Source organism: Saimiri boliviensis, chromosome 3, assembly GCF_048565385.1.
Source record: "Saimiri boliviensis isolate mSaiBol1 chromosome 3, mSaiBol1.pri, whole genome shotgun sequence".
NCBI lineage: Eukaryota > Metazoa > Chordata > Mammalia > Primates > Cebidae > Saimiri > Saimiri boliviensis.
This window is the reverse complement of record NC_133451.1, coordinates 36,170,930-36,459,287: the sequence shown is the minus strand read 5'-3', so window position 1 is coordinate 36,459,287 and position 288,358 is coordinate 36,170,930. Positions and strand designations below refer to the sequence as shown.

The 288,358-nt window shown below is 41.9% G+C and overlaps 2 protein-coding genes across 4 annotated transcripts; one reads left to right on the top strand and one right to left on the bottom strand.

Annotated features, from left to right (window-relative positions):
• The first annotated feature begins 79,531 nt into the window (after positions 1-79,531).
• RELL1 (RELT like 1) lies at positions 79,532-151,743 on the top strand. Its single transcript, XM_003927507.4, has 7 exons — positions 79,532-79,726; positions 115,454-115,678; positions 117,885-117,956; positions 126,282-126,339; positions 129,656-129,892; positions 133,263-133,401; positions 151,218-151,743. The coding sequence occupies exons 1-6, from the start codon at positions 79,639-79,641 to the stop codon at positions 133,396-133,398; spliced, it is 816 nt and encodes a 271-aa protein (XP_003927556.1). The 5' UTR covers positions 79,532-79,638; the 3' UTR covers positions 133,399-133,401; positions 151,218-151,743.
• Positions 151,744-161,203: 9,460 nt separating this feature from the next.
• PGCKA1 (PDCD10 and GCKIII kinases associated 1) lies at positions 161,204-286,063 on the bottom strand. Of its 3 annotated transcripts, none has more exons than XM_010338179.3 (4): positions 285,591-286,063; positions 194,166-194,215; positions 173,563-173,616; positions 161,204-172,341 (listed from the first exon to the last, which is right to left on the bottom strand). In XM_010338179.3, exons 3-4 carry the CDS (start codon positions 173,592-173,594, stop codon positions 171,426-171,428), a joined length of 948 nt encoding a protein of 315 aa, XP_010336481.1. In that variant the 5' UTR covers positions 173,595-173,616; positions 194,166-194,215; positions 285,591-286,063; the 3' UTR covers positions 161,204-171,425. The 3 variants fall into 3 exon arrangements, with proteins under 3 accessions (XP_010336481.1, XP_074252092.1, XP_074252093.1); XM_074395991.1 differs by lacking the exon at positions 285,591-286,063 and adding an exon at positions 285,384-285,521; XM_074395992.1 differs by lacking the exons at positions 194,166-194,215; positions 285,591-286,063 and adding an exon at positions 180,449-194,068.
• Between the last annotated feature and the right edge of the window lie 2,295 nt (positions 286,064-288,358).

Below are 288,358 nucleotides of genomic sequence, written 5' to 3'. Positions count from 1 at the left end.
CAGCAGCAAATTCACCTGGGAACTAAGCTTGCACTGACGCATGCTTCCACACATATTTGCTTAAGAGCTTAATTTGTATTGCTAAGCGTATTTGTTCAGAGAAAAGTTAAGCTGGGGAAACAAAGAAATCTAAAACTATAGTGGTTTTAAAAAGGTAGACATTTTCAATGTATGCCCACCGGTAACTGTTTCGGGACAGATGAGATAGAATTTCCACCCTCAGACTGTCTTTCCAATAAGGTAACCTGTGCATTGCCTAAAGTAGTCACACGCCAGTTATTAGCCATGTACAGAAAATGGGGCTCATTTACATGATCTCTAAACTTCATTTTATTTTATTTTGAAATGGTGTCTCACTCACTCTGTCACTCAGGTGGGAATGCAGTGGTACAATCTTGGCTCACTGCAACCTCAGCCTCCTGGATTCAAGTGTTAGTCCTGCCTCAGCCTCCCTAATAGCTGAGATTACAGGCACAGCACCATGCCCAGCTAATTTTTGTATTTTTAGTAGAGATGGGTCTCACCATGTTGGCCAAGCTGGTCTTTAACTCTCGACTTAAAACGATCCACCCGCCCTGGCCTCACGAAGTGCTGGAATTATAGGCATGAGCCACCACACCTGGCCTTAAACTTAAGATAATATTTAGACACAATCTGGGCTGTAATAAATCTAGAATCTGTGAACAGTTCCATTATATCATACATCCCACATATCCCACTGGCTCCCAGCTCACTTTCCCCCTTCATCGTAATAATCAGTGTATTCTTCTGAGAAATCCACCACTCCAATGCTTTTCTTACAGTGGTTGGATCAAAATGTCTACAGTCAAAAAAGACCCTTTTTATTCTGAGACTTAGTTCAGTAGCTCTCTGCTACAGTTTTCTCTTCTGTATCAGTTAGAGTTGACAATAAATGTTCATTGTGGTAGACGGTGCCAACTAAGAGAATGTCAATAATTGTAATTGTTGATTGTTATTAGCTGTAAATAGAGCTGGCAAAATGAGTTCATTATCCATAGAAATGGCATACATGTTGATTGCACACAAAAAGTGTAATGTGCATAGAAGACAAAGCATAGACATCACATTTAATCAAGTCTTTATTTTACCATCTGCTTAATTTTTCTCTTAAAAATCTCTGCTACATAAACATCTGTGATAGGGGTAGTAGGTGATGCTGCTGTCTGCGTTTCTTAGAACACCTGGAGGCCAGAGTGCCTGCCCTAGTTTCTCAGTGTCGCACTAGCAGCTGCATGATGAAGATGTGAACCCATCACCCCCCTCTGCAGCTGGCACCCCTACCCAGGCACAATGTGACTCCATGTGACCCTGTTCAGGTTGGAGCTATCTTTGGAGACACTGTCCCAGAAATGAATAAAATAATACAGGATGCTACATTGTCCTAGATGTATGAGGAAATTCATATTCACTAACACATCACTCATACATTTATTCATTTATTCAGCAAATGTTGATTGTCTACTTACTCTGTTTTACTCCGTGTATTTTTCAGGATAAAGATTAGGCAACTAGAAGAAAGAAATTTGAAAGAAATTTACAAATACAGTGACTACAATCATAGTCCAGGAAGTCCACGTAGGCAGAGTGCCTTGGCTACATGTGTTCATTCAGGGATCATGTTGCTACTCCATCTCACAGACTATGCCCTCATAATACTTGTGGTTTATATAAGTATTTAAAGGCTGCCTCACTACTCCTTTCCACCTGAGAGGACCTATATTCTCCAGCACATTTTGACAGGATTTACAGTTTGACAAATCAGAAACATGTTAACTTAATAAATGTCATTAAAATGTTCCTATGAAATTTTTTATTGAATATGTTGTCTTTTAGACAGTTTTTTTTTCAGGCTGGGTGCAGTGGCTCATGCCTGTAATCCCAGCACTTTGGGAGACCAAGGTGGGTAGATCATCTGAGCTCAGGAATTTGAAACCAGCCTGGGCAACATGGCCCCTGTCTCTACAAAAAATACAAAAATTAGCCGGTCATGGTGGCATGCACCTGTAGTCCCACCTACTTGGGAGGCTGAGGTAGCAGGATCACTTGATCCTGGGAGGCAGAGATTGTAGTGAGCTGAGATCACATCACTGCAATCCAACCTGGGTGACAGAGTAAGATCCTGCGATCCTGTTTCACAAAAAAAAAAAAAAAAAAAAAAAAAAAAAAAGAAAAGAGAAAAGTTTTTAAATGTTTATACTCAAAAAGCAAGCAATGTAAACAAGTTGTTTGCATTGGAAAGAAAACCTATGGAGACACCAATGGGTATCTAAGCTAATATCCCTCACTGCTGAAACCCCCAGTTTCCTAGAGAAAGGTTTTGAATAGAAGTCCAGACTGCACTGCTCTGCTATCACTGAGCACGGAACATTGATCTCATATATCTTTTTGAAGAATGCTAACCTGGGCTTTACAGTTTGTGACACGCAGTTTGGGGGAGATTCCAACCTCCTTCTACAGACGAGAGAAAATAATCTTGCTAGCTGAGGTCCTAGACTCACTGCCTGAGGTCAGCCGCAAAGGAGTCAGAGAAAGACTGACCAGCCAGAAACCCTGCACTTTTGTCTCTCTCCCTACTTGCCTTGTTACAGGAAGTCAATGTTGCATTAATGGTGTGTGTGTGTGTGTGTGTGTGTGTTCAGAAGCTTTTTTGATAAGCCTATGCTTTGACATCCTAAACCACAGAGTTTGACCTTAGGAAGGGGTTCCGAATAAGAATAAACCAGCCCTCTTCTGTATGGTCAAAGCTATGTCAAGAGCCATGTCAAGAGCCTCTAGAAAGTGGAAAAGCAATTTCTTTCGAACAAAAGAGGTGAATGTGGCACACCCACCCTGTATTAATGAGAATGTGGTCACATGGCCATACTAAGCTGCAAGGGATGCTGGGAAATGTAGTTTCTGGCTGGCAGTCCTGTGCTTAAGTGAAACGAGGGGAAGTAAGAAAAAATAGTGGTGGAGTCATTCCTCGCTATGATGCTCCACAGGAGTTCATTCTCATTTTCCCCCACTCTTTGCCAGAGATGCGTTATATTTTAAAGGTTCCATTAAGCACAACGAGACAATTCAACACAGAAAAGAATCTCATGCCTTTTCTCCCGATCCCTGAAAGAGAAGATTGCGCCATCACTCACAGGGCAAGTGCAATCTTGCCATTAACTTCTTTCTTCCTTAGAGCACTGATTCATTGTTGTCATGAATCAAATATTGTTGCCATGCATTTCAAACACTCTGGCTGGCCTCAGGGGCTGCATATCCTAGCAAATGTTAAAAATGAGCTCACCATCGCATGGTTAGATGTCCAGATACCATAAATTCTGCCACACGTGTAACAAATCCTACACAGCCCCAGATGCCTCTATGCTAAACCAGGAGAGAAGTATTTCAAGGTAATAATTAGGCATATATCCTTGCCTGCTGTGATCAGGGCTTTGTGATTGATGTTTTATGGACATTTTCATCTCTGAAGCTGTGTTTTTAGGCAGTTTCCTGGGATCAACTCCCAAATAAACTATTTGAAGCAACTCTTTGTATTTGACTTTACTCAAGGAGGAACCCAAATTATGATAGTCAGCTTAGATTAATCAAGACTTACTCCCTGCTCTGCTTCCTGGAGCCAGGAAGAAATCTGTGTAACATGTGGCTGCTCAATATTACAGAACATGAGGGCTCTGATAGCAAGAAATAAGCGGAATGATTATGGGATAGGCAACTAGCAGTGGCTACTCTCAAGTGGCTTTAGCCAGCTCTATCTTCATATATCCAAATGAATGGCCAGGTGCAGTGGCTCATGCCTGTAATCCCAACGCTTTGGGAGGCCAAGGAAGGCAGATCACCTGAGGTCAGGAGTTCCAGCCCAGCAGCATGGCAAAACCCTGTCTCTACTAGAAATGCAAAAATTAGCCAGGTGTGTGCCTAAAATACCAGCTACTCAGGAGGCTGAGGCAGGAGAATCGCTTGAACCCAGGAGGCAGAGGTTGCAGTGAGCTGAGATAGTGCCACTGTACTCCAGCCTGGGTGACAGAGTGAGACTCCGTCTCAAAAACAAAACAAAACAAAACAAAAAAATTAATGAATAGTTAGCTATCCCCACACTCTTGAACATGTTTCTTACATTTTACAATTGTCTTAGGATTGCGGCTGTCCTGTCTAGAGGGCTAATGCTGCTGGAATGTTCACTTAGGCTTGCTCTTCTCAGAGTGAATTCAGAGAGCAGGCTCTGAATGGATCCAGTACTCCCATTCACGTGGGGAGCCTTTTGCTTGGCAGCTCTGAGTGTCCTGTGACCAGACTAGCTGGTCCATTGGACCCGTTGAAGTCTGAATGTAGCAGGGTGAGCTGCCAAATGCCCCTGTCCTAGGTCACTATGCTCTCTGGGGAAGTCTCTTGCTCAGTACTTACCATGTTCCATTGTCATCATCTGCTTTTCAGGCGGCTTTTGAGGTCCTGGGGCCACAGGTGCCGTTAATCCTTCTAGGAGCTTTGCTTAATTTGTAATGCTCTTCCCCCTCTGGTTGGCTTCGGCTTCATAGACACATCCTGGCCTGTAGAATGTGTCCAGTGTAGCCAGGATCAGGGTCAAGGTTTGTGAGCAGAACTCGAGCTAAATTTTAAGCCTCACCCTCCTTTGCCCCCTGCAAGGGACCAGGCAATTTTGTGTAGTGCTCAAGCTGTGCAACCACACACAACACCCTTGTCAGGGGCTGTGTTTTCATCTGTGGCTCCCAACTGTATAGCAGAGTGCCTGAACATGACCTTGAGAAATTGGCTTAACCTCTTTGAGTCTTATCTCATTGCCTGTAATATACTGGTTTTAATAAGATATTACCTTATGGGATTTTTATGACAGTAAAATGGTCAGAACATGAAGAACAAGGGCTCTGTGGTCAGACTGCCTTAGGTCCAAATTCTGACTCTATTACATACTAAGGAGTATGGCTTTGGGAAGTTTCCTAAATCCTCTGTACCTCAGTGTTCTCAAATGGGGACATCAGTGTTTACCTCATGGTGTAATTAGGAAGGTTAAATAAGGTAATACATTTAGAATACATATTTTAGAATCTGGCACATATCAACTATTAATTCAGGTTCAGCTGTTTTTCATATACAGCTCCTAGAGTAGTTCCTGATATGCAGTAAGTGATCAAAAGATGGTAATTATCAGGTGATATATTTCATCGAACACAAATGATACATAAATGGATGTGGAATGAACTGAAGTGGATGTCATTCCCGAGAGTAGACGTATCTTTGTCCACATGACTCTTTTTGGTACCTGTCCTGCTCCCTGATCCCATGGGCTCCTGGAGTAACTGTTACACCCCTGCTTCAGGAGTAACCTTGGGACCCACACTAGCTAAACTTAATGTTCCATCTCTGAGCACAACAATTTGCTCAGGAGTCGGCAAGGACCCAAGAGGACCACTTGGAGTCACCTTTGAATAATGACAAGTGTCTGCTGGAGAAGACAGAGCCTCTTTCTCTAGAACTGTGGACAATAGTGCTTAAGGCTCAGGGTGTCACCTAATTGCCAGTGGACAATTTGCCCACCTCGTAGAGAGAGGCTGCGTTACCCACCACTGGAGGAAAAGCAGAGCTGAGCAATGGAGAAGGGTGAGAACACATTAATGTCATTGTTTTAATCTTAGATCTAGCCATACCTGAAGCTATCTCTCCACTTGGACTTTCTAGCCAGATGATCCTTTTATTTCTACTTTTGAGTAAAGTTATTTCAAATTAGCCTTCTTTCATTGGCAATGGAAAGGACCATCTTACTCAAGGGGATGTCTGATAAATAGTAGTAATAATACTTGTAAGAGTAGTTAACATTTGTTGAGGCTTACTAGATGCTAGGGACCCTTTTAAGCGCTTTGCATGTATTAACTCATTTAGACTTTACTGTAACTGTTTCAGGTAGGCATGTTACTCCTGTTTTACAGATAAGAAAACTGAGTTTCACAAAGGTTTCTTGGCTAGTGACTATAGTCAGGATTCAAACATATGTATGTATATGTTTGAAACAAGGTCTCACTCTGTTACCCGTGCTTGTGTGTAGTAGTCTGATTTTGGTTCATTGCAACCTCGACCTCTCAGGTTCAGGTAATCCTCCCTCCTCAGTCTCCTAAGCAGCTGGAACTACAGGCACATACACTACTATGCCCAGCTAATTTTTGTGTCTTTTGTAGAGACGAGGTTTTGCTGTGTTGCCCAGGCTGGTCTTGAACTCCTTGGTTCAAGTGATCCACCTGCCTTGACCTCCCAAAATGCTAGGCTTACAAACATGAGCCACTGCACCTGGTCTAGAATTCAAACTTGTGCATCCAAGGGGGCAATAGACCATCCAAAGTGCTGGCCTTATCATGTTTTTCAAATGTCACTAAAATTGTCTAAAATTGGTTTTGAATTGTATTTTAAACGTATTATTATCAGAACCAGTTTATTTTAGAAAATAAATATTGCCATGCACAATCATACTTTGTGTTTGGCCAAAAGGGCATTCCTGTGTTTGCTTAATTACTTTATTTAGCACGTGTGACCCTCAGTGATATTTAGCTGTTCACACAAATCCGATATGCCCTTAAAACACAAAGGCATATGACCACTGAGAAACAATGTGAAATAGGTTCTCCAGGTGAATCTAAAAGGCAGACTTCCAAGCCTATGTTGTGCAAGGCTTTTGAAGACAGCATTTGGATATATAAATTACAGTATGCAATTTAAAAAATCAATCAGATCACATTATGTTCACACATATTATTTTGTGTTTTACCTACGTATCTGACAAAGGTATCAGGCACTTGCATTAGGGGATCAGATAACTCTAGCTGGTGTCCAGAGGGTCACTCATTTCCTCAGATGACCCTGAGGAAAGCCACTGAAATAACTTGAGAAACATAATGTTGAGATTGAGACTGAAACCATCCATTGATGTGGTTAGTAATTACCAGAACTTTCCATTGAAATGTAATTTTTTTTCATCTTTGCACAAATGGTGGTGTTTTCCCTTTGCAGTTAGAAACCTGTGAGGGAGATAATGCTGCACCATGCTTGTATCCTTGTCTGCAGCAATCTTTCGATGAATGGCTTAGTCCTTAAAGATGGCAACTTTATCCATCTGCATGCTCAATGGCAACTCAAAACAGCTTCATAGCGCTATCTCTAAAATACCTTCAACACGGTTTTTTTTTTTTAACTTCTTATGAATCCTAGGTTACAAGTGTTCGTTTGGCTGTTTGGCTGTTCTTCAAAAACAGCACAAACTTGCCTAATGCTGACAGAGAAGTTCTGCAAATATGTGTCAACACTTCCTGTCAGGGGCAGCTGGAGACACTCAGCTTTGCTATGCAAACCTCCTTTCCTTTCCACTCATACCTGGAGTTTTCAAAATAATTTGCAAAACAGGTAGGATTCCATTGTGTCCTTCTTATATAGAGGGCGTCAACTCTGATTAAACTTCAGAATTATCTGGAAAGTTTTAAAACCATATCCAGGTCCAAATTTAGATCATTGGATCAGAATCTAAAGGGTGAAGTCAAGCTTGAGTATGTTCTAGAAGCCTCCAGGTGATTCTGTTGGGTAGCCTAGGTGGGAACCACAGAAAAATAAACTCCTTCAAGTGGGAAAAGTAACTGTAATATCTCTATTTAACATCAAGGCCCTTTTTACCTTCCTCCAGACTGTTGGTTGCCCAACTTTGCTGCACATGAGAATCACTTGGGGAGTTTTTGAAATTCCTGATGGCCCGGTTGCATCTCCTACCAATTAAATGGCAATGCCTGGGCATGCAAACCCAGCATCAGAATATTTTAAAGATGCCAAATGATTTAAATGTACAGCTACAATTTGGAACCACTGCTCCAAAGACTGTCTTCTGAAGTGACGCTTACAATTTGCTTGAAAGAATTCGAGAACCAAACAGTTCTGCTGCTTATTACCTGTATGATCTCTTAGTCTTCATTTCCTTATTAGAAAGAGAGATAATAATGCTAACTCGTTGTTGTGTTGTCTGGGCTGAAGGAGAATATATTACAGTACATAATAGTACCCATCTTATCCCTTGTATTCGTTTCCTATTGCTGCCGTAAGAAATTACTGCGAGGTTAGTGGCTTACACAACACAAGGTTATTATCTTGTGGTTCTGGAGGCAAAAATTCAAAATGGGTCTCACTGGGCTAAGTGAGGTGTGGCAGGACTGCCTCCCTTTCTGGAGGCTCTAGGGAAGGGTCTGCATTTCTGCCTTTTCCAGCTTCTGGAGGCCACCGCATTCTGCAGTTTAGGGCCCCCTCCCATCTCCAAAGTCAGCATGGCCAGTAGCCTACCTCACATTCCATCACTCTGCCTCCCAGCCTCCCTCTTCTACATTGAAGGACCCTTGGGATTACACCGAGCCCCACCAGGCAATCCAAGAGAACCGTGCTGTTGTAAAATAGCTGACTTGTAGCCTTCATTCTGCTTACTACCTTCATTCCCCTTTGCCATGTGTATTAGTTCATTCTCACATTGCTGTAAAGACATACCTGAGACTGGGTAATTTATAAAGCAAAGAGATTTAATCAACTCACAATTCCATGTGGCTAGGGAGGCCTCAGGAAACTTATAATCACAGTGGAAGGGGAAGGAGATACATCTTACATGGTGGCAGGTGAGAGAGAAAGCGAGCAACAGCAGGGAAAATTGCCTCATAAAACCATCAGATGTCATGAGAACTCACTCACTATCACAAGAGCAGCATGGCGAAAACCACTGCCACCCTCCAGCACTTCCCACCAAGTCTCCCCTAGACACGTGGAAATTAAGGGGATTACAATTAGAGATGAGATTTGGGTGGGAACACATAACCAAATGATAGCACCATGTGAGGTGACATATTCACAGGTCTGGACATTGAGAAGTGGACATCTTTGGGAGGCCATTATTTTGCCTCTCACACCCCCAATGCCTTCTCCCTCTGATGAGGACACAAAATATAATTACAGGTTTATGTCCATTTATGTCTTGTAAATACATGAGAATCTTACTAATGTTTTATTAGCATGAAAACAGCTAAATAATACCTATTGCAGGCATTTCTTTTATTATTTGTCCAACTAATAGTTCCTTCCCTGCCGTCTGGTGAAGTGACAGGCTTAGTTAGGTACCCTTGTATGTGACACGTGATCTTCTGAATAGTCACAGTCAACTGGATCACAGGACCACAGGTAGCCCCTGACCGCTGGGGAGACCATGAATTGCCTTGTGAGCACTTCATTAGAATTTTTCTTAAGAACTTGAGGTAAGGATTGGCTCTAGAGTGCAGCAATAACTAACTACAGTTATCTGTACCTCTTACCTAACTGGTTTTGCTCCAAAAGATTTAATGGCAAAAACCGCAATTACTTTTCCACCAATCTAATAGAATTAGAAGGGGAGGCCGGGCACAGTGGTTCACACCTGTAATCCAAGCACTTTGAAAGGCCAAAGCCAGTGGATCATTTAAGGTCAGGAGTTTGAGACCAGCCTGGCCAACGTGGCAAAACCCCGTCTCTACTAAAAATACAAAACTTAGCTGGGCGTGGTGGCACATGCTTGTAGTCCCAGCTATTCTGGGGACTGAGGCAGGAAAATTGCTTGACCCTGGGAGGTGGAAGTTGCAGTGAGCTGAGATCACACCACTGCCCTCCAGCACTCCAGTCTGGGCAACAAAGCCAGACATTGATTCAAAAAAAAAAAAAAAAAGAAAGAAAGAAAGAATTAGAGCTGGAATTGGCAACATAATAATTCAATGCCATACACAAGTCAGAATTTGAAAGGAGCAGGAACCACCAGAGCACAGAGGAAGCTGGTTTTCAGAGAACTGAAAGAAGCTGAGATGTGAGAAGTTTTAGCCTCCAAAAGAAAGGTGTTCCGGTTTCTTTTCTTTTCTTACCCCCACCCACCCCAGAAAATTCCTGTTCCCATAGCCTTGGCTATCTCTTGGAAAAATGTTTAGAGTAAGACTGAAAACTAGAACTTGTGATGGCAAAGAGAGAGAGCTAAATTATGAGTTCTAAAGGTTTATAAAGTCATCACAGCCTTTTCTTTTCTTTTCTCTTCGTTTTTTGAGAAGGAGTCTTGGTCTGTCTCCCAGGCTGGAGTGCAATGGTGCAGTCTCAGCTCACTGCAGCCTCTGCCTCCTGGGCTCAAGTCATTCTCCTGCCTCAAGTAGCTGGGATTACAGGCCCGCACCATTATCGCCCAGCTAATTTTTGTATTTGTAGTAGAGATGGGGTTTCACAGTGTTGGCCAAGCTGTTTTTGAACTTCTGACCTCAAATGATCTAGCCGCCTTGGCCTCTCAAAGAGTTGGGATTACAGGTATGAGCCATCATGCCCAGCGCATCACAACTTTTTCTTATCCAGGTAACAAGGCAAATGAAAAAGGAAAAATAATCTTAAAAATCTCACCATCCTAATGTTCCCGACCTTCCTTTTTTTTTTTTTTTTGAGATGGAGTCTTGCTCTGTCGCCCAGGCTGGAGTGCAATGGCACAGTCTCAGCTCACTGCAACTTCCACCTCCCAGGTTCAAGCAATTTTCCTGCTTCAGACTCCTGAGTAGTTGGGATTACAGACGCCTGTCACCATGCCAAGCTACGTTTTGTAGTTTTTAGTAGCGATGGGGTTTCACCATGTTGGTTAGGCTGATCTCGACCTCCTGACCTCAGGTGATCTGCCCGCCTCAGCCTCCCAAAGTGCTGGGATTACAGGCATGAGCCACTGCACCCGGCCCCCTACCTTCCATTTTTTGCAAACGACATGGAAAGTTCTATAGGGAAGAAAATGCATTGGTTAGAAAGGTTTTTGACTAAATTAGCAGCAAAACCAGTTAATGACAGCTAAACTCAAAGAGCGTTTAATTTTGCTGAACAAGAAGCCAGGAGGTGGCGCTGGGACTTGTTCTGAGGCTCCACGGTGTCATCAAGGATCCCTGCCTTGTCCGAAGGAGGACATTCTCAGCTATTGGCTCCTATTTTTGTTTTCATTGCCTCATGGTCACAAGGTGGCTGCTATAGCCTTAGGTATTTTGCCCTGACATCAGCTTTCCAAGGTGAAATGAAGAAGCAGGAGTACTACATAAGGATTTATTGCTCTGAGATTCTGTCATTTATCTGAGATGGGGATTTCTCCAGCCAGCTTCTTCCTATATATCTTTGGCCAGAAGAGGCTGACGTGCCAACCTCTAACCCAACACTGTCAAAAGAGAATGGAACAACATGAAGATTTAGACCAAACACGATTAATCGCCTGCTACAGGAGCAGATGCCTCCCTCCCTGAGGCGAATGGATTTCTACTGACTGACGTTCTGTGAGCAGGGAAGAAGTGGGCTGGCTGGTTGCTGGGAGCCAATGAGCTGTCTGCAGCATCAAGCAATGAAATGGCTGCAAGGAGGAAGAAGGGGAGAAACAGGATTTAGGAAACCACAAGCTTCTTGGTTTTGCAAGAAAGGAGCTCTCGCTATGCCTGTCACAACAGCTCTGGGTGAGGCCGCCAGGACCACATCAGAAATACATTTTTCCTACATCCTTAAGGAATCTTCTGGGATCTGGTGGAAGGCCTTGCCTGAGACTCACTCTCAGCTCTTCATCTTCAAATTCTGTTCAGTAAATTCCTGTAGATGGTGACAGCCAGGGCCATTTGGCACCACTAGAGCTTCTGACATCTAAGCACTGAACAGATTTTGGTGTTGCTTTCTCTCTCTCACCTGCCAGTCTCCCCCATGACTACCACCCACTTCAACAATGATTTTTTTAAGTAGTATCAATTTAAATTTTTTGTGTGTGTGACTGTGGCTTTTCTGATGCAGTAAAGCATATATTTGGTCTCTATTTTGCGTGAAACAGCACTGCTTATCTGCTCATCTTCTCATGGGGAGTCTCTAGCTTCTTATGTCGTCACTGAAACTGAAGGTAATATTTTAAAAAATCGTTTATTATTTCAATGCTTGGAGAGTTAATCCAGACCAGCAGAGGGTGATACTCCCAACACACAGCTCTAATCAATGTTGGTAACTAAGCCAGTGTAAGTAAAATAAATAAAATACTGCTGGACACATAGTGAGCCCTATATATTAATCAAATGTTTGATTGGGTTGTTGTTATAGATCTCAAAACTTTTTAAATATAAAGGACGGCACAATTGACACAAAAATATAACCCTGAAGAGAAAGCAGTGGAGAGAAATGCTGACAATTTCTGAGCATCCTCCTTATTCCAGGTGCAGGAAAAGACAATATGCATGCATGTGTTACTGCATTTAATCCTCAGCCAACTCCGCAAGGTTAAGCATTGTTACAGCCACTTGACCAGTGAGGAAACTGAAGCTTGTGAAATGGGAGTGACTTACACAAGATAATAAGTTAGTTAAGTTAGTTAGCAGCCACTAATTCACCTAACTGGGCCATACCTTCCTCAAGAACACATGCGCTCTCTGGTTTTGGACAGATTTATGGGGCAAAATATTTATTATATGGGATAGAAGTGTTACCAGAAAGGAGTCCCTGTCCGGACCCAAAGAGAGGGTTCTTGGACCTCATGCAGGAAAGAATTCAGGCTGAATCCACAAAGTATAGTGAAAGCAAGTTTATTAACAAGTAGAGAAACGAAAGAATGGCTACTCCATAGGCAGAGCAGTGGTGAGGGCTATTTAACTGAGTATACGTATAGTTATTTCTTCATTGTATGCTAAACAAGGGGTGGCTTATTCATGACTTTTCTGAAAAGGGGTGGGGATTTCCCCAGAACTGAGGGTTCCTCCCCATTTTTGACTATATAAGGATGTTGCCATGGCAATTGTAAACTGCCATGGCACTGGTGGGAGTGTCTGTTAGCATGCTCAGGCATTGTAATTAGCACAAAATGAGCCATGGGGATAACCAGAGGGCACCTTCGTTACCATCTTGGTTTTGGTGGGTTTTGGCCCACTTATTTTACCTCATTCTGTTTTATCAGCAGGGTCTTTGTGACCTGTATCTTGCCCTGATCTTCTATCTCATCCTCTAAGAATCCCTAACCAGGCCGGGTACGGTGACTCACGCTTGTAATCCCAGTGCTTTGGGAGGCTGAGGCGAGCAAATCAACTGAGCTCAGGAGTTCCAGACCAGCCTGGCCGACATAGAGGAACCCTATCTCTACTAACAATACAAAAATTAGCCAGGCATGATGGCATGTGCCTCTAGTCCTAGCTACTCAGGAGGCTGAGGCAGGAGTATTGCCTGAACCCAGGAGGCTGAGGTTGCAGTGAGCTGAAATCTTGTCACTACACTCCAACCTGGGTGACAGTGAGACTTGCTTTAAAAAAAAAGAAAAAGATAAAGAAAAAGAAAAAGAAATAAAGAAAAGAATGCCTAACCTCTGGAAATGCAGCCCAGTAGCTCTCAGCCTTGTTTTACCCAGCCCATCTTTATTCGAGATGAAGTCGGTCTGGTTTGAATGCCTCTGACAGAAGCTTTCGATGTTCATGAAAAAGAGCACCAAATCCACTTAAGCTGGATCGTAGTTAATGTCCCTAGAGGCAAGTATGGTGTAGCTTTTGTGGATAACTATTGTTGATTATTTACAGTTTTAGAATTACAAAATAAAAATATTCCTGTCCACAGAGAACTTACGGAGCAGTGAAGAAACAAAAATGCAAACCAATGATGAATATCTAACGTCACCACTACAGTGGTCACAGGTTCTGAGTAGAGTGAAATCATGAAAAAGAAGTCCCTACTCAGAAGGATACTGGAGAATGAGTCATGGAAAGATCCACATAGACAGTGGCTTACAGAGTAACAGAAATTTACCCCGGCAGATAGACTGCTGGGGGAACATTCCAGGCAGAGAGAACAGTCTGTGCAAAGTCAGGGAGGCTCAAGAGAGATCTGGAAATTACAGGTAGTTCAGAATTGCCAGCTTGCGAGATTTAAAAATAAGAGGCAGAAAATGAATCCCTGTAGAAAGGCAAGTGCCAGATCTCTGTTAAAGTGTTTAGCTTTTATTTTTTTAGGATAAAAACAATGATTCTGTAGCAAAGTGAGGCCATCAAATAAGAGATGATATAAAAGGATAGAGGCCCCAAATCAATTAATATTTTAAATATTTATGCCTGCAAAAAAATTGATGATCACCTAAATGTCCACCACTAGAGAACCGGTTATATACATTTTGTACATCCATAAATAAAAACCCATGAGGCTATTTTAAAAGAATGAGGCAGATCTACAGTGGCCAAGATCAGGTTCTCTAGTAAGCAAAACTAGCAGTATTTGGAAGGTACAAGCCCAGGGTAATAAGGGTGAGGCAAAAGGGAAATGAGCCAAGAGAAGGTACAGTGCAGTGTGTTACCATGCAGACCAGGCCAGCAGACACAGAGAGACAATAGCACTGCACTCAGCCAAAGCACAAGTGTCTCTGATGCATCTCAGAGTTGTCCATGTGAGAGAGAAAGGAGGCACTCCTGCTGTGTCCTGTTCCCAATTGGTCAAGTTTCACACTTCCCAGTTATGCTCCTTAGAAGCACAAGGGAGGAGACGATCCAAGACAGCTGGATAGGAACAGCTCTGGAGTGCGGTTCCCAGTGAGAACACAGAGGGTGAGTGATCACCGCATTTCCAAACAAATTTTTACTGCCCACAGACCAGGAGATTCCTGGGCAGAAAAGTGCCACAAGTCTCCAGCATGGCTTTTTCAGCCAGTGCAGTGGGTCTCTGCACAAAAACTCACACAAATCTGGGCTCTGTTTCAATTGGCACCTAGAACACCTGGGAGACAGTCACCTGTTCAACTGAAAAAAAGGGGGCTGGAACAGGGAGCCGGGTGATCTGGCTTGGCTGGTCCTACCCCCACAAAGATAAGCAATCTGAAATGCTCTGGATTGAGAGTTTCACAGCAAGCACAGCTGGACCCAGGATAGTCCAGCTCTGTGGGGGGAAGGGCGTCCACCACGACTGAGGCAGTCCACCACTACTGAGGCAGTCCACTATTACCGAGGCAGTCCACCATTACCAAGGAGTCTGCCATTGAGGCAGTCCGCCGTAACTAAGGCAATACACCATTACAGAGGCAGTCCACCATTAAAGAGACAGTCCACCATTACTGAGGCATTTCTACCTTTACCTCTATAAACAAAACCACAAGGAAAGTCACACAGCAGCTGGGCAGAGCCCATGGCAGCTCAGCAACGCCTCTGCGGGCAGACTGTGATTAGGCTACCTCCTTGCTGAGCAGGGCATCTCTGAAAAAAGGCAGCAGCACATCAGGAACTTATAAATAAAGTCCCACCTTCCCAGGACAGAGCACCTGGAGAAAAAAGGTGGTTATGAGTTCTGCTGCAGCAGACTTAAGTGTACCTGCCCAGCAGCTCTGAACGGAATGAGGAGCTCACAGCTCAGCACTTGAGCTCCTATAAGGGACAGACTGTCTCCTCAAGCAGCTCTCTGACAGCCATATATTCAAAGAGACAACTCATAAAGGAGAACTTAGGCTGACATCTGGTGGTTATCCTTCTGGGACAAAGATAACAGAAGAAGAAACTGGCAGCAATCTTTACTGTTCTTCAGCTGCTGCAGGTGATCCCTAGGCAAGCAGGGTCTGGAGTGGACCTCCAGCAGTCCTACAGAGTCCTGACTGTTAGAAGGAAAACTAAAAAAGAAATAACTTCATCATCAACAAAAAGGATGTCCACTCAGAGACCCCATTTGAAAGTCACCAACTACAAAGACCACAGTTAGATAAATCCACAAAGATGGGAAGAAACCAGTGTAAAAAAGATGAAAACACCCAAACTAGAACACCTTTCCTCCTACAAGGGATCACAACTCCTCACCAGCAAGGGAACAAGGCTGTATGGAGAATGAGTCTGATTAATTAACAGAAATAGGCTTCAGAAAGTGGGTAATAACAAACTTCTCTGAGCTAAAAGAACATGTTCTAACCCAATGCAAAGAAACTAAGAACCTTGAAAAATGTTTGATGAAATGCTAACAAGAATAAATAGCTTAGCAAAGAATATAAGTGAATTGATGGAGCTGAAAAGCACAAAATGAAAACTTTGTGAGGCATACACAAGTTTCAATAGCCGTATAGACCAAGCAGAAGAAAGGATATCAGAGATTGAAGATCAACTCAATGAAATAAAATGAGGTGAGAGTAGAGAAAAAAGAGTAAAAAGAACAAAGCCTCCAAGAAATATGGGTTATGTGAAAAGACCTAATCTGCGTTTGATAGGTTTACCTGAATGTGACAGGGAGAATGAATCCAAGCTGGAAAACATTCTTCAGGATATTATCTGGGATAACTTTCCCAACCTAGCAAGGTAGGCCAATATTCAAGTCCAGGAAATACAGAGAACACCACAAAGATATTCCTCAAGAAGAGCAACCCCAAGGCACATAATTATCAGATTCACCAGGGTTGAAATGAAGGAAAAAATGCTAAGGACAGCCAGAGAGAAAGGTCTGGTTACCAACAAAGCGAAGCCCAGCAGACTCACAGCAGATCTCTCGGCAGAAACCCTACAAGCCAGAAGAGAGTGGGGGCCAATATTCAACATCCTTAAAGAAAAGAACTTTCAACCTAGAATTTCATATCCAGCCAAATTAAGCTTCTTAAGCAAAGGAAAAATAAAATCCTTTATGAACAAGCAATTGCTCAGAGATTTTGTCACCACCAGGCCTGCCTTACAAGAGCTCCTGAAAGAAGCAAATTTTTAATGTTGGTAATAATTTACTGGCAGTAGTAAAGAGGAATTTGACAGAAGCTGGAACTCAACATATGTGTGTGTGTGTGTGTACACATATATGTGTATACATGTGTGTATATATGCACATGTGTATATATACACTTGTATGTGTGTATATGCATACATATGTATACATATATAGTCATATAGACACACACACACACACATATATATATATGTATATATATATATATATATATATATATATATATATATATATATATTTGCATAAGGATATTAGGGTGGATACTGAAGGAAACATGGCAGACCCAGCTCCTGCCCTGCCCTGACAGTGTTTACAATTCAATCATCAAGACAGATCTAGATGAGTGTTAAGGTAAACACACGTGCTACAGAATTCTAATCCAGTCAAGACAACAAGCCTTTGCTATGAGTCCATAGTCCTTAGTGTGGAAGAAGTTATTTTTGTAGGAAAATACCAACAGAGCAGGCTTCAGTTTCTCATTTTTAAATTGTTGAAGTTGAGCTAGAACAGAGACCAGCAAATTTTTTCTGTAAATATTTTAGCTTAGCTTTGCATATTGACTCTGTCATAATGAATCAGCTCTGTTTATTGCAGCACAAAAGCAGCTGTAGATAACACATAAACAAATAAGCATGGTTGTTTTTCAATCAAACTTTACTGGAAGTTTTGGGAGTCTATTGGGAGTCCCAATAGAAACTTGAATTTCATATAATTTTTTTAAAGACATGATCTCACTCTGTTCCCAAAGCTGGAGTGCAGTGGCACAATGTCAGCTTACTGCAGCCTCTACCTCCTGGGCACAAGGGATCCTCCTTTCTCAGCCGCTTAAATAGTTGGGACTACGTGTGTGTCTCCATGCCTGGCTACTTAATTTTTTTTTTTTTTTTGTAGAGACAGAGTCTCACTGTGTCACCCAGTTTGGGCTCAAGCAATCCTCCTTCCTCAGCCTCTCAATGCCCTGGGATTACAGGTGAGAGCTACTATGCCCAGCTTCATATAATTTTTATGTGTCATGAAATATTATTATTCTTTCACCAACCCTTTAGAAATGTAAAATCCATTCTTCGCTTGCAGACTGTACAAAAACAGGCAGAAGACCCTACTTGGGCTATGGGTTATGGTGTGCTCACCCCTAAGAATAATGCTCTCATGTTAAAATTCTATTTGTGTAAAATCTTGACATCCCTCCAACCAATAGTTAGGACCATGATCTAGCTCTACTAGCCTACTAAAGCTTTATAATTGCATATAAACTGTTGCTGACTTTAATTTGCATTTCATTTTAGTTTAAATTTGTGTTTGTTCTTCCTACCTCTGTCATATTTATTCTTGCTGCAACATGTGCTGATTTGCAATGGACTCCTGGACTGAAATGAAGGTCACAAAAGAAGATTTATTTCCTATGTGATTTCTAGTTAATTCATTTCTGGATGTTAGAGCCACTTTTACGAGCCACACACAATGTGCCATATGGAATATCATTGTGTGCTCCCTAGAGCTTCTGTAACTGCCATCTGTCTGTGACTTCCTGTGTGGTTTCTTTGGCAGTAGGGGATTCATCTATCATAAATGCTTCTATACAGCAAGTTTTGAAAATTCAGTCCTAAATAACATCTGCCTCAGAAGTTAGATGTGTATTTTCAAGGCATATGCATTTGAAGCACATTAATAACGATCCCTATGGGTCCACAGTTGAAATTACAAGAGTATAACGTAATCCATCACCAGGGTAACACCTAGATCTCAGCACTGCCAATAGTGCAAATCCCTCCACAAGCAAATCTTTAAAATCTCTCACTTTGAGGACTCTGGTACATTGGTCAAAACCTTGGCATTGTGCCTAAAGTAGTCCTCTGTTCTCAACACCCAGAATTTTCCATCCTTAACAGTAGAAGCTATATTTGTTCATTTTGTTTTTGTGTCTTACTACCTAATACAGCATCTAGTGCTTTGTAGAAGTTCAGTGAATTTGTGTTGACTTGAACTGAAATGTTGAATCATATCTTGCAAGTTTAGAAACTTGCAATGGTCGTATCTCCATGCAATATCAATAACAAGATTTTCACTCAATGTGAAACTGGTTGCAGAAATGACGAATTGCTTGTTATACGCTTTGATGTTGATACACTTTGGCTCTGTGTCTCCACCCAAATCTCATGTCGAATTGTAAGTCCCAGTACTGAAGGAGGGGCCTGATGGGAGATGATTGGATCATGGGGGCGGACTTCTCCCTTGCTGTTCTCATGATAATGAGTGAGCTCTCATGAGATCTGATTGTTTAAATGTGTGTAGCACTTCTACCTTTTCTCTCTCCTGCCAGCCATGTGAAAACGTGCCTATTTCTCCTTTACCATCCACCATGATTGTAAATTTCCTAAGGCCTCCCAGAAGGGATCCTGAGGTTTGAAACTTGTTTCCCTGGGCCTTGGCCTCTGGCTGCAATGGGTCCAGCCACTGCCTGATGTTGAAGCATCATAAGAACTGGTACAGCAGATGATACAGTTTGGATCTGGGTTTCCACCCAAATCTCATGCTGAATTATAATCCCCAATGTTGGAGGTGAGTCCTGGTGGGAGGTGATTGGATTATGAGGGCAGTTTCTCATGGTTTAACACCATTCCCCTTGGTGTTGCTGTGGTAATAGTGAGTGAGTGAGTAATCGTGAAATCTGGTTGTTTGAAAGTGTGTAGCACCTCCCTCCTCTCTCTCTCCCACTGTGCACATATAAGGTGAACCTGCTTCCCCTTCACCTTCTGCCAAGATTGTAAGTTTCCTGAGACCTCCCTAGAAGCCAAGCAGATGCCAGCATTATACTTCCTGTACAATGTAGAATCATGAGCCAGTTAACCCGCTTTTCTTTATAAATTACCCAGCAATGTGAGAATAGACTAATACAACATAGAAAATCCAGTGAGGTTGGTTGGCAACTGGTAGGAGACTGTAGTTCAGGGATTGCCAGATGCAAATTTTCTAAGTTTGTGGTGTCTAAGTGTTCTATGACCTCTGTATTCTAATGTTTATTTCCCTCACAAGGGCTGCATCTATAGGAGATTGAAAAATGACTCTTTTGAATCAGTTTCAACTTACAGATCTGAGAATAAATAGCTCTGTGTCCCTCGTTTGGTAACTTGGCTGCTAAAGGATTTTGTATTTATTTCTCTAAACATAAGATAATTTCTGATTTAGCTACCTCTCATGTGGGGTTATTTTATATATCAAATGATGTAGGAAAAGTACTTCTCAATTCTGGGTGAGGTTCACATGTACATTATTTTGAAAAAAGAAATATATCAAATGCATGTTAATGATTAATGAAAGTATTTAAAATTATTTAAATGGAGTTCATACAGCTATAACTTTAATTAAAAATTGCCTATTAGCAGGTGATATGAATAATGAACATTTCTTCCTCATCAGAGGAAAATTTCTCCCACTGAATTTTTAATAAAACATCCAAACTATGACTATCTCATCTTTCACCTCCAGTTCTTGCTGATTATGATAGCACATTAATATTAGAAAGCATCTCTCTCAAAACCAATTGTTTTTCTTCAGAATCTTGTCATTTCTTTTTTACATCAAATTCAAATATCTACTCTTTCTTCAATGACACCTCTTTCTTCTAAGTATCCTTTAGTGCAGCTGAACAGGGCAGGGAAACACACGTCACCATGTTGATTGGTCTCACTGTGAATGATGCCAACTGACCCCAAGGGAACCCGTTAGTGTGCCTCTGCCCCTCCAGATGACTGTTTGAACCTGCTTCAACAGCTTCTCACTCTAGGCTCAAACTCTGGAACTGGCTTTCTAAATCACTAAGAAATTAGAAACCACCTGAAGAGAACTTGCTTTGTGTCAGCACATCTGTCTGTGCTCATGCATTCTACCTGCTCTCCTATTGCGGCAAAGGATGCCTGTATTCCTTGCCAAAGCCAACCTGCCACTTATCTGCTATTCCCCATCCCTTCTCTCCCACTCAAGAACTTTGTTCTAGAATTCATTTTTCTCTCCTGTGTTGGCAAAAATTCTCCCCAAATCCACTGAGTCCATGTATATGCAAACATACTATTATTTCTCATCTTAAATATGAAAAAGAACCCAGTTATTTGTTGACCCCAGTTCTTCTCCAGGTTCTATCTTATTTTTCTCTTTCTCTCTCTTTTTTTTTTGTAAATTAAATTAAATTAAAATTTATCTTTAGAGATAAAGATGGGGTCTCACTCTATTGCCCAGGATGGAGTCAGTGACATGATCACAGCTCACTGCAGCCTCAAATTCCTGGGTTTAAGCAATCCTCCCTCCTCAGCCTCCCAAGTAGCTGGGACCACAGGTATGTGATACCATTCCTAGCTAATTTTTAATTATTTTAGAGACAGGGTCTTGCCGTGTGGCCCAGGTTAGTCTTGAGCTCTTGTGCTCAAGTCATCCTTCTACTTCAGCCTACTCGGTAGCTGGGATTCCAGACACAAGCCACCATGCTTGGCAACTCTCCTTTCCTGTAAAGCAAAGCTCCGTTAAAGAGGTTTTAGTGTACAGTTGCTGACTCTGAAATCCACTGAAATCAGGCCTCATCCCACCATGCCATCACATCTGCTACTGTCTAGGGCACCAGTGACTTCCGCTTGTGGCCAAATCTGATGGCCAATTCCCAGGCCCATCCTAACATAACCTGTCAGCAGCATTTGATGGTTGTTACTCTCTGCTTCTTAAATCCTAACTCCGCCTGGCTTCTGGGGCACCACCCTCATCCTTCAGCCTTCACCACGCATCCCATATCCTGGTTCATTCCAAGTCACCCACACTGGGCTTCTTGCAGCTCCGGGGGCAAAGCCAGGAATGATCTCATCTCAGGGCTTTTTTCCCAATGCATTTTCCTGGGATGCTTTTCCCTGGGTATCCGTGCAGCTTTTGCCCTCCCTTTCTTCACCTCCTCACCGCTCTACTCCTTCATTTTTCTCCTTAACACATATTATTATCTCATCTACTATATGTTTTACAGATTTATATTTTTATTATCTCCTTCCCCCACTATATCCACAAAGGCAGGAATTTTTGTGTTTTTCATTCACAGTTCTATCCCTATTTCCTAGAATAGTGCCTGGCACATAATAGATGCCTAATAAATATTTGTTAAATAAACCCTTTATTATTTAAAACACTTGGAGAAATATTTTTGTACAGCTGACATTTTATCTAGTATTAATAAATTCATATCTATTTGGATGTTATCAGAATTTAAAGAATAATTAGAGACCAGGTACTATGGCTTATGCCTGTAACCCCCACAGTTTCAGAGGCTGAGGTGGGAGAATTGCTTGAGCCCAGGACTTTGAGATCAACCTGTGCAACATAGCGAGATCCCATCTCTACAAAAAATAATTAAAAAAAAATAGCTTGGTGTGGTGGAGTGCACCTGTAATCTCAGCTACTTGGGAGGCTGAGGCAGGAGAATCACTGGAGCCGAGGTTGAGGCTGCAGGGAGTCATGATCATACCACTGTACTTGAGCACTCTAGCATGGGAGACAGACTGAGACCCTGTCATGTGTATATATATATATATTTATATAAAGAACAATCAGAAGTGCTACAAATGCCCATAGAGTGTATCTATGTGTTTGTTTTAGCTGAGAGCTTAGTTTATGCCAGATATTTTATTTAACTCTTTTAATCCTCATTTTAAAGTATTTAACATACTTTAAAGAAGATATTATTCCCATTTTATAGCAACGGAAATAAGCTTTAGAAAGATGATGTAAATTGCCCAAGGACACCTGCTGGTAGGTAGTAAGGCTGGCATTTGGGCATAGGCCGTCTGAGTGACTGAAACTCCACATTCCACACACTGTTTACATTAGTCATGGCCAGGAATGACCGCTCAGAAATTAGCTGAGCAACTATATTTTTATTATTTATCTTCACATAGTTCAGATGCACATATGCATTGTTCTAAAACAGTCTCAGGCAAATTGAAACTGAGAGTTCAGATTGCTGCTTTATTCTACAGACATCTAAGTTCCTACATATGTGAGACCCTGAGCTGGGCTCCCCATAGGATTTGTAGACAGATGTTAGGGACGTGATGGCATTCTTGCCTTGCCTTTAAAATCCAAACTGTCCTCATCAACCACAGCCCAGTGTAAATATCACATCACCCTCTCTATTAAGCCTAAAGTTATTTCGTTCTCCTCTGAACCGTGAGACCAATTTCTAGCTCTCTTGTTGCTCCTTACAATGATTTGATTTGGTTTATAGGTATGTGTATGCGTCATTTCTGCAATATAGGCTGTAAACCAGTGAGTAGGGACCATGTCACACATCTGTTTCCCCCACAGCAGAGTAGAGGAGCCCAACTTGTGCATAAGGAATGAACCCTGGATTCATGTTGTGACCTCCAGCCTTTCATTCACTCAATAACTATCAAATACCAACCCTGAGACAGGACCTCTCCTAGGTATGGGAAATGTAGCAGTGGACAGGAAAACCAAGTCACTCTCCAATGTAGCCCCACTCTAGTGGGTGAAGATGAACACCAAAAACATACATAATGAGAAATGCTTTGCAGAACTTAAAGAAAGACTTATGAGGGACTGAGTGACTGACTCCTTTGAACTGGATATGGAATAAAGTCCCACCTTGAAGGACATTTAAACATTTTGAGGATAAGAAGGAAGCAACTTCTGCAAGAACTGGAGGCAGAGAGTTCCAGATGGAGAGAACGGCAAGTGATAGACCTAGGATGGCAGTGAGTCTGAAGAGCTCAAGAAATAGAAAGGGGAGGCAGGGCATGGTGGTGTGGGCCTATAGTCCCAGCTACTTGGGAGGCTGAGGTGGGACGATGGCTTGAGCTCAGAGGTTTGAGGTCAGCCTGGGCAACATAGCAAGACCCCATCTCTTAATATAAAAAAACATACAAACAAAAGAAATAAAAAGGGAGCCAATGTGGCTAAAACTAAGTGAGCAAGAGAAAGCAGGAAAGGAGATACATAACAGCTGACAGTTGAGAAGCTACTTCACTTTTCAAAAATACATTAATTCTGGAGAATACCGCATACACCATTACTTGGTAAGAGAGTCATGTCATTTTGAAGACAGGTTCTTCCCTGCTGCATCATAGTTTAGAATCTAATATTATGGTACTTATACAATAGCTAGATGATCTAACAAGCCAAGACCTTGTCAGTAACTACAGCACAAAGGAACATTTTCAGAGACCAGCGTATTTCTGGTATATTTCCGTGTGGCACACTGTGCCAAATGCTGTTCCATGTTGTCACCTCGGATTTCAGTAACCGTAGGGAGTGGTGGCGATCACTGAAATTGACTTATTAATGCATACTTTCCCTTGCAGATTATCTCAGTATGGTTAACTGCTTAGAGGGGGTGCTGTGTTGTCTGCACAGTGCTGATCTGTGAACTATCTGTCACCTATCTGCTGGGATGGAAATTGAGAGGAAACAAGCAGAAACTTTTAAAGCAGTTTTATGGAAATTGCTCCATGGAATCCAAGCGCGTAATCGATGTTAACGGGTGTGGCTTCGGGTTTAAACTTTGTATAGAAGAATGTCCTGGTGACAATAACAGGACACCGTTTTGCGGTACTTGCTCTAATTAAGAGTTCACTGTATTTCCTTCATCAAGAAAGTCTTGCATGCTGAACACTTGTCAGCCGGACCAAACAATGTGCTTAGTGACGTAAGAAATATTGTGAATGATGTGGAGGCTAATGTGTGAAATTCAAAGTTATTTTCTTGATTGTTTTATAATATGAAAGCTGATCACAAACAACTCAATGCATACTGAGATGTGATCGTTAATGAGGGGGAAATTCTGCCAAGAATGTTTAAACTGTGAAATGAACTTTTGGTATTTCTAAAAGATAAAAAACCAGTTTTCCAACTTTTAAAAGACGTTAAAAAAGGACATCCAGATTTTGTTATTGTCTGCTATCTTTACATTTTTAATCAAATTACTACTTCATGCAAGGAAGGGAAGCAACATTGTCTTTTAAAGACAGAAACATAGGAAAGGGCAAAATAGAAGTTAGAAACTTGGAATGACACTGTTTCTATAAGTCATTATGATAATAAAGTAACACTACCAATGAAGTAGGTGATAAACAGGTATTTCACACCCGTGGAAAATTATTACCGGACGATTTATGAATTTATTCGTTCATTTCAAATTTTGTTTTCCACATACACTATAAGAAATTTTTGGATTTATTTCTTTTCTTATCTTTCTTTTTTTTGAGACAAGGTCTTGCTCTGTCACCCAGACTGGGTGTGGTGGTTCACTCACGGATCACTGCAGCCTCCAACTTCTGGGTTCAAGTGATCTTTTCAACTCAGCCTCCTGAATAGCTGGGACCACAGGCGCACGTCACCGTGCCCAGCTAATTTTTTGTATGTTTTGTAGAGACGGGGTTTTGCCACCTTGCCAATGCTGGTCTCAAACTCCTGGGCTCGAGCAATCCACCAGCCTCAGCCTCCCAAAGTGCTGGGATTATAGGCATGATCCACCTCACCCAGTCTAGAATCTATTTCTTTCATGGAAGTTTAGCCAAAAAATTATTAAATACAAAACAATTGTTAAAAGTGATCACTAACGAAAAATTGAAGATAAATTATCTTGCATAATAGTTAATCAATAGCCTGAGCTTGCTAAGATTACTATTTAACATCTCTTTCTATTTATTTCAATGTACCTCTGTGACACTCTTCTCTGCTATGAATGTTAGTAAAACAGTTTTACTAACAAATTTTATATAGAAGCAGTTTAGAATTTTCCTCTGTAAGTAATGCTGTCACCAATCCAAATTATATTAGCTCAATTAACAAGCAAGAAGTAAGCTCATTATTCACGTTAAATATTTTAATATTTAGGCATAGTGCAGTGGCTCATGCCTGTAATCTCAGCACTTTGGGAGGCCAAGGTGGGAGGATCACTTGAGGTTAGAAATTCGAGACCAACACGGCCAACATGATGAAACCCTGTCTCTACTAAAAAAACAAAAATTAGCTGGGTGTGGTGGTGAGTGCCTCTAGTCCCAGCTACTTGGGAGGCTGAGGTAGGAGAATCATTTGACCCTGGAAGGTCGAGGTTGCAGTGAGCTGAGATTGAGCCACTGCACCCCAGCCTGGGTGACAGAATGTCTCAAAAACCAACCAACCAAACAAAAATCTACACAAATATATACACATATATATGTATGTATATGTGTACTTCCCACATATATATACACATGTATGTGTTTTATCTATGTATATGTGTATAATATGTGTATACATATGTTTTAATATTGATATGCATATAGGTGTTTGCTCAAAATGTTCATTTGCATATAGATGTGTAACACGAAAAATGATTATTTTCTTTGTAACTGTTTTGGTTATGATTGCAGAACAAAAATTATGATTGAATAGCAATTTTCCGTATTAAATGGCTGCATGCACACTGCCAATGAACAATGTGCACAATTTTGGTAATTTTTTTTCCTATGCTACGTTTCCTCCAGCGATGTTATTGAACTATGATTTTTCTGCTTCCTCTAATAATAAAAAATAGGTTTTTTATTTTGTAGGCCACTTTACATTTTATTTTTTCTCAGATTTTATTTTTATTGAATTTCTAAAAGTATCTGTGACAAATTGAAACCAAACTAAGCAAACAAACAAAATGCTTATTCCACACCGCATGTTGTTTGAGAAGCACCGACTTGGTGGGCACTCTATGTGTTGTTTTAAATTTAATGAAACACCCTATTTATTAGTTGATTGACCAAAAGCTTTGTTTTTTATTTTTGAACCAAGTCCAGAGGCTTCCAGAGTAAATAAATACTATTTATTTGAAAAGTGTCAATTTAAAAATCAATAAATTTATTTATTTATTTATTTAGACCAGTAGCTAAGCTGGAGTGCAATGGTACAATCACAGCTCACTGCAGGCTTGACCTCCCAGGCTCAGGTGATCCTCCCACCTCAGCCTCCAGAGTAGCTGGGACTATAGGCGTCAGCCACCAAACCTGGCTAATTTTTTATATTTTTAGTAGAGGCAGGGTTTTGCTATGTTGCCCAGGCTGGTTTGGAACTCCTGGACTCAAGCGATCTGCCTGCATTGGCCTTCCAAAGTGCTGGGATTGTCAGCGTCAGCCACTGTGCTTGGCCCCAAAAATATTTTTGTAGTTAATGAGTCAGTACTTAGAAACTACAGAAGAGTGATTTCTCAAACTTGAGATTTAGAAATATTTCCTCTGTGAGTATAGGTTACTTCTGCTTGTTTCTGATCTTCACTTGAATGGAACTGCCGTTTCTTTTTGGAGGATCCAGCTTCTTTCACTGAGCACTGTGGTTGTGAGGGTCTCCAGCTGTGTACACAGCCATTTTTTTTTTTTTTTTCATTACTGCTTGGTATTCCTTCATGTGAATATACTACCATTTATCCACTCTACTGTCAATAAACATCTGGGTTATTTCTTTGGGGGAGTTATTAAAAATAGTGCTACCATAAGCATTCTTGTGTATATTTTTTGGTTGACATAGCATTCATTTCCTATGGGTGTATTCCCAAAAGTGGAGTTTCTGGCTCATTGGATACTTCTGTTTAGCTTTAGTAGATTCTGGCAACGAGTTTTCCAAAACAATGTACCAATTTCCAGTTTTATCAGTAATATATGTGAGAGTCTAGGTGCTCCACTGCCTCTCAAATACTTGGTTTGACAGCTTTTCTAACATTAGCCACACTAGTAGGGATGTGATGGTATCTTACTGTGGTTTTAGCTGCAAATTCCTGGTGATAATGTACACCCACAATGTTCATTACTAGTCTGTAGTGTGCAAAGCACTGAAATTAAAAGTAAGCATTGTTAAGTTCTTATAGCAATTTGGCTAATAAGATTTAGGTCTGTTGACCCATAAGAATCGGGGCTTGCATTATGTATTTTAATTTTTATATGCATATATTTAATATTATATTTTAATTTATATATACATTATTTTAATTTGTCAACAAATTCTTTTTTTTTTTTTTGTACTTTATGAAAGTGTCAGTTTGAGATTGACGGGAAACCAAAAAAGAAAAAGAAATAGTCCCTCATCACAGATAGTTTCAGAAGCACTAAGATAGACCAAGCCACCAGGCAGCAATGCAGATCTAAGGAGAAGGAATGGGCCTAGGCCAGGAAGCAAGAGGGAAAAGATAAAGACTTTAAAAAGGACCTTGTTCACCCTTCAGGTTCGGTAGTTGTTTTGGGGAAGCGGAGAGAAGGGAAGAGCACCATTTGTTGGCCGTGAAGTCCCCCGTCCCTCGTGTGTAAGTACTGGTCAGGGAAAAGAGGGCTTACAATGATAGACCCCAGAAAATCTCAGCTTATATCAGAGAGTCTTGCTCGAAGCTTTGAAGATTCCATGTTCTGATTTCATGCTCAGCACCACTATCTGGTGCTGACTTAGCTTCCCTTGGGGCTCGGCTAACCGCACAGCTGCAACAGAATACCATAGACTGCGTAGCTTATGAACAAGAGGAAGTTATTCCTCATAGTTCTGGAAGCTGGAAGTCCAAGATCAAAGCATCAGCAGATTTGGTGTCTAGTGAGGGCTCATTTCCTGGTTTACAGATGGTTCCTTCTGGCTCTGTCTTCATGAGTGGAAGAGATAATCAAGCCCCCTTGGGCTTCTTTTCCAAAGGCACTAATCATATTCATGAGGGCTCTGCCTTCATGACTTAATAATGACCTAAACATCTCCCCAGAGATCCACCTCTTAATATCATCGCATTGGGGATTATGTTTCAACATAGGAATTTTGGAGGGAAACAGACACACGGTAGTAAATACTGAACACTCGGATGCCTAGGATAGTCATTGCTCCTTGTAAACTGATGTACTGGCACTTTTATTTCAGGCATTCTGAGCCTGCCGGAATCATGAATCTGCTTCTCCGGTTGTTATTGATCAGGGTTGAGGCTGCACGATTGAGATCCACTCTCCAGGCTGTGGTGAAGGACGAAGCATGGCAGCTGTCGTCCTCTTGGGAGGCCACTTCCCTTTTTCCCTGGTGGCAATACTCTGATTTGCTGCAGGTTACGGGAACATTATGTATTTAAAATTCTTACAGTTTCAATGAGCTAATGGCTGTGTCAATGAAAAAAACCTTTAAAAAATGTACCTGCATGTTTAAATAAGTTCAGTTATTGCAATTGGGTGCAAGGAGAGGACCCAAGATGCAAGACCTTCAGATAGAATTTGTCCAATATCTTGGTACCTTCGTTATTCACCAGAGGTAGATGTTGCCCTGCTCCCAATTATTGGAGAGTTATTGCCTAAAAATCATCCCTTTTCCCCTCGAATATAGAGGATTTTCAAAGCTCAAAGGAAGCCAAAATGTTGGTTTTAGTTAATGCTTGGGTGACTCAATATCCTCAAATGCAGGTGAAGTTGTATTGGAGAAAAACTCCTCCTAAGACCCAAATCGAAGGCTCCTAGTGCCTAGATTTAGGGACTCAGCTAAACATGGAGATTACAGGCATGAACCATATGTCCAACCAGAAGCCTATACATTTCTAGTGGGAATTCAAAAGAGGTGTCATAGTAAGCTTGGAGTGCTGTAACAAAGTACCATAAACTAGGTGGCTTGGCAACAACAGAGATTTATTTCTCACAGTTCTGACAGCCAGAAGTACAAGATTGGGAGCCAGCATGGTTGGGTTTCCGTGAAGGCCCTCTTCCAGATTGCAAATGGCTGTCTTACACTTGTGTTCTCACAGGGCAGAAAGAGCTCCAGTTAGCTCCCCGGCCTCTATCTCATTCCTGAGGGCTCTCCCCTCATGATCTAATTACCGCTTAAATCTCCCACCTCCAAATACCATCACATCAGGATTAGAATTTCAACATATGAATACTGGGGAGACATACACATTTAGTTCATTGCAAGAATATAAGCATATATTGAGATGGTGCTTAAAATTAGAAATATTTTCAAGTTTAAGAGCACCTCAGAAAAATGGAGACCGAGAGAAAACAATAAGTTATCAAAGTCACACAAGTAGTTATTGACAGATTTAGAAGTCAAATTTTATATTTTGTTTGAAATTTCTAAATTAGGAATAGACATGCTTGTTATTACTAATAGATACATTATTAAATTGAAGCAACCGGATTTTAAACTGCAAGTGAGAGGAGTAACCTTCAGCATCCTGTCGAGTTATGTATGGAATATCCTAGGAAAACATTGTGGTAATAAGATTTCAGTGGAGGCTAGGTTTCTCATAACTATACAGTACCAACTAAATCCCACTGAATAATTTGGATTTTTCTTCAAATACCCTAGTTTAAAATGCACTGTTTTAAGGATTAATAATTTATGATTTGTGTTTCACAGAGTTATCATAGTGTAGGAAGTAGAAAGAAAAACTCAGTGTAGAAGACATGGGTTCAGGCCAGGTGCAATGGCTCATGTCTGTAATCCCAGCATTTTGGGAGGCTGAGGTGGGTGGTTCACTTGAGTTCAGGAGCTCGAGACCAACTGGCCAACATGGTGAAATGCCATCTTTACAAAAAATACAAAAATTAGCCAGGCATGGTGGTGCACTCCCATGGGCCCAGCTACTCAGGAGGCTGAGGTGGGAGGATCACTTGAGCCAGGAGGTGAAGGCTGCAGTGAGCAGAGATTGCACCACTGCACTCCAGTCTGGGAGATGGAGCCAGACCTTGCCTCAAAAAACAAACAAAAACCACAATTAGATCTCTAAATTTTTTACAAAAAAAGGAAATAAAATACAAAAGAGCTCAGGTGCAGTGGCTCACACCTATAATCCCACCGCTTTGGGAGGCTGAGGTGGGAGGATCACTTGAGGCCAGAAGTTTGAGAAGACCAGCCTGGCCAACATGGCAAGACCATGTCTCTACAAAAAATACAAAAATTAGCCAAGTATGTAGTCCCAGGTACTCTGGAGGCTGAGGCATGAGAATCACCTGAACTCAGAAGGTGAAGGTTCAGTGAACCGAGACCGTGCCACTGCACTCCAGTCTGGATGACAGAGCAAGACTCTGTCTCAAAAAATAAAAGTAAAATAAAATAAATAAAAAAGATGACATGGGTTCAATTTTTGTTGCTGGTACTTACATGCTATGTCACCTGAGGCAAGTGACTCAACATCTCTGAGTCTTGGTCTCCTCATTCCTAAAATGGGAATCTTTCTACAGCTCAGTGTCCTTAGAATGATCCTGAAAGATGTCACCAAGTAGGTGGACAAAGCCATGAGAGATTACCAGAATTCAGTTGGATGTTATTTTAATATCTATGAGTCATATGAACTTAGCATATAAATAAGTAAATGATACCCAGGGCTTTACAACTCAGCAGGGAGGCATTAGAATATTTAAAGACAAAGAAATGAAAGACTTAAAAAGCAATCAGCATGTGTTGCAAACTCTGGGAAGTAGATAGAAGGATTACGTGATATATACACTGAGTTTACCCCAGGGGACCATGTGACTCATCTCCCTCTTGAAGTTGTGAAGTCACTGGTCCAGAAACCTCAAAGAGTTCAGAATGTTAAGAGAGAGAGAGAGAAAGAGAGAGAGAGAGAGAGGAAGAGAGTGTGTGTCCCATATGGATCACCAACAAAAATCCAGTCAGCAGCCCAGTTGGGTCATTTGATAACCTCAAGCAAGCAAAGAAAGCAACTTCAAAAATTACCTGGAGTGGCCGGGCGCGGTGGCTCAAGCCTGTAAACCCAGCACTTTGGGAGGCCAAGGCGGGTGGATCACGAGGTCAAGAGATCGAGACCATCCTGGTCAACATGGCGAAACCCCGGCTCTACTAAAAATACGAAAAATTAGCTGGGCATGGTGGCACGTGCCTGTAATCCCAGCTACTCAGGAGGCTGAGGCAGGAGAATTGCCTGAACCCAGGAGGCGGAGGTTGCGGTGAGCCGAGATCGTGCCATTGCACTCCAGCCTGGGTAGCAAGAGTGAAACTCCGCCTCAAAAAAAAAAAAAAAAAAAAAAAGTTACCTGGAAATTCAACCCTTCTCCCCCTCCAAATTAGGAAGAACAAAAGAGACGCTTCTTAGTGGATAAGCATCACTCAGCTCTGGGCATATTTAGAATTAAGAGGAGAAATGGCCAAGTGAATGAAGTGCTTCATGTTAATATAGTAATGTGGAGAAATCAATACCCATTTGGGAGGAAGGCAAGGACCATTGTTCTTCATCTCTCTCTTGGTTAGAGAGATTTCTCGTGACCCCTGAAAGGGTTAAGAACCTCAGGTCACATTTGAATGAGCATGGATTTAACCTTACCACCATCACTTCCTGTAATACAGCTGTGATCGCTGATAAGCCCATCTCTAAGACCCAGTTTCCTCATCTACATAATACCACACACCTGGTATCATTGTTGTACAGGGCAGAGAGCATGTGTTAAGTGCTGGTATAAAATAAGTGCTTAATAAACAGCAGCTGCCGTTGGTATTGATTGCTGAGCAACGAACCACTCCAAAACTTCGAGGTGTAAAACAAGCTTTTCATTATGCGCATGGATTCTGTGGATCAAGAATTCCAAAATGGCACGGAAGGAGCAACACTTCTCTGTGATGTCTGGGGTCTCAGTTGGTGCAACTTGAATGGCTGAGGGACGGAATATCTGAGGCTAGAGGATCCACTTCCAAATCTGCTTCTTCAGTCACTCATCTGATGCCTGTGTTGGGATGGCTGAAGAACGGGCTCAGCTAGGCCTGTTGACTGGAAAGCTTACTTGCAGGCTCTCCACGTAGCTTGGACTTCTTACAATCTGGCAACCTTAAGGTGTCAAACTACTTACTGACAGCTCACAGCTGCCAGTTAATGTCAAAAGCTACCACGGCAGTTTTAAAACAGGGCCCAGGCTGGGCATGGAGGCTCTTTGGGAACCAGCACTTCGGGAGGCTGAGCGCTTTGGGAGGCTGAAGCAGGAGGACTGTTGAATGCAGGAGTTTTAAACCGGCCCGGGCAACATAGCAAGACCCCATCTCTACAAAAAATTTAAAAATTAGCTGGATATAGTGGCACACACTTATAGTCTCAGCTACTTGGGAGGCTGAGGTGAGAGGATCAGATGAGCCTAGGAGGCTGAGGCTGGAGTGAGCAATGATTGTGTCACTGCACTCCAGCCTGGGCAACAAAATGAGACCCTGTCTCAAAAAAAAAAAAAAGAAAAGAAAAGAAAAAAAAAGAATGACCAAAAACTCTTGACACTCCTTTCATCAAGGAGTCTTTGAAGGAGGGAATGCAAGAAGACTATAAAACCTCTAAAAGTCTGCCATTACTATAGGAATAATGCAGTAGTAAGAAAGGTAATAGAATGAAATGTCAGACTTCTTGAGATGGGCAGTGTGTGAGGTGAGCATTTGAAGATTTTAGGTCTGGGTCCCTAATTATTCTTCATTCATAACGATTCTTGGGTTGGTCTATTTCAACCTCCTTGCTTCCTTCAGCATATCATGCAGCTCCTGTTTCTACCCTTGCTCCATCCAAGACGACCTTTGGCAAGCTCCACTCCTGCCCCGTTTGCTCTCTGAGTTCTGATCTACAAACTTCCTTGGCTGCTGCTTTGACTCCTTCTCTGTCTTCAGTTCAGGCCATGTGTTTTCTTCTGAGGCTTTAATATTGGGAGGTCAGGAAGCGTAGGTAAACTCTAGAGATCTGTGTGTGCATACAGAGCAGGATGATGAAGTACAGATTGCTCAGCATTTGCTATAGTGTTAGCATCAAGTGAAATTGTATATTTGTTGGCTGGGTGTGGTGGTTCACGCCTGTAATCTCAGCACTTTGGGAGGCCGAGGAGGGTGGATCACTTGAGGTCAGGAGTTTGAGACCTGCTTGGCCAACATGGTGAAACTCTGTCTCTACTAAAACTATAAAAATTAGCCAGGTGTGGTGGTGGGTACCTGTAATCCCACCTACTTGGGACGCTGAGGAAGAATTGCTTGAACCTGGTTGCAGTGAGCTGAGATGGTAACACTGCACTCCAGCCTGGGCGACAGAGCAAGACTCTATCTCAAAAAAAAAAAAAAAAGAAAAGAAAAGAAAAGAAAGAAAGAAAGAAAGAGAAAGAAAGAAAGAAAGAAAGAAAGAAAGAAAGAAAGAAAGAAAGAAAGAAAGAAATTGTATATTTGTTTCTTTCTCTTTTTTTTTGAGACGGAGTTTCGCTTTTGTTACCCAGGCTGGAGTGCAATGATGCGATCTCAGCTCACCGAAACCTCCGCCTCCTGGGTTCAGGCAATTCTTCTGCCTCAGCCTCCTGAGTAGCTGGGATTACAGGCACGCGCCACCACGCCCAGCTAATTTTTCGTATTTTTAGTAGAGACGGAGTTTCACCATGTTGACCAGGATGGCCTCAATCTCTTGACCTCGTGATCCACCCGCCTCGGCCTCCCAAAGTGCTGGGATTACAGGCGTGAGCCACCGCGCCTGGCCCGTATATTTGTTTCTTAAAAATATCTTGAAGACACTGATGACTCTGAAAGCAGTGTGCTTTCCTTTATCATGTACACACTCATGTACATTTATATATAATAGTTCTCTTAAGAAGAAATGTCGGGCTGGGCACCATGCTCATACCTATAATCCCAGCACTTTGGGAGGCTGAGGCCAAGGTGGGAGCATTGCTAGAACCCAGGAGTTCAAGACCAGCCTGGACAACATAGGGAGACCCCATCTCTAAAAACATAATAAAAATAAAAAGAAAAAAAGAAAGAGAATGTCATTCACCCCATTGTTTTTCTTCTTTTTGGCAGAAATCGCTTTCTTACCACTAGCTAGTGAGCTAGCTAGGGCATCCCTGCTGTGGTTTATTAAAAGATCCCATAGCTTCAAAGGGTTAAGATTTTCCCCATTGGAGGGGAACATCACACACTGGGGCCTGTTGAGACGTGGGGGGCTAGGGGAGGGATAGCAGGGGTGGGGGTTTGGGGAGCGATAACATTGGAGAAATACCTAATGTAGATGACGGGGGTCGGGGATGGATGCAGTGAATCACGATGGCATGTGTATACCTATGTAATAATCCTGCATGAGCAACACATGTACCCCAGAACTTGAAGTATAATAATAATTTTAAAAAAGATTTCCCCTGTCTGCCTGCTGGATTCAGTGAGGTAGAGGATAATGGGAATGTAGCCAAGGTCACAGACGTTTGACACTGCTGCCTCTGATCATCCTTGCCACTCCTGGCTCTTTTTCAGGTGACTATTTGTTGTTTACCCAAAGAAATCAGGAGACAGCGTGGGTGAGTCTGTGCAAACTCTCAGGACACTTGAGGGCGAACTCAGCCCCCGTGTAACTTAGCACCATGCCAGAGAGACTAATTTGGCTGTCAGGAGCCTCAGATTCAAAAGGAACCTTTTCCCTTAGCTTTGGTTTTTTATGTTCTTTTGCCTTTCAGCTTGTTAAGCACCTGCACTTTGTGCCTTGTTTTTTTTTTTTTTTTTTTTTTTTTTTCACTTTGTAATTTTTATTAGAATTCAAATTGAGCTTCATACAGCTTGTGGACTCCTGGACATGATCTCTCTGTTTAAGGTTGGATTGCTAGGAGTTTCTTCCACATAAATTTTTTACTTTAGGAGTTGTTTGAAATTTCTCTGGAAACCATGCACTGAGTCAGAATGAAAGCATTTGAGAACATTTTCCTAGATTGGCTGTGGCAAGAGAGCTAATACATCCAAGGCGCATGCTTGAAGAACAAAGTTGATTGCTGCTCAGCTAAGTATAGGACTTTGTTCTGAGTGGACAATGCAGGCTGAGGACAAATACGGAATTGCTCGATTTTTAGAAACTGTATGTAGTAGAAATGGAGGCTTGAGAGTCAGTCAAAATAGAGAACAGAGGCCTGCATGGGAGGACACGGAAGGAATAGGCCAGAGAGAGCACAGAGTTGGTGGGGGAGTATGAGTAAGCCTCGCTGGAGGAGCTGTGAGGTTGCCTTTTGTTTAACCTCCCCATAAACCCATAAAATCTATAGTTAGATTTTTAAACAAAATAAACTTTTCTTTCTTTTTATTTTTTATTGTACTTTAGGTCCTGGGGTACATGTGCAGATCTTGCAGGATTCTTGCATAGGTACACACATGTCATGGTGGTTTGCTGTCTCCATCCCCCTGTCACCAACATCAGGCATTTCTCCCAGTGTTATCCCTCCCCAACCTCCCCAACTCCCACTGTCCCTTCCCTGGCCTCCGGCCTCCCAGCATACCCCTGTGTGTGATGTTCCCCTCCCTGTGTCCGTGTGTTCTCATTGTTCAACACCTGCCTATGAGTGAGAACATGTGCTGTTTGGTTTTCTGTTCTTGTGTCAGTTTGCTGAGAATGATGGTTTCCAGATTCATCCATGTCCCTACAAAGAACATGAAGTCATCGTTTTTTACGGCTACATAGTAGTCCATGGTGTATATGTGCCACATTTTCTTTGTCTAGTCTATCACTGATGGGCATTTGGGTTGGTTCCAGGTCTTTGCTATTGTAAACAGTGCTGCAATGAACATAACATGTGCATGTGTTTTTATAATAGAACAATTTACAGTCCTTTGGGTATTTACCCAGTAATGGGATTTTTGGGTCAAGTGGAATCTCTATTTCTAGGTCATTGAGGAATCACCACACTGTCTTCCACAATGGTTGGACTAATTTACACTCCCACCAACTGTGTAAAAGTTAGAGCAGTTTTAGGCTTAAAGAAAAATTGTGAACACAGCACAGGGAGTTCCCATATACATCCGATTTTCCCTATTAGTAACATCTTACAATTAGCCACAGTTAATGAACCAATATTAACACATCATCATCAACCAAAGTCCATACTTCATTTAGATTTCTTAGGGGTGTGTGTGTGTGTGTGTGTGTGTGTGTGTGTGTCCTTTCTTTATTTCAGGATCCAATAATCCAGGACACCACTTTACATTATTTATTTTGAGATGGAGTCTCATTCTGTTGCTCAGGCTGGAGTGCAACGGCACAACTTCAGCTCACTGCAACCTCCACCTTCCAGGTTCATGTGATTCTCGTGCCTCAGCCTCCCAAGTAGCTGGGATTACAGGTGCACGCCACCATGCCTGGCTAATTTTTTGTATTTTTTTTTTTTTTTTTGAGACGGAGTTTCGCTCTTGTTACCCAGGCTGGAGTGCAATGGTGCAATCTTGGCTTACTACAACCTCCGCCTCCTGAGTTCAGGCAATTCTCCTGCCTCAGTCTCCTGAGTAGCTGTGATTACAGGCACGTGCCACCATGCCCAGCTAATTTTTTGTATTTTTAGTAGAGACGGGGTTTCACCATGTTGACCAGGATGGTCTCAATCTCTTGACCTCATAATCCACCTGCCTCGGCCTCCCAAAGTGCTGAGGTTACAGGTGTGAGCCACTGCCTGGCCAATTTTTTGTATTTTAAAGTAGAGACAGTTTCACCATGTTGGCCAGGCTGGTCTTGAGCTCCTGGCCTCAAGTTATCTGCCTGCCTTGGCCTCCCAAAGTGTGAGGATTACAGCCATGAGCCACTGCACCCAGCCCAGAATACCACTTTACATTTAGTTGTCATGTATTCTGGGGATCCTTTTGGCTACAACTTCCCTTCTTTTTGGTGACCTTGACAGTTTTAAGAGTACCAATCAAGTATTTTGTAGAATGTCCCTCAGTTGGGATTTGTCTGATGTTTTTGCATGATTAGACAGGAATTATGGGTTTGGATGAGTATATTACAAAGGTAAAGTGACATTCTCATCACATTTTATGAATGGTATCTACTGTCAACATGACTCATTACTGTTGAAGCTGACTGATTGCTTGTTTGATAGGCTTCTCATTATATGAAAGGTATCTACTGTCAATACGGCTCATTACTATTGAAGTTGACTCTGATCGCTTGTTTGACAGGTTTCTCCACTGTAAAGCAATTTTTTAAACTCCCTTTCCATACTACCCTATTTGAGAGAAAGTCACGATATGCAGTCCACACTTAAGGAATGAGGAGCTAGGTGCCACCTCCTTGAGGGTGGAGTATCGGTATAAATTATCCTGAATCTGCACAGGAGATTTATCTCTTCTCCCCCACTTGTCTATTTATTCAATCATGTATTTATGTCAGTGTGAGCCCAGATATTTATTTTATATTTTTGATAATCCAACATGACTTTATTGTTCAAATTTCTCCAGCTTTGGCTCTTGGGCATTCTTTCATTTGGTTCCTGTGTCCATTTGACTGTGAGCACCCCATAATTGTGTGTGTGTGTTTAGCACTTTCTTAACCTCTGGCACTACAAGGTGCTCCAGGATCATTTTGTATATTTCCTGCCCCTGTTCTGGAATCAGCCATTTTTCCAAGTAGCCCTGAGTTCTTTACTGGAGAGTGCTATTAGAAACCACAATCTGGTTGGTAAATGTTCTCATTGTTACTAGGGTGCCATTGCTTCTAGACCCTTTCAGCTGACAGATAAAGGATATATGTATAGTAACCTGTGTATACACACACATATATAAATATTTCTATATTATATTATATCTGCTATAATTTGAATGTTTGTCCCCTCCAAAACTCATGTTGAAATTTAATTGCTATTGTAACAGAATTAAAAGGTAAAACCATCAAGAGGTGATTAGGCCATGAAGGCTCCACCATCATGGGTGAGACTGGTACCATTATAAAAGAGTGAATTCCATCCCATCTTGCCCTTATTCTTTGCCTTCTCACCTTCCTCCATGTGATGATGCAGCAAGAAGGCCCTTGCAAGATGCCAGCACCTTGATTTTGGACTTCCCAGCCTCCAGAACTGTGAGTCAATAAATGTCTATGCATTATAAATTTCCCAGCCTCAGGTATTCTGTTATAGCAGCATGAAACAAACTAAGACACCGTTTATACCTATATTAAGCTAAACATAATTTATACTTGATCTCTTGAACTTGAACAATTACCACATGGATGGCTGTAGCCTCCTCCCCTGAATTACCTGTAAATTTTCACCATAACCATGAGAAATGATTCATTTCCTAAATTGTGTAATTTCAGTTAAGATGTATAGTGGTATCTGTATTGTTAACCTGTATCTCTGGGAAAATAACTTTTTCAACTAGAGTACACTGCCTATGTACAGTTTCCTTTGCCCTTAGTGTTACAGACTCTTCTCACATCCAAAGTTACTTGTGTCAGCACTTTTCTCCCCCACCCCCTACAGTGAAATTGTTTCACACACTTTTAATATAGTTGGGTGGTTTTGTTGCAATCTGCCTTCCATCTGAGGATCCCCCATCCTCTTAAATGATTCTTTAAAAATTTTCATGCATAAGGTTTACTCTGTGCGGTAAAGTTCTGAGTTTTGACAAATGCGTAGTGTCTTATATCGACCATAACAGTATTATACAGAATAATTTCACTGTCCCAGAAAACCCTTTGCTTCATCTATTCAACCCTCCACTCCCAACTCTTAGAAACCACTGTTCTTTTTATCATAGCTATGGCTTTGCCTTCCAAGTTACATGTCTGGCCAGAAGGTACAAGGGGAGATGTGTCAAAACGCTTAGTGTGGCCTAAAGATGCATAGAGAGAGACACAGTAAGTGCCACTGGAAGTTCAGGGACAGATGGAGCACTGCTGTCGTAATCGTGTTGTGTGTAAAACAGAGTTGAACCCACTTATTCTTGGGTAGTCATTTTATTCCACATTGATTAAAAAAATTGTATTAAATACCTACTATGTGCTAGGTGCTAAGAAGACAAGGAAGAAGAAGCCAGGGTTCCTGCTCTTTTAGAATCAACACTTTAATTTGTAAATGATGAGAAGAAGGTCAAGAAAAGTATTTTGTTTTTTCACCTAATTAAAAATATACCCAACATTTCCTTGAAGCTTTATGACTTATTTTATGCTTAGGACCATGAGAGAGGTTAAGAAACATCTTCTAAAGATAACTATATATGAACAAGAACTCAAGATCGGCTTCTGCATTTTAAAAGTACTGACCTAGAGACATCGGCCGCTGTAAGGCCCAGCCTCCTGACAGTTAGGTCTGGCCTGCCTCTCCTGCCAGGCTGTCCTGAATACCTTCCCGTCTCCTGCCCTCATGACAACTCATCTGCCCTGAAGTCAAGCCACTACTGGGGAGAGCACTTGTGCAGTTCCAGAGCAATCCACGTCAGCTCTAGATTCCACCCAGCAAGGGAAAAAACTCCCCTGAGACCAGTATCTCAACCTCAGAGCACTCCTGACATCTTACAGTCATCCTTGTGCTGTTTTTCCAGTGCAGCTTGAAGCGATACCTGGGAAGAAGAACAGAAAGAAGCAGCTTACTTCAGGGGAAACAAAGGCTTTTGCCAGCAGTCAGCTGAGGACCATGAACCCAAGCTGGCTTTCTAATTCTTTTTTTTTTTTAATTGCATTTTAGGTTTTGGGGTACATGTGAAGAACATGCAAGATTGTTGCATAGGTACACACATGGCAGTGTGATTTTCTGCCTTCCTTCTTCTCACCTGTATCTGTCATTTCTCCCCATGCTATCTCTCCCCACCTCCCCACCCCCCGTCCCTCCCCCATTTCCCCCCAACGGACCCCAGTGTGTAGTGCTTCTCTCCCCGTGTCCATGTGTTCTCACCCGCCTATGAGTGAGAACATGCGGTGTTTGATTTTCTGTTCTTGTGTTAGTTTGCTGAGAATGGAACCAAAAGAGAGCCCGCATAGCCAAGTCAATTCTAAGCAAAAAGAACAAAGCAGGAGGCATCACACTACCGGACTTCAAACTATACCACAAGGCTACAGTAATCAAAACAGCATGGTACTGGTACCAAAACAGAGATATAGACCAATGGAACAGAACAGAGGCCTCAGAGGCAACACAACATATCTACAACCATCCGATCTTTGATAAACCTGAAAAAAACAGCAATGGGGAAAGGACTCCGTGTTTAATAAATGGTGTTGGGAAAACGGGTTAGCCATGTGCAGAAAGCAGAAACTGGACCCCTTCCTGACACCTTACACTAAAATTAACTCCAGAGGGATTAAAGACTTAAACATCAGACCTAACACCATAAAAACCCTAGAAGAAAATCTAGGCAAAACCATTCAGGACATAGGCGTAGGCAAGGACTTCATGACCAAAATGCCAAGAGCATTGGCAACAAAAGCCAAAATAGACAAATGGGACCTAATCAAACTCTAATTCTTTATCTGCAGATTCCCATACCCAGGCCTGCCTGTTGACCTGACAGCAAAGCATAGGTTGTGGCTCTGGCTGGGTAGCTAGTGTTTCACCACAAAGAGAAACTGTTTCACATTTCACTGTGAGCATTCCATTGCCTGGAGCAAGAGAGCTCTCTCTTCAGCATTGTTTGTTCATGGATAAAGACCCCAGTGTGCAGCCCCGTCCACAGGGTCCAGTTTTTAAAAACTGCAATTGCCGGTCCTTGCAGAGATTTGGCTGAACTCCACAAAGGACAGCCCAGGTGGGACTCAAAAATGGATATTTTGTTGAATCATTTGCTGAACATTTCCTTAGAGGAAGAGGTAAGCCATGGTGGATGTTACAATGAAGCAGACAGACACCTTCCCAGCCTCTACACCTTCCTAACATCCCCCAGCACAATCTCTCTTCAGGGCTCATAAGACATGCATCTGGGCCAGGCATGGTGGGTCATGCCTGTAATCCCAGCACTTTGGGAGGCCAAGGCAGGTGGATCACCTGAGGGCAGGAGTTCGAGACCAGCCTGGCCAACATGGTGAAACCCTGTCTCTACTAAAAATACTAAAATTAGCTGGTTGTGGTGGCAGGTGCCTGTAATACCAGATACTTGGGAGGCTGAGGCAGGAGAATCACTTGAACTCAGGAGGCAGAGGTTGCGGTGAGCTGAGATTGTGCAACTGTGCTCCAGCCTGGGCGACAAGACCAAAACTATGGCTCAAAAACACAAAAAAGACATGCATACAAGTGTTGTTTTTCAAGTTGTTCCTTTCACATTGTTTTCTCCAGGGGAGCAGCAGCATAGCCTAGAGGAGAAGAGCATGTGGATTCTGAAGTTTGGCTCAGCTTTTTAACAGCAGTGTGACCTTGACAAATTATGTCACCCTTCTGTGTCTCAGTTTCCTCACCTATAAAATACGGACAATTCTGGCCTCCTGTTGTAAGGTTTGAGGAAGTGTTAAATAAATTTAGTCATGTGAAGTCTTTAGAACACAATTGCAACACAATTACTGCATGTAGTTACTGGTACCTAGTAAGTGCCAAAAAATGTTTATGTTTATTATTATTTAGAATTTACTATGTAACAGGCTAAGTGCTTTCCGTTCATCATGTAATTCAATGGTGACACTTTTGTGAGGTTGAGACTATTATTACTACAAATTTACAGATGGACAAAGAGAGACTGAGGAGGTTAAGCAACTTGCCCGAGGGCACAGGAAGTGGCAGAGCCAAGCAGGTGATTTTAGAATCCTTGCCCTCAACTATATTACCCAAGTAGACATCATCCTTCTTTCAGGGAAACTAAAACTCTTTTATGCGGGCATTCTGTCAGAAAATGTCATTGTGAGGCTTTCACACAGCCCCAACACAACCATCATCTACGTTGGGAACAATTTTAAGACACGACTGATGTTTTGAAGCATTCTGATCTCAGAGAGGTTCAAAGGTGAAAAATAAATATGTATGCATAGTTGGTAAAATTGATAACACAGGATAGTGCTATATAACTTTTCCAGAGTACATTTTGTGAGTCTGGTGTGGAAGTTCTTTACACATTTTAACGTATGTAATCATCATAACACACTTAGGAGAGAAGAACTGTTGTTATCTTTATCTTCTCTATGAGGAAACAGAGGCAAGTGGAACAGAGTCAAAAGTTAAATGATGTGCTTAGGTCACTGAGCCATCAGTAGGTTCAGAATGTGATCCTAACCCGTCTGATTCCAAAGCCCACGCTCTTTGCCGCCACAGCCTTATGGCTTGGCATCGTGGACTTCAAACAAACCGAGATGCAGAGATCCCTGCAGGCAGAGAGAACAACATCAACAAAGTACTAGAGGCCAGAAAAGGATTCATCCCAAAACAAGCATTTCAGTTGACAAAGTGGTAATAGGAGAAAAGTGAAAGGAAGGTTGAGATCCAAATGTCAAGTCAAGGACTCTAGATGGATCTACGGCTTGCAAAGCCTCTGGAATTTTGTTTACGTGTGTGTTTATGCGTGTATGACTGTGCAATACATGTACACATAGCAACACCAGTAACTAAAGCAATATTCTCACAGGGTATGTGGTACATTTCTCAGAGATACAGCTAAGACAATGCTATGAATATTTATATTGATACATTTAATTCAACAAAGATGCCTGTTTGACAGCCAGTGTATTATTTTGAGTATTATTCTCACAGGGAGAAAGGGGGAAAAAATCTTAAATGTTTATTACATTTTCAGCTATCTTTGTATGGAGATATTGTAGGCATGACATTCTATTTAACTTTTTTGTCTTTCCCAAACTCAACATGTATTACTGTCACAATCATTAAACGTGAGGCTGTCCTGACCATTTACCCTTTATCTCGGCAATTACATATTACATCTCATTTGCAATATTTTATAAGGATCTTCAATTACATCATCATTAAGTGACTTACATCTATTGATACAGCATCTTTCCTATGAGAAACTTAGATATCATCTATTTAAACCACATAAGAATCCTTGGAGACAATATTTTTGCCTAACACTAAGAGCTACATAGAACAGAAGATGGAAAGGCTGGTAGTTTTTCATTCTATCTGATAGACTGGAAAACGTGGCTCTGGGGATCAGCAGTGAATCATCCAGGGCTAAGCAGAAAGTACAAAAACTGGGATGAGTCCCAAGAAGGGCCAACTTCTGGTTGAATAAGCAGATGTCTAGATATGGTGTGCAGAATGTCCACATCAGTGTAAAGTGATTACTCGAGACAGCCAATCAACACATACTGACCCCACGTGCAGTATAATGTGTGAACTTTCACAGGGAAATGGTTGAAACAAATGCAAATGGAAGGAGTGGTTCAAAAATATTTTCCTGGCTTCTAATACATGACTACATTTGTTTGTTGAAAAGTTTGTCAGTTTGGCTGGTGCACGGTGGCTCATACCCGTTAACCCAGCACTGTGGGAGGTCTAGGTGGAAGGATCAGGAGGTCAGGAGTTCAAGACCATCCTCACCAACATGGTGAAACCCTGTCTGTACCAAAAATACAAAAATTATCTGGGCGTGGTGGCACATGCCTGTAAACCCAGTTACTCAGGAGGCTGGGACAGGAGAATCAGTTAAACCTGGGAGGCAGAGATTGCAATGAGCCAGATCACACCACCGCACTCCAGCCTGGGCAACAGAGCAAGACTCCGTCTCAAAAACAAACAAACAAAAAATATATCAATGTATTTGAGGTTAGGAGAGTGTAATAAAAGATTCTCATTGTATCTAGGTTGAAATGTATTAATAAATAAGTATCTCCAACAAAGACATTTGTACTGATATTTTAAAATTCCTTATAATCTTGTCATTTCAAAAACAGATGAAACTAGATTTCCATTTATTATATAGAAAGAAAACTAAGAATTATTCACTGAATTCTTGACAATAGTATTTTTTGCTTGATGATAATTATGTTTGTTGTTACTCTCCAAATCCCTGGGAGATTTGTGTTAAACCAGGTTAAATAATTTATATTAGAATGTACTATGGAAAATTAGAGTATAAATGGGTAAAAATAATTTCCACATATTGTTTAAGTTGAGATAATAATATTCAAACAGATTCATCTGGTTCTGAACAGGTCTGCAGTAAACATTAACCTTGTTATTTTTCTTATTTTGTAAAACCTGGAAGTGAGTCACTGCATTTCTACAGTATGAAATGTATAGTGTGATGATAGTGTTTACAGATTTTTGTGGAAGCCTAGTTTTGTGCCTAACCTGAAATAATGCACATTTTAGAGCACACGAGCATATTTTTATTAGTAACCCTGAAAAGTGCCCACAACCAGGCATCGAAGAGAATTGCCATGTGCAAATTTAAATCACATGTCCTTTTTTGACTCAAGTAAAGTACATGCAGTAGGTCAGCGTTTCGCCTCATAATTGACCATCAGTGTGACCTTGCTCCCAAGGGCCTTTCATATCAAATATTACCAATTTTATGGTATAGTTGCAGACACTGGAACCAGGAACTACTACAGCACCAGAGGCACCAAAGGCCTTCTTGGTAATATTTGAATCCTACATTTTTAAGGACTGTGTATTCTTTTTTTTTTTTTTTTTTTGAGACAGAGTCTTCTTTGTCGCTCAGGCTAGAGTGCAGTGGTGGGATCTTGGCTCACTGCAACCTCCGCCTCCTGGGTTCAAGTGATTCTCACTTAGAAACAGTTGAATTCTTAGGCTCGGCTGCCTAAGTAGCTGGGATTATAGGTGCGCGGTATCACACCCGGCTACTTTTTCTATTTTTAGTAGAGATGGGGTTTTACCGTGTTCCTCAGGCTGCTTTCGAATTCCTGACCTTAGGTGATCTGTCTGCCTTGGCCTCCCAAAGTGCTGGGATTACAGGCATGAGCCACCACTCCCAGCCTAAGGCGCATGCATTCTAAGAATCGAATACGAGTGAAACAAGTATCGGCACCTGTTGGGCATTATGCCATACTTAGCATACCTACCCTGTAATAACTTTCACGGATCCATAAGCAGAGTGACATCACTGCTAATCAGGTCTGATATAAGCATGGTAGGGCTGAGCAATGATCCTAATTATGCTCCGACACTAAGGTGAGGAAGCACAATATCTGGCATAGCCCCTTTGTATTCTTATCACTTACCTAAAGATGCCATGTTTTAAATATTAGTATTAGATTGATGAGGGAATGCACTCCTTATTGCATTAGAACCATTCATTCATAATATGAGTCCACATTCCACACACTGAGGCTCTCTTATGACTAGAGTTTCAAATTGTTACTGAAAGTTGGTGACTTACGAGTTTCGAGTCTCAGTTGGGCACAGTGGCTCACTCTTGTAATCCCAGCCGTTTTGAAGGCCGAGGTGGGTGGATCACCTGAAGTCAGGAGTTTGTGACCAACATGGAGAAACCCCGTCTCTACTAAAGATACAACACTTAGGGCTGGGCGTGGTGGCTCAAGCCTGTAATCCCAGCACTTTGGGAGGCCGAGGTGGGTGGATCACGAGGTCGAGAGATGGAGACCATCCTGGTCAACATGGTGAAACCACGTCTCTACTAAAAATACAAAAAATTAGCTGGGCATGGTGGTGCGTGCCTGTAATCCCAGCTACTCAGGAGGCTGAGGCAGGAGAATTGCTTGAACCCAGGAGGCGGAGGTTGCGGTGAGCCGAGATCGCGCCATTGCACTCCAACCTGGGTAACAAGAGCCAAACTCTGTCTCAAAAAAAAAAAAAAAAAAAAAAACAAAAAAAACAGCACTTAGCCAGGTGAGGTGGCGCATGGCACACGCCTGTAATCCCAGCCACTTTGGAGGCTGAGGCAGGAGAATCCTTTGAACCCAGGAGGTGGAGGTTGCCATTGCACTCCAGCCTGGGCAACAAGAGCAAAACTCTGTTTCAAAAGACGAAGAAAACAAAAACAAAAACAAAAACAAAAACAAAAAAACAGTTTTGAGTCTGAAGAATGTGTGCGACCTATACTAAAAATCTCTGACCTTTAATATGAGTCTTTCTCTGAGACATAAAGCTTATTTCCCAGTGAAATTAAATGGCTTCTAACTTTTCAGAGTTGACAAGCAGAAATAACAAGAACAACTTTTTTTGTGGGAGCTACAGAGACCTTCACTCTAAAGGTCTTGCAAGTAATCCTATTATCAGTACATAACCACAATTTCAGATGCACCTGAAACACAAGATGCCTGCTACCTCAGACACTGGCAGCAAAGGCTAATTTTTGCTAGCAGAGTACCCAATGTACTATAATCTTAATCTATGCAAGTAATCTTCAATTTTTTTTTCTAATTTGTTGAAATGGAATCTTGTTGCCCAGGCCGGAGTACAATGGCACGATCTCAGCTCACTGCAATCTCTGCCTTCAGGGTTCAAGTGATTCTCCTGCCTCAGCCTCCCAAGTAGCTGGGATTATAGGTGCCCACCACCGTATTCAAGTAATTTTAACCATTATAACCAACCCCTCCCTACTTTCCTTAAACTATGCTATGCCAGAGCTGTGGAAAAATATTCTTCCTTTATATAATTAGCTTAGTCTTCTCTGACTTTATATCAAGACTATACCTTCTTCTATTCCCAGATATCACCTCTGAAATAGATTTTTAGCTTTTATTTTCCCGTAGACCACTCTCCTATTTTAGACACTAAAGGCTGCTTAGACCCTAAAGGTATGCTCACTGAGCATCCTGATTCTGTGACCATTATAGCAAACAAAGTCAACTGCCAGATTAGGAAGATGGCAGCAGTCCTAAGTCCATCCAGGAGAAGACATGCTTGCCTAGATGAAGAACAGCACAGGGCGTCGTTAGTGGGTATTTTAACTGCCTGGCACTATTTGCATTCTAGCAGAGTCTTGTTTCTCATGGGACACTGCTTTGCTGGATGAACGGCTCCAACGTGAGTTTCGGTGAGGGCGTTTCAGAATACGAACACGTTCACTGCACTGTGGGTTATGAGTCATGAGGTGTGTATCCTCCTCAATTCACCCTCATCTCCAACATAGCATTGGAGAAGGCTAAGATCTGGCTCACAGTGTGATAAAAGGAAAATCATGATTGACTGTGATTGACTGTGTGACCTTGAAATGTCATTCGGTGGTTAATGCATTTATTAATTCAACAAGTATTTGTTGAGCACCTTCATGTGCCAGTCACTAAGCCAGGCATCAGTGATACAATGGTAAGCAGAAACCTACAAAGTCTCTGTCCTCAAAGAGCTTGCTGGCTGTGAGGTTGGTCATTAATCAAGTAACTATACAAGTGAGTGTAAACATTTACCTGTGGTAAGTACTAAGAGCCTTCTCTGGTAGGTGATGATTAAGATGAATCCTGAAGAGAGGATGGAATTTGGCCGGGTGAAGAGAAGGGTAACAGACAATGGCGACTGCATGTTCAAAGGCCCGGTGGTAGGAGAAGGCCAGGTATGACCTGCATGTGGTTGGTGGGGACCATGGTTCAGAATGACACTGGAGAGGTGGGTAGGGGCCAAGTCATGCAGGGCCTTATAGCCATGCTAAGAATTCGTATTTATCTGCAAAGCAATGGGAAATCATCAAAGTGTACTGGGGGATGGGGAGGGTGGTCAAGTGGTCAGATTTGTGTTTTTAATCAGATCATACTGGTGGTAGTGTAGGATAGAGGTAGGTGAGGGGTAAGATGTAAGTATCAGACCAGTCAGACCAGATCATTGCAGTGAGACAGTGAGAAATGAAGGTAGCTTGGACTATGGAGAGGGGTTCAGAGAGGAGAGGGTAGATGCCAGGCATATTTAGGACTCAGGGATGGTTTGAATGTAGGAAATGAGCAAACAGAGTTTTCAAGGATGAATGAAGAAAGACTCTTTGGAGAGATCAAACTTGCCTCCACGTATATTTTGTGTTCTTCTTTTCCGGGCTCTTTGACGTTAGAATTTTTGATAGACTGTTTTTGTCTTGAAAACGTACAGGATGAATTTCCTGGGGAGAATTTGACTAGAGTCAGGGGCAGTTGCTGGTCATGGTGTTGAGGTTACCAGAGCTTTGGTGAGAGTGGTTGACAGGGAAGGATAAATATGTAGATTAAATCTGAACATTCTCTTCAGAAATTGGTGGTTGGCAATCTGTCAATGACCCTCATCCAATTCTCTCTCTAGGAACTGATAAGCTTCCTCTGGTCCATGTGGCCGTGAGTTCCTTTTTGTTGTGAATGGGTGCTTTGCGTCTGAGCTGTGATCAAGAAACTCTTGATCAAACCCAATCCATCTGTGTTTGCGGTTTTCGCTAATCAATGCTGTTTGGAGATTATCTGTCTAGGCATTCCCTGTAAAAAGCACCATCTCAGGTAGTTTGGTTTATTTTCTGAGGAAGGGTAACCCTGGGAAGGCACCAGATTAACAGTTACCACATTGACTGTGATCTATTATTATTTTTTTTAAATCACCTCAGTCCTAGCCCTGGGGTGGTTAAAACAGAACGCTCCATGTTTACTCTTCCTGGGGCCTCTACAGCTAATAGTTCACTTGGGAATAAGCCAGACTTGCTTGAGAGCCTTATCGAACCTGGACCTGAGAAGACAAAGTAAACAGGTTGCTTTCTCCACGTTTCTTCTCCTCCAGTCCTGTGTAACAGCTCACAGAGGTTTTCACTCTCAAAGACTGCAATGGGCCCCACTGAGAAGTGCAAGGGCGACGGGCCCTTTGCTGCGCTTTGGCACTAATTGACTCCCCTTAGTTGTAATGAACAGATGAGTTCATGAAATCAAACATTTACTGCACATTTACTATATGCCAGGCACTGTGCTAAGTGATATACATGCACTGAAACATTTTATTGAGGTATAACAAGCAGTAAGGTATACACATCTTTATAGTCCATTGTAAATCTCAGCGAATTTTTGTATATGTACGTCCTTGATAAACCCCACCCAGATCATGACATAGCACATCTCCAACACCCGATAAGCCTCCCTTATTCCCATTTCCCAGACAATACCCTTATCTCCCCTAAAGAAAACTTTTTTTTCCTCTTTTTTGAGACAGGGTCTTGATCTGTCACCCCGGCTGGAGTGCGGTGGCACAATCATGGCTCACTGCAATCTCGACCTCCTGGGCTCAAGAGATCCCCTGGCCTCAGCCTCCCGAATTGCTGAGGCTACAGGCATATGCCACCATGCCTGTCTAATTTTTGCAAACCACAATTACTTTTGTACCAATCTAACAGCTAGGAATGGAGTTATTATATCACAGGATAGGTGTGGGTTTAGTGTACATTAGTAGACACTCCTAAGCAGGTCTCCAAAGTGGTTTTACCAGTTTACATATTTACCAGCGGTTCCAAGGTAATTCCAGTGGTTCCCCATTATTACCAACGCTTGATATTATCAGTGTTTGATTCTAGTCATTGTGGGGTATGTGTGGTTGTGTCTTGTAGTTTCAATTTTCATTTCCACAATGACTAATAATGTTAAGCACTTTTTAATATACTTATTGGCCATTTGGAAATTCTTTTTGTAGAGAGTCTTTTTGCTCATTTTTTTTTTCTTTTTTAAACTTTCATTTTAGGCTCGGGAGTCCATGTGCAGGTTTGTTATACAGGTAAACCGCATCTCACAGGGGTTCATCATACAGATCATTTCATCCTCCAGGTAATAAACATAGTACTCGATACACAGTTTCTTGATCCTCACCCTCTTCCTGTTCTCCACCCTCAAGTAGACCCTGATCTCTGCTGTTTCCTTCTTTGTGTCCATGTGCACTTCATGTTTAGCTCCCACTTACACATAAGAACATGCCATATTCAGTTCTTTGTTCCTGTGTGAGTTTGCTCAGGCCTCTAGTTCCATTCATGTTGCTGCAAAGGACATTATCTCATTTTTTTAAACGGTTGCATAGCATTCCATGGTGTAATGTAGCACATTGTCTTTAGCCTATCATTGACAAGCCTTCAGATTGATTCCATGTATTTGCTGCTGTGAATAGTGCTGTGATGAATATATTCATGCATGTGTCTTTAAGGTAGAATGATTTATATCCTTTTGGGCATATACCCAATAATTGGATTGCTGGGTCAAATGGTAATTCTGTTTTAAGTTTTTTTTTTTTTTTTTTTTTTGAGACGGAGTTTCGCTCTTGTTTCCCAGGCTGGAGTGCAATGGTGCGATCTTGGCTCACCGCCACCTCCGCCTCCTGGGTTCACGCAATTCTCCTGCCTCAGCCTCCTGTGTAGCTGGGATTACAGGCACACGCCACCATGCCCAGCTAATTTTTAGTATTTTTAGTAGAGACGGGGTTTCACCATGTTGACCAGGATGGTCTCGATCTCTTGACCTTGTGATCCACCCGCCTCGGCCTCCCAAAGTGCTGGGATTACAGGCTTGAGCCACTGCACCTGGCCCTGTTTTAAGTTTTTAAAAATGTTGTCATTTTCTTATTTGTAGGAATGCTAGCTTGCAATGTCAATAATTTATTGATGTATAATGAATTATCCCAAGATTTAGTGGTTGAAAACAACTACAATCACATTTTTTTCTCTCTCATGTTTCTGAGGGTTTATTGAGCTTAGCTGGGCAGCTCTCACTTTGGGTCTCTTATTAGATTGCAGTCAGATAGTGACTGGGATTTACATTTTTTGAAATCTCAGTTATTCCCATGTCTGATACGTGGGATCAAACACCTGGAGGGTAGAAGAGCTGGTGCACCTAAGGAGTCTCTCTGTAATTCAACACAGGCTTGCCCTTGTGGTCTCTCTAGCATTGGGCATCAGGGAAGCTGGGCTTCTTTCATGGTGCCTTAGAGTTCCAAAAGGCACGTATCCCAAGATGTTGATCCAGGTTGAATAAACTTTTATAGTTTAGCCTCAGAAGTCACATAGCATCACTTATACCATTCAATATTAGTCAAGGCAGTCACAAAGAACCTCTTAGTTTTAAGAGAGAAAATATAGACTTTACCTCTTGATGTAGGAATGGAAGCTATTTGGAAGACCACGTGGGACTAGATATATTGTTGTGGCTGCTTTTCAAAAATATGATATACTACAGTATGCCCTCTGGCCACAACCATTCACATGCCTCTCATATGCAAAATATGCTTACCTCTTTCTCAAAGACCCCCCTCAATGTCTCATCTTGTTGTGACAGTATCTCAAGAGCTCATTATCTAAATCTGGTCCAGATGTGGATAAGGCTCCTCAGTACCTCTCCTTGAATACCACTCTCCTCCATCTGAAAACCTGTGAATTAAAATTGTCTGCCCCACACATGTGCAATGAAGGAACAGTCATAGACTGGATGCAATAAGAACTCCTGTTTAAAATGTAGGGAAGTTGGGGATCTACAGTAGTCACTCGTCTGAAATCTAGCTGGGCACATGTAGGGCTCAGTTCTAATTTCCAGGAATGATTCTCCATGGCTTTGGGTTCTGTCCTCTGGGCTCTTTTTCCCTTCTTCTGGATTATCCTTCTAATGAATACAGCAAGTGTTTGCGGCTGAGTAGTTTTCTCAACCTTCTTTTTGTCCAGAAATGTTTGAAAATCCTCAAACTTCTTTTCACTGTGTATTGGTCCATTTTAGTCCAAGCTGTTGCAATTCCTTTAAAAAACAATTAATTTCTTACAGGTTAATTTAGAATCCACTCCATTATGCAAAAACAAAACCAAACAAAACCTCAAAATCTCCAAATTATGTTGAGACAAGCTCTTCTCTATTGTGGGCTTCCTGTAAGTTTGATATAATGCCTAGGTTCCCTATAAAACTGAACTCTTTGTAGGCAAACTAAGATTCAAGAATCCTTATTTCTTAATAGAGAGAATCTAAGAGACATGGTCCTAAGATCTTTCGAGGGCTATTTCTTAGTTTGAAAGGCAAACACTACTATGAAAAACTAGAATGAGGTCCTAAAAAAAGATTTTACTGGCCACCCTCAGTTTCATCTTAAGTCTGTTTTTATGATCATGCCCTGGATTTGATCTCTGCCTGAAGCCATTTCTTAATTTTAGCACTGTTTGCCATCTGGAGAGGGTGGAAATGAGGAGCGATTTTATTTTTGAGCCCAACAAGTCCCAGCTCCTTTATACTTAAGAGTTTATCTTTTCCTTATTTAGTTTCTCCTCTCCTCACCCATTTTACTATATACAGTGAGAAGAAGCCAGGTAGTACCTACAACACTCTGCCTGGAAATGTCCTCAGCTATATTACCTAGCTCATTATTTTCTATTTTCAGTGGAACCACAGGTGACAGTGTTACTTAACTTTCCATCATTCTGTAATAACAGACTCCTTTCCTCCAGCTTTCCAAAATATTTTCCTTGCTTCTTGCAAGTTTTTGCCAACAGCATACTCAAGACCCTTTAGATTTCTCTAACAGGCCCATTCAGCCTCTGCCCAACGCCACATCCCTAAGCCACTGTCACATATATTAGGTCTTGTTATGGCACACCCCACTTCTATGTGCCAGACTCTTCCTGGCTCCTCTTTTTTTTTTTTTTTTTTGAGACAGAGTCTCGCTCTGTTGCCAGGCTGCTTAAAGCTATTCTCTTTCCTCAGCCTCCCAGGTAGCTGGGATTACAGGCAAATGCCACCATGCCCAGCTAATTATTGTATTTTTAGTAGAGATGGGGTTTCACCATGTTAGCCAGGATGGTCTTGATTTCCTGACCTTCTGATCAGCCCGCCTCAGCCTCCCAAAGTGCTGGGTTTACAGGTATGAGCAATTGCACCCAGCTCTTCCTGGTTCTTTATTGCTGAATAACACACTATCCCTCTCCCCATGTTGTAATTTAAAATAATAACATTTATTTTGCTTATACATATGCATTTTGAGTAAGGCTTAATAGAGAAGGCTTTTTTTTTTCTCTCCCATATGGCATCAGCAGGGGTGACTCAACTATGAGCAGAAACAGTTGCTTCCAAGATAACTTCCTCACATGGCTGGAAAGTTGGAGCTCACTGTCAGCTGGGTAGAATAATGGAGGTTGCCGTTCCTATACATATGGACTTCTCCCTATGACTTGTATTTCCTCGTAGTATCATGTTTGGGTTCCAGGGTGAATGTCCCAAGTTGGGTTAAACTGTGGTCTTTTATTATCTAGCCCAAAAAGTCACACAGAATCATGTCTGCCACACTTTGCTAGTCAAAATAGTCACAGAGATCCATCTAGGTTCAAGGGAGGGACATAAACTGTACCTTTTTCAAATGGGGCAGTGGCAAGGTTTGAAATGAGTATATAGGAGAGAAAGTACTATCACAACCATCTTTAGAAAATATGATATGTCAGGCTTTCTTTTCACATGGCTAATTATATTTTACAGTTAATAGAAGTTCTTAATTTTAATGAAGTTCAAATTATTAGTCTTTTCTTTTGCAGTTAGTTCTTTGTGTATGCTGTTTAAGAGAGCTCTGCTGGCCAAGAGCAGTGGCTCATGCCTGTAATCCCAGCACTTTGGGAGGCCAAGGTGGGCAGATCACCTGAGGTCAGGAGTTTGAGACCAATCTAACCAACATGGTGAAACCCCATCTCTACTAAAAATAAAAAAATTAAAAATTAGCCTGTGTGGTGGCATGTGCCTGTAGTCCCAGCTACTCTGGAGGCTGAAGTAGGAGAATCACTTGAACACAGGAGGCAGAGGTTGCAGTGAGCCAAGATCACACCACTGCACTCCAGCCTGGGCAACAGAGTGAGACTTCGTCTCTAAAAAAAAAAAAAAGAAAAGAAAGCTCTGCCTACCTTAAAGTAATATTGTCATATCTAGTCCTCATCATCCTATAAGGTAGGTACTTTTGGTATTATAGGTCACAGTTTTTCTAGAAGAGGAATTTGAAGCACAGAGAAATTAAACATTTGATCAAGGCCTGACTCCAAAGTCTGTGTTTTTGTTTCTCAGTGCACCCTGACTCTCTTGGCTTCTCAATACTTAGAGTGAACCCCAATTCCTATTGGACCTATTCCTAAGAGACCTGGCATCCCTGGGACCATCTCAGAGCCAATTTTCCCTCTGGAAGCCTGGTTGTCCATCTATATTTTCCTTCTACTCCTCTGGAACAAATACCTGAAGAAAAACAAACTCAAGTTCCTAGACGATATTGTAAGAAGCCATAAAAGAGAAGTCATCTTCTTAGATGCAGATGACTTAAATTAGGTACAGACTCAAAGGTTTTTGTTTTGTGATTTTGCTGTTGTTGCTACTGATTTTTGGTCTCCACACAGAAACATAGGGTAAGAAAAAGGGAATGCATGGTTATAGTCTAAATGGCCCTAAAAGTGGGTTCTATTTTTAGTATGGAGTATAAACAGCTACACATTTTAAGCATAACAATTAGCGGGACTGTAAGAGTTTAAAACTACCTGTTCCAGTACTTCACCAGGTTGTTGTGAGGCTAAAATGAGCCAATGGGAAGAAGTCAACTCCAAGGACGAAACTGTAATCATGCTTTTTCACCTTGCCAGGCGGCAGGTCAACAGACAGCATGGCTAACAGAGCCATTCGCTAGCCAGAGCATAGATTAGGAAAACTTTGTGGTCCAAGCAATGTCATCATCCATAAACACCTATATTTTTATCTAAATTGCATTACCAGGGATTTGGAAGTCTGCCAACTTTTTGCAGTTGTTCCCTTCCTCATGTGAACTGCTAGGCAGTTTAAGTTAAATGACTCATTAAAGAAGGGAAGAGGCAACTAACTCAGGACTGTGCTAGTTCATTTTACAGGGTTTTTTTTTTTTTTTTTCTTCTTCTGTTAATAGAGCTAAGCAGTGAGAAATAGAATGGGGTTTTGCAATTCGATTGCCTTATGCCAGTTCAGAAAAATTTCAGTCCTGAATTAGTTATGACATGAGACAAGGCAAATAAGTTATTTCGGCTCCCTGATTAATGAAAAGTGATAACATAATAAAATTATCGTGTTTACTCTCTAGTTGCTAAATGGTGAACTTGAAAAGTTCCTGACATCAAAAGAAAGTGTCGGCTCTAATTAAGTCCAAATTGAAAAGTGGCTTATATTTACTGAGTGCTAACTATGTGCCAGGCACTTTTCTAAGTGCTATACGATATTAGCCCATTTAATTCCCATGACAGTTCCACATGCTAGATATGATTGTTTTCCACATTCTATGAATGTGCTAGATATTATCATTTTCCATATTCTATGATTATGGAAAATGCAGGCCAGAGAGATGTGAGGATCCAGAATTTCAACCAGTGGAGTTGGATGACAGAGCCTGCCCTTGGAATATTATGTTATACCATCTCTCCAAAAAAGATAGGCCCAGATGAGCAGAACCATCCATCCCACCCCAGGCCAGCAAGAAATAATAAATGGTTGTTTAAGCCACTACATTGTGGGGTAGTATGTAACAGTGACTAACTAATACAGATACTATTTTACACTCACTTGATTGGCAAAATTAAGAAGTTTGACAATGCCAAGAGTCAGTGAAGATATAAAACAATGGAAACTCCTAATATGCCAGTAGTGCAAACCGACACAACCACTTAGGAAAATACTTTACCATTCATTACCTTATAAGATCAAAATGCCTCATGGCCTAGCAGTTTTAGTCGTGTGTGTGTGTGTGTGTGTGTGTGTGTGTGTGTGTGTGCGCGTGCATGAGCACATGTATATCTTTAAAAATGCACATTCCAGAATGCAGTTCTGCTGGACTCCTATTGACTTCAGTAGGGATGGTACTAGTTTTAAGAGGCTGAAGAAGAGATACGGAGCCAGTGAACAAGACATAGAGTTTTATGAAACTGACACACTGCCTACTGTGCTAATGAAGCACCTAGACATAGGGTCTTATTAGGAGGAACTTACATATAGGGATGGTCCAGTGGCAGTGTGCTAAACAGAACTGCAACCACTTATAAAAATCATGCAGTTTATGGCTGGGCGCAGTGGCTCACTCCTGTAATCACAGCACCTTGGGAGGCTGAGGTGTGTGGATCACGAGATCAAGAGAACGAGACCATCCTGGCCAAACATGGTGAAACCCCGTCTCTACTAAAAATACAAAAATTAGCTGGACATGGTGGCACGCACCTGTAGTACCAGCTACTTGGGAGGCTGAGGCAGGAGATTGCTTGAACCCGAGAGGTGGAGGTTGCAGTGAGCTGAGTTCACACCACTGCACTCCAGCCTGGTGACAAAGCGAGACTCCATATAAAAAAAAAAAAGAGAAAACATTCAGTTCATATAGCACCTTTACATCCTTCCCCCCGGCAACCTCCACGTGGCAACCCCCACTTCTTCAGCTAAATTATTACTGTCAGGTGCATCTGCCACACAGGGTATGCTTAAGTTATTGCCGTCAGGTGGGCCTACCATACAACTGTTCATAACAACATTGTTTATAAAAGCAAAAAATGCACACAATGCATGTGTATCGTATCATGAAGGACAAAGAATTTGTAGTATTTACGTAAAACGGAATAGCAAAGGTAAATAAACAAAAGAAAAATGTATCGACGTGGATTTGTCTTACGACCATAATGTTGAGTGGAAAAGCAAGTGGCAGAAGAATACAAGCAGTAGGATGCTATCTTCAGAGAGTTCAAAAGGTACAAACCCAGATATATCATTTAGAAAGATGTGTAATGTAGTAAAATTATAACAAAAATATTATCACAAAATTCGGTGTGATGGATACATTGGGAGAGAATGGAGAGACTTCAAAATGTTTGATAGGCTGGATGCAGTGGCTCACGCCTGTAATCCCAGCCCTTTGAGATGCTGAGACAGGAGGAGTGCTTGAGGCCAGGAATTTGAGACCAGCCTGGCCAACACTGACCCTGTCTCTGTTTTCTTTTTTTAAAGTTTGGAAATATTCTGCTCTTTCGGCTGGGTTGGTAGGTACATGTATATTCATTTTGTTATTCTTTGTCTTTTATATGCTACATATCCATTCCAAAGAATCTGTTTATCTGTCTGAAGATCTACTCTTTTGAAATATTTTAAAAAAGTAAATAGAGTTGGAAGCATGTCTCTATTATTATGTCCTCATCACTTCTGTCAAGTATACAGGGCAGACTCCTGTGGATCTTGCTAACTCTCTATTTCTTTGATGTTCTCACCAGAGAAAGATCATTCACAGGCACGTGCTTCGTGTCCTGCTGTGGATTTTTTTCCCCCTCAAAATCAAGTTTCCAAAATCATTTTAAAGCACATGACCTTTTATTGTGACTCGGTATGATGCTTTCTGAGCACATGAGTAGTGAGCTGCTTCCTGTACTGACACTGATGTGGAAAAAATGGGTAATCATTTACTAGCTGGGAGAATGAATGTAAAGAAACAATTGTATCAAACACAGGAGAGCTACAACTCTCCCAAGCATTCAGGTTACTTCCTGAGGTAGGAGAGTCCAACTTTTTCAGAGGTTAGGGTAACTGGCAATCTGTCAACTGGTATCTATCCTAATGCTTGGACTCTACTGGATGATTAGGGTACAAGAGCATATAAGTACATACTCAAGATAATTGAAAACATATGTCCACAGAGAAACTTATACACAAATGTTATTTTGTAACATTTTATAACATTTATAGCAACATTATTCATAAGAGCTAAAATATGGGAAGAGCATAAATGCACATCAACTGATGAGCAGACACACAAAATGTGGTATGTCCATTCAGTCATAAAAATAAATGAAGTACTGATACATGCTACAGCATGGAAGAACCTTGAAAACATTGTGCAGAGTGAAAGAAGTCAGACACAAAAGGCCATACATTGTTTGATTCCATGTATATGAAGTGAATGTCCAGAACAGGCAAACTGGTAGCAACAGAAAGTTGATTAGAGATTTCCAGGTGCTGAAGGGTGGGGGATAATGGGAATAAATGCTAATGAATGCAGACTTTCTTTTAGGGGTGATGGAAATATTCTGGAATCAGATATTAGTGATGGTTGCACAGTTTTGCGAATACACTAAAAACCACTGAACTGTATACTTTAAAGATTTATGGTTTGTGAATTATACTTAAAAGAAAAAGCGAACCTATTCAGTTAAAAGATAAGAGAGTGGTTATGGATGATGGTGTGGCTGAGTGACTGAAAAGAGCAGGAGAGGATTTTGGGGTGTAAAGACATGTTCTATTTCTTGATCTGGGTGCTGGTTACATGGCTGTGTTCATTTTTGAGTTCAAGCTGTGTACATAAGCATGCATTTTTGGATACACATACTGCCATGGGTTCAATTGTGTTGCTCAAAAAGATGTGCTCAAGTCCTAATCCCTAGTGTCTTAGAATGTGATCTTCTTTAGAAACTGGATTATTGCAGATATAATTAATTAAGATTAGATCACACCGGAGTAGGGTGGACCCTTAATTCAATTTGATCTGTTATCTTTAGAAAAAGAGAAGAAGAGACACTGACACACAAAGAATACAGTCAAGTGAAGATGGAGGCAGAGAGAAGTTATGCCACCCAAGCCAAGGAACACCTGGGGCTGCCGGAACCTGGAAGAGGCAAGGAAGTTTCTCCTAGCAGATTCAGAGGGAGCATGACCCTGCCAAGACCGTAACTTTAGACTTTTATCCTCCAGAACGGACATTTCTTTTGTTTTAAGCTGCCCAGTTTGTTTCTTTTGTTTTAAGCTACCCAGTTTTGTTATAGCAACTATAAGAAACTAAAACCGATTTGGGGCTGGGCACGGTGCCTCACACCTGTAATCCCAGCACTTTGGGAGGCCGAGGCAGACAGATCACCTGAGGTTGGGAGTTTGAGATCAGCCTGGCCACCAAGGCAAAACTCTATCTCTACTAAAAAGTACAAAAATTAGCGGGTGGGGTGGCGGTGGGTGCCTGTAATGCCAGCTACTCGGGAGGATGAGGCACGAGAATCACTTGAACCTGGTAGGCTGCAGTTGCAAAGATGCCTGACTGTGCCATTGCACTCCAGCCTGGGCAACAGGAGCAAAACTCTGTCTCCAAAAATAAAATAAAATAAAATAAAATAAAATAAAACAGAACAGATTTTGGTACTGGGAAGTGGAATGCTTTTATAACAAATACATAAAAATGTGGAAGTGGCTTTAAAATTGGGTAATTGGCAGAGGTCTCAAGAATTTTGAATCTTTGATGTGAAGGAAACCTAGATCCACTTAAAGAAATGGTGCGTGGAAATATGAATGTTAAATATGCTTGTGGTAAGACCTTAGAAGGAAATGAACATGTTTTTAGATACCAGAGGAAAGGTGATCCTTCTTATAAAGTAGCAGAAAATGCATCTGAATTGGTTCTGCTGTTGGGTGGAAAGCAGATTTTGTAGGGATGAATTTAGCTGAGGAGAGTTTAGGCTAAGGATATAGAGATGAATGTTCAATGCCTACCTAGAGAAAAAAAATAAGAGGTCAACTCTCATGTAATGAAAAGAGTACCAGACTTGCAGTCAAAAGCCGGGTGCGGTGGCTCATGCCTGCAATCCCAGCACTTTGAGAAGCGGAGGTGGGTGGATCACTTGAGGTCAGGAGTTCGAGACCAGCCTGGCCAATATGGTGAAATCCTGTCTCTACTAAAAATACAAAAATCCTCTGGGCATGGTAGCGGGATGCCTGTAATCCCAGCTACTCAGGAATGAGAATCACCTGAATCCGGGAGGTGAGGGTTGCAGTGAGCCGAGACTGCATGACTGCACTCCAGCCTGAGCGACAGAGCGAGACTCCATTTCAAGAAAAAAAAAAAAAAAAAAAAAAAAAAAGAACTGGGTTCATATCTCACATCCAACAGACCTTGAACAAAAGTACTTTTTCTGATCCTTACTTTTCTCTCCCACAATGAAGATGAAAACTCCTTGCTCCTATGGTGGTTGTGAAGCTGAAATTCATGTATGCATCTGCTAAATATTCATAGAACACCTGTTATGTATAGACCAGGCACTGCAGGTGTAGCAAAGAAGACAACACAGCCCATAGACCTCAACCTCAAGGAATTTCTGGAAGACAGATATTGAATAACAGGTGAGGAGTGTGATTAATGTTATTAAATGGGACATATGGAATGCTGCAGGTCTGTGTGACAGAGGAGAGCATTAGTTAGAAGAAGTGACCCTTCTTTAGGGAGTTGGAAGATGGGTAAATATCATCCTGTTGAAGACAGGGAGGCAGGAGGCAGGGAGAGAATGCAAGATGCTTCTGCGGCCTTGGCTGATGTTGGACAACTCAGCAGTGAAGGAGTTAATGATGGGATCGGAACTAAATGTGAGTTAGGTAGGATCATAGCTCAGAGTTTTTTCCTGCTCAACTTGTGAGTTTCTTCCCAAAAGTGAACCAAAATCCCATTTAACTTCTTTACAGCTGTGAACTAAGAACCACAAAGTAGGCTGCTTTTGCGTTTTTTTCCCCCAGAATGTGGAACACTTAAGAGTACTCTGGGATAATGTGTCTTTCAAATCTCTCTGGTATTCTGAATGTCATATTTTCATTATGTTTGAAACTACTTCACAAAATTTGAATAACATAATTAGTCTTTGTCAAACATAATTTCTTTTTTTTTTTTTTTGAGACGGAGTTTCGCTTTTGTTACCCAGGCTGGAGTGCAATGGCGCGATCTCGGCTCACCGCAACCTCCGCCTCCTGGGTTCAGGCAATTCTCCTGCCTCAGCCTCCTAAGTAGCTGGGATTACAGGCACGCGCCACCACGCCCAGCTAATTTTTTGTATTTTTAGTAGAGACGGGGTTTCACCAGGTTGACCAGGATGGTCTCGATCTCCCGACCTCGTGATCCACCCGCCTCGGCCTCCCAAAGTGCTGGGATTACAGACTTGAGCCACCGCGCCCGGCGTCAAACATAATTTCTTAAGAGTCTTTAGATCCTTTGTGGTAATTAAAATCACTGCAACTTCTATAAAGGCATAAGATGTCTAGGTTGTTGGATATCATTTTTATACTGACATTCATCAAAACCTATCATTAAGCTAAACAATGAGTGGGGAAAAGGTGCTATAGCTAAAAAACTAAAGTTGCAATTGCCATTATTGGAGAGAGTGTAGATTTTGCACTTAAAGCAAAAATACTTTTAAAAATATTAATTGCTGGGCACGGTGGCTCATGCCTGTAATCCCAGCACTTTGGGAGGTCAGGGTGAGTGGATCACCTGAGGTCGGGAGTTTGAGACCATCCTGACAAAATTAGCCATGCGTGGTGATGCATGGCTGTAATCCCAGCTACTCGGGAGGCTGAGGCAGGAGAATCGCTTGAACCCTGGAGGCGGAGGTTGTGGTGAGTCAAGATCAAGCCATTGTACTCTAGCCTGGGCAACAAGTGCGAAACTCCATCTCAAAAAAAAAAAAAAAAAAAAAAAAAAAAAAAAAATATATATATATATATATATATATATATATATATATATATATATTACTTGGTAAACCTCAGGTACAACCAAATTATTTTTTCTTTTTTTATTTTGGAAACAGAGTCTCACTCTGTCACCCAGGCTGGAGTACAGAGGTGCAATCTCAGCTTACTGCAGCCTCAGTTTACTAGGCTCAAGCGATCCTCCCACCTCAGCCTCCTGAGTAGCTGGGACTACAGGTGCTCAACACCACACCTGGCCAACGTTTTGTATTTTTAATAGAAACAGTGTTTCACTGTGTTGTCCCTGCTGGTCTTGAACTCCTGGGCTCAAGTGATCTGCCTGCCCCGGCCTCCTAGAGTGCAGAGATTACAGGCATGAGCCACTGTGCCCAGTCTCAGATATATTCTGCTATTTTCCCTTGTGCTGTCCCATATAGCAGCCACCAGCCGCATGTTCTTTACATTTAGATTTAGATTAATTAAAACTAAATAAAATTTAGCATTCAATTCCTCATTCTCATGAGTCACATTTTAAATGTTCAATAGCCATATGTGGCTGGTGGCTACATATTAGTGCATATAAGGAACATTTTGTCATCACCAAAAGTTCTTTGACACAGAACTGCTTTAGAGGTCCAGCTAGTAGAAAGAGCTAGGATGCACCCTTGCTTAAGTATGGATTGAAATGAGTTTTCCTTTATTCCCATTTCTGTCTAGAGGAGCACTAAGAGTATTTAAAATTGCTTCTAGAAATACATCTTTGAAAATGTAGGTATGCAGTTAATGAAAAAGGCTGTTTCTCTTGGCATTAGTATAAGAATTAATCATTGATATCTGCTCTAAGAGAATGGTTCATGTTTCACAGACATTAAAGTCATGATTTTGGAAACCATTTAATGACATCAGAAAGGGCTAATGCTATAATATTAATTCAAAAAAACTATAGACACAATAAAGTACCAAAATATACTCAAGATGGTAATTTTTTAGCAATTAATTTGTGATTTTTCTATTTTTTCATAATTTTTAAAGGAGTTTGTGTTATTTAGTTAACAGAGGAAAAATTTTTTAAAATGTAGACATTTGAGGTTTGGAGTAGATAGATAAGTAAAATCCAAAACACAAAACGGATCAGTGAGGGCAAGGGCTCCTTTTCTGTTTTAATGGGTAACTGAAAGGTTGGTGGCATTAAAAGCACTTGGGGGGCGGGGCGCCGTGGCCCACGCCTGTAATCCCAGCACTTTGGGAGGCTGAGGCCGGTGGATCACGAGGTCAAGAGATCGAGACCATCCTGGTCAACATGGTGAAACCCCGGCTCTACTAAAAATACAAAAAAATAGCTGGGTATGGTGGCGCGTGCCTGTAATCCTAGCTACTCAGGAGGCTGAGGCAGGAGAATTGCCTGAACCCAGGAGGCGGAGGTTGCGGTGAGCCGAGACCGCACCATTGCACTCCAGCCTGGGTAACAAGAGCGAAACTCCGTCTCAAATCAAACAAACAAACAAACAAACAACAACAACAACAACAAAAAGCACTTGGGGCCAGGCGTGTTGGCTCATGCCTATAATCCCAGAGCTTTAGAGGCCAAGGCAGATGGATCACCTGAGGTCAGGAGTTCCAGACCAGCCTGACTAACATGGTGAAACCCCATCTCTACTAAATAGAAAAAATTAGCCAGGCGTGGTGGTGCATGCCTATAATCCCAGCTACTTGGGAAGCTGAGGCAGAAGAATCCCTTGAACCCAGGATGTGGAGGTGTGTGCTGAGATCATGCCATTGCACTCTAGCCTGGGCAACAAGAGCGAAATTCCGTCTCAAAAAAAAATTTTAAAAAATTTTTTGAAAAAGCGCTTGGCTAGCAGTTTCCGTGAAGGACCTAACTAGTAAGTGTGATTCAGAAAATAAGTCTGTGGACTGGAGCAGTTGAAGAAGGTGATACTAAAGCCAATATCAATATATGAGGCCACCTGCAGACTGCAGTAAGGAGCTAGGTTCAAACATAGAGAAATCAAAATGTCAGGGCATAAAAAGCAAGCTACTTCAAAACCTCACAGCTTTATTGAATTAAAAACCATCAATTTATTTAAAAAGGCATTTTCTGCACTTAATTTTGATTATTTTAAAATTAACTGTCTTAACTTTTTTACAGGTGATTTTGGACAATCTGCTTTTCCACTTTTTCAAGACCTTTCTTAACATTCAGGCAGTGCTTACCTATCATTGTGCCGATGAATCAGCCTGATTGAAATCACAGCAATTTTATAAACGAACTCTAATCTCACACACTCTGCATTTTAGATATATTTTAATGTACATACACATATACAACTGGATTTATATAAAGACAAATGAAACATATTCATATATAAGTACTTAAATGTTAGCTATTGTAATACATCAAACTATGTAATTTTGCTTGATTCTTTTCCTTGACTATATCACATATATGGATGCTTTGTAGCTATCTACTGGGTCTGATAGTCAGTTGAGAATGTTTTTAATTAAAGATGGATTTAAAGGTTAAATTCCTAGTGAAATTAGAATAGGTATGAGGAAGACAGTCGATCGGAGAAGCACATTTCATCTGGTTGAGACCAGCAGCAGTGACTTTCCGGCAGCAGAGCTGGAGAAAGCATAATGTTATGCAGTGGAGAAGTGTGGAGGGGTGAGGGATAGGGGACACTGCTTGAGGGTAGGCAGGGAAAGGACTGGAAGAAAGTGAATTAAACAATACGGGCTAGGCTCGGTGGCTCATGCCTGTAATCCCAGCACTTTGGGAGGCCGAGGTGGATGGATCACGAGGTCAGGAGTTCGAGACCAGCCTGACCAACATGGTAAAACTCTGTCTCTACTAAAAATACAAAAATTATCAGGGGTTTTTGGTGGGCGCCTGTAATCCCAGCTACTTGGGAGGCTGAGGCAAGAGAATTGCTTGAACCTGGAAGGTGGAGGTCGCAGTGAGCCGAGATCATGGCACTGTACTCCAGCCTGGGTGACAGAGTGAGACTCCATCTCAAGAAAACAAAAACACAACAAAAAAATGAAAAAGCACTAAAAGCAAATTGTATCCCTTTTGTAATGTTGCCCAACACCCTGATGATGCAAACGTCTGTCACAATCCTAAAGATCGTCTTGCCTTGGAGCATCTGTTAGGCTGCTTGGAAAGTGCTATAGACCAGACAAAGGGCCCTCACCCTCCATTGTGAGCCTGCCAAGTCATCTTCGGGCATTAAAAGATCAAATAACTTTTAAACGTTTTAGTTTGAATCCCCCAGTGGAGACAGTGTTTGATGCATTTCACAGTATTCTGCATTTTCCCACAATTTAGCTACCAACTGCTTAAGAACGGTCCAGGAACAGATTTCTCCAAGTGGCATTTTCATCTACTATTTTGCTCCTTCGTGGCCAGGACCAAACTACCTATCACCTCAGACAGTCCTCAGCTACAGGAGCAAGAATGAAAATAAACTGCACTAAGTTTGCAGATGTCAATTTTGAATACACAGCTGTGCTGGGAAAATTGGAGTTTATCTTTTCATTATGCTTCCAAGTCAGAAATGAAGTTAAGACTGATTAGAGAAGGAGGCACCATGTGTTCTTTACCAATCTTGGCTTAGATTGCCATTTGAATTCACATGGCTCATGGCAGGACTGTTGAACTTACTCATATCCCAAAGGAAGTCTAAGGCACTATGTCAACACATTGACTGAGGCTGGTCTGAAGGTAGCAGGTTATCTCAATTGGTCACAGTTGGTTATGACTGCACTCCTTGTTTGGCTCGTTCCTCCCTTCTCACTACTGTACTTAACTAGTCTTATAAAAAAAAAAAAGAAAAGAAAGAAAAATGAAAAAGTCCACACATTTACTAAGCGTGCAGTGAGTGCATAGTGTTCAACACCAGGAATGTAATGACAGATATAATCAGCTACAACCTTTGTAGGCTTATGATGTTTCTCCAACCACTAGGCTGACACATTACAGGGATCATCTTACTTTTTATCCCGTGGAAGAAAGAGAAGAGAGGAGAGAGGGTCTAGTCAGTGCACCTGTTCTATATCTTGGTCCCTGCAGTAGGGATGATGACTGGACCTTTTTATTTTTATTTTTATTTACTTTTTGAGATGGAGTTTTGCTCTTCTTGCCCAGGCTGGAGTACAATGGCGCGATCTAGGCTCATCACAACCTCCACCTTCTGGGTTCAAGCGATTCCCCTGCCTCAGCCTCCAAAGTAGCTGGGATTACAGGCATGTGCCACCATGCCTGGCTAATTTTTGTGTTTTTAGTAGAGACAGGGTTTCTCCATGTTGGTCAAGCTGGTCTTGAAATCCTGACCTCAGGTGATCTACCTGCCTCAGCCTCCCAAAGTGCTGGGATTATAAGCATGAGCCATCGTGCCTGGCCGACCGGACCTTTTGAAGGTTGGGGATGCTTTTCCGAGATTCCTACGATCTCTGGCTGGTCTAGACTCTAAGCATCACATTGATGTTGCTCAAAGGTTATATTAACATACAGCTCTGAATTCATACATACATGCCCAGTTCTAATGTAGGGCCCATGGGGCTGGGTTCATGAGCTTTGCAGTCTTAGGCTCTCTCCAATAACCGTCTGAGAACTAGCTTTCTCTTACTAGCCCTCCAAGAACCATTGTGTGGAGGCTGAGTCACCCTGCTACACTGGTTCTGCATTGCTGCTGTAACACATTACCACAACATAGCATCTTAACACAAATGTATGATCTTACAGTTCTGTAGGATAGAAGTCTAAAACGAGTCTCCCTCCACTAAAACCAAAGTATGGCCAGGGTAGTCTCCTGCCTGGAGGTTCTATGAGAAAATCCAATTTATTGCTCTTCCAGTTTGCAGAGATCTTCTACCTTCCTGGGCTCATGGTCCCTTCCCTCTACCTTTGAAGTCAACAGCATTGCAGCTCTGTGTCTTTCTTTCATATTCACACACTCCTTTGACTGACTTTACTGTCCTGCTTCTCACTTTTTTTTTTTTTTTTTTTGAGATGGAGTCTTGCTTTGTCACCAGGCTGGAGGCGTGACTTTGGCTCACCATAACCTCCACCTCCTGGGTTCAAGTGATTCTCATGCCACAGCCTCCTGAGTAGCTGGGATTACAGGCGCTAGCCACCATACCTGGCTAATTTTTGTATTTTTAGTAGAGACGGGGTTTCGCCATTTGGCCAGGATGGTCTCGATCTCCTATGGTCTCTGCCTCCTGACCTTGTGATCTGCCTACCTCAGCCTACCAAAATGCTGGCATGAGCCACTGCTCCTGGCTTTTTTTTTTTTTTTTTTTTTTTTTTTGAGACAGAGTCTTGATTTTTCACCCAGGCTAACATATTCACAGGTTCCAGAGATTAGGACCTGGGCATCTTTGGGTCCATGGTGCTGCCTGCCATGCCAACCCACATGCTTTCCTCCCTCAGCGTCATCTCCTCTCTGAAGCCCATTCCAGAGATTTTTGGAGCAAAGAACATTTCCTGTGGTGCAAGCATGGAAGGGCTTATCTAAGAGGAGGCCTGAAAGGGCAAGCGGTCCTTAGGAGAAAGAAGCTGGAGGAAGCACTGGTTGTCCACAGCCTGCAGAAGATAAGAAGAGCCAGCCAGAGCAGATGTTCCTTCTCTTTAGAGAGAACAGAGGAAGGTAGGTTTCCAGGGAGAGAGGGGCAGTGGGGGTGGGGGAAGGTCTAGAGGTGTCTTCAAAAAACCATGAGAATTCTCAGGAGAAAAAAGTCTCCTTTTGGCCTGGCATGATGGCTCATGCCTGTAATTCGGGAGGCCAAGGCAGGAGGATCACTTGAGGTCAGGTATTCGAGACCAGCCTGGCCAACATGGTGAAAATCCATCTCTACTAAAAATACAAAAATTAGCCAGTTGTGGTGGCAGGCGCCTGTAATCCCAGCTGCTTGGGAGGCTGAGGCACGAGAATTCCTTGAACACGGAAGGTGGAGGCTGCAGTGAGCCAAAATTGTGCCACTGCACTCCAGCCTGGGTGACAAAGAGAGGCTCTGTCAAAAAAAAAAAAAAAAAAAAAAAAAAAAAAGCCAGTACCATTTAACACTGATGAGGGTACCAAAGTAGAACTTTCTTGCTCTTTTTCTTCCTCTTTCCCCTACAACCCAAACCTGTGAAGGTAAAACAAAGTCAAAACCAAAACTGGTTATCGAGATGGTGAATGAAGAGCGGAAAAACCTGGCAGAAAAGGAGAGAAAAAGGCCAATTTCTTCAGGATATAGATGGTGATTTATAGATTTGTTAGGGTGTGCCTGGTGGACTGACACCTGTGTGTTGGGGCCGAGGGAGTAGGATTGGGCAAAGGAGACAGTGAACTGGAATGCAGTTGCAGCAGAGGCCTCGGCCTGTCCGATGAGGGAGTTCTGCAGCTGGGTGGCCCTTCTTAAATTGTCTGACCTTGGAAGAGGGTGCTTAATACTTCCTCACCCCCATTAACTAGTCATTGGACGAGGGCTGCCCCTGGGGAGGAGGCACGACCTGGGCTGAGGCACTTTCTTTTGCTAAGGGCAATTTCCAAAGTTAGGGCCAATCTCTGGAGTCAGGGCCAATCCCAGTAGCTGGGGGATGATTGGGACATCCCTGTGGGTAGTGTACAGTGGCATCCACTACAGTGTCTGCAGGGACACAAGTGGGAGGGAGTAGTGGGGCAGAGAGAGAGAGAGAGAGAGAGAGAGAGAGAGAGAGAGAGAGAGAGAAAGGTTTAAAGTATTACAGGAGACTTGACTTTCAATTAGTGTCCAGAGTAGTTTTATTACCTTACGGATACCAGGAAAATTAAAGGACTTGCTCTAAACTTTATCCAAGAGCAAGGAAAGAAATCTCCCCGTTGAATAAATGTATGGGTCAGTGTCACTAAATAGCTAGCTAGATTAAGTTACTTACATTCTTCAAACCTTAGTTATAATTGCAGCAGTTTCCAGAGAAGCAGCGTCTGGGAAGGTTACCTTTGCATAGGAAAATTCCACAAGGGGTGTGATTATGCAAAGGCAGGCCTAGACCAGGGGTTCTACACTTGTGTATGTGTGTCTGTGTGTGTGTGTGTGTGTGTGTGTGTGTATACACATGCGCCTTGGATCCCTTTGGCAGTCAGTATAGCCTATGGAATCTCATCTCAGAATCATGTTTTCCTATGCATAAAATAAAATATGTGGTATTACAAAGAAAGCCAATCATATTCAAATAATGTCAGCTGGGTGTAGTGGCTCATGCCTCTAATCTCAGCACTTTGGGAGCTTAATGGGGTCAGATTGCTTGAACCCAAGAGTTCAAGACCAGCCTAGGTAATATAATGAGACTCTGTCTCCCAAAAAAAAAAAAAAAAAAAATTAGCTGGGTGTGGTGGTACGAACCTGTAGTCTGACTACTTGCGGGGCTGAAGTGAGAGGATTGCTTGAGCCCAGGAGGTCAAGGCCGATGAGTGATCATAGCATTGCACTCCAGTCTGGGCAACAGGGTGAGACCCTGTTTCAAAAAAATAAAAATAAATATTGTCATTCAACTATTCAAAAAATTGTGAGAGTGATATATGTGCCTTTTACACACATTAAATAACAAGATTTAAGTTTAAAATCCTGTTATGCAATGTGAACTTTTAAATATCAAAGTAATTTTAAAATAATGATAGATATAAGCAGAATTTTGAGATATCTATGTGACTCTAATGTAATATGAAAACATCTGGGATGCCTCTTGGTGCCAGCACAGATACTGGTAATTTTACTCAGGTTGTTGTCTACATTCATAATGGAAATGCCAAACTTCACATTGAAGTTATTGAAAATAACGAGGTGATTTTTTTTTTTCTACTCAATTCTGCAACCCCCCTGAATTCTATTTGCAGACTCCTTGGGAGTCCATGGACTCCAGGTTAAAACTTTTGCAATCTGAAATAGGCTCAGCTGATCCTCTATATCATAATAAATAAGTATGTTCAGCATCCTTTTGGGGAAGGTGAGCCAATGGTGAGGCATTTTTAAGGTCTTAGAATTCTAAGAGAGAGAGGGAGGGAGGAAGAGAGAAAGAGAGAAAGAGAGAGAGAGAAAGAGAGAGAGAGAGAGAAAGAGAGAGAGAGAGAAGAGCAGGGCTGTAGTAAAGAGGTAAGTTAGGACCAGGGATCTATAAATGATATTGGCCAAATTATCAGGAAAAGTCTGTTACACACATCTCCTTTTGGTCAGTATGTTGTAGGGGGAAAGAAGAAGACATTTGTACATATTTGGGGAGGGGCAACAAAGAGAAGTGCAGCCATCCATGTGACGCTAGAGTGGCTACCCCAGAACTACCTCCAGAGAGCAGTTAGGAGCCAGTTGACTATGAATAAACAGCTGGCAGTGTGAGCTGAGTCATGATGACCAAGAGTGCAACCTTCTTCAACCCAAATATGTTAGAGGCAAGTGTCTACTGCCTGAAAGGGAGAAGCTGAATCCTGTATGGACAGGAGCTAGCCAGAGGCTAGACACTGAGGATACTTCTAGCTAAACAGGTGAACGTGAATCTGTTCGCCCAGGGCTGGGGTCGGGGGGCTGTTGAGCAGAGGAGTGTCTACTGTAAGTAAGATGTAGAAGGAGCATTCTACCACGGTTATGGGATAAGATGGGACAGTCACAGGTAGAGATATATTATGGTAGAAAGAATGATAAATATCTCATTAGCAATTTTAAAATTTGGACGACATGTTGATATGGTTTGGCTGTGCCCCCACCCAAATCTCAACTTGAATTGTATCACCCAGAATTCTTACGTGTTGTGGGAGGGACCCAGGGGGAGGTAACTGAATCATGGGAGGGTCTTTCCCGTGATATTCGCATGATAGTGAATCAGTCTCATGAGATCTGATGGGTTTATCAGGGATTTCTGCTTTTGCTTCGTCCTCCTTCTCTCTTGCTGCCGCCATGTAAGAAGTGCTTCTCGCCTACAGCCATGATTGTGAGACCTTCCCTGGCCACAGGGAACTGTAAGTGCAATTAAACCTTTTCCTTTTCTCAATTGCCCAGTCTTGCCTATGTCTTTATCAGCAGGGTGAAAATGGCCTAATACACATATTGAAATGATATTTTGGATATATGGGATTAAATGAAATACATTATTATAACAAATTTCACCCTTTTTTTTTAATGTGGCCACCAGAAAATTTAGAACTACTTATATGGTTGGCATTATATTCCTATTTGTAGAAATAACAGGAAGTTATTTTACCTAGACATAACTCATGCCATTAACTCATGTTATAGTTATAATCTAGCTCAGACTACACGAACACTTTGTAAGCTTTTGTAATCTTCTTCATGTTCTCTCTTTTCTTATTTTCGCTCTGGTTTTGGAGAAATCCTTTAACATAAGAAAGGGCCCATATGCTTTCCTTCTGGTGTCACAGAGGTGGGAACAGTGGGGATGTGATGGTCCATGCTAAACCCAGGGTGGGATGAGAAAATTGTCCCCTATAAAGGGACAGATTTTGTAGCAGCAGGAACTAAGAAGTTATCCAAGTAGACTAACTTGTTGGCAATGCTGAAAGGAAGAAAAGAAGAATTTGTGTTATTAACCTGCGCCTTGGCAACAGAATAGCTCATATGCGATTCTCGAGAGTTCCGAAGACACTGGCAGCAAAGACTAGGTTAAGAAAGGTTCAGCTGTCTCATACCCTCCTTCCCACTATCTGGATCTCACACCTCATAGACTACCAGACCCACCAAATTATCTCAGTAGATCAGTCCTTTCGTGGCCTTACCAGCGTATGCTGAAACTCATCATCTGAACCCCTTATCCTTCAAAACTGCGAAATTTCTTGAAAAGCCTCTAGAATATCAGGCTCCTTCCTGGAAAAGCCCTAACCATGAATCTATCCCCTAAGCTGCCTTCTCCATTTCTACCTCTGAGTTTCCAGGTATGTGCCCAGAGCATCATTCAGTCCTGCAGATTGGCCCTTGGAAAATTCATGGGCTTCAGTCCCAGCTTTACCCTCTGCGATGCACAGCAGTGCACATTGGGCGGCTCTCCCATTCCCTTCAGTAATTGTTCAAATCCTTACTCTCAGGGGCCCTGAGGACTGGTAAAAAGCACCCCTTCCATCAGTTAGTTTATTATGAGATTATGGCTCAACCTGGATAGCTCTGACCTTGGGGTAGGGGGAAGTGGGGGATTTCCAGGGTCCCTGTGGGAAGCTTCCTTGGTTGCACACACATTCTTATACACGTTCTGTGCCCACTTTGTAACAACCTGTCCCCCTCCCCAGTGTTTGGTTTCCATAGTGTCAGTAGCTTGTATATTTCTATGCTATCTGTACCCTCCTGCCACAGGGAAAAAGAAGCAAGGTTGGAGTCTGGTAGACATAAGTCAGACCTCTGAGGGTGGGAGAAATAACCTTGGGGGATGCTCAGCATGTGATTCACACAGAACACAGCCATGCATGGGTATGAGTGTGCCAGTGACAGTGTACAATGTGAACTCTTTTTTCCAAATATATACATGGCCTTATGTATAGTGTGGGCTTACATTCAGAAGTATATTTTCTGCTTTCCATGATTGGATCAGGAGGCCAGAATCTTTGGCCTTCACATTCTGGGATAAGTTAATATATGGGGCCCTTGTGCAGTACAGAACACAGACACCTTTACTGAGGGCCTTGCCATGGTCTCCTCAAAACGCTTGCACCATTCCCATCTATTCCATTGTCAGAGGATGGCTGCCTTAGTTCATTTTTTTTTTTTTTTGAGATGGAGTTTCGCTCTTGTTACCCAGGCTGGAGTGCAATGGCACGATCTCAGCTCACCGCAACCTGCACCTCCTGGGTTCAGGCAATTCTCCTGCCTCAGCCTCCTGAGTAGCTGGGACTACAGGCACACGCCACCATGCCCAGCTAATTTTTTCTATTTTTAGTAGAGATGGGGTTTCACCATGTTGACCAGGATGGTCTCCATCTCTTGACCTCGTGATCCACCTGCCTCGGCCTCCCAAAGTGCTGGGATTACAGGCGTAAGCCACCGCGCCCGGCCGCCTTAGTTCATTTTAGCTTCTATAACAGAATACTGTAGACTGGGTGATATATTGTTTAGAAACAATTTATTTGCCTATTCACCTCACAGTTCTGTAGACTGGGAAATCCGAGAGCATAGCACCAGCATCTGGTGAGGGCCTTCGTGTTGCATTGTCCCAAGGCAGAAGGCAGAAGGTAAGTGAGCACAGGAGACAGAGAGGAAATTGGACAGAATTCCTTGTTTTTATGTGGAACCCACTCCCTCAATAACTAACCCACTCCTGAGATAACAGCCTCAATCTATTATTAAGGTCAGAGCCCTTACAACCTAATCACCTCTTAAAGGTCCCACTTCTTAATATCATCACAATGGCAACTAAATTATACCATAAATTTTGGCTGGTCATAGCAATGGCTTTGCCTCTATTGATGAGAACTTTCTGAACTTTCTGTTTCCCATGGGCAAATCTATACATTGGTGCATTCTCTTGTCTCTCCCTTCCATTTCAGAGCATCAGGTGTTTGTCGTTGAGGTAAACTACTCCTATGCTCTTGATCTTATCAAGTTCCTCTGCATCTTACTACATTAGGTATTCTCCCTGCTCTGATTTCTTCACATATTTCTCTCCCTGTGCTTTCCAGTTGTCCCATCAAATTGATTTCAATCCATAAAAACCTTCTCTTGCCGGGCGCGGTGGCTCAAGCCTGTAATCCCAGCACTTTGGGAGGTCAAGGCAGGTGGATCACGAGGTCAAAAGATCGAGACCATCCTGGTCAACATGGTGAAAGCCCGTCTCTACTAAAAATACAAAACACTAGCTGGGCATGGTGGCGCGTGCCTGTAATCCCAGCTACTCAGGAGGCTGAGGCAGGAGAATTGCCTGAACCCAGGAGGCGGAGGTTGCGGTGAGCTGAGATCGTGCCATTGCACTCCAGCCTGGGTAACGAGTGAAACTCCGTCTCAAAAAAAAAAAAAAAAAAAAAAAAACCTTCTTTTGACTACCAAGGTTCTCCTTACAACATTTTCTCTCTTCTATTTCAGCCAAATTTCTGGAAAGAGAATTCTTTTATTCTTCTTTCTTTTTTTCTTTTCTTTCTTTCTTTTTTTTTTTTTTTTTTTTTGAGACAAAGTCACATTCTGTCACCCAGGCTGGAGTGCAGTGGCATGAGTATGACTCACTGCAGCCTAGACGTCCCTGGGCTCAAGCAATCCTTCCACCTCAGCCTCCTGAGTAGCTGGGAATACAGGTGTACACCACGATGCCCAGCCAATTTTTGTACTTCTTGTAGAGACAGGGTTTTACCATGTTGCCCAGGCTGGTCTCAGACTCCTGGGCTCAAGTGATCCTCCCACCCTGGGCTTCCAGAGTGCTGGGATTACAGGTGTGAGCCACTGTGGTTGGCCCAAGAAAACTATCTACTACTATTTTTACTCTTTACCCACTGCACTCCGGGCTCCATCTCTATCACTCAGCTTAATGTTCTTCCACAGGGGTCTTCAGGTACCTCCACATTGCCTGATTTGCTGGGTAACTTTTTGGTCCTTATTTTACCAAACTCCTTGGTAAATCTGACATTGATGATCACTTCTTTCCCTAGAAAACTCTTGATAGATTCTGCTGGCTTCCATGATACTTTCCTATATAGAACCTAGCAATCAGTGGGAGGACCATGTCCAACATCCTTGTCTAGGATGAACAGTTACACTCAGAGTCCCTGGCTGGGCAGCCTCAGGTTCTTCTGAGTTGAGGGAAGCCAATCTATAGCCAATTTGTGGAGGTCATGCTGTGTGGGGTGTGGGTCGAGGCAGCCATGGGAAGTCTTGGCTTGAGGGCTTCAGGCCTGGCCTTCTTTCTATCTGTGAGAGTGCTTTATCCTTATACTATATTTACTGTTAAAGTTTCTGTTGGTTGTGATCAAAAGGAGGCTTGTCTAAGACAAAACACCATGTACTTCACAGTTTATCCTCTGAAATGTACATTTGTGGGTTTCTCTGGTCCCGAACCACACAGTTTCTTACTGTAATTCTCTCTTGCTTTTTACTGAGAACAACTGTATCAATGTTATATCCACCTGACTTGGAGGCTCTGGTCACAAATGATCTGAATCACTTATTTGCAATTTTTGGGAGACCATGTGCCAATGAAACATAACTCAATGTAGTGATCCAGGTAATTGGACAGAGATTAGGGACACTATTGCTATCGATTCGATTCCTCTGAATTTTACTTCTCTGAAGCTTCCTTTTTTAAAATTTTAGATAGGGTCTTGCTATGTTGTCCAGGCTGGTTTCAGACTCCTGGCCTTAAGCTATCCTCCTGCCTTGGAATTTCAAAGTGCTGGGATTACAGGTTTGAGCCACTGCAACCGACTGAGGCTTCCTAATTTGTGATGGAATATATCTAATTGAACAATGGAAATTATTCTCCTATCCCTTAAAACAATCTATTTTGGTGATAAAATTATTTATGATAATGTATGATAAATTCCTGGGCATTTGAAGCTCCCCATTCTCCTTCTGTCCACTATTGTGCTCAGCTGCCCCCCACGGTTATCGCTGCGCCATCCTCTTTTCCTTATGCATACGTATGATGGTGCAGTGTGTGCCATGCAAATACTTTTACTGTACACACATTTTTATACACTCCTCATCTCTCCATCAAGCCAGTCCTTCAAGACCCAGATCAAGGTGCACCTCTTCCATGAAACCTTGCTCAAGCGCCTCCAGTCACAATCCTTTTGATCTTCTTGGAATTCCTCTAGCGCAGTGGTTATCAACTGGGAGTGATTTTGTCCCCTAGGGTCATTTGGTAATATCTGGAGACATGGTTGGTTGTCACAGCTGGGGTGGGAGCTGCTGGCATTTAGTCAGTCAAGGATTGTAGCTAGACATCCTACAGTGCACACAGCAGTCCCCTGCAGCAAAGAATTATTGGACCAACAGTGTCCATAGTGTTGAGAAACCCTGAAGTAGCCTTACGTAGCATTCCCTATCATTTGATTACTCATGGTATAGAATCTTAGGGCTGGGTGGGAATCTTTAGAAATCATCCTATCATCCCAGATTTTATAGGTTAGAAGACCAACCCAAAAGAACCTGCGGATTGTCACAGAGTGAGTGAATCTTTAGCAGGGCTGTGTCCCCTGGCCCCTGGGCCGTTGGCCATTTCTGTTCACTTATGCAGCTGTTTCCTTTCTCTCAGGTAGGTTTACAACTTTAAAAGCAAAGTTAGAATCTTTCTCTTAAATTTGTAGCGACTCTCCCCTCCATCCCCTCACCCTCAGCCCAGTACTAGGAACACCGCACATATTTGTTGTCACATCTAAGTAGCCCCAGATTGTGTAAAATATTTTATTCCCCTGCAGACTTATTTTTTAAAAAAGAAATGTAAGCTTATGTCCTGGATATAACCTCTCAAAAGGAGAGATGAGTACCTTGAAATCACAGACGAAATCCTACAGAAACCTTCTGCGGAAGCATGTCAGCATTAATTAGAGTAACTACCAGCCAACTGAATCTTATGCATTTAAATGATGGTGATGAAAATACCAGCTTAGCAGTTCAGAGGAAAACAGGAAAGGTTTCTACTAAGGGGAATGATTAACTGAATCCTTACAGAGAGACTGAAAAACAACAACAAAACTCAGAAAGGACATCACATTTTATACATTTGTAAATTTAATCCTATGTATTCTGACTTATAATCCATTCCCATCAATCAATAAATTATTCTCATTGAGGAAAAAATATGTAAGCAATTGTCGAAACAGAGTTCAAAAAAGCTAGATTAAACATGCAATGAAGGAATATGGGAACAAGACTTTAGATTGCAACAGAGGAGCTGGTTGACTAGCGTTCTGCATTTCAGAGGCAGAACAGTGTAAGAGGAGTTGCAAGTGTGGGCCTGAGGGAGCTGATCCTGGATTTGCATCCTGGTGGTGCCAGGGAGTGGCCATGTGACTCAGATAAATGCCCTAATCCCTCAGCTTTGAAGTGAAGATTGTTAACAATGATTCCCTAAATATGAAATCGTTTTGAGGAATTGATGAAAGAATACAAAAAACAGTACTCATCGTAGGATTGGGCTAAATCTAAGGGCTAGATGAGAGTTATCATTATTAATTAATGACAGTTATTAAGAGTTATTAAAGCTCTACTTTTATTTGTAAAAAAAATGAAATATCACTTAGTTTTAAAAATTCCATTTTATTTCCTCGGAGGAAATGTGACATCCCCTTCATAATACGGAATAGAACTTCCATTACACTGGAGTTCTTTTAAAATAAAACGGTGATTTTTTAGATATACATATGTAGAAGCTATTTAAATTGTATGAATACATATTAAGTTGTACAAATTATAAATACAATATTAAGTTGTATGAATACATCCGTAGGGTTAAGGATGTGGAAAGTAATTTAAGCTTCATTTTCTTTCTTCTCTCCTTCTCTTCTTCACTTTTTTCCCTCCCTTCCTCCTACCCTTCCTTCATTCCTTCAACAAGACATACAAATGCATGTATATGGAGTTTGTAAAAGTTAGACATCTATAGAGAGTGTCAAGCAGGTGTTACGGAAAGTTTAGGAAGAGAAATTTCAGAGCCCTCGGTGTCAGGCAGACCACTTAGCCATCTCTCTTCTGTAAAACAAGAGGCCTGGTAGATAATGGGCAAGGTTTAAGTGCTAGATGGTATTTTTTATATTCGAAGAGCCATAATAAGCATACAATTCAAATGTGTTGTTAAAAACAATCCCGTCTTTTTCATAGTAAGTTCAGTCTGTGGGAAAAGAGTGAAATACGATTCAATTTTGAATAGATTTCTTGATTCAAGCATTTTGTTACATTCTAACTTACAAAAGCAGAGCTGGCTTTGTAAGTGTGTGACCTGTGCAGGTCTGTGTGTTTACGAGGGCTCCACAATTGATTCAATGTGTGTTGTTGCCATCTTGAAATTCTCAATGATTTTTGAAAAAAAGGCCCTGCCTTTTCATTTTGCAGTGTGCCCTGCAAATGATGTAGCTGGTTCTGGCTACAACTTTTAATTTATAGTTTAATTTCTAGGTCCAGGATTCTCTCCTTTTTTTTTTTTTTTAATTTAGAAACCCACATGGATCGGTTTCCTCTGCACCCATTCTCAGTGTTTACGTTGATAAAAAACTAGCAAAGGCTGCCTGCTAAGCCTGCCAGACTGCAGGATGCTCTGCCAACTGAACGCAGGGCACACAGTGCCCTCCTTGGGCTTCAAAGGGCAGAGGCTTCATCCTTCAGCCCTGGCCATCTGTACTGTAGTGGTCTGAGCTTCCGTCACTGGCAATTCCCACATCAACGCAATGTTTATAATAGTAGTCTAGCAGACTGCGTGGAAGACTCGGCGAGAGAATAAATAGTCTTCTGAAAACTAGAGGCTATTAGTCACCTCAAGGATGAGACCCATTCTGTAAAAACCTACAGCCCCCACGCGCCCCTCTCCTTGCTTGTGTTGAGTATTTGCTCAAGGCCTGCCCACATTTCCTTCAAGCAAATGCTTGATGGCCCAGTAACAGTAGTCTCTACAGGGCGGTAAAAAGGAACTATTCAGAGTCTCTGAGGCCTATCAATGCTTGTGAAGATGATTCAACTTCAAAAAACACTTCTCACCTCTTAGCATGTACTGTCTGTCCTCCATCCACGTGCTGAGGGCACTGTAGCCAGCAAACACCATGACAATGAAATAATTACAATTGATCATGGTGGCCCAGACATCGTGGGTTTACTCCCTGGCCTCTAATAGTCACCTCATCCACGTGCTGAGGGCACTGTAGCCAGCAAACACAATGACAATGACAATGAAATAATTACAATTGATCATGGCCCAGACATCGTGGGTTTACTCCCTGGCCTCTAACAGTCACCTCGCAGAGCTGATGTGAGGATGTGGAGATAAGAAGTGCCTGGGTAAAGGAAGACCTACTTTGCAGGAGTATGTGCAAGATGCAACAGAGGCACACGATTTTAAAAAAGGCAAGTTGGTCCTGAAAATGCATAGAGGTATTTTCCCCAATAGGAGCAGCTTAAATGCAAACAAAGGAAGAAATTTAAGTGATTTATCTTTTGTACTAAATTTCCAAACAACAACGTGACGTCCGGCACTGAGCATCACTCCCTAGACCTGTAACCGAGGGGAATGCTAGCTGGATAGAGAGGTCAACAGCGAAAAAACAGCATCCTCACTCCAGTGCTGGCCGCTTCTGGCCGTCCAGTGCTTCTCTGGGCGCGCTCCCTCCTTTTCTTCCCACGCCCGCCCAGTCCCAGCGCCAGAGGGAGGCTGCTCTCCGGCGACCCTTCCCTCGCCCCAGGCTCCCGCGTAAGACTGGACGGACTTGGGAAGGAAGCGGGCGTGGCTAGGAGAGGCGGGGCCGTGCCCCGGTGGGCGGGACGCTAGGGCGGGGCTATAGCCTAACTGCGCCGTCGAGGCGGCTGCCGGGTTTGGAGAGGAAGCGGGAGCGGCAGGGAGAGGCGGGGTCAGGCTGAGGAGTGGGCGGGGTCACGGGCGGGGCCATGCATGGGCCTCGTGCCTTCTTAGGCGGAGCCCGGGGCGAGGTAGGGAGAGGCGGGGCCGAGCCGAGTTGGGTGTCCATGGCCTAGTTGCGCCATTGAGGCTGCCGCCGGGTTTGGAAAGGAAGCGGGATTGGCAGGGAGAGGCGCAATCAGATTGAGGTGGGCGGGGCGCCATGAGTGGGCCTCATGCCGGCTTGGGTGGAGCCCGGGGGCTCGCTGGGAGAGGCGGGACCGAGCTGAAGTGGGTGTGGCGTGGGCGGGGAAGGGGGCGGAGCCGCGGCGGGGCGGGGTTCGCCGCTTCCTGGGGCCGAGCCCTGCTACTCGATCCGCCCGCCAGCTCTGGAGCGGCTCACCGGCCCGGGCGCGCGACGCTACGCCCTGGGAGAGGAGGACGAAACAACGCGGCGATGTTTCCGCGGGCACTCCTGGGGTCCGCCGCCCTCGCCGCTGCTGTCTTCGTGGGAGGCGCCGTGAGTTCGCCGCTGGTGGCTCCGGGTGAGTGCCCGGTCGGGCCCGGGGCGCCGGTGCTGAGCCGGGTCCCGGCAGCGCGAAAGGAAGCGAGGGGTCGGGACGGCAGCCCCGCGGCGCCCCGAGGTGCCCGCGTCTTGATACAGCCGCGGGATCCTGGCGCTGAGCAACTGGTTGTCCCGGGGCGGTCCCGGCAGGGCGCGGTGCGTGGCAATGGCTCCTGTCCCTCCCCTCCCGCCTTCCCTCCCCGGGCCTCCTCTGGGGACCTGTGTCCCCCCAGCCCTGAGCTGTGCGGGGCGTAGGCACCAGGCCTTCCTCGGGGGCGCTTTCTCCACGGCCGTGCGCCTCGGAACCCCGCGGACCCCTTTCCTGCCGCCCTTGTCCTCAAAGGCGCCTCGAGCCGAAGATCGTGACACAGAGCACCGGGTGCGCTGTCTGTGCCTCCCTCTCCCTTTAAAATACCTTAAAATATCCTAAAGCCTAGAGGACTATCTCTTTCCCAGTTTCTATTTATTGTAGTCGTTGATGGATTCTTGTAACCGGTCAAGGAGTCCACATTTCTTCCCATATATCCTGGATAAATCCGGCTCGACAAAACGGAAGGCGTGTTGATAAACTTAACATTTTTTCTTCTTTGTGTTGATTCCTGTCATCACGAAAGGAACCTTGTGTGGTCAGGGCAGGAAGCCACCAACAGAGATGCTAAGGTGTCATCAACAGTGAAGCAGCTTTTAATTGAAATCAATCTTAAGAGGAGGTGTAACTTTTATGGAAGTCCTATGTCCACTTTTGCTTTTGTAATTACAGACACTAGGGATTCCTCACCACCGCTTCCCTTCTTAATGGCCACCTAATCACAGCAGTTTTTTTCTTTTTTAAAAAATTTTTTTTTAAAAAAAAACTTACTTGGCCATTTGGGGTTACTACAGCCTGGAGTCTGACGTCAGCAAGCTCTTCCAAGCTTGACCTCAGGGGTGGGTATCTCCTCTTCAGGTCCAAATAATAAGCAACTGGAAGCCTTTTAGTAGTGACTGTCTCCTCCGTAAACATTCATAAACTCTTCCTCCTGAGAACATTTCAGTTGCTTACAACTTTTACACTGACTTAACACTTTGGCCTTTGCTTTTCCATAGAAACCAGAGCAGGTTAGGAAGGGAACGAGATGGATGGTAGGTATCCTGAGTCTTTTTAGCAGGCCCTTATTTCTGTTAGCCATCCACCCTGGATAGATGGCAGCTAGTGACATGTTTTATTGGATGGGACAATTTGTGTGGTTATTTTTCGTTTTTGATCCAGGGTCTCACTCTGTCACCCAGACTGGAGTGCAGTGGCACGATTTCGGCTCACTGCAACCTCCAGCTCTCTGGTTCAAGCGATTCTTCTGCCTCAGCCTCCCGAGCAGCTGGGATTACAGACATGTGCCACCACACCAGGCTAATTTTTGTATTTTTAGTAGAGACAGGATTTTGCCATGTTGGCCAGGCTGGTCTCGAACACCCAACCTCAGGTGATCCTCACACCTTGGCCTCCCAAAGTGGTGGGATTACAGGCATGAGCCACCGTGCCTGGCTGGTTCATTTTGATTTTCATCCTGTGTTTCATTGCTCGGACACACAGGTGCATAGTCAGGTTCCAGCTGATGTGAGGTTGGAGACATTCCTTAGGGTTAGAGTCAGTTGCTCCAGCATTTGGGGAAGAGCTCAATCTGGGAGTAAAATTGTTAAAAATTCAGCACATGATGCATGTAATAAGCCATCAGCAGGAGAAATCCATCCCTATAGTGGGTGTGTGTTTTGTTTGACTTCTGAGCAACACCCAGGTCTCAGGACTGGAATGTGAAAGATGAAAGCTCTCATCTAATTGGATGACAGCCTTTTTTTTTCTTTTTGATGAAAGTTAATGCGGAAGAAGAAACACGTGTCTAAAAAGGAACGGATGCAGAGCACAAATTTGCCAGTGTCTTGAGGCCTGTGTAAAGAGAAGATGTTCTGACCAGCTAACATCTGATCCTGTTGGAACTAAAGATGATGCTAATATTTGTACATGAGCATAGGGAAGTAGAGAGAAAGAAATGGGAAATAATGTTGAGTGCCTGCTGTGCGCTGGGCTTTGGGTTGAGTACTTACATGCATTTTAATTTTTTTGATTTTAAAATTAAAAATTTTTTTTTTTTTTTTTGAGACTGAGTCTCACTCTGTCTCCCAGGCTGGAGTGCAGTGGCATGATCTTGGCTCACTGCAACCTCCACCTCCAAGGTTCAAGTGATTCTCCTGCTTCAGCCTCCCAAGTAGCTGGGATTACAGGCGCCTGCCACCATGCCTGGCTAGTTTTTGTGTTTTTAGTAGAATCAGGGTTTTACCATGTTGGCTATGCTGGTCTCGAACTCCTGACCTCAAGTGATCTGTTCTCCTTGGTTTTTCAAAGTGCTAGGTTTACAGGCGTGGGCCACCGTGCCCAGCCTTCATATGCATTTTTCAACTCATTGCTCATAACCTTACGCACTATTTATTTCCAGTAACACAACGGAGGCAAGAGAGGTTAAACAGTTGGCTGAACATCACATAGGTACTGTGCCAGTCAGCATTCAATCAGAGAAGAAGAACCAGTAGGTGTCTTTGTATGTGTGTACCTTTATATATATCTTTATCTGGGATAATCCAGACTGCTTGATTCCAAAGTTCATTCTCTTTCCACTGTATCCCACTGCTCTGCAGAGAAAAAATAGAATATGAGTCAACCTCAGCAATCTCGCTGAGATTCCAAGATAGAGAGTTTAGAACATCATAAAATTGTAAGCATGTGGTTATTAGAAGTTGTTAAGTAGAGAAAAGAAGGACACAGAGCTTCATGCTGGGCAGTGGAAATGCCTTTTTCACTTCCTTCTTAGTAGAAGAATCTCGTTAAACTTGGCTCTTAGCAGCAGCGTTTGAAACTATATACCACGAGCGCTCAAAGGGATGATTTTCCACATCTTGGCTTATTTATGTCCTTAAGTTCTCTGATTACTCAACCTTTGGGCTTATTAGTTTCTCTCTCAGACAGTGGGCATGATCCTTCAGTAAGGAGTGGGTGGAAGAGGTCCTGGGGCTGATGAGATGAGAAATACATTGTCCTTGGGCTCTGGGCTTCCATCCAGCATTCTGACTCCTTTTTAGATGCTAAAGATAAGCTTTATTAAATTCTGGGTTATCCTGTAGCCAGGTAGCTGCGAAGCTGCACATCCACATAATACATAGTGTTTGGAAAGTTTAGAAAAAGCACACCTTGGAGCTTGGGATTCCATGTCTAAATTTAATTTCAAAAGGAAATGAAAAATTTGAGAAGTCTCTGTCAATTCCCTGCCCTGACCTCCTCCAAAAAAGGAAATGAAATGATTCTCTTTGGAAGTTTGAATAGTTGAATTTGAATGTGAGAGACCAAAGCCCCAAGTAAAGAAACAACAAATTTTATTGTTTCTTTAAAAATAATTCTTTGACCCTAATGTTTAAGTTTAATGACTTATTGGAACAATAGAGAAATGATTTAAAGCTGACAAAAAGAAAAAATTAAATTGTCATTGTATAAACTGTTAGGTTGAGTGGTTCCTAATAATTTAGGACACTTTAGTGGTTGCAAAGATTTGGTGTGCTGGTGAAAGCAGATATATCATTAATTCTGGTGTGCTTTATAAAAATAAATTAGAATTTGGTATTAGTACACTGTAGACACTTTACGCTTTTAGGAAAAATGAATTCAGTGTTTATTATTACCTGTTTTGTGGCAGGCGGTAGTCTAAGGACCCAAATCATTTCATTCTTACAATGAATTTCCTGTCAGTTATATACGCAATTTTATTTCTGTGTTTGTAGATGAGGAAATTGGGCCTTGAAGAAATTGAAAAATCACTCATGTGTAAGTTGGATTTTGGCATTGAGTCCGTTGAGTCAGATCTATTTGATTGTGAAGTCTGTGCTTACTATCACTAAACTATTTTTTTTGAGGAAGAAAATTCTTTTTATTCTAAGATGTTCATAAAGAATCACTAAGTTAACAAGGTCATGGCATGATACGGTAGAAGGAACACCAAGCCTTAAGTCAGGGCCTTAGACTTGAAGTCAAAAATCAGAGGGAGACCCTGACGCTGGGAGTGTGTGGTTCTGTCCACCTCCATTTCCTCACCTGTAAAATGGGCATTGTGCCAGTGCCTGTCTATTTGTCTTACCGACTGCTCTGTTTTACTGAGCTGTTGTCTGTGAAAGGTCTGGGTAAATGGCAGAGTGGCTTATATCTTTTATCCTGTGTATCTTTAAAAAATGATAGCTTTTTTTTCTCTAAAATGTGCATTAGGCTTGATTTATATTATGTCATTTAAACTGTGTAATAAATGTGTACCACATATATTAAACAGTTTTCATTCTGGAGATGGTGATAGCCTTGCAAGGATAGGGACAGTATAATTTAAAAAAAGCCCAGAGTGACACCTCAGATTAAGAGTTTACTACTGTTGCATGGGAGTTAAGTAGTCAAGCTGTCTTTACCCATTTTCCTTTAGTAAAATACAGTGCCTTAGGTATTTTTGGAAAATTTCCCCAAAGATTTAAAGTTTGTGGGAGGAAGGGGCAAGGATCACCCTTGATCCTATTACTCTAAGGCACTGGCCGTTGTTAGCATATTTCATTCTGGTGTTCTCTAAATGCATTTTTAACTTGGATAGGTTGATAATGCAATATAACTTTGTATCGTGACTTTTCACCTTATGTTGCACATAAATGTTTCTCCATTTCCCTACACACTCAAAAAATTGCTGCCTAATGTTCCGTTATATGGATTTGCTATATTTTACTTTACTGTGGACTTATTTGGGAGATTTCGTTTGCTAATTATTATTATTATTATTTTTTGAGACGGAGTTTCGCTCTTGTTACCCAGGATGGAGTGCAATGGCGTGATCTTGGCTCACCGCAACCTCTGCCTCCTGGGTTCAGGCAATTCTCCTGCCTCAGCCTCCTGAGTAGCTGGGATTACAGGCACACGCCACCATGCCCAGCTAATTTTTTGTATTTTTAGTAGATCTCTTGACCTCGTGATCCACCCGCCTCGGCCTCCCAAAGTGCTGGGATTACAGGCTTGAGCCACTGCTCCCGGCCCTGCTAATTATTTTTAGGTGAGTTTTAAAACTCATTGTCTCAGTGAACACATCTGTGCATGAAATTTTGCCTAAATATAAAAGGATTTCCACAGAAAATGGGTTCCTGAAAAGGCAGTTTGAGGGTCAAAGATGTTCACACTTTTGAGGCCATTTGATAACACCAGCGTTGATCTGAAGGTCAGCTCAGGTTACGTTCCACAGCAATAGTATAAAAGACTCCGGGAGGCTGAAGTTGGTGGATCACCTGAGGTCAGGAGTCCGAGACCAGCCTGGACAATCTGGTAAAACCCCTTCTCTACTAAAAAGAATAAAAAATTAGCCAGGTGTGGTGGCATGCGCCTGTGGTCCCAGCTACCCAGGAGGCTGAGGCAGGAGAATTGCTTGAACCCGAGAGGCAGAGGTTGCAGTGAGCCAGGATCACACCTCTGCACTGTAGTCTGGGCCACAGAGTGAGACTCTGTCTCAAAAAACAAAAAGGCTCAATTTCATATTCTTGTTATTTTCCCAGAAAAACATATTGCTAATTTGTTAGGCAAAAATTGGTACTTTGATTGTTTTAATTTGTACATTGTTGATAGCTATCAGATTGATTTTGTTTTCTTCTAGTTTTTGAGCCATTTGCATGTGTGTAATCCTTTATGGACAATTCTGAAACAGGAAAAGCTCTGAAAACATTCTTCTTGTAAGCTTTTGGTATACTCTGTAGGTCGTAAAACTTAGCTTGAACTAATGTGAGGTTTCTTTTTTCTTTTTTTTTTTTTTTTTTTTTGAGATAGATGGAGTCTCTCTTTGTCATCCAGGCTGGAGTACAGTGGCGCGATCTTGACTCACTACAACCTCCGCCTCCCGGGTTCAAGAGATTCTCCTGCCTCAGCCTCCTGACTAGCTGGGATTACAGGCATGCACCACCATGCCTGCCTGATTTTTGTATTTTTAGTAGAGATGGGCTTTCTCCATGTTGGCCAGGCTGATCTTAAACTCTTGACTTCATGTGATCCACCTGCCTAGGCCTCCCAAAGTGCTGGGATTTTAGGTGTGCGCTACTGCGCCTGGCCTAATGTGAGGTTCTATAGTATATATTATTCTTTCTTGACTATTTGTATGTTTTGCTGCAATAATATTAATGAATTTAATTTGAGTGTTACAGGATGTGTGCTAAATGCATTGCACTACCTTCTTAAAATCACAGGGTCTGAACTTAGAAGCACATCTGACCTCCAGGTTTTCAGATAAGGGATTAGGGTCCTCCATTTTCTCTTCTGTAATTCATCTGTTTGTGTCTGTTGGGAGGCAAATATAAATCTGCTCAAAGTAGCAAAATTTCCAATGGAGAAAATAAGTCCTTAAATGAGCGGCACTTCGGAAAAGCAGCACAACTTTGGTATTCTCGTGTAAAATCTAATAAAATAAGGATACCCGAAAAAACTAAGGTTTTGTTTATTTCAAGTGACTTTATTGATGGGTGCCAATTAGAACAGAAACTTGATGGCTAGATGGAGCGTTTGGGCCAAATTTCTCCTCTGCTTTCTTCTGCCAGTTACGAACACAGTTCTCTTTGTAAGAGAAACTGAATCTACCCAAGGGACTTTCTGGAGGATGGATGGGTAGAGGGGTTGGTCATCTTACCCTGAGGATCCTTTTGCCAAAGTTGTTGAACTCAGAGGACCTGGTTTTCCATTCCCACCTGCAATACCCCAAGGCGCCCGGCTTCTTGTCTTTACTCAGTGGCACTGTCCCAGGATCCCAAACAGAGAGAACTCTCCAGCCAGGTACCTCCCATTTACCCTACCAGTCGCCAACCCTACCGTATCCCCCTCTCCCATTGTGTTTGTACACTCTTGTGGATAACTGCATTCCAGCCACTAACAAAAATGCCTGTTGAATAGAGAGAGAAAAAATCTTTAAGTTACTTTCCTTATTGGTATTATAGAGAGAATATGGCTGAACTGCCTCACGGCATTGTTGTGTCAGTTACGTGAGATAAAACTAGCGAGTGCTTGGCACATAGTAAGTGCTGAAAAAGTGTATTATTGTCGCTTACTTGAAACCAAATACTAACCTGTCATAGCTGAAGGCTGAGAAAGTTCCTGTCCAGAAGTTTCCTTTTTGGGCCTCTGCCATTACTTGAGGGGTTTCCTGTCACCTGTTGCTCCTGAGCCCTGGGTGCTGGTGCTGGTTGTGTAAAGGGCAGAGGGGGCTTTGAGGAGGGGGTGGTGGGCAGCGCCGGAAGCTCCAGCGGGGAGGAGTAGGGTCCACTGGGCTTGGCAGAATTCTCTTGGCAAGCAGGGGATTTGTAGGGCAGAGCCATTAGCCACCAAAACTAGACAAAGAAGGAAGGAAAACATTCCCTTTATAAGGTCATATAGTCTGTGTTTTGTCCCTACCCAAATTTCATGTTGAGTGGTAATCCCCAGTATTGGAGGTGGGGCCTGGTGGGAGGGGATTGGATCGGGAGCGGGGGAGGGGAGGGTAGATTTCTCATGAATGGTTTAGCACCATCATAAGAAGTACTGTCCTCACAATAGTGAGTTCCCATGAGATCTGTTTGTTTAGAAGTGTGTGGTACCTCCCCCCGACTCTCTTGCTCCTGCTTTCGCCATGTCATGTGCCTGCCCCTCCTTTGCCTTCTGGCATGATTGGAAGCTTCCTGAGGCCTCCCCAGAAGCAGATGCCACTATACTTCCTGTACAGCCTGCAGAACCCTGAGCTCTTTTTACAAAATTACTCAGTCTCAGCTATTTCTTTTTTGGGAGCACAGGTTCTTGCTGTGTCACTCAGGCTACTGGAGTGCAATGGCTCAATCTCAGCCTCCCAGGTTCAAGTGATTCTCCTGCCTCAGCCTCCTGAGTAGCTGGAATTACAGGCGCCTGCCACCACTCCGAGCAAGCTTTTGTATTTTTTAGTAGAGACGGAGTTTCACCATGTTAGCCAGGCTAGTCTGGAATTCCTGACCTCAGGTGATCCACTCACCTCCGCCTCCCAAAGAGCTGGGATTACAGGTGTGAGCCACCATTCCCGGCCCCAGATATTTCTTTATAACAGTGCAAGAAGGGCCTGATACATAAGAGTAGAACATGACATTTTCTTTTGGAGGAACTCTGGAAGATTCACCAATTGGTTTATTCTTAGCTAGCTGATCCATAGGTGTAGTCACAAAATTGTGACTGTTTTTCTTCGGTATTTGATGTAATTGTCATACTGACATGCTTTGTGAGTATCCAGGGTCTGACTGCTCATTGTTCATCTTCTCATGGCTCTTTGGTGAATGTTTTGATGAAGGAGACTTTTAGGACGAGGAAGCAGAGTCCTGTAGTATTAGGGCTGGAAGGGGCCTTGACTGTGTCCTCTAAGCTTTCATTCAGCAGATGAGGAAACCGAGTTGGCAGAGCCAGGACTTACGTGAGTGTCTTTCCTCGTTCTGGGACACTTCCCATTCTGTTAGGCTGTCTGTGGAAGTGGATCCAGCCTTGCTGCCTATGGCAGGTTTCCTTGGTCTACATTTGCCCTCGATCCTCACGCTCAAAGGTCTGGTTTCCCAGCTCCTAGGATGTGGGATGAGGAAGACTGGGAAGAAGAACTTTGGCTAACTGATTCATGGGAGTGATTGTGTTGTTCTTAGTCATATTTTAGATTCAGAAGGGACTTTGATGGTCACCTTGTAATTAACACCCTCTCTCTGCAGATGGAGAAACTAGCCCAGAAAAGTTCAGTGGCCTGTGGCAGTCAGGAATGGCTGTCTCCCATAGCAGAGGAGTAGACCTTCAGGTTTGGTGAGGGAGGGACCATGTATATGTCTTGTTCACTATTGTAGGCTTGGATCCAAGCACAGGGACTGGAATAGAGTAAATATTTAAATATTTAAATGAAGGAAGGAAGCCAGAGCTAGAACTCAGGTGTTATGACTCTTGGCCCAAGGCTTTTTCTTTATAATAAAATGAAGAGTTACTGTTTTTCAATATTCACTCACAAATTTTAGATGTAAGCCTCCTCACAGCCCTTCTCCTGCACTGGGGAGAGGCCGTGTTGTCTCCCTGCCTCTATGGGCCAAACTGCTCCAAAGGCAGAAAAATCTGGTCATTAAGGAAAAGTGAATGATAACAAACAAGCAATACTACCAAGAATGATAATAACATACAAGCAATATTACTTTATCAGGTGAATATGGTGTGACATTGGTAGCATTTTCAATTCAAAGATTTTCAAAACCCAGATCTTCATGAAACTCTTCCCAAAGACAAAGTAAATTCAGTTGTTTCTACAATCAGTACTTGAAATGCACCTATTAATTGTATATTCAGTTGTTCAGTTGTTTCTACAACCAGTACTTCAGATGCATCTATTAATTTTATATGTATTGTATTCCTGATTTTATAATACTTCATACTATTCAAAGCCAATATTTCATGGCTTCCTTGATTTACTTATTTATCCAACAGATATTAACAAAGTGCCGTACAGTGTGCAAGGCATGGAGAATAAAGTGATGTGAACAAAATAGACTCAGCGCCTGCCTTTATGGAGCTAGTAGGTTATCAGGGAAGACAGTTAATTAAACAAGTGAAATGATGTGTCCTGAGTACCTTGTCAAGGAAAGTATGACACAGGGCCAGAGTACCTAACCTGGGGCTGGGGATGGGACATGCATGGAGAAACTAGACTCCAGTGCAGGTTGGTCATGCTTTCTGGAGGAAACGAAAGTGAAATTTACACTTGCAAAACCGAGGAGTTGGTCAGGTAGAAAGAACTAGTGGTCTCTGAAGAGAGGAGGTAGGATCAAGCAAAGCAACAGCAGTGGTTCCCAAACTTGGGTGTTCGGGATTCTAGCTGGAGGGCTCGTTGAAACAGATCCCTAAGCTCCACCCGAGAGTGGTGAGTCCATAGGACTGGGAAGAGTCTGGAGACTTGCTTTTCCTGTCACATTTCTAGATGCTGGCAGTATCAACTGTGAGCAGCAGAGTGAAGGAGATAAGACTCAGTGGAATCCCCTCCCCTCTTCTTGGGGCTGTACGTATCCTGTCCTCTGCCCATCCTTCTGACTGAGATCAAGGACATCACTGCCAGGAAACATTTCCTAGGTATTCTCACTTCCTTTATTGCCTCATGTGAATATACTGTCCACAAGTCTACGTCTACATGTTGTGTCCTTTCCACGTTATTCAGCTCTCAGTTATACTCAGTTGTTTCCACCATGTTTGTTTTGTCTATCTAGAGCTTCTGGAGCCAGCTGAGCATGTGAGATGTGTACACAATATTTGATTGCCTGATCAAATTTAATTCTTGCAACTACCATGAGGAGCAGGTTGCATATTATTCTCTGTTCTGTGGAGATCAGGAAACTGAGACTTACAGGGAATAACCAAGATGAAGAGAAGGGGAATTTCTTGCTCAAGTTAGAGGAGGGGAAGTCAGCCTGAGGTGTATGTTCATTGTTCTCAGATGCTCTTTGCATTATGTGAAATTTCAGGTATTCTGTGCCAGCATCACTAGAGGGAAAGTTTTATTTAATTTGTTTTTGAACTTTTTCACTATAGGTCCATCTTCTTCAAGAAGATACAAAGGCATCTTATAAATTGAATGTAGATTCTGTTTTTGGCAGGAAATGATTATCTTAGGAATTCTATAGAAATTGTCCACTTGCTTTTAGAGTAAATATTTGGAGGGGGTAATTCAATTTACATGTCATTAGGTTTAGAAATGTTTTTATAAAATTTTGGCGTGAGGGAGACAGTAAGGAAATATCAGTTTTAATTTCCTGAAAAGACACACATTGGACAATTAGCATTCCATTTGCAATCTTTGAGTGGCTAGATGGGTTTAGCTGAGTGGCTGAAGACTTATAAAGAGCCGGTACATAACACAATGACAAGACAGGTAGGGTTAAAAAGGGAAAAGAATTCCATTCTATACCAGTAATCTGCCAAGCCTTCTTTCCCCCTGCATAGGTGTAAACAGAATCTGGTTTTCTCAGCTTCCCGTAAGAGGTGGAAGTTTGAAGAATTCACCAGGCTTTTGTATCACAATATAACTTGGGAATACGAATTTTCAAATGTTCTAACAGTTCTTCATAGCTGGAAGTCCGCAACACAATCATGTGAATTATCCACTTTATAAAAAACAGCAGCCCGGAATTTCCTGGCATGGGTGAAGTGGCAGATGGCTAATGAGCAGGCATTCCTTCATTTTTCTTTGCAAGTTTGTGCTGTATGCTTGTGTGGCCTGAATGCTTTTACTGCTTCCTCTGTTCTTTCCTTCCGCCTTCCCCCTCTATGAAAGACAAAACAGAACAACCACCAAAAGAAAAAGGGAAGCATTGGACATTGTTTAAAGCTATGTGATGGAGCCAAGAAACTGGGTTTTGGAGGTGAAACTCATTTCACGTGTGTGATTGTCAGCCCTGCCCTTGTTAATAGTCATTGCAGATACAACTGTAGATATTCTTTACAGTATGCAGTTAATTTAAAAATGAGGTTTTTCTTATTTGCGATATCCTTAGATGCTGTGTAGGTATGTAAAATGAATAACAAACTTTGTTTTTGTTCTCCACAGACTTGTGATTGAGAAGGGGGAGATAAGCTATGAATACAAATCATTATAGTAAAGTAGAGAATGTGTTTGCTGCAATTAGAGAACTACAGACAAATGCTGTGTGGGATCAAAGGAGGGAGACTTTCCTTCTGATAAGGGGGATGGAAAAGACTTCATTCATAGTCTGAAACTTGGTATTTTCGGTGGAAAAAGGGAGCATATGGAATGCTGTGCCGAGCAAAGGAAACAGCCTGTGTGCAAAGGCATGGAGGTAGGAATAGAGAAGTTAGTGCAGACTGGGTGTGGCAGAGGCTTCTCAGTGGAAGTCACATGAGATGAGGCTGCAGAGGGGAGATCAAGGCTAGGCAACAGAGCTCCTGAAACTAGTGATGGAGGACAGAGGACAAGAAGAGACCCCCAGGCATTGCCATGTGATAGAAGAGCCCCAGAGGCTGAGCTGAAGGGAACAGGGCCCTGCGCTGTCAGCAGGGCAGTTGCGATTGCTGTTCCCATTTCCTCATCTGCAGATATGTAGGTGGAAGGGAGGCAGAGCATGAGCCATCAAACACATAATATAGTCCTTTGTAAGTAACACAAATAGGATCTATGCAGCAGAATAGATTTAATGCAATCCATATGATTTGCAGATAGAAACAATTTTTCAAAGTTAAAGGAGTGCTGAGAAATGAGAATCATGAAGTAAGTGCTAAGTATATAGTTTTGTCCTAGTGTGGTGGCTCACGCCTGTGACCCTAGCACTTTGGGATGTTGAGACAGGAGGATCGCATGAGGCCAGGAGTTCAGGATCAGCCTGAAAACCATAGCAAGACCCTGTCTCCACAAAAATAGACCAAAAAATTAGCTGGGCGTGGTGGCATGTGCCTGTTGTCCCAGCTACTCAGGAGGTTGTGCGGCAGGAGGATCGCTTAAGCCCAAAAATTCAAGGCTGCAGTGAGCTGTGATAGTGCCACTGCACTACAGCCTGGGCTAAAGAGTGAGACCCTGTCTCAAAAAAAAAAAAAAAAAAAAGTATAATGTCTTGATTGCGTGGTGGTGTGAAAGTCAAGAAGTATTCATTAATGGTTAAAACTCGCTAATTATGTATTTTTCTTAAGTCAAATACCCTAAAATTATACAAATAAGCTTCACTATTGAATTCTTGAACTTCTGAGCTCAAGTGATCCTCCCAAAGTGCTAAGATTACAGGCGTGAGCCACCACACCTGGCCCAGACTATTGAACCATTAAACATTTATTTTTTTCGAAGAATGTCGGCATATTTTTATTTTTTGGCCCTATGATGGGTCCTGTCCTTGTTTACTTCTTTTTCCCAGTCTGGAGGGCTATCAGTGTTAAGACAGTCTCTAAACAAATCGTGCATATCAGCACTGGAATGATATGTAAATCCTGCTTGGCTGAGGACTCCATCTCTGTCACTTCTGGTGAGTTTTCTCAGTCCCTTAATTTCTTATGTGATGAAATAGATTTTGGGGGAGGAAAACTAACCAGCTTCAAAGTAATTCAGTATACATCTAATGCCTACATGTTCTGGAAACAGTAGCTGCACAAACTAAGTAGATCTGGTGGATCTTAGTTCCTGGGTAGGTAGGAGGGATAGGAATGGGGAAAACTTGAAGGAGGGAAGGAGAATTCTTTTGCTTGAACCATATGTTGATTGATGTGTTGCCTCCACAAACTTGCGATTGAGAAGGTTGGTCTTTTCTACACTGGTTCAGTGCTGCATCTTCCTATATTAGTGAGTAAAGACTCTTGTTTTTAGTCAGTGTGGTATAATAAAAATGATATATTTGATCTTGTCCCTGATTCCTAGGACTCCTAAAAATAACACTTGGGATTTCTTGAGTGATAGGAACATTTTTTATTATTCACAGTGAGCTCCTTTAGATCATACCTGAGTTTGTGTTAATGAGGTGATCCTTGGACTCTTGGTGGGCCCCCAGATAGCTTTGGGATGGGGGCTAGTTGCTGGAGGAACCAACCATGTGATTACAGGGTTAGAACTTTCGGCTGCACTCCCTGATCTCTGGGACAGGAAAGGGGCTGGAGATTGGGTTCACTCAGCAACAGCCAATAATTTTACCAGTCAAACCTGTGTAATAAAAACTTGGTTACAACTCAGCAGCAAGGAGGCTAGGGGCTTCCGGGTTGGTGACATATGGATGTGTTGGGAGGATGGCATGCCTGGAGAGGACTTGGAAGTTTTGTTTTTCCTCTTGTACCCCAACCATACCTTGCCCTATGCATCTCTACCATTTGGCTGTATCTGAGTTGTTTGCTTCATAATAAAACTGTAATCATAAGTATAGGGATTTTCTGAATTCTGTGAGTCATTGTTACCAGAAAGAGTCCCAGTCTAGACCCCACAAGAGGGTTCTTGGACCTTGTGCAAGGAAGACTTCCGGGAAAGTCCATAGAGGAAAGTGAAACCAAGTTTATTGGAAAGTCAAGGATTGAAAGTCAATAGAGGAAAGTGAAACCAAGTTTATTGGAAAGTCAAGGATAGGTAGAGCAGCCCCCAGGGCTGCTGGTTGGCTATTTTTATGGTTATTTCTTGATTATTTGCTGAACAAAGGGTGGCTTATTCATGAGTTTTCCAGGAAAGGGGTGGGCAATTCTCAAAACTGAGGCTTCCTACTTTTTTTTTTAGGGTAACTTCCCAGTGTTGCCATGGCATATGTAAACTGTCATGGTGCTGATGGGAGTGTTTCTTAGTATGCCAATATATTATAATGAGCATATAATGAACAGTGAGGATGACCAGAGGTCACTTGCATCACCATCTTGATTTTGGTAGGTTTTCACCAGCTTCCTTACCACATCCTTTTATCAGCAAGGTCTTTGTGACTTGTATCTTGTGCTGACCTCCTGTCTCATCCTGTGACTTAGAATGCCTAACCTCCTGGGAATGCAGCTCAGTAGATCTCAGCCTCATTTTACCTAGCCCCTATTCAAGATGGAGTCGCACTGGTTCGAATGCCTTTGCCAAACTTCTTGAGGAAGGGGGTCACGGAAAGCCCCCAATTTGTAGTCCCTAGGCTGAAGTGCAGTTAGCCTGGGGACTCCATTTGTGGCTGGCATCTGAAGTGAGGTCAGTCTTGTGGGACTGAGCATTTGACCTGTGGAGTCTGTACTGATGCCAGGTGGTGTCAGAATTTAATGAATTGTGGAACATCCAGTGGTGTTGGAGAACTGGGTTTTGGAAAAATGGAACAGTCATGTCTTTCCTATTAAGAAAAAACAACTCGTAATATTCAGACATTGTGACTGGAATAATCTCTTTGAAATTGTATAGTTTACTATTTAGATATAGGCTCAAAGATGTTTTTAAAAGATTTATTGGGAAAAAATTATCAGGCTGTTCCTTACTATTTACGTGTTTACATTATGTTTTATAGTGTAATAAAGTAGAAGTTATACTACTATGTGGTTTTCTTTGACTCTTGTTTTCTGTGTTCAGACCAAAGATTTCATTGCACTGTCTCTGCCTACAGTCAGTGGAAATATCTAAAATACCAATATTATGGATTGTAGTTTTAGTAGTCTATTTACTAAGGGATTTCCAGTATCCTGGTTTACCACTATCTATAATATTAATGTTACTCTGACATTACAGTGACAATTTCATACGGTTCAACCTTATAGTAATGATGGCTCCTTATTGACTATTACAGTTAAAAAAAAAAACCTGTTGATTATGATCAGGACATTTTAGAAACTGCAAAAGTAGAAAAAGAGGAAAAAAAAAAAAAAAAACCCCAGAGTTCCAGCAAGAAAACATAAATGTTAATTATACTTTGGAGGTATTTTTTAACAGTTTTCTTTTTTTCTATGCACACTCCTGTCTCTCTCTCTTTTTTTTTTTTTTGATGGAGTCTTGCCCTATCACCAGGCTACAGTACAGTGGCGTGATCTCAGCTCACTGTAACTAGAGTATAGTGGCGTGATCTCAGCTCACTCCACCTCCTGGGTTCAAGTGATTCTCATGTCTCAGCCTCCCAAGTAGCTGGGATTATGGGCATGCTCCGCCACACCCAGCTAATTTTTGTATTTTTCGTAGAGATGGATTTCACCATGTTGGCCAGGATGGTCTTTTTCTCCTGACCTCGTGATCTGCCCGCCACCCAAAGTGCTGGGATTACAGGTGTGAGCCACTTCGCCTGGCCTACCTCTTCACTTTTTAAAAAAACATTTTGTGATTGCACTATGTTTAATTAAAATAAAAGAAAATGTGGGAAATACTAAGACACAAAACACTAAAAAGAAAAGAAAAATGATTTATAATCTTACCACTTTGATAACATTTTAATATCTTTTTGTCCTTATAAAAACTGGGATCATTTTAGCTCTAAACACTGCTTTGTATTTATTTTTTCACTTAACATTTTTCATTCACAATTGAGATAATTTTGGACAAAGTGGGTGATGACAAATCTGATCCCTTCATACAAAGTGTTTCTATTGTTTTAAGAGTCAATAGTAAGTCTAGGATTTCTGAGAAGTAACCAAAAGTTTCATCAAAGTGTTACATGTAGATCAGGGAGCATTTTAATTTTGTTTCTTATAAATGGCAGCAGAATTGCTTTGTAGCAATTAACACTTGATAGCAAAAAAAAAAAAAAAAAAAAAAAAAGAGAAAAATTGGTTTGGAAAGAATGTAACTTTTTTTTTTTTTTTTTTTTTTTGAGGCGGAGTTTCGCTCTTGTTACCCAGGCTGGAGTGCAATGGCGCGATCTCGGCTCACCGCAACCTCCGCCTCCTGGGCTCAGGCAATTCTCCTGCCTCAGCCTCCTGAGTAGCTGGGATTACAGGCATGCGCCACCATGCCCAGATAATTTTTTGTACTTTTAGTAGAGACGGGGTTTCACCATGTTGACCAGGATGGTCTCGATCTCTTGACCTCGTGATCCACCCGCCTCGGCCTCCCAAAGTGCTGGGATTACAGGCTTGAGCCACCGCACCCGGCCAGAATGTAACTTTTAAATGTACCTCTTCCTAATAACTAACTCACTAGGAAAAGCCATTTTGTCATTCTATATTTATTGTTGGGTTAATGATAATAACTAACTAGGAAAAGCCATTTTGTCATTCTAGATTTATTGTTGGGTTTGGTGGATAATGAGTATCTGTAGATTTTCTACCTTAGACTCTAACTTTACTATGTAAACACCGTAGTATCTGTAACAGAGATGAGCTATGGAGAATCCCATCCCATGGAATTTTACTGAATGTTGAAACTGTGAACTCTCGCATTTCAGCAGCAGTGCAGCAGAGTGTGGCGTTCTGGAGCCAGGCTGCCTGGATTAAGGTCACCTTTGATACTTGCTATCTGTGTGACGTGGTGTAGGTTACTTAACCTCTCTGTTCTGTAGTGTTACATCTCTAAATGAGGTTGGAAATAATAGAACCTGCCCCATAGAGTTATTATAAGGATTAAATGAGTTAATATCTAAAAAGTGCTGAAATAGTAACTGTACATGTTATGTATCAATATGTGACTATTATTATTGTTATTTTTTGAGATGGAGTTTTGCTCTTGTTGCCCAGGCTGGAGTGCAGTGGCATGATGTCAGCTCACTGCAACCTCCACCTCCTGGGTTCAAGAGATTCTCCTGCCTCACCTTCTGAGTAGCTGGGATTACAGGCATGTACCACCACGCTCGGCTAGTTTTTTATTTTTTTTTATTTTTTTTATTTTTTTTTATTTTTTGAGACGGAGTTTCGCCCTTGTTACCCAGGCTGGAGTGCAATGGCGCGATCTCGGCTCACCGCAACCTCCGCCTCCTGGGCTCAGGCAATTCTCCTGCCTCAGCCTCCTGAGTAGCTGGGATTACAGACACGTGCCACCATGCCCAGCTAATTTTTTTGCACTTTTAGTAGAGACGGGGTTTCACCATGTTGACCAGGATGGTCTCGATCTCTCGACCTCGTGATCCACCCGCCTCGGCCTCCCAAAGTGCTGGGATTACAGGCTTGAGCCACCGCGCCCGGCTAGTTTTTTATTTTTAGTAGAGATGGGGTTTCTCCATGTTGGTCAAGCTGATCTCGAACTCCTGACCTTGTGATCCGCCCACCTCGGCCTCCCAAAGAGCTGGGATTACAGGTATGAGCCACCACGCCCAGCCAATATGTGACTCTGATTAATAGTATTTTTTTCTTATTAATAGTAGTTTCTTCTTTGTGTCTCATGAATTGTTACTGGTTTTCAGAGTTCTTATTTGGGTTTCATGCTAATGACTTTTACATTCCTTTCTCCTCCTTAACATCGACTTCCCTATGTCTAGGGTTTTCCTGATTATTTCTGTTGAATCTTTCCTTCATTTGCCTTTTCTGAAGTGACCTTTATTTTCTCTCCTACTCCCTCCTTTACTCTGCTCTTTCTCGAACAGCAGTAGCGGGAACGTCACGTTAGGGGACTTCAGCCGGGACAGATCCTTGGAGCTCCACATTTACTCACCTTCCTTTTCCAGTTCCTATGTTCTCAGAAGCCAGCCCATGTGCCTGTCTTGCAGGAACATTGCCCGACTTAACCTGTGACTAATTGGAAAACCCTCTGTTTAGGACTTTCGTAGTTCTTTATTTAGTCATTATCAGCTTCCTTTTCCTGGAAGGAAGAGAAACGCTGGCTCTATGTGGAGATGTGGGTGCCTGACCGGCCTCGTGGTGCCACCTGAGCAGTGTGGTACTGGTCGCTGCTCTATCACCCCCAGGGCTTATCTTTTCTGCACCCCACGTTTAACATTACCCTTCCAGTCCGGCTCATGTGATTCCTTGTCCTTTTCTGGATGCTAGATTTTGTATCCCCAGCTGAGCTGTGAGCTTGGTGAGAATACCAACTGCTATTCTCTTATTACCATGGATAACAATAATCACAGCAATAACGGCTAGCATGTATCAAGTACTTCACTCTGTATTAGGCACTCAGATAAACCCTAATTAATCTCACATAAGGCTCGGGAACTATTATTATTTTATGGATGAGGAAACTAAGGCACAGAGGTACTAACTGACCTTGCGTAGGGCCTCACAGTTCAAACAAATTGAACACAGTGCAGCTAAGAAAAAGTCAGTTTCTGCTGTTGCTTCCATGCTTCCGAGGGAGTAGCCTTACTTCAGAGCTGGGGCCCTGCCTGCCACAGACCTTGGTTCAAATCTTGGCCCAGCCACTCTCCAGATGAGTGACTTCTCTGTTTCTAAGATGGTTTTAATAATAACACCTATCTCAGAGTTGAGGTAAGAAAAGATCACATAAGTAAGAATTCCAGTAAAGGTTAGTTGCTGTTGGCAGCTGGTGGTAAAGCAGTTGAGCATCCTAGAGGCCCTGGATATGGAAATCATAAACCCCCAACACTCCATGGGGCATCAACCATCTCCCTTTCTCCCTCTGCCTGGTTGGGTGCTGGGCCAGTATTCCTTTCTGACACCCTTGCTTTGGGGCAGCTGGCTCAGCTCCGCTCATTTTTTTTTTCTTTCTTTTCCATGTGATTAGTTTGTGTCCTGTTCTGCAGGGTAGGAATGACTTGGCTGGACTCCCAACCCTGGCAGGTGCTAGTTGTGCCCAGAAACTAGGGATCTAGCTCCCCAGGGTTTGGTCTCCTTCACCAGCTCCCTGTCTGTGAGCTCCAGGGAATTCACTGATTCCTAAAGGAGCACCCGCTTGACCCCAACTCTTCCTGTTATTGCTGGAGACAGGCTGAGATGGCGTGTTTCCTCCTACTTGATGGTTTTGTTCTGGCCCTTGCTACTTAGCCTTCCTCCCATAGTTTAAATAGTTTCTAACCTAGTTCTTGCTTGGCCTCTTGCAAGGAATGTACATGAACAGATCTGTTAGGAATCGCAGCCATGTGGAAATTGGGCAGTAGCCTTTGGTGAGGTTGTGTAAGTCGGGATTTAGCGTCCCCCTTATAGATCTGGCAGTTGGGGATGAATTGCAGTCCTGTGAAAATCCAGTCGAGAGCAAGTTCTCCCAGCACATTAGGAATGTGCTGCTCTTTGTAGCCTTCTTCTGAGTCTTTGCAAACTGGAACCTTCTGTGGATTTCAATGAACCCAGGATCATGTTGGTATATTTACATCTTTCAGAAACGACTTACCCAACAAGGCTGTGAAGCTGTGGGGTATATCAGTTGTCTAGCTCTGAAAAAAAATCTACTTGTTTGTAAAAACTGTGGGTATTTGGCAAATGGGGTATAAGTACACTGGACATTCTGTTCTATCAAGTAGGATCTTAACAAAACTGCTTATAAAATTACAGTGAATATGGAGACTTGATTGATTACCCAGGAGACTTTCTGCAATGAGAGAATTTGCTTTCATGTGTCTGCTGGAGCAGATGTTTCAGGCACTCCCACTGTGTTTTAGGAATTGTGTTAGGGATTAGTGGTACAACGGTCTGGGTGTGGAGACTCACGCCTGTAATCACAGTACTTTGGGAGGCCAAGGCAGGCGGATGACGAGGTCAAGAGATTGAGATCATCCTGGCCACATGGTGAAACCCCGTCTCTACTACTCTACAAAATGAGCCAAGCTTAAAATACAAAAATTAGCTGGGTATGGTGGTGCATGCCTGTAGTACCAGCTGTTTGGGAGGCTGAGGCAGGAGAACCACTTGAACCCAGGAGACGGAGATTGCAGTGAGCTGATACTGCACCACAGCACTCCAGCCTGGCAACAGAGCAAGACTGCATCTCAAAAAAAAAAAAAAAAAAAAAAAAAAGAAATACAAAGACAGGACACCTTCACTTCCTCACCTCCACTTGGGAAAAGCGAAAAGAGGTGTATGACTTCAGTCAGGGTTTTGTGGCGAGTTCTGTGTCCTGTTGGCGTTCCTACCTTTGACCATGGTACGTCTGAGTGCTGTGCTGTTGTCGTCATATGGGTGAGGAAAATGTCCTCAGCTTTGGTTCTTCTGCTTGGCTCCTGTCTCTGCCTCCACCCAGTGATGTCATGTAGGCCACTGATTTATTTACAGAATGGTGATACTATCAAGCATCTTACCTAACTTCTTGGGATTAGGGATTTCAAGTAAAAGAATGAATGTGAAAGTGCATTGAAAAGCACGTTATTTGGGTGGGAACTTTTATATCTTATACTATGTGTCCATATCTCATGTGTGTGATTGAAAATTTTCTTTATTCTTCTCCTTTTTAAATATTTCTTTCTATAAGAGGTTTAGATGCTGTGTAATTAACATTGCTGGTACAAATTATGTTTGTGGCAACCATTGAATGATAGTTTGTGAGCAATAATTTGAACACCTACATCTGTCAGTGAGGTGCTTTTCAATAGCTAGAAAAATGTCTTTTACTTTCACCTTTATCATAGTTATAGAGGGAGATGAAGTAGTTATACGTGAGTGATCTTTTGTTTTTGCAGTTAAAATTAATATTGGGCAGTTTTGTGCTATCAAGTTTTTTAGAAAAATGAAGTCAGTACAAGTTTCATTTGCCTGCAGCTGCCTTCAATCTTTTTTTTTTTTTTTTTAATGAAGGTGATTTTTCTTTTTCTTTTTTTTTGAGACAAAGTCTCATTCTATCACCCAGGCTGGAGTGCAGTGGCACAATCTTAGCTCACTGCATCCTCTGCCTCTGGGGTTCAAGGGATTCTCCTGCCTCAGCCTCCCGAATAGCTGAGATTACAGGCTTGTACCACCATGCCCAGCTGATTTTTTTGTATTTTTAGTAGAGACAGGGTTTCACCATGTTAGCCAGGATGGTTTTGATCTGACCTCGTGATCTGCCTGCCTTGGCCTCCCAGAGTGCTGGGATTACAGGTGTGAGCCACTTCACCTGGCCATGAAGATGATTTTTACACCAGAAGAAGACACATGTGGATTCCAGTGTTAATCGTAATAGGGTCATTGGAGAGAGGCCGCTTTTTAGTGTTCAAGGGTTTTGAGTGGTGTGAATGTTGATGTGCAGCCCAGCTGTGTGGTTCATTGGTGATAATTTAACAAAGCCACCTAAAGGCATGTGTCAGTAGATGAAACCACTTACAGACACTGTTAAGCAACACGACTAAGAGTGTGGGCCCTGGGATTGTATTGTCTGGGTTGGATCCTGCCCCCTTGCACACCGACGCTTTTTATTGAACCCGTGCACCTCATTTTCCTCATCTGCAAATGGGAGTAATAAGAGACGCTTCCTTACAGATGCTGGGAGGGTAGAATGGGATTGCCCAGGAAGCCTCCAGAACAGTGCCTGACACCACAAACACCTCGTGAATGCTGCGGTTGACAATTATTTTTATTTTTAAAATTATTTATTTATTTATTTGAGATGGAGTCTCACTCTGCCGTCTAGGCTGGAATGGAGTGGCATGATTTTGGCTCACTGCAACCTCCGCCTCCTGGGTTCAAGCGATTCTCCTGCTTCAGCCACCAGAGTAGCTAGGACTACAGGTGTGTGTCACCACGCCTGGCTAATTTTTTATGTTTTTAGTAGAGATGGGATTTCGCCATGTTAGCCAGGATGGTCTTGATCTCCTGACTTTGTGATCTGCCTGCCTCAGCCTCCCAGAGTGCTGGGATTACAGGTGTGAGCCACCACACCTGGCCTGACAATTATTTTAAAGTAGCAACTCATTTGTTATAACATACCACTTTTCAGAAATAATCAGAAGCAAATGTTAGGTTTCTGAAGCCCTGTTGCTTTAAGGTCACTTCAAACAAATGAGTTCTAAAGAATTTCATTTCCTTCTTGAGTGTACATAGTGTATAATTTTAAAGGTTCAAAAGGGCCATTAGTCAGCGTCTCTCTTCATTTCTGTTGTGCAGCGACCGAGCCTCTTCCCAGGAGATAGACAGTGCTATCAGTAGATAAAGACGTTAGAAAAGTCCCCAAATGGACAGCACCAAAAATAGCAAGAGGAGGAGGGCCAGTGAAAGAGGGAGGGAAGGGTTGGAGCACAGGAAAAGAAGATGGGGAGAGAGTCAGCAGGGAACCCTCCCAGTTTTTGAGCCCTGCGAGAATTGCTTGTCCTCACACTTCTCTCTGAGGACCCCACTGATGTGTGCCACCATCAGCGAGAGTCTGTGGGAATCTCTTCAGTCTTCTTAGAGGCACAGTTGGTGGCTTCCTGGCCTGTGTCCCAAAGTAAAATAACTGGTGAGCTGACCTTGCTCCAGTCCGGGGTGAGGCCTGGAAGAGCCTTCTGTTGTCTCTTGAATGCAAACCATTGTTTGAGATGCTCTGGAAGAGTCCAGAAGTTGAGGTCCTTGGCCTCTCTGGACACCGGGATCCTCGAGTTAATTTCCTCCCAAGACAGAGCTTTGGGTGGGAGGTGGGGAAGATGGGGGGATGGGGGTGGCTGGAGCTGCCCTCTGTGTCGGAGTTCTGTGGCTTTAAGAAATAACTTCAAGTGGTAAACCTGAGACTGTGGAGAAGGCTAGGGACTTTCTCTGACTCTGCAAAGTTATTTTTCTCCCTTCGGTTTAAATTGAAGCCAGGGATGGTAAATATTTAGATTTCATCTTTTTTTTTTTTTTTTTTTTTTTTTAAGATGTTCCTTTATATTGACATCACTCAAGTTTCAGTCCTTTCTTCTGGTAGCGCCTGGGGTTCAGGAATGCTCTGAGTGCCCCGCCTCCTGCCTGTCAAGAGTGTCTGTCCCTTTTTGTCCAGCCAAATTCAGTTATTCTTTTGAGGCTCAGCATAAAGTCCTTTTTCTTTCTGGATCGTCTTTGTTACTTCCCATCTCAACCTCTGTGGTACTTAAGAAGGAAGCCCCAGCTTAAGGATAGGTTATGCCCCAAATATTACTTTTGATTAATGAGATTGTAAGTTGAAATGCATTTTCCCATTAAAAATGATGATTTTCATTACTAATGATAATTTTTCAAGGCACCTTTTAGCCAAATGCATCTGGAAATAAGGCTTCATAGCAGGGCACTGCTGACCTCTGCACTTTTTGGGCTGGTGTTTGGGCTTTCTTCTGTTCCCAGAGTGGTCTTTGCAACCCAGAATCAGACTTCAGCGTTCATGCCTCCTGGTAGCATTTCAGGAATTTTAACAAAATAAAGAGAATTGAGGGACTGTATGCAGCTGAGGTTGGGTGGGGTTTTGTTTCCGTGGGTGGGTGAACTTTGGCCAATGGGTGCCACCTGGGTGTCCCCTTCCTGCCCAGTTGCAGCTGCCTTGTCAAGGAAAGGTGGGGCTGTAGCAGCTGTTTGTCTAGGAATTGATGAGAAGCTGGTAGCTGCCTCAAGTTTCACTACAGAGTTCAGCACTTATTTTTGTACTGATTTTTACAGTGTTCTCCAATTCCGTTTAAGCTCGTTTGTTCTCTTTATAACATATTCTTGAGCTTGGGCAAATGCTGTGTCTTTATGATTGCCACTGTGGGTAGACGGTCTTAGAGACTCTGACTTTAGTCATCTCAGTAACTAAATAGAAATAATATGGGGATGATTTTATTTTGTAGAATTTGCTTTGGTTTCTCTCTTTTTTATTACTGTGGGCAATTGATTTAAACTGTATTTAAAGAATTAACTTGGCTGGGTGTGGTGGCTCATGCCTGTAATCCTAGTACTTTGGGAGGCCCAGGCAGGTAGATTGCCTGAGCTCAGGAGTTCGAGACCAGCCTGGGCAACACGGTGAAACCTCATCTCTACTAAAATACAAAAAGTCAGCCAGGCGTGGCATGTGGTACACGCCTGTAGTCCCAGCTACTCGGGGGGCTAAGGCAGGAGAATTGCTTGAACCTGGAAGGTGGAGGTTGCAGTGAGCTGAGATCATGCCACGGTGCTTCAGCCTGGGTGACAGAGTGATCCTGTCACCAAAGAAAAAAAAAAAAGAATTAAAAAGAGGTTGTTTTAATTCCAGCACTTTGGAAGGCTGAGGTGGACGGATCTCGAGGTCAGGAGATTGAGAGCATCCTGGCTAACGTGGTGAAACCTGTCTCTGCTAAAAATACAAAAAATTAGCTGGGCATGGTGGCATGCGCCTGTAGTCCCAGCTACTTGGGAGGCTGAGACAGGAGAATCACTTGAACTCAGGAGGCGGAGGTTGCAGTGAGCCGAGATCATACCACTTTATTCCAGCCTGGGCCAGGGAGCAAGACACAGTCTCCAAAAAAAAAAAAAAAAAAAAAAAAAAAAAAATAGCAAGAGGAGTCCTCTACTGAAGGAGGACTGAGAGGCAGTGTGTGGACTAGTTACAGATCCTGTCCTCAAATAGGATTTTTGTCCCAGGCTTTTACCAGTGTTTAACCATGTGACCTTGAGCAAGTGCAGTGCTCTCACTGATCTCCTTACTCTTAACATGTGACAGTCAGAAACCCTTGGGGCTGGCGGCCTAAACTCTAAATTATGTGACTCCCCCCAGGGGTCTAATCAAATACATTAATGTTTCTGCAGCCAACTAAGTGGAATGGAGATTGTAAATAGCCTCACATCAGGTCGGTGCAGGATTTGCTATGAGATGAGTTTGTCAGATTTGATGCTGCTGTGAAAGGAGTTATGAAATGATTGGATTTGAGAGCTGTTTGGATTTGGCCTTGTGGGTACCGAGGATGGGCTTGTGTCTTCATCTCCAGCAGGGTCAGCCGAGTGAATTATGTATGAGGCGGCAGAAGGTTGGGGAAGAGTGGAATTTTGAGAACCATGGAGGACATCAGGTCCTGCTTGTAATTTTTCAGGTGAGGAAACTGAGGCCCAGGGAGGTGAAGTGACTACTTGTTTAGTGTCAAAGTGGTAGCTGGTGGCAAAGGTGGATGAAGAAAAACCCCTTTAGAGAAATGAACATTAAGACATTTAGCTATCTTAGTAATCTAGACCGAAAAGTAGACCCTTCTCAGATACTATGAGTTGAATGGTAACCAAAAAAAACAAACAAAAAAAAAACCAAAAAAAACCAACAGTGTGTGTGTGTGTGTGTGTGTGTGTGTGTGTGTGTGTGCTTAAAAGCTATTTTCCAGTTAACCTTGATGTGGGTTATCTACTTATCAGCCAAGTCTTTTTCCCATCAAGAGTTTGTTGGTTCACTTTGCTAGGAAACCCTAGCTTCTGAGAATGCACACCTTTTCCTGGTAAGGAGAGGAAGAATTGCTCTCAGAGCCATTCTGGATCTTGATCTTGGCAGGCACAAAGCTGCTCAGGAGAGGTTACAACAGCAGCCCTGTCTGGAGTCTCTGGTTGTTACCATTGCATTCCCATTATGGTAGCAACCCTCAAGCCATGCCCACTGAGTGTGAAGGATGCCAGTTTCCCCGCCATTCTGTCTCACCTCCTCTGACCATTGGGGTCCGTTGGAAATACAAGCCAAGCATTACTTGGAAACAAGCTAGAAAATTGCTTTTGACTTTTGAGGTTGACTTCCAGCCATCCGTCATGCCTCCTCCTCAGTTCCCTGCTGGCTTTGATCTTTTTCATCTCACGTTTTCTTCTGTAATCTCAACAGGATCTTGGCAAAACACGCATAGCTAGTGGGTCCTCAGAATACAGCGAATTTACCAAAGCTTGCTGGGCCCAGGAAAAAGCCACAGAATTTTGACAAACACTGGCTTTTGTGTTGGACATTTTTTATTTGTGGTGCAGTGCAAGGGAATCACACTTACCAGCTGGAGCCAAGCCCTGCCTGTTTCAGAGACTCTTGCTGTGTACAAAGGATTCTCAAGGTGAAGTGATGGGCTTGATTTTGGAGAGGCAGCAAGGCTCTAGGGACCCCAGGTTACTGCCTGCATAAGATGAGCTGTGATTTGCAAGTCCAGAGGCAGATTAATTGATGATCAAGGGCAAATAGTAGAGTTTTTCGATTGCTCGTCTGGTAAAGCTGCTTTGGAGTCTGGTGGGAGCATTTTCAAAACATATCCTACTTCCTTCTGTGCTAATTGGAATCCATGGTTTTGAAGTTTGAGGAGCCTATATTCTAAACCAAGTTGTGAAATATGAGAGTACAGACCAGCATTTAGCATTTTAACAGAAAAGTGGCCAAATGATGAAATATTGTTGAAAGGAAAAGAATTAAAATGTACTTTAGGCATTGGTAGATGGACAGCACTCTCTCTCACACAAGTCGTGTTTTACATATACCGACACTGAGAGTCAGAGAAAGCGTGTTTGAGCATGCAGGATCCACACTGCCTGGTTTGAAGCCAGGCACTGCTGCTTGGTAGCCGTGCGACTTTGACCTTGTAAGTATGCCTGACCTTTCTGTGCTTCTGTTTCCCCATCTGAAACGTGAGGGTAATACTGGTAACCCTTTCATAGGTTTACTGTGAAGATTCAGTGCTTAGCTTACTATTGGCCCATAAGTGCTTCCTAGTTATGGTGGTGGTGGTTGTTAGTAATGATAGTGCTCTAATAAACTAGTGTGAATGAGACATCATCAATTCTGGGACTGTCTCATCCTAAACTATTCTCTTCCTTGCTCTAGCTCTGTCTGCTTTCCATTTTGATCCAGATTTGTTATTCTGCTTGGCTTCCAGCCTGCATGGCACTCCATGAATGGGCTCATCCAGTTGGAGATTTGGGGTGCACATCTCAGCTGTGTCCTGAATGCCATTGCGCATTATTTTCACCGACATCTCCCTTCAGTCTGTCTGCTGAGCCTACTGTCTGCTGAAGTCCCCTCTTCTGCCCTCGCCATCCTAGTGACCAACAGATGTCATTGCTTCTTCCCTGGCTGTTCCCTAGGCTGGCTTTGTACTCCTGGGCTCAAGCAATCCTCCTACCCAAGCCTCCCCAGTAGTTGGGACTGCAGGTTGCATTTTACCCTGGATTGCCATTACATGTTTTCTTTTTCTTTTTTTTTTTGGTGAGACAGGGTCTTGCTCTGTCACCCAGGTTGACCACCCCACCCTGCCTTCCCCATACAGTGGCACAACCATGGCTTGCTGCAGTCTCCACCTCCTCCTGGCCTCATTTGATCCTTCCAACTCAGCCACCCAAGTAGCTAGGACTACAGGTGCACACAAGCACTCCCAGCTATTTTATTTTGGGGGGATTTCTTTGGGGAGATGAGGTTTCACAAAACCTGTAATCTTGCATTACCCTCCCAAAATGCTGGGATTTCAGGTGTAAGCCACCACACCAGGCCTTGCTTTTTATGTTAAAAGACAACAGAGACACCTGTTCCCTTAACTTTTTTCCACCCACTCTAGAGGAAGGCCTCAGGAAAAAGTGTCTCTTTTTCTATTCCAATATTTAACTCCTCTCCTTCATGTGGAAATCATCTCAAGGCCATTGCTTCAGACTCCCTCTCTGTCTCTGCCTTTTGCTCCTTCCCTTCTACATATAGTTTGGTTTCATGCACTTAAAAAAATAAACTCCAAACATACATTTCTTCCCTTTACCCTGAGGGTGAATTACCCAACCCTCCTTGCTTGCTGGGGCTGGGCTTCTGGAAGGAGCACAGTGACTCCATGTCTCTGTTTCTGAACCCGGGGAATCCAGCTTGCACCTTCCCACCCGGTCCACTGGAAAACTGCTCCAGCACGGCCACCCAAGATCTTCTGTGGATTGTTTTTCTATTTTATTTTCGCCTATTTATTTCATTTCATGTTTGTTTTACTTTAGAATTTTTAAAGAACGTTTACTTGAAGAAACTACAGAGAAACAGGGAGTAAAATCCAACAAGGGGAAGTTAAAAAATCCCAAGCTGCTCCTAAATTAGAAACTGAAGGTTTCCCATGTGTTCTTAGGAATTTCTATGTGGCCTGATTTTTCCGAGTTCTTCTAAAGCCTCTGTCTAAAGATTTCTCTTGGGTTGCATCTTAGTGTTTTCTGTTGCTATAACAGAATACCCAAGACTAGGTAATTTATAAAGAATAGAGGTTTATTTAGCTCACAATTCTGGAGGCTGGGAAGTCCAAGATTGGGTAGCCATATCTGGTAAGGGCCTCCTGCTGCTTGGTGACTTCACTGACATAATGGAAGGAATCACATGGTGAGAGGAAGCAAGAAAAGGCCAAGGAAGCTGAAATCGCTTTGATAACAGTCCACACTCCCAATAACTAACCCCCTCTCATAATAACTAACTCACTTCTGTGAGGACAGCATTAACCCCTTTATGAGCATGGAGTCCCCAAGACCCCAGCATTTCTTAAAGATTCCACTACAGCTCAACACTGTTAAGTTGGGGACCAAATTTCAACGTGTGTTTTCTAGGGGACAGATCATATTCAAACCATAGCAGGTTTGCTTGCTTGCTTGCTCTTTCTTTCTCTTTCTTTCTTTCTTTCTTTCTTTCTTTCTTTCTTTCTTTCTTTCTTTCTTTCTTTCTTTCTCTTTCCTTCCTTCCTTCCTTCTTTCTCTCTCTGTCTCTCTCTCTCTCTCTCTCTCTCTCTCTCTCTCTCTCCCCCCCCCTCCCTCCCCCACCCTTCTCTCTCTGTCTTTTTAAAAATTATGGTGAAAACACTTAAGGTCTACTCTCTGAACAAATTTTTAAGTACACGATACATTATTGTCAGTTCTCTAGAACTTATTCACCTCATGTAACTGAAACTTTATATTTTATACCTGTTGATCAGCAACTATCCATTTCCTCTTGCCCGCCCAGCCCCTGGCAAACACCATTCTACTCTCTGATTTCTATGAGTTTGACTTTTTTAGATGCCTCATATAAACAGAATTGTGTAGTATTTGTCCTTCGGTGTCTGGCTTATTTCATTTAACATAATGTCCTCAGGGTTTACCCATGTTGTTGTATTTGCGAATTTTCTTCTTTATAAAGCTGAATGATATTCCATTTTCATGTGCCGCAATTTCCTTATACCTTTGTCTATTAATGGACATTTTGGTGGTTTCCACATCTGGGCTATTGTAGCTAATGCTGCAGAGAACATGGGAGTGCAGGTATCTCCTCAAGATCCTGATTTCAATTCTTGTTTTGGATATGTACCCAGAAGTGGGATTTCTAGATCATGTGGTAGTTCTGTTTTTAACCTTTTGAGAAGTCTTATTACTATCTACCACAGCACTGGCACCATTTTGCATTTCCTTCGTGTTTTAGTTGCACTGTGTTACAGGATCTGCCCTTTCCTGGAAACTCCTTCCTCTCCGTCCTAGCGCAGAGCCCTGGCTGTTCTTCCTTGGCTTCCGAGTGGAGCGGATCCAGTTGTTCAATGCTGGTTTCCATCTGCATGTCCCCTGCTTACCTCTAGCCCTGCATGTTCAAACACTGAACTCATGATGTTGTCGTCGAGATGCCAAGGGAATTAGTTTGCTAGAGCTGCCTAACAAAGTACCACAGACAGGGTGGCTTCAGTGGCAGAGAAGTCCAAGAGGAACGTGTCTGCAAGGTTGCTTCCTTCCGAGGGCGATGAGAGAATTTGTTTCATGCCTCTCCTGGCTTCTGGTGATTTGCTGGCAATCTTTGGTGTCCCTTGACTCGTAGAGGCATCATCCAGATTTCTGCCTTTTTCTTCACACAGTGCTTTCTGTGTCTGTCTTCACATTTCTCCTTTTCAGAAGGACACCAGTCATATGGGACTAGGGTCTACCCTGATGACTTCATTTTAACTAGACTACCTACAAGAAGATCCTATCTCCAAATATATTCTGATATACTGGGGGTTGGGAGTTCAACATATAAATTTAGGAGGGGGTGACAAAATTCAACCCATAACACCAAGCAAACTTGCTTTTTTTTTCTTCAGATATTTTCCATCACCATGAATGGGACCAATGTCTGCTCTGTTGCTCAAGCAAAAACTTGGGCATCATTCTTATTACATCACTTGCCCTTATATTAATTTGGGCCCACAGAACTGGGAGGCAAAATTTTGAGGTAGGAATTCTTGCCTCCACCAGACCTCAAAAAGGGGTCTGTGACTCTAATGACTGACAGCCTCTGGTCTACGTATTTTTTTTTTTTTTTTTTTAGTATTTGCCATTTTGGTACAAAAGTAGTACATACTAATTTTAGAAAGTTGCAGAAAAATATAAAGATATAATAAAAATTATTGTATTTTAGGACCTAGAATCACTTAATAGTTTGGTTTTGGCTTTATACCTTTATGCATTTTTCTTTTTTCTTTTTCTTTTTAAAGTAGTTGGATCATACTGCAGGTAAGATTTTGAATCCACTTTTGGCACTCAACATTGGATCATAGTGTTTTCTCATATCTTCACAAAAAACTTCATAGATCTTTTAACAGTGCGTATTATGTCATCAAATGAAACACAGTGATTTAGATATGTTCTTATTATCTCATTGCAAACATGCAGGTGCTGCTGTTTTTTGTCTTTTATAAATAATGCAACAACCTTTGCTATTTGGACTCGAAATAATTCATTCGTGATTCAGGCATGATTTAGCTAGGGGCAAAAGAGAAGGAGGGATACAGTGTTTCTCATCAAATTATTAGTGTAAATTGAAGGAAACCTAAACCTACTGAAGTTTATAAGTGTTTTAGACACTATTTAAGAATAGTTACTTTGTTATTTAAAAGCTATCCTTCACTGAATTGTTAAGGTAAATCACAGTATATTCTCCACTCTGCATTTTTCTTTTTAGCTATTCTTTATGATGCACAACAGGGCTGTCCAAGAAAACTTTCTGGGTTGGTGGGAATGTTCTTTATCTGGCCCATCCAGTGTGGTAGCAGTTAGCCACACGTGGGCACTGGGCACTTGAGGTGTGACTAATGTAACTGAGGAACTGAATTTTTAACTTTATTTAAATTCATTTGGCTTAAATTTAAATAGCTACGTGTGGCTAGTGGCTATCTTACTGAATAATGCAGGTCTGTTATGATTATGACTGAAATACAGTGCTCACCTTTTTGTAGACACTCTTCTGAATGCTTTACATATTAATATTGTTTAATCTTCGCAATTATACCATGCAGCAGGCTTCCAGTTACTATTGCTGTATAACAAATAACCCCAAAGCTTAGTGGCTGAAAACAGCACTCATTTCTTTTGTTTAGGGATCTGTCATACAATTCACGCAGTTTTCATCAGAGACACCTCATCTTTGCCCAATGCAGCATCAGTTGGGACTGTGGGATCTACTTTTTTTATGGCTATTGCTGGCTGACAAGTTGATGCCTGCTCTTTTCTCTCCACAGGGAAGCTTAGTCTTCCTCACAGCCTTGTGGCTGAGTTCAGAGAGCAAGTGCCCCAAGAAACAGGAAGTGGAAGTTGTCAGTTTCTTATTGCCTGAGGTTAGAAAGTGATAACGCATCACTGGAGCAAATTCTGTTGGTTAGACAGAGAAGAGTGTAAATGTAAGGCGAGAAGGCACAGACTTCACCCCTCAGTAGAAGCAGTATCAGATAATTTTGGGGCTGTAAACCAAAAAGTATCAGAGACAGGTCTCAATCAGTTTGGAAGTTTATTTTGCCAAGGTTGACGACATGCCCAGAGAAAAGGATCTGAAATCCACAGAAACAATCCGTGATTCATGGCATTTTCCAAAGATGGTTTTAAGGGTTTCAATACTTAAAATGGATTGTCACATTACTGAATCCACCTGTTGCAAGGGAAAAGGAGTGGGCAGGGGAAGTTAATTCTGTCAGTAAATCAGCACTTTACCTAAGATAAGGGGAGCATAGAGTAGCTACCTATGCAGATACTTAACCTTTGATCGGTACCTATCTGCCTAAGAACAAAAGGAAAGGCAGTTTCTTGAGTGATTCAGCTTTCAGCTTAATTTTTTCCTTTTGCCATAGTAAATTGGGGTCCTTTAGATTTTTATTTCACATGACCATCTTTTAAAATTATCACAGATTAGTCATATCCATTTTGACCCTTTTTACAGAGAGGAAACAGTACAGAACAGTTAAAATTACTTGCCTAAGGTGACATGTACGTGGACAATAACATGTCTGTTATTTCTGGCAGGTCTGAGCTTTTAATCTGAGTGCTATATTGCATCTCCCTATAATTCGTATGCTTCACTAATTTAGATTCAAATCTTTGGTTTTTCCATGTCACAATAATTATGAAATTAAGTGAATGATACATGTCTGTAAGTCACAGAGCTCTGTTGTAGATACACAGTATTTGTAAGGGTTTGCCAGATGTGAAATTCACAATGAAGACACCTTCTCAATCCCCTGATTCAGTGGGAGGTGTTTGATTCCAATTCTGAGCCCTTCTGCTTTCATTCTTGTTTCCCATTGTCCTCCTCCCCCAAAAGAATTTATCACCCCCAGATTGAAACAGACAGTGAGTGATTCTGAGTAAACGTCCTCTATCTCAGCATGCTGCTTACTTCACCTATTCTTGCATGGAATATGTGTTATATAAGGGAATCAATAAAGAAAACTTACTGATTTACGACCATACAAGGAGTTAAATAAATGTTTCGGTTTTTACTGAAAATAAGGCATGAGGTTAAACCCTAATTTAGATGGTATATTGCATATAAATAGGGATTTAATTTTTATATTGATTCTCCAGGGAGAAATCAGAGAACACAGGCTTTTTCAAATTCTGGAGGTTGTCTGATAAAATAATGAATGCAACCTCTTACAAACCTAAGAAACCAATCATTTCCTTTCATGTTCAAAGATAATGGATATTTCCATGTGAAAGAGAGGTAGCCCTTTGTTCTACCTCTGGCCTCTGGTTTGAGAATAAAGCTTGTTTGATACTGTTTGCTGCTGTGATGAACTGTGGTCATTTCATACCAGATATTTGTCCCCATTATAATCATTATGATGCAGTTTTCTTCTCTGTCACTGTGTAAACCGGGGACCTCCATGCTGGCGACTCCCTGCCCAGGGCTCGCTTGGCTACCCTGGTATGTCCCAGCTTCCCTGTGTTAACAGCTTGTACCCGCTTCCGGTGGTTCCCAAGCTCTTGTAGTGCACCCAAGAAGAACGAAGATACATGACACTTTGAAGGGTGAGGAGGGCAGAGAAGAATTTTATTGAGTGATGAAAACAGCGTTCAGTGGAGAGGCAACGTGGGGTGTGGGGAAAGGTTCCCCTACCTGATGTTCTTCCTGGGTAGCTGGGTCTGGGGCCTTTTGTGGACTCAGAATGCGGAGTGTGTGCTGACTGGTTTGTGAGGAAAGCCTACCAAATGGGAAGACCAGTCCTCCATCTGGTCCAAGGTTTAGCTTGTAGCTTGGCCTTCAGGCTTTAAACTCTCTTGGGCACTGGGGCGAGGTTTCACCGGGGACCCGCCCCTGTCTGCCTACGCATTTGGCTGCCTCCTGCCACTCTTAATTACAATACGGATTCTTTTCTCACCGGAATTCTCTTGAGAAAGCTTATATTTAAATATCTCTAGCTTTCCAGTTTCTGGGTTTCTTGAGCAGTGTTTGTGAACCTCCCTTGATATAGAAAACCTCATTTTATCCTTTCGGAGTCAGGATATTCCAAATAATGAGGCTTTGTTTCAATTTCCACAATGTTCTTTAGTCTTCATCCACCTGACTCCCCACTTCATTTTGGACTTTTCTCCTCATGTTTCCGTGACATGGCACTTTGCTGATTCTTTTGCTACATGGTGTGTTCTTCCTGGGACCCCGGGCCTCAAGTGATGTGCCTGCCTTGGCCTCCCAAAGTGTTGGGATTACAGCCCTGAGCCACCACACCTGTTCTAAATATTAATAATGGTAGCCAACACATTCATAGTGCTTACTGTGTGACAGGAACATATATAAAGTTAATTTTTAAAATAATTATTAATTAATTAATTTTTTTTTTGAGACGGTCTTGCTCTGTCACCCAGGCTGAAGTGCAGTGGTACACTCTTGGCTCACTGCACCCTCTGCCTCCCAGGCTCAAGTGATCCTCTCACCTCAGCCTCCCAAGTAGCTGGGACTAGAGTTGTGTACCACCATGCCCAGCTAATTTTTGTATTTTCAGTGGAGACAGTGTTTCATCATGTTGCTCGGGCTGGTCTTGAACGCCTGACCTCAAGTGATCTGCCCACCTCAGTCTCCCAAAGTGCTGGGATTACAGGCGTGAGCCACTGCGCCCAGCCCAGTGTGTTCTTCCTGTGATCTGAGTTGGCCACATTGAATAATTGTGTGCTCCAGGCTCACTGCTTTCCGGAGTCCATGTGGCACCCCCGCAGGCTAAGATATCAAGCTTCCTCTCATGTATATACTCGTGATACTCCGACATGTCTAAAGGCAAACTTCTCCTTTTCTTCAAAAGATACCCGCTTCACAACTTCCCTCTTGATGTCATAAAATAAATCCTTACTGTTCTTTTCTATTCTAGTGCCCCGTGTGTTCCTTTCGCTGCATTTCTCACAATCCGTTATGATCTGCCCGTGTTTACCTGTTTAATGGCTATTTCTGATGCCATCCTACAAGCCTGAAGATGGCAGGGGCTGTGTTACGTTATTCATCACTCTATCCAGTTCCCACTTAGTATTGTCACATCCCTGGCACGCATTCAGTGTTTATTGGGATTAGTGAACAAATAAACAAGTGCATTCACTTCATTTTTTTATGTTTGCACCCCAGGCCAAGATCTTGATGCTACCCCTGACTTTTTCCCTCTTTGTACTCTAGATCTGTTAGTTTACTAAATCCTCCTAGAATGTAAGCTGCGTGAGGACAGCAATCTCCGCCTGTTTTGCTCAGTGTGATGCACTTGCATCACAAGTGCCTAGAATGGTGCATGGCATGTGGGTGAATATTTGCTCTGCTGCATACTAGTTTACATGTAATAATTTATTTTATCTCCACAACAGTCCTAGAAGGGGTGGGTAGGTAATACTGGTATTCCCATTTCATAAGAAAGTAAGGCATCGAGATGTTAAGTTCTTGCCCATTGTCACACAGCTGCTAAATGATGGAGCTGGGAATTGAACTTGAGTGTCCCGAGGCCGTGGTCTTAATCACTAAGAACTGTGCTGTAATACCATGTAATGTTTACATGTGGATTCTGTGCTGGACACTTCACTACAACCCTGTATATTCATTCCACAATGAAGAAGAAGCTGGCTTCAAAAGGTTTTTTTTAAAAAATGACGCAGCGTAGGACCCGGTTCATGAGTGGCAGAGTTTGAGCCCAAACCTGGGCGTTTGTGTGCCTGTGCAGCCAGACCCACCAGTCTGCATGGCCTGTGGTCTTGGGAGCAGACCCTGATTTACTGTGAACATTTCCTGAGAGTCATTAGGTTTTTCTTGCCCTGGACAGACATCTAATGCAGCATGCCTGTTTCTTTGTGTAGACAATGGAGGCAGCCGCACACTGCACTCCAGAACAGAGACGACCCCGTCACCCAGCAGCAATACCGGGAATGGACACCCAGAATATATTGCGTATGTGCTTGTCCCTGTGTTCTTTATCATGGGTCTCGTCGGCGTCCTCATTTGCCACCTGCTTAAGAAGAAAGGTTATCGTTGTACAACAGAAGCAGAGCAAGATGTCGAAGAAGAAAAGGTTGAAAAGATAGGTGAGTAACCTGGACTCCTTTTATTGGGGGTGGGGAGACCATTTTTAAATATGAAACCAGTGATAATATACTTTCCATCTCTCTGAGGCAGAATGATTCATGTTAGTAACAGGTGGTGTGGTGTCGTGTAAGTGCAGATTTCGCAATAATCACACCTAGTTTGAAACTTTGACTTCATTACTGAATACCTGCCAGGTAGGGCACCCTTTCTTGCCCTGTGGCCTTAGAAAAGTTATCATGAGACCTGAATCTCTGTTATGTATAATTTCATTTAAATATATTTTTAATGAATTTAATTTTATTCATTTGACATTTTAATTTCAACGAGGAAAATAATCCTCACCTCATGGAGTTTCTGTGACATTTAGAGGAAAGAGGCACTTGATGTTTGGCATATATGGCCACTCAGTAAATATTAATCCTTACTGTTATTATGGAATCAGAGTTGAATAAGAGTATAGGAAAAATTAAAATAGGTCTCACCATGTTTGTGGTGTGACTTTTGCTGGGAGAGTGTTCGATCTTAAATATTTGTGATTGGAATTTATGTTTATTAAGTAAACGATCGTGTGCACAGTGCAGAAAAAAGTATGGCAAGAACTGGCACCTTAGTACTAACCTCAGGCTGTTTCATCTTTTCCTCCTAACATGGAGTCATTAGGTACTGTTCAGAAACACCTGGGAGACGAAGCCCTCTTCTCTCCACTCACGTTAGTTTCCCATCATCTTTTAGGGGTGTTTCCTGACTTGGGCCTTGAGAAGTAGTAGGTGACTCCCCCGATTCCTTTCAGCCCCTCCAAGGGCAGTTTCTGCAGAAAGGTGACATGGAAGTAGGTTGCCCTTCAGGCAAAGCAGGGCTGGCTGGGGGGAGGTTTCTGGCTCCTTGCCAGCTTGCTGGACTGTTGGTTTTTCCCACCCTCACTGACCTTTGAGGCTGAGAAGGAACACAATTTTATGATGAGTCATGTATGAGCCTGTGAGCAAACCAAAGCCAAGTGTTTGTCAACAGAAAGTGGAGCCTCCCCCTCTCCGCCTTCCCAGATGCTCTGTAGGTTGGCTTAGCAGCCAGCTTCTGAGCTCTCTAACCAAAAATGTGTGTTCACGTGGACGAAAGCTGACCTTTGGATGGAGAAGACATTTTCCAGGTAAAGGGGTAGGACATTGCACACCTTGGTGTATTCTCTGGGAAGTGAGGTGGAGCATTTCACCTCTCCCTTGTTCTCCTTGTCTTGTTGAAACCAATTTTGCAGATTGGTTTCAGAGTGGTTTGCTTTTTTTCCCAAGGACCATCACGTACACTCCTGGTACAGAGCCCCCAAAGTAAACTGAGTTTGTGGACAAATAACCAAGCCCTGAATGTAGGTAATTTGGAAGTATATTTCAGAGGACAGGAGAGTCTGATGAACATGGATGAATTATGATCCAATTAAAAAACGAAAAAATTAATATTGGTTGGGTATGGTGGCTCACACCTGTAATCCTAGCACTTTGGAAGGTCGAGGCAAGCAGATCTCAAGATCAGGAGTTCAAGACCAGCCTAACCAGATGGTGAAACCCCATCTCTACTAAAAAAATACAAAAATTAGCTGGTGTGTGGTGGCATGTGCCTGTAATCCCAGCTACTCAGGAGGCTGAGGCAGGAGAATTGCTTGAACTTGGAAGGTGGAGGTTGCATTGAGCCGAGATCATGCCACTGCACTCCAACCTTGGCAACAGCGAGACTATGTGTCAAAAAAAGAAAAAGAAAAGAAAGAAAAAAAGGAAATTAATATTGTAAATGTATATGGTAAGTCTGTAATTAAAATAAAATCCAAGGAGAATTTTTTTTTTTTTTTTTAATGTGCTTTCTTCTTCTTCCCATTTCTCCTAAGGCTTTAAGGGAATGATGAGAGAGAAATAATAATGAGGAACTGGTACAAATGCATTTTCAGATTATTGTCTTGGAAAGTGAGTGGGTATTTGAACTTGAGAAGAGATAGATGGACAGTTACGATACTTTCTCTTTATGCTTGTTATGCCAAGGAGGTCCGGTGTGTAATGCGTTAGGAAGTTCAGGGCCGGAGGGAGAAGGCCTAGATTCGTAGCACCATGGGTGATCACCTGAGGCTTCTGGAAACTGTTCACGGAGGTCTTGGGTTCTAAGACTGATTGACTTGATGCTGGTGACCAGTTGTAACCTGTTCTCCCCGCTTCTTTTCTCTTTCAGAGTTGAATGATAGTATGAATGAAAACAGTGACACTGTCGCGCAAATCGTCCACTACATCATGAAAAATGAAGGTGTGAACATTTTAGTGTTCAAAACAATTCAGTATTTCTATGCTTTATTAAAAACCTGCTTCGAAGAGTCAAGATTTATCTAGATCCTCTTTTTGACCTCACCTAAGCTTTCTAACACCTCAGCTTCCAGCTCTATTGAACCACGCAGGTTTCAGATGAGTGAGTTTTCTAAGCATCAGTTGGTCTTAAGTGTTGCAGAGACCCAGGCCTGGAGCTCTGTCAGCTGATATTCATATCCTGGCCTCACTGTTTACTGGTTTTGTGCGATTTGGGGAAACTACATTGCCTCATTTCATGAGGTACAGTTTCTTCCTGTAAAATGAGGGAAATAATAATATTACCTCAGCCTGGCACAATGGCTCACATCTATAATCCTAGCACTTTGGGAGGCTGAGGTGGGAGGATTACTTGAGGCCAGGAGTTCAAGACCAGCCTGGACAACATAGTGAGACCCCATCTCTTTGAAAAAAGTAAAAAACAAAAAAATTAGCCAGGCATGGTGGCACACACCTGTGTTCCCAGCTATCTGGGAGGCTGAGATGGGAGGATCACCTGAGCTCAGGATTTCAAAGCTGCAATGAGCAGTGATCATACCTGCTGCACTCCAGCCTGGGTAACAGAGCGAGATTCTGTCTAAGAAAAAGTAATAATAATATTTACTTCACAGCATCATTGGGACGTAGCGCACATAGAGTGCTGAGTATAGTGAGCACTCAAATATTGTGTGTTCCTTTTTTGCATGCTTACAAACACTGTGGTAAAATACATGTAGCAGGCTGGGTCTGGTGGTTCCCGCCTGTAATCTCAGCACTTTGGGAGGCCAAGGTGGGCGGATCACAAGGTGAGGAGTTTGAGACCAGCCTGTCCAATACGGTGAAACCCCATCTCTTAAATAAAGTACAAAACTTAGCTGGGCATGGTGGCAGGTGCCCATAGTCCCAGCTACTTGGGAGGCTGAGACAGGAGGATCACTTGAACCCGGAAGGCAGAGGTTGCAGTGAGCCAACATCGCACCACTGCACTCCAGCCTGGGCAACAGAGTGAGACTCCATCTCAAAAACAAAACAAACAAAAGAAACCCAAAAAACCCACAGAACATACAATTTAGTACTGTTACCATTTTATTAAAGTGCACAGTTCAGTGGGATTAAGCACATTTATAGTGTTGTAGATGCATCTCCACTGTCTGGTTCCAGAACATTACATCATCCCAAACTGAAGCTCTGGACACATTAGGCAGCCGTTCCCCACTGCCCTGACCACTGGCAGCTACTGCTGTGCTTCTGTTTGTTCAATGTTACCCTTTCTCTGGTGTTAACACTTTCACAGTTTAACTTTTATGGAATTAAATATTTTGTCTTCCTGAAATGTATTCTAAATTGTCATCTTAAATGGAAGATTAATTTTCTTTTGCTTTTTAATTTTCCCAAGCAATGCATGAATATGTTCTTGGCATGGAACATGTACCCATTCTGGCAGTGCGCAGTGTAAGGCGTGGATGCCCCACTTCCTGCCTCTGTGCCTTTCACCTTCCGGACTGTCTTCCATAGCTGTGGGGAGCTTACAGGTCTTTGGGACCTGGGCTTCTGAGAACTAGAGCAGCTGCTCATTTGTGATGATGGATGAAATGGGTTACTGACAGCCGAATCCGTCGAAATAAGTAAACTGTGAGAACCTTGCCGGGGCTGAAGTTCTCATGTATAGATGTCACAGCACTCATGAGGGTTTGCTACATGCTGGGCCTGTTCTGTGGGCTTTCCAGGGACCCCATGATCCTGGTGTTTTCTTCCCATGTTACAGGCTAACTACAGTAGGAACTTCCCATGTTCCCACTGTGCTTAGCTAAGTTGCCATTGTTGCACCGCTGGCAGTGGCAAAGCTGGAATTGGAACTCAGGTGTTCTGGTTCCATAGTCTGTTCTCTTAACCACTTGCTGTACTGCCTCCGTCTAGGTAGCATGAAAGAGGGTTGGAAAATGTTTGCCTTTCAAAAGGGGCAGTATATAGCTGGGGTCATTTGTAGAACTCCTTAAGTATTATTAACTCAATAAATTCTTAAAAATACTGGCCAGGTGTGGTGGCTCATGCCTGTGATCTCAGCATTCTGGGAGGCTGAGGTGGGAGGATATCACTTGAGGTCAGCAGTTTGAGACCAGCCTGGCCAACATGGTGAAACCCTGTCTCTACTGAAAATACAAAAATTAGCCGGGTATGGTGGCAGGCACCTGTAATCCCAGCAACTTGGGAGGCCGAGGCAGGAGAATCACTAGAACCCGGGAGGCGGAGGCTGCAGTGAGCCGAGATTGCACTGCCACTGCACTCCAGCCTGGCGACAGAGTGAGACTCTGTCTTAAAAAAATAATAAAATAAAATAAAAGTACCAGATAACATAGGCCCTGTTGTCACCCCATTTTATAGATTAGGAAACAGAGACTCAGAGAAGACACTTGTGCAGAGTCACGCAAGCAGGTATGGCAGGATGGTGCCAGCGGTGGGCACTTCTCTTAATTACAGCAGAGGAGGTGTTTGGGGTCCTTGAGGAGGTATATTATATAATTTCCTCACTTCCCACACTTGTGGGCAAAGAGGCCTGTTTTTTTTTTTTTTTTTCCTTTTTAAACAATGTCACTTTCCTTTTGGAAAGTAACCTTTGTGTTTTACTATGCTTAGTACCAGTAGGTACCACCAAGCAGTCAATACCTGAGGTGCCATTTTCCTTCTCTCTCCTCTGCTCCCCACTTCTCTTTTTCTTCTGTCTTCTTCTCAACCCAAGGTCCCCTCTTCTGTCCACGTCTTCATCTGCGTACCTGCGGTTTCTGCAGAGGCCTGTGAAAACCGCTCGTGACTCCGATCCCTTGTGCAGCCCTTGATTCTCTTCCTGGACCCCCAAGATACAGGACCCCCCTAATGTTGCCGCATGTCCTTTCCAGCTGTGTCCTCTTCAGCTTCTAGCCTGCACCCAAACCACAGCCTGGTGATAAGATACAGTCTTGATCTCTTACCAGTTTATAAGCTAGCATGTTTGAGTTTGGCTTGGAGACCGAAATCCTCTTATTTTGTGGACCAAATGCATTTAAAAAATATTTTTGTCTCAGTTATTAACATGACTTTGAACTTAGTACCAATTTGGACTTCCCTGTTGATATTTTCTGTCTTTGGTAAGTTGGAATTAATTACACTTTCTATTTTTAAAAGTGATAAGCATGCCATAACTTTTCCTTTACATTAAGAAAGGAATAAAATTAAGCACAATCTGTCTTTTACCCTTTTCCCACACGTGTTTAGGCTTTCTTTTCCTAGATTCATGCCTCTGTAAACATTTGCAGTCATATGCGAATGGTTTCTGCTTTGCATTTTAAATGTGGTAAATGGGGTGGTATTTGACTTGTACTCATGGTGACATTCTTGTTTATAGTTTAAACACATTATGTCTTTAATGTTGAAAATCAGTTTCAGTTTAGATAAATATCTCTCGAAGGATGATCAGCTGACCTGCTGGGCAAACACACTTTGTTTCTCTCCATCCTCACACAACACTTCTGACAGATGTGTGGGTTTTTTCCATACTCTGCAGTTCTCCAAATCTTCGAACACCAGCTGGGTATCCTACGATTTAATATAGCTCTGACTCTGTCTGCCTAGAGCTAGCGTCAGATCCCGAAAGACTGCTCCTACTTTGGATGGCAGTTGGAAGTTGGGGCTCCAGCACTTTTGACCTATCATCTGTAAATGGCTGGGAGGAGGGATCCATAATCCCCCTCTCCGGTTCGATAATTTCCAAGAATGGCTTACAGAAGAACTCAGGGAAACACCTTATTTTTTGTCTATTTATTTATTTTAAGATAGCGTCTCGCTCTATCGCCCAGGCTGGAGTGCAGTGGCACAATCTCGGCGCACTGCAACCTCTGCCTCCCAGGTTCGAGCAATTCTCCTGCCCCAGCCTCTGGAGTAGCTGGGATTACGTGTGCCCGACACCACGCTTGGCTAATTTCTGTATTTTTAATAGAGATAGGGTTTCACCATGTTGGTCAGGCTTGTCTAGAACTCCTGACCTATGGAGATCTGCCTACCTCAGCCTCCCAAAGGGCTGGGATTACAGGCATGAGCCACTGCGCCCGGCCACGGAAACACTTTATTACATGTGCTGGTTTGTAATAGAGGATGCAGCTCATAAACAGAAAAGATGGATAGCACTGGGGGTGGGGTGCAGAGCCCTCTCTGGGTGCCCTACCCCTCCTGGCACCCGCCTGTGTTCAGCCACATGGAAGCTCATCAAATCTTGTTGTTCAAGAGTTTTTTGTAGAGTTTAATTTCCAGTCCCAGAACCCTGCCCTGTCCTCCCATGCTCTGACTTTCCCAAGGTCCCTGGGTAGGTTCCAACCCTCTAATCGCTTGGTCTTCATGATGACTCGCCCCACCCTGAGACTGTCTAGGGGCCCCATCCAGGGTCACCACATTAGTGTAAACTCAGGTGTGATCTAAAGGTATTCCTTATGAATAACAAAAGACACTCCTGTCAGGAACTTCCAAGGCCTTTAGGAACTCTGTGACAGGAACCCAGGACAATGACCAAATCTATTTCATGTTATACCACACCAGCACACTGACTGTTTTCCTAATCCCAGGGGTTGGATGTACCACAGTGCTAGCGTTTAATTCATCTTTCTAAATAGAGCCGAATGGAATCATGTCTGGGTAGTCATTGGAGTTTTCTTGCATTGTATGGATGTTTGGAAAGCATCTGGGAGTGTGCAGCTGAGTTTCTCTGCTAGGCTTTTAAACTGGCTGCTTAGTAAGAATTGTAGGGAATGCTACAGATATTCCTTAGATGCTTCTGATTAGTGATTAGTATTCCTGATCCCTAGGCAAGAGATCCCTTTGCAAAGTTTTTGCCTTCAGGCTCAATTTATATTTTGGCAGAAAAGAGTCCTTTATAAATGACTGTGAGTGCTTAGTGGATTCTGAAACTTCCTCTGGTGATTATGCAAACACGCTGTGACCCATTATTCAACCTGTGTTCCTTTGGGTGGGGACTTGGACACTGAAAGGTAGGAAGGAGGGTGTCAGGGTTAAAAGCACCTACCTTGGAGTCAGACAGACCAGGATTTGTGTCCAAGCCTGTCACTCTCTAGCCGTGTGACTCTGGTCAGTCAGTTATGATCTTTGGGTCTCAGCCTGCATATTTGTAAAGTGAGGGTGATAATTCTACCTACTGTGAAGGTCGTCAGAAGAGTCCAACCGGTAAGATCTGTAAAGCTTTCAGGCGGTGACTGGCACATCCCCGGCACTTACATTTTGGTGATGGCCATGTTAGTTTTTGCTTGGGAAATAAGCCTTTAGGTGTGAGGAAGACTTTGAAGAGAACAGTGGTGGGAGAGACAGTCAGACATTTTTCTTGCCTGATTTTGACTGTTTCATGCATATTATCAAGCAGGGATTCAGGGGAAAACAGAGAGGTCTTTTCTGGAAAATACCGCCCATTGGAACATCTTCCCTTTTCTGGAGGGAATTTCCTTGCCGAGTGCCTGGCTCCTCCTATTTTGGGGAAAGCCCTGAAAGGAAATGTAGTTGACAGAATGCTGGCTAGTGTGGAGAAAACCACCTGTGGCTTAGTGGCGCTGTGAGTAATATACGAGGAGCTATACCTTCAACAGAACTCAGAGTATTGTTCTTTGATGGTAACTTATAAGCAAATTAAGGCATGTGTTTCAGTCCTAACGGTGGTGTTATATTAGAAAGTCTTCTCGTCACTGGCAACCAAATGTTCCCAAAAGACAGATTACTGAATTCGACTCCCTGGAGGTTAGCTTAGAGACAGGGATGCCTGTGTGTATGTGTGTGTGTGTACCTGCACACTCATGCATGTGTATATGTGTGTCCCACATGCCACAGGGTGGGTGTGAATGATATTTACATAGAAACATAAGTCTATTCCTAGAGGCTCACTCAGCAAACCAAGGGGATGTTTACTAATTATTCCTGAGAGATACAGAGGAGTTACAAGAATTCATGAATAACCGAGAAACACAATGTCTATAACAAGCAAGTTTTAGTAATGATTTTAATATATCTTACCTTCCGGGAATCATTCTGTAACTTGATGTTTCTTTTTAGAGGTGGTCATCATTTTACAGGTGATTGGTTTTTCTCAGGCAGCAATTTTCAACATTTGATTTTAAAAAGTCCACTTCTGAATGTGGTGTTAGTGCTGTCCCTGTTTGAGTACCTTTTGATGTTGTTATCCCTCTTTTTTATGTTTATAGTTTTGAGGTTTGGTGAATGTTGGCAGAGTAAGTATGGGCTGGCAAATGATTATATATAATCAGCCCTCCATATCCATGAGATCTGTATCTGTGGGTTTAACCAATCAAGGATAAAAAATATTAGGAAAGAAATGGATGATTGCATCTTACTGGACATGTGCAGACCTTTTTCTTGTCATTATTCCCCAGACAAAACAGTATAACAACTATTTTCTATTGTATTAGGTATGATAAGTAACCTAAAGATGATCTAAGGTGTATAGGGGAGGGAGAGATGTGTTTTACATCAGGAACCTGAGCATCTGTGGATTTTGGTATCTGCAGGCATCTAGGGAGCATTCCCTCATGGATACTGAGGACAGCTGTATTTTGTATACAACAAAATACAAAATTGTATATGGGATTGTATATCCAAACCTAGTGGCTGAAACAACATCATTTTTCTGATTCCTCCTTTATTAGTCAAAAGGGAAATGAACTGACATTACTGGATTATACTTAAATGTGTTTTACAGAAGGAACTGTCTTTGTTGTGCGGGAGAAGTTACTATGGATCCATTTTCAGTAATGCTTTTGTAATGATAGGAGATCTTGTTTAGATAAAAATTTCTGTTTGGAAATACATTTAGACATCCTCACAGATAGTTGTGAAGGGTAAAGTATTATTCTTGGCAAAAGATTAAGGGTTGTATTAATATTTCTTAAAAGAAAAAACAAAAAACCATGTGTTCTCAAGGGTTGCAGTGGGGCGATGTGTTTCCTAACAAGATAAAAATTGGATTGGGGCCCCCCCCAAAAAAATTCCCACTCTCTTAGATGTAAAGCACAGGTATGTGTATGTACATAACCAAATGTATATCTGCAGTGTTATACTTTAATGGGAAAGTGATTAGGGAAAAATAGTTGAACAAGCCTCTTGGGTAGGGCAGTAACACAAGCCAGGTTGGGAAACGCCGCATTGTAAGCCCTGAACTGTTAACACTTACAGCAGCAGTTGGAAGTAGAATTAATATTCCTCCTCTAGAGAAGTCATTTGCATGTTAAATATTAAAGGTTTGTGTTGCCTTACTTGGTAAATAGTGATTTTTATTTGTTCTTTGGTCTCTAGAGAATTTGTTGTGGTTAGTCATGAGAACAGTGCTTCAGAAATCAATTGAAAAGGTTACGAGCCAGTAATAACATTTGGCCTTGCCAATTCAATAGCCACGAGAAACTTGAACCTTCCCTTCAGTCTTTTGTCCTGGGGAGCTTGACCACTCTACAAGGAGGCAGAAAGCACATGGCGTGTGGGTGTGGGTGTGGGTGTGGGTGTGGGTTGGGGGACTCAAACTTAGACTCAGTTTGCTTTTGTTGACGGCCTGGCCTTCCACCTACAAATCTGGATTTTTTTTTTTTTTTTATAGTCAGCGTGTATTACATAACTTATATGTTGTGATCGATACTTGACATTTTAAGATATCTGGCCAGTCAAGGGCTTATATGATCCTGAAGCTCATCTGGAAAATTAATCTTCTCTCATCCCTGATTCAAGATGGGATAGAATTGATATCATAGGAGTATTCAGAGTTTAGAGCTAATTATTTTGGCACATACAAGTTATTAGACAGTAGATCGCTTATGAAATACATTTCACTATCATATTTTTCAAAGTGTATTTATCAAAATGAGTTAACTGCAATAGAGCAGTAGCATATAAACGTTCCTTTTGTTTGGTGGAGTTGGCGTGGGGGTAGGTTTCTTCTACATTATATTGCTATTGATATGTAGGAAGTAACGCCCGCCCTATAGTAGATCTGCTGTCCTTGCCATCGATTCTCTGTCACTCATACTGAGTTCCTGCAGGGTGCAAGTTATTGACAGATGGTGCCATATTATGCAGTTATGTTGGAGGAGACCCTCCTTTCTCTAGGCCCCCAGGGGAAAGCTCTCCCTTCCCTAGGCCCCTAGGACCTCATCTATGAACTGAAAGAATTGAATCAGATGTGTTCTCAACAGCTTTTCTGGTGTGATTACTCATCGTCTCTGTTCTGTTTTAATTCTTTAATTGTATTTTTATTCCTTAGCAAATGCCGATGTCTTAAAGGCCATGGTAGCGGACAACAGCCTGTATGATCCTGAAAGGTGAGCACGCCTCCCCTCTTTCTTAGTGCGGCATCTTTTCAGTTACTTGCTCAGCTATGGAGCCATGTGATATGCTCTTCTGCTGGAGCAGGTTTTCCAACTTTGGCACTATTGATATTTCGGGCCAGGTAATTCTTTGCTGTGTGCAACTGTCCTGTGTATTGCAGGATGTGTGACGTCGTCCCTGGCCTCCACTCACAAGATGCCAGAGCACCCCCTGCCCCCACCCTGCCAAGGTGTGCCAGCCCATAATGTCTCCATACATTGTCAGTGTCCCATAGTGGGGACAGGCACTCCTGGTTGAGAACTGTTGTGTTAGAGAATAATGATGGGAAATAAGGCATAGAGGTCAAGGGCAAGAACACAGCCTTGGAATTGGGAGATGTGGTTGAGTCCTGCCTGCACCACATATTAACTATCTGTCCTTGGGGAGGTTAACTCATCGCCCTGAGTTTAAGTTCCTTCCTCTGTAAAATGGAGATCACCACAGTACCAGCTTTACAGGGTTGTTATAAAAAATGCAAAATACCTTAAGCATCGAAAGACCTCCACAAACAATGATGATTAAGTGAACAGCCAAGCTGGTTTGCAGCTACGTGGTGCGTTCTGTTTTTGCGTTACTATTTTAGGTTATGGTTGTTGAACAGCGTAGTCCTTCATGATTAATTACAGAGAACTGTATTTCTATATAATAATTGTTTCTCCAATGAGGAGCGTTTATGGGATGTCTGCGGTGTGCTGGGTGCTGCGCTGGAGCTGGACATTCACAGACCCTTGCCGTGGAGAAACACAGTGGGGAGTGGGGATGTGTGTGAGGCCTCGTAGTGGAGAGCACTGTAGGGCAGGTGGAAACTGAAGGCGCTAGGGGGCCCCGGGGGGGCCAATGGGAGTTCAGGAAGTTTCATGGAAGAGGTGTCCTCTGAACCAGGCATGCAAGAGGGTAGAGACAAGAGGCAGGGCTGGCTGTAGGAGGAAGAAGGGCCAGAAGACAAGTCGCTACAGCATGAAAGCCTGGGACTCACCTGTGAAGGGTTTGGTCCAGGGTGGCCAGGCCAAGTGACATGGCAAAGGGGTTGGATCTTTCTCCACGTCGTATGTGGGTTGTGCACGCAGCACATCTTAGATGTTTAATAGGTGTTTGTCAAAATGGCCACGTGAATGTGTGTTTTAGGAAGGTAACTCACAGTGCAAGGAGGTGAGTTTAGGAGAGACATAGAGTCACAGAGACAGAAGAGCTAATGACTTCCCCCATGTTCCGTTCCTGGCCACAGACAGCTGGTGTTCTGACCATCTTAGCTCATGGTGTCTTTGTCTCAGTCTTCTCTGGGCATCCTGTAGTGCCCGTCACTGGGTTTTGTACACAACTGGTATTTGAGAAATGCTTGTTGAATGAGTGTTGTTAAATTCTTGCACTCAGCCTTCTAATATGTGATGCTAATTTAACATTATTTTAATCCAGGCAGGTATTGCTGTGTGCTTTTATTTTAACAATTAGGAAGGCATCCCTAAAGAGTACCAGACTTTTGGCTGTCAGTTATGTTTGAGGCGGTCTCTTCAAACATAGGCTCCTCTTCTTTTTTAAGTGTGCAGGTGGCCAGTTTGCAGCACCGAAAAGGCTGGTTTCTGCTGTCACGGCTTCCTGTGTGTCTCTGGGGCTCTTGCCACAGTTCAGGTATCAGGCTCTGGGCTTTACACCACCGTCACTACTTCTGCCTGCACCAGAGGGCTGATTCCTGCTCTGTTTGGCTCTGTTAGGTTCCAATTCCTCCTTTTCTTTTGAAAGTAGCTCACATTGGCTGGGTGCGATGACTCACATCTGTAATCCCAGCACTTTAGGGGGCTGAGGCAGGCAGATCACCTGAGGACGGGACTTTGAGCCCAGCCTGGCCAATGTGGTGAAACCCCATCTCTACTAAAAATAAAAAAAAATTAGCCAGGCGTGGTGTCGCGTGCCTGTAATCTCAGCTACTCAGGAGGCTGAGGCAGGAGAATTGCTTGGACCTGGGAGGCGGAGGTTGCAGTGAGCCAAGATTGGGCTATTGCACTCCAGCCTGGTCAACAAGAGCAAAACTCTGTATCAAAAAAAAAAAAAAAAAAAGAAAATAGCTCACATCTGGCCTATGTATTTCTGCTTTTGATATATTTGGATGGTCCAGCCAGATTTATTCCAGATTATCAAAGTGGTCTTCACAGTTTCTAAAGCACTGTGCTATACACAAGGTGATTAACTGCACGGTTTCTGGAAGTAAACGTTCGAGGTCTGGATCTCAGATCCAGCACTTATTCTCAGTGTGATCTTGGGCAAGTTACTCCACTTCTCTCTGCCTCAATATCCTCATTGTTAAAATAAAGAAATTATTAATACCTACATAATAAGATTTTATGAAGATTAATTCCATTAATATATACATATCAAATGCTTAGAATACTGTTAGCTATTTTATTATTACTGTCATCAACACCATCAACATCTGTTTTGAACATCACTTTTGATATCTTCGCCTAAAGGCTTTCCTCCTTCGATGTAATAGCCAGATTTGAGCAAATATTTTCTCTTAAGTTATCTGATAATTTGATGGAATTTGAGTTCTTCCCTTTTCCAGGGCATATGTATTTAGCTTAGAGTGACAGGCAGGCACTTTGGTATGTGAGAAAGTCGGATGATTTTATGAGAAAGGAGATCAGTGTTTTAGAAAGAAACTTAATACTTTAAAGCCAGTTGATCTCTGTTAGAAGCAGTGGTTTATTCCCAGCCAATAGTTTCCATTCTAGAAGTCATAAACCATTTTCCCTTTTCCTCTAGAGACAGGGCCTCACTCTGTCACCCAGGCTGGAGTTCAGTGGTACAATCATAGCTCACTGCAACTTTGAACTCCTGGGCTCAAGCAGCCCTCCCGCCACAGCCTCCAGAGTAATGGGAATACAGGCATGCTCCATCATGCCTGGCTAATTTTTTCATTTTTTTTCAGAGATGAGATCTCTCTGTATTGCTTAGGCTGGTCTCAAACTCCTGACCTCAAGCAATCTCGCCACCTTGGCCTCCCAAAATGCTGGGATTATAGATAGGCATGAGCTGTTGTGCCTGGCCATGAATTATATTATTATTGCTTAAGATAAACTCTCATCACACCATCATGAGGGCTGAGTACCTGCCGTCTGAGGTCAGTTCACAAAAATCCATTTGTACAATTGGAAGATGCTTTTTTTTTTTTCTTTCGATTTAAACGTGCTCTGTCATTACAGGGAGAGAGATCGCCTTCGCTGGTGTTTCCTGTAGGTAACCAGTTGCACCTTTTTATTTTCCTCCCCACCTTAGCCCGGTGACTCCCAGCACACCAGGGAGCCCGCCCGTGAGTCCTGGGCCTTTGTCTCCAGGGGGCACCCCAGGGAAGCACGTCTGTGGCCATCATCTGCACACGGTGGGCGGTGTTGTCGAGAGGGACGTGTGTCATCGGTGCAGGCACAAACGGTGGCACTTCATAAAGCCCAGCAGCAAGTCCAGAGAGAGCCGACCGAGGCGCCAAGGCGAGGTCACCGTCCTTTCTGTTGGCAGGTAAGATCCCTTCAGATGCTTTTGGTTTGTGTATGACGTGGGTGCTGTGGTGTGTGGACTTGTGCTTACTTGTCAGACGTAGAATATGTTATCTGTGCCTGGCTCAGGTTATATCTCTGGGCTTTTTGGATGTTTTCTGGTGTGAGTCCTAGGTTTTTCCAACAACAGAAGAATCCTGAAAGACGGGTATTGCTAGATCAGATGGGAAATGTATTAAAATAAGTACCTACCTGTTCTAACAGATAAAGCCCAGATTTTCAACTGTATACGGAAGAGACCTTTATATTTCACTTATGGAATCCAAGGCAAGTATTGAGATATCAATGGGTGGCTCTTCAGGTACTTGACCAGGGTTCCAGACCCCGTTCATCTGTGTGGCTTTGCCAAGTTTGCCAGTCAAAGGAGCAGGTCTGTGGAAGGTTGTTCACGAGGGGTTTTGAAAGAGCTAGGCCTGAGAGTGGCTTGTATCATTTTGGCTCACACTCCACTGGCTAGAACTCGATCACCCAGCCAAGCTCACTTTCAGGGAACTGAGAAATGTCATCTAGCCGTGTGTGAGGAAGGGGAGAAGACGTGGATCTGGTCCACAGCCTTCCAGTCTCTGTCTTGTAAGTTCCCTGTGAATTGCTTTGACTGCTTTATTTTAGTGGGCGGTGCTTTCCTCTGTGTCTTGGCTTTCTTGGTCCTCATGCCTTTCACTTGCGACCCAGATGTGAGGTGGAGGTCTTGCAGTTCAAGTGATGAATCCATCTGCCCCTACCTGAAGCATCTTTGCAGCAGGATGCTTTTGCAGTTCTGCTGTTGGATCCAAGTCCCACGCAGGAACTGCATTGCTGACGTTGCATTTGGAAAGACAGTGGGGAGTGGTGGTAAGGAACACATATGCTGGAATGAGACTAGGTAAGCACTGAGCAAAAGTTGACAGTGCTGCTTACATGATCCTTCTCTCTTCCAACAACACCCTGGGAAGAGTAGCCTGAACTCGTTGCTTCTATCTCCTTTGAGTCCAGGCACCACTACTTACAAACCGTTACGTTGCTCTGTGCCTCAGTTTTCGCCTCTGTAAAGTGAGAAGGACAGTCACATTCACCTCGTAGAGTTACTCTGTAGACTAAATGAGGTGACTCACACAAAGATCTTAAACCAGCTTTGGGTCCTTATGCACTCAAGAAATGTTGGCTGATGTGATTTTTATTTTAATTCAGTTGAGTTTCATCCTGTGTTGCACAAGCATCACGGGGAAGACTGCAGGCTATTTGCCACTTACAGCAAAACAGCACAACTCATGACCACACTGTTTTATTAAGAAGCAGTCATGGGAATTTATGAATGCAAATGCAATGAGAACCTGTAGCTTGTTTGGACAAAGCATGTTTTGTTGGACTTAAAAAAAATGCTGGAATTTTCAACTCAGATTCAACACAGCTGTTTTTTGTTTTGAAACGGAGTCACACTCTGTCACCCAGGCTGGAGTGCAGTGGTGCAATCTTGGCTCACTGTATCCTCTGCCTCCTGGGTTCAAGCGATTGTCGTGCCTCAGCCTCCTGAGTAGCTGGGATTACAGGTACCTGCCACCATGCCTGGCTGATTTTTGTATTTATAGTAGAAATGGGGTTTTACCATGTTGGCCAGGCTAGTCTCAAACTCCTGACCTCAAGTGGTCTGCCTACCTTGGCCTCCCAAGGTGTTGGGATTACAGGTGCGAACCACTGTGCATGGCCAAAAATGCCCCCAGTCCAACTCTGTTTCTTGGATATTGGCTACTAGGAGCACTTAATGATTCCAGGCTGTTTTCCAGCATCTATTACTTGAGAGAGTCTTATACTTTGACAGAATAGATTTGTGTTTACAGTTACCCTGTTCTTTCTTTCACTTCTTCAGAGCCTTCTCCTCAGGGCTGGTGATCTTATTCTGCACACAGAAGGAGAATTTATTTTAGATAGTTTTTAAGGGAAATTAAGACCAGAACTACAAAGAAGCTGTTATGAAAGACTCTAGAAATTTGTTGATGATATACTGGAAAAACTGTTACATTGAATACATCTATTGAATTCTTAATTTTTAATGAAAATCTGTTCTTTAACGTTGTTTAGCTTTTCCTTAATCTGTAATGAAAATTAACCCATTTTTGTTTTTTTAAAAGACAAACTCTCAAACCCTAATACTGATAAAATGTGTTGCTAGGGCTCTTCTGATTTTCTGTATGTGTGTGAGAGTGTGTATGAGAGAGAGAGAGAGATAGAGAGAGAAAGTGTGTGTGTGTGTGTGTGTGTGTGTGTGTGTGTGTGTGTTGAGATAGCACTGCCTGATAGTTGCATATTTTCAGAAGTTCGTCATCTTCTGGTGAACATTCTGGTTACATCAGTCTAATTTGTAAACCAGTTGAGCATTTAAACAGCTTTCTGTGGTTAAAAAAAAACTGATGTAGGCTAGGTGTGGTAGTTCACACCTGTAATTCCAGCACTTTGGGAGACTGAGGTGGATGGATTACTTGAGGTCAGGAGTTCGAGACCAGCCTGACCAACATAGTGAAACCACGTCTCTACTAAAAATACAAAATTAGCTGGGCATGGTGGCGCATGCCTGTCATCCCAGCTTCTTGGGAGGCTGAGGCAGGAAAATCGCTTAAACCTGGGAGGTGGAGGTTGCAGTGAGCCCAGATCACACCACTGCATTCCAGTCTGGGCAACAAGAGTGAAACTCCATCTCAAAAACAAACAAACAAACAAACAAACAAAAAACTGATGTTAAAGCTGAAGTCATTGTCAGAAACCACAACTCTGAGCTATTTAATATTTGAGTTCCTAAGGTATTTTTTGTTTTTGTTTTTTTTTCTTATTGAGACAGGCTGGAGTGCAGTGGCATGATCTTGGCTCACTGTAACCTCTACCTTTTGGGCTCCAGTGATTCTCCTGCTTCAGTCTCTCAAAATAGCTGGGGCTACAGGTGCATACTACCATGCTCGGCTAATTTTTGTAATTTCTGTAGAGATGGAGTTTTGCCATATGCCCAGGCTGGTCTCAAACTCCTGGGCTCAAGCAATCCAGTCACCTCAGCCTTCCAAAGTGCTGCTGGGATTATAGGTGTAGGCCAATACCTGAATTTTTAAATGCCTTTTGCATGCTGTAGAAAATATCCAGCTTAGTCTGTAATATGGTTGAGTAGAAATCAGCTGGAAGGTTGGGCAGGGGCCAGGGGAACGTGCCGGGTAGGAATGAATGTTCCTCCTCATGGATGTGTTGTTTTTCATTTGCGTCCTAACTTTTGGCTGAGTTCATTTGAGATCCTCTGGGTGGATGATTTTTGCTTTATTCCAAATTCTTGTTTATTAGAAAAGCAAACCCATCACCTCTCCCCATTCCTCGCTCAGGTTTAGAGTTACAAAAGTGGAACACAAGTCAAACCAGAAGGAACGGAGGAGCCTGATGTCTGTCAGTGGGGCTGAAGGCGTCAATGGGGAGGTGCCAGCGACACCTGTGAAGAGAGAACGCAGTGGCACCGAGTAGCAGGTGAGCCGTGGTTTTGGTGACACTGGGGGCAGGGTGGCACAGGGTGAGGAGAAGGCACTTAGAGCTTCCCGGTTTCCGTGGAAACATAGGAATGACATTTAACAGGGAAATGGAAGAGCTTTCCTGGACCCATTAAGACTGAGGGGGGATTGAACATGATTACTTATCTGTCCAGAGCTTTTTATAAAGAAGTCACAAACTTGGTGCCTCCAGGGGCTTGGCCTGTGTGATAATGAGGATAGAGGATTACTTGTGAGGCAATGTGGCGTGGTGGGGATTGTGGAAGCTGTAATTCCCATCACCCACCCATAGGGCTTACACGACCACGAGGTAGAAAGCAGCTAGTGTTGCTGCATCTTCTTACTCAAAAAAGTCAAAATCTAGACTTCTAAAATGTAAAATCACTGATTTTAGATGTTGGCAGCTTTTGGTTTGTTTTTGTTTTTTTTTCAAAAAACAGCCATGCAGGCCAAATGACATGTAATCTTGTTACCATTTGCAGGCAAACTGTGACTTGAAAAAGTCTGGAACAAACAAACCCATGCTTTTTCCTTTTATTCTGTTGGAAACCAGTTTTCTTCATGTCACAGTTGTGAAACTTCATCGCAATATTTTCCACCAAATATCTTGAGGCAATTGAAAAGCCACAGTGATTTATTTCTTGATTTGGCAATTTTAGTTTTATAAGACACTGCTTAAAAACAACATCACCACACACCAAAACCTGTGATAAATTGATAGTGGCTTAGCTTTCCTCTTAACTCCTTTATTTCTGTTCCAGCTTGAGTGATATTTATCCTTTCCATGTGTATTATCCCTTGTAAAAGGGCAAGGGTGATGACGTGGGAGGGATTATATGCCCTAAAAGCCCCAAGGAACCATCAGAGCCTGAACATGAAGGCAGAAGGGTTTCCACTTACATAGGGAGGGGAGGGTGGGCCACGAGGGAGAGGTCAGGCGGGTTCCTCGGAGGTACAGGGACACAGCAAAACTGATATGAACCCTGGAGTCAGACTGCCAGGTTCAGGTTCCAGTGTGCCACTCACTAACACTGGGACCTGGGCAAGATACTGCAGCTTTCTGAGCCTCACTGGAAAATGAAAGTGATGCTCCTTGACTCAGGGGCGGGAGGGAGATTTCCATGAAGTTGCAGGTGTGGAGGCAGGGCCTGGCACGTGGAAAGGCTCCATCCAAGCTACTGATTCTTATCATGCGATATTTCATTTTTGGTCAGCGTGGCTGAGTGAAAGAGAGATGTGGCTTTCTGGGTGAAGCTTTTCTGATAATCTGTTGGGCTCAGAGGGTTGAAGGTACTCTGGAAGTAATTTGGAACGACTCTGTGCTCCTAAATTTTCTGAGACACAGGGACTCTGATAGCTTTCTAGTGCTAGTTAGTCCTCACACTTTTGCCTGTGGGGAGATCTGGCGTCTCTTCCCAAGTTTAGGAGCAGAAGAGGGGCCTTCTTAAAGAGAGAAACAGTGCAGAAAAGTCTACCATTGGTTTCTCAGCCAGTTACTGGTGCCCTTGGGGAAGGGAACCAAAAGAAATTTGAGACGAGGAAGAGGAGTAATAACGGCAGCTAACGTTAATTCAATATTCTAGTCTTCCAGGCATGGTACTGATGTGTCTCTCACATGTCATCATTATAAACATCTCCGATGGGGTTAGTACAGTGATTGTAGTTTTTTACAGATGAGGAAACTGATGAATGGGAAAGGTGAGTTACATGTCGAAGGTCATGTAGCTAGAAAGAGGAGCATTCTGATTAAAGTCAGTGAAGGACTTCCCTGTTTGGGAAGAGAAGCATCTGGCTCTTCAAGTCTTAGGTGAGGAAGGCCCAGCCAGCTTAAAAGAGGTTTTGGCTCCAATTTGGATTTCTAGCCAAACAGTTTTACTGCAGTGTTTTGTTTTACTGTAGAACAGACTCAAATATTCAAATACAAATGCATATCCACTTACTTGTTAGGTTTCTTTTTTCTTTCTGTTGTTTCAAGTGGTTGTTACCAGAACCTAGACTTAGTATTCCAAATAGAATGTTATCAAGACTGGGGCAGGATTTCTCTCTCCCTCTTCTGGTTCCTTCTCCCTTTTAAACCCCAAATCTGCTGTGGGGCATGTCCTACCCTGTTCTTCCCACCTTGCTCTGTCGGCCTGAGTTCTTTTTTGTGGCTGGATCTAACTTGCCCTCTTGCCCTCTGCCTGACTTATTTTGGCAGTGCGGTTAAAATGGTGTCTTTTTTTCTACAGAAAATGTGTTTGGGTTTCTCCTTGGAAGAATACGCTTTTGTTCCTCAAAGTTAAATAAATCGAATTGCTTTCAGCCTCCAAATGCCACTGCCTTGTCTTCATTGTCACTTGTCTTTGGCTTTTTAAAAATGATCCTGTCCTAAGCATTCTGTGCCGCATGTTTCTGAAGCCTGCACTCTTTTTTCCATTTGCTGATAGTATCTTGTTGGAAACATTGATTTAGTAAGTTTATGTAACTATATTTTTAATTTTTTTATTTAAAATTAATCAGTTATTTTAATGGACAATGAAAGTTGCACATATTTATCATGCACAGCACGATGTTTTCAAATATGCCTACCCTGCGATGGCTAAATTGAGCTAATTAACATATGCATTGCCACACGTACTCACCTATTTTTTTTTTTTTTGTGGTGAAAAACACTCCAAATCTACTCTCTTAGCAATTTTTAAGAATATAACACTATTATTAACTGTAGTCACCATGTTGCACAATAGATCTCTTGGAATTATTTCTTCCCTCTAACTAAAATTGTGTGTCCTTTGACCAACCCCTCCCCCACCCCTCCTCTAACCACCTTTCTTCTCTCTGCTTCTATGAGTTCAGCTTTTTTAGATTCCACCTGTAAGTGAGATGACGTGGTATTTGTCTTTCTGTGTCTGGTTTATTTCACTCAACATAATGTGCTCCAGGTTCAAACATTTATCTTCAGTGACAGGATTTCCTTCTTTTTTTTCTGGCTGAATGGTATTTCATTGTGTATCTATACTTCATTTCATTCCTTCATCTGTTCGGGGACTCTCAGGAAGAGTCCATATTTTGGCTGTTGAGATAATGCAGCAGTGGACGTTAGCAGTACAGATCTCTCTTTGACATACTGATTTCAGTACCTCTGAATATGTCCTGAGAAGTGGGATTATTGGATCCTGTGGTAGTTCAATTTTTAATTTTTTGTTCTTTTTTTCTGAGACGGAGTCTCATTCTTGCCCAGGCCAGAGTGCAGTGGCACCGTCTCAGCTCACTGCAGCATCTGCCTCCTGGGCTGAGGTGATTCTCCTGCCTCAGTCCCCTGAGTAGCTGGGATTACAGGTGTGAGCCACCACACCTGGCTAAAACTTTTGTATTTTTAGTAGAGACAGGGTTTGACCATGTTGGCCAGGCTGATCTTGAACTCCTGGCCTCCTATAGTGCTGGGATTCCAGGCATGAGCCACTGCGCCAGGCCTATTTTTAATTTTTTTTAGTGACTTCCATGCTGTTTTCCACGATGGCTCTAATAATGTGTCTTCCCACCAACAGTTATGCAAGAGTTTCCTTTCTCCACATCCTCATCAGCACTTTTTTTTGATAATTGTCATTCTAACAGATGTGAGGTATTATCTCATTTTAGTTTTAATTGCTGTTTCCAGGATGATTAGTAATGTAGAGCATTTTTTCATATACCTGTTGGCCATTTGTAGGTCTTCCTTTGAGAAATTTCTATTTAGAATCTTTGCCCATTACAATTTTTAAAAAAATTTTGTTTATCATTATTGACAAAAATTATCTATATTTATTATGTACAGCATGTTGTTTGGAAACATGCATACATTATGGAATGGCTAAATTGAGCTGATTGACATACATATTATCTCACATAGTTATCATTTTTTTGTGGTGAGGATATTTAAAATCTCTCTTAGTTAGCATTTTTCAGGAATACAATACTTTGTTATTAACTATAGCCCCATACTGTGCAATAGATTTATTGACCCTGTTTCTCCTGTCTAACTGAAATTTGGTGTCCTTTGACCAACATCTCCCTTCCTGTTTTGCCCCATTTTTAAATTGAATTATTTGTTCTCTTGCTTTTGAGTTGTGTTTCTTATCTATTTTGGATAGTAACCCTTTATATGGTTTGCAAATATTTTCTCCCATTTTATAAGTTGTCTCTTCAATCTGTTTATTGTTTGCTTTGCTGTAAGCTTTTTAGTTTGATAAAATCTCATTTGTCCATTTTCGTTGCCTGTGCTTTTGGGGTTTTATCAAAAATCATTGCCCAGATCAGTGTAGTGGAACTTTCCTCCTATGTGTTTTTCTAGTAGTATTACCGTTAGCATTTCTCTTATCAAAACAAAAATTCATAATATTAGACATCTCTCTGTATTTTTTTTTTTTTTTTGAGGACATATGGAATTAGCTGTACAATGTTTGCAAAGCATATAAAAATGGATTAATCTCACTAAGCACCTCCGGTCAATTAAGCATTATTCCATTTTATATGTACATGAGAAGTAAAGAACTAGAGTTGACCAGAAAAGAAACAACACAGTCAGTTAAAGTTGTGATTCTAGCCCACAACTGCTCTGAATTTTCCTGAGTTAGAAATGTCAAATGGGTGAATTATTTAATTATCATGTACATAAAAATTGACATAGGTTAAATGTTGTCCTATGAAATTTACTTATATCAGGAATAAAGGCTCAATTATCTCATGTAAGGCAATGGCATTTCCAAGATTTGGAAGCATATCTGTGATAAAAAGGTCAAAAACAGCCATGATCTGTTAGTAAAGTAAGAATTTTATTTTAGCCAATTATTTCAAATGACTCTGTGGTTGCTTCTAATTAATCATGACAAATATGACACAATATGGAGTAATCTGATTTGTCCAGTTCACTGGAGGCTGCCTCAGTGATCTTCGTGGTGAGAAAATCAGTAGACTTTTAAATAATGTTGCATGTTCCATGGCCATGCAAAGTGAACTGCTTTTTCCTCCTAAAACTATGACATGTGTCCCTGTATTTGTTCCTGGCCTAAAAATGGTTTATCTTTATCTTCAACAGAATATTTAGAGGCCTTGATAGACTACATATTTTCCATGCTTAGTTTACCTTATTACTTCCTCACTATTTACATACATCTTTATCACTCTTCTTTTTTTTTTTTTTTTTTTTTTTTGAGGAAGAAAGAGAAAGAGGAAGAGGGAGAGAGGATGGGGGTATTGCTTTATTGCCCGGGCTAGAATGCAGTCTAAATATGGGTATGCCTATAATTGTCCTTAATAATGGAGACATGAAAGAAAATGAGGGAAAAGAATAGCAAACAAGGAGCCAACCAAGATTTCTTTTAAACTTCTAAGTTGATATGATGTGGTACTGATAAGAGTGTATATTTTGTATATTTAAAATGGAGAGTTCTATAAATGTTAATTACATTTACTTGTTCCAGATCTGAGTTCAAGTCCTGAATATCGTTGTTAATTTTCTGTCTCATTGATCTGTCTAATATTAATGTTGAAGTCTCCCACTATTATTATGTGGGAGTCTAAGTCTCTTTATAAGTCTTGTATGTCTGCGTATTCCTGTATTGGGTGCGTATATATTTAGGATCTTTAGCTCTTCTTGTTGTTGCATTGATCCTTTTATCATTATGTATTTTTATTATTCAGACTATTGTGTTGGTTTTTATTTTAGTAATTTATTTTAGTGATTAAAAGCTTGGTTTTAAACTCCTTACTTTTAATTGTGCCACTTAGCTACCAATGGTTTTGGGCAAGTTACTTAATGTTTTCAAGCCCCAGTTTTTTCATCTTTAAAATGAGATTGTTGCTGGACTTACATGATATGATGTATGTGTAGTTCATAAGTCAATCTTTGGCACAGAATGTCTGCTAAACATGCACTACTGCTAACAGTTATCGTGCCTGGCGGTCTTAGTTATTTATTAGGTCATTTCTCAAGCATCAACTTTTGGGACTGTGAATTTCTTTTTACATCTTAAGAACATTACAGCTTTGGACTCTCAGTACATCTCAGAAATAGATAGTATTTGTCAAGTCCCTTAGGAATTTGGGCCATTTTCTTGTTTGCGTTAAGGAGGCCTTAGAAATAACCATTCCCTTCTTCCAAGAGGTGGAGTTAAAATTAGTAACAAGGCGATGGAAAAGTTTTGCTGGCGAGTTCTTTTCATTATACAGATCAGAGGGTGGGATAAATAGAAATGTTGGGCTGCGACGTTTTCGGCCTAAGCATGACCGCTGTGCGGGTGCTCTGCTTTGGAATAAAGTCTCCTCTTTGTCAAGACTGTTTCATGGCTCAAACTCCCTCCTGAGCATCTGTGGCTGGTCGCCAGGTGGCTCTCTTGACCTTTGACCACCTTCGTGTTCTTCTCTAACAGTGAGGAAAGGCTCCTGGGCTCCTTTCTTTGGACTCTGTGACAGGAATTATAGTAGAAGCTACTTGGGGACCCCCCTTGGGAGTTGTGCTGCTTGATTTGCAGTTCTCTGAATTGCTTTTCTTTTATTCACTCTCCAGGAAGCAGGTAATGGTGAGAAACAGCAGGTACTACTAGTTAATTTATGTCTATCTCTCTAGCTTTAATTTTTTCAGGAAAAATACACACACACACACACACACACACACACACACACACACACATATATATATATATATATATATATATATGTTTATTTATTTATTTATTTTCCCCATGAGACAGAGTATTACTCTGTCACCCAGGCTGGAGTGCAGTGGCGTGATTTCTGCTCACTGCAACCTCTGCCTCTGGGTTCAAGCGATTCTCTATCTCAGCCTCCCAAGTAGCTGCGACTACAGGCGTGTGCCACCATGTCTGGCTAACTTTGTATTTTAGCAGAGACAGGGTTTCACCGTGTTAGCCAGGATGGCCTCGAACTCCTGACCTCTTGATCTGTCCGCCTCAGCCTCCCAAAGTGCTGGGATTACAGGCATGAGACACCGCACCTGGCAAAAATGCGTATTTTTTAAAAGCAAAATGATCTCAATTTGATGGGAGCCTTTTAACTTGATTCACTGGTCTTATGGTATAACAGAATATAAAAAGAAACTGCAGCTAAAGTAGGCATGGATTAGGCCACCTGACTTGGTTTTCAGTTGCTGAACACATTTCTCAAAGGTAAAAGCAACGCCACGATGCCTGCCTCGCTCCTGTGTGGAAGAATGAGCCCACCGAGTTCATCTTAAATGTGGAGGTGGAGGGAGGTTAGCATCTGCCCAGGACCTGCTCTCTGAAGACTGGGCAGGTAGAACTGGCTGCAGAGAAAAGCTGAGTGAGGGATGGGACTTTAAAGGCAATTTGAGGAGTTGTAGGAAATAATATCCTATTTTACATATGAAGAGCCAGGCTTAAAGGGACTAATTAATTTTCCCCAAAATCTCAGGGCTAGGTAGTGAGAGGGCTTGTATGGGAAGAAATTTATACTTGGGAACTTACATGCTCAGTGGCTGTGGAGTATGAGGGAGCTTTGCTTTTCTTGGCAGGAAACCAAACCAACTGCCCTTTCTTCACATAGCTCAGTAGCTCACAGAACTGATCATTCCAGCCTTGGGATTGCCTCCTTTGGCCTCCTGTGGGATCATCTGATGAGCAGCTGATGGATTTTAAGGCTCTGCCTGGATCAGGTCCAGGTCTGTGAGCCATTCAGTTTTCTTCCAGGTAGACTAAGGTCATAGACTTGTAGACTTCAGAGCAGCTGTGATTGCTAGCTCAGATCAATGCAGGTACAATTATATCTTTTAAAAGTGTCTCTTGAGCCCTTACCATGTGCCAGGTAGTTTGCTGTGTGTAGGGATGTGGCAGTATGTCAGACAGACAATGAAGGCCATGCTCTTACAGAGCTTCTATCCTAGGTTTTTGTTTTTTTTTTTTTTAAATATAGAGTCTAGCTCTGTTGCCCAGGCTAGAGTGCAGTGGTACGATTCTCGGCTCACTGCAACCTCTGTCTCCTGGGTTCAAGCAATTCTCCTGCCTCAGCCTTCCAAGTAGCTGGGATTACAGGCACATGCCACTATGCCCAGCTAATTTTTGTGTTTTTAGTAGAGATGCGGTTTCACTGTGTTGGCCAGGCTGGTCTTGAACTCCTGATTTTGTGATCTGCCTGCCTTGGCCTCCGAAAGTGCTGGGGTTACAGGCATAAGCCACCACATCTGGCCTATCCTAGTTTTTATAGCAGACTTTTCTCCCCTGCACCTCCCAGTCTCCTTGTTTAGTGTGTGTTGTTACATGTGTTGTTCAAGATCATGCTGAGAGTTCATTATGGAGCTTCCTTTATAGCTCATTTTTGTACTGTCTCCAATGTATTGAATAGTATAGGTGTTTGAAATGAATTTTTTTTAAAAGAACTGAAATAAAAGAAATGCATAGAATAAAATATTTAAACAGCCTAAAAGTTTGCAGGGTGAAAAATAAATCCTAAAAATAAGTCTTTGCTCCATCTGTATCCCCCCAACCCTTTTGCATATATTATCTCTTAAACCTTTTCTCAAGAGGGCACCACTGTGATCAGTGTTCTCTGTGTCCTTTCAGGATTATGCTATGCATATACATGCTTATGCAGTATATCTTTTTATTTTTGGATGGAGCCTAGCTCTGTCGCCCAGGCTGGAGTGCAATGGAGTGATCTTGGCTCACTGCAACCTCCGCCTCCCCGGTTCAAGCAATTCTTCTTCCTCAGCCTCCCAAGTAGCTGGGATTACAGGAGCATGCCACCACAGCCAGCTAATTTTGTATTTTTGGTAGAGTTGGGGCTTCACCATGTTGACCACGCTGGTCTCGAACTCCTGACCTCGTGTGATCTGCCCATCTCAGCCTCCTGCAATATATCTGTGTATATAAAGCCCCTCCTTTTGCCCTTCCACAAATGAGAGCATGGATACTTGTTAGTACCTTGTTTTTATTGAAGTTAATGATTTTTAGGTTCTGTGGTTCCGTGACTGTTGAGTTTTTGTCTTACTCACAGATGACTGAGGAAGAACCAGTTTTTACTCTCCCACATTTAGCCATGAGGAGTGAAAATGGTGGACACAGTTAAGAAGCTATATGCCCTATTTGTCCTCAGTTGTTGGGAATGGCTCTATTACATTTATGGCCATGATCTGGGAGTTTTGAGTGGACCTAAAAACATATTTTGCTGTCATCAACTGTGATGTTTTTTCCAAGTTATTCTTCCATGGTCTTGTTCTGTGCACAGGAGATACCAAAACATATTTATCAGTATTCCCAAAGTTTAGACAATATGGGGGACCAGGGATTTTTGATTCATTTTTGCTTTGAATTGCCACCAAAGCTCTATCTCCTCCTACCACATATCACCCTGGGCAGGGGCCTCCCCCAGCGCCCCTTCCTATGTTGACCAGTTGACCCCACTGAATGAGAGCTTTGCTGTTCTTCCTCCTTATCCCTGTCAGCTGTTTGACATCTGCTGTTTTCACTGAAGAAATTCAGCAGTGTTGGAGGCTGGAGACTTTGGAGGACCCAAGGGGGCTTGAGGGAAGCAGAAAACGAAATGCTTTGAGACATGCTTACCTACAGTTAGAAAGAAAATGGAATTAATGGTTATAACTAGGATTTTAATTTTTCTTAATTCGTGCCTTGAGACCTTGAGTTCTACCAACATTAAATAGCTTAAGTTAAAACAGTGCCTATTTGCTGTAAGTTACAGGACATAGGGTATTTTAGTCACTCCACCAGATAGGTTTTAGAATCAGGCTCCTTGCACTCAAGATCTTGGCTGTCACTTTTTAGCGATCTAGCTTTGGGCAAATTACTCAGTCTATGATGCCCCAGCTTCTCCACCTGTTAAGTGGGGACAATAATAATCATAATAATAATACTTCATAGGGATGTGTTCCTTGGCACTAAATAAGTGCAAAATAGGTTAGGTGTTAAATTACTACATCAGGTGAGCCCCGTTTAAACACTTAGCCAGTACAGTGTTATAATTTATGTTTTTGATATTTCATGATTCTTTCGAAGCTCAGAGAGGCCAGGTTAGACATAACTTATAAAGTAATAGCAGTACTTTTCATTTGATACTCAAGTGGAGGCTTATTGAAGACCAGTTAGTTGAACTCTGTCTACCTCACAAGCCAGTAGAGAGGCAATATCTAACTTGTTCCATTTTTCTTATTAGAAAGAGATGGTAGTATTCAGGGTAATACGGTATTCTGCCTGTAGCTTAGTGTAGACATGAAATCAGAAGTGTGTTGAGAGAGTAGGGAACTGCTGAATTGCATTTAAATAATTTCCAGTTGAATCCTTCTTTTTCCAGGTACAGAATAACTTTTGATGCCATTTACATTCTACTTGGAATAAAGTGCTCTGATTCTACCATCCCAAAGGATGGTGAATCACAAGTGTTCACTTGTTGTCACTTGGGAAATCCATTGTTGCTAAATACATGAGTACATTTAAATTGCTGTGGGAATATAACCCAGTTAAGAACAACCTTCCGACTTCAGTAAGATCCAAATCTAATGTCAGAAGATTCAAAACTGTAAGGAGTGCAAAATTTCTCATTGGTATTTTTCAATAAAGAAGATAATATAATTTGCAGGAGTATGCATTTCTGTCTATGCTACTTTAAAAAAGCGATTTCTATTTTGCATGGAGAAAAACACCTAGAAACATTATTTTTTCCTGAATTGACCCACATACATAGAAAGTTTCTCACTATTCATATGAAAAAATTAAGGTTTTAATTATTTAGCCCGCTCCTCAAATTGGGGGTTGTAATATGCAACTCATGGAAGATGTAGTCGTCGATAAACATAAATAATGCCCAACCTTACTAATAATGAAATAAATCCCAACTGCGATCACTTTTTGCTTCTCTGTTGGCCAAGATGAATGTTAACACTAGCATGACCATATAACTCACATCCAAAATGAGGAGGTAGCTCACACCTGTAATCCCAGTGCTCTGGGAGGCTGAGGTGGGAGGATGGCTTGAGGCCAAGAGTTCAAGACCAGCCTGAGCAACATAGTGAGAGCCTGTCTCTACAAATGAAAAATTAAAAATTAACAGGGCATGTGGCTTACACCTGTAGTCCCAGCTACTTGGGAGGCTGAGGCAGAAGGATTTCTTGAGCTCAGGAGTTGGAGGCATCATGCCACTGCATTCCAACCTGGGTTGACAGAGTAAGACTGTCTCTAAAAGAGAGAGAGAGAGAGAGAGAGAGAGAGAGAGAGAGAGAGATTAGAGTTTACTGAGAATAAAAGGGAACACCGTAAATAATTATTCTGGGAAAACATATACAAACCAATACCTCCCAGGCAAACTGGTTCATGTGTCACCTTGATTAAGTGAGTACGTGGAGATAGACACTGTCACACACCAAAGCAGGGAGGCTACAATGGTCTAGACCTTTGTGGTGGCAATCTGGAACTGTAAAAACTTAAATATGCACTCTTTGACCAAATTATTCCAGTTAATAAACATCATGCATAAATGCAAAGATAATGTTCAAAGTTGTTCACTTCAGCATTATTTATAATACCAAATAACTGGAAGCAACTTTAAATATCCAGCAGTGGGGGATTAAGTCAATGAATTATGCCTTATTCATTTAATAATGGCCTGTAAATGCCAAAGATTGAAGTGGATGCTGGGTGTGATAGCTCACACCTGTAATCCCAGCAGTTTGGGAGGCTGAGGCTGGAGGATTGCTTGAAGCCAGAAGTTTGAGATCAGCCTGGGCAGCATAGCGAGACCCTGTCTCTACTAAAAAATAAAAAAAATTAAAAAATTAGCTGGGCATGATAGCGTGCCCCTGTAGTCCTTGCTACATGAGAGGCTAAAGTGGTGACTTTAACTCCATGACATAAGCCCAGGAGTTCAAGGTTCCAGTAAGCCGTGATTGTGCCACTATACTCCAGCCTGGGCAACTGAGAACCTGTCTCTTAGAAAAAAAAAAAAAAAAGATTGAGGTATCCTTGAAAGACACAGAGCATCTACTGTACATTATTAGATGAAAAAAAGTTTTAAATTATTCTAGTTGTGTTTAAAAATGATATGCAGCATGCCTCTTTTTTTGCGGGGGGGCAAAGCTGATTGTGTAAGCTTCCTCTCTGCACGTACTAAGCTCCCTCAGGGCTTCGGCAGTGTCGTTGGATGGTGTCTTCTTGCCCTTTGCCAAGACTTTGGATGGCACCTTGTACATAGTTGGCCCTCAGTGATTCCTTAATAGGTGTAACAATATGGCATTCATTTTGTTATTAAAAGAACCCTCTGCAAATTTGTTGAATTCTAGTTCCGAACTGCTTTGAAATATGTTTAAAAAATGATTCTGTAATTTTAAAATTTTGTAGTTCAAGTTGAGTTACTGACATTCTTTTTTGTCAGAGTCTCACTCTGTCACCCAGGCTGGAGTGCAGTGGTGCAATCTCGGCTCACTGCACCTCCACTTCCCAGGTTCAAGCAATTCTCCTGCCTCAGCCTCCCAGATAGCTGGGACTACAGGTGTGCCACCACGCCCAGCTAATTTTTGTATCTTTAGTAGAGACGAGGTTTCACCATGTTGGCCACACTGGTCTCAAACTCCTGACCTCAAGTGATCTGCCTGCCTCGGCCTTCCAAAGTGTTGGGATTACAGGCATGAGCCACTGCGCCCGTCCAAGTTACCGAAATTTTTAATTAATATTTCAGTCTTTAAATGACTTTGTCATATTTGTTTTCTCCCCCATTTCTTAGATATACTTTGACTTTGTAGTGTTGTATTTGCAGGGCTTACCCTTTAGAAGCGAATTTAATTCTTGCAGTTTTTAATCAGTTGACAAATGTTAGTACTGGGTCTTACCTTACGACTTAACCCCTCGTATGTGCATTAGAATCAGTGAGGCACCTTACAGGAAAGCAGAGTCCTGGACTGCAACGCCATAGACTTGGATTTAGTAGGTCTCGGGGAGGGGCCCAAGGAATCTGCAGTTTTTAATATGATTAAGCTGATTCTAAAGCAGGCTCTGCTGATCATTCTGAGAAACACTGATTTTAAAAGATTGCATGGATTAACCTAAATTAGCAAGAATCTATTGGGTTTGTTAAATAAACAAGAGCCTTTATTAAAATAAGAAGGTATTATTGTTAATTTATAAAATTTTAACACACAGTTCAGACCAGAGCAAGATTTAAAGGACCAAACACATTGTGCTGTGATCACATTAATCTACGTCTGCCAAGATGCCGACCGCTGCAGGCGGTACCTCTGCAGGACCATGGTGTCACACGCTCAGCAACCATAACCTGCCAGCGTGGAACCACAGAATGGTCAGTAGAGCCTGGAACAAGTTTCTAACTAAGAAGTGTGAGCCTTAAAGGATCATGGATTATTGGTGAACAATCACTTAAACGGAGCTGCAGGACTTCAGTGTTAATAGTGCTGTCATAATCTTAACTCTTTCTATAAACGACGTTCTCTATTTTATTTAAAAGTGTTCAAGAAAATTATTAATCCAACTATGTGGTTCCATAGCCTTCTCTTACAATGACATCAGAAATCAGTGTTGTGTAGGCGTACCTTTTTTTTTTTTTTTTTTTTTTTTTGAGAAGGAGTCTTGCTCCGTGGCCCAGGCTAGAGTGCAGCAGCGTGATCTCGGCTCACGGCAATCTCCACCTCCGGGGTTCAAGCAATTCTCCTGCCTCAGCCTCCCAAGGAGCTGGGACTACAGGCATGTGCCACCACACCCAGCTAATTTGGGGTATTTTCGTAGAGACAGGGTTTCACCGTGTTGCCCAGGCTGGTCTCGAACTCCTGAGCTGAGGCACTCTACCCGCCTTGGCCTCCCAAAGTGCTGGGATTACAGGTGTGAGCCACCGCGCCCGGCCTGGAGGTGTACTTTTGATTTTCCCAGAGACTAGACCCCCTTTAAATTATAGGTTTTTCACATCATTTAACTGTTTATGCAACCACAATGATTTCCCCTGAGAGAGACCCTGACAACGTTTCTAGTTTCTGCATTTCCTTTCTGTTGCCCGCCACACAGGTGGGGAGCAGAGAAGCAAGGGTACCAGAAGATGATCTCAGTGATGCTGTGGTGTCTCCGAGGTGACCAGATAGCCGTACAGCCTGGAGGTAGCTTTGTGGTCTTCCAAGTCTGGCTGCCTGGGATGGATTTCTTATTTTCTCATTACTAATTGTGTGGCACTGGGCAAATGATTGAACCTGGAAGCCTCAGTCTCCTCCTATGAAAATGGAAATCATCATTGATTCATGGAGTCATTGGAAATATTGAGTTAATGAACCCAGAGTGTGTAGCATGGCAGCACCTGGCACGGAGAAAGTGCTCTGCAGATGCCAGTACTATTATTATTAATCAGATAGACTTTTCCTTCCTTAACAGCCTACGCTTTGAGATTTTAAGTGTTTTCTGTTCATTAAGCTGCTTAGCCTCCTAGTTTCTTTTAACATGTTTCTAATTTTTAAAGGGATCAGTTTCTTTTTTTCTAGAGAATCCTTTTTAACAAGGCATAGGTATTCATGTATATATCCTAATCACAGACATATGGCAACTTCGGTGGAACCATAACATAATGATAGGATTATGGCTTTATCGTTATAAGATTATGTCATAAGCAATAACTCTAAAGAAAAAGACAAGCTCTTTGTTCCAGATAAATCTTCTGGGTGCGTTCTTAATTTTTATCCATCAGTCTTGTTTTATAAGCAACATGGTTGCACTTTGGGATTTCTGAATTGTGTTTTCCATGTAATGGAACTTTGCTTAATTTTTTCCAGCTTGAGCACTCACTTGTGTAAACTGTAATCACCAAATTTCTCCCCCCAAAGAGAGAGAGGTCAGGCTGGCTCCATGTGCTGTGGTTCCACGTGATGGCAACAGTGGGTGGCTGGGTGTTTCTTTCCTCTCCCACCCCCTCCTGTTAGCCTTTCCGGTGTATCTGCGCCCACCCACACAGGGTTTCTGACCTCTGCTGGACAATACGGAAGGCACCTGATAACATTTTTATCATTGTCCGGGCTTAAAGAAGTACCTGGAAGGTCATAGTGTTGCACCAGCAACATGCTGCCTTCTAATAAATGTGTGTTTTTAAGGAGAGACCAGAACTGCAAGTGTTTTAATAGATTAACTTTCCCTTTTCTGCTTAGTTTGTGGTATTAGCAGCAAGGACTTTAAGCAGCAATTTTTATTTTTTACTTCCTCTCTCAAAGATATTGCAGGCAGCGCAGTTTTTATCAGCTGCAAAGGGCAGCTGTTGAAGGAAGCTAATGTGATTGTTTAGAGCAGAGAACTGGATGACGGTAATGAGCAGAAGAGTTAACCTTTTGGAGCATACTGACTGCTTTTCCTTGTAGTAAGCATTGTGCATATGATCATCTCATGTCAAACCCCAGTAACCTACGAGAGAATGCTACAGAGACAGCCACGGTTCCACAGCTAGCAGTAGGGGTCTGGATTTGACTCTAGGCCCCTCCTTCTTAGCCAAGCCTGTATTCTTGCTTGCCCAGTTCTTAAAGCTGGTGAAGTCTGTGCAAAACACTAAAAATGAAGAGTTCTTCTAGGTTGGAATGAAAACTGTTACTGTGATGAAACATTACTTTCTAGGCCTGACATCCCTCGCCTTTGACTTTGTTATTTTCCTTAATGCAAAAATGTCTAGTTCTAAGGGAGCACATGAAGAAGAGACATAAAAATAATGGAATACCACACGTTTTCTAGATAATGCCCTAGTTTAAGGTGTTGCTTAGAAAATTCCCTCTCATTTTTTACTTTTTTTTTTCAGGGCCTTTTTTTTTCCCCTTTGAGACGGAGTTTCACTCTTGTTGCCCAGGCTGGAGTGCAATGGTGTGATCTCAGTTCACTGCAACCTCTGCCTCCCAGGTTCAAGCAATTCTCCTGCCTCAGCCTCCCGAGTAGCTGGGATTACAGGCATGTGCCACCATGCCTGGCTGATTTTGTATTTTTAGTAGAGACAGGGTTTCTCCATGCTGGTCAGGCTGGTCTCGAACTCCCAACCTCTGGTGATCCGCGTACCTCGGCCTCTCAAAGTTCTGGGATTACAGGCATGAGCCACCGTGCCCAAGGGCCATTTCTATATTTCTCCACCTCTGGCCTTTCTACCTTTTTTTCCTCCAATGCTAGAATGTTTATATGAATTAATTTCTACCTGAAAGAAGTTCCAGACTTCGTTCAGTTTTACAGTAAAAAGCTGCAGTTCTTAGACAGTTTTGGCAATTCAGTGCAGGATATTACTTATGTCATTATAATTAAAAACTCGATCCATGCTGTTTTATGGGACAGTGTTTCATTTCCTGTTTAGCTAAGGGGATAGAGATCCTTTACTCATCACCTCATTTGGGCAATAAATCTCCCCTCCCTCTCTTTCTTTCTGTATCTCTCATTCTTCCTCTCGGGCTCTATCTCTGTTCTCTTATAACCACTGAATATTATGGATGACAGAATGACAGAAGAGGGTAACATGAATAATAATAAGGCACATATCTTGAAGGACGAACTGTAAAATAAGTAAACAATGTGTTGTTCAAGACACTTCTACCAACTTCATGCTATTTCTTCATATTTCTGCAAGCTGGGTCTATCTCTGGTTTTGTTTAGAATTTATAGGGTACACACGATTTTGGCAGATTCGGGAGAACGCTTTGTTCCTTTACCTTGTGTAGGTTCACCTGCGTGGTGTGTATACGTCAGCATACTTAGGGAGCTCTATAATTTTAGTCTTGTCCCAAGTTATCCCAGTCTGTAAAACAGGAAAGTAAAAAGTCATAGGGCTGGCTGGGCACAGTGAGTCACACCTGTAATCCCAGCACTTTGGGAGGCCAAGTGGGCAGATCACGAGGTCAGGTGTTTGAAACCAGCCTGGCCAATGTGGTGAAACCTCATCTCTACTTAAAAATATGAAAATTAGCCGGGTGTGGTGGTGTGCGCCTGTAATCCCAGCTACTTGGGAGGCTGAGGCAGGAGAATCGCTTGAACCTGGGAGACGGAGGTTGCAGTGAGTTGAGATTGTGCCACTGCATTCCAGCCTGGGCGACAGAGCTAGACTCTGTCTCAAAAAAGAAACTCACAGATCTGTTCATTAAATGAGGCAGTTATAAAAAGCCATTTGGAAAGTCGGGAGCTGTTTTGCAAGTATGGGGCTTTGTTTGTAATGTAAGTGTAGACAGTGACAAGGGCCAGTTGTTAGAATGACTTAAAAATACAATCCAGAACACTGAAAGTACAATGAAGAGCTAAGATGGAATGTTTAGTCATTGTGTTCTTACTTGAAATCCCAACTGAGCTGTCTTGGATGGTCAGTAGAAACCTCTAGTCCTTGGTGGGGCTTTAGAAAGACACCTATGGAAGGCCATTCTTGCATTGCTGTAAAGAAATACCTGAGGCTGGGTAATTTATAAAGAAAAGAAGTTGAGTTAGCCTGCAGTTCCGCAAGCTGTGTGAGCATGGCACTGACATTGCTTGGCTTCTGGGGAGGCCTTGGAACTTTTACGCATGGCGGAAGGTGGAGGTGGGCAGGCACATCACTTGGGGAAAGCAGAAGCAAGCGAGAGAGAGCGGGAGGGGCGCACACGCTTCAGCAGCCAGATCTTGCCAGAACTCTTGGAATTAATTATATTTTTACTTAAATTTCTTTAGACTGAATCTAGAAAAAAAAAAGTGTATAATGGTGGAAGGAATGGGTTGGGATGGGTAAGAATAGATTATAACTCTTCTGTGTTTTAAAATATGCAGGCAGATTAATATGTGATATGATGTTTACCTTTGGTTAAAGATCTACTTTTTGTGTTTTCTCTTGCAGCAGTGACTTGACTTGGAGAGCTCTAAGAGACTGAAAACTTTCAAGATCTAAAGTTGCCTAGGGAATATTTTTACATATTTTATACAATTTCTATCATGGAGTCAGCAGGCACGTGGATCAAACCTAAAAGAGAAAATTACTGCTGTGCTGTATACAGAATTTAGTTTGCTTTGAAACAAGTTTTGGTTTAAAGAGTCTGCTGAAAAATGTATTATACTTCTGAGGAAGGAAAGAGCTGTTTGTATCTTCTCAGCCACTCCCAGCCTCTATCCTGCCCAGCCCCAATCCCAGGCCTTGGTGTACACACTGTAGTTTTTCTATTATGATCAGTATGTAAAGTGATACTATTCATGTACAGTCTGAGCTTATGATTGGTGTGTGTATGTATGTGTGTGTGTGTGTTTGTGTGTGTACACATGTGTGCGTGTGAGTGTGTGTTTCTCTTTTTCCAGTTCCCACATCCTATTTTGACACTGGTTGTAAGAAGATCTTCATACATACAGGTTAGCTGTTACAAAAGATAAAAGATGAATCTTCAGTGGTAAAAGCTCAGTGGAAATCATCTAGTCCGCCCCTGAGGAGTTGATTCCCCAAGACACCATGGAGTCAGATGGGACCAGATGCTAGACTTGGGATTCCTTGGCCACGAATTCAGCATTCCCTCCTGCCACCACCATGCCACTCCTACGTGACTTACAAATTTTGAGAAGGTTTTCATATCTTTTTTTTTTTTTTTTTAACTTTCCCTGAGTGATTCTTGGTTAATCCATTGAATAAAGGAGAAAATGGTTTTGGACACAAATTTGTTTGGACAACCCAAGACGAAAACAAAAGAATCCTGTTTCTCATGCGTGATGGGCCTGCACCTACCTCTGGCATGTTCTTCGTGTGTGTCCTGTTTTCCATCTTGTAACTAAGGCTCATTATTTAAAACACTCTTAGCAGTTACTTTCCCTTTAGGCCTGGCCAACTTTTCTTCTTTTTTTCTTTTAACTGTACATTTTACAAAACACCTGAAAGGACCCAGAGACATAAATAGCACACAATTTTATGGTAGGTCTGGGTGAGCGGTGGAGGAGGCCGGTTACGAGGGCTCCAAGACCTGCCTCCATGTCAATGTTGAGGGCGCCTTGAGCACTTCTTTTATTTCACACAGAAAAAGCACATCTTTCGTTTGCCTCCCGAAAGATGATTTCTAAAAATATACTTCAAAGTATTTACTGTACATAGTCTTATATGATTCTATTTCCAGCATCAAACTAAAAGTTTCTACCTTTTAAGTGAATGGGAAATTCAGTTTCATGCGATTTTTTACTGACAACTAATAGATGCCGTGTATATACATTCATATACACAGTGGACCTGAGAAAGTCAGTCTGGAAATAAACTTCACTGAGATCCAGAAATTAGCAATATAGTACTTTTAGGGGTATATATTACTGTAAATATATGTGCAGTCTAGGCTAATAGTTTTAATTAAAAACAAATAAGAAGTATACTTTTTTTTTTCTTTAAAAATATGGCCTCAAAATGGTGGGGGATAAAATGTAAGAAATTCTTCAGCTTTAATTATTTTCCCATCTGATTCAAGTCAGAGCACTTTCTTTTTAATAGCAATACAACCGGCAAGAGAATACTCAAAAATATTTAAAATTGTATTTATACCGAGTACGTTTTAAATATTTTCTAATACTTGAGCAGTTTTTGTCTGGCAGGCTTCCAAATATGCCAAAAGTTAGGCATTCAATATTTTCAACACATAAGCTTTTTACTGGTTTATACTGTACTATCTGATGAGAATCCCTAAGTGTTCCCAAAGCAACTGATGTTTACAGGTCTTGTGTGTGTTCTCCTTCTTTGTAAGAATGGGGGAATCCACAACAGACTTACTCTAGAAAACACTAATGATGGACAATTTTTTGGTGTTGTTAATGAGTTGGCTACTACCTTGATGTAAAATTTTGTAAAGGAAATTTTTCACCATTTGGAGTGTCCAGTGTATTTTTAACTGTCTGGTTTGTACTTTTATGACTTTTGTACTACCAAAGCAGAGTTAAAAATAAAAATGTTAAACGCAGCACGTTGTCTTGTGAGCGATCCAGTTGTTGGTGCCTGGTACACTGGATGTACAGTCGTGGGAGTGTAATTATTGAGCTTAATTTTTTACAGTGCTGAATTTCTTGTGTCTTGCAATATCACATGATCATTTGACTGACTTTCCTCCTGGGATTTCCCCTCCTGGAGTACCCTTTCCCCTAACACAGGCATACCTTGGAGATACTGTGAGTTCAGCCCCGGACCACTGCAATAAAGAAAATGTTGCAATCAAGCCAGTCACATGACCCTTTTGGTTTCCCATTGCATATAAAAAAGTTATGTTTGTACTAGGTGAAGTATATGCAATAATATTCTGTCTAAGAAATGTACCTACCTTAAAGTACTTTATTATGAAAAAAATACTAATGATAATCTGAGCCTTCAGCAAGTCATAATCTTTTTGCTGCTGGAGGATCTTGTCTCATTGTTGATGGCTGCTGACCAGGGTGGTGGTTACTGATGTTGGGGTGGCTGTGGTAATTTCTTATAATAACATAGTGATAAAGTTTGCTGCACTGATTGCCTCTACATTTCATGAAAGTTTTCTCTGTAGCATGCAGTACTGTGTGATAGTATTTTACCATAGTAGAACTTTCAAAATTGGAGTCCAAAATCATCTCAAACTCTGATGCTGCTTTATCAAATAAGTTGATGCATTATCATATTCTAAGTCATTTGTTGTCGTTTCAACAGTGTTCATAGCATCTTCACCAGGAGTAGATTCCATCTCAGGAAACCACTTTCTTTCTCTGTTAAGAAGCAATTCCTCATCTATTCAAGTTTTATCATGAGATGGCAGCAGTTCAGTTCAATCCTCAGGCTCACTTCTGATTCTAGTTCTGTTGGCTGTTTCCACCATATCTGCAGTGACTTCCTCCCCTGAAGTCTTGAACCCCTCTAAGTCATCCATGAGAGTTGGAATCAACTTCCATACTCCTGTTAATGTCGCTATTTTTACCTCTTCCCATGAATCCAAAATGTTCTTAATGGCATCTCGAATGGTGAACTCCTTCCAGAAAATCTCAATTGACTTTGTTCAGGTCCATCAGAGGAATCACTGTCTACAGCAGCTCTAGCCTTATGAAACGCCTTTCTTAAGTAATTAGACTTGAAAGTAGGAATTAATCTATGTAATTGAGTAATGATATAGCTGCAGAATGGATGTCGTGTTAGCAGGCATGAAAACATTTATCTCTGTACATCTCCAAAAGAGCTCTTGGGTAGCTGACCAGGTCCTTGTCAATGAATTATTATTTTGAACAGAATCTTTTTGTCTAAGCAGTAGGTCTCAACAGTGGGCTTTGAATGTTCAGTAAGCCATGCCGTAACCAGATGTGCTGTTATTGGGCTGTTTACAGCTGAATCAGTATAGCGTAATTCTTAAGGGCCTTAGGATTTTCAAAATGGTAAATGAGCACTGGTTTCAACGTTGTTGGCTACATCAGCCCCTAAAAAGAGAGCCTGTGCTTTGAGGTGTTGAAGCCAGGCATTGACTTCTGTCTAACCATGAAACTCCTGGATGTCATCTCCTTCTAAATCTGGTTTTTCATTTAGCCACCTTCATCGATGCTCTTAGCTAGATTTTCTGGATTACTTACTGCAGTTTCTAAATTAGCACTTGCTGCTTCGCTTTCTACTTCTATATAATGGCAATGGTTTCTTAATCCTCATGAACTGGCCGGGTGCAGTGGCTCACGCCTATAATCCCAGCACTTTGGGAGGTTGAGGCAGGTGAATTGCTTGAGGTCAGGAGTTTGAGACCAACCTGGCCAACATGGTGAAATTCCATCTCTACTAAGAATACAAAAATTCGCCGGGCATGGTGGCACTGGCCTGTAGTCCTAGCTACTCAGGAGGCCGAGGCAGAAGGATCACTTGAATCTGGGAGACAGAGATTGCAGTGAGCCGAGATCATGCCACTGTACTCCAGCCTGGGCCACAGAGCTAGACTCTGTCTCAAAACAAAAAAAAAATTTTTTCCATGAACTAGCCTTTGCTAGCTTTCAACTTTTTTTTTTTTTTTTTCCTGCATTTTCCTTACTTCTTTCAGTCTTTATAGAATTGAAGAGTTAGGAGTTTGCTCTGTATTAGGCTCTGGCTTAAGGGAATGTTGTGGCTGGTTTGATCTTTCATTAAACCACGATAAACCACTGAATCTGTCTCCATATCAGCAATAAGGCTGTTGTACTTTCTTATCATTCGTGTATTCACTAGAATAGCATTTTAAATTTTCTTCAAAACTTGCTTTGCATTCACAACTTAGCTATTTGGTACAAGAGGCCCAGTTTTCGGCCTGTCTCAGCTTTTGATATGCCTTCCTCAGTAAGCTTCATCATTTCTAGCTTTTGATTGAAGGTGAGGTGTGTGTGACCCTTCCTTTTACTTGAGCAGTGAGAAGCCATTGTAGGGTTACTAACTGGCTTAATTTTAATACTGTGTCTCAGGGAATAGGGAGGCCTGAGGATGGGGAGAGAGACAGGGGAACGGCTGGTTGGGAGAGCAGTTGAACACACATAGCATTTACAGATTAAGTTCATTGTTTCATGTGAGCACGGTTCCTGTCATCCCGAAACAATTACAACAGTAACATTAGAAATCACTGATCACAGAACACCATAATAGATAAAATAATAAAACTTTTGAAATATTTCAAGAATTATCCTTATGTGACCCAGGGCCACAAGTAAGCACATGCTGTTGGAAAAGTGCTGATGGCTGGGTGCGGTGGCTCACACCTGTGATTTCAGCACTTTGGGAGGCCGAGGCAGGCGGATCATGAGGTCAGGAGATGGAGACCATCCTGACCACCATGGTAAAACCTTGTCTTTACTAAAATACACACAACAAATTAGCTAGGCCTGGTGGCACACACCTGTAGTCCCAGCTACTCGGGAGGCTGAGGCAGAATTGCCTGAACCCAGGAGGCAGAGGTTGCAGTTAGCCACGATCACACCACTGCACTCCAGCCTGGGCAACAGAGTGAGACTCCATCTCAAAAAATAAAAATAAAAAAAAAGAGAAAAAAGTCAATCTGCTCTACTTGCAATGTTACCACAAGCCTACAGTTTGTTAAAAAACCAAACAAAAACAAAGCAAGAAAATCCTGCAATATCTGCAAAGCACACTACAGCAGAGAGCAATAAAATGAGGTATGCTTGTCACTACCTTTTAAATTTGAAGTTAATTTTGGACTTACAGGAGAGTCGCAAAAGCAGTCGAGTTGATGTAAACCCTTCCCTCCTTTTCCCCATCATCTTAACCATAAAAAAGTGACCAGAGCTAAAAACGTTAACAGTGGTACAGTACCACTCACTCAACTACGACGTTCTTCGCATTTCGTGTTGGCAGCATGATGCTGCGTGTCACCAGTGATGTCAGCCTTCGCCATTGCCCAGGGTGGTGTCTGCCAGTTCCATTTTGGTAAAGTTACTATTTTCCCCTAGTAATTAATAAATATTAGAGGGGAGATACTTAGAGATTAGGCAAATATCCCATTTCTGCTTAAACTTTCACACTTTAATTTTGCCACCTGTATGAGTTTTTAGGGGTAACATAACAAATTACCAAAACCTGGATGGCCCAAAACACAGAAATGTATTCTTTCAGAGTCTGGAAGTCCAGAGCCTGAAGTCAATGTGTCTGCAGGGTTGATTCCTTCTGATATCTCTGGGGTGTAATCTGGCCCATGCCTCCTTCCTCGCTCTTGGTAGTGGCTGGCAATTCTGGGCATTCTGTGCCTTTTTCCCTGTGTGAGGTGAGTCTTCTCCTCTTAGAAGGACACCAGGCAGTGGGTTTAGGGTCCACTGTAATCCAGTATGACTCCATCTTAACTTGATTACATTTGCAGAGAACCCATTTCCCAATAAGGTCACATCCACAGGTCCCAGAAGTTAGGACTTCAACATCAACAGGTCCTGTGGGGGACATCATTCAATCCACCACACCAGCCACTGGTGGATCTTGGCTGCAGTGGCTGTCTGTGGTAGGAGCTGTTTCAGGTTGGTGCCCATATACTTTGATGTGGCTTCATCCTTTTCTTTACTTTTCTCCTTCCCTCTACCTATTACACACCCACTCTTTCTCTCTTTCTCGCTTTCTCTTTTTCTTTCTCTTTCCTTCCTTCCTTCTTTCCTTCCCTCTTTCTAATCTCAACTCACTGTGACCTCCGCCTCCCAGGCTCAAGCAATTCTTCTGCCTCAGCTTCCTCAGTAGCTGGGATTACAGGCATGTGCCACCACACCTGGCTAATCTTTGTATTTTTAGTACAGACAGGGTTTCACCATGTTGGCCAGGCTGGTTTCGAACCTCTGGCCTCAAGTGATCCACCCACCTTGGCCTCTCAGAGTGCTGGGATTACAGGTCCTTTCTTATTTGAAAGCCCTTTATTACTTTCTGGTACCACAAGATGCTCCAGGTTCATCCTTTCTTGCATTTTCCTCGCCTGAGCCCTGAAATCAACCATAACCCAAGGAACCCTGGTTCCTTTTATTGGACCGTGATGTTTAAAAATAAGGAGCACTAGGTGTACTCATTGATGCTGGGATGTCACAGCTACCAGGCACCCTGTCCACACATCACATACACACATCTTTATGCATTTTTGTATCTATCTGTAAAACAAAAGCACATGTCCGCACTGGGACCTCTGCCTCCCTCCGGTCTTGCTCTGTAGTACTTGTTCTAACCTTCCTGCTTTCCTTATTTCTAACTTTCTTCCTCTACAGTAAGGAAATCTGGCTCTTATTATCTATGATGTTTTTACATGTTTAATCAACCCTAGCATACATTTAAGTAGTTTGAAAATACATTACAGGGAGAAACACATTTGCCAACTGAAGTACAGAGTGTGTGTGTGTGTGTGTGTGTGTGTTTCTTGTTTTACCATATTCAGCGAAAACTGTATTTGCCAAAGCTACTTAGGTCGGCTCCTTTGTTACCCACCCCTTTCTGCGTGGTAATGTGACTCATTTGTAACACAGAGTCATTTGTCACCGTCTGCATCCCATCTCTCCTTCATATCCTGGTTGAATTTTCTAAAATGTATATACAGCAAACTTCACTATGTGTGGTGCCTCATAGGATTTTGATCTGGAGTGTGTGTGTGTGTGTGTGTGTGTGCGTCCTTAAAAACAGGATGACCAATAACAGCTATGCTGAGAAAGCAGAAAGGTCATTTGTGACCAAGTCACAACATCAGAACCAGAAACTCGGCTGGGCGGGGTGGCTCAGGCCTGTAACCCAGCACTTTGCAAGGCCGAGGCAGGTGGATCACCTGAGGTTGGGAGTTTGAGACCAGCCTGACAAACATGGAGGAACCCCATCTCTACTAAAAAAACAAAATTAGCCCACCCTGGTGGTGCATGCCTGTAATCCCAGCTACTCAGGAGGCTGAGGCAGGAGAATTGCTTGAACTGGGAGGTGGAGGTTGCAGTGAGTCAGGATTGTGCCAATTGTACTCCAGATGAAACTCCATCACAAAAAAAAAAAAAAAAAAAAAGAAGAAGAAAAGAACTAGAAACTCAGAATGTGTGCACTAGGATGGATGTTAGGAATTCCCCAACTGCCTATTTTATAGTTGAAAGGGGTCACCTGGGGTGATGGGGTTTGTTTTTTATTAACTGGCCTTTCTGATATCCCCTCTAGTACGTGTGTAATGCAGAATAGGGACATTTGGTCACTAGTTGGCTTTCATGTCTTTCTCGGCTCATTAGGGGAGTAGTGGGCAGCTGGCAATGTGGCACATATGCCCCTTCTGTTGCCTGGGATGACAGATGCTAGTCTTGCCACGCTGGCCCTGAACAATTGGGTCAGCAATCTTCCCGCCCTGGCAGCTCCTGGGAGAATTTGCCAGGGGGCCTGTCCATGGCCGTGAACGCTCCTGCACGTCTTTCTCAAATCTGTCTTGACATCCAGGCTTCTTCCACCCCAGTCTGCTATAGTGAAAAGGTGGGAAACCCTTCCTGCGTCTCACTCGGGACAGTGGAGTTGGGGGCTTGGAAATGGGGCTCCAACTCTACTGTGCATGTGTGTATGTGTAGTATCACTGAGGGCTTCTTGTGTGGTCAAAGAGGAGTATGTTTTATATCTGAGGTTTGACTTGCCAGTTCGTAGATCCTCTGACCCTTTTGTCTGGGAGTGTATACATATTGGTTCTATCCAAGGATTCCCTTCTCTCCTCATCTTCCCAGGAACATGCTGCAGGACTTCTCACATCTCCCCAGGGGTCCCTCCCTGTAGCTCTAAACACCTGAAGAACACCTGGGACCTTTTTGTCTTGGCCATTTGGTGGCTTGGCCGGGTGGGTGCAGCTGCCCACGCGGTTCAGCTGGTGTCAGCCCTGCCGCTCCTTGCGCAGAGCTGGCCCTTCGCCCCCCTCTGCTGGCGGAATAGGAGAGCTGCACAGCCGTTGGGGGTTGATGCTGTGTCTTCCCTCGTGCCCTCGTGTGCAGAAAGTGCTTGTGATTTTTTGCTGAATGAATAAATAAACAAAAGCCCACCTTTAAAAATGAAAGACTACCATTAGCTATTTTATGAGAGTAAAGGTTCAAGTCTAGTTTTTTTTTTTTTTTTTCTAATCATTTTCTGACGCTGCCGGTGCGTCTTTATTTTTTTCTCATCAGAAGCTTCAGTTTCTTCCCTGGGAGCTTGCGTCCCTGCAAGTGTTACCTGGATACCGGTGAGAATGATTCGGTTCCGTTTTGGAGAGAATCCCGTGCCCTGATGCTGTCGCGGCAGCGGTGTGACTATGGGGAGTGGTGTGGTCTCAGAGAAGTAGGCATGACCTTGCTGTTGCGTTTGAGCCCCAGCTCTGCCACTCGCCACTGTGTGCTATTGAGAAAATTATCTTTCTGAGCCTCGATGCCGTCTGTAAAATGACCTGTCTCACAGGAGTTTTAAGGATCAGATAAATGCCTACAAATTCACTGTCTTCACATCCATCCCTACTGAGGGCACGACAGCTCTAAGTGGCGTGTTCGGTAACTTGGTGAAGGGTCTATGTGCGTCCGGCCCCAAAAGCTGATCAGTGTGGCTGCAAATGATCCAGCACACACAGCTTTGTTCCATAGCCTTGTGGGAGAGCCACAGAGTAAAAGAAGGTCCAAGTTTTGAAGAGGCAGAAGTGAAGGGATAGAAGAAAGACCAAGGACGATGAGGCAGTGTGTGCCATGGGTGGCCGGGACGCCATCAGCCCAGTACACTCCCTCCTGGGAGTGATGCATGACGCCCTTCTCCTCTGGGGAACTCCTTGACCCTCCCCCTCCTTTTCTTTTTTCTTGAGACAGAGTCTCCCTTTGTCACCCAGGCTGGAGTGCAACGGTGCCATCTCAGCTCACTGCAACCTCTGCCTCCTGGGTTCAAGTGATTCTCTAGCCTCAGCCTCCCGAGTAGCTGGGATTACAGGTGCACACCACCACACCCAGCTAATTTTTGTATTTTTCGTGGAGAGGGGGTTTCACTATGTTAGCCAGGCTGGTCTCGAACTCCTGACCTCAGGTAGTTCACCTTAGCCTCCCAAAGTGTTGGGATTACAGGCATGAGCCACCGCACCTGGCCTCCTTGCCCCTCTTTGAAAACTAGACTGCTCTGCAGCTGGACATACCCGGGTGGGCACATAGAGCACACCTGGCCAAATAGAGCCCCTCCCTGGGATGTTTGATAACTTGGTGAAGGGTCTATGTGCGTCCATTCCCCCATGGCTGATCAGAGCGACCGTGAATGGCCCAGCACGCACAACTTTGAGTCGAGCTGAGCTGGCAAGTTTCTTGCTGCGGAACTGAGTCACAGAGTTCCATAGCCTCACGGGAGAGCCCATGAGGGTTCCCATGCCTAAAGCTGCAGCTTTAGCCACCAGAGCAGTAAATCATTTTCTCCAGCAAACTGGGGCTGGAAGAAATGGTTTATTGCTCTAGTGGCTAAAGCTGTAGGCTAAGGGGGCTGGTGGAGACCAGGTTCCTGCTGTGCAGTCTTCTTTCTGGTGTGAGGAAAGGGAGGGAATACTGGTTGCTTTTCTGTTTTTTTTTTTTTTTTGAGACAGAATCTCACTCTCTCACCTAGGCTTGAATGCAGTGGCGTGATCATGGCTCACCAGAGCCTCGACCTCCTGAGCAGTCCTCCCACTGAGCCTCCCAAGTAGCTGGGACTGCAGGTGTGGGCCATCATACTCAGCTACTTTTTTTATTATTATTATTATCTTTCGGAGAGACAGGGTTTTTCCACATTAACCAGGCTGGTCTTGAACTCCTGAGCTCAAGCAATCTACCTACCTCAGCCTCCCAAATTGCTGGGACTACAGGCGTGGGCCATTGTGCCCAGCCTGGTTGCTTTCAAGCCCCAGATTCAGTTGTCCCCAAGGCCTAGTTGGCCTTCTGAACTTCACTAACATTTCAAGGAAATTATTTTGTTATCTTGTTTGGGTTTCCGTCATTTGCAGCCAACCAACCAAACCAACAAAAAGAACTCATGACTAATGCAGTTATTTGCAGAAAAGTAGATATAGGAGGGGTTGGAGAGCCACATGGAAGGCAAGGCTCCGGCATCCAGCCCTGCGGCTGAGACTTCCTGGAGCTGCTTTGAATCCATCGTCAGAAGCCCTGGCCATGGTGCGGTCTCTGATGTGAAATGCCTCCTGTAGACAAACCCTCTTCCCTTTATTGCCTCAGGAGAGTCTCCAATCACCATCTTTCCTGGATTGGCACAGAGCTCATTCTTACAGCTCCCAATCAGAGCACAGATTTGGCATTCAGATGCCTTTGACCACCTGTGATCTTAAACTCTTTGGACCCAGTTGTCCAACTATAGACTGGAGATAACAGGTGCCTTTTCGGGTGGCTGTGAGGATAGTGTGAGCTCAGACTTGTAGTGCACTCAGTAGAGGGCCAGCATAGTCGTGCTCACTCAGTGGTCTCTGAGATGAAGTGGAACAATCTATTGGCTGCATAAATGCCAAGTTCCAACCCTCCGTAGTGGAATAAATGATGGGGTTTTTGCCATTTGAGGGTTAGTTTTTGATGTTTCTGCTACAGTCACATGGTTTAACATTTGAAGGTGGGTTGGGGAAGGAACCAGGTACAAGACGTAACTGCAGCTGCAAAGCCTCTGGGGCCTGAGGTTCTCCTGATGCCAGGTCAACTGCCTTATTGGAGAGAACGACTTTCTTGCCTTGACTAATGTTGAATGGACCCAGATCTACCAGCCAGGGAGCATGGTCTCTTCCTGTTTGTTCAGGCTGAAATTTTATCTTGCCACTTTTATGACAAGATGTGCATGTAGTATAGACATCTCAGTGAGTTTAAAAGTAACTCAATTTATTTTCATTCCCAAGTTAATCTAGCTGAGAAATTATAGCCAAAATACTCTTGAAATCATAACATTATACCCAAATTGCAAAATGTATGGGTTTAATTATTACAGATGAATATCTTAGTGTTGACCAACTCAAACAAAAACTACACACACACACACACACACACACACACACACACACACCATACTAAATAAAAACCAAGCCAGACACAACCTCTCCAAAATAACCAATCAACCTTCCCAAACTTTCCATGGTTTCTGTTTTGTATTAAAAATGCATTTTATTTTATAAAAACTTATTGGGGCAAGAGGAAAGATAAAAGAAAGGGTCAATTTTAATGCTATAAATATTCATTTCAAATGCAACATGACTTAAAATTGAAAGGATAAATTCCCGTGTGTTCTGCAATTGTTAAATTATGAAAATAATGAGAATAAAAATACAATAAAATTGAAGTGCCCTCAAGATGCATTTTTGCCTTTAGATGATTATTAATGATGTAGGTAGAACAGAACTTACCCCATTTAGAAATTAGTATTATTAGAAGTGATTCAGACAGGTTTGGTGGGTAGCAACGAAGATCTAGTTATTTAAAAAAAGCATTGAGTGTTACTCATGAAAGTGGTCCAACGACCTTCACTGGGCAATAAAATTACATCTAACTTTTTTTTTCAGCTCATTGCAACCTCTGCCCCTGGGTTCAAGCAATTCTCCTGCCTCAGCCTCCAGAGTAGCTGGGATTACAGGTGCCCGCCACCAAGCCTGGCTAATTTAGATATTTTTAGTAGAGATGGGGTTTTGCCATGTTGGCCAGGCTGGTCTTGAGCTCCTGACCTCAAGTGATGCACTGGCCTTGGCCTCCCAAAGTGCTGGGATTACAGACATGAGCCACCGTGCCCAGCCAAAATTACATCTAACATTTATTGTTTACTTCGTGCTGGGTATGTGCTAAGCAGTTTGTATCACATTTAAATCTCATAATGGTCCAGAGAGAGGCATGGCCGTCACGCCCACTATACAGATGATGAAACCGAGGAAAGGACTCTTAAGCAATGTAGGGGCTGTCCATGGGTGGGGACCTATGGCCCCTGGATCTGCCTCATCCTTTGTAGGGAAAGGAACCATGGTCCCATGATTGCTATAAAAGTACCATTGACAGTAGACATTCTCAGAGATTTTACAGATGAAGCTGAAGCTGTCCTCATAGGGTTAACGAGAATTCTGGATTAAGCATTAATCAGGCTGTACTTTGGCCCACTTCCTTGTAAGCAAAAGTCCTGCCGTAGCGCTAGATCCTAACCATCTGCATCCCCATTGTTCCACAGATAGGATTTCTGACATTAGACTCACAGAGCTTTTGTTAGAATTGCTTAAGGTGTTTTACAGACCCCAAATTCCAGTGAATGCGCTGACAGCCAACCAGTCTGAAGACCACCCACAGACAAGTGGGATCAGCATGAGAATACACTCTTCATCTCCCTGACCCCTGACTTCTTCCTTTCCCGTTCCGTTCTGTGGCTTCACCCTGTACTCTTTGACCAATCAACTATCCCCTGACTTCATCCTGCACTTTTTGACCAGTCAACTATCAACACACTTTGGCTCACTCCAAACTTTTAAAATCCCTAGCCCAAAACTCCTCAGGGAGACAGATTCAAGGTTTCCTTCCGTCTCCTTGTTCAGTGGCCCTCCCATTAAACGTCTTGCTCTGCTGCAGCCCCGCGTCTCAGCTACTGACTTGCTGCAGATTGGAAACAGACCCATTATGGTTCCAAGGCCTTGACTAACTTTTCTATTCTTTATTAAAATCTTCCTTAGAACCAGAACAAAACCCCCTTTTATTCCCAATTGACAATACATAAAAGTTTACATATACAACACTGCGTTGTCTCACATTGTGATTCAGCCCTTATTTTTGTCTAATGGCAATGTGGATGTTGCCACAGAGAGGTGTAATACGTCATCTTTAAAAGCACTGGTTTGTACTTCAATCTGGGTTCGGCTGAGATTCTGTCCTGTCTGGCGGTGTGACTCTGGATGAATGATTTCGCTGTTTGAGTCTCCATTTTCCCATGTGTGAAATGGGGACAGTCCTACCTACGACTCATAGCATCATGGTAGACTTAAGCAGGATGATTCACGCGCAGGACTTAGAACAAGCCTGGCTGTACTTAGTGCTTAAACTTAGCAGTATTTAAAAAGTTAAGCTATATTTATATCTATAAAAATACTAATAAACAACACAATACCAAAACCCATGACTTGATGGCTCCTAGAAGTGACTGGATACCATTTCTACATTAATATTTGGCAAACTATTTTGAAGTAGTGTCTTTGCAGATTTTTTCTCTATACCTTTTTTTCCTATAAACTTTTTCTTTTTTTTTTTTTTTGAGACAGAGTTGCACTCGTTTCCCAGGCTGGAGTGCAGTGGCACAATCGCGACTCACTGGAAACTCTGCCTCTCGGATTCAAGCAATTCTCCTGCCTCAGCCTCTCAAGTAGCTGGGATTACAGGCACGCACCAGCGGCCCTAGCTAATTTTTGTATTTTTAGAAGAGACTGGTTTTTGCCATGTTGGTCTGACTGTTCTTGAACTCCTGACCTCAAGTGATCCGTCCACCTTTGCTTCCCAAAGTGCTGGGATTACAGGCTTGAGCCACCAAGCCCAGCCCCTATAAACTTTTAATTAAAAATCCGCAACAGTCTTTGATGGTTTGTCACCCAGCTTATGTCTTATGCCATGAAAACCTTAGAGCCTAGATCTTGTGTCTTCAGAAATTAGTAATTTAAGGCTTTTGTTTCCTTTCTAAGCATCAACATCTAAACAGAGAGAGCAGCACAGACCAAGGACCTCTGTGGCCTGTGAAATCTTCCTGATTTATGTAAATTCTGAGTGTTGAGTGCATTTGCAAGTGGGCTTGTATTATAAATGCATGGTTCACACTCATGTGTATGCTCTACGTGCTTTCGAAAATACTAGCCCAGTTTTGTCTATTTACAGAGAGCTTTTATACATACCAGTTCATTTGATCTTCTAAACAAGGTTTCCAAAGTAGGCTTCACATACCCCAGTGGTGTGAAAAAAATATTAATGCTCTAACTGATATGTAATTGTTACCTCATCTTAGTATTGCTAAATACTATAAGGCATATATTAGTAGAAAATAGTATGTTTGTAAAAGTGCTTATGTTAAGGGTGTGTGCAGTATTTTTTATTGATAACTGGTGCAAGATAAAAATAAAGGTGTGGCAATCCCTGTTAGTCTTAAGTGTTTCTCTTAGTGCAGAGAATTACTCACACCAACGATGTAGATGCCAGGGCTCCACTCAAGACCTAATAAGTCTGAATCCCATAGAGGTAGGTCCAGAAACCTGCCTTTTCAACAAGCACGCCACATGCCTCAGGGGCACACTGAAATTTGAGAATGTGTGCTTTCAACTCTTAGATATAGGAATAATCCCCATTTCACAGATGAGAAAAGTGAGGCTCAGAAATGTTAAGAAACTTAAACTCAAGGTCACATAGCGAACATGAGGCACAGCCAGATTTCACCCCAGGTTTATTAGGATTCAAGAGGCACCTGTGTGGAAACTACCAGGCACATGCCATGTGGGCAGGGCCTCTGAAGACCTGGAGGTCACGATGCCTGGCTGCAGGTGTTTCTGAAGAGTCAATCCTGGATTCACATTTTTTTTCCTCATCACTAGGAGCCAAGAGAACAATGAGATCTCGGTGTTATTACACAAATATACATCCTTTTTTTCTTCTCCTCCAGGATATTTTATTTTTTGAGATGGAGTCTTGCACTGTTGCCCAGGCTAGAGTGCAAAGGCACGATCTCAGCTCATTGTAACCTCCACCTCCTGGGTTCAAGTGATTCTCCCGCCTCAGCCTCCCTAGTTGCTGGGATAACAGGCACCTGCCACCATGCCCAGCTAATTTTTGTAATTTTAGTAGAGACAGGGTTTCTCCATGCTGGCCAGGCTGGTCTGGAGCTTCTGACCTCAGATGATCTACCAGCCTCAACCTCCCAAAGTGCTGGGATTACAGGCGTGAGCCACTGTGCCCAGCCTCTCCTCCAGGATTTTAGAGATTGAGTTCAAAATGATTGAAAAATGAGGTCAGCCAAGCTCCCTGTTGCTTGGCCCCAGACACTGGTTTTCTTAAACTTTTTGTCTCAGTTTGGGATTACTGTCCACAGGGTAATGTGGATTCATTCTGGAGATCAAACCTTTAGCAGCTGTCCAAATTTGGCTCTGTCCACTTTTCCGTACACCACCATACAAGCCTCATTATTCAAATACAGCAGCATAGACTGAGAGTGAAGGGCCTGAATAACGAAGACAATTCCTAATGTCTCAAATTCCCATGGATTTGTGCTCCCACATCCTTTCTGTCACAATCCATAATTAGCATTCAGAAATCCTGGCCCGCTGCATGATGTTCCCCCAACCAGACTGGGAAAAGATTTTATTATTTCAGTCAACAAAAATGTATTGAGCCCTGCCTTTGGGCCGTACCCTATCTTAGGTCTCAGGCCAAAGGCATTCACTTAGTATAGTCATTTCACTTGAAAAAAATTGCTAATAGTGGACTCCAAGTGACTAAATCTACAGGTAAGCATCATCTACGACCAACATGTTGACTTGCATAAAATGTTTCTTAAAGTGGCTGGGAGTGCTTTGGAAGTCAGCAGACCACTTAGGTGTGGTTTCTGTAACCTGAGACGAGTAACTTAGAAATTTAGGAAATAGATAAATGAACTACTTACTGTTCTATTACTTAACAGGGAAAGCATTTACCATGAAAAACAGATGTCAGCTTGTCTGTGTTTGTCACCAACTCCAAAACAGAGGATTTAAAAATGCATGAGGTTTAGAGGGAAGAAAATGAAACAAAATGAGAAAGCAACAATTTCTACATTTTCATCATAAAGACTGGCTGTGTGAAAAGGAGTGCCCTTGATGGAGTCAAGTCCAAGTCCAGGAAAGGAGGCTCCACCCTGTGTTGCAGTCGTGACTGTGTTCTACCTGCCGCATGGCTGCACACAGATGACCAGACCAGGGAAGTCAGGAGATCTTTGCTCTTGTTCTTGCATTTAGTGTCTCATTTGTTCTTTCTAAGGCCTCCCACTTGAAGGTACAGATGAGAGAGGTAGGAAGAGAGCAGAGAATCAGAGAGACAGGGCGGGGCAGAGGGAGGAAAATGACGCACGCCGGCACTGACTGAGCGTGGACAAATAGGTATGTGCTATGTAAGAAACCCAGAATTCTCTTCATTCTTTTGGGTATCTGGTTTTTCCAGTTATAACTATTCACTACATCTGCTTTGGTAACCAGGAAAAAAATTTAATTTCATACTTATATGATAGTTCGTTTTCCCCAGTAATCTGCCAGGTACGGTGGCTCACGCCTGTAATCTCAGCACTCTGGGAGGCTGAGGTGGGTGGATCACGTGAGATCAGGAGTTCGAGACCAGCCTGACCAACATGGAGAAACCCTGTCGCTACTAAAAATACAAAATTAGCTGGGCTTGGTGGTGCATGCCTGTAATCCCAGTTACTCAGGAGGCTGAGGCAGGAGAATTGCTCGAGCCGGGGAGGCACAGGTTGTGGTGAGCTGAGATTGCACCATTGCACTCCAGCCTGGGCAACAAGAGTGAAACTCCATCTGAAAAAATAAAAAAAGTTAAATCTAACTTCTTAGGCTCAAGAAACCTATGTGTAACATATACATAAAATAATCTTAATTCAAAATCGGGATTTAACATGGTAAGTATCCACCTGATGCAATTGCCTAAGGTTCACGGAGAGCTGTGAAGTCAGCGCCTAATCACAGTTAGTGCCTTCCAATCAGAGTGCACCTGTGCTTTCAAAGTGTCCACAACGTTTGAAAAGTTTGGCTTTTTTCAACCTCACTTTTCTGACAAGAGTGGCACTAAGCTGCAGAAAGAAGACACTACGCACATCAGCGTGCTCAGGCAGCTCGCAGTTAGACAACCCGGTAGATCAGGCTAAAAGCTGGACTTCCTATTCAACCTAAGGATTTTTTAGTTTCCTCTGATTTCCTTTGGGGGAGCCTGGATATTGGAGTGAAGATGAAAGGGTCCAGAATTACTTTGAAAGAAGTCTTGATATTATGAGCCCTCTGTAGACTTTTTTGAAGCAGTTATTCATAAAAAAGAATCTTTAAAACTAGAGAGCTGTCAGTTACGGTGAACTCTGCAGCTGTTCTAAAACGTAAAATTATTCACATATGTAAATGCAAAAGTGTGTGTCTGGGTAAGAGAAAGAGACTTGTCTGCCCCGCTACCTTCCCCTGCCCGTTCCTTGTCGGAATTTTCTTCTTTCATCAGGTTTGGAGCTATCAAAGGCATGTTGTGGTAGCTGTCCAGTCCTCCCTTCCCTGGACCAAAGGTAGAGGCCCCTTTGGTGTCACACTGAATGTACAATCTTCCAATCTTTTGCAAACCAGCTGTGTCCCAGGCTTTTGAGACCTGCAGTGGCAGAGACTGTAAACTGACCACCTCAAAACTCACTGTTCATTTCCCCTTCTCAGTAACTGCATCCTGAGTTTATTTGGCAAGGCCATGCATACCACTAGAAAGACACCTTTCCTAGTCTGTCCTGGAGCTAGATGTGGCCAAATGACCAGATTTTGACCAAAGAGGTAGATGTGGAAGGGATGAATTATACTTCTGTGCGGCCCTTAACAGAGAGGGAGTGGGGTGTTTGGCCCTATATTCTTTTTCCAACACAGAATGCAAATGCAATGACTGAAGCCACAGCAGCCATTTTGGACTACAAAGTGACCGTGAGGAGGCCAAAATGATTGAAGCAGCGTGGGTCACCGACACCGGGTCATTCACGCATACACCCTGGATCACCACCTGCAGATTTCTTTTACATAAAAGGTAAATAAACCTCTACGTGTAGGAAACACTCATCCTATGTAACTGAACATGATCCCAATTGATACACTTAGGAAATTATTGAAGGAACCAGGATTTTGAAATATTAAGTATTTGGTGTAGTACGTACAAAAGCAGGCACACCTCCAATGCAATTAACAATGCCAATTAAGGGCTCTGAGTGACCCTGTATATAGAGGTCAGTTGTGATGGCTTGTCATTATAATACCAAACAAACCGCGGGTAACGTATGTTCAGTAAGAATTTGTACGGGTGCCATCCTTAAAGGCACTGGAAGGCCAAGAAATCATGTTTTATATCAAATCATTACCAAAATGCAAAAATGACATTATAAACACTTCCCAGTATTAGCGTTTTCAGTTGTAAGGATGTAAAAATTTTTCTTAAAGGAACTGTTTTCAACTAGTAAGACATCACCTTTGAGTGCCTAATGTACCAAGCACTGTGCTAAACACTTACATCATCTCATTTAATCTTTACAAGCACATATGATTATCATTCTCACTTCACAGGTGGGCAAAGAAAAGGGATACGTAACATGCCCAAGGCCACAAAGCAAAACTGGAAATCAAACGAAATTCAGTTGGATTTCAATTCTGTGTTACAAAACAGCAAACTAAAGCATCTTTCATGCTTTTTATTTTCTAGATAGTTTTGAGCATCCTGAATGCCTTGAAATTCTCCATTGAATTGTATCAGAATGGTTGTCCTTGTTTCTAGGAATCAGAAGGCTGAAATCGAGAAAGGCCTTGTTTGCCTTTAAGTTAAGATCAGGACATTTAGTTACAGCATCAAGTTTAACTCAAGGGAGAGAAAGCCCAAGCCCCCTTCCTTGTATAATTTTGTAGTCTAGTTTTTTTTTTTTTTTTTTTTTTTTTTTTAAAGAGATGAAGTCTCACTAAGTTGCCCAGGTTGGTCTCGAATTCCTGGCCTCGGCAATCCTCTCACCTCAGCCTTCCAAAGTGCTGGGATTACAGACGTGAGCCACCGTGCTTAGCTTAGCTCTTCCCATTGGAAGTAACACCCAGGGTCACTGACAGTCTGAGAAAATTAGAACCACCTTTGAGTTAAGACAGAAAGACACATATGTTGTTACATTTTAATTAGAATCAGACATTGAATGGCATAAAAACATTCCATATATGGCTTTGCTGTTCTGAAAGTCATGAACTTAAAATCCAAATATAAGACAAGCAGTTTTAAGACTTCTTTTGGCCAGCCTCCCCAATCCCAAAGGAGATTTAAAAGAAATAATGTAAAAAAGTTAAGGTCAAGGTGTTTTAAAATCACATCTCAGCTAATGACTAACCCTTGGTTTCCGGGGGATTTCTGCTCTACTGTGAAAACTGCTGAGCTTAACCCACTGTTGAACAACTGGTTAGTTATTAGTTCCCTGGTGATTGTCCCTCTAGTTAAGCCATGCTCTGGGGACACAGGAGGCACTTTAAGTGGGGTAGTTACCTTTTCCGGGTTGGGTACAATGTTTGGCTCTCAAAAACAAGGAAACAATTTACAATCAAAAGGAATGCTCTGTGATTGTGTGGGATCAAAGGTTGAGATCTTAGCGTATTCTCATAAACATCTGTACCAGGTGCTCAGAGACGTTTGAGGGTTGTCAAGCAGGCTGTTCCATTTCTGCATTTTCTGTGGATATGGGCACAGTGACCCACAGCTCACCTACACAGAGTGAACCTCCAGATACGTGACAAGCAGTGTGGGTCAGAGGCTGGCAATCAGAACAGATGCCGGATGTAAACAACTGGTAAGGCTGCACTGGCGGATGCTGGCGTGATCACCTGCTCTGCCTCTGGGGAGCAAATGCATCCACATGCTCAGCATGACACTGCTTACCCGCCTGCGCAAATCCCCTTCCCTAATCAGCCTCATCCAAATCTTCTCCTGCGGTAGCAGCTTCTAAAGCCGCCAGGGCCTCTGCCACCGCTGCATCCACGTCCACAATCTCCCTGTCCCCATCTCCGTTGGAGCCATGCGCATCCTCCTGCCTATTTCCCGAGTCAACCACAGGTATGACATGAGCGGGACCCTCCACACTAAAGCAGATGTTTAGAACTTCTGTTTCCACATCCTTATTCAATGAGTTCCAGCTTCTCCTCACAGAGAAGGGTGTACTCAAACCATGCTCCCCTACTGTGGGCTGAATTCCCTCTAGGGACTCCTCCTCAGTATGGTTCTTGGAAACACAGTCCTTTTCACTATGATCAACGTTGCCTCCAGCTGGGCCCCAATGCTGAGGGTAATCTGGGGCTGGTATCTGGAAGACACGCTCTTCTTGTACGTCCAAGGCACAACTTTCCACATCAGAAGGAGCTCTGGAGCCTCTGTTTGTCATGACCTGGGTCTCTTCTGAGGCCAGCAACACACAGTCCTGTTTCTGAGTGCCCCCTCCTTCCGGGAAGGGTTGAGTTGGGGGAATAGTATTTGTAGTGCTGGCCCAGGAGCCCCTGTCATCCTGGGAGGGACTGGGATTCCCAGTGGGCTGTGGGGTGGCAGCAGGGCCAACGCCATTGACACCGCAGGCATGGTGGTCCCCTCCAGCGTCCCCCTGTGGGAGCGGACCTTGGTGAGGCCAGCAGGGCTCCCGTAGATCAGCTGTCCTGCTGCTGCTATCAGTCTTCTTTGAGCCCTGTCTCTGAGGGTCATTTTTCTGTGCCAGGACTTCACCGCCCCATTTGCCTTTTAATTTAACAGTGTCATCTTCATCCAGCTTGCAGCTGTTGACTTCATTGACATAGCCAGGAGAGGGCACTTGAACTGGATCAAAGAGATAGCTGCAGGGAAGACAGTGAAAAGCAGTCAGGTCTGCTCCATCATTAATGCTTCCGACCACAGACCTTGCTTCTCTCTACGATTCCTGCTGATTTAATTTCTGTGATTAGTTACTCTTTTCAACCTAGATAAGTGTGTCTAAATCAAATAGATACGGTTGGTATAAAAATGTTTGATGGCTCCTGCCTGTAATCTCAGCGATTTGGGTGGCCAAGGTGGGTGGATCACTTAAAGTCAGGAGTTCGAGACCAGCCTGACCAACACGGTGAAATCCCGTCTCCACTAAAAATACAAAAATTAGCTGGATGTGGCGACAGGTACCTGTAATCCCAGCTACTTGGGAGGCTGAGGTAGGAGAATCACTTGAACCTGGGAGGTGGACGCTGCAGTGAGCTGAAATCGTGCCACTGAACGCCAGCCAGGGTGACAGAGTGAGACCATCTTTAAAAAAAAAAAAAAAAAAAAAAAAAAGCTGCTTCCAGAAATACATCTTAAGAAAGAAGAGAGCCAAAAGGAGGAAGGAGGGGTAGGGCATAAAGTAAAATACAAAGTGGTTCATAGAATTTTAAAATAAAAAATAATAAGTAAAACAAATGTCCACTAATAGGGCCATAAGGAGTACATCTTCTCGGTGGAATATTATGCCATCATTAAAATGATAAATATGAAGCCTGAAGTCACAGGAATGATACTTATAATACATTTTTTTTGAATAAGGACTAACATAACATTTTGATTACAGTAGAATAAAGCTTATGTATGTACGGGTCTAGAATAGAGCTACAATTAAAAAGGCAGTTTATTTGTTAAGGAAGCAAAGTCACCAGTGACATTTTTCCCTTTCATCTTAGAAGTTCATGTTCATGTCACTCACAATTTTATGAAATGCAATGTGGACAGAATTAAAAGCACATATGTGATTGGGGTGATTTATTTTCAGTGATGCCATTTCAGGCAGAAGCCCAGACCAAATTCAGCCTCAGAAAACGATGGTGTTCCCAACATGTTTTGAGAAGTGAGCAAAAAAAAGTTAACAAAATCTAGGGCACATGTTCTTTTAAACGGTATTATAACAGTTCCAACTCTTAATGTGTTGGCAGTGTTGACTGTGCCTCAAACTGGATAAATGCACTACTCAGTGCATTTCCGTGCATGGTCTCTAAAAGTGACTGCATGCTCATCACAACTTCCTCCACTTAGAAGTAATATTTCTCTTGCTTTACCTTTGTATTATTTTACAGCACCTGCACCCCATCTGGATTGCTTTCTGTTACCACCTGAAAAGAAAGTGTAAAAGGTAGAGAACACAGTGAGTGATATTTTAGTAGGAATTAAGTTTGCCTTTTTTTTTTTTTTTTCCCCTAGAGACTCAAAATGTATTAATAGAGTCACACATTTTGGCAGAAGGGTGACTACCACAAGGTTCAGAGAGGGCGCTGGTTATCGGGAACACCCCATCTCCATCAGCAGGTCAGAGTCTTCAGATGTTCACTGACATCTGCCTCTGTGTCAGACCTGTCTCCCAAACCTGGAGTTACGTGTTTCATCCCATTTGATAGCTGAGGAGCAGAAGGTAGAAGGACGCTACGTAGGCAAAGACCTTCTGCCGTTTTCTAATCTGTTACCTTCTGCAAAGGACACAGGCACCTGGCCAGGGCACAGCCCGCTGTGTGGCAGCAGCAGGAGCAGGAGGAGATTTTGAGCGGACTCCGTGCCAGGGCATCTGCTCCTCGAGGGTTAAAGGATGCTGGAATAAGATGGCGCATCGATTATGTCCCATGATTCAGACCCTGAGAAGTGTGATAGCCTGAGTCGTCGCACAAGCTTCTACCACCCTAAGTTGATCCTGTGTTGCATTTCCTGCTGCTGGGCCAATCTCAGCTGTGAGTTGTGGACCCTGTGCTCTTGCAGCTCAAAGACATGCCCCCAGCTGGGCACAGTGGCTCACACCTGTAATCCCAGAACTTTGGGAGGCTGAGGTGGGCAGATCACAAGTTCAGGAGATGGAGACCATCCTGGCCAACATGGTGAAACCACGTCTCTAATAAAAATACAAAAATTAGTAGGGTGTGGTGGCATGCTTCTGTAATCCCAGCTACTCAGGAGGCTGAGGCAGAATTGCTTGAACCCAGGAGGTAGAGGTTGCAGTGAGCCAAGATCGTGCCACTGTACTCCAGCCTGGGCAAAGAGTGAGACTCTGTCAAAAAAAAAAAAAAAAGAAAAGAAGTAAAGAAAGAAAGAAGAGAGAGAGAGAGAGAGAGAGAGAGAGAGAGGGGAAGGGAGAGACATGCCCCTTTGGGCTTCCTAGCAGAAGATGGACTCATTTCCCACCTGCCCACTGTCCCCTGACCCCTCCCCATCTCCCCATGCTGGGCTTTTCCTGATCATTTCCCTTGGAACAAAATCTTCTTTTCATAAGACTGACCATGTTGGCCTCTTCTTTCCTCAGAACATCCTAAAAGTGGTTGTGGAAGCATCTCTAAATCATTCTTCATTTCTAATATCTACAGCCTTTATTTTTTTTATTATTATTATTTGTCGAGACACAGTCTTACTCTGTCGCTCCGGCTGGAGTGCAGTGGCCCAATCTCGGCTCACTGCAACCTCCGTCTCCCGGATTTAAGCGGTTCTCCTGCCTCAGCCTCCCAAGTAGCTGGGATTACAGGTGGGTACCACGGTGCCTGGCTAATCTTTGTATTTTTAGTGGAGACAGGTTTTTGCCATGTTGGCCAGGCTGGTCTCAAACTCCTGACCTCAAGTGATTTGCCTGCCTTGGTCTCCCAAAGTTCTGGGATTACAGGCATGAGCCACTGCGCCCGGCCTACAGCCTTTAAAAAATGAGGCAAAGCAGAATCTGCATCCCCAGTCCCTCTGTCTCCATGAAACACATGCACTAGAAAGAGAGATCATTCATCACTGGCTGTGTTGCAGTCTCCCCTGTGGTCCCTCCTTCCTTCTTTCAATCATGGATGAATTCCCAGGGATGCTGCTTCATAAGCTTTTGCTCACAGTGAACAAGATTGGTGCTTTTTAAGAAGTTTAGAATGGCTGGTCAGTTAAAAGGGACTAGATTTACATTAAAAAAATAAAATCCACAAATAACTCCCTATGGTAGGCTGAAAAATGGCCCCCAAAAGATATCCACATCCTAATCCCTAGAACCTGTAAATAATATCTTATATGCCACCCCAGGCTCCAAATTAAAAGTGTTTGCGGAGGTGATTAAGTGTAGGGTTTTGAGATGGTACAGTTTGCCTGGTTTATCTGGGTGATAAACTAAACTCTAAATAAAATTAAATAAGTGCTTATGAGAGGGAGGTGGAAGGACATTTGATCACAGACAGAAGAGGAAGAGGCAATGTGACCAAACAGGCAGAGACTGGAGCAAGGAAGTCACAAACCAGGGAGCACTGGCGGCCCCCTATCCCTCCCTCTGAGCTGGAAGAGGCAAGGACCAGATTCACCCCTGGAGCCTCTGGAAAGAGTATGGCCCTGGTGACACCTTGATCCTTGATGCTTACCCCTCTATCAAGCCCACTGATACCAATTTCAGACTTCTCATCTCTAGAACTGGGAGACAATAAACTTCCATTGTTTTAAACCCTTGAGTTTGTAGTAATTTGCTGCAGCAGCACAGAAAACTAGTAACATCCCCAAATCATTTCATGCTTGAGGACCAAATTCGCTGTCCTTCCAGCTCTTCCTGGGAGGACCTGTGGAACGTGGAAGAGTCCCTTGGGCCAGCCCTGCATCTCCTGCCACCCTTTCTTTCCTTACCATGCTTCAGTTTGCTTCCTAGCATGTGTCACCATGGGACATTCTGTCATCGGTTTATTTGTTCGTGACCCATCTTTTCCACCCTTCTTCAAGTCTAACCCTCAGCACTTAAGATAGCAGCTGGTACACAGTAGGCAGTCAAATGTGGAATAAATGAACGATTTAACAGCTATATAATAAAAATGAAAGCACTACTGGCGAACCTTGTGTCTGTCTGAAATCAGTCAAAACATTTCCAGTTTGTGCCAGCCATGTCACCCAGGTGTTACGATGATGGGCTTAGGAGACAGAAAACCCTCATACTATGGGACTTTGGGCCTCAGCCACTTGATCTGTAAATGGGCATAATGGTATTCCTATCATATGGTGGTGCTGGGGGTTATATGAGCAAATATTCATAATAAGCATAGACCAGGGGTGTCTTACCTACCCCTGATTGGATATAGCATATTAAAGCACAAACCCCCTGCACTCCCCCCCAAAAAAGATGGAGGTCTAGTACACAAGAAAGATGTAATCTAGTTGCCAGGACCTATGCATAAAAACAAGAGTATTAACAATATAAAGTAGTACGTGTTTCTGGAATAAGGGCCAAATGGTATATTTCTATCAACTCTGACACCAGTTGAAAGACAGAAACCCCGACAGAGACTCAGCAAGAAAAAATTTCAGGCCAATATCCATGATGAACATAGATGGAAAAATCTTCAATAAAATACTGGCAAGCTGACTACAACAGCACATTAAAACGCTTATCCACCATGATCAAGTAGGCGTCATTCCAGGGATGCAAGGCTGGTTCAACATATGCAAGTCCATAAATATAATTCACCACATAAACAGAACCAAAGACGAAACCACATGATTATCTCAAATGATGCAGAGAAGGCCTTTGACAAAATTCGACAGCGCTTTGTGCTAAAAATCCTCAATAAACTAGGTATTGATGGAACGTATCTCAAAATAATAAAAGCTATTTACGACAAACCAAGAGCCAATATCATACTGAATGGGCAAAAACTGGAAGCATTTCCTTTGAAATCTGGCACTAGACAAGGAGGCCCTCTCTCACCACTCCTATTCAATATAGTACTGGAAGTTCTAGCCAGAGCAGTCAGGGAAGAAAAAGAAATAAAGCATATTGAGTTAGGAAAAGAAGTCAAACTGTCTCTATTTGCAGATGACATGATTGTATATCTAGAGGACCCCATCGTCTCAGCCCAAAATCTCCTGAAACTGATAAGCAACTTCAGCAAAGTCTCAGGATACAAAATCAATGTGCAAAAATCACAAGCATTCCTATACACCAGTAACAGACTTAAGGAGAGCCAAATCAAGAACGAACTGCCATTCACAATTGCTACAAAGAGAATAAAATACCTGGAATACAACTAACAAGGAACGTAAAGGACCTCTTCAAGGAGAACTATAAACCACTGCTCAACGAGATAAGAGAGGACACAAACAGATGGAGAAACATTCCATGTTCATGGTTAGGAAGAATCAATATTGTGAAAATGGCCATACTGCCCAAAGTAATTTACAGATTCAACGCTATTGCCATCAAGCTACCAATGACCTTCTTCACAGAACTGGAAAAAAACACCTTAAACTTCATATGGAATCAAAAGAGAGCCCGCATAGCCAAGTCAATTCTAAGCAAAAAGAACAAAGTGGGAGACAGCACACTACTGGACTTCAAACCATATTACAAGGCTACAGTAATGAAAACAGCATGGTACTGATACCAAAACAGAGATATAGACCAATGGAACAGAACAGAGGCCTCAGAGGCAACACAACACATCTACAACCATCCGATCTTTGACAAACCTGACAAAAACAAGCAATGGGGAAAGGATTCCCTGTTTAATAAATGGTGTTGGGAAAACTGGCTAGCCATGTGCAGAAGGCAGAAACTGAACCCCTTCCTCACACCTTACACTAAAATTAACTCCAGATGGATTAAAGACTTAAACATCAGACCTAACACCATAAAAACCCTAGAAGAAAATCTAGGCAAAACCATTCAGGACATAGGCATAGGCAAAGACTTCATGACTAAAACACCAAAAGCATTGGCAACAAAAGCCAAAATAGACAAATGGGACCTAATCAAACTCCACAGCTTCTGCACAGCAAAAGAAACAGTACTTAGAGTGAATCAGCAATGAACAGAATGGGAAAAAATTTTTGCAGTTTACCTGACAAAGGGCTGATATCCAGAATTTACAAAGAACTAAAACAGACTTATAAGAAAAAAACAAACAAGCCCATTCAAAAGTGGGCAAAAGATATGAACAGACACTTTACAAAAGAAGACATACACGAGGCCAACAAACATGAAAAAATGCTCATCATCACTGGTCATTAGAGAAATGCAAATCAAAACCACATTGAGATACCATCTCACACCAGTTAGAATGGCCACGATTAAAAAAATCTGGAGACAACAGATGCTGGAGAGGATGTGGAGAAACAGGAACACTTTTACACTGTTGGTGGGAGTGCAAATTAGTTCAACCATTGTGGAAGACAGTGTGGCAATTCCTCAAGGACCTAGAAATAGAAATTCCATTTGACCCAGCAATCCCATTACTGGGTATGTATCCAAAGGATTATAAATCGTTCTACTATAAGGACACATGCACATGAATGTTCATTGCAGCACTGTTTACAAGAGCAAAGACCTAGAACCAACCCAAATGCCCATCGATGATAACTGGACAGGGAAAATGTGGCACATATACACCATGGAATATTATGCAGCCATCAAAAATGATGAGTTCGTGTCCTTTGTAGGGACATGGATGAACCCAGAAACCATCATTCTCAGCAAACTGACACAAGAGCAGAAAATCAAACACCGTATGTTCTCACTCATAGGTGTTGAACAATGAGAACACATGGACACAGGGAGGGAAGCACTACACACTGGGGTCTGTTAGGGGGAAATAGGGGAGGGACAGCAGGGGGTAGGGATTTGGGGAGAGATAGCATGGGGAGAAATGCCAGATATAGGTGAAGGGGAGGAAGGCAGGAAGTCACACTGCCATGTGTGTACCTATGCAACAATCCTGCATGTTCTTCACATATACCCCGAAACCTAAAATGCGATAAAAACAAAAACAAACAAAAAAACAGATGTGAACACCAAGATACAGTTGACCCTTGAGCATGGATTTGAACTGTGCAGGTTCACTTATAAGTGGATTTTTTTTCTAAAAAAAAAAAAAAAAAGAAAAAAAGAAAAAGTTGGTATTGTTATATCCTGGAAAAGAGGTATTAAAAGAGTTGTGATTAAAAAAAAAAGATAGAAACCCCAATTACAACAACAGTTTCATAGAGAAAAATCACTCCCTCTATGGAACTATGTACACATGTGTAACATTTTACCTTTCAGGATACTCTTAAATCACCCCATTTCTAAAGCCCAGGATTTCGTCCCCAGCCTCTACTCCTCCTTTACTATCATTTTCTGCTGGTAATTCATAGATCAGGTAGAAAATAGGACAGGAGAGAGGCAGCACAAGCACCTCCTCCCTCTCCCTACCTCAATACGTCTCCTCTCCCTTCCCCTCCTGACCCTCCCCCTCCACAATCCGCTCTGAAATCCTGATGCTTTTCATGCCTGCAATAGTTTGTTTATCTTGGACTCTTTAAAAGCAAACAAACCAACAAACAACAACTAGTCAGGAGGATAGGTAGTAGGAAACAAAAGAAGCCAAAGAAAAGGAGAAAAGGGCTTAGAAGTGTTGGAGAAACAAGGAAGGCAGACTGGATTAAAATAATGTAACCGAAGCCATCATAAAACATTACTCATTGAAAAATCTCAGGCCAACTTTATGATGGTGAATTCAGGAGGCGTACAAGGGCAAGGCGAAAGAAAGGAGGAGAGAAAGACGGGAGGAAAGGAAGGAGGGGGGAAAGACAAGGCAGGCAAGAAAGGGAGGAAAAGCAGGCGGGCACATCCAGAGTGACACAGAGGCTGACCAAGATTGATCCCGGGGCACCTGGATCCCGCCCTCTGCTGCTACGGCCAAGACCACAGGAGCAGGCTGCGCTGAATGAAGTGACTGCTGAGATTTAACAGCCCCACTCTAAAGCTACCCCTTCCCTGTTCCTTAAAGAAGTCCACATCATTCGTGGCTTTTACGCTCCCCTCCTTCCCCGGGAAAACCACAGGATCCATCCTGTCCTTGCAAGCTGTGCAATGACAAAGGACGCTGTGGGGATCTCCTCGTTCAGAATCAGGTTTGCAGTTTGGTTCCTCCCCGGTGGACCTCCCATTAGGGCACACCACAAGGCTTTCCTACGGACCGGGTCCCATACCTGAGGGCCATGCTTCTGCGCCTCTCCGGAGCTTGGCAGGGACAGCTTCTTCCTGGTCGGAGGTTCAGACCTCTCTCACCTCGCCCTGGGTTTCCCTTCCCCAGCAACATTCCTTCTCTAGATCAGACGGACAGGGCTCTAATGTCCAAGGTTGTGTGACTGCTGACGAAGAGGGTGGGGACGAATATACTTACACCCAACCTCTGCATGCCTGTGTCTACGATTATTCTTCCTTATATGATGTGTCATATCAAATTTAATTCATTTCTTTTTTCATAGGTCACTCCCACTTCTACATCTTGCTTTTAGCAAGGACTTCTCCTTGAACTCCCGACCTCAGGCGATCCGCCCGCCTTGGCCTCCAAAGTGCTTGGATTACAGGCGTGAGCCACCATGCCCGGCCCTAGCAAGGACTTCTCCTAAGTCCAGGCGCAACAAAGACGTCGTCCAGGTCTGCCAGGCGATACACGGCAATGAGAAGCAATACACTCTTTGGACGTAAGAGTGGGTTCCAAAGGAACAGTCTATCAGCTCTCTTCCTTGCATCCCTTTTGGCGACAGCTAGCTTAAAGGTAAGAATTCAGTTGTTGGGTGCCCTTTATTACTGAACAAAATCAAAATTTGCTTTCTCTTTGGTGTATAAAAAAGCAACAGGCAAGCAAAGGGCAAATCCTTCACAACCACTGCTTGGTTTACACAGGGGAAAAATGAACACCATTAGGATGGCTGTGTCCCCTCATTGCTGCTGCAGCCCTGTGGAATCGGACTCTGTCTGGTATTTGAAGGCCATGCTAATGCCATGTCAGTCATGGGTGAAGCCTCCTTGCTAGGAGGGTAGCAATGGAAGTGGGGGAAGGGGGAAGTCTGGGGGAGCCCAGAAGTTTTCTAACCAGGCAGAGAAATTGACTGAGTATTCAATAGGAAGTCAAAGGCATATGGCATAGACTCAATCCATCTGGAAAGAGCTGCCTTTAAATAGTGACGGCGTTGAAGAATGACAGGGACATTTCAAAAGTACACAGGAATCCACTTGTAGAAGTTTTACTGTCCAAATGTGGAACAACTAGAGTATTAAAATAATTACTAATATATAGCATTATAGCCCATGAATAGAACAAGGACTTACGAGTCCACACTAAGATACATAAAGGGAAAGGGAATGCACTACCGTACAAGTAGAAAACCAGCTAACAGACATATGAGAAGTACTGGAACCAGAAAAATCACCATTGGATAGCCATTCATCATAATAATTGATGTCAGTAAGAAGTATCAATGGACGGTAGGACTAGTGGATGAAACTGTGAGGAGGACAGGATATTTAGTCTCAACGTAACTTCCCTCCTACACGATTAAGGATGAAATAGTATCCTTACATTAGAGAAACCTTTCATACGGCACCTTAACCAAGTAATCAAAAGTAATAGTGCCAAAATGAGATTAATCAATAGCATGTGGCTCCTGACAGGATGCACTGAGAACACAACCTCACCTCTGTGATTTCCTGACAAAAGAGCACACTCTGAGTTGAACCATGAGGGATATTCTGCAAAACAACTGGCCTGGACTCTTAAAACAATGTAATGTTACGAAAAAGCAAAGAAAGACAGAACTATTCCAAATTCTTGGAGATTTAAGAGACACGGCAACTGATGCTCTCTGCATGTCCTTCTTGCTAAAAGGTCACTATTGGCATAATCGGTGAAATCGGAATAAGATCTGTAGAGTAAGTAATGGTATTACATTGATGTTAATTACCTGCTTTTGAACATTGTACTGGGATGATAGATGAGAATGATTCTGGAGAGGGGTGGAACAAGATGCCCAAACAGAAGCCTCCGCTGATCTTCCCTTCATCAGAGCCAAATTTAACAAGTTTGGAACACCAAATTTAGCAACTATCATCTACACAAACAAGCACCGTATTTATAAGAACCAAAAATCAGATACGCAGTCACAGTGCCTGGTTTTAACTTCATATTGCTGAAAGAGGCACTAAAGAGGGTAGGAAAGACAATCTTGAACTGCTGATGCCAATTCCTTGGCAGTGGCTGCTGCATGATGTGGAGAGAGAATCCGTGTGTCTGTTTGGGGGAGGGAGAGTGCAGTGATTGTGGGACTCGGTGCTGCCCTATCACAGCAGAAAGCAAAACCAGGCTGAAGTCAGCAGAGCCACGACCCCCCTGCCTATGCACACACAGAGGGAGCAGCTGGACCAGCTCTAGCCAGAGGGGAATTATACATTCCAGTGGTTGGAACTTGAGTTTTGACAAGCTTGCTACCATGAGCTAAAGTGCTCTGCAATCCTAATGAACTGGAAGATAGTCTAGGCCATAAGAACTGCAGTTCCTAATCAAGACATCAGTGCTGTGCTGGGGCCAGAGCCAGGGGACCTGGGAGAGGCGGGGCGCCTGATCTACTGAGACACCAGAGTGGCTACGGGTGAACCTGTGCCATGTGTTCCAAAAACTCAGGCAGCACAGCTCACAGCAATGAAAGTGACTCCTTCCTTGTACTTGAGGAGAAGAGAGGGAAGAGTAAAGAGGCCTTTGTCTTGCATGTGGGATACCAGCCCAGTCACATTAGGATGGGGCACCAGGCAGAGTCATGAGGCCCCCATTCCAGGTCCTAGCTCCTAGATGACATTTATAGACACACCCTGAGCCAGAAGGGACTGCACTGCCTTGAAAGGAAGAACCAAGTCCTGGCAAGCTCCATCATCTGCTGAGTAGAGAGCCCTTGGGCCCTGAATAACCAGCAGCGATACCTGGGTAGTATGCTGTGGGCCTCGGGTGAGACGCTGAGATGCGCTGGCTTCCGTGAGACCCAGCACGTTCCTAGCCATGGTGGCTGTGGGGAGAGCTTCTACTTGAGAAGAGCAGAGGGAAGAGTAAAGTGGACTTTGTCTTGCACCTTAGGTACCGGTGGGGAAGAACACCAAGCGGGTTCTTGGGGTCCCTAATTCTAGGCCTTGGCTATTGAGTGGCATTTCTGGACTTGCACTTGACCACAGGGGAGCCCACTGCCCTGAAGGATGTGCCCTAGGCCTGGCAGCATTTACCACGAGCTGCCTGAGGACCCCCTTGGGCCTTAAGTGAACGTCGGCAGTAGCCTGGCAGTGCTTCCTGTGGGCCTGTGGTAGTAATGGCGATAGGGAGAGGATCCTTTGCTCGGGAAAAGGGGAGGGAAGAATGGAAATGACCTTGTCTTACGGTTTGAGTGACAGCTCAGCCCCAGTAGAATGGAGCGCCAGGTAGATCTCTCTGGTTTTCGCCTTCAGTCTCTAGCTCCCGCCTTGAACCATAACAGATTCATGGTTATGAGAAGGAACTGTTTCCCTCTGTTTAACCCAATTACTTACTGCCCTGAAGGGAAGGATGCTGCCTGACTGGCTTCAGAACTTGTTGACTGTAGAGCCTTAGGGCCTTGAGCAAAGGTAGGAGGTAGCTAGGTAGCAGTTACAGCGGGCCTTGGGTAGGACCCAGGGCTGTGCTATAATTTTATTTGTAGCTATTATAAATGTGATTTCTTTTTGAATTGTTTGCTCTTAACACATAGAAATGCTAGATTTTTGTATGTTGATTTTGTATCCTGTGACTTTACTTAATTTGCTTATTAGTTCTAATAGTTCTTTGGTGGAGTCTTTAGATTTTCCCATATATAAGGTCATATCATCTGCAGACAACATGGTGAAACCTCGTCTCTACTAAAAATACAAAAAATTTGCAAGGCGGGAGGATCACTTGAGGTCAATAGTTCAAGACCAGTCTGGCCAACACAGTGAAGCTCTGTTTCTACTAAAAAATACAAAAATTAGCTGGGCATGGTGGCAGGCTCTCATAATCCCAGCTACTCAGGAGGCTGAGGCAGGAGAATTGTTTGAACCCTGGAGGTGGAGGTTGCAGTGAGCCAAGATTGTGCCACTGTACTCTACCCTAGGTGACAGAGTGAAACTCCATCTCAAAAAAAAACAAAAAAGATATTCTGTATAAATTCGAGCATGGAAAAAGATCTTGGAAGGCAGCTCATCAAAAGTCTACCAAGTTTTCTGAATTTACACATCCTGTATATGTACTGAAGACCACATACCGTCCCCGTCCTAGGATGAGAACTCTGGAGGCAGATACAAGGTATAGTTCCTGTCCTCAGACTGTTGCTGATCTTAGAGAAGGACTCACAGTCCAGAACTTTGGGGCTTGTCAGCCGTCTGCCCTTCCTACTACACATGAGCTCCTCACAGGCAATGCTTCATCCAGCCAGCATCCAGCTTGCATGGAGCACTTCATTCTTACTACTCAAATGCAGGAATGCCTGGTGAATGACAGGTGGGAATGAAGGTGTGGGGGTATGAGATATCACAAACGATTTGAATAGAGGGTCTATACTCCTTTCCACAATCAAATCTCATACCATCCAGTGGTCCAAACTACAAGCCGGATGCAGGAACTTGGAGAGATGGGAGAGACTGTCGTTCTTCCTTCCCAGCTTGGGAAAACAGCAAACCTCCATTACGTAATTCCAAGGGTCAAGGATGTCCTGCTCCAAGGGTTCTATTCAACAACTTCTAATGTGGCTGCTGGGAAGTGGTTGCATTTATAGAGGGTGGAGTATTTGGAAGGGAGATGTAATAGAATGGCACATGTAAATTCAACTTCATCTTCTGCTAATGTTTAAAAAACATGGCCTGAGATTTCATGTAACCTGGTCAGAAGGCGAAGCAGACAAATATTTAGTGAGCCACTACTAGGGGCTGAGGTCCTGACCCAAGAGAAATCAGTGAAAACAACTACCAGGAGCTGTGCCACCTTTATAGAAGAAACTAGAGACTGCTCGTCCAACTTTATAGACAGTACTGAATCTATAGTTGAAAAACGACCAGAAGATAAATTCTTTGACTGCTCCATCTATTTTTTTTTTCCAGCATAACCATTTCCTAGTTTTCTGGGCAGTCTTTGAAAACTCAAGGGACAAATTTTTCTGATTTGTTTCCTTTTTTTCTACTGAGGCTACGCTTCTGCTATTTTGGAGAACTTGGAAGATTATATGCAGACCTTTGTTATCAGCATCCTGAAATAGTCCATTTCATGCATTCTCAATAGCCAGTGAGCCGGTGTGCTAGGACAGCCCTTTTCAGGGGAAAAAAACCTATAAACACATCCCTGCATACAAACATCCTGTCAAGCCCGGTGCCTGGCCTCAGTGTGGTTTTTTGTTGTTGTTGTCATTACAACATAGTGATAATGTCACTCCTTTCTTCCTCCTGTGGTCTTTACAATAGCATATCACAGTCATTTTCACGAGTCTGAAAAACATTTCACATGGCCCTTTCCTCTATTCAAGATCTGATACTATTTATTTTTCCCTATGTAGTAGTGAGCCTACTGTCCTTATGACAGGTGTGTGATGACTGCTCAGCTGTGTGCAGCATCACTGACCTCACAATGGCTTCACTGGGCTTTGGTGTACACCAGGCACTGTGCTAGGTTCTGGGGATACGGCGGAAATCAGGTGCTCCCTGGGAGAGCTTAGAGTCGTATTGTGTATGTGTGTGTGTGTGTAAGTATGAGACAGAGAGAGAGAGAGAGAGAGAGAGAGAGAGAGAGAGAGAGAGAGATATCGATTGATCCTGGTGAAGCAGGATGGCATTTAGATGAACATTTGGGAAGATTCATCACACCATCCCAGCAGTTCAGCAGAGTGGTTAGGTGAGTGACTTAATGATCAGAGTGGTCAGCAATTCCACCCCCACCACTTAACTAGCTTGCTGACTTCTAGGCAAGTTTCTTCCCCTCTGTGAGTTTCAGTGGCCTAATCCAGAAAATGTGAATGATCATAGTTACAGTGTATGAGGATTGTTTTGAATATTAAATGAGATAAGGATGCATAGTGCTTGCTGTAGTGTCTGGCATGTGGCCAGTACTTAATAATTACAATAAGCTGTTAACCGCTGAGTGTCTACTATGTGCCCAGGACTGTTCTGGGGACTTTCACCTTTCACGTATTAATACGTTTCAACTTTACCACAACCCTTTAAGGTGGAACCATTGCCCAAGGTTATAAAAGTTGAATTATTATTAATGAAGGTATTATTGCTGTTGTTTTTATTATTATAATTTTCCTGGCATCCATACTAGTAGGTTTTTTTTTTTCTTAGAGTCCGCTGGATTACAAAAGAAGCAGTTTCTGCTCCAGATTCTCTAGATTTAGGCTGAATTTTATAGGTGCAGTTGCATCAATTCACCAGTAGGTGGCAGAATATAGCAGTTATTTTTACTCCAATCTCAAGAGAAGAAGGACATGGTACAAGGCCTCAGGACCAGGCACAGTGGCTCATGCCTGTAATCCCAGCATTTTGGGAGGTTAAGGCTGATGGATCGCTTCAGGTCAGGAGTTTTAGAGCAGCCTGGCCAACATGGTGGAATCCTATCTCTACTAAAAATACAAATATTAGCTGGGTGTGGTGGTGCACCTGTAGTCCCAACTACTTGGGAGGCTAAGGCAGGAGAATTGCTTGAACCTGGGAGGCAGAAGTTGCAGTGGGCCAAGATTGTGCCACTGCACTCCAGTCCGTGTGACAGGGCAAGACTCCATCTCAAAATAATAAAAATAATAGAAAGCTTCAGAAACAAGAATTATGGGCTAGGCATGGTGGCTCACGCCTGTAATCCCAGCACTTTGGGAGGCGGAGGTGGGAGGGTCATTTGAGGTCGGGAACTGGAGACCAGCCTGGCCAACATGGTGAAACCCCGTCTTTACGAAAAATATAAAAATTAGCCAGGGGTGGTGACGTGCGCCTGTAATCCCAGTTACTCAGGAGGCTGAGGCTGGAGAACTGCTTGAACATGAGAGATGGAGGTAGCAGTGAGCTGAGATCAGGCCACTGCACTCCAGTCTGGGTGATGGAGTAAGACTGTGTCTCAAAAAGCAAAAAACAAAAAGAAACAAGAATTATGGCCCAAACAGTGCAGGTACTTTGCTATGTGGCAAGGTTAGAGAGTAGGTGATATGGTATTTTAGATGGTTACCGTATTAGTCAGAGTTCTCCAGAGGGCCAGAACTAATAGGACAGACATATATGTAGAGGGTAGTTTATTAGGTATTAACTCATCACAAGGTCCCACAATAGGCTGTCTGCAAGCTGGGGAGCAAGGAGAGCCAGTCCAAGCCCCAAAATGGAAGAACTTGGAATCCAGTGTTCGGCGGCAGGAAGCATCCAGCATGGGAGAAAGATGTAGGCTGGGAGGCTAGGCCCGTCGCACCTTTTCACGCTTTTCTGCCTGCTTTATAGTTGGTGGCAGCTGATTAGATGGCGCCCACCCAGATTAAGGGTGGGTCTGCCTTCCCCAGCCCACTGACTCAAATCTAAATCTCCTTTGGCAACACCCAAACAGACACACCCAGGATCGATACTTTGCATCCTTTAAGCCAATCAAGTTGACACTCAATAGTAACCATCACATTTGCTGTCGTCTTTAAGCTTGATGAAAACATGGCTTCCTCTAGTACTGGCTGGATATGGGGTTTATTCTGGTCTGGCCAAGCAATGGTGGGGTCAAAAGGCTCCTGAAATTCTACAGAGGCCTCTTCACACAATGACCGCACATTAGAACTCTATCTGGGTTGGTCTCTGCCCACTGTACCTGTGGACAGTAATTCTGTGGATGAGCCTGGGGGAGGAAGGTGTCCGTGGAGCCCACAGGGTCTAGGTCCTTCCCCTGGGTTAGACCTGAGGCCGCTCCTCCCCCATGGCTGACCTTGGGCTTCTCCCAGACCCAGAGCTGCTCGTGGTGTGAGCCAGTCTCTGAGCTCCTCCTTCTACATGAGGGTACATGGCCATGAGCTGATAGGGAAAAGTAAGCCACAAAATATATATGGCCTAATGTGAAGGTTTTGCAGGGGAGAAACCCATTATTTGTTATTTAAAATTAACTCAGAATATCATGGGGGGAAAGGTAACATTTGTGTGAATGACTAGAATGAAATGGAAGGCACACAGAGATGTCAAGATCTGCCAGTAGTTTGTGGTCATCCTCTCCACGCTCCGAAGGCTCTCACATTTCTCCTGTACCCTGGTGGGGACAGTTTAAGGAAAAAGTTTGAGAAGCTATGTCCCTATTCTCTGGACTGAAGATTCCCGGCAGTAGGGGTCCTGTCTGGAGCAGACAAGATGCGGTTCATTAATGAATAAAGACGTGTGTGTGTGTGTGCGCGCGCGTGCGCGCGTATGTGTGCGTGTGTGCGTGCATGTGTGCGTGTGTGGGGTGTGTGTGCATGTATGTGTGCGCGTGTGTGCATGTGTGCGTGTGTGTGCGTGTGTGCGCGCATGTGCGTGCATGTGGGGGGTGTGTGTGTGCGTGTGTGTGTGTGTGTGTGTGTGTGTTTGTGTGTATGTGGTGGAATCCTACAGACTGACAGGAGCACAGACAGCTCGTGTTTCTAACAAGCTCAGCATCAGCAATCATTACTAAGGCATCTGCATAAAAACGTCAGACACCCCTGGCATCAGCACACAGTTACTTTCATTTCTATGACTGCACTACCAGAAGTACTGGTCAGGGTCCTATGAGGATCATATGACTTAAACATGTGACAGGCCTGGTCACGTGTGTCCAGCAAGTAGAAGGTTCTTAGGAAATGTTGGCTGCTTGCATGTTCATGGTAATTATGAGAATATTCATTTTCTTTTTTTTTTTTTTTTTTGAGACAGAGTCTCACTCTTGTCACCCAGGCTGGAGTGCAGTGGTGCAATCTTGGCTCACTGCAACCTCCGCCTCCTGAGTTCAAATGATTCTCCTGCATCAGCCTCCTGAATAGCTAGAATTACAGTCACGTGCCACCATGCCTGGCTAATTTTTTGTATTTTTAGTAGAGATGGAGTTTCACCTCATCTGGTCTCGACCTCCTGACCTCAGGTGATCGACCTGCCTCGTCCTCCCAAAGTGCTGGAATTACAGGTGTGAGCCACTGCATCTGGCTGAGAATGTTCTTTAACCATTGTGTGCTAGTTCCTTTTAGACACTGTGTAGAAATGGGGAACGTTTTGACCAAATCTTCTCTGGAACCACATGAGAACTGGGGTGTGTCCCCATCACAGAATATGTCTCTCATTTTGCTAAGTAGCCTTATCTGGGAGACGGCAGATGTCTGGAAGAAACCTGAAGCATTTGGACAAAGTTAAGTTCTAAAAATGACGTGGAAGTCTTAGAGGTGGCCATGTGGAGGGGAGTTTATGTAACATAGTCTTGTAAGGCTACAAATAGCTTTAAAAGGAAGCACAGCTCAGGGCCACCTGCTTGGAATAAACTACTTCAGGGCAATTCCCAGAATCTTACAGTACCTGCTGTGGACTGAATTGTGTCTTCCCCTAAATTCACGTGTTGAAACCCTCACTCAATGTGAGTGTACTTAGAGATAGGGCTTTCCAGGGGTAATGAAGGTTAGATGAGGTTATCAGGGTGGGATCCTAACCTAAGAGGATTGGTGGCCTTATGAGAAGAGGAGACAGAGCACTCCCTCCTGAGCAACCTTGGAAGATTAGCAAAGGCTTGGGAGCGAAGGTGAATGATGCTGGTGGGTCCAGAGCACACCGAGGAGAGGCCGTGTGAGGACACAATGAGACGGTGGCATCTGAAAGCCGGAAAGAGCCCTCCTAGGAATTAGATTTGCTGACACCCTGGTCTTGGACCTCCTGGCCTCCAGAAATCGGAGAGAATGAATTTCTTTTGTTTAAGCCATCCAGCCTAGATCATTTTGTTATGGTAGCTTTAGAAGACAGATTTAGGGCCCCAATTTGAAAGAATCTTAGAAGTCATACCACGCAACTATTTTATTTTATGAATGTGCTTCCGGATTCAAGACTGGAAGCAAGAACTGGTCGTAAGACAGGAAGAACCCCACAATTCGTCCCTGCTTGTAGATGAACCTATGTGCGCAGAGTTGGAACCCAATGCTCCTTTAAAGTATGGTATAGGACTAAGTTTTGCACTTGGAAAGACTGAGCAGTCTGGAGGCCTTAAACACCCCCCTAGAAGGGGTAAGACACTCTGCTAATTACTAAGACACCAAGAGGTAGAAGACCTCTGCTATTTGTTAAATGACTCGCCAACCATTCAGGCAACAGATATTTCCTGAGCACTTATTATGTGCCAAGTACTGAACTTGATTCCAGGGATGTAGAAAGAAACTGTCCAGGAAAGGAGACAGGTATATAGATACATGACTAATACAGTGTCCTAAGTACTAGATTCAAATATGTCATATCATATTCTATATAGGACAAGCTCTGGAGTAATGGTAGGAAGATTAGGAAAGGCTAATCTGTGGGCAAAGGTGGGCAGACAGTGGTTCTGGTAGATTTCTGGAGCACATTCCAGGAGAACCACGTGCACGCCCACTGCCCTGTTCTAAAACACCATCTCTTTCGTACCTGGATTACTGACTGCAACATTGTCTCACTGTCGCCTATACCTGCTAGTGTCTCCGTCGAATATATTTGCCACAAAAGAGTCATGATCTTTTTAGACCGTGAATCTGGATCATTATCACTTCCCCTGCCTAAAACTTTTCAGAGGTTTCTCATGCTGTCAGGATGTTTAGTAGCATGTAATAAGATAAAATATCAAAAGTACATAGTCCTTCTTCCGTACCTGCTGTCCATCGATATGCTTACGTATACACTTGGTTCTCATTATTTGTGGATCCTGCATCTGTGACTTCACGGACTTACTAACGTTAAGTTGTAACCCCCAAATCAATACTCATGGTGCATGTGTGGCCATTCCTAGAGTGTTCAGAGTGGCAAAACATTCTGAGTCATTAGATGCTTACATTTCTAGCTGAGCTCAAACAAGATGACACTGTATCATAGTGTAAACGGGTGTCTTCTCGTGGCCCCACTGTTTGCATTTTGTGTTTTTTGTTGGTGATGTCACTGTTAAAAATGGTGCTGACGTGTTGTCTAGTGGTCCTAGACGCAAGAAAGCTGTGATGTGCCTTACGGAGAAAATGTGTGTGTTAGATACACTTCGTTCAGAAATGAGTCATAGTGCTGTTAGCCTTGAGCTCAATGTTAATGACTTAACAATACCTATGTGAATAAAGTGCTTTTACAACCGAAACACACAGAAAACAAGGTTACATATTGGTCAGCGGGTAAAAATATTATGACCAGAGGCTTGTAGGAACCTAACCTCGTATTTCCCCTGAGAGCAATGGGGCAGTTTTCACTAACTCATTGTTTGAAGTGACTTTATAGAACATAACTACAGTGAATTACGATTATTGGCTATAGTAACTCACTTAAAATGAATAAGAGCCTCATATAATAATAGACCAAGTCTTTTCTATCACACACACAGCTTTCTGATGCATCGTCCCCTCTTTCTTTCTCTGGCCACACTGGCCTTCTTTCAAGTCTTTAAAATTTATGTTTTGTTCTTGATCTCAAGGACCTTGTCATCGACTATTTCCTTTGCCTTCTCGCCCCACCCCATCTAAACCAGCCAGTTTAAACCCCTGTTTTTCCACTTCATGTCACCTTTCACTTTACATTCTTAGTGCAACTTATGGTTCTATCTAATTCATTTTTTGGTGTCTTTCCTGCCTTCTCAACTATTGAACCCATGAGGGTGCAGCCTGCGAGCCACCTGCAAATCTCAACTCTGCTTGTTTGCTCTTAGGCAGAGGAGGATGAGCATATGAGGAAGACTGGGGAGGATGCTCAGAGAGGGAGGACGGAGTTGGGCTTTATTATCAAGAAGCAGGTGGGGAGAGACTCTTCCATCAAAGAGTGTCAGTTGCCTCAGAGATAAAGAAAGGATGGAACGGTGCACCTGGATTTCACCTCCAGGAGGTTGGGGTGAGAAATGCAGGCAGGTTGTAGAGCGGTGGAGGTGCATGCTGGGGTGCGGCAGGCTGAGGAATGCATGGGGCATATGAAAGGGAGGAGAGAGAACTCTCAGGGAGCTTGGCTGGGCTGGAGAAGGTGAAGGCAATAGTCACAGTGGACAAGGATATGGGTTACAGGATGGTTCTGTAGAGGGTGAAAGATAAATGCATTTTATAAGCCAAGAAGGAGAAAGATAGTTGAAAGAAGTTGAGAATAATAGAAAGCATGGAGGAAAATCTAGGATTGAGTCAAGAACACTAGTGAAGGGATGTACCTTAGAAAGACGTAGAGATCCACACTTTTCCCTTGGAGCCTAGAGGGAAAGAGGCAAGGGGGATTTTAAGTGGAGCCATTTCTAGATGCAGGATGGGAAGCTGGAGGACTGTAAGCTGAGCGTCTTGATGCGGGAGGCAAGTTGCCTGCTGGAAGGGCTAGAAGTGAAAGTTCCAAGTGACAAGGTTTGGAATGGTGTGTGGTGGAGAGGAAGCGCAACCACTGAAAGACAGCCGAGCAGTGCTGAGGGCTGGTCTCAGCTGGCCACCGAAAATCGGAATGATGCCAATACGCGTAGTTCCGGCATTCTTTCCCCCTCTCGGCAGTGCCCAGCAATCCAGGTGAAGGCCCATAGAACACGGGTTGCTACTCTGGTCCCAGGTTGAGGTATAAGGCAACAGGGCTTGGGTCTTGAGAGTGCCGAAAAGCATGGCTGAGGCCATGGACCTGGGGCCGGCACTTGATGGGCAGGGCTGCGTGGCCAAGAGGTTGGCTAAGGAAGAAGGAAGAGTCCTGCAGGGTGAGGATCCCAATGAGGTTGGGGGGTGGGGGCGGGTAAAAAGCAAGACCAGTGACCTGGCATCCTTGAGCATGAGGAGTTTGGAGCCACGAGAGATGGTGGTACTGGCCCATTAGGGTCTACAATGAATGACACAATTCAGGCAAGAGGAAATGTAGTGGAAGTGAGGATGACAAGAGCACAGAAAGTCTGAAAGGCTTTGCGCCCATGGTACTGAATGATCTGGGGCAGCTGCAGAGTCCCCACATGAGGGCAACAGTAGGGAAAAGGACAGAGTAGGCCAATGACAGGAACCTCAAAGGAAGATAAGGTTTGCAGATAGGAGGCAGCTTGATCATCTAGAATCTGGAAAGGGGAGCCGGAATAATGCATGCACTACTTTCAGGAGACAGAGTTGGGGGCGGGGATTAGGCTGGTTCCATTGGAGTAAAATACATAGAAGATTATATTGCAAGTTCGGCTAAAGATGGAAATGGTACAGGGCTTGGGGAAGAGACTCAGAGAGAAATAAAGAGAAGGAAGGTCTGTATTCACAGAACCTGGGTCCTAAACAGGAGAGCATACTGGCATCATCTGGAGGGCTAGTCATTATCCCAGTCTCTGATTTAGTGGGTCTTGGACGGGGCCTGAAAAACTGAATTTCTATTGCGTTCCCAGGTGAGGCTGGTGCCATAAGTCTTGGGACCACACACAGAGAACCACTGTGCTGAGGCATGGACATTACTGGAGAAGCTCGAAATTGCCTGGGGCCAGGGGATAGATTAACTGGAAATCTTTCAGTGTGGAGAATTGGTTGAACCATGCATTATCACATATACCTTAGAATCGTATCTCCGAAAAACAAACATAAAAAGGAAACAATTCTACTCAAACCTGAGTAAGCCAGAGAGAAAGAGACTTTGAGGACTGCTCTGTCTACTGGCTTTAAGGTTTTAGGTAACAAAAACTGTAGCAGAAGACTGAATGATAGAAAATTTAATGGTAAGTGGAGATAATAGGATTTTCCCACCAAAGCATGGAAAGATAAAATAGCTTACCTGTTGTGCAGATTGTCTGTTATGTTTCTCTAGAAGTTTAACTTCTCGTCCTGCAACAACAAAAAAGTTGAAAATTGAGATCTGTAGGTCGCCTCCTTTTTACAGCCACATAATATCATAAGTGTGACAGCAGGAAGCGTTTCCTAAGGGCCATTGGGCAATAATGTGGGGAAAGAGTTCCTGGCTTGGAACAACTTGCCCAGGAAGGCAAACGGTTTGACATTTATCAGCCTGAGGTTTACAGTCCAGCTCCTGACACTCAGCAATCAATTCACAGTTAACCACAATTTCAGTCTATAAAATAATATTGTAGTGAGATTTAAATGGCACAACATATAAAGTGTTGATCACACACTGGAAGTGTTGGAGTTGTCCAATAACCCAAAGCTATCTACTATGGTCTGAATGTTTGTGCCCCTGCAAATTCATATGTTGAAACCAATCCCCAGTGTGATAGTATTAGGAGGTGTGATGGTATTAGGAGATGGAGCCAGCCATGCAAAGAAAAGCTCTCATTAAACCACTGGGCTATTAAAAAACCTGAAGTGGTTCTGTATTGCCTACTGAATCTTAAATGTCCTCAGCTATGCATTCAAGGCCTCCTACAATATGACATGCATGGCCTTCCTAGTTTATCTGGGAAACTCTGGCTGCTTTCTATTTCCAGCCAAATTAGACTTTTCACTATTCTTTAATGCCAATGCTTCTATGCCTTTGCATATATTGCACATATTATTTCCCCCAGTTGGTATAGCTCTTTACCAATCAATACTTTACAAAATTCTATTCATCCTTTGAAACTCAGTTCATATACCACTTTTACCAGGAAGCCTTAAAAAAATTAAAAAATAAAGGTAATTACTCTATTTAAAATATTTCTAAAGGATCTTTAAGCTCTTTGTATTAGTCCATTTTCATACTGCTATGAAGAAATACCTGAGACTGGGTAATTTATAAAGAAAAAGAGGTTTAATGGACTCACAGTTCCACATGGCTGGGGAGGTCTCACCATCATGGTGGATGGTGAAGGAGAAGCAAAGGCACATCTTACATGGTGGCAGGCAAGAGAGCATGTGCAGGGGAACTGTGCTTTATAAAACCATCAGATCCCCGAGACTTATTCACTATCATGAGAACACCACAGGAAAAACCTGCCCCTATGATTCAATTACCTCCCACTGGGTCCCCCTCACAACATGTAGGGATTATGGTAGCTACAATTCAAAATGAGATTTGGTTGGGGACATAGCCAAACCATATCACTCTATCAAGGTGGACAGTTCTGACCACTTTCTGCCTTGGATTAGAGTACATTTATTTATACAATGTTCCCTCCATCAGACTATAAACCCTCAGTAGAGAAATGGTTTCATCAGTATTTATCTGTACATTGTATCTCCTGACACAGAGACTTGCATGTAGCTGGTACCTTGTACGTTTTAAAAAAATTTGACTTAAAAATATCATTGGCAATTTAAAGGTGCCTAATACCAATGTATAATATTAGAACACCACAATGTTCACATTTTATCATTTTGAAGAGGTATATATATATTCATTTATTTTTTAATATATCTGGAATTGGAATGTATCTCACAATCATTGGCACATCATGGTTACATTGGCAGCATTATTTTCTATCTTTGTGTTACATAAGATAATGGTACATGTTACAATCAATGACATCTAATATTTAATAAAACATAGCATTTAATCCTATGTTATAGTTCATTTCAGCAATATATTATGTAAAAACCTTATAAACAATACCCTATATTGAACAGATGTCTACTCTGTGCACAGTTACTCAAAGAAGTCACTCTAAGATGAAACTAACATGATCTAGGGATGAAGTAAGAATTTTATGAGTTCCAAGAACTATAAAGATCAGGTATCAAAATAGCAATAACCATGGAATCAGATGCATCAAAGAAGTTCTAATTTTTCCCAGAATGACTTTTTGAAATAATATATCTTTTCAAAAATAAATATTGTTTGGGTATACTGCTGGTACCTGGAAAACATATGTTTCCACATATGGAAACAAGTATAAATAATTCATTTGTTAAGCAAGCTAGCACTGGCATGACACTGGCTTGTACACAGGGAAGACCTGGTGCCTGGTACAGCCAATCAGCACTAAGCACTGTGGGAGCTTGGGAGAAGTAGTAACCCCACTGCAGCAAAGCTGCCAAGAAAGGCTTTATTGAAAAATGAGGCCATGAGAGATGGGTAGAAATTAGTTAGGCAGAGAGGACAGCTTTAGCAAAAGCAAAAAAGTAGAAAAGAACAGGACTTGTATGAAAGACAATGGAGAGAACTATGTTGGATTTTGGGGTCACAAGATGGATATGACGTATGTGGCCAGGTTACTGGGGCCCTTGAAAGTAGGTCCAGAAGACCAAATATGACATGATTGGCAAACCTAAGTAGGTTCTGAAGTGGTAAATGACAGGATGAAAGCAATATATTAGAAGGCATGACCTACCAGTTGTAAGCAGAGAAAATAGAAAGGGTTGGGTACAGAAAGACTTGCTAAGAGTTTACCCTTTGAATTTAATGATGAGATAAAAAGAGCCTGGTATGTGGTGGCATCAAAGGGAATCCAGAGGAAGGAGCAAATTTGGAAGTGATTTTTTTCAAGATTTTTTGGATTTTTGAGTTAGATTAATTTCTACTGCCCTGGGTTTCTCTTAGCACATTGGTTTATACGTTTTTTTACACATAGTATCATACAGAAGTTACATAGCCTCACTAGCTCATTCCTTGTGCATAAAATGACAATGATAGTAGTACCTTTTTCAGACAGTAGTCAGGTTTAAGTGAAATAACACAGTATGGTATGGAGCACACTAGTTGGTACAAAGTACAATTTCTTTTTCTTTGGTGGGGGTTAGAGTCTCACTTTGTTGCCCAGGAGGGAGTGCAGTGGTGTGATCTTGGCTCATCACAACCTCCGCCTCCTGGGTTCAAGCTATTCTCCTGCCTCAGCCTCTCAAGTAGCTGAGACTGCAGGTGTGTGCCACCATGACCAGCTAATTTTTGTATTTTTTTCCTTTGTCTTTTTTTCCTTTTTGCTCTGCTTTGTCCACGTTGAAATTTTTTGTATTTTTTTCAGTAGAGATGCGGTTTCACTGTGTTGGCCAGGCTGGTCTTGAACTCCTGACCTTCTGATCTGCCTGCCTTGACCTCCCAAAGTGCTGGGATTACAAGCATGAGCCACTGTGCCTGGCACAAAGTACAATTTCAACAGTGTTGGCTGTTTCTTGATTCATCACTGCTATCGTCATTATCCCCCTCTTCCTCACCACCTATTAGTTTTCAGTTTTTCTCTTGCCACTACAGTGGAAGTTCCTTGAGTCTAAGGATCTATCTCATTATCTCTATTTCTTCAAAAAGAAATGCAAAGTAGGAGTTTTGTAAATATGGACCACATTTTGAGGGAAAAAATTCCAGATTTCCATGGAAGAAGGAATTTGTATGACAAAAGAAGGAATTATTAGAATTATTCTTATTTTTGGAGGCTGAGAGAACAGAAGAATGGTGGCATGAATGGGGCAGTTGGCAGGAGGACAAGGTGTAGTGTTTCACAGATCCTGAAGTCAGCAGTTAATCTACTGGGCTGAAATGATGGACGGGAAGATGACAACAGAAAGGTGGTGGACAGGACGAATGCATCCAACTTCCTTCCATTGAAACACAGGCAGAAACCCAAAGGGAGAGCAACAGAGGAGGTAAAAACAGAAAGTGAAGTCACTGACCTCATAAATCAGCAACCTGACAAAGAGTTGACTCAATTTAGATGGTAGAATCATTAAGTTCCCAAGGAAAGTGAGAGTGAATTATGGAGGACTGAAATAAGAATAATTTGGAAGGTGTTTAAGAAGTTAGTTTACTAAATTCCTTCCTGTACTCCTTGGGTGGTTTCTGCTTTCCACCTCAACCAGAGAACACAGGTTGAGTGTCAGGAAAGGGTGAAACAGGGTTTTGGGACTGGAAACAACAGTAGAGGACACACAGTGGAGGGCAGGGGTTGCATACCAAAAACCGGGGATTCAGTGACCCTGAGAACAGAGAAACAGAGAATGTTGGGGTATGTGGTGGCATCAAAGGGAATCCAGAGGAAGGAGCAAATTTGCAGCCTGTTCCCCTCCTTGGTTCCATGGGAATGCCTGGAGGCCACCCTCTAGTTGTCCTGCAGACATCCAACAAAAGTCTCTACCATAAAGATAGAGATCAAAAGCAAGCAACCAATCAACAAAACGCACTTGGAGGAAACAGAGAAAGAAGAAAACCCAAAACAACAAACAGACAAAAAGCCAACCCCCAAACCAGACCCCAAATCATGGACAATAACATCTTGAACATGTTACTTGCACCCCAAAACAGAAAGCTATGCATTTTTTTAAAAAAAATAGAGAATAGGCTGGGCGTGGTGGCCCATACCTGTAATCCCAGCACTTTGGGAGGGTGAGATGGGCAGATCACGAGGTCAGGAGATCGAGACCATCCTGGCTAACATAGTGAAACCCTGTTTCTGCTAAAAATAACAAAAAATGGCTGGGTGTGTTGGCACGTGCCTGTAATCCCAGCTACTCGAGAGGCTGAGGCAGGAAAATCACTTGAATGAAGGAGTTGGAGGTTGCGGTGAGCCAAGATTGTGCCATTGCACTCCAGCCTGGTGATAGAGCAAGACTCCATTTCAAAAAAAAAAAAAAAAAAAAAAAAAAAAAAAAATCAGAGAACAAAAAAAAAGCTCCTTGAAATGGAAACAAAACAGCAAAAATAAACAGTTCAATAGAGAATCTAGAAGAAAAAGGTGAGGAAATCTTACACAAATTAGCAAAAGAGATAAGTCATTTAAAATAGAATTAAAAAGATAAAAGATAAATTAGAAGACTAATCCAGGAGGTCCAGTATCCAAATAATAAGAGTTCCAGGAAAAGAAAACAAACAAAAGGAAAGGAATTCATCACAAAATAATTTGAGAAAATTTTAAATAATTGAAGAACACGAGTTTCTAGATTGAAAGGACTCACTAACTGCCCAATGCAATGGTTAAAAATAGAATCAAAACCAAGATACATCACTGATATTTCAGAAGTAGGATAAAAGTAAAGATCCAGTAGCCCTCCAGAAAAAAACCAATAAACAATGACACACAAAGAGCAAGGCATCAGCATGATTTCAGGCTCCTTAAACACACATACACGCAAATAATTCTACATCTGGCCAATCTACCAAGTGAGTGGGCAGGATAAAGACATTATCAGATATGAAAGGTCTCAAAATGTTTATCATCCCTCCATCTTTTCTCAGGCTATCAGAAGCTACTTTAAGATGTAAAAAAGCAAGTGAGGGAGTAAACCAAGAAGGACTGAGGAAGGATAGCGGAAATAGGGCATTAAACACAGAAGAGAGGCAAATGTATTACCAAGGATGGTGGTGATGGGAGATCCCAGAATGCCTCCAGATAACACAAGAGAGGGCACAGCTTGTTCAGACTGGAGAAGCTAAGAAGGCTCTGGCAGCCTTCTTTTAAGAGATGAAATGGACAAAATAACTGAAGTGTCCCAAAGAGAAAGATTTAAACAACATGGAAATAATTTGGAGTTGAATCAGTGGTAGGTATACAAAACAGTAAATGAGAAACAAGCCCTTTGCTACCTTTAGAAAAATGTTGTACAGGAAAGGAAATATAATGGTAATCACCTCCCTGATTTAGCTTTCAAGAGTATTTACATAGTTATAAAATTCATCTAACCTAAATTAAAGGCGGGGGGTTCAGTGGAGAATGGTAGCATTCCTTATGTATGGTGGGGCTAGAGGTGGTAGCTTCTTCCACTGTGGAAGATGATGCTTATTACTGGGAACAAAACCCATCAGAGAAATAGTAATAGAAGTGTGTAGTTAGAGAGAAAGAGGCAAATAACAAAGCAATCACTTAAAAGAGCCATTTCCTTTGAGAAAAGAAAAAATGTGAGCAGACTAGGCTTGACCTGGAGATTTGAGGACCAACCTAGTCATAAGAGAAAGTCATGAGGAAGAGTGAATTAGATGATAAAGCAGTTGTGATCTTCCTTCTGAATGAGCCAGCTCACATCCATTTATTTAACTTACATTAATTATTAAACATCTAATGCTGCAGCCCAGACCACAAGCTAGTAGGGATCACAGCCTAGAGGAGTAAGAAATCAAGCTTATAACTTAGTGGGGTGGGTGCACATAAACAATTATAATGCAGTAATATAATAGAGATTATAAGTAAAACACTATGAAAATGGGGTGAGGGTGGGGTCCTACAGTCACTCTTTCTGAATATCCTAAAGCTGCACAGTCAAAATGGTAAATATAAAACAACGTGGCTACTTAAATTACTTAAAATTAAATATACTAAAAGTTCAGCTCCTTGGTTGCACTAACGAGCCACACTTCAAGGGCTCAAAAGCCACATGTGGCTAGTGGCTACTGTATCGTACACTACAGACACAGAACATGTTCCTCATCACAGAAAGTTCTGTTGGATAGTGCTGTTCTACACATTCTTAAATGGCGTTTTTTACAGCATATTCAAGTACAACGTTGAACCCCTGCAGGATAACGTTCTGTGGTCTGTTAGCAAATAGATTCTTGCTTGACATTTATCCAGGTAAGTTATCTGTACATGGAATGAAATTTTTACTTTGTAGGATGTTAGTTTTCAAGGGGAGCCACCCCTGAACTAGGAGGGGGTACTTCTTTTCTTTCCTTTTCCTTCTACTTCCCTCTCTCTGTCTCTCTCTCTCTCTCTTTGATGGAGGCTTGCTCTGTCACCAGGCTGGAGTGCAGTGACATGATCTTGGCACACTGCAACCTCTGCCTCTCAGGTTCAAGCAGTTCTCCTGCCTCAGCCTCCTGAGTAGCTGGGACTACAGGCACACACCATCACACCCAGCGAATTTTTGTATTTTTAGTAGAGATGGGGTTTCATCATGTTGGCCAGGATGGTCTCCATCTCCTGACCTCGTAATCCACCCGCCTTGGCCTCCCAAAGTGCTGGATTACAGGTGTGAGCCACCATGCCTGGCCAGGAGAGGGTATTTCTTCTCTTAATACTGTTTGACTAACCACAGATGTTGGGAACAAATGCTGCTGGTGACCAAAAGTCGGTGAGTCTTTGGAAAGGCACTTTTGCATAGTGCTGCAGGGTAAAGGCACCTGATGGCAATAATTTAAGTATGCCCTGAGAATGACCCTGTATGACAGATGCACCTGAGTGTGTGTTCTGAGCTAGGGAATCTAGGAGTGACCAACTCGGAGATTCCTTCCTTATCTATGATAAACATCTGAGACCCCACCTGTGTCATGGAAGATGTGCTGTACAGGGGATTGAGGTCCTGAGTTTTGGGTTAAATGAAGGTTGCCAGGAGGAGGTTATTGGGGGTGAGGGTAAGTTGAATACTGTGTAGGGTGTATGCAGTTTGCAAATTGCCTAGTCCACTGCCACTGGGCGCTGTGATTACGTATGTTGTCCAGCCTGAGGCCACTGGACTCTCTTCTCCGAATGCAGACCCCAAATAAACCCCGTATCTCATTTGCTGGCTCTAGATCAGGCGTCCCCAAACTACAGCCCGCAGGCCGCATGTGTCCCCCTGAGGCCATTTATCTGGCCCCCCGCTGCACTTCAGGAAGGGGCACCTCTTTCATTGGTGGTCAGTGAGAGGAGCACAGTATGTGGTGGCCCTCCAACGGTCTGAGGGACAGTGAACTGGCCCCCTGTGTAAAAAGTTTGGGGACGCCTGCTCTAGATGTCTTCTTCAGCCTCTTGAACGTGGTGCCTTCCCTACTGAGGTTAATAGGAGTTCAGCACAAGTGGAAAAGAGGGGTGAGCTCTGGAGCCAGAAACGCCTGAATTTGAATCGGCTCCACTACTTACCAGCTGTGTGGCCTTGAGAAAATCTCTCAACTTCTCCATTCCTTCATGTGAGGTGTACACACAATGCACGAATCACGATAAGCTGGTGTCAGAAGCGCAAAAATGGCAGCAGCCATGCGGCTGTTGTGAATCTGCAGCACTCGCTGAGCTGGCTGGCAGAGGGGAGCCCCTAAGAGAGGCTAGCAGAGGGTGGGGAGGGCAGACTCTCCTTCCCACTCATTTCTGCTCATCACCACTCTGTTAAAGGGTCTATCATTGCCTCAAAACTTAAGTACCTCTAAGAGGAAGACTTTCTGTGCAAAGGGAAAAAGAAGCAGCGAAAAGGGCACCAGCATTTGCTGAAAGCCAGGACACGTCAGACCCACCTGTGGGTACTTTACATTGTTCTCTTAAGTTCTCCCAACAAGGCGAGGGAGGAGTTAAGGCCTGGGAGGAAGGCAGCTGGTGGGGAAGGTTTGTGGGTGGTGGAAAAGGAAGCATGGTGGAGAGAAATCCACTAGGATGGGCTGGGGTTAGGTGGGGAGGGGCCGTGAATGCCATGCCCAGTGCCTGACTCTGTGAGATTGGCAGTTCATGATAATCACTGCTGGGAACATGCTGAACTCACTGCTGGGGCAAGAATAGAGCCAGTCTGGGTGGGACTCAGACAGCTTGGGACTTCTCTGCAGACAGTTGTTTTTTACTTAAGAGTCTACTCCACTGAGTGGATGGGCTATTTGTGTTGCCTTCTTTAACTTCCATGAAAGGAAAAAAAAAAAAGTTTTTTTCCAAGTGGAGTTAAATTCTAAATATAATAAGCCTGAGTTGGCTCTAACACTGGTTGCAAGAATTAACTTCTTGTAATCTGTAAAGGCAGTCAGGTTTGTTTTCCATTTCTCTTTGATGGGTTTGCCCCACCCCCACCTCTACATGGGGCCAATATCTGAATAGAAAGCAAAGAGCTCAAGCTGGGCTCCTTTTTCTGAACAAGCTTTGCAAGCTTTGCAACATCTTCCTTGGATATAATTCAGCTGGGGGCCTTCCCTGTATCCCAAGAGGAATTCCTGCGTCCTCACACAGGGGCTCTTTGTTGTCTGAGGTTATGAGAAGTTAACCACTACTTTGCACAAGGAAATATCTTTTCATTGTGTGAAGTAACGATCAAAGAGGAATGTAATTTAAACCAAGGAAACAAAACCGTGATTTATATCTAGAATTCTACAGAAAAAAGAAAAATCCTAGTTACTTCACTAAATCTGCAGGACAATCTGCAGGACAGAATGTAAGATTCACTCGTTTATCAATTAATGTTAAAGTTTAGTCCTTGTTTATGCCAAATTCTAAGTATTTTTTAAAGTACAAAAACTTCCTTTCTGCACTCACTCTGCTCAGATCTGATCTTTTCCAAATGCTTCAAGATCTTCGTTCATTAAAAATGTTGCATATATTTGCATATACATAATGTGATTTATATACAATACACATTAAAACATAATTATGCACACATACACAAATACATATAAGCACACAAAACGTGGAAAACAACTAGAAAAAAGGTCAACCATAATCAGAGCAACTGAACCTTGTGTTATGTGTTCAATTTTTTTCTGGGGTTTATGTCCATCTACATGTAAATTCTATAAATTATACAAGCAATTTCATGTCCTACTTCTTTTTCTTGTGTGGTTATTAATTTTTATTTTTTGACATGTAGTAACAGTAAGGTGTAGTATATTATAAAATATCTACAAGAGAGGCTTTTGAATATTCTCATGATAAAGAAATGATAAATGCATGAGGTGATGCATATGTTAAATACCCTGTTTTGATCATTATATAACATGTCCCCTTGTTTTTCACTTAGCATCACGTCTCTGGCCTTTTCCATGACAGTACATAATGTTCATAATAATTAAATTCTTGCAAATTATTCCAAGAATGACTGTCATGCCAAACCCCTATCGATTCCAGTGAGGATGGCAGTAGGTCTGGGAGGTTGAAGAAGAGACCTGGAGCCAGTGAATGCAGTGACACAGGGTTTAATTTTATTTTGAGACAGAATCTCGCTCTGTCACCCAGGCTGGAGTGCAGTGGCGCAATCTCAGCTCACTGCAACCTCTGCTTCCGGGATTCAAGCCATTCTCCCGCCTCAGCCTCCCAAGTAGCTGGGATTACAGGTGCGCACCACTGTGTCCAGCTATTCATGGATTTTTAGTACAGATTGGGTTTTGCCATGTCAGCCAGGCTGCTCTCAAACTCCTGACCTGAGGTGATTTACCCACCTCGGCCTCCCAAAGTGCTGGGATTACAGGCGTGAGCCACTGCGCTCGGCCAACAGCATGACCACAGCCACCCAGGAGAAGCATGTCGTTTACGTGGCATTTTCAGTTACCATCCTCCCTTTAACAGTTTCCACTAGAAACCTTCATTTAAGTCAGAACAAAGGGCCTCAATCCCATGTATGGTCTGTTTTTCACAATCTGGGCTGGAGGCTCAGATGTTCCTTGTAGATAAGCAATGAATCTCTGGGTTGGCCACTTCCAGATTCCTTAGCTTGGAACTCCAAACACACATTCAGGTGCCATTGCTATGCTGTCCACCCTACAGCAGCCCTTGACAGTTAATTAACCATTCTTCTCTAGAGCTTAACATTTTAGAACATTTTTGGTAAAATCACCCGCCTTGCAGCTTCCAAGTTCAGTGTCTGCAGTGCTGACTGTAACAGGACGTGACTTTAATGTATGAGATGATTTTGATTTATCTTTCCATTTTTTCTATTTTTCTGATGTGAAGTAAAGGTGACCTATGAGACCTGGCAGTTAGAAAGAAACCAGCCAGGAGATTAAGTTCCTCCATCACAAACCAGGAACTGCTAATCTGCAAGGCATCACTGCTATCAAATTCATACCTCCACGGAAAGTGCAAGGAAAATCTGTCCAGCAATGACCTGTCCCAGGCAGAAACCCTCGTTTTCCAAACAGTTAAATACCCCACCTTATTGACTCTGGGGAATCATAGGTAAATTCTCAACTCCTATTAAGTTCATCATTTTCTCTCTCTTTGCAGCACAAGCTCTCCCCAGGTAGAGATGGCAAGGTGTGTCTCTTTTAGCATTGGGAGCCCAAGAATGATGACTGACAGTCATTCTGTGAACCTGCAGGTACCCCAAATGCCCTTTGGATTTTATCTTTTCTAGTTATGAAGTCTTTCTTCTGTCTTCATTTTCTCACACATGTGGCAGAAGAGATTTGTCTCAGATGTCTTGCACGTACGTGTTTATTTGCCAAGGGCAGGTGAGGGGTGGAATGGGGCAGAACGCAGGGCCAAGTCACTGCAGCTGTGATGCTATCAGTTTCACATGTGCAGGAGGGCTCAGCGAGGTTACAACCACAAGACTCTTCACTGGGCCCAGGCCCAGTTGCTACAGTCAACACATTTCAAAACCAAGATTTGAGGCTCTGGTTCTGATACATGAATTTGTGTGTGTGTGTGTGTGTGTGTGTGTGTGTGTTTGTGTGTGTGTGTGTGTGTGTGAGAGAGAGAGACAGAGAGAGAGAGAGAGGGTTGTGGTGGTAATGATGATGGTCATGAAGCTGGAGGTGGTGGTGATAGTGGAAGCAGTGGTGGTGGTGATGATGGTGAAGATGGTGATGGTATCGGATACTTGACCATTCACTATGTGTTTGATACTTGACGCTCAGTATCTTGTTTTCTTCCTAGCAACTCTGTGAAATAAGAATTCCAGTGTCCTAGCTTCATTTTACGATATGAAAATTGGTTTAGCAAGCCTAATTAACTTGCATAAGGTTACGCGACTAGCCTGTGTTGGAGAAAGAATTCAAAGTTTAAGCTTCTTCATTATTACATATCACGAAGTCTTCAGTATGGCGGATGCATGCAAGAAAGCCTATCACTGCAGAGGTAGGCAGGGAATATGAGACACAGGAGGTTGATTAACTCGGGCTCCCTGTCAATGAGAGGACTCAAATGTAGACTCCTGACACTGTCTCCAAATACATGCCACACTGACAGGATGGGAGAAAGGTAATGTTCATTAGATATCTTAAACCTCAGCCTCATGTTTTCTATAACAAATCACTTGCTGTCCCTTACGTTATTTTTACACTAGGAAAATTCTACCACCTTTAAGCATGTGTGTAATATTGCAAATTTGTACACGTAAGCATTTTAAATAATCTTCAATTTTGATAATGCTGCTTTGTCATTATTTTACTATTTTAACATACTGAGAGCCTCAAACACAAGCCCAAAGAGTTATCCAGGCCTCTTTTCAACCTCTGAGACACTGTGCTGATATTCTAGTTGTTTTAGGAAAGCCAGATTCTATGTACACCATACACATAATGCTAAAGGAAGTATTAGGGACAGATTTCTGCACAATTATTTAAGGGAAATTCTGGAGGGCAGAATGTACCTGTGTAGACATTGCACTCTTTGTGATTCCTTAAGTATCTACATCTTATGAGCCTTAAGAACAATCTTATTTGGGAGGCTGGGGCGGGTGGATCACAAGGTCAAGAGATCAAGACCATCCTGGTCAACATGGTGAAACCCCATCTCTACTGAAAATACAAAAATTAGCTGGGCATAGTGGTGTGCACATAGCCCCAGCTACTCAGGAGGCTGAAGCAGGAGAATTGCTTGAACTTGGGAGGTGGAAGTTGCAGTGAGCCATGATTGCACCACTGCTCTCCAGCCTGGTGAAAGACAGCAAGCCTCTGTCTCAAAACAAAAACAAAAACAAAAACAAAAACAAAAACAAAAACAAAAACAAAAACAAAAAAACCCACAATCTTATGGGTTATATATGTTATATTGGCACAGGACAAGCAATCTATTACTGGGAAGATGTGATTATGATGCCATTGGTCCTCCAGCTTCGGGGCCTGTCCTTTCTCATGGCAGGCAAGGGCCCTGCTGCTGGAAGTCCTTCACTCAGCCCCAAAGCTGGCCAGCCATGCCGCAAGTGACTAAGACTACATGTAATACCAGAAAGAACCCAAACTGTCAATTAAGTTGCCCTACCTAAATCTTTCCCATTCTACATGAGGTTTGTCAAGTGTTTTGATACCCTGGTTAAGCTATCAGTTTTAGCAGAGAGCAACAGAGAGAACAAATAAATGGCCATTGAACAGCCATGAATAGAGGTTAAAGTTAGAATTCCAGCATTGTAGGGTGGGAAGGCCCTAAGAAAATATTAATCTAGCCAACATGTATTACATATTATCAATAAAGCCCTGAGAAGCTCAGTGCCTGCCAGTATGACTTTTTGCTAAACCACACTGCTCTTGTAGCGATCTGGAGTGGGAGTTGGGCCATACTGTTTGTAAATAAAGTTTTGTTGGAACACAACTAGGCCCATTCATTTATGCATTGTCTGGGCTGCTTTTGAGCTATGCAGCAGAGTTGAGTAGTTGCAGCAGATACCGTAACTGGCCAAGTCCAAAATATTTACCATCTGGTCCCCTACATAAAAAGTTTGCTGACTCCAGCTCTACAGGATAAAGAAAGTACCTGATGAGGAACGTAGGCATGGCAGCAGTCACATGTGTGAACTTGGAAGTGGACCTGTGCTTCTGACCTGTCAAGAGGCACCTGAGCCAGCTTGAAAGCAGATTTTCCATGCCCCAGTCCAGCCTGGAGATCACTGTTAGCCCTGATAGCTTGACTGAGAGACTTTGAACCAGAAGCACCCTGTTATCCTGCATCCGGATTCCTGGCCTACGGAAACTGTCATATAAAAAAAAAGTTTGTTGTTTTAAGCTGCTAAATTTTGGGGTAATTTGTTAAACAGCAATAGATACCTAACACAATTGCCTCTCTTTAGCTGGACTTGCCCTTTCAAGGTGAGTGAAATTCTACCTTATGGGTCAAAGTCCTAATAGGATCTGGTGTGTGGAAGCTTTTGGTTCCCTGTGCCCCAATCCCAAATGGAACCGTCAAAGTGCTGTGCTAAGTGCTTACTCACAGCCTATTCCCTGGCCCGATGGCCAGTCATGTAGTTGTCTGTTTTGTACTCAGGTCACACTCAGTTTTGTAACCACAGAATCTGATTCAGTGCCTACTGATAATAATGGAAGAATAGTCATAAATATTTATTGAGCGCTTATCATGTGCCAAGCACTTTATGTGCATGATCTCAATTAATCCTCACAATCAATTAGGAGGCACTATTTTGAAGCCCACTTAATAGAGGAGGAAGCAAGGTTAAAGAGGTTAAGGAACTTGCCTTATATCCTCTAGCTAGCAACTAGTAGAGCCAAGATTTAAACTTATGCTCTACTGCCTGGGGCCCAAAGGCCCAGGGAACATGGCTCCAGTCCCAGCACTGCCATGCTGAACTGTGGACCCAGCAACATTGCTCACGAGATGGATGAGGATGCCAATTTCCTCATCCATAAAGTGTTGGTGATAATGCCCCTTTCCAATCTCTAAGGGTTACTGCGAGGAAAAGCACAGGTAATGAAATAGTGATTTTTAGTTCTCTGCAAACAGGGAATCAAAATGGGGTGATTTACTGATCTTCTCACCAGACACCTCTTTGGTGGTAGGAGACCTGAATGATCAGAAATCCAGGTAGAGGTGGACTCTGGAACCTGCCTACTTAATCCCCTTTCCCACTTCCTGCTCCTACCTGTCTGGCTTTTGGCATCACTGTGGTCGCTGCTCTATCTGTAAATGCCCCCCCCAAACAAATAGTGACCATTGGGATAACAAGGTGTGGATATGGAGAAAAAATATTCACATATATCTAGTTTTGAAACAGGGTCTCACTCTGTCACCCAGTTAGCAGTGGAGTGGTTGGACCATAGCTCACTGTAACCCTGAACACCTTGCTTTAAAGCTATCCTCCTGCCTTGGCTTACCAAAGCACTGGGACTACAGGTGTGAGCCTCCATGCCCAGCCCTCAGTTCTTTTAGAAACAGGTCATACTTCACACTTGGGGAGTTTTTACTGGCAGTGAGCATGCACGGTCGTTGGAAAGCCCTCCTCATAGCATCCAGTTGACTCTGCCTTCTCACGCAGTCTTGGCCTCTTCCAGAAAGTACCCTGGATGCCTCTAGCTAGATTAGTTGTCCCAGTTCTGAAATCTCATGGCACCCTCTTGCACCTTTTAGACATGAGTTGGAATTTTTCACGTTTGAATCCTCAGTATGTAGAAGAGTACCTAGTATATGATAGGATTTGATCAATTCTAGTTGAATAAAGGAAATAATTTTCACCCATTTCTAGGCTGCTCTATGCTAGATGTTGTTATGGTCTGAACACTTGTCTCCCCCCACCCCCCCGGCCCAAATCCACATGTTGAAACATAAACCTGAGTGTGGAAGTGTTAAGAGGTGAGGTCTTTAAGAGCTGGTTACATCACAAGGCCTCTGACCTCATGAATGGGATTCGTGTCCTTTTAAAAGAGGTTGAAGGGAGCTGTCTTCCCCTTCCACCTTGTGAGGAGGCAGTCACAAGGCACCACCTATGGGTCAGAACAAGCCCTTACCAGACACCAAATCTGTGGTGCTTTGATCTTGGACATCCCAGCCTCCAGAACTATGTGAAATAAATTTCTAATATTTATAAATTGGCCAGTCTAAGGTATTTTGTTATAGCAACCCGAAAGGACGAAGACAATTGTAAATTCCCTAAGGAAGCTATCATGCTTAACCCATTATCAAGCACATAGTGGGTACTCAATAATCAGCTAACTGACCCTAAATACATGGCTTCATACTATTAGGTTCAAGACAGCCTGGTCAGATTAAAGGAAGAAGAGTCCAAGGAGTGACTTTAAGGCCTCTAGTCAAGGCCCTAGCTGTGGCCAAGCCAGAATGAATTTGCACAACTTTCCCGGACATGGGTTCTTGGGACTCAAATTCCTGGGCTTCATGATGTTAAAATATTATGGTTCATCTTTTAGGAAAAGTATTAGCTTTCTATTCTGATCAATGCCAGTGACCTTGGATTTGAATTGTATATTACTTGGACTGGTGATTTTCAAAAAGAAAAAAAAAAAGATGATTATTCCTGTATGGATCACCTATTTCATCTTGCTTCTTAAATGCCACTGAAAAACCCAAACAGAAAAACGAATTGCTTTTCCCCTAAGCAACAGAAAAATTCCAGGAAGCCAGAAACTTTGATCAGGGTTTTCTTTCAGCATCATTTACAATGAACTAGGTGAAATGGACATCCTAAGAAAATAAAGAACCTGGCATATTTTGAATCCAAAATCAGAAAAAAATTCTGCCTGATAATCACAAGGAAAATGTGCACTGTAAGCGTTTCCGGCCATTATTTGGCAATCTACTTAATTCCCTAAGGGAAACAAAAACTTTGCGGACACAGATTTGTCTTCCATTAGATGACTGTTCAAATTTGAGTCGAATATAACTTGCCCAGGTATTATTTTTATCCCTTCCACTTAGGCCCTCCAACTTCCACAAATGGAAATCAATTTTCCAGAAAATGTTGGAAGGATCTTTAGTTGTTTTTCATTCATTCATTCATTCATTCTTTTTCTATTAACAAATATTAGATATCTATAAGACTCATGTAGGAAGGAGGGCAGTTCTTGGAATTTTGCGGGTCAAAGAATGTTTGCTTATTTATAAGCGAAACTCAACAGAACAGCCCCACCTTCTGCAATGTGGAATGTAACACGGAAACACAGTTTGTGGAAACAATCCAAAACCAATTAAAGTAGGTTTAAGTAACTGAGCATATAAAGACATGCGTGACAAGGGTATTTCTAGAGAGTGGTACAGGGTAGAAGTAAAAGAACACCAGAAACTGATAAGCTGTTAACCCCCTTTAATTCACTCAACTAAATAAATACGAGACCAGCTTAAATTCCTAATTTTCAATTGCTAATGTTTTCTTAGCTGGATATACTAATGTGTAAAGTGCATTAACTTACTGTTCTTTGGGGAAAATGTCCTACTGCTTAAGTCAAAGATAGTTGGAAATGGATTCTATTGTTTTTATAATTAAACGTATTTTATTAATTTTTAAATTTGTTTTATTTTTCTATAAGTTATTGGGGTACAGGTGGTATTTGTTTACATGAGTAAGTTCTTCAGTGACAATCTGTGAGATTTTGGGGCACCCATCACGCAAGCAGTGTACACTGCACCATATTTGTAGTCTTTTCTCCCTTGCCCCTCTCCCACTCTTTTCCCTGAGTCCCTAAATCCAGGAGATGGATTCTATAATCTTCGTTAGCAAAACATGGTACGTATACACACCACAGAAATGCATGACATTTCACAGAAGCTTATCTTCAACTTGCTTTTGTATAGTTTGAAGACTTCTTGACGATATTAACTCCTGCTTGTGGACAAATAGGAAAACTTCAATATTAAAAGCAGTCAGCATACTTTTAGCTTCTCCTTTTAAACAACAGGATTAAAAGCTATATACCCATTTCAACTATGTTCAAAATGGTGCCTTTATTTTGGGGAAGGCATGATTTCTACTCTGGTTCTGGCAGGTACAAAGTTTGCAGACAGGTTATACCTTACAGCTAGTGGTTTGGCAAATGTTTAACAACTGGTTCTACAGGAAAGAATGCCTACTGTAAATATAGGATGTGTATTACATAGTTTACAAATAATAATAAAGTTTTTAAAAAATAATAAAGTCCATTTAGATGATTGATTTCACAGAATGCTTTCAGTGAGTTTTGCCAGACTCTTCTATCCAGAGTCAACCTATAGTTTCAAGGCATGAGCAGGTTTAATTCCACACAAATGTTGGTTCATACTTTTGTTTAACCATTTAGAAGAAAGTGAAAAAACGAACATATGTTTTAGAATTTCACTCATTTGTTAATGACATGAGCAAATTCTTTGCTGAATCAGATAATAGTTTTTGAATATTGGAAGAAAAATTTTTTCCTATGTAGACTTAATACATTTTAATTTGCATTAACAATTTCTTCACTTTTAATTGTAGACGAGCAACAAAATGATAAATCAAGCGTTGATTTATTGTATTTGCTGATTTCTACAGTGTAAATGCTCCTGCCATGGCTAATTTCAAGCTAGCAATGTGAAGTCAGTGAACATAAAGTTGGAAAGAATGTATGGTAGCACCTCATTACATAGTATTTCCACCACACAGAGAGAATAGATGTCAATTACCTCAAAAGCACAGACAACAGTAAAATATTTAGGAAGTGATGAGCTTTGAGTATTTATTTACTTTGCTCTCAATATAATTTATTTAATTATACTTTAATGTATTTTAATTTTTAGTATTATAAAAATCTCAAAAAATTTCTGAAATTCCAAAATCCTGCAGTGAGTCCTGGCTGGCTCTGACAAAAGCTCTCTGGATTCTGAGCTTGAAGGGCAAATGCATTTCCCAGACAATTTTCTCTCAGCCGTCCACCACTAACTTCCAATTAACAGTGACCCTAAGGCCCAAGTTCCCCTGCTGTGAGTTAATCAGTCCAAAGGTATGGGATGTCTGGTGTGAAGTTTCCGGTAGCGTATTAACATTGAGTAAAAAGCATGTGGGAAAAATGACTGTAGCATAGTCATGTGACTTTGAGGACTCCTCAGTTTCCTTAGCTGTAGAAGGGGAAGAACACAGTGCTGAGGGCTACTATAAGGATTATAGACAATGCATGTAAAGTTCCTAGGATAATGCCTCAGACAAGGTGGATGCTCAAAAACTCAATGTTTATTATTAAGACAGTAACAGATCACTGTAAAAGATTTCATTTCTGGACACATATATGTTGGTGAGGTGAGCTACTTCCTTTCCCCTAACAGAACAGTTTCCTTTCCTTTTTCCTCTTTCCCCTTTCCCTTTTCCTTTCTTTCTTTCTTTCTTTTTTTTTTTTTTTTTTTTTTTGAGACAGAGTCTTGTTCTGTCACCCAGGCTGGAGTGCAGTGGCACCATCTCAGCTCACTGCACCCTTCACCTCCCAGGATTCAAATGATTCTCCTGCCTCAGCCTCCCGAGTAGCTGAGATTCCAGGCACCCACCACCACAGCCAGCTAATTTTTTGCATTTTTAGTAGAGACAGGGTTTCACCATGTTGGCCAGGCTGGTCTTGAACTCCTGACCTCAAGTGAACCACTTGCCTAGGCCTCCTAAAGTGCTGGGATTACAGGCGTGAGCCATCTCCCCTGGCCTGAGAAATATTTTTTAAATGTGACTGACAGATGAGCAGGTTTGAAAAAAGCCCAATTGCAATCATTCTTCTTTGAGTATTACCTGGCTCCCAAGCATTTTTTGTTTGTTTCTTTTTGAGACAGGGTCTCACTCTGTCACCCAGGCTGGAGGGCAGTGGTGTGATCTCAGCTCAATGCAACCTCTGTCTTCTGGGTTCAAGTGATTCTCCTGCCTCAGCCTCCCGAGTAGCTGGGACTACAGGCATTCACTATCACGCCTGCCTCATTTTCGTATTTTTTTGGTAGAGATGGGGTTTCACCATGTTGACCAGACTGGTCACGGACACCTGACCTCAAGTGATCCGTCTGCCTTGGCCTCCCTAAGTGCTGGGACTACAGGCATGAGCCACGGCACCTGGCCAGCATTGCTACTTTCATCTCTGCTTGAAAAAACCAATAATAAAAGTAAAGATAATTTTATAATAGAAGACACCCAACGGGTAAATTCCAACAGTACATGTTTTATGTAGGAATCACGGGTTGTCTATTAGGTGCTAGAAGTTAGGAAGACTCAGACACCTTCTGTATAATTAGCATGGGTAACAGATGCATCCTGTTTAGATGGAAGATAAAATGTTTTAAAGAGTTTTTAGAATGCTTATCATTACTTTTGGGATTCCAGGCCTTTTTCTATCCGTTACCTACCCCACTCCTTTTTAAAAAGCAGACATTTGAAGAACAAAGCAAAACAATGCAAATACGAAAAGGCTTCCGTTATTTTTTAATATGTAAAATAGAGATAAGAATCTCTCTCTTACAGGTTTGTTGTCTTTAATGAATGAAAAGATTTAGTCAGGGAACGTGTCTAGCATATGGCCTGGGGTGAACACCTAATGACAGCGTTTGTACGTAGCACGTTACATTCTTCCATTTCTAAAAAATTAACTCAAGGTTGGGGAGGGGGTGGCTGCAGACAGAAACACTGATGAAGGAATCAGCGTCCCCTGTCTTCTACAGAAGCAGGTATCAGGCTGAAGTAATTCAATCTTTTCCCCTCCGGAATATAGTACGTTCTTCCAAGAAGAACAGCCCACTTGTGGTAGTCATTAACCAGATCAAATCTTGAGGAAGTAAGAGATTCTAAGTCCCCAATTATCCTTTTATATATATTTATTCTTTATTTTGGATTCTAGGGACACCAAGGATTAATCGATAAGCCATAGACAATTTCATCAAATCCTGAGTTGCAAGAACAGATGGGATAATAGAGCCACTGGGAATTAGCCTAACCTTAAAACAGGAGATATTTATAGCATCAACAGTACATAATCATATGATTGGGGAGAAATACAAAGGAAGAAATACATATGAGTCTTAAAGCTAGAAATATTACAAGATTTACTGGCTTATAAATTAAAGTACCTGGATATAGGATAAATTTATTTATTCAATGTATTATTGAAGATAATTCAGTATGTTTCTAGGGAAATAGCAGAATTTAGCCTAGAAATATTTTAAGGCATGAGGACTTTAGGTAATTTATTGTTAAATTTTGCATATCCATTTAGAGATTTGAGTTCTAGCTGCTGTGTCATGATGCTTTATGAAACTTAATGCTAGATTTCTGGCTGGAAAATATTCTAAATTGAGATAAAAGCACAAATATGATAAACCACGTATTGTTAAGTTGTCAAAGTTAAAATCTCTAACCATGAATATTGAACCAGATTACCTAAGTTGAATTTTTTTTTTTAAGTAATAATATGTGGATGGACTTGTGTATATGTACCAAGCTTAAGCTGGAACAAAAAGAGGGAATTTTTTTCTCTGATGGTGGAGTTTACATAATGTACAGTAGGACTAGAACTGTTCATGAGAACAGTTCCTTAAACTATAGTATTTTTAAATTGAAATACTGCTATACTATTGAATGTGAAATTGGAATGAATGGAAATTACATTTATTGGATCAGTCTTTGTACTTTACCCCTTGAATTCTTGCTACCCCAGACTGTAGTGGGATGATTCCTGCCGAGGAAAAGAATACATCAATCAATATGGGCGTCCTCCTCTCTCTGGGCAATTGCAAAATAACTGGCTTACAAATTTTTTTTTTTTTAATTTTTAAGAAATAAACCAGTGCTAGGCCTTTGTCCTCATCGGACGTCCACTGACGCTCTTCTGTTAGTTCCTGCTTTCTTTCCCCAAAGAAGTGCCCCAAAGCTTGCCATCCCAAGGCTAAAATCCTCACAGCATCTTAGAACTTCACACAGTTATGCAATAGTTAAAAGCAAACCTGAAAACATAGCCCTGGGCATTCTTGGGTGAGATGTGGCTGCAGGTTGGCTGTGTGGCTCACCACTATTGCTTAATAAAATCAAACAGTGAGCACTAGATGTTGTGACTGCACATTAAATACCAGGAGCTGTATACCTTTCCTTGCTGAGGATGTGAATGACAACACAAAATCCCTGAGTCAGAGCTCTTCACAGTCCAATATTACAATGCTTTTCAACCATGAGTATTCAAGCAGTACTCAGAATAAAAACAAACCCAGTGCTAACTTCCTGTTCCTGGAGTTGGTGCTTGAAATAATTAAATTGAATAGAGATTGACAAACTGAATTTAAAAAATTCTGAAATGAAGCCAGATACCACCACTGATATTTGTAAGGTCATACCACAAAGACACATTCTGAGAAAGGCATTAGGTGATGTTGTTGTGTGAACATCACAGAGTGTACTACCCAAATCTAGATGGTGGAGCCTACCACATGCCTAGACTACCTGGTCTAGCCTATTGTCCCTAGGCTATACATCTGTATGGTGTGGTACTGTACTGAATACTGTAGGCCATTGTAACACAAAAGTATTTATGTATCTAAACATAAATGGAAAAAAGGTACAGTAAATATACAGTATAAAAGTTAAGAGATGGTTCACCTAGATAAGGACATTTCCCATGAATGGAGCTTACAGGACTGAAGTTGCTCTGGGTGAGGGAGTGGTGAGTGAAGGTGAAGCCTAGGCCATTACTGGACACTACCGTAGACTTTATAAATGCTGTACACTTAGACTACACTGTACAATGAAACTATACTCAATTTATTTTAAAATATTTTTCTTTCTTCAATAGCAACTTAACCTTAGCTCACTGTAACTTTTTTGGTTAACAAACTTTTTAATTATTAAAACTTTTTGACTTTTGTAGTAACACTTGGCTTAAAACCCAAATACATTGTGCGACTGTAGAAAGTGATTTTCTTTCTTTATAGCCTTCTTCTATATGCTTTTTTCATTTTTTAATTAAAAAATTTTAATTAAAAAAAACTTTTTGTTAAAAGGTAAGACATAAACACACACATCAGCTTAGGACTGCACAGGGCCAGGATCATCAGTATCACTGTCTCCCACCTCCACATCTTGTCCCATTGCAAGGTTTTCAGGTTCAGTAATGTGCACGGAGCAGTCATCTTCTATGATAACAATGTCTTTCTCTGCAATACCTTCTGAAAAACCTGCCCGAGGCTGGTTTACAATCAACTTTTTTTTTTAATAAGTAGAAGATATACTCTTTCAAATAATGATAAAAAGTATAGCATAGTAAATAAATAAGCCTGTAACATAGTCATTTATGATCATTGTCAAGTACGTACTGTACATGATTGTATGTGCTATACTTTTATAGGACCAGAAGTGCAACAGGCATGCTTACAACAGCGTCATTACAAACACGTGAGTAATGTGTTGTGCTACGATGTCATTAGGCAGTAGTAATTTCTCAGCTCCAGTATAATTTTATGAGACCCCTGTCATATAACCAGCCCATAGCTGGCTGAAACATCATTATGTGGTGCATGATTGTTTATTATAATTCATACTTTATGCTTATCCTGATGAAGTTTAACAATTATTAGAACAAAAGCTGTGAATTGATATTAGAAAACCTATACAAAATATACCATTTCCATCACTCAGTGAAAACCTAAATTTCAAGTCAGGCAGGCAATTTTTTAAGGTTTTTAGTCCATTGAGGTACTTTAGAATCTCAAAGCAACTGTGGAATCCTAAGGACCAAGTATTTGTAAGATATTGCTATAAATTTTAATAATTAAAAATGATTGATTCTAGATCTATATGTATCTAGCGAAGTGCTAGCTATTGCAGAAGAATAAACAAGTATATAACTCACTATTTCCAAGAATTTCATAATCTGATGAAGAAGCCAAATCCAACAATAGAAGCAATCTGATAACTAAAGCACAAAATGACATGGTGCTGAAGTCCAGTGCAATAGTAATTCAGTCTTCAGCTCAGCTCCCACTACATCTAGTGTCTGGGCTAAAGATTTGCTTGTCGCCTTTGCTTTGCCACCTGTAATTTACTACATCATAAACAGTGTGATACAAATGTAGGTTTTTGTTTATTAAACCCTAGGGATAGTAAGAAATGTACACTTCAGAAATGAACAACTAGTATCTAATCAGGAAGGTCAAACATAGTACTGGTTAATAGATGCAACTCCACTGTTCATTGATTAAGATATGAATTGATGAATCACAGAAATGAATTTTCATTGTGAAATTAATGGCTTATTGATCAGAAAAATAAATTCTAAAACTAGACACTACTTATGAGATTCAAGGTATAAGTAGGCTTCCCTGAACCTGTATGAACAGGGAACAGTCATCGAGTGAAGCCTGTTGTCTGCATCCTTTGCTGTGCTGCCTGAGGCTGGACTGGTCCTGTGTCCTGCTGGTGGATTATATGATTTCTGGTGCCTGATGCTGACTTTAAGGGTAATAAAATCCTATTGTGGAATATGGTTAAGCTGATTGCAGTATCTTTTCTGCAGAGTGGTGGTAGAAGAACCTAAAATAATAAAGACTTGAGACATCATGAATGTTTACAGAACAGATTGATGGATTGCTTTGGGCCTCCTTGCTCATAAATGCAGTTTAAAAGTATGAGTGGCCGGGCTCGGTGGCTCAAGCCTGTAATTCCAGCACTTTGGGAGGCCGAGGTGGGCGGATCACAACATCAGGAGATCGAGACCATCCTGGCCAACATGGTGAAACCTCGTCTCTACTAAAAAATACAAAAATTAACTGGGCGTGGTGGCGTGCGCCTGTAGTCCCAGCTACTTGGGAGGCTGAGGCGGAAGAATTGCTTGAACCCAGGAGGCGGAGGTTAAAGTGAGCTGAGATTGTGCCACTGCACTCCAGCCTGGCGCCTGGTGACACAATGAGACTCTGTCTCAAAAAAAAAAAAAAAAAAAAAAAGTATGTGTGCAGAGAATTTAGTCTGAAACTTGCTTTCATTAATATCCTGGCAGGGACTATGTTGGAGAGTGGCTAATTCTCACCCACCTCAAGCTTCCCTATAGCTACTGTTATCTACACTTGATCTAATTTAGTTTGATTTTTAAATGTTATAAAGATCTATTTTGAAGTTAAGTGCAATTTTGGCCCTTACACATTGGCTATGCGGCTGACCGTAAATACTTTAGGTTTAATTTTTCCGCTTTAAATGAGGATAAGGATACCCACTTACCGGGTTGCTTTAAAAATGAAAAATAATAGCCCAGGTATCCACTCCTTCACTGTTGGTTTCCTCCTCTGCATCACTGTCCCATTGCTATCCCTTTCCGATCCCAGAGGAAACATACACGTTTGCAGAGTTGATAAAGAACTGCTTTCTCTCTACTCTTCAATTTTAGTTTCTTTGGACTGCACAAATTTTGGAATTGTCAATTCAGTGCCTATAGTAACTCCGTCTTAAATCTGGACACCCTGAATCATCAGAGAATCTGAAGTCCTTTGGTTTTCCCTTCCCTCCCGCTTTTCTAGTGCCCAGGATCCTTCCAGAACCCACTGTGTGCGTCGCCCGTCTTCAGCTCTCCACGAGTGATTACTGCTCTGGCCTTTCTCAATGTCACCTGTTATTTGCTTTAAATACACTTGGGATGAGGGTGTCTATTTAACCTATACTTCATTTTAAGAGCCCCATCTTTACGAAGCAGTACAGAATAAGAAACGATCACAGGGCGGGGCGCAGTGGTTTATGCCTGTAATCCCAGCACTTTCAAAGGGCTGAGGCCCATCTCTACTAAAAATACAAAAAATTAGCTGGCTTGGTGGTGGGCACCTGTAATCCCAGCTACTCGGGAGGCTGAGGCAGGAGAATCTCTTGAACCTGGGAGGCAGACGTTGCAGTGAGTTGAGATAGCACCATTTCACTCCAGCCTGGGCAACAAGAGCAAGACTCCATCTCAAAAAAAAAAAAAAAAAAAAAAAAAAAAAAGAAGCTATCACAGAGAGGTTATTAGGTGCTCCAATTGGGCCCCAGTGATCCCTGCCCTCTGGTATCAGATCCCTGTTTAACCCCTTCCCATAGTGAATCAGGGCTGGGGTGACCCTGTCTGTGTGGGAAGAATAGAATATGGCAGAAAGATGGAGAGAGATTGTCAAGGCAGGTTAGGAAAAGGCATTGCAGCTTCTGGTAACGGTCTCTTCCATTGCACCCTCTAGGGGAAGCCAGCTGCCATGCTGTGGAGGTGCATGAGGAGCCCTGTGGTGAGGCCCTGGTGAGGGGGGAGCCAACTGGAGTCACCTCGGAAGTACATCCTCAGCCCCAGTCAAGCCTCCAGGACTAAGGCCACAGTCTAATCTGACTGCAACCTCGCTAGAGGCTCCAAGCCTCTAAGGCCCCACCAGGCCACTCCCAAATTCCTGATCCATATAAACTATCAATGCTGATAAATGTTTACTATTGTTTTAAATCACTGAGTTTTGGGGTAACTTATGATACAGCAGTAGATAACTAATACACTGAGAATGCCATTCCTGTTCTTAAATGGCCCTGTGATAGAGATAACATAACACAAAGTGTTTAAAAGAAAGAACTCACTTTATACTTCAGTTGTTACTCTTGGACACTTTCTCTTCTTGAAATGTAAATACCAATTTAACTATGAAAGAAATGCTGTGGACAGGTTTGTATCTCTCCAATTCATATGTTGAAGCCCTGACCCCCAGTGAAATGGTATTAGGAGCTGGAGCCTTTGAGAGGATTAGGTCATGAGAGAGAAGTCCCTGTGATGAATTAATGCCCTTATGAAAAGAAGAGGAGACACAGGATCATTACTGCTCTCTCTGCTTGTATGCACTGCCAAGGAAGGCCACGTGCGGACGTAACTGGGAAGCTGGCCTGCACCCCGATCTTGGATTTCCAGTCACCAGAACTGTGAGAAATGAATGTTTCTGGCAATTGCCATAGCTGACTGAAAAAACTAAGACAAGAATGTTATATATTTGTGTATATAACATACCTGCTGTGTAATTTCTAATTACTTACAGAGAAAAAAACAGACAGGGTATAACCCTCCCTCTGGTTTATATGAAAACCGACTGGCAAACTGGAGGTGGAGCAAGATGGAAGGAAAGAAGCACCACCCATCATTCCCCCCCGCCCAGGACACCAATTTAATAACGAATACAGAAAATTAATCCAGAAAAAAAACACCTTTATAAGAACCAAAAATCAGTGAACCCTCATAGTACCTGGTTTTAACTTCTATTGCTGAAAGAGGCACTGAAGAGACGGACAAAATAAAAAATAATAAAAAAAAAAAGGCCTGAATCACCACCACCACCCTTCTCTCACCCCCTACAGCAATGGCAGTGTGGTGCAGAGAGAGTCTCTGAGCACTGGGGAAGGGAGAACACAGCAACTGTAAGTCACTGAACTCAGTGCTGTCATGTGAGAGCAGAAAAAAAACAGAACCCAAATCAGCTGATAGTTTTGCCAATGGAGCGAGCATTTAAACCAACCCTAGCCAGAGGGGAATTACTGACCGCTGTGGTCAGAGCTTGAGTTCCATAAACCTTGCCACTGAAGGCCAAAGTGCTCTGTGTCTCCCAGTAAACTTGAAAGGCAGGCTAGGACATAAGGACTGCAGTTCTCAGGCAAGTCCTAATGCTGAACTAGAGACGGAGGACTCGGGGGACACTTGACATACTGCGACAACAGCTGGGGTGGCTAAGGGAGTGCTGGCACCATCCCTCCCGTAACTCCAGGCTGTATAACTCCTGGCTCCAAAACAGACCCTTTCCTTCTGCTTGAGGAGAGGAGAGAGAAGCGTGGAAAGGACTTAGTCTTGCACCTTGGATACCAGCTCAGCCACAGCAGGATAGAGCAGCTGTCAGAGTCCTGAGGCTCCCATTCCAGGTCCTTGCTCCCTGATGACATTTCTAGGGACACCCCGGGCCAGAAGCAAACCTGTTGCCTTGAAGGAAAGGACCCACCCCATCCTGGCAGCATTTATCACCTGCTAACTGAAGAGCCCCTGGCCCCTGAATAATTAGTAGTGATACCCAGTTACTACGTTGAGGGCCTTGGGTGAGCCTCAGACTTGCCTGCTTCATGTACCGGAATGGACATAGAGGGTAGAGGACTTAGGAGGCTTTTGGGGTCCCTGATTCCAGGACTTGACTCTGGATGGCATTTCTGAACCTGCCCTGGGCCATACAGAAGTCCACTTTCCTGAATGGTGAGTTCCAGGCCAGGTAACGTTCACCACAAGCTGCCTTATGTCAGCCAGTAGTGCTCCATCCTTATGGGTAGGATTAGTGCTGTTAAAAAAATCTAACTTCCATTTTACAACAAAGGTCACAGAGACTCTGAGAGATTAAATTGGCTTCTTATGCTCACCATTAGCTTGTCAGTAGTAACAGCTAATTTCAAAATTAAGTCTAATGCCAAAGCCTGCTTTACTTAGCTGCACCCAGGTGCTGAAAGAAGTCAATGTAAATTTTGACTTTCCAGCCTCCCAAACCATAAGCCAATGAATTTCTGTTCATTATAAATTACACAGCCTTAGGGTGTTCTGTTACAGTAGCACAAAATAAAGACAGAAACATTCTGTTCACTAGGATGTGTTGACTTGTTGACTTTAGCTGCTCAATATACTTTTTTTTTTTAAGATGGAGTTTCACTCTTGTTGCCCAGGCTGGAGTTTAGTGGTGCAATCTCAGCTCACCACAACCTCTGCTTCCCGGGTTCAAGCAATTCTCCTGCCTCAGTCTCCCAAGTAGCGATTACAGGCATGCACCGGCATGCACCACCATACCCAGCTAATTTTGTATTTTTAGTAGAGATGGGGTTTCTTCATGTTGGTCAGGCTGGTCTCAAACTCTTGATCTCAGGTGTCTTGCCCACCTTGGCCTCCCAAAGTGCTAGGATTACAGGCATGAGCCACTGCGCTCAGCCAAGAAGTCATACTACTGGAGAAGATCAGCTTCACTAAATAGAGGACAGGAAGGAAGAAAAGAAGAGCAGGCCATCAAACAACCAGGAAACAAATAAGAAAATGGGAAAAGTAAGTCCTTACTTATCAATAATATTGAATATTAATCAACTAAACTCTCCAATCAAAAGACACTGGCTGGCTGAATGGAAAAAACCAAAACCAAGATCCAATGATCTGTTGCCTACAAGAAGTACACTTCTCTTATAGAGACACATTAACTGAAAATAAAGGAATGGCAAAAGATATTCCGTATTAATGGAAATCCAAAAATAGCCAGAGTAGCTATACTTACAGCAGACAAAATAGATCTCAAGAAAAAAATGATAAGAAGAGACAAGGAAGGTCATTATGTAATGATAAAGCAGTTGATTCAGCAAGAGGAGACAATAATTATAAATATATATGTACCCAGAAATGAAGTATCCAGATATATAAAGCAAATATTATTAGAGCTAAAGAGAGGAATATACTCCAATACAATAATAACTGGAGACTTCAACCACCCACTTTTGGCATTGGACAGAACTTCCACATAGAAAATCAATTAAAAAAAATTAGACTTTATCTGCACTATAGACCGAATAGAATCAATAGATAGTTACAGAACAGATCATTGAATGGCTGCAGAATATACATTCTTTTCCTTAGTACAAGGATTATACTCAAGGATAAACCATATGTTAGGTGACAAAACAGGTCTTAAAACATTCTAAATAATGGAAATAATATCAAGCATCTTCTCTGACCACAATGACATAAAAATAGAAATCTGTAATAAAAGGACTTTTGGAAACTATACAAACATACGGAAATTCAATGATATGTTCCTGAATGACCAGCGTTTCAATGAAGTGATTCACAGAAGAAAATTGACAAAAGCCAAAATAGACAAATGGTATCTAAGTAAACTTAAGGGTTTCTGCACAGCAAAAGAAACAATCATTAGAGTGAGCTGACAACCAACAGAATGGGAAAATTTTTTTGCAATTTACCCATCTGACAAAGGGCTAATATCCAGAATCTACAAAGAACTAAAGCAGATTTACAAGAAAAAAACACACAGCACCATCAAAAAGTGAGAGAAAGGTATGAACAGACACTTTCCAAAAGAAGACATTTATGTGGCCAACAAACATATGAAAAAATGGTTATCATCACTGGTCATTAGAGAAATGCAAATCAAAATCATATTGAGATATCATCTAACACCGGTTAGAAGGGCATTCATTAAAAAATCTGGAGACAAAAGATGCTGGAGAGGATGTGGAGAAAAAGGAACACTTTTACACTGTTGGTGGGAGTGTAAATTAGTTCAACCATTGTGGAAGAAATAGAAATTCCTTTTGACCCAGCATATATACCCAAAGAATTATAAATCATTCTACTATAAAGACACATGCACATGTATGTTCATTGAAGCACTGTTTACAATAGCAAAGACGTAGAACCAACCCAAATGCCCATCAATGATAGACTGGACAAAGAAGATGTGGCACATAAACACCATGGAATACTATGCAGCCACAAAAAATGACAAGTTCATGTCCTTTGTAGGGATATGGATGAATCTGGAAATCATCATTCTCAGCAAAATGACACAAGAACAGAAAACCAAACACTGTATGTTCTCACTCATAGGTGGGTGTTGAACAATGGGAACACATGGGCACAGGGAGGGGAACATCACACACTGGGGTAGTTTGGGGGGTAGGAGGCTAGGGGAGGGATGGGGGCACAGGAAGTCTGGAGAGGGAAAACAGTGGGAGAAATGCCTGAAGTAGGCGATGAGGGTATGGAGACTGCAAACCACCATGGCATGTGTGTACCTATGCAACAACCCTGTGGGATGTGCACATATACCCCAGAGCTTAAAGTACAATTAAAAAAAAGAAAAAAAGAAAATTGAAAAATTTCTTAAAACAAATGATAATAGAAAGACAACAGACCAAAACCTATGGGACAGAATGAAAGCAATACTGTGAGGAAAGTTTATAGCTATGAGTGCCTATGTCAACAAAAAAGAAAAACATCAAATAATTAACTTAATAATGTATCTTAAAGAACTAGAGGAGCAAGAGGAAACCACGCCCAAAATTAGTAGAATAAGAAAGATCAGGGTAGAAATAAATGAAATTGAAATGGAGAAACATTCCATGTTCATGGTTAGGAAGAATCAACATTGTGAAAATGGCCATACTGCCCAAAGTAATTTACAGATTCAACGCTATTCCCATCAAGCTACCAATGACCTTCTTCACAGAACTGGAAAAAAACACCTTAAACTTCATATGGAACCAAAAGAGAGCCCGCATAGCCAAGTCAACTCTAAGCAAAAAGAACAAAGCAGGAGGCATCACACTACCGGACTTCAAACTATACTACAAGGCTACAGTAATCAAAACAGCATGGTACTGGTACCGAAACAGAGATATAGACCAATGGAACAGAACAGAAGCCTCACAGGAAAAACAACATACCCACAACCATCTTATCTTCGACAAACCTGACAAAAACAAGCAATGGGGAAAGGACTCCCTGTTTAATAAATGGTGTTGGGAAAACTGGCTAGCCATGTGCAGAAAGCAGAAACAGGACCCCTTCCTGACAACTTACACCAAAATTAACTCCAGATGGATTAAAGACTTAAACATCAGACCTAACACCATAAAAACCCTAGAAGAAAACCTAGGCAAAACCATTCAGGACATAGGTGTAGGCAAGGACTTCATGACCAAAACGCCAAAAGCAATGGCAACAAAAGCCAAAATAGACAAATGGACCTAATCAAACTCCACAGCTTCTGCACGGCAAAAGAAACAGTCAGTAGAGTGAATCGACAACCAACAGAATGGGAAAAAATTTTTGCAGTTTACCTGACAAAGGGCTGATATCCAGAATTTACAAAGAACTAAAGCAGATCTACAAGAAAAAAAACAAACAAGCCCATTCAAAAATGGGCAAAGGACATGAACAGGTACTTTACAAAAGAAGACATACAGGAGGCCAACAAACATATGAAAAAATGCTCATCATCACTGGTCATCAGAGAAATGCAAATCAAAACCACATTGAGATACCATCTCACACCAGTTAGAATGGCGATCATTAAAAAATCGGGAAACAACAGATGCTGGAGAGGATGTGGAGAAATAGGAACACTTCTACACTGTTGGTGGGAATGTAAATTAGTTCAACCATTGTGGAAGACAGTGTGGCGATTCCTCAAGGACCTAAAAATAGAAATCCCATTTGACCCAGCAATCCCATTACTGGGTATATATCCAAAGGATTATAAATCATTCTACTACAAGGACACGTGCACACGAATGTTCATTGCAGCACTGTTTACAATAGCAAAGACCTGGAACCAACCCAACTGCCCAACGATGATAGACTGGATAGGGAAAATGTGGTACATATACACCATGGAATATTACGCAGCCATCAAAAAGGATGAGTTCACGTCCTTTGTAGGGACATGGATGAACCTGGAAACCATCATTCTCAGCAAACTGACACAAGAGCAGAAAATCAAACACCGTATATTCTCACTCATAGGCGGGTGCTGAACAGTGAGAACACAAGGACACAGGGAGAGGAGCACTACACACTGGGGTCCGTTGGGGGGAAATGGGGGAGGGGCGGGGGGTGGGGAAGTGGGAAGAGATAGCATGGGGAGAAATGACAGATACAGGTGAGGGGACGGAAGGCAGCAAACCACACTGCCATGTGTGTACCTATGCAACAATCTTGCATGTTCATCACATGTACCCCGAAACCTAAAATGCAATAAAATAAAATAAAATTAAATTAAAAAAAAAAAAAAAGAAATTGAAATAAAAAAATACAAAAGATAAAACGAAAAGTTGATCTTTGAAAAGTTAAACAAAATTGACAAACCTTTAGCCAGACTAAGAAAAGTAGGGAGATGACCCAAACAAATAAAATTAAAGATGAAAAAGGAGACATTACAACTATTACTACAGAAATTCAAAGGATTATTAGTGGCTACTATGAGCAACTATGTGCCAATCAATTAAAAAAATCTAGAAGAGAATGGATAAATTTCTAGAATCATACAATCTACCAATATTAAAACATGAAGAAATCCAAAACCTGAACAGACCAATAACAATTACCAATCCTACTCAAAGTATTCCAAAAAATAGTGGAGGAAGAAATACTTCTGATACGGTTTGGCTGTGTTCCCACCCAAATTTCATCTTGAATTACCACGTGTTGTGGAAGGGACCCAGTAGGAGGTATGAATCATGGGGGCAGGTCTTTCCCATGCTGTTCTCATGATAGTGAATAAGTCTCATGAGATCCGATGGTAATATAAGGGGGAGTTTCCTTGAGCAAGCTCTCTCTTTGCCTCCCACCATCCATGTAAGACATGACTTGCTCCTCCTTGCCTTCCACCATGATTGTGAGACCTCCCCAACCATGTGGAACTATAAGACTGATTAAACCTCTTTCTTTTGTAAATTGTCCAGTCTCGGGTATGTCCTTATCAGTAGCAAGAAAATGGACTAATACAACTTCTGAACTCATTCTACTAGGCCAGTATTGTTCTGATATCAAAACCAGATAAAGACACATCAAAAACAAACAACAACAACAACAACAACAACAACAACAACAAAAAGACAGGCCCATATTACTGATGAATACTGGTGCAAAAATCCTCAAAAAAATACTAGCAAATCATATTCAACAACACATTAAAAATATCATTCATCATGACCAAGTGTGATTTATCCCAGTGATGCAAGGATGGTTTAAAATGTGCAAATTAATCAATATTTTACACCATACAAACAAAATAAAGGACACAAGCCATATAATCATTTCAACTGGTGCTGAAAAAGCATTTGATAACATTCAACCTCCCTTAATGATGAAAACCCTTAAAAAACGATATAGAAGGAATGAACCTCAGCACAATAAAAGCCATATACAATAGACCTACAGCTAGTATCATACTAAATGGGGAAAAACTAAAAGCCTTTCCTCTAAGATCCATAGCATGTCAAGGATGCCCACTTTCACCACTATTATTCAACATAGTACTGGAAGTTCCAGCCAGAGAAATCAGACAAGATAAAGAAAAAAAGGGCATCCAAATTTGAATGGAAGAAGTCAAATTATCCTTGTTTGAAGATGATATGATTTTATGTTTGGAAAAATTTAAAGACTCAACCAAAAACTATTAGATCTGGTAAATTCAGTCAAGTTACAGGATACAAAATTGACATAAAAAAACTCAGTAGCATTTCTATGTGCCAACCGTGAACAATCTGAAAAAGAAAATAAGAAAGTAATCCCGTTTACAATAGTTACAAATAAAATAAAATGCCTAGGAATTAACCAAAGAAGTGAAAGATCTCTACAATAAAAACTATAAAACATTGGTAAAAGAAATGAAAAAGCACACAAAATAGAAAGATATTCGATGTTCATGGATCGAACTATTCAATATTGTTAAAATGTCCATATTACCCAATGCAATCTGCAGATTCAATGCAATTCGTATCAAAATACCTATGATATTCTTCACAGAAATGGAAAAACAAAAACAAAAACAAAAACAAAAACAAAAACAAAAACAAAAACAAAAACATCTAAAAGTTATATGGGACCTAAAGAGATCTAAAATAGCCAAGACCCAAAAAGAACAAAACTGGAGGAATCATGTTACCTAACTTCAAATTATGCTATAGAGCTATAGTAATCAAAACAGCATAATAGTGACATAGAATGAGACACACAGACTAATGGATCAGAATAGAGAACCTGGAAATAAATCCACGCATCTATAGTGAACTCATTTTTTATAAAGTTGTCAAGACTATGCCCTGGAGAAAGAACAGTCTCTTCAATAAATGGTACTTGGAACACTGAACAGCCATATGCAAAAAAATAAATAAATAAATAAATAAAACTAGACTCCTATCTCTTGCCATACATGAAATCAAATCAAAATGGATCAAAGCCTTAAATCTAAGACCTCCAACTGTGAAATTACTATAAGAAAACATTGGGGAAATTCTCCAGGAAATTGGACTGGGCAAAGATCTGCTGAGTAATACCCTAGAAGCACAGGCAAATGGCAAAAATGGACAAATGGGATCACATTAAGTTTGCCAGTATTTGCATTTGGTTTGCCAGTATTTTATTGAAGATTTTTGCATTAATGTTCATCATGGATATTGGCCTGGTTTCCTTTTCTAGTTGAGTCTCTGCCTGGTTTTGGTATCAGGATGATGTTGGTCTCATAAAATGAGTTAGGGAGGATTCCCTCCTTTTGTATTGTTTGGAATAGTTTCAGAAGGAATGGAACCAGCTCCTTTTTTTTATGTCTGGTGGAATTCAGCTGTAAACCCGTCTGGACCTGGACTGACTTTTTTTTGGTTGGTAGGCTATTAATTGCTGCCTCAACTTCAGCCCTTATTACTGGTCTATTCAAGGTTTCAACTTCTTCCTGGTTTAGTCTTGGAAGAGTGCAAATGTCCAGGAATTTATCCATTTCTTCCCAGTTTACTGGTTTGTCCCCCTCTCACCCCTCCTATTCAATATAGTATTGGAAGTTCTAGCCAGAGCCATCAGGAAAGAAAAAGAAATAAAGGAAATATAGGAAAGGAGGAAGTCAAATTGTCTCTATTTGCAGAAGACATGATTGTATATTTAGAAGACCCCATGATCTCAGCCCCAAATCTCCTTAAACTGATAAGCAACTTCAGCAAATTCTCAAAATACAAAATCAATGTGCAGAAATCACAAGCATTCCTATACACCAATAACAGACAAACAGAGCCAAATCAAAAGCGAACTCCAATTCACAATTGCTACCAAGAGAATAAAATACCTAGGAATACAACTAACAAAGGATATAAAGGACCTCTTCAAGGAGAACTACAATCCACTGCTCAAAGAAATAAAAGAGGACACAAACAGATGGAAAAACATTCCATGCTAATGGTTGGGAAGAATCAATATCATGAAAATGTCAATACTGCCCAAAGTAATTTATAGATTCAATGCTATCCCCATCAAGCTACCAATGACCTTCTTCACAGAACTGGAAAAAACCACTTCAAACTTCATATGGAACCAAAAAAGAGCCCACATAGCCAAAACAATCCTAAGCAAAAAGAACAAAGCTGGAAGCATCATGCTGCCTAACTTCAAACTATACTACAAGGCCACAATAATCAAAACATCATGGTACTGGTACCAAAACAGAGATATAGACCAATGGAACAGAACAGAGGCCTTGGAGGCAACACCACACATCTACAATAATCTAATCTTTGACAAACCTAACAAAAATAAGCAATGGGGAAAGGATTCCCTGTTTAATAAATGGTGTTGGGAAAACTGGCTAGCCATGTGCAGAAAGCAGAAACTGGAACCCTTCCTGACACCTTACACTAAAATTAGCCCTAGATGGATTAAAGATCTAAACATAAGACCTAACACTATAAAAACCCTAGAAGAAAACCTAGGTAAAACCATTCAGGACACAGGTATAGGCAAAGACTTCATGACTAAAACACCAAAAGCAATATCAACAAAAGCCAAAACAGACAAATGGGATCTAATTAAACTTTAGATCTTCTGTACAGCAAAAGAAACAATTATTAGAGTGAACTGGCAACCAACAGAATGGGAAAAAATTTTTGCGGTCTACCCATCCGACAAAAGTCTAATATCCAGAATCTACAAAGAACTAAAACAGATTTACAAGAAAAAAAAAAAAAAAGAAACCCATTCAAAAGTGGGCAAAGGATATAAACAGAAACTTTACAAAAGAAGACATATATGAGGCCAACAAACATATGAAAAAATGCTCACCATCGTTGGTCATTAGAGAAATGCAAATCAAAACCACATTGAGATACCATCTCATGCCAGTTAGAATGATGATCATTAAAAAATCAGGAGACAACAGATGCTGGAGAGAATGTGGAGAAATAGGAACACTTTTATACTGTTGGTGGGAGTATAAATTAGTTCAACCATTGTGGAAGACAGTGTGGCAATTCCTCAATAACCTAGAAATAGAAATACCATCTGACCCGGCAATCCTATTACTGGGTGTATAGCCAAAGGATTATAAATTGTTCTATTATAAAGACACATGCACACGTACATTCACTGTGGCACTGTTGACAATAGCAAAGACCTGGAACCAACCCAGATGTCCATCAGCAATGGACTGGATAAAGAAAATGTGGTACACATACACCATGGACTACTATGCAGCCATAAAAAATGATGAGTTCATGTCCTTTGCAGAGACATGGATGAATCTGGAAACCATCATTCTCAGCAAACTGACACAAGAACAGAAAACCAACACCACATGTTCTCGCTCATAGGCGGATGTTGAACAATGAGAACACATGGACACAGGGAGGGGAGCATCACACATTGCAGTCAGTTGCAGGGGGCTACGGGAGGGACAACAGGGGGTGGGGAGGGTGGGGAGGGATAATGTGGGGAGAAATACCAGATATAGATGATGTGGGGGAGGAAGGCAACAAACCACCTTGCTATGTATGTACCTATGCAACAATCCTGCAAGATCTGCACATGTACTCCAGAACCTAAAGTACAAAAAAAAAAAAAAAATGCTTTTGCACAGCAAAGGAAACAGTTAACAAAGTGAAGAGAAAACCCACAGAATAGGAAAACGTATTTGCAAACTACCCTATCTGTCAAGGGATTAATAACCAGAAACTATATGGAGCTGAAACAACTCTACAGGAAAAAAAAAAAAATCTAGGAATTTGATTAAAAAGTAGGCAAAAAATTTCAAACATTTCTAAAAAGAATACATACAGATAAATGGGAACTGGGTATATGAAAACGTGCTCAACCTCACTGATCATCTGAGAAATGCAAATCAAAAACACGATTTCTTTTCATTGAGAATTGATGTCATCCAAAAGAGAGGCAGCAACAAATACTGGTGAGCAGGTGGTGTTCAGTACACTGTTGGGAGGAATGTAAACTAGTACAACCACTATGAGGAACAGTTTGGAAGTTCTTCAAAAAACTAAAAATAGGGGGTGTGTGGTGCTCCTGGAATCTGAGGATACCCTGGCAGACGGTGTGGCGGCAGTGCTGGCTTGAGATGGCTGACTAGGGGCAGTCAGGCGGAATAGCTGTCACTCAGGAACTGGGATGACTGGCACACTCCTAACACAGAGCTTCAGAGAGAAGGCACTGAGAGTGGATGGAAGGAAGACACTGAAGCTGGGCTGAAGTGGGAGGAAGCTGGGAGTTCTGCCCAGGGTAACAAGTCACTGTGACTCATTCCTGGCTTCCAGTGACTCTGGGGGAATGATTGAGTTGAACTGGCAAGGAGCAACCTGCTCTCACAATGGACCTCTAGAATCCTGGCAGGAGGAGACCCCTCAGCTGTCACAGATACTCCAGTTGGCAGGGAAAGCTGCTAAGAGAAATGGTAGGGGCAGCACACCAGCTATGCAGAGTCCAGTGTTTGATGTGGGAGCATCTGTAGTGGAGTATCGCCAGGGATGCCCATCCCCCAGGCTTGACTTACTCCCATAGGAAACTTTAGCCCTAGGGAAACTGTTGGACCTGAACTCTTTAGGGTAGTCTTGCCCATCAGACAGGGCCTGTCTGACCTGAACAATCTTTGGTGTCCTCGACCCTCTTAGGGCCCACCCTGGCCATGACTGCTTGCAATGCAGTCCTGGGTGCCCTAGGGTGCCACATCATAGCTTCTGTGTTGATGGACCATGCCTGACTGGTAGAGAGCTCCAGTGAGGCAGCCCCCATGACCACACACAATCCTGCCCACTCCCTCCCACAACTGCAGCATCTCCCTGGCCCATGGCCCCTTTCACATTGCTTTGTCAGCACGTGTATATGTGTATACCTTTCTTGCCTGGCAGTGCCCATGTACACATGCACCCTCTGTTGCTGGCAGGAGTACACTCTGTCACCCCTCTCCTGCTATACTGCCATTTCAGTTAGAGCCTTCGTGAGCAGAGAGCCTGCTGCCATCCCCACCCCCACCAGCACCCTGTGTCTGCACCAACACTGCCACCAGAATGAAACTAGACATGGAGAATAGTGGACCCTTCCCCATTCTGAGGGGCCACAGAGGGCGCACACACATCTGCATCCACCAGCACCCCACCTATGTGCTAACACTATCACCAGCACAATTTTGTATACAGTTGCCAAATGAGGGGGCCTCCACTTCCTAAGCCGTGCTGCCTCTGTCACTGCTGTGAAGGCAGTCACCCTGGCACCCAGTTGTACCCTGCCATAACCAACAGGCATGCACCTTGCTGCACTGTTGCTGCTCCTGCTTTTGGCATGTGTGAATGAGGATGGATCCTGCTGCCATCACCCTATAAAAGGCTTTGGCTGGTACCACCCATCAGAGTGTAGTGACTAGTGGTCCAGGAGCATCTTGGCTCGCTCAGTCCAGTGGTTTCCTAATGTTGAGGAGCCAGAGAACAAAGTTGAGTTCTGGTACAAGTCCCTTAGAGCATGCAGTCCAGGAGATAGGAGCATGCTAAAAACTTCTAGAAATGAAGCCAATTGACTAAAACTACCGTATACCACAGTCAAACACTCAAGGCCATCAAAAACAGCAACCTGTGTGGTTGCTTTACAGCAGGAGTCCCCAACACCCAGGCCATAACCAAAGACTGAAGGAACACTGGCCCGCAAAGATGAGAAAGAACCAGTACAAGAACTCTGACAACTCAAAACACCAGAGTGCCATCTATCCTCCAAATGACCACATTCCTCTCCAGCAAGGATTCTGACCTGGGCTGAGATGGCTGAAATGACAGAAACAGAATTAAGGATATGGATAAGAATGAAGATCATTGAGATGTAGGAGTACACTGAAACCTTTTTCAGACAAGCAAGTGCTGAGGGAATTTGTTACCACTAGCCCTGCCTTTCAAGAACTTCTGAAGGAAGTACTAAATACATAAAGGAAAGACCATTAACAGCTACTACAAAAACACACTTAAGTACACAGATCAGTGACACCATAAAGCAGCCACCCCCAACCTTTTTGGCACAAAGAACTCTTTGTGTGGAATACAATTTTTCCACAACTGGGGGTGAGGGATGGTTTTGGGATAAAACTGTTCCACTTCACATTATCAGGCATCAGATTCTCATAAGGAGAACACAACCTAGATCCTTCACATGTGTAGTTCACAATAAGGTTCACACTCTTATAAGAATCAAATGCCACTGCTGATCTGCAGAAGGTGGAGTTCAGGTGGTAATGCTTTCTTGCCTGCTCACCACTGACTTCTTGCTCTGTGCCCCAGTTCCTGACAGGCCACAGACCAGTACCCATCCATGGTATGGGGGTTGGGGACCCCTGCTGTAAAGCAACCACACAAACAAGGCGCATAATAACCAGCTGACATGATGACAGGATCAAATCCTCACATATCAGTACTAACCTTGAATGTAAATGGGGTAAATGCCCCAATTAAAAGGCACAGAGTGGCAAGCTGGAAAAGGAAGCAAGACCCACTGGTGTACTGTCTTCAAGCAACCCATCTGATATGGAACAACTCTCATAGGCTCAAAATAAAGGGATGGAGAAAAATCTAATGAAAAACAGAATAAGGGATTGCAATCCTAATTTTAGACAAAACTGACTTTAAAACAATAAAGATTAAAAAAAAGACAAAGAAGGGCATTATAAAATGGTAAAGAGTTTAATTCAACAAGAAATTATCCTAAATATATAGACAACCAACAAAGGAGAACACAGATTCATAAAGCAAGTTCTTAAGGACAATCAAATAGACTTAAGATTCCCACACAATGATACTGGGAGATTTCAACACCCCACTGACAGTATTAGATAGACCACTGAGGCAGAAAATTGACAAAGATAATTCAGGACCTGAACTCAGCACTGGATCAAATAGGCCTGATAAATATCTACAAAACTCTCTACCCCAAAACAACAGAATATACATTCTTCTCATTGCCACATGGCACATACTGTAAAATCAATCACACAATTGGACATGAAACACCCTTCACCAAGTGAAAAAATAACTGAAATCATAACAACTACTCTCTTAGACCGTAACACAATAAAATTAAAGATTAAGGCTGAGAAATTCACTCAAAATCATACAATTACATGGAAATTGAGTAACCTGCTCCTGAATGACTTTTGGGTAAGCAATGAAACTAAGGCAGAAATCAAAAAGCTCTTTGAAACTAATGAGAACAAAGACACAACGTACCAGAATCTCTGGCACACAGCTAAGGCAGTGTTAAGAGGGAAATTTATAGCCCTAAACACCTATATCAAAAAGTTAAAAAGACCTCAGTTTAACAACTTAACATCACAATTGAAAGAACCAGAGAACCAGGAGCAAAGTAAGCTAGCAGAAGAAAAGAAATAACCAAAACCAGAGCTGAACTGAAGAAGACTGAGACGTGAAAAACCATTCAAAGTATCAATGAATCTGGAAGTTTTTTTTAAACAGTAATAAAATACATAGACCACTAGCTAGACTAAAAATGAAAAAAAAAAAAAAAAAGACAGAAGAACTCAAATAGACATAAATAGAAATGACAATGGGATATTACCACTGACCACACAGAAATACAAATAACCATCAGACAATATTATGAACACCTCTATGTACATGAACTAGAACATCTAAAAGAAATTGATAAATTCCTGGACACATAAACCCTCAAGACTGAACCAGGAAGAAATTGAATCCCTTAACAGGCCAATAATGAGCTCCAAAATTGAATCAGTAATATATAGCCTACCAATGAGAAAAAGCCCAGGACCAGACAAATTAATAGTTAAATTTTACCAGATATACAAAAAAGAGCTGGCAGCATTCCTACTGAAACTATTCCAGAGGGACGCCTTCCTAACTCATTCTATAAGGCCAGCATCATCCTGTGACCAAAAGCTGGCAGAGGCTCAACAAAAAACTTCAGGCCAATATATCTGTGGCGAACACTGGTGTAAAAATCCTCAACAAAATATTGGCAAACCAAATCCAGCAGCATATCAAAAAGCTTATCCATTATGATCAAGCAGGCTTTATCCCTGGGATGCAAGGTTGGTTCAACATACGCAATTCAATAAATGTGATTCATCACATAAACAGAACTAAAGACAAAAACCACATGATCATCTCAAAAGAGGCTGAAATGACTTTGATTAAATTCAACATCCTTCATTTAAAAAACTCTCAATAAAGTAGGCATTGGAGGAACATACCTCAAAATAAAGAGAGCCATCTGTGACAAATCAACCAACATCATACCGAATGGGCAAAAGCTGGAAGCATTCTCCTTGAAATCCAGCACAAGACAAGGATATCTCTCTCACTACTCCTATTCAACATAATATTAGAAGTCCTGGCCAGAACAATCAGGCAAGAGAGAAATAAAGAGCATCTAAATAGGAAGAAACAAAGTCAAACTATCCCTTTTTGCAAACGGCATGCTTCTTTATCTAGAAAACTCCCCAGTCTCAGTCCAAAAGCTCCTTAAGCTGATAAATAAGTTTAGCAAAATCTCAGAATACAAAATCAACATGTGTTAGCTGCAAAAAATAATATTTAGAAATATACCTAACAAAGGAGTCAAAAGACCTTTACAAGGAGAACTACAAAACACTGCTGAAAAAAAAAATCATAGACAACACAAACAAATGGAAACATCTCCCATGATCATGGATGGGTAGAATCAATATGATGAAGATGACCATACTGTCAAAAGCACTCTACAAATTCAATGCAATATGCATCAAAATACCACCATCATTCTTCACAGAGTTAGAAAAAACAATTCTAAAATTCGTATGGAACCGAAAATGAGCCCATACAGCCAAAGCAAAACCAAGCAAAAAGAACAAATCTGGAGGCATCACACTACTTGATTTCAAATTATACTATAAGGCCATAGTCACCAAAACAGCATGATACTAGTATAATAATAGGCACATAGACCCATAGAACAGGATAGAGAACCCAGAAATAAACCCAAATATTTACAGCCAATTGATCTTTGACAAGGCAAACAAAAACATAAAGTAGGGAAACCTACTTTTCAAAACATGGTGCTGGGGTAACTGGCTGTCCACATGTGGGAGAATAAAACTGGATCCTCCTCACTCACCTTGTATAAAAATCAACTCAAGATGGATGAAGGACTTAAACCTAAGACCTGAAACTACAAAAATTCTAGAAGATAACATTGGAAAAACCCTTCCAGACATTGGCTTAGGCAAGGATTTCATGACCAAAAAGTCAAAAGCAAATGCAATAACAACAAAGATAAAGCTAAATAGCTGTGGCCTAATGAAACTAAAGAGCTTTTGCATGGTAAAAGGAACAGTCAGCAGAGTAAACAGACAAAAAATCTTCACGATCTATACATCTGAAAAGGACTAATATCCAGAATCTACAACAAACTCAAACAAATCAGTAAGAAAAAACAAACAATCCCATCAAAAAGTGGGTTAAGGACATGAATAATTCTCAAAAGAAGATATACAAATGACCAATAAACATATGAAAAAAGTCTCAATATCATTAATGATCAAGGAAATGCAAATAAAAAACTGCAATGTGATACCACCTTACTCCTGCAAGAATGGTTGTAATAAAAAAATAAAAAAGCAGTAGATGTTGGCATGGATGCAGTGATCAGGGAATACTTCTACACTGCTGGGGGGAATATATACTAGTGCGGCCACTATACAAAACAGTGTGGATTCCTTAAAGAACTAAAAGTAGAACTATCATTTGATCCAGCAATCCCACTACTGGGCATCTACCCATAGGAGAATAAGTCATTATTTGAAAAAGATACTTCCACATGCACATTTACAGCAGCACAATTTACAATCACAAAATTCTGGAACCAACCCAAATGCCTATCAAAGAGTAGGTAAAGAAACTGTGGTTTGTGTGTGTGTATATATATACACACACACACGCACACACACACACACATATATATATATACACATACATACATACATGATGGAACACTACTCTGCCACAAAAAGGAATAAATTAATAGCATTTGTGATGATCTGGATGAGATTGGAGACTATTATTCTAAGTGAAGTAACTCAAGAATGAAAAACCAAACATCGCATGTTCTCACTGACATGTGGGAGCTAAGCTATGAGGATGCGAAGGCATAGGAATGATCCAATGGACTTTGGGGACTTGGGGGTAAACGTGGGAAGAGGACGTGGGATAGAAGATAACATTTATGGTGCAGTGTATACTGCTCGGGTGATGGGTGTACCAGGATATCACAAATCACCACTAAAGAACTTACTCATGTAACCAAATACCAGCTGTACCCCAATAACTTGTGGAAAAATAACATAAATAATAAGACAAACAAAAATCACTAGCATTCCTATACACCAACAACCATCAAGCCAAGTGCCAAATCAGAAATGAAATCCCATTCGCAACCACCACAAAAAGAATAAAATATGGAATACAGATCATCAGGGAGGTAAAAGATCCCTGCAATGAGAACTATAAAAAGCTGCCCAGATAAATCAGAGATGACACAAACAAATGGAAAAACATTCCATGCTCATGAATAGAAAGAACCAATATTGTTAAAATAGCCATATTGCCCAAAGAAATTTATAGATTCAATGCTATTACTGTCAAACTACCAATGACGTTCTTCACAGAACTAGAAAAAACTATTTTAAAATTCATGTGGAACCAAAAAAGAGCCCGAATGGCCAAGGCAATCCTATGCAAAAAGAACAAAGCTGGAGGCATCATGCTACCCAACTTCAAACTCTACTACAGGATTACAATAACCCAAACAGCATAGTACTGAAACAAATGCAGACACACAGAACAGTGGAACAAAATACATATCCCAGAAATAAGGCCACCCACCTACAACCATATGATCTTTGATAAAAACATGCAATGGGGAAAGGACTCCCTAGTCAATGTATGGTGCTGGGAAAACTGGCTAGCCATATGTAGAAAATCCCTTAGGCCACGTACAAAAATCAACACAAGCTGGATCAAAGACTTAAATGTAAAACCCAAAACTATAAAAACCCTAGAAGACAACCTAGGCAATACCATTTGGGACAGAGGAACAGGCAAAGATTTTATAACAAAGATGCCAAAGTAATCACAATAAAAGCAACGGTAGACATTAAATGAGATCTCATTAAACAAAAAGGCTTCTGTACAGCTAAAGAAACTATCAGCAGAGTAAGCAGACAACCTGTAGAATGCTTTTCTATAGGTTATAGACTCTATAGAACACCAGGTAGAATTTTTTTTTTTTTGCTAACTATGCATCTGACAAAGGTCTAACATTCAGCATCTATAAGGAACTTAAATCTACAATAAAAAAGTAGATAACTCTATTAAAAAGTTGGCAGAGGACACGAACAGACACTTTTCAAAAGAAGACATACGTGCAATCAAACAAACATATGAAAACAGCCCAATGTTGCTGATCATTAGAGAAATGCAAATCAAAACCACAATGAGATATCATCTTGCACCAGTCAGAAAGGCTGCTATTAAAAAGTCAAAAAATAGCAGGTGCTGGTGAGGTTGTGGAGAAAAGGGAACACTTATACACTGTTGACCAGTGTGGGAATTAGTTCAGCCATTGTGGGAAACAGTGTGGCAATTCTTCAAAGACCTAAAAACAGAACTACCATTCAACTCAGCAATCCCATTATTGGGTATAAATCCAAAGGAATATAAATTGTTCTATCATAAAGACACATGCACACATACGTTCACTGCAGCACTGTTCACAATAGCAAAGACATGGAATCAACCTAAATGCCATCAATGGCAGACTGAATAAAGAAAATGTGGTACATATACACCATGGAATATTATGTAAGTGTAAAAAAATATGTTTTTTGCAGGAACACAGAGCTGGGCCATTATCCTTAGCAAACTAACACAGGAACAGAAAACCAAATATTGCATGTTATCGCTTATAAGTGGTAAATCATAAGAACACATGGATACACAGAGAGCAAAAACAGACATGGGGGCCTATTGGAGGGTGCAGGGTGGAAGGAAGGATCAGGAAAAATAACTAACAGGTACCAGGCTTAAGATCTGGGTGACAAAATAATCTGTATAACAACCCCCATGACACAACTTTACCTATATAACAGACCTGTACATTAACTTAAAATAAAAGTTAAACAAACAAACCTAAAAATAGAGCTACCACACAGTCCAGCAATCCCACTGCTAATTATATAACCCAAAGAAAGTAAATTAGGATATCACAGAGATATCTAAATTCCCCTGTTTATTGCAGCACTATTTACAATAGCTATGATTTATCCATTCATCTGTTGATGGAAACTTAAGAAGCAACCTAAGTTTCCATCAACAGATGAATGGATAAAGAAAATGTGGTACATAAACATACTGGAATACTATTCAGCCAGAAAAGAATGAGATCCTGTCATTTGCAACAACAGGAATGGAACTGGAGATCATTATGTTAAGTGAAATAAGCCAGGCACAATAAGAAAGATAAACTTAAAATGTTCTCACCTATATGTGGGAGCTGAAAATCTAAACAACAGTAGTCATGGACACAGAGAGTAGAAGATGGTTACCAGAGGCTGGGAAGGGTAGTGGGGCTGTGGAGGGTGGGAAGGTGGGGGTGATAATGGTTAATGGGTATGAAAAAATAGTTAAAAAGAATAAGACCTAGTATTCACTTTCCTGATATTATTGGTAGTTTCAAGGATAGTTTCTTTCATTGGTAAAAATTCCTAAGCCATGTTATAAGTGAAATGTAGTCTTCTATTTAATCATTCATGCCATAATATCTGCTTCTCATTAGAGTGGCAGGGAGAGGATTACAAATCCTTTATCACCTGCTGTGATTCCACGGATAAAGCAGATACCAATAAATTGTTGCAGAGCAAACCTAACATGATCATAAAACGAATATGCTATGAAGTGGGAATTGAGAAAAAATTATGTTCACAAATGAATTAGCTTTTTTATGATAAATAATTTTTAAAAATATTATTAAGTCCTGTAGATGACTACTAATTAGAACAGAAAATTAGATGTTATTGGACATCTGTGTAGAAATGTTGTTAAATACCATCTTTATTTATTTTTGTTTTTGTTTTTTTGTTTGTTTGTTTTGAGATGGAGTTTTGCTCTTGTTACCCAGGCTGGAGTGCAATGGTGCAATCTTGGCTCACCGCAACCTCCGCCTTCTGGGTTCAAGCAATTCTCCGGTCTCAGCCCCCTGAGTAGGTAGGACTACAGGCATGTGCCATCATGCCCAGCTAATTTTTGTATTTTTAGTAGAGATGGGGTTTCACCATGTTGACCAGGATGGTCTCGACCTCTTGGCCTCATGATCCACCCGCCTTGGCCTCCCAGAGTGCTGGGATTATAGGTGTGAGCCACTGTGCCCAGCCTACCATCTTTATTTAAATGTGTATTGGTGGAACAACAGGTAAAGATAGTGGATTGAACATACAATCAAGTTTGGCCTCTTCCTGAATCTTATTAAAAGTAGAATAATTACAGATATAATGTATATACATGTATACACATCAATACAAATACATATGTAGACATATATACATAGATCTCTAAACACATATACATACATACACACATATCAATAACTAGGAGGGATGACAGTAACAGCATTTTGGAAGCTAGAAAGTAGGTAGATGAGTGGTCACTCAGTGAACCTGAGAAAGCTGAACCAGGGTTGATAGTGGCACCAATTTACAGTGGAGGGTCCTCAAAAGCCTCTAGGTTTTGTGGCAGCAGCAGGTACCTCAGGCAGAGGGAGAGGCTGAGGCCACAATGAGGAGTGGCTGAACTGCATTTAAGAAGCAGCTGACATGCTTCGTCTTCCCTTACTGTAGTCACCTGGGCGAGTACACTTGTTCCACCTCAGCAGAGGTCTGGAAGTTTATCCTTTGGTGAGGGCCAAACCAGATGGTCTCAGAATTGGGAGATGTACCAGGCATATCCAAGGTGGGATACTATATAAGATAGGTGGATTAAGTAAATATGCATGCAGCCTAGGGATATTACCCTAGTCTCCTTCCCACCTTCATCCTTCAACTCCTGGCAGCAAGGTTCTTACCCTCCAGCCAAGTGTATGGAAGAGCTTTGTTATAGGATCCAGCCAACCATGCAGAAGTACCTGAAGACACTGATATTGGAAGCTCCCTAACAACTGACTCAGCCAGATCATTCCAATGAGATCACCGTCAATGAGGCTGAGCGCCTTCCCTGACTGGATCTCATGCTCCTGTCTCAGAAGGTATTCAGAACTTCAGTTTTATTCCCCTGCTCTTACATACGAGCAGAAAACCAACAATTATCAGATAGCTGGGGAAAGCCAAAACCAATCTGAACAGACCAGAAACTATGGAAGAAAACAAAAATTTAAAGATTATTGTTAAAAAATTCAGTAGTGGCACGTGCCTGTAATCCCAGCTACTTGGGAGGCTGAGGTAGGAGAATCGCTTGAACTTGGGAGGCAGAGGTTGCAGTGAGCAGAGATAGTGCCACTATACTCCAGCCTGGGAGATAGAGCAAGACTCCATCTAAAGGAAAAAAAATGTACAAAGGTAAAAATATAGACCCGTGTCCATATTTGCTTCATAAAGCAAGAAAACAATGCTGCTACAAAAGGGCAATAAGAGAATAAAAAAGGACCTCTTAGAAAGGAAAAACATGACAGCATTATATACAAACCCCATCAAAGGAATGTAAATTAAAATGGAAGAAATCAGAGTAAAAAAACAAAGAAATGGATAAGAGAAAGAATAAAGGCAGATAATCAAAGAATTCTAGACTAGATAGTGAAATAAAACAAATTAAACACCCACAGAAGAAAATATCAACAAAATGATTCAATAAATTTCCCCCAAACTGGAGGGTAAATTTTCTAGATTCAAAGGACCACCTATTGCCCAGCAGATAAAAATAAACTCACACAAAGGAATATCATTGTGAAATTTTATAACATAGGATAAGATACCTGATAAGAATTGATAAGATACCTGATAGGAAACTGCTGGACTCACTGAACATCTTGAAAGAATGTTGAGAACTGGCAAATATTTCAGTATTAAATGAAAGGTAAGTATATTTAAAAAATGCACACAAAAAACAGATAAAAACATACCAACAAGTAAAAAAAAATTATCAACTCCAGGGATATTGTTTTCCTACAAAAATATAGCTGAGCATATGCCCCATTTCTGAATATCACATACAGTCATAATAATGTGAATAATGTTAATGGAATATTTTTCTAATCAAAATTGAGATATATCATGAGAATGGGAATTAACTGTCTGTGGTGTGGACAGAGAGAATAAAAAGCTAAGCCATCATCTTCCATAGGGGAAAGTCAATGTACAATGCCTTAAGGAAAAAAATCAGGAGGAACACTTGACATTAAGGTATCAAGAAGTAAATATCAGGCAAAGAGTGGAAAGTGGTTACTTTGAGGAAGGTGGATTGGAAGTAGGCTGGCTGCTGAGGACTGCTCTTTTCTTTAAGAAAACTCAGGGGAGTCTGCCAAGATGGCCAAACAGTAACAGCTCTGGAGCACCGTTCCCAGCGAGAGCGACGCAGAAGGCGTGTATCTCTGCATTTCCAGCCACAGATCTGAGCGGCTGTTCCAGCCAGTGCCTTCGGTTTTCAGCACAAATCCTGGTGGCCACTTTGGCTGGCACTTGGACCGCCTGTGAGACAGAGTCTCCCACTCCCCTGAAATAAGGGGAGCTGAAGGAAGGGAGCCAAGTGATCTGGCTCAGTGGTTCCCACCCCCACAGAGACAAGCAAACTGAAACCCTTTGCCTTGAGAGTTTCACAGCCAGCACAGCAGTTTGAGCTTGACCGGGGATGGTCAAGCTCCACGGAGGGAAGAGTGTCCGCCATTGCTGAGGTCCCAGGTTTATCTCAATGGGTTGGTTGGATAGTGAGTCTATAGGCCAAGGAGGAAAACTGAGGCAGGATGGGGAGCTGCCTCACCCAGGAAGTGCAACAGGCTGGAGGACCCCCTTCCTGCCCAACGGAGGCCATCGGGGACTTTTTCAGCCACTCCAGCACTCCAGTTCAGATCCTATGCTTCTCCTATGGTCTTTACAGCCTACAGACCAGGAGATTTCTGCTGGGCTGACAAGTACCGTGGGTTTCCAGCACAGATCTGAGTGGCTGTTCCAGCCAGTGCCATGGGTTTTCAGCACAAATCCTGTTGGCCACTTTGGCTGGCACCTGGGCCGCCTGTGAGACAGAGTCTCCCACTCCCCTGAAATAAGGGGAGCTGAAGGAAGGGAGCCAAGTGATCTGGCTCGGCAGTTCCCACCCCCACAAAGAACAGCAAACTGAAACCCTTTGCCTTGAGAGTTTCACAGCCAGCACAGCAGTTTGAGCTTGACTGGGGATGGTCAAGCTCCATGGAGGGAAGAGTGTCCACCATTGCTGAGGCAGTTCTAACCTTACCTGTGTAAACAAAAGTTTACACAGCACCTGCAGGGAGCCCAAGACAGCTCAGCAGTGCCTCTGCAGGCAGACTGTGACTAGACTCCCTCCTTGCTGGGCAGGGCATCTCTGAAAAAAGGCAGCAGCACATCAGGTAGTTATAAATAAAACCCCTCCTTCCTGGGACAGAGCACCCGGGAAAAGGAGCGGTTGTGATTCCGCTGCAGCAGACTTAAACATCCTGCCCAGCAGCTCTAAAAGGAGCAACAGAGCTCCCAGCACAGCACTTGAGTTCTGATAAGGGACAGATTGCCTCCTCAAGCAGCTCTCTGAGCCCTGTATATCCAAAAAGACAACTCATACAGGAGAGCTCTGGCTGACATCTGGCAGGTACCCTTCTGGGATGAAGCTACCAGAGGAAAGAACAGGCAGCAATTCTTGCTGTTCTGCAGCTCCTGCAGCCGATTCCCAGGCAAGCAAGGTCTGGAGTGGACCTCCAGCAGTCCTGCAGCAAAGAAGCCTGATTGTTAGAAGGAAAACTAAAAACACAGAAAGAAATAGCTTCAACATCAACAGAAAGGGCATCCACTCAGAGACCTCATCCAAAAGTCACCAACTTCAAAGAGCAAAGGTAGACAAATCCACAAAGATGGGAAGAAAGCAGTGCAAAAGGGATGAAATCACCAAAAACCAGAATGCCTCTCCTCCTCCAAGGTATCACACCTCCTCATCAGGAAGGGAACAAAACTGGATGGAGACTGAGTTTGACGAATTGAAAGACTGCTTCAGAAGGTAGGTAATAAACTTCTCTGAGCTAAAGGAACATGTTCTAACCCAATGCAAAGAAACTAAGAACTCTGAGAAAAGGTTAGATGAAATGCTAACTAGAATAACCAGCTTAGAGAAGAACATAAACGACTTAATGGAACTGAAAAATACAGCATGAGAACTTCGCAAAGTGTACACAAGTTTCAACAGCTGGATTGATCAAGCAGAAGAAAGGATATCAGAGATTGAAGATCAACTCAATGAAATAAAACAAGAAGGCAAGATTAGAGAAAAAAGAGTGAAAAGTAATGAACAAAGCCTCCAAGAAATATGGGATTATGTGAAAAGACCTACCTAATCTATGTTTGATCGGTGTACCTGAATGTGACAGGGAGAATGAATCCAAACTGGAAAACACTTTTTAGGATATTTTCCAGGTAAACTTCCCCAACCTAGCAAGTCAGGCCAATGCTCAAACCCAGGAAATACAGAGAACACCACAAAGATATTCCTCAAGAAGAGCAACCCCAAGGCACATAATCGTAGTTTCACGAGGGTTGAAATGAAGGAAAAAATGCTAAGGGCAGCCACAGAGAAAGGACGGGTCACCCACAAAGGGAAGTCCATCAGACACAGTGGATCTCTCAGCAGAAACCCTACAAGCCAGAATAGAGTGGAGGCCGATATTCAACATCCTTAAAGGAAAAAACTTTCAACCCAGAATTTCATATTGAGCCAAACTAAGCTTCATAAGTGAAGGAGAAATAAAATCTTTTATGAACAAGCAATTGCTCAGAGATTTCATCACTACCAGGCCCTCTTTACAAGAGCTCCTGAAGGAAGCACTAAGCATGGAAAGGAACAACCAGTATCAGCCACTCCAAAAATGTACCAAATGGTAAAGACCATTGACACAATGAAGAAACTGCATGAACTCATGGGCAAAACAACCAGCTAGCATCAAAATGGCAGGATCAAATTCACACATAACATATTAACCTTAAATGTAAATGGGCTAAATGCCCCAATCAAAAGACACAGACTGACAAATTGAGGAAAAAGTCAAGACCCAGCAGTGTGCTGTATTCAGGAGACCCCTCTCACGTGCAAAGACACACATAGACTCAAAATAAAGGGATGGAGGAAGATTTACCAAGCAGATGGAGAGCCAAAAAAAGCAGGGGTTGCAATCCTAGTCTCTGACAAAACAGACTTTAAAACAAGAAAGATCAAAAGAGACAAGGGCATTACATAATGGTAAAAGGATCAATGTAACAAGAAGAGCTAACTATCCTAAATATCTACTCCCCCAATACAGGAGACCCAGATACATAAAGCAAGTTGGTAACAACCTAAAAAGAGACTGAGACTCCTACACAATAATAGTGGGAGACTTTAACACTCCACTGCCAATACTAGACAGATCAACGAGACAGAAAATTAACAAGGATATCCAGGACTTGAACACAGACCTGGACCAACTGGACCTAACAGACATCTACAGAACTCTCCATGCCAAATCCACAGAATATACATTCTTCTCAGCACGACATCGTACTTAGTCTAAAATTGACCACATAATTGGAAGTAAATCACTCCTCAGCAAATGCAAAAGAATGTAAATCATAACAAACAGTCTCTCAGACCACAGTGCAATCAAATTAGAATTCAGTATTAGGAAACTCACTCAAAACTGCACAACTACATGGCAACTGAACAACCTCCTCCTGAATGACTACTGGATAAATAATGAAATGAAGGCAGAAATAAAGATGTTCTTCGAAACCAGTGAGAACAAAGATACAATATACCAGAATCTCTGGGGCATACTTAAAGCAGTGTCTAGAGGAAAATTTGTAGCACTAAATGCCCAATGAGAAGTGAGAAAAGATCTAAAATTGACACCCTATCATCTCAATTAAAAAACTAAAGGAGCAAGATCAAACAAACTCAAAAGCTAGCAGAAGACAAGAAATGAGTAAGATTAGAGTAGAACTGAAGGAGATAGACAAAACAACAACAACAACAACAAAACAAAACAAAACAAACAAACAAACAAACAAAAAACCCTTCAAAAATCAATAAATCCAGGAGCTGGTTTTTTGAAAAGATCAGTAAAATAGATAGACTGCTAACCAGACTGCTAACCAAACTAACAAAAAAAAAAAAAAAAAAAAAAAAAAAAAAAAAAAAAAAAGAGAGAGAGAGAGAGAAGAATCAAATAGATGCAATAAAAATGATAAAGGGGATATCACTATTGATTTCACAGAAATACAAACTACCATCAATATTACTACAATTACCTTTATGCATATAAACCAGTAAATCTAGAAGAAATGAATAAATTCCTGGCCACTTACACCCTCCCAAGACTAAACCAGGAAGAAACTGAATCCTGAATAGACCAATAACAAGGTCTGAAGGTGAGGCAGCAATTAATAGCCTACCAACCAAAAAATGTCCAGGTCCAGATGAGTTCACAGCCGATTTCTACCAGATGTAGAAAGAGGAGATGGTACCAATCCTTCGGAAACTATTTCAAACATACAAAAAGAGTGAATCCTCCTTAATTCATTTTATGAGAGCAACATCATCCTGATACCAAATCCTGGCAGAGACACAACTTAAAAAGAAAATTACAGGCCAATATCCATGATGAACATTGATGCAAAAATCTTTAATAAAATACTGGCAAATCTATTGGAATAGCACATCAAAAAGTTTATCCATCACAATCAAGTAGTCTTACACTGGGGATACAAGGCTTGTTCAAGATATTCAAGTCTATAAATGTAATCCATCACATAAACGCAACCAAAGACAAAAACCACATGATTATCTCAACAGATGCAGAAAAGACCCTCAACAAAACTCAATAGTCCATTATGCTAAAAACTGTCAATAAACCAGGTATCGATGGAATATATCTCAAAATAATAAAAGCTATTTATGACAAACCCATCGTCAATAACATACTGAATGGGCAAAAACTGGAAGCATTTCCTTTGAAAACTGGCACTAGATAAAGGTGTCGTCTCTCACCATTCCTATTCAACATAGTATTGGAAGTTTTAGCCAGAACAATCAGGCAACAAAAAGAAATAAAGCGTATTGAGTTAGGAAAAGAAGTCAAATTGTCTCTATTTGCAGACGACATGATTGTATATTTAGAAGACCCCATCATCTCAGCCGAAAATCTCCTTAAGATGATAAGCAACTTCAGCATAGTCTCGGGATGCAAAATCAATGTGCAAAAATCACAACCATTCCTATACACCAGTAACAGACTAACAGAAAGCCAAATCATGAGTGAACTTCCATTCACAATTGCCACAAAGAGAATAAAATACCTAGGAATGCAACTAACAAAGCACATGAAGGACATCTTCAAGGAGAACTACAAACCACTGCTCAAGGAAATAAGGGAGGATGCAAACAGATGGAAAAACATTCCATGCTCATCGTTAGGAAGAAACAATATTGTGAAAATGGCCACACTGCCTAAAGTAATAATTTATAGATTCAATGCTATCCCCATCAAGCTACCATTGACCTTCTTCACTAACTGGAAAAAAACACCTTAAACTTCATATGGAACTAAAAAAGAGCCCACATAGCCAAGGCAATTCGAAGCAAAAAGAACAAAGCTGGAGGCATCATGCTACCTGACTTCAAACTATACTACAAGGCTACAGTAATCAAAACAGCATGGTACTGGTATCAAAACAGAGATGTAGACCAATGGAACACAACAGAGGCCTCGGAAGTAATGCCACACATCTACAACTATCTGATCTTTGACAAACCTGACAAAAACAAGTAATGGGGAAAGGATACGCTGTTTAATAAATGGTATCAGGAAAATTGGTTAGTTATGTGCAGAAAGTTGAAACTGGATCCCTTCCTTACACCTTATACAAAAATTAACTCCAGATGAATTAAAGACTTAAACATAAAACCTAAAACCATAAAAACCCTAGAAGAAAACCTAGGCAATACCATTCAGCTCCTAGGCATAGGCAAGGACTTCATGACTAAAACACCAAAAGCAGTGGCAACAAAAGCCAAACAGACAAATGGGATCCAATTAAATTTAAGAGCTTCTGTACAGCAAAAGAAACAATCATTAGAGTGAACTGGCAACCAATAGAATGGGAATAAATGTTTGCAAGCTACCCATCTGACAAAGGGCTATCATCCAGAATCTACAAAGAACTAAAACAAGTTTACAAGAAAAAAACAACCCCATCAAAAAGTGGGCAAAGGATATAGACACTTTCTTTTTTTTTTTTTGAGATGGGGTTTCGCTCTTGTTACCCAGGCTGGAGTGCAATGGCACGATCTCGGCTCACCGCAACCTCCGCCTCCTGGGTTCAAGCAATTCTCCTGCCTCAGCCTCCCTAGTAGCTGGGACTACAGGCGTGCGCCACCATGCCCAGCTAATTTTTGTATTTTTAGTAGAGACGGGGTTTCACCATGTTGACCAGGATGGTCTCGATCTCTTGACCTCGTGATCCACCTGCCTCGGCCTCCCAAAGTGCTGGGATTACAGGCTTGAGCCACCGCGCCCGGCCTAAACAGACACTTTCAAAAGAAGATATTTATGCGGCCGATAAACATATGAAAAAATATCAAAACCACATTGTGATACTATCTCATGCCAGTTAGAATGGTGGTCATTAAAAAATCTGGAGACAACAGATGCCAGAGAGGCTGTGGAGAAACAGGAATGCTTTTACACTGTTGGTGGGAGTGTAAATTAGTTCAACTGCTGTGGAAGACAGCGTGGCAGTTCCTCAAGGACCTAGGAATAGAAATACCATTTGACCCAGCAATCCCATTACTGGGTATATACCCAAAGGATTATAAATTATTCTATTATAAAGACACATAGCAAAGATCTGAAACCAACCCAAATGTCCATCAATGATAGACTAGATAAAGAAAACATGGCACATATACACCATGGAATACTGTGCAGCCATAAACAAGGATGAGTTCATGTCCTTTGCAGGGACATGGATGAATCTGGAAATGATCATTCTCAGCAAACTGACACAAGAACAGAAAACCAAACACCACATGTTCTCACTTATGGGGGGAGATGAACAATGAGAACACATGGACACAGGGAGGGGAGCATCACACACTGGGTTCTGTGTGAGGGTGGGAGCTAGGAGTGGAATAGCAGGGAATGGGGAGATTGGGGAGGAATAACATAGGGAGAAATACCTAATGTAGGTGATGAGGGAGGATGGAGGCAGCAAACCATGGCATGTATATACCTATGTAACAATCCTTCAAGATCTGCACATGTACCCCCAACTTAAAGTATAAAATAAATAAATTTGTTCTTTGAATCTATTTTTAGAGAAGGTTTGATTACCTTCTCTAACACAATTTTCAGCACTGTATACTCAGTTTTCAGAGCTCTCATGCATGTTAATCCATAATTCCCATAACCATATGGAATAGTTATTAATATCCCCCAATTTATAAATGAGGAACCACAGGAATATAGAGATTATGTGACTTACACGAAGTCGGAAAGTTAGTAACAGGAGTTTTATTTATTTTATACACACACACACACACACACACACACACACACACACACATATATGTATATGAAACCTTATGAAATCTGCAGGCTCTGTATATTCTAGTATATAACTTCGATACAATTTAAAAAAGGATTTAAAGCGTACTAGTATAAATAGAGCTAAAAGGTGAAGACTTTATCAAAATAGAATCTATGTGATTTTGGCAAATAATTTTGGGGGTACTCCCCTTCCTTTTTAATAAATAGAATTGGACTAGATAATCTCTAACATCCCTTGAACTCCATATGTTTGTTTCTTGTATTTCTTTGTGCATCTGTCTGTACTTTTGAACACACACACACACACAAAGCTGGTAAATGGGAATAGAATCCCCTGATTATTTTGATCATTAAAATTTGATAAGTATTATACACACACATGTAAAAACACAATCTAATCCCATCAAATGAAGGTGGCAAAAGCATCTCCTGATTTTTCAAGAAACAACGGAGGCTGCATTTCTGTCTTCCTCTGTCCAGGTGAGAGGAGAAGCAGGGAAAGACCGAAGTACCCTGATGTTTAGACTCTGGCCTGTGATGTACGGTGATGCTGACCTAAGAGTTAATATTTACCCGTCTCCATGAGTTAAGCTCTGCTTGAGAACTTGGCAGGGGACAAAGAAAGGAAACTTCTACACGTGCAGGTAAAGGTTTGCATTAAAGTCAACGCTAATCCTGGTAGCATGGGCCAAGTCACTCCTACATGTTTCTAGTACATGAAAAAGAAGAACATGAGTCTTTTAACAATACCAATATGAAAGTAGGGGAAGGGGCTCTACATTTAAGAGAAAAATGAATATTTCTGGGTTTAAAACTCCTGCTACTAACTTTCCGACTTTGTGTAAGTCACATAATCTCTATAGTACTGTGGTTCCTCATTTATAAATTGTGGCATACTGATACTTATTCCATATGGTTATGAGAATTATGCATTAACATACATGAGAGCACTGAAAACTGAGTATACAGTGCTGAAAATTGTGCTTTGATTACCTTCTCTAAAAAGAGATTCGAAGAACATAATTTTATTCACAGGAATCTTAAGACTGATTCATGACACTCTTTTTTTCTATCCTCTTTTGCTTTTATTTTTTTAAAGTTACGTAATCTAGAGTTAAGAATGATAGAAGATTTAAGAGGAGACAATTTCCCATGACAAATTTGGTTCACTCAGTCTCAGAAGGTCAAAGAACATATTATGCATTGGCTCTAGCAATCCCGTTTGGGACAATCTCAGGTTACATTCATTTGCACTAACATTTTGGATCTGACACTAAAGCTTCCTTTTGCTTGCCAGATTTATCTGTGCTGGAAAAACTCTGCTAGTGCCAAGTCGAGAAGTCTAACTGTTGGTTTAAGGAAACATTTATTTTTTGTCATCTCAGGTCTTCAATAACACCTGGCACATAGTGAAGATGCTTGATACATGCTTTTTGCCTTAAAACAGAAAAATACATTTGTGAGCTCCTTGCATAAGTTGCAGAACCATGCCTCAGAGTCACCCATAATTCTCTCACCCAAAAATGTAGTCTTATTTTTCTAATTTTTGTGTTTGTGCGAAAACTTTTATAATTAAATGACTATATGAAGTGGAATGTTATATTATTTTATGTGTAATTTACATTTAAAAAATTAATGAAGAAGACTATCATCCTAGGAATGTGCTATTTTAGGGTGATAAGCTATCTATGCCTAAAATCTCCCCAAAAGCTAGGGCAAAAAATCAGAGACATAACAAAGATATAGAGAAAATCTTTCTCTCCTTTCCCCAAAATGAGATCACAGTATACCTAAGAATTTAGTGTATGAAAAATTGTATAACTTCTTATATATGACTTTTATTTATTTCATTGTGGTAAGGACACTTAACAGGACATCTACAATTCTTAAATTTTAAGTGCACAATACAGTATTGTTAACCACAGACACCACGTTATATAGCATATTGCTAGAACTTGTTCATCTTGCATAACTGAAACTTTATACCCATTGAACAGCAAACCTCATTTACTCCCTAAGCCCCGGCAACCTTCCAGGACCTCTGTGTATACCAAAACCCATGCATACTCCATTCTCACAGATGGCCTGAGGAACCACACTTAGGAAAAGTTGGCTTCTGGTATATATGTGGGTTTCACATCCATGAACACTGTATTTTTTAATGGGTTGGTTGAAAAAAATCCACTTATAAGTGGGCTTGTGCAGTTTGAACCTGTGTTGTTCAAGGGTTAACTGTCGGAGGAAGGGAGGTTTACAATGGAAGAGTCAAGCTGTTTGGTTACATTGATAGGAGATGGAAGAAAAGGGAGAGGTTGAAGACAGAGGGAAGGGGTGAGATAATCACTTGAAGAAGGTCTATCAGCAGGCCAGAGGGTATAGCACAGGATTGGTGAGCCTGGGAGAGGAGATAGGTGAGGAGTAAGGTAGGCTGATGCTAGTGTCTTCATCCAAGTTTCCCAGGTGCTCTGGCAGGAGAGTTCCCACACTGACTTAGAGTCAGACAGTGGAATGCAAGAAGAGAAAGGTAGAAGGAAGTAAAGCAGAGGTTGTACCCTGGCTACTTGTGCTGCTTCTGTTGGCAAGCCTGTGTAGACCCACAGGTTTTTGTTAGCAGTGTTCTAATACCCAAGTGCTTTGTGGATGTCAAGAGGCAGAATACAGGGCATTTGGGGGTTTTTGTTGTTGTCTACATGGATTTATCATGCACAGCATAACTGTGGGGCCACCAGCTACCATGTGTCAAGCTGGAATTACCTACAGTGGTCCAAATCCTGATTCTCCCATGAATCTATATGCCAATGTGTCTTAATATACTGGTTGGAAAACTAGGCTTTTAGGAAATACACTGCCTTTAAGCATACAGAAAATAAAGAAATTTAGGACCTAAAACTTAACTATTGTCTTGTTTTGCTAGTGTTATTTGAAAAAAAATTCTTGACTTGAATGGATTTGGAAACTTCTCTTTTAAGAAAATTTAAGCCCAATATGCCTGGATATGAAGGCTATGGAGCAAACGTATGACCTAGCAGTTTTCCACTCCCAGGTATTTACACAAAAGTGCACATAAAGACTGGTACAGTAGTCTTGATAGTAGCTTTATTCACAGTAGCCCCAAACTAGAAATAACCCAAATGTCCAACAATAGTAAAAAAACATTGTGGTGTAGTATACAATGAAATACTACTGAGCAATAAAAAAGAATGAGGCATAAAATATTCTACTACTGAGCAATAAAAAAGAAAAAGAAACATGCAACATCCATGAAACACAAAAACAGGCTGAGTAAAAGAAGCCTTATACAAAAGAGAACATATATATTTATGTAATCAGACAAATGTGTGATACAAATGTATGATTCATGTATATGGAGTTTTGAACAGGCAAAAGTAATCTATGGTGATTTTAGAAAATTAGAATAGTGACTGACTCCATGGGGCTGGGGACAAGGATTGACTGGAAACAGCCAGAGGGTTTATGTGGGTAATGATAATGTTCTCTATATATCTTGAAGGAAATTTGGGTTATACATTCAAAACTCACTAAATTACTTAAATTTGCATATTTCACTGTATGCAAATTATACCAGGGTAGGGTGAAGAAGGAAAAGAAGATAACCATAAAAAAATAAACTTATAGTTAATGCGATGCATATTGAAGTGTTAGGAGTGAAATGAACTGACTCTGCAACTTGCTCTGAAATGCAGTTAGATAAAAAGTGGATAGAGGGATGGTTAGATGGTTACGTATGTGATCAGGCAACTATGAGAAATGTTAGTTGTAGATTCCAGGTGGTGAGTGTGGTACATGTACAATTCTTTCAACTTTTCTGTAGCTTGAAAACGTTCATACTGAAAAAAGAGTGTGTGTGGGTCAATCTCTTTTTGCCTTTTTGAAGTATTTCCTTAACCTTTGGGCAAAGAAATCTCCTTCAGAACTAGCAAAACATTTCATGTGGTTCTTGGCCTATTTTAATAAATGGATCCGAAAATGTCACTCATACCATCTCCACCCCAGTAATAACCACCATCAATCACTCCCACCATTAGACACCACTTTTTTTGGACCACAGTGGTGATTCCTTTATACATGTTATCTTTGTGTAGAGAAATTAGCAGCCTTCCTTATGGTTTGACAAAAAGCTCTAGCCTGAGTCACGTTTTCAGAACTTCCAGACAGCCAGGAATGAGAACAAACAGATGTCTAAGAGGAAGATAACGTATTTGACAGTATTTTTAGCAGAATGTATTATTCAAATATATTATGAAGGTATGGGACAATGCACATGTGTGTGCAGGTGTATGTTTTGGGGACAGTGGGCTGAAGCAAGAAAAAGGAATGTATGTACTAGAAAGAGGGTAAACACTAAAAGTCACAAAAAGGAACAGTAATTTTAATCTGATTTCTATATGGAAAGAAACCTTGGCCCATCCCCCTTTTTTCTCTTTCTAGTATCATATGGTGATGCCATATGATACTATCACCTTCAAAAGCGGTGACAATGGTGCCAGGTTTGGCAATTCCAGTTCTTTTGTGGCTTTCTTTTCTTAATAAACCTTTTACGAAGGCTCAGTATTTGAAAGGTTGGGCTATTTCTTGTTTGGTCTAAGCGTTTCTTGCTTGGCAGAATGATTAAATGTCACTGAATGTCAATAAGTAAGTGGTTTCAGTGAAGCTTTTTGAAACATATTTCCCTAAAGGCTGCTTGGTGGCATGCCTGGGATTGATGTGGTTTTGTATGAAACTAGGAAGTAAACAATGTCATTACCAGGCTGCTTAGTCCCCATGGCTTCAACACCCTACACCCCAACCAATCTCAAGAATAGCATGGGGAAACTGCCCCCATGATGCACTTACCTCCCATTGAGTCCCTCCCATGACACATGGGGATTATGGGAACTAAATTGAAGATGAGATTTGGGTGGGGACACAGCCAAATCATATCATTCTTCCCCTGGCCCCTCCAAAATCACATGTCCTCACATTTCAAAACACAATCATGCCCTTCCAACAGTCCCTCAAAGTCTTAACTCATCCCACCGGCAGCAACAGCCTGAGCTGTACATTGGTCCCTTTTAGCCATGGCTAGAACTGAAGCAGCTGAGATGCAGGGCACCAAGTCCTGAGGCTGCACAGAGCAGGGAAGCCTGGGCCAGGTCCACAGAAACCATTTTCCCTCCTATGCCGCCAGGACTGTGATGGAAGGGGCTGCCATGAAGGTCTCTGACATACCCTGGAGACATTTCTCTCATTGTCTTGGTGATTAACATTTGGCTCCTCGTTATTTATGCAAATTTCTGCAGCTGGCTTGAATTTCTCTCCAGAAAATGGAGTTTTCTTTTCTCTTGAATCACCAGGCTGCAAATTTTCCAAACTTTTATGCTCTGCTTTCTCTTGAACACTTTGCTGCTTAGAATTTTCTTCTGCCAGAGACTCTAAATCATCTCTCTCAAGTTCAAAGTTCCACAGGTCTCTAGGGCAGGGGCAAAATGCCACCAGTCTCTTTGCAGAGCAAGAGTGACCTTTACTCTAGTTCCCAACAAGTTCTTTATCTCCAGCTTAAACCACCTCAGCCTGGACTTTATTATCCATATTACGATCAGTGTTTTGGACAAACATTCAACAAGTCTCTAGGAAGTTCCAAACTTTCACACATTTTCTATCTTCTCCTGAGCCCTCCAAACTGTTCGAACCTCTGCCTGTTACCTAGTTCCAAAGTTGCTCGCACATTTTTGAGTCTCTTTACAGTAGTACCCCACTACCCCATATCAATTTGCTGTATTAGTCTATTCTCGCACTGCTAATAAAGACATACCAAAGATGGGTAATGTATAAATAAAAAGAGGTTTAATGGAGTCACAGTACAGCTTGGCTGGGGAAGCCTCAGGAAACTTAAAATCATGGCAGAAAAGGAAGCAAACAGTTCCTTCTTCACATGACAGAAGGAAGGAGAAGAATGAGAGCCAAATGAAGGTGGAAACGCCTATAAAACCATCAGATATCATGAGAACCTACTCATTATCATGAGAATAGCATGAGGGAAACAGACCCCTTGATTAAATTATTTGCCACTGGGTCCTTTCCATGACATGTGGGGATTATTGGGTGGGGACACAGCCAAACCATATCACAGCCCTAATCTGCAGTTCCTTAGAAAGTAACTGTATTTGAGGATAAAGCCTTTAAAGAGGAAATGAAAGTAAAACAAGGCTATTAGGGTAGGTCTTAATCAATCTGGTATCTTTATAAAAAGAGACAATTAAGACATGCAGACAACACACAGTCTGAGGGATAACCATGTGAAGAGTCAGCAAAAGGGTGGCCATCTGCAAGCCAAGGAAAGAGGCCTCAGGAGAAACAGAACCTGCTGATATCTTGATCTTGGAATTCTAACCTTTTAAACTGTGAGAAAATAAATTTCTGTTGCCTAAGTCACCCAGTTCGTAATGTTTTATTCCAGCAGCCCTAATGGACGAACAGAGGGTTTCAAATAAAAATTTGAAATTGTTTCAAATAAAAAAGCCCATCTTAGGTAAACTCAGTTGTCTGATGTGTTTCAAGGAAGTCAGTAACTGTTGCTAGAAAAAGAAAAGGGTAATAATCTAGGTTCAAATAATTTGGGGGAAATGCTGGATTAGATAGCTAGCCAGTTTACTCTGCTATAGGACTTCTCAGAGCCTTTAATGTGCTGATGTGCATATTATTAGCATGATTTATATGACCCGGTGTCATTCTTGACACCTCTGGCAGAGCAGGAGCATAGCAATCTTGGACAAGCCTTCATTCTAAAGTTCACCTTTATAAAAATGTCTAAATCCATAGATGATCAGCCTAATGGCTAAGGTCAGCATGACCATAAACCACAAATAACATCTCCAACGAGAAACTTTCCAAACTTCTCCCTGACCAGAGACATGCTAACCCCGAGATACAGCCCCCTCTGGGCCAGAAAGATGTCTGTCCAAGATAACCTTTCTCTACTCAGAGAGGTTCCAACCCCACCATAAACTTCTCCATGCATATAAACATTCCAAGAAGCCCCCCACCCTAAAACCAATATATACTCTTAGTCTGTAAGAGAAAGTGCTCCTGACTGTGATTGTCCAGGAGCGCCTCTTAGGTTTTAACTGAAGAAAACCTGTCTTTAACTGCCAGCTGCATTTCGTGTTTCTTTCCTTCTTTAACTCTTACAACTTCCCTTTACTCTTACTTTTCATTTCGAATCCACTGCCAATTTCTGATGACTTTCTCTTCTAAATATTTCTTGAATTCATTCAGTTCTATCCGAATCCCCACTGAAACTCAGACTATTAACAACATTATCTAACACTTTTACTTTATAAATATTTCATGAATTAATTCACTTCTTTCTATTGCAATGCTATAAGTATGTGGACCAAATTGCATATGTCTCTTGCTCAGTCCACTGCAACACCTTTCTGACTGGCCTGCCTACTGGATGCTTTCCCGTCAGTTCTCCATAGCACAGATGAAGTAATCTTTTCTAAGTACAGGTCTGATTATGCCAGCTTCTTGTTTTTAAAGATATTTTAGTAGATTCCCTTTGCCTCCAGGATGAGAAAAAATTCCTACCCATTCCTTCAAGCTCATCTTGAACTATCTTCCTCTTTGGGTTCCAAATTCACAGGTCTTCTTGTGATCAGTCTCACACTGCGTTGCTGCTGCCTGCCACCAAGCCCTTGCTCATGCTGTCTCCTCCCTGGTTAGCTCCCACTGCCTTTCTCAGAGAAACCTCCCTTTACTTTCCTTATTGGACCAAATCTTTCTGCTACTGATTTCTATTATACTTGTGACTACTGAAAATTTACATTTGTGTGATTATTTGGCTAATTCCTGAATCTAACTCTTTTAGACTAAAACCTCCAAGTCTGTAGAACACTCATTAATTTGTTTAGGGAGGGTATATCTGAAACACAATGTGAAAAATTTTAATTAAAAAAAATAAAATGAGCAAGATCAAAGAAAAAAGGTTTTAGGTCCTTAGGAACATGTAGTTATTTGTTATAAATTAGCATCCTTTGAAATAAAGAACCCATCTAAGAAGCTGAATATAGAAGAGATTAACATTGCATCTAAGTTCTGGAGATAAAATTAATTTTTTTTAAACTTTTGATTTTGAAAATTTTCAGACCTACAGAAGACTTGAAAGACTAGTATCATGAATAGTCACATCCTGTTAGTCAGCCTGTTTAATGTTTTGACTGTGCTGTGAAAATGCTACTCTGTAGGTATGACCTTTTCTGCTTCGCTCTAGACAGTGTAATTCTGATTGTACCTTCAGAAAGCTATTAGACTAAGTAATTAGACTACTAATGCCCATCCTGCAGGAAGAAAGGCTAGCTATGCCTATTGGCAAATAATTCATCAAGATATATTTAAGACTTGACCTTAAATAAGGTACTGTGGGGGATGACAAGATGTTTATGGGACAGACTTAAAAAAATTTATAGCCATTTGAGAAAATAAGACACCTTCACATGAAAAAATAACCAGTGATAAAAAAGTGACAAATATTGAGAGACGGGGATGCAGAAAGTGCCCAGAGAATTAACGGGATGAGATTTCTCTTAGTTATGTGTCTTTGTAGAAACAGATTCCTTATGGACAACAGTACGTCTTGTTATGAATTAAATTCCTTGACCAAAAGACCAACTCAGGAAAAATTTTTTAAAAGGCACATTATAAATAAGCATTTCCCCTGTGAACAAACAGAAGTGCAAAGAGTCTCTTTATCTGAGTTATATTTACAATTATTTTAGATCCTTGCTTGAAGGACAATCTAAAACAATGGGAAGTATTTGTTCCTTTAAGGGCCAACCTCTGTTTGGCGGACTTCAGCCAAATAATTAATCCATTTTTTTTTTCTAACAAAGAATAGGCTACTATATTCACTTGTCACATCAAGTCAGATCTACATTAAGAGCCTTGGGAGAGTATGATTCCCAGTGAACTGGCTCCAGGCCTGGAGATCCGGGCAGCATTTCCCTTATCAGCCATTATTTTCAGAGGGCTGTGTCTAGGTTAGGGAAGTTGGAACTAGATAAATCATAAAGAAGAACACAACCTGACCCAAAGGTAATAATACAGGAAGAAAAACATTGTGTAAATTGTGGGGCAGGGTAGGGGAGATCACTAATGACATAACAAAGTAAGTGGGGGGTGTTTTTAAAATAAAAAAAAAATTACTACATTTGGGCATTCTTCAACCTATGCAAGACTGGAAACCACTTTTGGAAAGATGAGCTCTTCAGGTCCAAGTGATCATTTTAGAGATGATTTTGTAAAGATGCAGTTTCCATATGTCCTTGGTGTAAGAACTGAGTTCTCTAAAACCTAAGTTCTAAAATCAGATTTTCCAACCTGGAAAGGAGCCAGGGAGGGAGACTGCTCTCAGATCACAGGATTTTTATGTTTTTAATTTATGCTTTGAACTCATATTTTTCTGAGTTTTTCCTAATCTGTGCATATTAATTTTAGAATTAGGAAAAAAACCCCTAATTATTAAATAAAGTCCAGGGTTGAAGTTTCTTGTTTTAACCCATAGGAAAACTGCTGCTGTAGGCAAGGTAAATTCTCAAACAAAAGCTATTGGGAAGTCAAAGCCTAGAGATTGGTTGGCATATCTGTGACGGGGTAATTGACAGATGTCTGTTGATCTCTTGTCTAAAAACTTTTAAGTTTAGAAGGTTATTGAAATTTCTTAGAGGCCTGTCACTTTATTATTATTTTTAACAGCTATATTGAGATAGAATTCATATGCCTCCTAGTTCACCCATTTAAATAAAGTATTTCAATTTTTTTTTGCACATTCAGAGTGGTGCCACCATTACCACAATAAATTTTAGCACATTTTTATCACCACCAAAAGATATTCCATAGCCATCAACCTTAGCCGTCATTTTCCAATCCCCTTGTTCTTCCCAGCCCTAGGCAATCACCAGTCTACTTTCTGTCTCTGTACTTGTCTAATCTGGACCTTGCATATAAATGGAATCATACAATATGCAGCCTTTTTGCCTGGTTTCTTTCCCTTAGAATGATATTTCCAAGGTTTGTCCCTATTGTAGCATGTTATCAGTACTCTCTTTCTTTTTACAGCTGAACAATAGTCGACTCTATGGATGTATCATGTATTATTGATCTATTCATCAGTCAGTAGACTTTAGGTTGTTTCTACTTTTGGGATATTATGATAATGCTGCCATAAACATTTGTGTACAAGTCTCTGCATGACACAAACATATGTTTTTTTTCCACTAGATATGTACCTAGGTGTAGAATTGATGAATACTGTAATTCTATGTTTAAACTTCTAAGGAATTGCCAGGCTGTTTCCCAACATAGATGCACCATGTTACATTCCCAGCAGTAGTGTATGAAGGTTGCAGTTTCTCCACTTCCTTGCCAACACTTGTTATTGCCCATCTGCTTGATTACAGCCATCCCAGTGGGTAGCTGTCATGAAGTGGTACACCTGCTGTGGTACCTGCTGTAGGCAAGGTAATTTTCAAAAACTCATTATTTTTAACATGTTTTGTTAAAAACCGTTTTTAATACAGAAGATACGGAAGCCATAGAGGTTAACATACAAAATATCTTCACATGTATATACGGATTTGATTCCTAGCTTCTAAACCAACAACGATCCTATTGATGCGGCAGCAAAATGATTATTCCCGTTTTATAGACAAAGAAATGGAGGCTCACAGATGTTAAGAAGTTCCAGGTGTGAGATTTGAACACAGGGGTTCTAAAAGCATATGCTTTTAACCACGATGTTAGCCTGTTTCAACAGCTACTAGGTGCCTGCATAAACATGAGTCGATCAGATGGGAGAATGAAGACATCTGAAATTTATGGATTTGAAGCATCTAGTAATGATTATGAAGATGCTGAAGGGATATGGCTTCAGATTACAGCAACAGGCAAGATGTTATCTGTTAACAGATTAAAGAACAGAGAAGTGATTTCTGTGATCATAGAGAAATTTAAAGGAAGAGCTGAGATTAAACAGTCCCACATCTGCTTTACTGCTTTGCGTAAATTATTGTTTTTATCCTTCCATTTGGAAAATGAGAACATTAGTGATGATAAATAGAACCAAACCATGTGCTAAATGTATTTACCTTTTGGTCCTTACACTTGCAAGAACAAGACCAGTTTGTCTTGAATAACTGATCATATTCTCCCAATGGAACCAGATACATTATTTTAGATTTTGTGATTTTAGCAAAATCACAATAGAATCAGATATATTATTTTAGTTTTTGTGATAAAATAATGTATTTTAAAATAAAATAATAATTTTAAAGAATGTATTTCAAAATACATTAATATATTTAAATATTTTTAAATAAAATACATTTTAAAATTAATTTAGAAGACATTTTATTTTTAAATACTTTATTTTTAATACTTAATACTTTATTTTAAATACTTTTATTTTTAATGTATTTTAAGATAAAATACATTATTTTATTAATTTCTTTCCTTTCTTTTCTTCCTTGTAGTTGAAGAAGAATTATTTCACAAAAGTAAAAATTATTTTGAATTTTTGCCACAACAAAAAGCAATTCTGGGAATTCAAATTTCTTATGCCCTAGTTAAACATTATTACTCAAAAGCTACTGCTCACGAGAACCCCTTTCTAGAAATCTATTCTGTAATACTGCATATATAATTCTTACATCTTTATCCAGGATATTTCCAATTTTCAAATATGCATGTGACCTAATTAAACAAAATAGCTCAAGAGAACTGATATTCTAAATAACTAATTCATAAATGTTGCTAAAAGTGGTATAATTTTATAATTTCCTGAAGAGAAACTAGACAAAATTCCTGTAATGTTACAAAACTTAAAAGAAACAAGCTAAAGTGCAACAGAGTTAATTCATAAATGAGACATATAGACTAGAATACTCATTATTTCAAAATGTTTATTTTGAGCAAAGGATCATTATCTCAATCTCTAGCTTGTACTTGGCAGCCTGTATTTAAAGGGTTTATTCTCCACGGTGAACGGGTGGGGTGGATGTAGTTAAGATAGCAGTTCCAGTTTTACCACTCTTGTTAATTTTGAGCTGGGGTTGAAGTGCTCTGCAGAAAAAAGGAGCATTGTTTCTATGAACTGTATAGAGGGGAGGGAAGGAGGAAATGTTAGAAGAATGATTTCTCAATTTTATTTCTTAAAAGGCACTCTTGTGGTTGCATTTCCTCCAAACCCAATCTTTTGTGTTCAGTTTGATGAAAATGTATCCTTCTTGGTCTACTAGTATCTGGAAAACTCAAGAAGGCTTTTTCCTAAACCATAAGTAGGTCAAGCAAGAAAGTTAGCAGAGCTAAGTCTGCTGATGTACCTTCCATAACTGACAGTATTCATCTTTGAAATGATTAAGCCTTGATATTTTGATTGAAAATGTGAAATCTTTTATAAGGAAATGAAAAAAATCTACTAATTTGTAATAAACACTAAATTCCGAGTTTCTACATATATGCCACTTGCTCTTTATAGTTATATCAGTAATACCACTGCATAGAAACTTCAGTCAGAATAAATATAAGTTAATGTGAAAGTAGCTATTCTGAGGGGAGGTGATACCAATGAAGAGGTTCTGGAGTCACATAGACCTTCACTAAGTACCATCTCTGTCACTTCCTAGCTCTGTCATTCTGAATGACTTGCTTAACCTCTCTGAGCCCAACCCTTTGCACACAAACCACGTAAAGTACCTGGTACATAGTAGGTGCTCAATGAATGTTACCTATTCCTACACTTTGACAAACCATTAGCCAATACCAAAGTGATAATGAAATCTTCCTTTTCCACTCAGCCTAAAGCAGGTATTCATGTCATTCTTTGTTTTATTTGGGCTTCATATTTATCAACTGAGTTTTTGAGTACCTAATGTTGCCAAGTAATAGGCACTGAGGAGTCAAAGAGAGGCAATCTTGAAAGGTGTCTGAGTCTGTTTTGTGCTGCTATAGCAGAATATCTGAGACTGGGTAATTTATAAATAATAGAGATTTATTTATTATAGTTCTAGAGATTGGAAAGTCCAAGGTCAAAGGGACTTTTATTTTATATGAGGGCCTTCTTGCTGCAACATCACATGGCAGAGTGTAGAAGGGCAAGAGAGAACTCATGAGAAAGAAAGAAGGGAAGGGGGCCAGAGCTCTTCCTATTACTCCCAAGGTAATGGCATCAATCCATTCATGACGGCAGGGCACTCATGACCTAATTGCCTCTTTAGGATTCCACCTTTCAAAACTGTTGCATTGGGGATGACATTTTAAACACATGAACTTTGGGGACACATTCAAACCATAGCAATGTCCAAGCCAGTCTTTGCCCTAGAGAGGAAAGAGCATTTGATGATGTCATCCTCTGAGACAACAGCAGGAATGAGAGCACATCAGTGGGTTTGGAGGTGGAGCATGGATAGAATGCATTTCAGCTGAGTTTGATGGGGTCTGGGGATATGCAAGCAGATATGCCTTACAGGAAGTAGTTTTTTAATGGATTTGTAGCTGTGTAGGAGGGCAGGGCTGGAGAAAGGCATTTGGGTATTGTGTATGTGTGAGCTATGAGTGGTACACACATTCCGATACTGCCAGATGTTGGCGAGGGAGCCTAGAAGACTGGGAAGCACTGTGGGCTGAGAAAGGAGACCAGGGACCTGCTACTGCTCAGAAGCGGGAGACAGCAATGAAGTTTTCTGGGTGTCCCCTACAACCTCAGAAACATTATTTGCAGGTAACTGGGTTTTAAACATTAATATTTATTAAAATAAAAAATCCAAAAACGCTTTTTTCTTGTGTTGAGATCAACTATAAATCTTATACTTTATTTAAAATTCTCCAAACTCTGTCAATCTTCTTAAGAGTGATTTTTTAACTTGGTTAAACTAACAGACATTAAACTTTTCAATATGGCATTAAACACAGAAAAATTACCTTAACATTTCAACTTAAAAATACAAAGTGTAGGTCAGGCACGGTGGCTCACGCCTGTAATCCCAGCACTTTGGGAGGCCGAGGCGGGTGAATCACGAGGTTAAGAGATCGAGACCATCCTGGCCAACTTGGCGAAACCCGGTCTCTACTAAAAAAATACAAAGATTAGCTAGGCGTGGTGGTGCATGCCTGTAGTCCCAGCTACTTGGGAGGCTGAGGCAGGAGAATTGCTTGAACCTGGGAGTTGGAGGTTACAGTGAGCCAAGATCATGCCACTGCACTCCAGCCTGGTGCCTGGCGACAAAACAAGACTCTGTCTCAAAAAAAAAAAAAAAAAAAAAAAAAAAAAAAATACAAAGTATAAATCAATCACCCAATGGCATGTTAGAAATCACAAAGCTAATTATATTAACACATTATCTTAAATATAATGAATATCTAAAATATCAAAGACTTTTCCCCAAACTTATCTAAAAGTATAATTATTTTGGGTTTTATTTAGTCCATCATATTTACACTTTAAGTTTTCCCATAGTTAGAACACATTTGTTTTCCCATAAAATTTGGGGTTACCTTTTTAGTGCATTTTCACTTGCACTGGGATTAGGATCTAATTTTCTCTGTGTATATTTGCACTAACGGAGACTCTATACCTTACAAAGGGTTCAGTCTTCTCATCTAAGTGCCTAAGATTTAAATTACTTGTTATCTAATTCTCAAGTCATCTTTGATTCTGTAACCTTCCACAGATTACCTTGCCAGTTGACCTGAATCAATGAATCTAGTTACCATTTAATCCTTCTCAAATTACTTTGTCTACTCTTTCTTGCAGACATAACTCATAGATAGTATAGAACATGCAATTGAATTCTACATCATGAAAACCTCAGGGTCAAACTTGATAATAGGTGGTAGAAAAATAGGGACTGGTCATAGAAGTAGGAGAAGAATCAGGAGTAAGAAATGTAATAGCATAATAGTATCAAAGGAAAGGGAGAATTTCAAAAAGGAAGACATCATCAAGAAAAATACTTCGTAAGGTAGCAAGGACGTTTATATCTTAAAGGGGTGAAATATGACCATTAGAATTGATCAGTGATGTTTTCATGTCACGACGTGAAGTAAAACCAAATAGCACTATGTTGAATGAACTAGAAGTAGTGAATTGGGAACTGCAGTTAAAGGTAGCTATTACTCAAGAACTCTTTAGGACATTTTATTTTATATTATTTTTATTTTAAAATAAGGGAAACACAGAGAGATGGGACAGTAGCCAACAGGCTCAAAGGAAGACATATTTATCTTGTAAGAAATACATTTTTTTCAATGTCCTCAGCACCACTTTTTTTTTTTTTTTTTTTTTATTAGAGTTTATAGATTCAGGACAAAGGCAGAATTAATTGGTGAAGCAATATCCCAGAGGATGGAAGATAAAAATTAAGTCCACATGAAAAAGTTGGCCTTGAACAGGAAAAGGAACACCTTATCCTCTGAGAATAGAGAGAATGAGGAAAGGATTGATGTAGAGGTATATACATTTGTGGACATGGCTGGCGCAGGAGGCTGAAGTCGCTCAAGCGTAATTGCATGAATCTCCAAGTCCTAGCCAATGCCTGGCAGGGGCGCACGCAGTACGTAGCTTCCCAGTTTCCAGGAACTGACAGAATCTGGGCTAAGGTGATGACAGCTTAAAAGGGGGCCATTGGAGAGCTTCCCCATAAGGTAGCCATTCATATTAATCACAGATCAAAGAAGATAAGAAATCCTAGGATCCTACTATCCAACTCAGATTTCTCACTTAAAGAAAATGAGGCCAGGCTGGGCGCGGTGGCTCATGCCTGTAATCCTAGCACTTTGGGAGGCTGAGGTAGCTGGATCACCTGAGGTCAGGCGTTCAAGACCAGCCTGGCCATCATGGTGAAATCCCATCTTTAAAAAAGAAAAAAGAAAAAAAGAAAAAGAAAATAAGGCCAGAGGTTAAGCCAGGCTCAATGGCAGTTGCTAGCATTTCTTAAGCTAGAAACCAGGTTTCTTGCCCCCAGAATGAAGTCTTCCTTTATTTTTTGAAATTAAATATATATAGCCAATTTTCTCCACCTTTTTCCCTGGCCAACTTTTCTTTATTCTTCTACTTTTAGCACTTCACTTTCTCTGAAAAGCCTTCCTTGCCTTTTCCCTCCCCTTTCCCATTTAAATTGGATCTCTTTAAGGATATTATATACTCCTTGATTATTCCTTTATTGTTCCGTAATTTACATTCTATTTTAATTTAAGGATTATTTAATGTTCCTCTTTCCCAGGAGATGTTATAGGGGTTCTGTTCACTTCTGTACCCTGATCATCCCAGAGTATAATGCCTAGCTTGTAGTCAGTACTCAATAAAATTATATTTATATATATTATGTTTGTTATAGAATATTTACATACTGTTAAAGGAAAATATGCAGGGGGTCAAAAGTCTGAGGCTGTCTCTGGGCTTTGAATTCCTATATAACAACCTGTAACCTAATTTAGTATATAAACAAACAAAAACTTAGGAGACTATTTTTGTAACAAATAGCTAAGTTTCAGACAATCACAGGCAGCCAAGTAATCAGACCATACTCAACTATAGCAAATACATAGCTGTAACCAATCAAATTATTTCTGTATTTTACTTTCAAGTTTAGCCAATGTAAGCTCACTGCTCACTGTGAGGCAGAACTTGGAATCTCTTTTGGTTCTGAGTGCTACCCAATTCATGAATGGTTCTTTGATCAAATAACGTCTGTGAAATTTAATGTTTTTCTTTTAGAAACATCAGGTTCATGGTGTGGGGGTATAGTGTGTTCAATAATTTTATTTGCAAATTAAAGTTCTCCATTTGTGAAAAATATGCTGTGGGCTTTCAGGAAGTCTGACACACTTTCTCTCTAGTATATGGGAGATGTTTAGTATATATTTGTTGAGTGAATAATACTTTCTGAACTATTGAAATTTTAATTTACGGAAGAAAACCACACATAGCCACTCAAAATAATTTAAAGATACTTTCTAAATCTTAAAAAAAACCCTCTTTACATAGGCAAAATAAGATTGTTCAAACAATGTAATTTAGAATAAATATTAGGGTTCACCAAAACTTTGAAAATAACTGGCTTACAATGAAAATACTGAACATATAACGAAGGTAGCTCCTGTGATAGATAATACGTAACTAGAGAACCCAATGCTTAATTCCTAAAGTTTCACACTTTTGAAGTGTCTGAGACATCTTCTTTTAAATCTGACTTCCCGATATAAAATGAACTCACCAATTTTTGGTGCAGAAAATTCATGCATTTGCAAGTTTATTAAGAAAAGGCATCACCAATGCAATGCCTACAACCTTTTCACAGGGAAGGTAATTTGCAAACACATGCATGAAGATTAGTACCATACAGTAGGCAAATATTTTTCCATGTTCCACCCAAAGCAAACAAATGAAAATCGAAACTTGAAGGACAATTATAAAATACCTTTAAATTTAAAGACACAGGATCTTTTTATCCTTTGACTCCACCTGTACTTTTATCAGAAACACACATTTCTTAATCAGTCCCAGCTGGGAATTTCCAGCAGGCAAACAGTCTGAGTTGATTGTGACGTAATTAATTTGTAAAATTTCTTTACTCTCAAGACTTTAAGAATCAAAAAACAAATGGCTAGAAAGTACAAATTTGTTGGTTGTGGATATTAAAAAACATAAACAAGTTTCCCTGCACTAGCTCTTAATTATACCTACAGATACTTACATTCTCACTTTCATGGCAGTTTTAACAGCCACTAGAAGTTATTATCCCTATTATCAAAATGTCCCAATGTTTATGCATACAAACTCTATCTCCCAAAGTGTCATAGTATTGGCATAAAAATGCATTGCCTTATCCATTTGAAAGAGAACATGATCAACATTCTTGTGGCAAAGCAGATAATGGATCTATGCACAGATATGGAAGGGCCAAGTTACAGAGTACACCAATCCTTGAGTTTCAGGGCATACTGACTCAAATAGCTCATCCTGTTGTCCATCCAACATATTTTGCATTTTACTAGAAAATTCAGTAACTATGTCATGCCAATAATACTGTAAGTCTGACAGATTATTGTTTGGGCATAGCTGAATGAAATGAGAAACATAAAATTTTGCAGGTACTTCTGAGGGTGCACATACACAGTCCGGGTCTGGGTTATATAGAGATGATACCGACTCTTTTAATAACCCTCCAGGACACGACAATCTTGTCATCTTGGAATTTTCTATGTGTCGTCTTGTAATTTTCTGACTCTAAAATCCACTGGCTTGTGGGTTCAGTCACGTTCCTTCGTGTTCTACTTACAGTGAGGATCTCCTGGCTGCTCTTCTGTGTTTTCTCTCTCTGACTACTGCACAGTCTCTATGTGAAGTTGGTATTCAAGCTTATTGATAAATAAATTTCTGCATTTGCAAAAAGAACAAGGTAAGCTTACTGAAAGGTAGGCTTATAGCTGAGGAGAAAATAATTAGTACTTTACATTTCTCCTGATATCATTACAGTCATTTATTGCTCAATAATGGGAATACGTTCCAAGAAATGTGTTGCTAGGTGATCTTGCTGTTGTGCAAACATCAGAATGTACTTACACAAACCTAGATGATAGCGCTAACTACACAGCTAGGTTAGATGCTATAGCCTGTTGCTCTTAGGCTACAAATCTGTACAGCATGTGACTATACTATCAAATACTGTAGGTAATTGTAAACATACCTAAACATAGCAAAAATACAGTAAAAACACACTACTATCATCTTAAGGGACCAACATCATATATAAGGTATACAACCCAAATGTTATTATAAGGCACATGACTGTATATCAAAATCCTAGTTTAATACAGTTTAAAGGAATATCACAGTTATAAGACTTAACTTTTATTTCTCAAATTTTAAGATAAAACATATAAATGCATTACATAGATAGTTATATATTTAAGGCATTGTGAACCCACACAAAATTAAGTATAGGAAAAGAAAACTGGTTTGAAAGACTTTAGAACTGGATCTTATGCAAACGTGTGTGTGTGTGTGTGTGTGTGTGTGTGTGTGTGTGTTTGTATACAGAGCCAACATCAAGCAGATGGTAACATAAAGAATGGAAATGTTTAGGATATGGAAAATGTTCAGTTGAAATAAATTAATAAAACACTAGAAACAAACACACCAAATTTGCAAAATGGGAGGCAGAGAGCAGAATAGTTTCCTAGAGACAGCAGCTCATTTAGGTGATAAACACCAGATGCCAAGTGGAGCTCAGCAGAGACAGAAGTGTCATGATTAGCTTCAGGGGAGGAGAAGAAAAGGATGAGGCTCCAGAGGTCAGAGAGACTAACACAGCCCTTCGGGGGCTGGGGCAACTCCCTAATTGCCCCTGGGGAGCTACAAGGCAAGGGACAAAGTAGCCATCATTTCTCATTTCGGTTAAGGGAGGAGGTTTATATCAGTGACCAGTGATTCATAAGCCTCCCTCTGGTTGAACCCCACAACATGAGAGGTTGACAATGTGAAACGCTGCTCTGGGGCCATCATCAGCCAGGGTTGGCTGTGTCTCTGTGAGATATGAGACAGTCCCTGAGACACACTCTGTGAAAAGGGCCTATGACAGCTGTAGGGTGAGGAAGTTTTGCATACAGTTGTGGGAAATCACTGACATTATCAACAGATTAAAGTATGCCTTAACAGCCAGGCCATTTCCTTCCAGACGTTCAGGATATTGGTATTTCATTGCAAGTGAGAAAGTACCCACTGGCGCACCCTCAATCCAAAGTCCATTTCCCCAGCATAACCAATTAGGCAACTAACTTATTCCCACTGTGTGTGTGAAAGACAGAGAGAGAACATGAGCGAGCTCCTGAGGGCGCTAAGTGCAAGCCACAAATAGGAGTCTTTCTTTTCCCCGAATTTTAGTGTTGCCTCAGATCTGAAATCTAAGAGAAGTCTGTCAACTGTTGTAACGCATGCTTTACAACGCATGAACGTGATACTGGATGCTTGCTCTCTGAGTTCAAGGAAAAATTGACTGGAGGAGAAAGACAAATTTATTTACAAGGCATTCCAAGTAAAGCCAAATTATTCACAGATACAGTGAGTGCTAGAGGAGACTCTGCTGTAGGATAAAGAATTCTAGAAGACAAGTCTGTGCATCCCTGGGTTCTAGTCTTGGCCTTGCTCTTAATTTAGGGTTATGTGACTTTGGCCACACTGTTAGTCTTTCTAGACCTCAGTTTCCTCACGTGTGAATGAGGATGTTGAACTAAATGATCTCTAAAGCCTTTTGGCTCGTTAGAGCCCAGAAGATATTCAGAAGAGGGGCAGTCATTTTAGGACAGAGGATCAGAAGAGTCCACGATGGAAGCAGGGCAGTCTGCTCTTCTGCAAAGTCTGCTTTCCCTGATTACAAAAGCAAATACGAGAGTTGCAAAATATCCAGAGTACAGAAATGTCAAATATACTTTGTAAATGCCCCTGGAATCTTCACTGTTATTTGTTTAAAATTTATTCTTCCAGCTATTTTCTGTTAAGTGCTAATTATAATTACTATTGTTAAAATGAAACACTAAGTGCATTTTTCTTCAACAAATTTTTAAAAACTTAAGACTATATCCTGGATTTTTCTGTCATCTCATTACATATACATCTCATTTTTAAAATCAGTGCAGAATACTGCACTGTAGCTACATACTGTACTTCCTTTTTTTGAGATGGACTCTCAGTCGGTCACTCAGGCTGGAGGGCAATGACATGATCTCGGCTCACTGAAGCCTCTGCCTCTGGGTTCAAGTGATTCTCCTGCCTCAGCCTCCTGAGTAGCTGAGATTACAGGTGCCCACCACCACACCTGGCTACTTTTTGTATTTTTAGTAGAGACAGGGTTTCACCATGTTGGCCAGGCTGGTCTTGAACTCCTGACTTCAGGGGATCCACCTGCCTTGGCTTCCCAGAGTGCTAGGATTACAGGCATGAGTCACCGTGCCTAGCTTACATATTGTATATATTGATGATATATAAATTTTTTAAATCACAAACAATACTGCAAGAAAACCTGTATACTCAAGCCCTAATATCCAATCTTGACACCTTTTCCCTCACTTCCCATTTCCTATCCATTACCAGGTGCTGATGATCTCACTGACTATCCTAGAAACCCAGCCACTTCTCACTATCTCATTGCCTCTACTTGATTTGAGTGGACAGTCAACATCTTCTGCAATAGTCCCTTCACTTAATCCCCTGTCTCCCAGTCTTGCATTCTTACTTCTTATACTGCAGTCAGGGATACAAATCTTACTACTCCTCAGTTAAAAACCTTCAATGGCTTTTCACTATTCTTTTTTTTTTCTATTTTATTTATTTATTTATTTATTTTATTGTACTTTAGGTTCCAGGATACATGTGAAGAACATGCAGGATTGTTGCATAGGTATATACATAGCAATGTGGTTTGCTGCCTCCATCCCCATCCCCTATATCTGGCATTTCTCCCCATGTTATCCCTCCCCAACTCCCTACCCCCCACTGTCCCTCCCCTAGTTCCCCCCAACAGACCCCAGTGTGTGATGCTCCCCTCCCTGTGTCCATATGTTCTCATTGTTCCATACCCACCTATGAGTGAGAACATGTGGTGTTTGATTTTCTGTTCTTGTGTCAGTTTGCTGAGAATGATGGTTTCTAGGTTCATCCATGTCCCTACAAAGGACACAAACTCATCATTTTTTATGGCTGCATAGTATTCCATGGTGTGTATGTGCCACATTTTCCCTGTCCAGTCTATCATCGATGGACATTTGGGTTGGTTCCAGGTCTTTGCTATTGTAAACAGTGCTGCAGTGAACATACGTGTGCATGTATCTTTATAATAGAATGATTTATAATCCTTTGGATATATACCCAGTAATGGGATTGCTGGGTCAAACAGAATTTCTATTTCTGGGTTCTTGAGGAATCGCCACACTGTCTTCCACAATGGTTGAACTAACTTACACTCCCAGCAACAGTGTAAAAGTGTTCCTATTTCTCCACATCCTCTCCAGCATCTGTTGTCTCCAGATTTTTAAATGATCGCCATTCTAACTGGTGTGAGATGATATCTCAATGTGGTTTTGATTTGCATTTCTCTAATGACCAGTGATAATGGGCTTCTCACTATTCTTAAGATGAAGACCACCAACTATAAGGTTGTACTGTCCACAAATTGCTTATGTCAGCATAGACAGTTTGGAATTTATGAGTGTGTTTTTAATCTGTGCTTTAGGATGTAGATTAAATGAGTTGCCCAACAGGAATATAAAATATATTCAGAAATGGTTAGTAAGAACGTCATCAGAAGGTAGATGGCTTGTACAGGTATGCTAGCTTCATTCTTTCCACTCAACATAAAGAACTTAATGAATCTGCAAAATGGATATTAGAAGCAATTTTTCTTGGTGAGATCAGTTTTGTATGAGTGTGACTGGCTAGAAAAGTGTAGTGAGAGACATTCCCACTTGTGCATCAACATGATAGATTACAGCTAGCCAGTGACTTGTACCCCTCCTAATGTTCCTAGTGCTTGTTTCTGAGAAACGGCTCATGCAGTGGCTGGTTCAAAGGATTCTTGCTGCTTAAATTAAGCTCTTAGGTGACCTCAACTCTTCTTCTAGAAGAGTGTCACATTTGTCTCTCATGAACTTTCCATGAAGATACCATTGGAGAAGCCAAAAGAATAGGAGAGACTTCACCCAGCTTACGGGATGTGATATATGATTGTTTTCATTCCTGCTTATTAATCAAACTTAGACTGTGAGGGTGAATTGAACCTGGGACCCAATGTTGAGGCTGTGAGGATGGACCCTTTATCCTCACCCACCTCCAAATACTGGAGGTTTCAACATTCACTCAGGGGGACCAGGTAGATATGAAGGACCAGGTTAGCTGAGGTTGTTTTTCACCATGTGGCCTGCAAGACCTGCAGGACCGAGCTGTGGTCTGCTCCTCCTGGTATTCTTTGTGCTCACAACATTTCTCAGAACACCATCCTCCGGGGCCATATCAGCACACCCTTCACTCTCCCCTCTCTGGGGCTCCCTTTGTCAGGTGAGAGTCCACTCAGTCTGTGGATCCTAGCTGGATATCCCTTCCTCAGGGAAGCTGTCCACACCAGCATGAATATGGCATTGATGCCTGTCTCCCAGCAAGAGTACGTCCAGGTCCATTTGATTCACCTTTGTTTCCCCACCATCTAGCACAGTGCTTGGCCTCCACAGATACTTGTTCAATAACAGAGCATTTAGATTTTATTCTACACATTAATAGAAAAAAAAAAAGGTTTTTGTGGCACTAGGTTCACTAATTGGAATGGGCCCTCCAGTATAAGAACATTTTACAATATTTTTTTTTTTCTCAAAACTTCAGTTCACAAAATGAAGAATGGAGAATATACTAAATATGAAAAGTGAGGCCAAGGCCTTCTCTTTTAAATACTATACATGCCAACTTTGTTATTTTGAAAACTCTTCATGGAATTGAGAATCCACAAAAGGTCATGTTCTTGAGCTCTAATTTCTCCATATTTTATAGCTTTCTTTAGTCTCCCTACTTATAGCATGATCATTTCAGCATGTAAGTAAGTTCTGCTTTCTCTACGAATTCCCATGTTGCTTCCTTTCCTCAAATTAAGTCCTTGGCATCCTCTCTGCCTCACACTAATACAAACATGGAATTGATTATATGTTTTTTACATGTTTGAGGTATTTTAGAAACATTTAAAACTATTCCTGGGCAGATATTTAAATAGACAATTTTATAATGAGAAAATTTCCATCTCTAGTTAGAAATTCAGGGGAAATCCCAAGTATTTAAGCCTGAAAGTTTCCTGCTGTTTCATGTGGCTTTTATCTAAGGTCAAGATGGGGGCAGCTGGGAGAAGCTGTGTGTAGCTTGAGTCCCTCCCTCATTCTTTCCATCCTGTACCTCCCATCCTGCTCTAGTTCAGATTTATTTTACATTTGAGAAAATGGGAAGCCAGAGAGGCTGAGACTCAGATTATTTAAATATTGACTGAGGGTGGACTGTGTTAGGTAGATGCACATTAGAGGAAGTAGTTAGCATCCCAGTTTTAGAGATGAGGAAACTGAAATCCAGGAAGATTAAGTAAAATTCGTGAGGTCCCACAACAAATGGCAGAGCCAAGATTCAAACCTGAGGAGAGTCCAGCCCTCATTACAATCTCTTCTGGGGCATCCAGGCCTGCCTCCAAGTGGCCCACAGCTTCTCCTCCTTTGAGACTCACTCAAGAAGTACGGTGGACCAAATGCTTAGTGATGGAAGAAAATACAATCCCCACACCCAGTTTCTTTCCAAAGGGCTCATGTAAACTGAATAGAGGCTAAGCACCTGCAGTGGTGAGTAGAGATTTAATGGGAACAAATGTGCATATGGTGCTGTCACCTGTGTTCGGGAGGATGAATCTGATGATTTCTGACTTGCAGGCATGGGTGTACTTGTGCCTCGCCTAGTCATACCTGCCATTACGGGACCTGCAATGTGTTCCAGCGTGAATTCCTGTTAGCTTGTCTTGCTTGCTTGTTTAGTTAACACTTAAAGGATGATTACCTGTCAAAGGTTGCCATTTCAGTAATTTTATTCTCTAAAGCTGGTTCTTTTTTTTTTTTTCTTTTTTGGTTACATAAAAGTAACACTCCTTTTGCCCCATTAAATCTTTGAATCCAGGCAAATTCAAAGACAGAGGGTATGAAGAAAACAACTTGCTAGCTGTCTTCACACCAGTGAGCTGTGACTTCTCTATCTGCCTTTGTTTTCAGGCTCACCTCCCCAGTGCCACAACTTAGCCCTGTGCTGCAGCACCAGGAAATACCTGTGTTTTATCTTCAAGCAGAGAAAGTGTGGCATCAGCATTCAACAGTAGGACCTGAACTCTTTTCACAGCAGGGGGATCAGGTTTGGTGAGGCCTCTGCTTGGGCTGCAGTGCATCTCTGCAGTTTTTACTATGTCCACCCCTAAAACTCTTGGCTTCCTTTGCCAAAGCCAAATCCTGACAAGCATCATAAAACTTGTCCCGTCAAGTTTAAAAGAGAATGTAGATAAATTGTAGACCCAATCTTGATGGTCCAGCCAATTAACTCTGTTTTATGATTCTCTTTGGAAATGACTGTAGCATTAAATGCATTTGTCACATGCCACGTAGCCAGCAAACCCAGGATTTAAACCCAGGTAATGGCAGCTTTAAAATGTGAGATCTTTCAGCTTCCCCACACTGCTCACTAGTGGCTGGGAGATACTGCCACAGGGAAAGGAACTGCTTTGAAGTAGTTTAGTGAAAAAGCACAGGTCAGGAGGGTTAGAGACATGGGACCCAGCCCTATGACTACCTCCAACTTATGGGGTATTTTTGAAGAGGTCCCTTTCTCTCTCTAGTCCTTGATTTTCTTATCCATACAATGAGGGGTCTGGACCACTAAAGGCCCCTTCCAGGACATGATTCTGTCATCTACGGACATTTTTAAAGCCTCAGCTTAGTTGCTTAAGAAACAGGCTTAAAAATTAAATGGAAAAAATTTCAAAATCTTTTCATTATTCAAAGAATCAAAGGAAAGAACTGCAAAATTGTTCAGATCATTTGAAATTTGAAGTGTGGTATGTTGCCATTGGGATCAACACATGGATTCAATGAAATAAGAAAATCAGGTAGGGAGGAAATCAGTTTTTAATGAGGCATTTTCAATTTTCCATGAAATAATTACTTCAAAGCCACCAATATAAACTTTGAAGCATCTTTCTGAGTTTGGCACAGTGTATATGAAAAAAGTTAAAACAAAGTTAACCAAAGACTGATCAGTTTGATAATCTCCTCCAAAGACCATATGAAAAACCTGTGAAGTGCTTTAGTTGGACAGATACAGGATTGTTCTTAGAGCCAGCAGACCTGGGTTCAAATTTTGGTTGAGTCACATCTTCAAGTCTGTGTCCTTAATTGCAAAATCATCATTGAAATCTTACCTATATAGACGTCACAGGGTAGTTGGGAAGGCCTAATAAACAGAACCACATGAAGAACTATTTCATTACAAATAATTGCCTGCCAAAATAATGTCCCCACTATTTACATGGGTGTACAGATTTGGAATTTTAGCATTTGAATTACCTCTTAGCAAAAGTTGAAAAACTGCTATAATTAAAATGAACAGGGGAAGCTGCCTTCAAACAAACAAATAAGCAACGAAACTACAATCACCAAAAAGTATCCTTTTTCAGTAGCAAATAATTGCAAAAATAACATCCAAACCTGAAGGTTGGGAGGCAGAGTTCAGAACTTGACAGTCCAGAATCATCTTCACATTCGCTCTTTTTTCCCTTAGAAAATCTGGCATTGAGTTCCACGGAAGGTGCTTTGAAATGCCTCCCAGATTGCATCCTTCTTTTCTATTTCCTCCACTGTCACCTGGGTCTGAGCTCTCTTTGAAGCACAGCTAAATGACAGCAAAGCCTCACAACCAGGGTCACTGCTGCCAAGCCAGCCTCAGTACTGCCTGACTGACCTTTCTAAAAAGCAGACTTCATTAGGATCCACAGCGATTCCATCAGTCTCACATGACTTCCTTCTATTGCCAAAAATGCACCCCTATTCTAGTCCATCAATCCCTCCACTTGCTCTCACACCTGTGGCATTGATTCCAGCCTCAGGGCCCAAGCTTTTGCTGTTCTCCCGGCCTAGAAAGTTTCTCCACCCTCATATGAAGGACCTCTTAAAGGAGAACTGCAAATCACTGCTTAAGGAAATAAGAGAGGACACAAACAAATAGAAAAAAATTCCATCCTCATAGATAGAATCAATATCATGAAAATAGCCATACTGCCAAAAGTAATTTATAGATTCAATGCTATTCCCATCAAACTACCATTGACATTCTTCACAAAATTAGAAAAAAACTAAAATTTATATGAAACCAAAAAAGGCCCATATAGCCAAGACAATCCTAAGCATAAAGAACAAAGTTGGACACATCATGCTACCTGACTTCAAACTACACTACAAGGCTACAGTAACCAAAACAGTATGGTACTGATACCAAAACAGATATAGAGACCTCAGAAATAAGACCACATATCTGCAATCATCTGATCTTCAACAAACCTGACAAAAACAAGCAATGGGAAGGGGATTACCTATTTAATAAATGGTGCTGAGAAAGCTGGCTAGCCATATGCAGAAAACTGAAACTGGACCCCTTCCTCACACCTTATACATAAATTAACTCAAGATGGATTAAAGACTTAAATGTAAAACCCAAAACCATAGAAACCCCAGAAGAGAATCTAGGGAATACCATTCAGGACATAGGCATGGGAAAAGATTTTATGGTGAAATCATCAAAAACAATTGCAAAAAAAGGCAAAATAGACAAATGGGATCTAATTAAACTAAAGAGCTTCTGTACATCAAAAGAAACTATCATCAGAGCAAAGAAGCAACCTACAGAATGGAAGAAAATTTTTGGAATCTACCCACCTGACAAAGGTCTAATATCTAGAATTCATAAGGAACTTAAATATACAAGAAAAAAACAACTCCATCAAAAAGTTGGCAAAGGACAAGAACTTCTCAAAAGAAAAGATTTATGTGACCAACAAACATATGAAAAAAAATCTCATCATCACTGAGCATTAGAGAAATGCAAATCAAAACCACAAAAAGATACCATCTTACACCAGTCAGAATGGCAATTATTGAAAAGTCAAGAAACAATAGATGCTGGTGAGGCTGTAGAGAAACAGAAACACATTTACACTGTTCATAGGAATATAAACTAGTTCAACCATTGTGGAAGACAGTGTGATGATTCCTCAAGGATCTAGAACCACAAATACCATTCAACCCAGCAATTTCATTATTGGGTATATACCCAAAGGAATATAAATTATTCTATTACAAAGATACATGCATGTGTATGTTTATTGCAGCACTATTCACAATAGCAAAGACATGAAATCAACCCAAATGCCCATCAATGACAGAATGGATAAAGAAAATGTGGTATATAATATACCACAGAATACTATACAGCCATATAAAAGGAGTGTGACCATGTCCTCTGTAGGGACATGGATAAAGCTGGAAGTCATCATCCTCAGCAAACTAACACAGGAGCAGAAAACCAAATACCACATGTTCTCACTCTTAAGTGGGAGCTGAACAATGGGAACACATGGTCACAGGGAAAAAGGAACAACACACACCAGGGCGTGTAGAAAGGGTAGGAGGAGGGAGAGCATCAGGATAAACAGCTAATGCATGCAGAGCTTAATACCTAGGTGATGGGTTGACAGGTGCAGCAAACCACTATGGCACACATTTACCCACCTAAAAAAGCGGCACATTCTGCCCATGTATCCTGAAACTTAAAATTAAATTAAAAAAAAAAAAATGGAAAAAAAAAAGAAAGCAAGCTCTTCCACCATCCTTCACCTATCTCATGCAAGTCATTTCCCCAAACTCCCTTTAGTGCAGAGCTCAGCCTTTACGGTGCTTATGAAATCATCTGGGAGATCCTGTTAAAATACAAGTTCTGATTCAGTAGCCTGGAGGTGAAGTCACAACACTGCATTTCCAACAAGCTCCCAGGTGGTTATGATGCTGCTGGTCCATGGACCCCACTTTGAGTAGCAAAGCTTACTGGCTTGGTGGAAAAAAATAGAAGGGTAGTAGTTTTTTGAGACACATGGACATAGGTTTAAATGTCATCTTGATTAGGTTTTATCTGTGTGACTTAGGGCAAAAAACTTCCCTTGTATGGGAATATTACTTATTTTATATAAATGATGTGAGAATCTTTTGAGATATTAACAGATACTATTTTCAAATAGGGCTTTCTCCAGTCTCTCCAAACTCATCACTTCATCCTCTATTAGGCTTCTCTGATTATCCAATCTTATTTCTCTTTACTTGGAATCTTATTGCTTAACTAACATGTGTACACATGCAATCATATATAAATGAGACCATATGTTCCTTGAGGGCATAATCATGTTTGATATTATTTCTCTTAGCATATAAATCCAGAAGAAGTTTTACTAAAGTTAGTTTTTTTTTCCATGCAAAACTCTGAGCTCTACGATACTTAGTAATACCATCACCCTTCACTGCAGCAAAACGCAGAGAGGCAGGGCTCCATCATGGTTCTGGGCAAAGCCTTTGGAGTTAGACACACCCAAGTCCCAGTGTTGGATTTATCATTCACCATCTGTCGTGCCTAATCCAGACTAGCATAGCTCGTTCTCAGTTTCTTCACTCGTAAAACAGGACTTCTGCCTTAATCGTTGGTGCTATTGTGAGAATTAAGTTAGACAAGTTATGTAAGGTGCAAGGTGTATATGATAAATTGTGAAAAAGGCCGTGATTCTCCATCCCTCTCTGAATTCATGCCATTTTCTAATGTAACTCTGCAGCCCCTCCCAATAGAAAGTCGGGTCTATCTCTCCACCCCTTGAATCTGAGCTGGCTTCTTGAGCTGCTTTTGAAATAGACCGGAGTAGAAGTAAGTTGGGTCACTTGAACCTAGGCCTTGCTTCCATTCTCTCTTGCAACCAAGTTGAGCCAACATGTGATGAACCCAGGCTAGCCTGCTAAATCATGAAAGACAGGAGGCTCAGCTGCTCCCCACATGACATGGCTGATGGTCCACCAATACTGAGAAGCAGAGCTGCCTTAGTGACCACAGACGCATGAAGGAGCCTGGAAAAGACAGTAATTTGCCCAGCCAAGCCCACCCAAACTGCTTATCTACAGAAGCCCAAGCTCAATAAACGGTGGTTATTTTAAGCCATTATGTTTGTGGTGATTTGTTATGCAGCAATAGAAAACTGATACTGAATCTATAAGTAATTTCTCAATAAGCAGTGGCTACATTTTGGAAAATATTATTATTATTATTATTATTATTTTGAGACGGAGTTTCGCTGTTGTTACCCAGGCTGGAGTGCAATGGCACGATCTCGGCTCACTGCAACCTCCGCCTCCTGGGTTCAAGCAATTCTCCTGCCTCAGCCTCCCAAGTAGCTGGGACTACAGGTGTGCACAACCATGCCCAGCCAATTTTTTTTTTTTTTTGTATTTTTAGTAGAGACAAGGTTTCACCTTGTTGACCAGGATGGTCTCGATCTCTTGACCTTGTGATCCACCCACCTCGGCCTCCCAAAATGCTGGGATTATAGGCGTGAGCCACCACGCCTTGCCCCGGAAAATATTATACTTAACAGAGAATGAGATTTTCATAGTACTAACATTTGTGCTTTTTAGTCAGAAGTGGGAAGATGACTAAACCAGGAATTGGGACTCCGAGATTCTGGTTCCAGCAGCTTTTCCAATGGGCAGCTATATGACTTTGGACAAATCATTTAACCTCTTTGAGACTGTTTCATCATCTGTAAATTAAAGTGGTTAGATCAAGTAACTTTTAAAGTGATTTTCTGGCTCTAAAAAAGATCAAGAGTCCTTTTTACCAAATGGCAGTACTTATTCCTTTCTAACACAGTTTTGAACATGATTTAACGTTTTTCTTGTAGACTTAGGGTTTAATCACAGACCACCTTTACTGTATTGTCTTTGCTGCCTAGCAGTTGGCTGTAACCACATTTTATACTTATCCTAAGAGCTGTACCTTGAAACTATAAAGTGGATCTCCTTGCTATGGACCAGGAACCCAGGTATCCAAGCTCATCAGGAATCAGAAATGAAATGCCAAATAAGTTCTAGTAAGAATCTTAATTATGTTGCTCTTACCAACAATATGAAGGTAAAACTGGACTTCTTTTATGCAATTCCAGGTTACAATAAATATTCCGGAGGCCTAAGGTTGTTGGCAATCTGGCCAAATAAAAGGGACACTATTTTACAGCTATACAGAATCAAATCTTTGTATTTATTTATTAATAACCAAGATATATATGATACTCAGTTATCAAACGAGGGAAAAGAATTAACACCAAAATCAAATTTTAAAACTCCTGTGTGTAGACATCTACTCTGCAACTAGTGATGAAGCAAATTAATAAATTTAGAATATATTCAAGTACACATTGTATTAAAAAGCTATGCATGTGGCAATGAGTCAATAACCAAGATGACTTCTGTTGTCACACAGGCATTATGTATAGCCTCTCTCATGTCACGAATACTCTTGCAAATATAATACAATCCTCTCTGTGATATATAGTAGGCCACGTTGTGGTCAACTGAAAACAATAAAAAAGAAAGGCTACTCTACTGTCCAGTTCCACTAGTGTTAAACAGTCAAATGTCAGGGTGTTTTAACTTCCAGAAGGAGTTAAGCTAAATCATAGAATGCGTATATGATGGCAACAGTTTACCTTAGCTTTGACTTCAGATCTATATAGTTAAGTCGGTAGAAAGAAGCACTAGGTTGTTGAAAATGTGAAATGTAATTGGCCAGCTATTTACTAGAAACTTTTTTTTCTGTGATTAAAAACCATGAGAAGCCCTAGAGAACTAGAATCCACATGAAGAACATTGAACTGAAATGTGGCTTACATTTATCTAACTGGAGAAAATCTATTTTGAAATGACATGTAAATTGACGTCAGAGATTTCAAGTCACCTAACGGGTTCTTACAGTTAAAATCTTAAATACCGATGCTTCCTTAAATATCTTTTGAATCAACTCACTTCTTTCTCTCTTCTAACGTGGATTTTTGCTGCAGCTGCCTTTGGTCTCGCTTGTCCCTTTTCTGTTTCATTCTCACGGCAGCCTGCATGAACTTGCTAAAATAGACATCTGCTCCGCTTAATGTCCTTCAACTGTTTCTCCCAAGATCTTCAGAGATTAGGATCTCGGAAGACAAGATCTCCCAAGATCTTCAGAGATTAGGATCTCTGAAGACAAGGACTGTGTCCTCAGAACCTCATTGGCTGTCTGGTGTCTCTGGATCTACACACATGATGTCTCTAAGGCCAGGTCAGGGTTTCATTTACTTTTGGAGAGCCACCTGCACACTGAACAAAACTGGATTCGCCACTTGTGATGAAGTCTGGATACAAGATGCCTTTTGTCATTTGTTCATATTCATAGTAGCTCAGGGACATCTTTCTACAATGCCTGACAGCACTGAGCCAGCATTTTGAGTCTTAATGTTCTGCTTCAGGATACATATTCATTGGTTTGGTGTTTTAAGTATGCTTTAGGAAAAGATTATTTGATAATCTATAGTCCTGAAGATTTTAACTAGCCTCTGCGGGACTATGATATTCTCAGGCAAAAACAGCGCAAGTAGATGAACGATTTCATTTTCAGTTTATTCTCTCTCTCTCTCTCTTTTTTGAGATGGAGTCTTGCTCCATCACCAGGTGGGAATGTGGTGGTGGAAGCTCGGCTCACTGCAACCATCGCTTCTCAGGTTCAAGCCATTCTCCTGCCTCAGCCTCCCAAGTACAGTAGCTGGGACTACAGGCGCGTGCCACCACGCCCAGCTAATTTTTGTATTTTTAGTAGAAATGGGGTTTCACCATGTTGGCCAGGATGGTCTCGATCTCCTGATCCTGGGATCTGCCCACCTAGGCCTACCAAAGTGCTGGGATTACAGGCATTCACCACTGCACCTGGCCTACAGTTTATTCTCTTAAACAGCAGAGTAAAGAATGAGCCATCCTGTGTCTCTACAACTAGAGACACAGGATGGCTCATTGGTTCAGAGCAGGCACTCTAGAAAGGCCACAAAAGACTTACATATCTGACCTGCACATAGGTGAAGACTCCGTCTGCTTCTCCTAGGATGACCCCTTTGACTTTTCCCAACTCTTCTTTTCTACACACCTAGAAAGTCTCTCTGTAAGCATGTAATCTGTCTAATGACCAAAAAGAACAACCAGAAAGAAAATCTGTCTAATGACCAAGAAAAAAAAGCAGGACATAGGTAATTAGTTACTATTTAACCAAGACTCTAAAAGATCCCAAGATTCAGGGTTATCAGAAAAATTGTGTAACTAGAGGAATGTGAAACACAGTCTAGGGAGAGGAAACCCAGCTACCTGGAGGCAGCTATTCAATTATTTGGAAACTGAAGTGTATTCCAAGAAACACAGTGAATGGGCTTCCGGGCACCAAGAGCAGGCTGTTCTAGGAGGAGAGGGGCCAGTCCTACCTTTGCCCTGCCCTATCTGTGCCCTGCCCATAGGCTGCAACTGGATTCTGGCTGGAGCTTAACCAGGTTGTGTGTCCAGGCTCAGAGAGGGTCTGGGTGGGAAGTCAAGGGAGTCATTCCACGTTTAGGATAATAGAACATGTTGCTTTGCAAGTTTTTGTCTTCAATCACAGATATGCAAAAAGCTCTTTGAAGCACAGCAAAGATTTCTACCCTCTTTAGAGAATTGGCCCTATTTCTCTTTAGGTATCATTATATATCTAAATCCCTGGAGCCATTGAGGACCAGGATCACACGTGCTGAATAAATGATGGAGCAGGATCAGAGGATGGACACAGAGTGGGCTGAGAAGAGAAGTAAGCACACTTTCTCTTGCTGTCTCAGCATCTGTTCCTCAGTGACTGAGGCACTCTTCACACTTTAAGGAAATACAAATAATTCTGGAACTTAACTTTACCTTTAAGCTTCAAATTGTTTCAGTTATGTATCTTGTTTCAATTATCTGCCTCCTGACAGTGTTTCCCAGCTGCGACCAGTAAGGTGGTCTCTGGCCTTTAACGTATGTCTTATCCTTCTTCAAATAGTATTAACTGAAGGATTAAATGGGGTGGGGAGGGGTAGGCAACAAATACAGACTCTATTAATGTTTAAAAGCAGTAACCCTTTTCCATTTCTTTCTCATTCAACTCTCAAAGGCTTCTTATCTTTTCTCCAGGTATTAGTCCTCACAAGAGATTGCTTGATTGCAACCACCAAGGACACCCACAAACCTGGGCTAGATGGATCATCAGTAATATTTCCCATGAATAGTGACAGTAAGAAAATAAACCTCTATTCTTCAATGATTTGAACCACCTCTGGCACACAGAATTCCTCTAAATTCACAGGGCAAATATCTATCATGGGGCAGATATCTCTGCCACCATGGGAAAGTAACATAAAATGTACTAAGTCATCAGAGGGAGGTTTTTTTTTTTTTTTTTTTAAGGTCAATTGCCGTGCTGGGGTAAAAAGCATTGATTTTTGCCTTTTATCACTGGAAAATTATTCAGCGGTGCTTTGTGAAAATCTCGCCTCATCAGGCTGCCAACGTCAATGCAACCCAAGTAATCAACCTGGGAGATGCTTGCCTAATTATTAAATATTTAGCAAACAGTTTGTGACTATTTAACTGTTTGCACCTGGCACCCTCTTTTTCACTACGTGCGGCCTCCTGGCACCATGACCTCTTCCCCCACCCCCACCCACTGCCCAGGCCGCCAGCACCCCTGGGGGGGCAAATCCTGAGATCCAAGGACATTGCAAAGAAACAGCAGAGGTCACATTCCATTTCCTTTTTATTTAAAAAAAAAAAAAAGCTTAAATATGGGGGAGGGAGAGCTAAGGGAAAATCTCTTGCAGTTTTTCAAGTTCGCATGCACTGTTGAAAGTTCATTAATTAGGGATTTAAAAGCAAAAATGTTTCACACAACCAATTAGACGCCAAGCTTTGCAAACGCCTTGGTGTTTAGTTTTGGGAATCTGTAAAAGTCCGCCTCCTCCTACCCAAGTTTTGCCCCTTTTACAGCCCCTTTGTTGAGTTACGAGACTCTTCCCGAAGTCATCAAACTCCGAACTGCGTCTCTCTATTCTCTAATTTTTTTTTTTTTTTTTTCAGGGCAAAAGCAAATCAAGAAATTAAAATTAAAAGTAGGCACCACGGAGAGAAGCGGGGGAAAGCGCGCCCTAAAGCCAAGTTCCTCAGGACTCGAACCCTCCTCGCGCGCGCGGGACGGGGGACGGTCCCTACCTGGGGCCGGACGGCTGCGGCGGCGGCGGCGGGGTCGCGGCACCCATGGCTTCGCCGGCCTCAGGCGGCCGCGCCGGGAAACGCAAGCAGCTCCGCGCTGCCCGGAGCCCGCCGAGCTCGCAGCGGCCGCCCCGGCGCGGCCATTGGGCCCGCGTGTCACGTGGCCCGGGCCGCGGGCGAGCCTCCCCGACACGCGTAACCCTTTACCTGCGCGCCTGGAGGACGCGGCGGGGTCAGGGCTCGAACCCCTGGAGTCCGACGTTCGACGTCTCCGGGGCCGGGGCTGTCCCGGGCGCGCGGAAGCAGAAAAATCCAAGCGCTTGTTGACCTCGGAGCGCGAACGACCGTGCCAGCCCACCGCCATCCCGGGACACTCCGCGGTGCCTGCTTCAGTGCTGAGCTGGAGAGAAGGGAGCGTCCTCGGATCCGGGACTGGCCGAGGGGATAGACAAATGCACCCTCTGGCAAATAGATGTGTACTCCCCAACCCTGCGAACACGCGTTTTTCGGTTCCCTCCTCATTTCTGGCGCTCGCCGCCTAGAGCAGCTGTGAGCCTCCTCGCCAGCCCTGCCGGAGGTCCATGGACCAAGAAACAGCCGGGGCGCCACCACCACGATAGCAGCCAGGGGAGTGGTACACGCTCGCCTGCACCCTAAGGGCCGCAGTGGGAGTTCAGTGAACTCATGGTTCCCGGTCCCCTCCTCACCCACTCCCCCACCCTCCCTTTCTTTTCCTGAGGTCTTAGGACCTTGATCACAACACCGCATCCAATCTCCTGAGCTCCACATTCGTAGCTGTTACAATCCATATTCCTAAGAGGATGGAGCACGGGTTGCTTTACCCTAGAACTCTGCTTAAGGACTGGACATTGTTTTCACCTGTGCTCCAAAGCAAAGGCTGGGCTTGCCAAAACACAAAAAAATAAATAAAAAATGTGTTAAGCAACTGCGCCACCTAGCTTACCCTCTTCTCTCATCCAGCGAGAGAATAAAACAGGATACTGGAGAGACAGCTGGACAGAGTATTTATTATCTAAGGATGAACATTGTGTCCTTGGGTTTTCAGTGTATCTACTTTAACGATTCCAGCCGCATTCACGTGACATTTGCCAGGCTTTTGAAAATTTGAAGACTCCATTTTTTGAATCCTTCTAATTTTGCAGCGCTGGGATCGCACGCTGTAAAGTGGTAGATTGCTGCCGGAAGTTGTATGTGGTTTTACATCCTTTGTCCCAATGAACGGCATTCATGTCCAATAAAGCCGACACTTAATTGGTGTCTACAGGATATTGAAACATTTATCAGGTTGGTTATCTGTCCAAAAAGGCGTTGGTATTTGTCTTGGGTATTTATTTATTATTTGAGACAGGGTCTGACTATTGCGCAGGCTGGAGGGCAGCGGTGCCATCTCGGCTTACTGCAACCTCCTCCCCTGGAGATCAAGGGGTCCTTCCACCTCAGCCTCTGGAATGCCTGGGACTACAGGCACATACCCACCAGCCCATCATGCTCAGTTAATTTTTTTTTTTTTTTTTTTTTTTTTTTTTGTGGAGACTAGGATGGGAGTGGGATCTCCCTAATTTGCCCAGGCTGGTCTTAAACTCCTGAGCTCAAGCGATCCGCCCTCCTCAGCCTCCCAAAATGTGACTGCAAGCTGAACCACCGTGCCCAGCCTGTCTTGGGTTTTAAAGTTTACCGTTCCTAGACTAATAGCATTGGCATAATCTGAGAGAATGTAGTAAAAATTCAAATTCTTAGGCCCCACCCCAGACGTATTGATTCAGAAATAGTTGGGGAGAGAGGGTGAAGAAATCTGTTTTAGCAAGTGGTACCCGCTCCAGTGTGAGAACCACTGCTCTGAATATACACAAGTAGCTGGAGAAGTTCCCCTCCTTTATTAAATAGTGAGGGTTGGCATTCTATAAAATCAGAGGTGCTGCTTTTATTTGTATCCCTAAATTACCAGTATTATGTAATTTGTCATGTCGATACCCTGAAACTGACCCCTCCGTGTGTCCATACAAAGTGTAATCTGTACTTCCCGCAGCTCCCTTGGAATGCCAAATTGAGATCTGAGGGGGCTCTTGCAAAGCATATGGAAACAAAACCTATGGTTTCTTGATGCATGGCAGGATGAAAACACCATGATTAATTTCATTTTTTTTAGGTGTGCTCATGTTTTTATTGGTACGTAGATTGTTCCCGGCCAATGAGTTATGAAAGATAGAAAAGCTAATTTATTTGAGTGGATTTATCAACATGGTTCCAAATTTGTCAAATAGTTGTAAAAAAGAAACAACATTAAAAAAATTATGGTATCAGTTTATGTTATAACCAAAAACCTCCCCACACCATATTAGGCATTGTAGTAAGGGCACCTGAGAAAGAAATAACTGAGTGGGTTCTTTTTATCTCAGATTTCTCCATGCGAAAGGCTGCATATTTCTAATGGGCTAGATAGATATCTTACCTGTAAACTCTCTAGGTGCAAGTTTGTTTTATGATTTTCCTCATTTTCATCCCTGTTTGCTTTACATTTGTAATTCTATCTACTCAATTTCAATTGGAACTGGAATTATTTGAGTTTTCTCTCCCCTTCATCAACTACCTCTATCCATTAAGCCCTGCAATTAATCTTGAGTTGCCCCTACTCTAAGGAGTCTCACTGTCCCTCTTCTAAGATCAGGTTCTAACAGTTTCTTAGATCGTTGACATGTCTTTACCGGTCTCCCAGCTTCTGGTCTCTTCCATCTGAAAACTATCTGACAAAGAAACTGCCCTTCCTCCACACTTTTTTCCCAGCTTCCTGTTGAGACCAGCCCAATTTTCCAACAAGCCAAATGCCAATAGCGCTGAAGCTTGGGAAGCTTACACCTGCTGCCTGTTGACCAATTCCTCTTCCTCAACCCTCCCTAATTTCTGTTTTCCTGTAGGAGCTTACAGTGAGATGCTAGACACCTGCTGCCCATTAATCA

Bases quoted from the DNA above. Each gene is read 5' to 3' on its own strand.
- RELL1 (XM_003927507.4), top strand. From the start codon at position 79,639: ATGTTTCCGCGGGCACTCCTGGGGTCCGCCGCCCTCGCCGCTGCTGTC. The intron at 79,727-115,453 runs GTGAGTGCCCGG...TTCTTTGTGTAG, and splicing joins TTCGCCGCTGGTGGCTCCGG to ACAATGGAGGCAGCCGCACA. The intron at 117,957-126,281 runs GTGTGAACATTT...TTTATTCCTTAG, and splicing joins CTACATCATGAAAAATGAAG to CAAATGCCGATGTCTTAAAG.
- PGCKA1 (XM_010338179.3), bottom strand. From the start codon at position 173,594: ATGGGGTGCAGGTGCTGTAAAATAATACAAAG. The intron at 172,342-173,562 runs GTAAAGCAAGAG...TCTTCCCTGCAG, and splicing joins TGCTGTAAAATAATACAAAG to CTATCTCTTTGATCCAGTTC.